Source organism: Nyctereutes procyonoides, unplaced genomic scaffold (genome assembly GCF_905146905.1).
Source record: "Nyctereutes procyonoides isolate TBG_1078 unplaced genomic scaffold, NYPRO_anot_genome, whole genome shotgun sequence".
Taxonomy (NCBI): Eukaryota; Metazoa; Chordata; class Mammalia; order Carnivora; family Canidae; genus Nyctereutes; species Nyctereutes procyonoides.
The window spans coordinates 49,276,122-49,564,479 of NW_026575042.1; the positions used below are offsets into that span (position 1 = coordinate 49,276,122).

The 288,358-nt window shown below is 40.7% G+C and overlaps 2 protein-coding genes across 7 annotated transcripts; one reads left to right on the plus strand and one right to left on the minus strand.

Moving 5' to 3' along the window:
- Positions 1–49,731: 49,731 nt before the first annotated feature.
- On the plus strand, positions 49,732–188,635 carry MME (membrane metalloendopeptidase). Of its 6 annotated transcripts, XM_055321368.1 has the most exons (25): positions 49,732–50,018; positions 52,601–52,689; positions 82,098–82,221; positions 95,047–95,213; positions 96,163–96,198; positions 124,755–124,916; positions 125,910–125,990; positions 126,078–126,173; positions 126,291–126,409; positions 128,355–128,420; positions 139,178–139,312; positions 141,312–141,413; positions 142,942–143,078; positions 143,188–143,281; positions 144,437–144,565; positions 145,328–145,426; positions 147,712–147,792; positions 149,107–149,210; positions 166,614–166,672; positions 172,175–172,294; positions 173,956–174,089; positions 174,903–174,968; positions 178,115–178,210; positions 178,537–178,613; positions 185,900–188,635. In XM_055321368.1, the coding sequence occupies exons 4-25, from the start codon at positions 95,057–95,059 to the stop codon at positions 185,997–185,999; spliced, it is 2,250 nt and encodes a 749-aa protein (XP_055177343.1). In that variant the 5' UTR covers positions 49,732–50,018; positions 52,601–52,689; positions 82,098–82,221; positions 95,047–95,056; the 3' UTR covers positions 186,000–188,635. The 6 variants fall into 6 exon arrangements, with proteins under 6 accessions (XP_055177343.1, XP_055177344.1, XP_055177349.1 ...); XM_055321369.1 differs by lacking the exons at positions 49,732–50,018; positions 52,601–52,689; positions 82,098–82,221 and adding an exon at positions 90,210–90,375; XM_055321374.1 differs by lacking the exons at positions 49,732–50,018; positions 52,601–52,689; positions 82,098–82,221 and adding an exon at positions 90,609–90,682.
- Positions 188,636–257,305: 68,670 nt separating this feature from the next.
- Positions 257,306–260,818, minus strand: STRIT1 (small transmembrane regulator of ion transport 1). The gene is made up of 3 exons (XM_055320873.1): positions 260,680–260,818; positions 257,544–257,636; positions 257,306–257,443 (listed from the first exon to the last, which is right to left on the minus strand). The coding sequence occupies exons 1-2, from the start codon at positions 260,690–260,692 to the stop codon at positions 257,548–257,550; spliced, it is 102 nt and encodes a 33-aa protein (XP_055176848.1). The 5' UTR covers positions 260,693–260,818; the 3' UTR covers positions 257,306–257,443; positions 257,544–257,547.
- Between the last annotated feature and the right edge of the window lie 27,540 nt (positions 260,819–288,358).

A 288,358-nucleotide genomic window follows, 5' to 3' on the forward strand; every position in this document is an offset into this window, starting at 1 on the left:
GATTTGTGCATCAGCGTTGAGCAGATACCCAAGTTAGCACAGGAAACCCGGGCCTATCCCAACATGGGAATCCCGTGCACTAAAACGCCACTGTCACCTTGCCCAAGTTTCTAACAAAACTCCCTTTGAACTCTACCTCCAGCAAACTGTGAAGAACTTCAACAAAATATGGTTATGCTTTTTAATTTAAAAAGTAAATATATATATATGAGAGAGAGAGAGTTGTTTTATTATTCAGTGTTTCTTCATTCCTGTTCTGACTAGACATTCAAAGCCATGTTGTATGAACTGTGAAACTTTATGCGTGTTTATTTTTTTAAAGATTTTTATTTATTTATTTTTCAGAAAGAGGGAGAGAGTACTAGCAAGGGGAGGGGTGGAGGGAGAAGCAGGCTCCCCACTGAGCAGGGAGCCCAATGTGGGGCTCCATCCCAGGACCCTGGGATCATGACCTGAGGTGAAGGTAGACATTTAACCGACGGAGCCACCCAGACGCCCTAAGTATGTTTAAATGTACACGCTTCTTGCACATACGTACTACTTCACATGGCCTTATATGTCACTTGGCATATAATTCCTTGTTTGCACTTCAAGGGTAAGAGAGGCTATGTGGTTATTTCAGTGCAAAGAGTAGAAGGGATGGAACTGAGCACGTCTTGATTCCCTGAACTGTGGATAAAACACTAGAAATGCTTATTGCCTCTTCTACAAGAGATCTGGAGCATCACCCTTAACCCTGAAATCCATTAAGGCAAAGATTCCACACATATCAACCCAACTAAAAATGCTTTGGGACAATCTGTTTCTTTCAAGGTTATAAACTAGGGTAAATAGTGAAGAGACTATTGAAATGTCCCAGTTTACATCTTAGCAATTAAAGAGTATCAAAAACAAACCATAAAATGCTTAGGAGACTTACATGTTTAGCCAAGCACTTATAAATTGAGGGGGTTTTTCTTTTTTTGATTTCTAAAATAGGAATTCCTCACATCATTTGAGAGATGGGAAAATGGTTTTATTTTTAAATTAATTTTCTCTTTGTTCCTCTACTTGTGTGGCTTTTCACAGTACCTTGGTGAGTGGAGCCCCTTTTCAAATTCCATTTGCCTAGACTAGACTCTGGCAAGAAAAAAAAAAAAAGTCAGGCAAGTTATAACACAGGCTTATTCCCAACTAATGGCTGACATTAATGTGTTTCTAACTATTTAAATATCCAAGTGATGCTTAAAACCCTCTCTAAGAAATAAAATAAAATAAATATATAAAAATATAAAATAAAATAGATAAATAAAATCCATCTCTACATAAAAAAGAAACCTCCCAGAACTCACTCAATATTAGTCCTTTCCTGAAAATGATGTCTCCATTCTTGCAGATTATCCAGCTCCAAATAAGCCATCAACTGCAGTATGCAGATACATGGTTCTCGTTTGGGAGTTGGCATACAAATTTAGATTCAGGATTCCTACTGCTCTGAAAACCATTGAGCGGTACCTGCCAGCTGACGTTTATAGGTATATCAGCTGGAGAACTCAGGGTATTTCACTGTGACGTGAGCACAAGAATTATGTCCAGTGACCTATGAAGCTGCAGAAGTGAGCATGACCAGAGTAGGGGGTCTTGTATCAGATTCCGGTGAACTCTGAAACCGAGCAGAATGGTGGTTGCTAGGGGCTGGAGGATGAGAGAATTAGGGAAGAATGGGTCAAAGAGTACAAACTTTCAGTTATTAGATGAATCAGTTCTGGGAATCTAATACATGGCACGGTGACTATAGTTAATGTACCGTGTTGGATACATGGAAGTTGCTGAGAAGCAGATCTTAGATGTTATCACCACACCCACACACAAAGAGGTAATCAGGTGAGGTGATGGAGGTGACAACTAACCCTCATTGCGGTAATCATATTGCAATGTACATGTGTGTCAAATCACTGGTTATTTTTCAAAATTAATCTTTTATTAATTGACAGTGATACATAGAGTTTCCATAAAATTTCTTTTGACAAGGTATTGAAGTCATGATCAAAAGCTAAAGTTAAAGCTCCTTTCCTGATGCTAAACGTGGTCATTTCCTAACAAATTAAGATGTATTTTGTATTTTAAATGTGAAAGTAGAATTCAATCAACTGGAAATGAGTCTACACTGTTTATACCTTTTGTGTATGTGAATGTCTTTTGTTGGTACTTCTTTTGATTGGTTAAGCTTATTATTTTCTTTTTTATTGACCAAAATTGGAAAATAAAATTCACAATGTAATACCAAAAAAATAATACTGTACACCTGACAAACACTGTTACATGTTAATAAAGTGTTAAAAACTTCAATTGATAAAGGGCAGCGTTTGATAGTGTCTAAAAGAATAGGGACACCATCAGATTTGAATTTTACAGCTAACTGTCTGGAGGCAGCTTGAGAACAAACTTGGGGAGGGTAGATAAAGGATGGACTATTTAGCAAATCTAAGTGAGAGGTGGTGAAAATATTGTAAAGAAACACACAGAGAGATTTTTAAGGAGACAGAATCTAAAAACTCCATCATAGATTAAATGAATTGTTGGATGGAGGAGGGAGGGATCAATATTTTGTTGATTCATTCCCTAAACCCCATCATTATCAATGAAACCAATTTGCGGATGAAACACCTGAATTTGCAAGTGGATGCCTACGGGGAGGGGTAATATTTCTAAAATTTAACAACCCCAGATTTCACAGCCCAGGCAACTCATTCTGGTTTTTGAACACCAGAGCCAGGGGTACCTTCGCTTTGCCAGGTACTAACCCCTTCACTGTTGGATCATTGAGAGATCCAGGGGATTCCTGGGGAAAAACTGGGGTTGCCCGGGTTATGGTGACAAAGGGATTAGGGGGTTCAGGAGAGTCTCTACTAAACAAGCAAGAGGCCTTCCAGCACTTTAACAACCGATGTGGCTAAACATTAGCTTTGGCTACGGCAAAGAGCAACACTGGCAAGCCCGGAGAGAGGTTTATCCCTTTTCTAAGGAAATCGATAAGCACACAAATTCACGGGAATTCTCATCTGTGCATCAACCCAGCATTTTCTACCAGTTGGAGTCACAGTGAAAAAGAAAAAGAAAAAAAAAAAAAGGGTTAAGCGCTGAGAGACCCAGGTTGGAGTTCTGGCTCTGCCCTATAGTATTGTATGACCTCAGGTAAATATTTAACATTTCTGAACTTCATTATTTTCTTTTATAAAATGGAACTAAGAGCATTTACCCTGGTACCTCCCAGGGATGGAGCGTGGATCGAGTAACGTAATATATACAAAAGAGCTTTGTCAATCGTGAAGCTCTCAGTAGAAGTTGGTTATTGTTTCAATATTAATGCTGTAACCTGAGTTTCCCTGGGCTGGCGGGGGCTTAATGACATGGGAATGACATTCACTGAAGCTGCGATGGGTAGTCCTTGCTCCCACCTGCTCACTCAGGATCTCAGGCCCTGGAACATTCTCCTGCGGGCCCAGCTGAGCTCTGAAGCCAGTCTGGCCCTCACCTCCCCTGCTGCATGACAGCCGCTGGCTGCAATCTTGGGGGGCATGGCTATTGCTTCCTTTGATTCAGGACAGTGCAGTCACCAGAGACTATGCACATCGGTGCCTGCATCCTGTCCCCTCGGCCACTGCGTTGTCCCACCAGGCCCTGGGCTGGGAACCACAGCCGCTTCCTGCTGGGAACATCCACTGAAGCCCACACAAGGAGAGGGGAGCTGCCCTGGGTCTCGGGTGGTAATTCTCACCCCCAGCTGTACACTGACTTCTCCTGGGAAGATTTATTTTGTCTTATTTATTGGACAGTGGCTTGTTTCTCCATTTCCTAAACCAGTTCTTTCTTATATACATTGTTTGTGTAAACTATGCTTCTCTCGACATCTTTTTTTTTTTAAGGTTTTATTTATTTATGAGAGAGAGAGAAAGAGAGAGAGAGAGAGCCCACATGAGTGGAGGGGAGGGGCAGAGGGAGAAGGAGAAGCCGGGAGTCCCATGAGATGTGGGGCTCCATCCCAGGACCCTGAGATCATGACCTCAACCAAAGGCAGAGGCTTAATGGTCTGAGCCACCCACAGGCCCCTTTCTCTTACCTTCTTAACCATAAAGGAACTAGAAAGTTGTCTTTTTTCCCCCCCTAATTGAAATATAGTTGACATGCAGCGTTACATTAGTTTCAGGTGCACTGCATAGTGATTCAACAACTCCAGACATACAAAAATCCTGGGGAGATTTTTAACTAGCAATACCTAGTCCTTTCCCCCATTAGACTAATTGAAGCCAAATTCCCAGAATTAGAACCAGGGTATCAGTATTTTTTAAAAACACACAAGGGACTCTGATTCGAGTGAGTGTGGAGGGCCCCCCTTTGGGTGGGGGAGCGCCTACCTGCCCCTGCCATGTTTCACCCATTAAGCCACAAAAGCTGGGCAATGTGTGCCACCCCCCACCCCAACCTGCCTCGAGGGGCTTTCTGGAACTGTGCCAGAACTTCTACACTAAATTTCTCTTAACTTTTCCAATCTATAGTAATTACATTCACTTAACTTTAAGAAAATGCTGTTTTATGTGTATATCATACTTTCACCTTACTTTATATGTATATTTTATAATGTACATAAAGAAATAAATGTATAGTAATCCTGTGGGCTCAAAATATTTTATTGATTGGGGTATGGGATCCAAATTTTGTAGACCATCATCTTTCTGGTATCAGTGACACGCCATAGTTTCTTAGTGTAGAGTTGACTTAATTTTTTCTAATCTAAAAAGAAAACTTAAAAAAAAAAGAAAAAGAAAACCTACAACTCGATTATTAAATGGCTTCATATACAGACTTTTAAAATTCATAAAAGAGTTAAAGTTCCTACATAACAAAAGTACTGGTGAAAGCCACAAGCTTAAAAGGGATTTTGTTTGCTTGTTTGTTTGGGGGTTTTTTTGTTTGTTTTTGTTTTTTGTTTTTGTCAAACTGGTCTCGAGTTTGATTCCAAGACCAAGGGTTTGTAACAAATATTGAAATAGGTTATATTTAAATATGAAATATTAATACACATATGTAGAAGACTTTTTAAAATTTCGCCTGTGAAATAAAGATAATAACTTTAAAAGTACACAGAGAGACTTTCTCAGACGTTTTCCAATATGGTAGTAAAATGCCAATGTGTGTTTTGCTAAGTGAAAGGTCGTCAACCACAGGACTTTTTTCCTGTCAGGATGAATTTGTAAACAGCTCCCTCCTTATTTAAGCAACATAAAAATGCTCAGCTAAGTGACTCATCTCTACTACATCACAGAGAGATTTTAAAAAGGCTATAATTACTAATACAAGTTCCTTGCAAATAGTTTTACGTTTACGCACGCACATTCCTTTTTCATTCTACACTGTGAATTATTTACCCCACCATACAAAATAAGTTATTAAAGCAAAAACAGTTCTAGAAAGCCTGAATGGTCCTATTATAAAAACCTTGAATTTTATTGGAAGGTGGAAAAAACATTTCCTGTGATTCTCTAATCAAAACTCCCTTGGGCCCCATCACAGGGCCTTTCAAAGGCAGCCCTGAGCATTGAGAGGGGGAAGCTTTGCCCACAGGAGAACCTCAGCTCCCCTTTGTTTAGGAAGTGATGACTGAAGTTTAATTCATTGGATCACATGGCCCGGAAACGCCGTGCCAGCTTGGATCTTACTTTGAGTTTCCTTAATAAACTTGGTGTGTTTTAGTTCAAAGATGCGGAGACCTGTTGGTAACACTTTGGCAACAGTTAGCAAACTATATTAAGGCTTCCTTCAGGCACCTCAGGTATAACCTACAAGAATTCCAGCTGTTTTCCTTTAGTCTACTTTTCTAGAGCATACATTTCTCCCATTAAAATCTATGTCAAAAAAATAAAAAATAAAATCTATGTCAAAGAGAATTTTTTTGGGGGGGTAAAACATGCTCATTAATTTTCTTTTATCTAAATATCTACTCAGAGAAGGTTGGTTGTCTAAACTCTTCAAGCAGCTCCTCATTTGAATGTCAAGTTCCTTTCTAGATTTAGCTAATGGGTCCGGAATGTAAACTTGATTTTGGTTGCTAAAAATTTTTCGTTGTAGATCTTTTCACTCTCATAATTTTGCCCTAAGCTAAGTTTTTTTTTTCTTCTCATCCTATTTTCCCTGGTCATTTTAAAAGCTGGATTTTTTGTTAAAGTCTTACTGTTTCTTCATTATGTATAGAGGGTATTTTATCTTACATTGGCCAACAAAGTCATTCCAAATCTCTCACATTTATGTACTCCCTTTTGATGAGAAGTTATAATAAACAAAAAGCATCAAAGATTGTACTTTCATTAGGCGGGGGATTCAGTTTAAAATAAACTATGACTTAATGAAAAAGATAGAGTTTTTTTTTTTTTTTTTTTTTTAGTTCTTTACAATAAATTCTGTTCTAGTCTGTCTCATTTTTATATGGATGGGACTTTTTCAAGGGTTAGTCCCATGAAAGTCAGTATTTTGAAAGTCCATAAATAAATAGCACCATAATTTTTTTTAACTTAGTCTAGGAACTGTTAACCTTCTTCACAGAATCTATTTTCCACATTTCTTAACATTTGAGCAAAAACAATTAGAGAAGAAAGTTTACTGGAAAGCAGGAAATAGGCATTGGCTCATAACAAATATTGCAAAATCAGAATGATGCCCAACATTTTAAAAACCTGCAATAGTTAATGACTATGGCAAAGGTGCCAACAATGGCTAAAAGAAGGAAAGACAAAGAAGAAAAAGCATCTTACAATAGTTAAGTCTAAAGAGCAGAGGGAAAAGCAAACAGGCAGGCTTCACAAATAGCATCCCATTACCATTGAGCTAATTTTGAAAATTATAACTTTGAGCTAATTTTGTGAGGAGAAAAGTACTTAAGGGATAATTTTATATTTTCACTGATCCTTTCTTCATATCAAGAACATACATACACATGATATAACAATGTATAACCTTGAGATTCATGAAAGCATATATATAAAAGTTCTAAGCAAATAATTTACGAAAAGGAAAATTACAGAAATATACTTTAGGCAATTATAGAAGATATGTTGGACATCATTTATGAAAAAGCCAACTAAATTATATCCAGCAGTGTAATTCTAAGACTGACATTGATCATTGGTGGTATTGGTTATTTGAATTACCAAAAGTAAGATATTACCATTGATGGGAATGTAGTAAATATAAAATAAAAGGGAAGATATTTTATCCACTGTTTCACCAGATGAATGAATAGTATCAACAATAAAAGAAAGCACAAGATTAGAGCAGACTGAAGCAACAAAGAAAAAATGAAGAAAAATCCATAGCAATCTACAAATATTTGAAGGATAATGACAAGAAATTACTTTTAACCATTGTTTTAAAGAATTAGGTACATTACATTTAGTTTCAAGCAGAAGAAATACAAATCACTGTTGTTGAGCATCTATCACATTCTCCTCTCAATTCAATCTCACAAGAATTTCAAAAACTAAGGGCTATTATCTCTATTTATTTGATAAAACAGGACATTGATGGGCTAACAAGTTGTCTGAGCTTTAACATAGTTGGAAGCAAGCAAGGTATTCGAATTCAAGCCTATCTGGCTCACAGGTCACTTTTGGAGCTTCCAACTGCATTCAATAAAGCCCGGTAGATCCTTAAGTGTGCCAAAGGGCAAGAGGGAGGGGTCTAGGGAATTTGGGTCTTAGATCATTGTTTCCTCTTTAAACCAAATAGTTCCACTATTGCCTGTTTTGTACTGGAGATCTGTGTGAGATTTTAATAAAGACAAACAGGCAAACAAAAACTCTCCTGAGAAAGCTTCAAAGATACTCTACTACAGAATGCTGCCTCTAGCTCAACTTTCCGAAGTTCTAGACAAAAAAAAAAAAAAAAAAAAAAAAAAACAAAAAAAAAACCTGCAGGAGACAAAAATGTTTAATTGTTTAATTTAACTCTTTCTCTAGAGGTGTTAAAGTGGAAAATACATAATTGTATTTTGAGAACAGAGAATATTTCTTCCTTGATGTAGAAAAATATAAAACATTATCCTTCAGGTACTTTCTAGAACAAGGATGACACATTTAGATCACCCAAATCTTTGGCTGTCCTGGCTAGTCAGTCACCACTGAGTCAAACCAGAGTCTCAGAATGCTTTCCTACAGAACACCCCCAGCAGTTTGATGAATAAACTAGAGATACATGAACTATTTAATTTTATTTATATGCCATCCTTTTCCAAAAAAAGACCAATAAAAAACCCAGGGCGCCTGGGCTTGTGAAGTCAGTTAAGCATTTGACTCTTGATTTGGGCTCAAGTAGCGATCTCAGAGTCATGGGATCCATTCCTGCATCAGACTCTGAGCTCTGCAGGGAGCCTGCTTCGGATTCTCTCTCTCCCTCTCCCTCTACTCCCCCCTCCAGCTCCTGCTCTCTCACTCTCTCAAATAAATAAATCTTTAAAAAAAAAAAGGCTGGTTTTCTGTAAAAAGCAATAGATTAAAAAAAATTTAAGAAGCTATAAAGGAAAAAATAATACATCCTGAAGAAATTTAATTTTCCCCAGAATCAGTGTTGTGTTTTTTTTTTTAAAAGTCTTCAACCTGAATTTCCAGAATAAAAACATCTCAGTTGTCCCACTATAGCCTTAGAAAGTATGAAACTGCAGATTGTGTACTGTTTTCTTCTTCATTCACTACCTGTGACCCAAGACCTACCCTTCCCTTCTACTCCTACACTTTCATTGGTCTCTGTTGGACGCTAAGCTCAAGCTAAATAGAAGGAACAGAAGAATGAAGGTTTCTTAGTCCTCTTGTCAACTTGCGGATGTTTAACCCCTCTAGAATCACAAGACTTGAAGGTTATCACTCTCCAAATCTCATAAATGCAATCAGAACAGTCTCAATGTAACCACCAGTTCTAAGAGCAAATTTTTCTAAATCAGGGCATGATTTATGCTGGAAGAAGAAAATGTTAGGAAAACCATGTGTTGTGTCCTCATCCACATTTTGCTTAAGCGTTCTCCAGAATGAGGACATGGCAAGCAGCAAGATGAAGCAAACAATGACAGAAATGTAAAGACTGAGGGAAAGAGCAAGACTCTTTATTAAATCTAGGGGTCAGAAAAGATAGCAAACGCTATTCTCTCTTTTCCTTTTGCAAAAAGATATAAAACAGATTGAAGCATTAGAAACTTCATTTGGTGAAAAGAAAGAATTTTAAAAGATAAAAAGAAATGTGGTAGACATTAGGGGCAGATTTTTTTTCTCCCATTCTACCTTTTGGGAGTGGAGTTTGTGTGATGGGAATTTACCTAAGGCATTTCCAAGCTTTCAGGAGCTTTATGGGTCTGGGGAAGTGGGTAGAGAGAGAAGCAGGAAGGTTGTGTGTGTTCGCAAAAAAATTTATGGAAGGCCAAGATAAAAGCTCTAGATGTTGGCAAAAGAGACAGAGCTTCAGCTTTTCTTTTTGCTTGTCCAATACAGTTTATCATTAGAAGAAAAGGTAGAGATTCCAGGAGAATGTCTCTCCAGAAATGGAGAGGTGTATCAAGCAGGAAGAGCCACATTATGCTGCAAAAACAACAAAATCTTATTGGTTTAAAATACTCAAGTTTTTGCTGTGTGTTCAATCTACATATCCACCTACTCTGCTCATAATATGCAGTCATAGAGCACCCATCATACCACACATCCTGATGAGTGCCCTACCCTCAAATGTGCCAGGGGGAAAGAGAATACTAAAAGTTCTCATGTTGGCAATTAAGTGATTTTCCCGTAAGTAACACAAATTACTTCTGCATAAAAATTATTAACCAAAATCAATTGCATAGTCCCACTGAGCCACAGTGGGAATGAGAAGTAATAACCCCATGTATCCAGAACAGGAGATAACAGGAAGCTTTAGAAGGATAGCACTAATAACTACTTCAAGAAGACATCCTTGGGTCTCTCAAAGCCCTGAGCCAGTCCTGTGGAGTCTCATTGTAGGCCAGAGGAAGGAAACTCATAGTATTGTTTCTATTTGTATGTGGGGAGTTTAAAACAGAAGTAACATACAATATAAAAAAAAAAACCTCTTTAAACTTCCTGATTTATAATAAAGCTTATAAATACTTGCAGCATGTAAATATATATATGTATATATACTTATATGCTATATGTATAAAGCAAAGATATAATAAACTCAAATGGACTGGCTTGGGGAAAATCCACACGGATTTACTCAAAGATATATATTATTAAACATTTGCAGGGATCCCTGGGTGGCGCAGCGGTTTGGCGCCTGCCTTTGGCCCAGGGCGCGATCCTGGAGACCCGGGATCGAATCCCACGTCGGGCTCCCGGTGCATGGAGCCTGCTTCTCCCTCTGCCTGTGTCTCTGCCTCTCTCTCTCTCTCTCTGTGACTATCATAAAAAAAAAATTTGCAAATTAATTCAATATTATTATTTTAAAATAAATATAAGAACTAGTTAGAGCAATTATGTATTATTGGAAATAGGCTTCCAAGGAGCTTCCTCCAATAGAAAAAAAAAGGATGTATTAAGGACTAAGTTCATGTATTAAAAAAATGAGTTACAATTTTCTCTTTCAAAAAGTCACAGAGATGTCAACTGTTTAACAGTTGGTGAAAGGGAAACACTTAATACTAAGTTGTTATACCTCTGAATGAATGTCAGTACTATCTTTCCAAGTCCTTAAGAAAATGACATTACTGTCATTATTTCAAAAAACTCAAGGGAAAATACTCCATACAAAATGCCAAATAATGAGATTTAGCTTGGATATATTGAACTTAAATAATTGGAATGTAATACATCCCAAACATCTAGCATGTTGAAGTCAGGAACGTCTAGACCCAATGGTGTCTGTACTATTGAATTATTAGTTTCATGGCAGCCCAACTTTTCCTTGGACTAAGAAAGGTTCAGATAGCTTGGCATGAAGTTTTACAATAAATCTATGTTTGGGATATACTTCAAAGAGATAAAATCTAATCTTCATTTGAAAAGCAATGGAAGCTTTGTGTGGAAGTTATTCATTCTTGCTGTATTTATGCTTTAATTATTATTTTTCTATTGTGGGAAAAATAAATTAGGCAACCTGGGATATCATTTAGGGTTGTTAGGCTGCAAGCAATAGAAAACAACTCCAAAAAAGAAAAGCAGAAAAAAGAATTTTTTGAAAGGATCACAGATAGTTACAAAACCAAAGAAAAACATGCAGTAGGCTTAAAAACAACAGGAATTAAGGCATTAGGAACTAGACCAAGATGTAGGAGTCAGTCAGCCATCACGGGATAAGGAAGCTTCAACCACTTTTTATAAAAGGTGATTTATTTATTTGAGAGAGAACAGGAGCAGGGCAGAGAGAGAGAGAAGCAGACTCCCCAGTGCCCCAGTGAACGGGGAGCCTGATGGAGGGGCCCCATGTGGGGCTTGATATCAGGACCCTGAGATCGTGACCTGAGTCGAAAGCAGATGCTTAACTAACTGAGCTATACAGGCACCCCAAAGCCCTAACCAATTTTTAGAATTTTGCTTCATTCTGCTCAATAGTCACCATCCTGGAGGTGATCACTGATTGGCCTTAGTTTAAGTCACACTCCCATCCCTTAGCTAGAGAGAGTCAAGATATCCTGATTGATTGCTGTATTAGTCGTGAACACTAGGGAAGAAAGGTAATTTTCTAAAAAGAATTTGGATTGTTTTTACCAAATCAAGATAAAAATAGCACAATGAATATCTAATAAAACAAATATCTGCTATAATAGGATATATTCTGAAGAGTCATAAAGTTAATAAGTTTTAAGAGTGCCCACAAACTTCCACAAAAGTGAAAATGTTGGAATTTGAATTCCAATTTCACCCGATTTTCTATGTAAGTGCATGTGTGTAGTAATTATACATGTATATTTGTATATTTGTGCATAACTCCAAGATTTGTTGCCAAAAAAAAAGCAAGAATCTAGCAGGAAGCAATTAGCTATATATATATATATATATATATATATATATATATATATATATGAAAGCCTTCAGAATACAGGTAGTAGAAAGTAGGATCTGAATTATTTGAAGTTAACTTTCAGGTACAAAAGCATGAAAAGATAAGACACGTTCCAGAGCGTGCAAATAGTGTTATGACACTGACACAAGTTGTGTATGGGAGAGATGGGAAATCAGATTCGTAGCAGGGAGACCAGATGATGAAGGACTTTTCTGCCAGGAGTTTGGATTTTTACCATGTAGGCAATGAGGCACCAGTAAAGTTTATTTAAGGATGACATGATATGATCAGATTTGTGTTTGTATGTTTATTTATTTAACTACTGGTGGAAATGTGTGGGATGGATTGAAGGAACAAACCACAGGAAGTAGGAGGCCTGAAGGCAACTGGCAGTGATCTAGGCAAAAGTTATAGGGACCTGACCTAAGATAACGGCACTGGTACTAGAAAAATAGGGATTGTATTAATTAGCTTTTCTTTTATTTTTTTTAATATTTTACTTATTTATTCATGAGAAACAGAGAGACAGAGAGGCAGAGACACAGGCAGGGGGAGAAGCAGGCTCCATGCTGGGAGCCCAACGTGGGACTCGATCCCAGGACTCCAGGATCACACCCTGGGCCAAAGGCAGGCGCTAAACTGCTGAGCCACCCAGGCTGCTCAATTAGCTTTTCTATATAACAAACTATCCCTCAAAACTTCGAGGTTTAGAGCAACAGCCATTGATTTAGCTCACTGTTTCTTAATTGTGGTGGTGGTGGGGGGGTGTCCCCCACCAGCACCATTAGGGGAGATTTGGCAGTATCTGGAGATATTTCTGGTTATCACAGTGCTACTGCTGTTGGTGAGTAGAGGCCCGGGATGCTGCTAACCATCCATCACAGAACACCCCCCAAGAATCCGCCAGCCCAAAACATCAGTTGTGCTGAGGTTGAGAAATTAGTTTATGATTCTGAAGGTCATCAGTTTGGTCTGATCTTAGCTGGGATTCTGCTGACTGGGGCCAGATGGCCATATCGGTGGGCCTATGCATGCACGTGTCTCAGCCAGCTGGCAGCTGAGAGCTGGCTCATCCAAGGTGGCTCTGGTGACCTCCTCTCTGACCCCCGTCATTTCCTATCCTCTAACAGGCTGGCTAAGAGTTGCGCATGTGGTGGAGGCAGGGTTCCAAGAAACTGAGAAGACATGTGTGAGTCCCCTCGAAACCCTGTGTCAGGATGCACACACTCTCTGCCTTGTTCTACGAGCTGAAGCAAGTCACAAGTCTGGCCCAATTCAAGGAATAGAGAAATAGACTGAGCCTCTTGATACAAGGGCCAAAAAAGAACCGTGATCACAGACGACTGTTGGGATAGTTAGGAGATGGAATCAAAACAAGTGGTGGTTGCTGGTAAAGAGAGACGTGCTCACATTAAAATTATATTGACTTGGCATCCCTGCTGGCTCAGCAGTTTGGCGCCTGCCTTCAGCCCAGGGTGTGATCCTGGAGATCCAGGATCGAGTCCCACGTAGGGCTCCCTGCAGGGGCCTGCCTCTCCCTCTGTCTGTGTCTCTGTTTGTGTCTCTGTCTCTCTCTCTCTCTCTCTCTCTCTTTGTGTTTCTCATGAATAAATAAATAAAATCTTTAAAAAAATTATATTGACTAGAGGTCCATGGATAATTGACTCCTGTTTTTGGCTACCTACCCCCCCACTATGATTCCTAGAAGAAAAAATATATATATACACAGAGGATGAAGCAAGATAAAAATGACCCCCTTTATTTCTGTCTAGAGATGTTGACTCAAAAGCCAGCAGAGGTTTGGTGAACCATCTGTTTCCCTGAGGAGTTCCTCCTACCAAGTAAGTTCAATCTTAAAAATCTACAATAAAAGCAGGATGAAAGACCTTCTATCTCTAGTCCATTCAAATATGCAATGTTTTCTCCAACGTGAAGAAAGTTACATGTATGGAGAGGGAAGGAGGCAAAGGAAGAAAAGATACCATAGGGAGAAGGTATGAGAATGAGACGGAGGAGATAGGAGAGGAGACAGATGGCTATAAGGAGGCTTCCTGGGAGCTGTCACTCAGCCCTTGAGGGGTAGAACACATCCTGAGAAGACCTCACTCACGTACACTATGCTCACCAAGGCAAAGTCAAACATGGTGCTCCTGAAGCCAATCTCTGGCCGTGTTTCTTCCACAAGTGAGAAACTTCTCTTCATCCCGAGCCCCTCTTTTCTCTTTTGGAGAAAGCAGGGAGAAAGAAGCTATTCAGCGTCAGCTTAGCTGTAGGACAACAAAAAAGGAAAAACTTGGGATGACTCCTGAGCTCCAGACCGGGCACCTGCTGAGTTTAATCTGGATGAGCATAGATATTTGAGAGTCCTTCAGCACAGCTGGGAGTGGATGCCGTGTGTATGAAGAAATTACCCTTGGAGAATGTGCAAAGTGAGAAGAGAAGCAAGCCAAGAGCAGGGCCTTGGAAAATATCAGTGTTGAGGCAGCAAATGGAAAAAGAGTGGCTCAGAGAGTCAGCTCAAGGGACTGGCTGGAGATGTAAGTGAAAATCAGGAAGTTGGAAAAGCAGAAAGTTTCAGAAATTTGACTATGTTCCCTATAGTCAAATGCAGCAAGGATAAAAGTAAGATTGAAGACCAAAATGAGCCTTCACTTTGGCAATGACATTTGTCAGGAGTAAATGAAAACTGAGATTCGGATTGCGAGTAATGATAATTATTTTATTGAATAAAGATGAAGGAAGAACAGAGATATAAGAACATGTGCTTATGAGTTTTTTACTGAAAAAGACTTGCATATATTTACATGCCGGCCAGAGCATTCACTGGAGTGGTCCAAGAGATATAGAAAAGAAGAGAAGCATGATGAAACAATCTCTCAGAGGACACACAACAAATGAAATGCAAAGTAGCATTCTCATGTGGAAGAGGGAAGCAAGACCTAGCAAGTGAGAGAGGTCAGGAGGTGGAGGTTTTCAACCCGACCAATAGCTGCTCTTCCTCTGTCAAGCAGGGAACAGCTGTCAGTCAGGTTGACCAGAGGGCTGGAGGACAGTGATAAATACAGAATTAGACTTTATATATGCGGTTTCCATTTTATAAAGACTGTGAGGAACTCAGAGTGAAAAAAAAAAAGTAGTAATGACTAAAAAACCTACAAAAAGGGGATCCCTGGGTGGCGCAGCGGTTTGGCGCCTGCCTTTGGCCCAGGGCGTGATCCTGGAGACCCGGGATCAAATCCCACGTCGGGCTCCCGGTGCATGGAGCCTGCTTCTCCCTCTGCCTGTCTCTCTGCCTGTCTCTCTCTCTGTATGTCTATCATAAAAATTAAAAATTAAAAAAAAAAAAAAAAGTTCTGAGAATCAGAACTTTAAAAAAAAAAAAAACCTACAAAAAAAAGTAAAGGTATTGAAATGGAAGTTGATCCCTCAATGTTTATCATCTAATATAGGGCATAAACAAGTGGGGAAGCATACAAGAGCCGCACTGAAATGCATTTATTCTTCATTTATTGACTAACTAGGCCAGGTCCTCCAGAGAAAAAAGGACCCTTCATCTCAGCCATTGAAGAGCTCACAACCTGGCGAGAGAGAGAGAGAGAGAGAGAGAGAGAGAACCGAAAAATCCCTGTAAGAAAAGCTGACTGCAAGAGAGGCACACATTGTGCTGTGGAGGTAGAGGGGATGCACTTCAGGAATCAAGAGAGGAGGAAGGGATTCACTGTCGGAGAAGAGTTCTGGAAACTAGCAGCATTTAAACTGAGACTTGCAGACGGAGAGAATTCCATTAAGAGGCTGGGTGGAGGTCGGAAAGGGCAAATCTGAAAAATGGAATGAGTGTGCAGAGATGGAAAGAGTTTCTGGAAGAATTGAGTCAAACAGGCACATGAGGAGCCCTCATCCCTCTGCCACTTACTTACACAATCCTTTTTTCCCTCTACAGCTCCCCAGTTCTTCACATACATTCTGGATTTTTAAAAAAGGGTAAGAAAATTAGGACTTGTATGTCCTCTACTATTCTTTTTTAAGATTTTATGTATTTATTCATGAGAGACACAGAGAGAGAGGGCAGAGACACAGGCAGAGGGAGAAGCAGGCTTCACGCAGGGAGTCCAATCCCAGGACCCCAGGATCATGCCTTGAGCCAAAGGCAGATGCTCAACCACTGAGCTACCCAGGTGCCCCTGTCCTCTACTATTCTAATAAATAAAACACTTGCCAATGTGATCCCTCACCACCAAGTTCTTGCCAAGTAACATGAGGACTACATTTCCACAGAGAAGTCAGAGATTAATCATTGCTTTGCATTTAACTCTTTAATATAGGTATTCGCATTCTATTCTCATACTTCCAGGCCCAAAGTCCTTCTAATAGAGAAATTTGGGGCCCTGAGGAGAGAGAAAGGGGTAGGGAATGGAAAGGAGTGTCTCTTAGCATCTCTGTTCAAATTATATGTCACATCATTCACTCCACTTATGCTTTCATGCTGGCCCTGAATAACTGAAAAGGTTGCGCTGTGTCTTGAATTTTAAAAAGTAATAGGTAATTCACTCACCGCATTAATTCAGGTGCAATCTTAAACAAATTGAGCAATTTCAGCCACTAAGCAGGGTTAACTGGAAAATGCTCCATCCTCCATGAAGGCAACCTCTGGGGAACGTGGTGTACTTGGAAGTTTAAAAGTAATTCAAATGTGTACCGAAAAGATAGAACGAGAAATGCAGTTCCTAAAAAATTGGTTAAAAACTGCTATCTGGGTTGAATTTAAAGTGCTATTATTGTAATCTTTCTATTAAAAGATAAAACATGAGAGAAAATATTACATGCTTTCCTAACCTTAGCTTATGCATAAGAATGTAATTTGTTTTTTAAAGACCACAAACACTACCACAATTCTCGAAAATACCAAGCTTTGCAATCCTAGTTAAAAATAAAGTTTTCGGGGTGGGGGGGGGTGCTGCCCAGGGATGCAAGGAAGCATAGATGAATGCATAGATGAATGCATGTGTCAGGAATTATGAAACCTATTTCACAAAGCCCTCACCTGTGCTGGGCAGCTCGGGGTGGACAACACCAGGTTCATTGTTGGTCTCACTCAGAAAGGCAGGAATAGACTCAAGCAGGATTTTAAAACCCAGAATCACATTGTTCTCAGACTATGGAAGAGAGGTTTGAATGCATCAGATGGTTTAGGGTGATGCTAAAATGAGCTCCATTACATGTCATTTTTATCCATAAAGCCCCAGATGTGCTGAGAACCTGAAAGAAGAGGAATAGTAACATCCCGAGGCGATGGTGGTACTCAAACCCACGGGCACACCTGGATCATTTGTTGTCTTAAAATACTGGAATTCCCCCCCCACACACACACACACAGACACACACACACACACTTCCATACGAATACTTCTGCTATTTAATCTTGTATTGCATTAAACCCCTTTTTATTTTTAAGCATTAATGTCATTAAATTATTTCCAGCCACAAGGGAGATAACATTTTTAAAAAACCCACAGTCCTTATCAGGAAGGACTAATCAAGGTGACTAAATTCTCTATTTTTCTTTATCCCTAAATATCTCTGTTAAAAAGAAAAAAAAAAAGGGATCCCTGGGTGGCACAGCGGTTTGGTGCCTGCCTTTGGCCCAGGGCGCGATCCTGGAGACCCGGGATCGAATTCCACGTCGGGCTCCCGGTGCATGGAGCCTGCTTCTCCCTCTGCCTATGTCTCTGCCTCTCTCTCTCTCCCTCTCTCTGTGACTATCGTAAATAAAAAAAAAAAAAATTTAAAAAAATAAAAAATAAAAAAAAATAAAAAGAAAAAAATACACAACATATACACACATAAATGTTTTTTTAAAGATAGATTTTTTTTCATGATAAGAAAAGGCTTTTTTGGCGTAGATCACAACTGCCTTGACAACACGGTATGACTGTATGAAAATTTCATTAGTGAAGACTTTCTAAGTCGGAATTTGTGATCACTCAGAAAAGGACAGAGCCAAAGTATATCTAATTACGGAAAATCATTAGAAAGCAGTATCTTTAGGCATGTAAGTTGTCTGGGACATTATCATTTATGGGAATGCATAAAATTTTAAGAAGCTTTCCGACTGTGTGGCCCCAGCTACCACGTCCCCTCTCCACCTAGCTCCCTTCCCATTCATTGCTTCAATCTCCTCAGGCAAGAGTCCCAGAACTATCCCAGGTGAGCCACCACAGGCTCCCACTCTTAAAGAATTTACGAAAGCCATCTCGCCTGTGAAGACTGCGACCTCCTCAGTGTTAGGCAGGCCCGTCTTTCCGAGACCATCTATGCTATCTTAGCTCCTCCCACTACCATTACAAGTCATGCCTCTCCTGGATTTTGTTCTCTGGAACATATAGGGTTTCTCCTGGACTTCAAACCTTTTTACCACTGATTCTTTCCACCTGCCATGTTCTTCCTCCAGACCATTGCAAGACCTCATCTTTCAAATCTCATTGCTATTATCACCTGGTAAGCAACGCCTTCTCTGACCACTCTGTCCCATTAGCTAGTCTTAATGTTTTTTTGTTTGTTCCTTTGTTGTTGTTATTTTTTAATGGTTATTTTTTTACCCAATGTGATCTCATTTGTTCACTTTTTTATTGTCTGTCTCCTTCCTTCCTGTGCCCCCAGCCCCTGCCATTAAAATGTAAGCTCCTCGGTGCTTAGAACAGTGACTGGAACATGATAGAAATTCAATAATATTCTTGGAATGAATGAATGAATGAATGAATGAAGAAACTAATGCCTACCTCCCCCCTCCCAGACAGTGAGTTCCGTCAGGGGCGAGACCATGCCTCATTGGTTTTTGTGTTCCTTGTATCTAACATTGTGGGTACAGAATAACATAAGTGCTCACTGAATAAATGATCCATTAATGAATGATTAAACAATGAATAATTATGTTTTTATTATACACCGCAGAAAATATTAAGCTTGAACATATCTTAATATTTGCTTAGAGTTCAGTTACACAGTTGGTTACACAGCTTGATTATATAGTTTTGGAAAAGATAATACAGACAGGAGAACTTCAGGAACTCAAATTTGAGGAATGGCTGTGAATTTTTTAAGTCTTAATGGTCTGTTTTAAGTCATAAGAGGTGAAGCAATTTACTGATGATGCTTAAAAGTAATAAAAAAAATTAAAAAACAGAATCTGTATTTTATTCCTTGCAACACTCTGGGCTAACCTTTCTGAACCCACACAAATCATGGCTTATAGATGCATGAGGCTCAGAAAGCTTCCCAAGTGTTTGATTCTGAGTCTGAAGGGCCTCAAGGAGAGTGGGGGTGTCAACATAGAAACTGGATCCAGGACAGGGGGGCAGACAGGATCCATCAGAGCAGAGAGAGACACTCTGGGGACAAGGAGATGTCAACCCCCAGGAAAGTGAACTTGCTAGTTATGTACTATATTTTCCAAACCAAAGCCAGTGGCATGCAGTCTGAGAAGGAGACCTGCTGTAAAAGATAGAGTGCTTGAATCTAACACCAGCTCAGAGAATCCAGAGCTAAGGGTTGCAAAATTAATAGTGGAACAAGTTTCTTCTCAGATTCTTCTACATTGGGATGAAATCTTTCATAAAATCTCTCATCTCCTTCAGCAGTAACTGAGTCCATGCTTATCAAACTTCCTAGATGTCCTAATATGAGTCGGAACATCCCCAGATTTTGGATGTATAATGTTCTGATATAATTTTGAATGAAATGTTCTGATATCTAGCAAATGTTACCTTGGAGATAGATGGGTTGTAAACCTATCTCTTGTGAGTTTTATGAGTGATGAAGCAGTCTCAGAGGAGAAAAAGCCTCGGATAACTCTTCAAGTTCTTCTCAACTCTAAGAGTCTGTGGTTCTGCAATGCAGATTCCCCAGAATATAACCTGTATGTGAAGCATGGGACAGAGGATGGGTCCTGGAATCCAACGACTAAAGTCTAACATCCTTCCTGGAGACTTTGCATCAAGATTGAGAAACTGAGAGACCTCTACTTTCTTAATTCAAAACCCTCAGCTGGAGACATTAGGTCTATGGGAAATTGCCCTACACTGGAGCACTAGCTTCCAGCAAGTCCACTCTTTATTCCTAGAAAACGGCCACCATCAAGTATCTCCCTCTCTCCCTTTCACAGTCTTTAAATCTGTCTCCACAATCCTGCCTCTCCTAAGCAAGGAGAGAGAGAGACAGAGAGAGAGAGAGAGGAAGTAGCACACTTGTCTTGGGCTTTGTGTCTTAGGAGACTTTCTTGTTCTAAACCTTAGTTTCTAACCACATTCCATGTGGTCTCAAGGACCAAAAACATTCCATGCCCGGTTTCTGTTTGTTGACATATCGTTGAAAATCAATCAAAGTAGGCCTCAGCAACATTGGGAAGTGGCAAGAATGGGTCAAACTGAGTATGTTTCCTGCGTGAGAGGATCATGGGCCAAGTTATAGTAAAAGGCCTGGCAATCAGTTTCAAAACATTCTTTCAGTTTCAAAACATTTAACAGAGAAACTGGGTGAAGTCCAAACATTCCTTTAATTACCTTTATCTTTTCATCAGAAACCTCCCAAACTGTCAGACAATTAAAATGTGCTATAGGTTGTATAGAAATTTAATTCCCTAAGTGTGATCGACAAACCAGCCGCATCAGCATTATCGGGGAGCTTGTCAAAATGCAGAATTTTGAGCCCCTGCTGTCTCTGAATCTGCATTTTAAAAAGATCCCTAGGTGATTCATATGTGACTTAAATTTTGTAAAAGGCTCGTCGAGAATAACAAATCTGAAAGTGTGACCAGGAGCATCAGCGTAATCTGACAATTTATTAGAAATGCAGAACCCTGGTCCCGCTCTCTACTTATTGAGTGTAAAATTTGGGGGTGTGGCCCAGTAATCTGTGTTTTAACAAACCCTCCAGGTGATGTTGGTGTACACTCCCATTGGAGAATTTCTGGCTCTGGCCGTTTTCAATTTAATTCAAGAAGAGCCAGGTTTTTGACAAAAGCTATTTTAATTCTAAATTTTTTTCAGGGACTAAAAGAACCATCTATCTGTCTGGACAGTGTTTTCAAATATGTTGAAAGCCCACTAGTATTTTCCAAAGCTATATCCTTATGATTTTATTTAAGCACTAGTCAGAATTGATGAATGTGTGTATTGAATACCATTTGCTAATTCATCTGGCATCTGGCAAAACCATATCACATTGATATGATGGATGATCCTGCTTCTTTGGAATGAGAAAACTTCCACATGGAGGCACAGTAATTATTCCTGAAGGAATGAACATAATGTAAACTGTCATCATGGATAAGTTTTGTGGGCAAAGGACGCCCAAGGGAAAAAGGCATCATTTTAAGCCTCTATTCTCAGCGATGGTGCTCTGTGGCCTTGCTCACATCCAAAGCCATTGTCAGAGCTGCTTAGACATTTCCTCCCTTTGTGGCTTTGGGTTTCATTTATCAGGCTGTGGATTATATCAAACTCTTTCCCCCTAATGCATTTGAAAGACTTCCTACTTTGAAACTCTTTCTTCAAAGGCATGGTAGCTGTGAATGTCAGGAAGCCAGAACGAGCTCAACCAATATGCTAGTGTCTTCCACAATGCAGCTTTGCCCAGAGAAAAGTTTTTAAGTATTTTACGAAGAATGTTAAAATACATGTAGTTTATGTCTGAAATTACCCAACCCAGCAATTTCATTTCTGGAAACGAATACTAAAATACAATGAGCATACAGACATATGTACAAGAAAACTCATGGTAGCATTGTTCGTTGCAAACAAGCAAAATATCTATTCCTAGGGAGGGCACAGTTACATGGATTAACCAACCAGAACAAGTTCCCTTGGGAAGGCCCTCTGCTGGTTGCCGGGCATTGACTCTTTAGTCTCCAGGTTATGAGCAGGACCAGTGTCTTAGTCTGCTCAAACTGCCATTAACACAATACACAGACTGGGTGCCTAAAACAAGAGTTGATTATTTTCTCACAGTTCTGGGAGCTTGGAGATCAAGGTCATGGTGTCAATGCATTTGATTGCTTCTGGGGCTTTCCTCCTTGCTTTGCAGATGGCAAATCTTCTCACTGTGTCCTCACATGGCCTTTCCTTTGTGCATGCATGGAACCGGAGAAAAGAGCCCTGGTATCTCTTCCTCTTCTCATAAAGACTTCTATTAGATGGGATTAGGGCCTTACTCTAATGACCCCATTTTAACTTAATCACCTCTTCAAAGATTTTATCTCCAAAGGTAGTTAAACACTCTGAGATCCTGGATAGGGGGTTGGGACTTCAACATATAAATTTTGGGGGAGGACACAAATCAGACCATAACAACCAGCATGTCTCAGGGAGTAGCTGGGTTCCTGTGGGATTATTTAGTGACCATTCAAAAATATTTTAATATTTTTAAAACTGGTACAGCCATACCAATGAGTAGTGGCTGATTATTAATCATGGCACAGACTCTGTGAGGATTTTAAATACATGTTCCGACAAATACCATATGTTCTCACTCATATGAGGAATTTAAGAAACAAAACAGATGAACATAACTGAAGGGGAGGAAAAATAAAATAAGGCGAAAATTGAGAGACAAACCATAAGAAATGCTGAACTCTAGGAAACAAACTGAGGTTTGCTAAGGGGAAGGAGGATGGAAGGGATAGTTGAGTGACGGTCATTAAGGAAGGCATGTGATATAACAAGCACTGAGTGTTATATTCAATGGCTGAATCACTAAATTCTACCTCTGAAAGTAATAAAAAAATAATAATGATCAGTATTAGAAAAAAAATGTTCTGAAAAATCCTTAAAGATTTGGAGGAGACCCTTCAGGGAACTTCAAGGTTGAATTTGGGGGCTAAGTGGGTAGCCATGGAGACCATTTCTGGAATTGAGTCATTTTATAGCTGGTAGACAAAATGGTGTGTGACAGTTATAAGCATAGGATTTAGAATCAGAATTTGCATTTCTGCCTCCCACCTATAAAATAAGTATGATAATGGTACCCCTCTCTAAGATTGTTGTGAGCAATAAGATAATGATGATGATGATGGTGATGATGATGTTCCAGGCCCAAAGCATGTGCTCAGCAAACAAGACATGATTTTGCCTCTGTATAAGCTTACTTTTTAAGAAAAATGTACACACACACATACACCCTCATTTCTTTAAAACCACAGTACTAAATCACCCCTAATATGATTCTTGTTTCTAAAACTCTGGGACTCTAAGTGATACTTGACCATAATGGTTAACAATAAAAAGAATGGAACTTTTTAAGTATTTTTATTTTTTCAATATAAAAATAAACTGTACTTTTCTACTCTATTTTTATCAGTCATATTGTTTGATTTAACCTGCGTTCACGAAAATAACAGTCTCAAGCTCACCAGGTAAATAGCACAACCTCTGATGTTGGCGTACTTTTTGTGTGTATCATATTATTACACCTACCAGTTGTGTGTTACAAATAAGATGAAATTATATGCAATCATTAAAACAGTGAAATATGTATTTTTATGAACCAATATGGAATAATCTTGAAGATAAATTATTCACTGACAAAAGCAAAGTATACAGAGATAAGCACAGTATGCTATCACGTGTTTAAAAAAAAGAAACGACTTTTTGTATTGCTTACATTTTTACCATAGACATGCATTACCTCTTGAAAAAAAATTTAAAAAATAGATTTTTTCCATAATAAAATATAACAGGAAAGAACAGATGCCCAAGATTTCATTTTCAAATAGAAATCCCAATCAACAGCACAGTAGCAGCTGCTGTTTATCTTTATTTGATAAGAGCAAAGCAGCAGATAGAAATGAAAAATAAACTATATGAGAAAGCACCCACGAAGATCAAATTCCAGGTGGCCTTCATCCCGGTTACCATTGCTGCAAGTTCCAAAAGAGTTTCTCAGTGCGAAGAAATGCTGTGATTTAATGGAAAGAACAGAGCGCTTGGCATCAAACTGAGCTGAGTTCTAATTTTGGGCCTCCTACTTTCTGGGAGAGCAAACACTGTGACGATTCTCTGACCCTCATTGTCTGCAGCAGACAGGGATCAAAATACCATTACCTCTTGTCCCATAACATGGTCATAAGCCTTACAATTAAACTGCAGGTGTCCTTGCTCATGGCAACCAATATGGATGAAGTGTGCTCCCTTCTGGTCTCCTTTGCAAATGCCTCTTTAGCCAGCCTGTAAGGATACAGTCATTCATTCATTCATTCAACAATGATAAATGGACTGTGTTAAACACTAAGGCTATAACACAAAGCAGAGCAGATACATGACCTGCCTTCCTAAAGCTTCGACTCCAGCAGAGAGATAGACGACAGATGAAACATCCGTCATGATAAATCATGGTAATGGCTATGGCAGAGGTAGTGCAGGGCCCATACAAATGCCTCCCGGGGGTGTAGAGCCACAGAGGATGTCAAGAAAGGCTTCTGGAGGAAGTCCTGTTAAAGGTCAGGCCTGATGTAAAAGTAGGAGTTCGTGAAGTGACTCCTGAGGAGATTGTCCGTGGCGGCCCCGTGGGTCGGCTGGTCCTGGAAGGTAGTACCTGGCAGGTGAACAGTGAGAGGCCAGAACTCACAAAGCAGCTCCTCCTCTGCTCAGCTTGTCGCCTCCAGTCTTTTCCAATCTACTGGTAAATATGAATGTTGTTGAGCACAGTTGAAGACTGTGACAACTGAAGTTCACAGAGAAGAGGTCTGTTGAAGGTCCCAAAGCTACTGAGTGGCAGAGCCAGGATTAGGATGGTCCCTGCCATGTTTGACTGATCAGTAGAATTTGTGTCATTAATACTGAAATCCTGACTCAGAATCAGTATGTCTAGACTCTCAGCCACACTATAACATATCTAAAACAGTGCTAGGTGTGTCATAGATGTTCAGTGAATCGGTCTTAAATGAACGAATAAATCCCAAGTTTGAAGGACCACTTGAAGCGTCCACTGTCTTTTAAATAATTTAAATTAATGCATGCCCCAGTCCTTGAATTGAAATTTAAGCATCTTAAAGAACTTGCAGAATTTCAAACCCCTCCCAGACCAGGTGTGTTTAGAAACTGGATTGGATCTCTCTACAAAAAGTTAAAGGAGCATCGTGGCATCCAGAACCAGCTCCACCAAGAGTTCCACTGGACTCTCAGATGGGTGAGAAATGACATTGCATGGCGGTTCAAATGAAAAGTTAGGAAAATAGACCAAATAATCAGGAGGGATTATCTCAGGGCTAGCAGTTGAGCTTAGAACGGGGCTCCGTCATATGGAATCATTATGACTCATTCATTTGGAGCTGGTAAAAGAAATCCAAGACATATTTCAGAAAGATCATTTGATTTTCCTCTTACAGCATGAATTTGATCCTTGCAATAGTGAAACCAAACAATCTAATACAGGGAAGACTGCATCTGACCATGAAAAACAGAATCAGTATGACTTGCTTCATTTTCTTTTTAGCTGAAACCAAGGTGTGAGGTTCTTGAGAAATTAAAGCTTCAGTACATTGAACAAACTGTAGTGCCTTCTGAAGGACTCGGCCCTTTTAGCGTTGCACTGAGTATACTTCCCAGCTTTTTAAACATGGCTTCTGCATCTTAATTGCCCTATTTTAACTCTGAGTAATCTAATCCTGGGAGGTAAATTAGGCCCTTTTAGTGGTCTATTAACTTTCTCCTCCCCTTAAGGGGAAATTTATTAAATTCTCTTTATACGTTCCAAGAAAGCAAACCTTGGAACTAGTCAGTAAGCTTGTAAGACCCTAATGATGATCATGGAGTAAGTTTCCACCAGCTTTTATTGTTATTTTAATTCATTCCAAATGTAGACTTAAGCAATTAACTATCTAATGCTTCCCGGCCCCTTCTTTTCTCCTTTTTCTTCACGTACAAACACATGCACACTCTGTCACTTGTCCTTTCCCAACAGTGCAAAAATCTGGATAACACCTCCTTGTGTTTTAGATCCCTTTTCCTCTCAAAATCTCTTTCCTGACCCCCAAATCTAGGTTCAGGGGTTTCTCCAATGTCTTATGGCAATTGCTTATTTGACCATCTCCACACTAGGCTGCAGGAACTGTTTCTCTGAATGTCACTGTGTCCCTGATTTCTGGCAAAGTACCTGGTACGTACTCAATACATTTTTGTTAAAGATGTGAATGAATGAGTGCATTCATTAATCTGGCTCTTGGATGTTCAGACAATAAAGTATACTAATTCAATCAATTCCTTGACTATCTCCTATCAAGAAGGAAGCTATTAATTTCCTCAGGTAAAAAAAAAAAAGTCATCTGTGGGAACATGAAAGCTTTCTCTCTGAGAACCTCTGGAATGTATAATTTTAGTCTCCAGACCAAAAAAGAAAAAAAATATGTAGTCACACTGATGCTATTTCACGACATGTTTCCATAAGTATTAAAAAACACTTTAGGAGCAATAAGATTAACACAATAAGATTGTGTTGGGTAGAAGGTACATTATCCTATTTTTCAGAAATTACATATTTGCAATGTATATTCATTTCACACACAAGAGGAAAAAAGAAGATTTTCAATTCCTAGTTTGATATTTCTTCAATATACCATTCAGCTAACAGAAAGGTATTAGAACCAAATAAAAAATTTGGAATTTGGAATTGGCACAAAGAGATTATCTTTGGTGTAAATAAGCAAATAAGAGAAGTTGGCATCTGTAAGTATGCCCTGAAAAATAAAGGAAAAAAATATAGGGAAAATACCATCCATTGTGATTGAGCCCCCAGCACCAATTCTGAAAAGCAAAACTTCATTTGACACCTCTGCGTTTCACAAAATCACACTCCACGGAACAGATGAGGTCATCAATTCTTGGAAACTAAGTAAATCTGTGGTTTACCTCCCAAGGTCTCTCCCTGGTTTCTGTTATCACTGGCAACAGAGCCAGTGTTGGAAGGCCACTGTGAAATCAAGAATTCACACAATCCGAAACTGCTTATGTCAGGCCTTTCTTTGGGGTGAAAATAATATTCAACAACTTTTAGCATGTGCTTACCACATCTGCACCCATTTTGGGTCAATCAGAAAAAAAAAAACAGAACTGCTGGAAAGAAATAATCTACCCATTCAAAAGTAAAAACGGGGAAAGCCAGCTGCGTATAAATCCTACAGATTGTGCTGATGAGATCCATGGATGGGCAGAAAGAGCTGCTTCAGGAAAAGAAAAATCTAACTTCTGAGTAGAAAAGGCTCAGAACATAATGGACAAAAGCAATCCCTAGGAGTTAAGTGAAGGTATTTTTATTCTATTTCCCCAAATTCTCAAAACAGTATCCTTTTCCCACATGTATTATTGATTAATCTACTGACTCATTGACTACTCTCACCTCATTTTTCTTAAGAAAATAGAAGCACAAAGAAGCAAAGATGAAAAATCACTCATAATCCAATCACTCAGTAATACCACTGTTATAGTTCCACTGATGGTTGAAGGTTCAGTGATAACTCCTCACATCATCAATAGCAAACAAGAGAGGATTTTCTATTAAACTTTATGTCCATTCTTTCCACAATCAGATCTGTGAGAGTTTTTAATCCACAAGACAATACTCAGGGTAGAATGTAATGAGTTCCAGGGCACCTGGATGGCTCAGTTGGTTAGTCGTCTGCCTTTGGCTTGGGTCAGTTCAGATTGTGATCAAGCCCCACATGGGGTGCCCTGCTCAGCGGGGAGTCTGCTTCTCCCATTCCCTCTGCCTGCGACTACCCTTGCTTGTGCTCACTCTCTGTCAAATAAATAAATAAAACATTTGTTTAAAAAAAGAATCTAATGAGTTCCATAGTTGTTCAACTTGTTTAATGGCTTAAATTTTTTCCATTTGTACCAGGTGAGTGAACTGAGGCACAATTATGCCAGAATAGGGCTAGATCTGAATGTTGAGAGGGATTTCACTGCACCCCAGTTTCTCAGAGACATAAGAAAGAGTCCCAAGGTTTCCCTCAATGGTCAAACAATGAACCGTCCCAAGTCTGCAACCGATTAGCCTTCTTTACTGTTTGCTCACAAGGTCAGAGCTGCAGGTTTGATTGTGGCATAGACCAAATCATGAACAGTTACTTTTCCATTTTTCAAAGCCATAGACAGTGTTGTTAACTAATCATCTCTCAAAGAGTGTCATTCATTAATACACGTATCGGGAAAGATAGTCTAGATGCATTGGTACAGATTATGATAGGAAACTGATTCTACTGATGCCTATTACAACCCAGGCTCCTTGTCTATATTATTTCATGTAATCCTAACAGTAAGTATGTAGAATAATTGCTATAATTATTAAATGGGAAAATGAGACTCTGTGAGATTAGTGTGTAAACCCAAGATCACACCATTAATATGTGATGGAACCTAGATTCAGGACAGTAGATTGATATCTTTTCCTCTATAACACCCTGCCTAGTTGGAGAGAACAAAACTTTTTATGATAGACAAATAAGAATTCCTATGCCTACGATATATATATATATATATATATATATATATATATATATTAAGCAACTTTTACTAAATTCTAGCAACTTTTACTAAAACACATTTATCTCATATAACCTCATGTCTGTGTGGTCTTTATGCGAAAATAGCACCTTTCCTCTTAAGGTTTTAGAGAAAAAGAGTAAGTGGAGATGTGATATATAAAGTATAAAGCACGGTGAACATGTAAAGTATTATTGTCTGCAGAGTCCTAGATGCCATAGTTGATAAAAAGAAAAATAACCCACTGGGGCGCCTGGGTGGCATAGTTGGGTAAGCATGGGACTGTGGGTTTCAGCTCTGGTCATGACCTTGGAGTCACGATCTTGAGGTCATATTCTTGGGGTCATGATCTCAGGGTCATGAGATGGAGCCCTGTGTCCGGCTCTGTGCTCTGTGCAGAGTCTTCTGGAGATTATCTCTTCCTCTCCCTGTCCCTTGTACTTGTGCGCTCTCTCTCTCTCAAATAAATAAATCTTTTAAAAAATTAGCTGCAAACAATAAACATTAAGAGTACAATCCAAAACATTTATATTTCTTCTAAACTATCTTTAAAATTAAGCTCTTAAATCCCTGGTCAGTCACTCAACTCACAACTATTTATTGAATTCCTTTGTATCTTGACCATGAGTTTGTACAAATGCAAATCTCTCTTCGATCTGAGATTTCCACAAGTCATCTGTCTCTAAACCTACACAGGAATACAAGTAGAGTATATCCTAGCCCCTCATGCTGTCATCAGTCAGCACTATGGAATATGAAATAATGCCTACGCCGACCTGTCCCAGAGCTAAGTAGAAAAAAGTTTTCTAGGGACGCCTGGGTGGCTCAGTGGTTGAGTGTCTGCCTTCAGTTCAGGGCGTGATCCTGGGATCTGCTTCTCCCTCTGCTTGTGTCTCTGCCTCTCTGTGTCTTTCATGAATAAACAAATAAAATAAAACAAAAAAGAAAGAAAGAAAAAAAAGTTTTCTACATTCTCCTCACTGGACCTCTGGATATGTAGCCAGAGAAGGGATGGAACTGGCCTTGTCTACGCAACTATTTACTTAGCTGACTGTGTGAAGTAGCCAAATGAGCTGAAATTGGCCATGATAACTGTCCTATCAATAACACTCAGAAGGTTCCTGAGTCAAAATCTTAACCTAAGGATTTACATAAAGTTTCTATGATTGTGTTACATAACTTTAACATTTTTATAATGATTTATGTAAATATTTACATGGTTTCTATAAAGATTTGCAAAAAGCTGAGCTTTACAGGGGCTAAATGACATTTTCTTAAAAATTGCCCAATGTGACATGTACTACTGAGAAGCTGCTGAGAAAAAATCAAAAGAAACTAAATTTTCAGGTCATCGGCCATACGGCTTTGGTAAAATAATTCATTACTTTACAAAAGAGAAGTGAGGAGATGAAAAAATGACCTGTGGAAAGACAGGGAGGGGAAAGGGGAAGGGGAAAGGGGAGAGAGAGGGAAGGAGCCCTATCCCAATGTCATTCAACCACCACCCTGGATATACTGTTCGGGCATGTAAGGACCCACAGGAGGTCCTTGGGAAGCGACAGAGGTAAATGAAATACATCCGTTCAACAAATCCACCAATAGTAAGCTGGGAGAAAAGTGGTTATTTTGAGATATCAGATCAACTGGAAATATATCTAAGATTGCCTAAATGAGAAATAAATCAGAAGTGTGCTTCAAAAGGCTCTCGCTTATTTAAACAACTATTAGAAGATTATATTTTCTTGAAGAAGCGATCTTGGTCTTTTCCTGGCACAGAATGGGGTGCCATTACCTGCCCCTGACAGGACTCAGCCCAGACCCACCGCACGCAGCCAGCCAGTTCCTCACCAGGCAGCAGCACCAACGTCACACTGAAAATGAAATGGGGATAGCAGTTCTCCACAGGTTCCCCGGAGAGAACACAGGATCAAGTGAACTGTAGTTTCAGACACTTGAGTTCTAAAATTAGCTGTGTCACTGATTACCCTTGCCATAATTGGAGCAGCTGGTCCAGCCTGTTTCTGTTGTTGTTTGTTTACCCTAACAAATTCCGACTCAGTGTGTGTGCCTCAAATAAATACAAATATCATTTTGAAAGAAGTTTCTCGAATAATTATATGTGAAAACAAGACGAATGCTTAATTCCTAGATCATTCTACTTTGGCTACACAAATGGGACAGTATTGCAATAGAAATCATGAGGGTGGAGGGGGCACTGCCTGACTAGCCTTCATTAACTTGCTCCTCTGTCTTCTTGGACACAACCAGGCACCTGCCAGCTAAGTCTTCAAACTTAGGGAGATCCATGATTTGAAAGAAGCACTACTATAAAACTGGTAGAGAGGTATGAAAAACAGCGAACCTGCTCTAGTGCACTAGTTTCCAAATGAAGCAGGCAGCTATGTTTTGACTGAACAAAGTTCAAGTATTTATGCCTTTATTCTTGCCAACATTTATTCAAAACATGTTTTCAGTGCCACTGAGAATGAAATCGTATCTGGAAAAGACAATAACTGGTACTATAAATAACGAACAAATTAGTACAAAATGCCAGGCAACACCTCAAATAATTCTCCATAAATCACAAAAACACGCAACTGAGTCTGTAGTGCGTATATTTTAGCTGGCTTCATTAAAAAGCGTATTTTTCTCAAAAAATGCTATGCCAGCTTTAATCAGATGCTGCTTGTGTCTAACTTCAGCTATGTGATAGTGGTTTATGTACTTCTAAATATAGAGGAGAAAAAAGATTTTCAAGGGTTAAAACAAGACAAAGACTGTAAACTACGTATAATCCTTCTCCTACACAAAGAGAGAAGAGGGGTGAACTGTTGTGGGAAATGTCTCTGTCTATTGTTTCATGAAAACAATCAAAAGTATTAAACAAGCAGAAGAAGGCAACCCTTGCAATAAACACTTCGATAGCAAGCAACACAGCAGATGTCAATATTCCAGAGCGATAACCTTAGCGGGATGAGGACTGGAGGGAGCATTCGACCCCTTGCTCAGGCTTTCACCTAGAGGTGACTTCAGGCTCAGGAAAGACCCAGTTCCTCATCTCCTGGAAAAGGCCTCTGTCCATGACCTCAAGGCAGCCCGAGGGCCCTCTGATGGCGCTGCTCATCTAGAAATTTGAGCATCACTCCTAGTCCAGCAGCAAGTTTGTCCCAGAGGAAACTGATAATATGAAACACCAGCCTTTGTCACCTACACGTGCAAGGCCTATTTTTAATCTAGTTTTATCAGAAGTAATAGAGATAGATGGCTTTGGTGGATGATGATGATGACGGCGCAATGCTTCTATGTATTTTGCTATTTTATTCTTGAATGAACTTCTTACTTTTAGTACAATTTAGTCCAAATGTGTTCATGAAGCTTCTCCTTGCCCTAGCACCACAGTCATGGCCACTGACATAGCAGTGAGTTAACACGCCGTCTCTGTGAGTGTGTGGATGATGCTGCATGGGGGGCACAGGGAGGAACTAGTAGTGTTAGGGTGGAGAGGGAAAATAAAGAAGGAGACATCAAATCCAGGATTTCAGGCAAGGGAGGAAAGGGGCATGGAGCAGAGGGATGGGAAAGTACAGGCCCGTTGACACGCTGGCAGATGGAAAGAGCTAGATTTAAAAATCAGTTGTGGGACAGATTATGAAATGAAAAGCCCTTGAATCTCAAGCCAAGGGATTCAGACTTTATGTTACCTATAGTCAAAGGTAAGGGAACAGGGAAGAAGGGTGTGAGGAATGTATGAAACTAACATTCACCGTTTTGGGGTGTTTTTCTTTTTTTTACTTAAACTTCAATTTTTTAGAGAGCAATTTAAGGTTCACGGCAAAATTGAAAGGGAGGTGCAGAGATTTCCCATAGACTCCTTCCCCCACACATGCATAGCCTCCTCCACGGTTGATATCCCCCCACAGAATGGTGCATTTGTCACGACTGATTAGTCCACATGGACACATCATCATTCCAAGCCCGTACTTTACGTTACAGTTCACGTTTGATGCTGTATATTCTATGGGCTTGGAAAAGTGTATTCATCATTATGGTATCGTACAGAGTGTTTCCATGGCCCTAAAAATCCTTTGCGCCCCACCTATTTATCTCTTCCCAACCCCACAACAACCACTGATCTTTTTACTGCCTCCAAAGTTTTGCCTTTTCCAGAGCGTCATGTAGTTGAAATCATACAGTATGTAGCCTTGTCAGACGGGGCTTCTTTCACTTAGTGATTTACATTTAAGTTTCCTCCATGTCTTTCCATGTCTTGATAGCTCATTTTTTTTTTGCAGTGACTAATATTCCATTGTCTGGATGTACCACAGTTTTTTTGTCCATTTACCTACTGAAAGATAATTTGGTTGCTTCCAAAGGTTGGTGATTGCGAATAATCATAATTATGGGGTTTTGTGGGTTTTTGTGCAGACACAAGTTTTTAACTTTTTTGAGTAAATGCCAAAAAATGCAACTGATGTATCGTATGGTAAGCATTCACCATATTTTACTGATTTTAAGATGTTTGTTTTTCACTTTTTGACAATTCTGACATTACATTATATCTTTCAGCGGATAGTGTCTCACAACAGGAATTATGACATAATTGTCATTGAGCCTACCTGCGGCTTATGTTTTCCTTCCTATGCATTTTCAGGAGTGACATATCCAAAAACCTGACAAAATAAATCTAAAAGAGCTTATAGGTATAAAAAGAAAAAGTTTATAAAAAGAAAAAGTTTAAATGACAAGAAAGAATCATCTCATAGCATTTTTATATATTTGGTGATGAATAAATATGTACTAGTCACAATGTTAAGTGCTCAATAGGAAAGTGACATGATCAAAATTGGTTTTTAAAAAATATCTCCAGTGAGCTGCTAAAGGACCTATCGAGGAGGGGAAAAGTAGAGTCCCGTGACAAAGCTGGGAGCTATTCTAACAGTACAGACAAGAAAAGATGGGCTGTGAACTGTGGCAGTGGCAGTAGGGATTCAAAAGCATCAAAATTCATTTTATTTTTATTTACTTTTTAAAAAGATTTTTATTTATTTATTCATGAGAGACACAGAGACACAGGCAGAGGGAGAAGCAAGCTCCCTGCGGGAGACCCAATGTGGGACTCAATTCCAGGACCCCGGGGTCACACCCTGGACCGAAGGCAGACTGCTGAGCCACCCAGACCTCCCTCTAAATTCATTTTAAAGAAATTCTTGATGAGCATTAAATGTGGTCTGATGAGGGAGAAGGTGTTAGAGGTAGTAACTCTTTTGTATTTTTGTTGTGTTTGTTTGGTTTTAGTGGTTTTAGTTTTTCTATTATCTGCATTTCTTATTCATGAAAATCAAAGCTCTGATGTAGGGGCACAGACTTTGACAGCCAGACTGTCAAAAAAGGAAGCAAATATCCTCCTCCTTTCAGTTTTGTGAGCAGGCTTTTTACACCTCTATTTTATAAAAGATGTCATCTTGGTCCATCTACATAGTCTTCATGACCTTGAGGGTGACTGATTGCTACTGCTGAGAATCTGATACATAAAGCCACTCATCTAGACAACCAGCTGAGCTCAGATTTCCCAGGTGATAACCGCTGCCCCCCAAAATACTAGGAAACATTGTGGAATATCTGTGTTATTTCCAGGACCATTCTATGTTTATTTGAAGAATTAAAGCATGGTCCAAAAAAGAAAAAGAATTAAAGATGCAGGCTTCATCATCTGTGACTTTCTGACACTAAGTCTCTTGATTGACCCACACGTAGGCTGAAAAGGAAGTACAATGTGTTCATAGTAAAACTTCCACAAATTTAATTTTGGAACGCTTCCACAGCCCTAGACATTTTAATGACCCTGTTTGATTATGGCACAATAAAGGAAAATAACCAAAGTGTGAGAGCTCCTCTTGTGTTTATTTACCCTTGGTGTAGTTTTAATTAAACCAAAAGGTAGGGCTGAGGTCTCTTAGAGAAGAGCTTGATTTTTCAGGAAAGTGACAGTGTTGACGAGGGATGAAATGACCCTTTAAAAGGCTTCAGTTACCTAATCTCATGGGTGATCACTTTTGGCAAAGAAATCATCTCGTGACTTTCCTTTGGTAACTAGGACACTGGAACTCAGAACTCCCAAGAACAAAGTCTCTGTCACGTGCCCAGAGCATGCTGAGTTTTGGGAATCAGAAGAGGAAAGTTAAACTATTCACTTTTTTAAAAAGGTTAACAAATACAAGTGAGAGTTCATTTGTTCATGAATTTTGTGTTTAGGTGGACGTATTTCAAATTATACTGACAAATATAGTGTCTTGGCTTGGAATCCTCCCCCTCTCCCCAATTTGTTAGCTCTTTAACCAACAGACTTCTTAATGTAACGAAACTTTCGCTTCATTCTTTTAATTATCATTTGTCTATTTATAGTTTTGACAATGGACTTAATCTAAGAACGTTTTCAGTAATTTTCTTCCAGATTTTCACTTGAGGCCCTAACATTTGAGATTAACTCTTACCCTGGCTTCACTGTACCTCCCCAGAGAGAGACAGTCAGAGTCCTGTGCATATGACAGACTCATCAAATTTTTAGAGTGGCATGTATGGGGCCATATAACTTATTGTCTGTACCAAGACTTTTTTGAGAATGGAAGAGAACATTACATTACTAATAATTACACAGGAACAATGGGTGTGATCCTTGCTCTGAATGAATGGTCATATTATTTATAAGGCCCTGAGTGCTCAGCTTCCTCTCTCTGCTCATTTTTTTTTCTAAAATACTGTTTATATGGACACATTACTTTGCTGACTTAATAATTTTAGAATTGAACATAGATAGTTCTTTGGAAGAGTCAAATTCTGACAGCTACTTCCAATGGGTCACCTTTTTTACTAAAAGCCACCCAAGTTGAAAAGGAAAATACTTGGTTAAATTAATTTAGTATTTTGATCCAATATTCCTAAAAGAGAGTCAGAAAGATAAGGTTAAAGTAGCATATCCTCCCGCATGTTCTAGAGACCGGTAGTAGGATCCTAAAAAAATTCTGTCCCCCAAGAAGATTCAGGTTAAGTGACACCGAGGTAGTCTCCTTACTGAAGGCCTTCTCGGTACCACGGATTGTGAATCTCCAAGGGAAGGGTGAGGTATGTTGTGATTTCTCCAATTTAGGAGAGCGTGAAAAGGAGATAAATGTTTCTTCTGTTCCATGGAAGACTTTTTTTGGAAATGCTGATCATGTAAGGGGCCAAGAGTTTTATTTGTTAGTTACTTTGCTTATTTCCATGGTTAATACTTCACTATCTGCCCCCTGAAGTAATGGTTCAGGCTGAGTTGAAGGTAATTACTTTCTTTGTCAATTTACCTTTGTCCCCTGGCATTATGATTAGGTTTGAGCTGATATGTAAGTGTAGTGGTAAGACTTAGGGATACAGAGATCATTGGTAGAGGGTGTTTGTGGGTAGGAATTTCTCCAATTTCATAAGCTACCTCTGAAGGTCTAAAGAATTTATAGCACTGCGCTCCAACGGTCTAAATAACCAGCTTCCTCTTTCCCTCTAACAACATACTGTAAATGGACTGAAACCAACCTAAACGTTTCCTTTCTGGGTAATCAAGAGACAGGCCATGCTCTCCCTTAGTGTGGTAAGACAACCAGGATATGAAAAAGAAATCCTGGCAAAGTTGTTGAGATAAATCCTCAAACAAAACTCAGATAAAGTACATGTAAACTTAGTAACTGCATACCCTTTTGAAAAAAAAAAAAAAAGAATTTGAAAGGATCCAATAAAGATTTTAAGACCAGCCATTAAAGACAACTTTAAAAAATGGAAATTTAGAAACATTGTCTCCCAGACTATGATTTCTGAGAAAGACATAATTTAAACAGGAAACTTTTTGGTAAGTGGGTAAGTTATTTCACTCTGCCTCGGAGTTTTAAAATAATGTTCCACATGTCATCTGATAAATAGTGAAACCTGACAAAGATCCCAGGGGAAGATTTCTTTTTTTTTTTTTTTTAAATCACGTTTAGGCTTTATTTTTTATTTTTTAAGATTATTTATTTATTTATTCATGAGAGAGAGAGAGACACAGGCAGAGGGAGAAGCAGGCTCCATGCAGCGAGCCCGATGTGGGACTGGATCCTGGGACTCCAGGATCACGCTCTAAGCCGAAGACAGATGCTCAACCACTGAGCCACCCAGGCATCCCCCAGGAGAAGATTTCTTACTTTCAGGTTTATTTTTTCCTTTGTTTTATGACCCCAAAACTTACCAAACTTTTATTATCATTCTTCTTTGATTGTAGTTTTTTTTTTTTTGAATGGGCGTCTAAAAGAAAAGTTAAATACTGACCACTGAATACGATGATCATCCAAATAACAAATTAAAAACACCCAGTTTTATGCAGGAAAGATGCCAAATGTTGCCACCTTACCTTCATTTGTTTCTGGAAGGAAGTATTTTGAGGTGGCTAACACTCAGACCTCAACTCCGACAGACCTGGACTTCAGTCCTAGATCTAACGTGGGTTCTGTGACACCGGGCGAATTTCTATACATCTCTAGGCCTCATCTGCAAAACGGAATGCTAATAGTGACTCACTTCGCAGCATCTCATAAGGATTCAGTGAACAGAAATATGTAAAGTCTTGAGCCCATGTGCCGGCATATAGTAAATTCTCAATAAACGTCACTATTACACGGAGATTTGGTAAATACAAATGCTTTCCGCTAAACATAGTTTGAGTTGGTTTGGTATTTATCAAGACTCTAGGTTTCCAGTCACTTAGCCTTTAACATGCCTACATGTAGTAGCCGTATATCTGTGCTGTCATACATCTTTGTACGTTCACCATATATCAAGAATCAAGCTTTTACTAGGTTTCCCTTTGCTTCTATCTTTCTCTAGCTTACACTTTCCTTTTTATCTTCTCCCTGAGATAGCCGTTCTGAAAATTCTACACCTGCTGCTGTTGAAAGAAAATCTGTAAAGAAGTCTAAATACAATGTGTGCCAGACTCTGCCCATCGGTGTTTCCAGGAATCAAAGATTGATGCCCTTCCAATCACCATGCCCTACCGCCGCTCTCGAAAAGCAAAACCATGGAAACCCCTACTACTAGTCAACAGGAACACCTACCTCCACAGGCCCTTGGATTAATCTGGTAGGGCTGCCGTAACACAGTACCACAGACTGGCACCTGAAACAACAGAGATCTACTTTCTCACAGCGCTAGAGGCTGGAAGTCCAGGTCAAGGTGCCATCGGGGTTGGTTTCTGGTGAGAACTCTCTTCCTGCCTTGTACGCAGCTGCTTCCTCACTATGTCTTCACATGACCTTTCTTCTGTGTGCCTGTGGAGAGAGAGAGCTCTTTGGTAGCTCTTCTTAAAAGGACACCAGTCCTATTGGATTAGAACCCCACCCTGATGATCTCATCTAACCTTAAACACCTTAAAAACCCTCTTTCCAAATGCAGTCACATTGCAGAGCAGGGCTTCAACATTGGAATTGGGGATGGGGAGAAAATTCAGTCCGTAACAGTCCTGCTTTTTCTCATCACTGTGCAGATGCACAAGTCCCCTGAACCCCCTTTGTTTAGACATTATCTTTGCAGGAAAAGCGGGAGAGGAAAAGGGTCATCTGGGGAAGAAAAAAATGGGATGGTAGATCTCTGAAGTGGTTCAAATAAAACCTTGATTTTTTTGGATTTTTTTTCAAATAAAATATCAGGGTTTTGTTTTGTTTTTTGAAATTCACACATAACATTTACTTCTCATCTGCCTTTTCTCACTAATGAACTTGTACAGCACCTTCCTGTCTCTCTCAACACCAATCCCCTCCTACCTGGCAATATTCCCTTGTTTACATGTTTCATTTGTCTTACGAAACATGTAAATATCTTGAGAATGGGATCTGTGGCCCAGTTATTTCATCACTCATAGTAGTTAACAGAATGTGATTCCAGAAAGGAATTTATTTATTCAATAGATTTTGGGTCAGTATCCACCGTAAGTGAATTGCCACAACTTGATTAAAATTTCCTAATAAATACATTAATTGATTTATAGATTTAAATATTAAATAAATATATAAAATAAATTACAGAATATGGAATAATTAAGAGAATTAATTCTTTTTAAAACTTATTTTTTTGATTTTTTTTTAGAGAACAGGAAACAGAGAGTGGAGAAGGAGGGGCAGAGGGAGAGACTCTTAAGCAGGCTCCATGCACACGTCGGAGCTTGAGCTCACAACTCTTGGATCATGACCTGAGACGAAATCAGGAGTCTGGAACTTAACCCACTGAAGCACCCAGATGCCCCATTTATTTTTTTTTATTTGTTTGTTTGTTTGTTTTTAAGTAGGCTCCATGCCCAGAGTTGGGCCCAAGGCACGGCTTAAATTTATGACCCTGAGATCATGACCTGAGCTGAGATAAAGAGTTGGATGCTCAACCGATTAGCCACCTAGGTGCCCCCCAAAATTATTTATTTATTATTAATTATTATATTATTCTAACCCAACCTTTTAGATATTTGTAAAGCACACTGAAAATTTGTCATCATTCCTGCCAAACACATGAGCAGAGCTATGGCTCAGAAATATTTTTCTTTTGGTTCTACATTATACAGAGTATGTACAAGGAAATATCCTCAAAAGTGATGTTTTTCACAATGAAGAAAGAATTAAATTCAAATTGCCCAGCACTATTACTGGCATGGATTCATCACATAGCAATGTTAAAACAATTTGTAGGAATTCTGCATACCGCTGGACAGCAGGTTCCTTAGGGGCAGGAATTAGCTTATTTCCCTTGATATATTTAGACCCTATGGCCCTGGAATGTTATCTTGAATTTAGCAGTTGTTCAAGAAATATTTATAGAGTAGAATCAAATAAAATTAAATGTATTAGAAATATTGTTCAATACAGGGGATCCCTGGGTGGCTCAGCGGTTTGGCGCTTGCCTTTGGCCCAGGGCGTGATCCTGGAGACCCGGGATTGAATCCCACGTCAGGCTCCTGGTGCATGGAACCTGCTTCTCCCTCTGCCTGTGTCTCTGCCTCTCTCTCTATCTCTCTGTGACTATCATAAATAAAAATTAAAAAAAATTTAGAAATATTGTTCAATATAGAATGAGCTCTGAATAACTTCTCACTTTGTTTTAACAAATTACCTCTGCTATCAGCATCACCCTGCAGTGTCAATACAGTAGCCATGAGCAATATATGGCTATTTAGTCCTGAAATATGGCCACTCCAAACTGAGAGGGAGGTGCCATAAGTGTAAAACATTCACTGAATTTCAAAAATTTAATACAAATAAAGTAAAATATTTTATTAGCATTTTAAAATATTCATTATATATTGAAATGATAGTATCTTTGACACACCAGGTTAAGTAAAATATTGCTATAATTAATTCCATTTTTTAAAGGGACTATTTAGAAAAAATTTAATTCTTGTCAGAGCACTTGGGTGGCTCACATGGTTAAGCATCTGCCTTCGGTTCAGGTCATGATCCCAGCATCCTGGGATTGAACCCTGCCTTTTGAGGGTCTCCTTGCTTAGCAGGGAGTCTGCTTCTCCCTTGCCCTGCTCTTGCACTCTTACTCTCTCTTTCTCTCTTTCTAAAAATAAATAATTAAAATCTTTAAAAAGTAAAATAAAGCTTTTAAGTGATTACTTTGATCTGCTGAAATCTCTTTAAAACATTTTGTTTATTTGAGAGAGAGAGAGTTAGTAAGAGAGAGCACAAGTGGGGTGTGAGGAGATGGAAAAGCAGGCTCCCCATTGAATGGGGACTCGATCCTAGGCCTCGAGGACCATGACCTGAGCGGAAGGCAGACAGACACTTACCTGAGCCACCCAGGCACCCCAGATCTGCTGGAATTTTTTAAACTTTATTTCTGTAGGAATCCTTGGGCATTTAAAAGCTTATTCAGAGGGGGAAAAAGAAGAAAAAAAAAGAGATGGAAATGACTGATGTGTTCCAAACAATTTTTTTTTGTTAGCATCTGTTTAAAACAAGATGTTGAATACTTGAGAAATTCACAGTGTGACATACAACAGTCCAATTATTGTCATGTGGCTTCGTGACAATTTGGTCCTTAAGCCGTACTCAGCTGTGGATAAGATAAGTTATAAATTATTGTGGTTTAGAGGACTTCATATGGCACGAGAAACCTAAAAGCTAGATATTTTATAATAGCCAACTCGAAGAAAAAAGAAATGTGGCCTCCTGGGGCAGCAGCAGTCTTGAGGAATCAATAATAATAATAATAATGCCACAAATAAACAATTTTTATTTAGTGAGCTTTTAAATATTGTCTTATTAAACCAACATCCACATCAATGGCATTTCAAGGTCGGTGCAAGCACTCAGGGGGAGAATAATATTAGGATCCCATCTATTTTTTCATGAGAGCTGGCACTCTTCAAACCTCCGAGTTATCTATGGATTAATCATGTTTCCGTATAGGTTAGCTTTCTTTGTGATTCCTGATGTCAACACTCGGAAAACCACCGACCTCAGTTAACCTCAATCACGAGCCAAGCCACCCACATTCAAGAGTTCACACAGCACATTTTCACGCTGGATGCAAAAGTCATTCTCTTCCACCCTCGGTGCTAACAGGTCCAATGAAATGCAATCATCGAGAAGCATCTCCAACGTGACCAGAGTGTCTTGCTTCAGTAGAGATGGAAGGAAGTCTCTTCCATGTCCTTTGAAACAGGTTAGATGGAGTGAGCTGGGGTCCTGTCAACCCTTGGGTCCCAGCCACGGGGCCTGGGTGCTGGCTTCCCCAGGCTGAAGATGCAGGACACGTCGGCCTCGAAGCCATCCTCGCTGTCGCTGTGGCCCACAGGCTGTCAAACAGCAGAGCAGACGCTCTGACAAATCGAATGAACTGGACTAACAGGCATGGGGGGTGTGAGAAACAAGTGGACGGGCCAGACCCAGTGTCCACACGGCCTGGTGGAAACCTCCGGGCCGTGGCCCAGCTCCGAGTCCTGACTCCGCAGGACGGCCTGCTGCCGGGCAACTCTCTTAACTTCTGTGAACCTCGGCTTCCTCTTCTGTAAAACCCAAGGAATATGCTTAGGAGTTAGACAAATCACGCTGCTTCGCACCTGTTAGGTCCTTTACACAGGTTAGTGTACAGATCAAACCACAGCCAGAGCTACACGGATGGGACAGGAAACGGATTGTTTTGCATTTCCTCTTCACAATCCTTGTGATTTGATAGAAGAGCCATGTAATAATCTAGAAACGTCCCTGGCTCCTATTTTCCCTCCTGTGTTTCTTTTTTGTGCCCACCAGACAAGCCTCTGGGCCTGACAGAGCTAATCTTTGGGGGCCCCGGGCCCCGAGTTACTACCCGTCGTGTCCTCTGCTTGGATGGCTCTTCTCCACTCTCCTGACCCGGAGTCCTGGTGTCGGCCCCTGTCACCCTCGGGGATGGGGAGCCACTATCCCATGTTTCCCTCTCCCTCTGGGGGCTGGATCACTCCCTGCACCCAAGGAAGGAACATCCAAATGACCCAACAGCCCGGGCTCCCCACTGGACTCCAGCCCCCAGGGGGGACGGGGACCCCCGAGCGATGTGGCCCCGATCGTGGACAAGCTCGGTCAGAAGCCCAGGCGCCCCCCCAACAATGTGTGTCATACAGGTTCTGGCATCCCCAGGGCCACGCTGGCTCCTGCTCCCTCCCTTCTCTCGCCAGCAGACAGCCAGTCTAAAAAACAAAGCTCCAAAATACAGAATCCGAAGAGCTGGTGGCTTTACCTGGATTTTTCCTCTAATTCTAAATTTAGGGTGGGCGAGTGGGGGGCGAAAACTCAGAAGCTTTGATGCAAAGCAAGTGAGAGTGAAGGCAGGAGCGGCCTGTGCTCAGCATCTCTGGGGAAGACCCCCGGGAAGGCTCATTCTGAATCACTGAATAAGTGAAATGCAGGCCAGTTTCTCATCTCTCTTCCTGCTCCTCAGTTCCGAACTGTGCTTAAGCCTCCCTTTGGATAAACTTGCGTGATTCACCTGGATTTGCTCCATGTGGTACCAGGTGAACAAACAAAGGGAATTTTCATCCCTTCAACATAGCAAAAAAAAAAAAAAACACACACAAAAAAACCAGAAAAAGTGCTATTCTTTGTAACTCTGAGTAATACGTCTAATAAATTTGCCAGCAGTGAGGAATGAGCCTGTGAGCACATAAAGACATGCATCTACTGGAATCTAGTGACACGGTACAAAGGCGTAATTGTAGCTAATTTATGAGTTCAATGTCCTTTCTCTTCTCAGTCCAGAGAAGGAGGCGCGCCTCATCCTGAGCTGCTCCCATCCAGCATGACTCTCCTGCGTCTGCTTTGATGACAATATGCTGGAGACTCTTTGCTCACCGGCGCTACAGGGCAAGTCCATGTGCTGGTTAATCCAAGAATCGGGGAGCCTGTCCTCTATTTGTAAATGACAAAGTGAGGACAAAACCAGCCCAAAGTACCCTGCACTTTCCTGGATCCCAACAGGCCTGTACAGTCTCTCAAAGCCCTACAACAGCTCTCGAGTATCCGCCCCACCTGGTGCTCCTGGGAGGTGCATGTATCAGTTGACCAAGAAGACTCGTTGCTGGACGCCAAGAAAACAACAGCTATATTGTGGTTTTGCTTGCATTAAAAAAAAACAAAAAAACAAAAACAAAAAAGGAGAATGTCATTATCTTCACAAGACATACGGTAACGCTCCTGAAGCTACCCCAGGAGAACAAAGCGCGCAGCTGATTAAATACCAAAGTTCCTTTTAATTAATACTCATGGAAGGTGTGGATAAGCAAGACGCATGCTGCCTCCTATGAAAACAACAGCAACAATTTAAAAGAATTTTTGCCTTTTTTTTTCTACTTTTATTTTTCCCATGGGCTAAATCCTTATTCACACTCCATCCCCCACCCCCTTATAATTTCTTTCAGAAGAGATACATGAATGACTGTGGCCAGAAGCTGGATGGGGCGGGGGCAGTGGTCCAAGAAGATGAAAGCAAACCCTATTGACTTGTTGCATTTTGAACTCCTGATCTGAAGCCTCAGAAGGGTATTCAATAGGACGCTGCAACTGCTTCCATGCTTTGCTAGAATTTTGTCTCCTGCCTCCCAAGAAAAGCTTTATAGACCTTCTGTCTCTCTGGAAGCCTCCTCCTCTGCCCAGCTGCTGCTAGCCCCTCGAAGGTTCTCCACCGAAGCCCTCAGGGGAAGCCTCCTCACCCTTCCCAGGCCTCACCTGCAGACTCCCTGCAAAGTCGGCTTCCTCCCTGCCTGGCCAGCCTCTTGGGAAAGCCAGGCCCCCCACTCCATCCCTCCCCCACCTTTCCTTCACTTTGCGAGCCTCTCCTTCCAGCAGCTTCTTCTCATCGGCATAGTCACACGTCCTAGTATCCCTCACTCAAGGGAGCAACACAAAACCCGTGTGTCGCTCTGTTTCAAGCTCCTCACCCCTGCTCTCCTCCTCTGGCCCTCAGCTGCTGGTAAGCACCAGGGCTCCACCGCACGTCTCCTCTCCCTCCCAGCCCAGCGTTGCTTCTCTTTCCTTTCTCTCTCTCTCTCTCTCTCTCTCTCTCTCTCTCGTTCTCTCTCATTCTCTCTCTCTTTCCTTTGGTTTCTTCATACTTCCATCAGTCCACTTCCACACCACCACCCTGAACCCAGGCCAAGTCATTTCAGATGTCCTTGGAGCTAAGGCCAATGATAATCATAATAAATCTCTGGTTTTGATCCTATTTCCTCTCCCTCCAACCCAGGCTCTTCCTGTCCATTGAACACACTGGGGTTGTCCTACCTCTTGTCACTGTGGTGGCTGCTGTCACCCCAGACATCTGCAGGGGTTGTTCCTGACCACCCTGATGGCCCCACGCTGTGCTCTCCTCATCTCCTTTACGGTGCTTCATTTTTCTTTATGATCCTCATGACATTGTTGCTTGTTGTCTGCCTCGTTTCTCTGTCCAGTCAGACAGGGGGTTCATCCACTCTCAGCTCTCCATGCCTAGCTCTGTGCCTGCCACCCAGTGCATGCTCAGAGGCTGAATGAAACCTATCGGGCCCACCTTGAAAGGCTTTGTTTGTCTAGAGCCCTTAACTCCTTAAAAAACCCCCATGAGGTAAGGACAACTGCTACCCACATTTTAAGTCAGGAATCAGAGGCACCTCTCAGGTCCAAGGATATCTCTCTGTCTTCATCTCACTCATCTCCTGGCACCATTAGATGCCACTCTTCCTCAAAACAGCAGCTTCCAAGCTAGTTTCCTTCTTACTGTCTTTTTTTAAAAGATTTTATTTATTTATTTGAGGGAGAGAGAGAGAGTGAGAGAGAAAGCATGAGCAGGGGAGGGGCAGAGGGAGCAGCAGACTCCCAACTGAGCAGGAAGCCAGCGTAGGGCTCCATCCCAGGACCCTGGGATCACGACCTGAGCTGCAAGGAGTTGCTTAACCAACTGAGTCACCCAGGCGGCTCTTAGTTGACCTCTCTTTCTCTCTTTGACCTCTGTTCCTCTCCATTGCTGAGGTTATCGTTCCCGGGAATATGCTGACAAATGCTACTCTGTGCCTCCCACTATGACATTTCCTGTGAACTCTGCTCACAGCCCAAACTGCCAGCTCAACACACCGTACCACAGAGACCTCGATTCCAACAAGTTCAATGCCCCCTAAACTCTGTCACCTCATACATGGCTTCCCCATCCAGTGGGGTCCTCAGGCCAGGTCCCCGGGAGCAATCTTGATGTCTCCCTGTCTCTCATCCCCTTGCCACCATATCACTCATCTTTCCATCCCCTTGGCACCAAGTCACCCTCATCTTGGGTCCAAATTACCACACAACCTTCCAACTGTGTCCTGCTCCCACTCTTGCGCCTCTGAGCCATTCTCACTACTATAGGGAACCAGTGAGGGGTTTCCTTAAGGTGTAAATTGTATCCTGTTACTCTTCACCATAAAAGCCTTTCATGGAGTATAAAAATCTGAACCTGCATGCTTTGTCTTTGCTTCATAGAGCTCATTAAAAATTGAAATTATTTTATTTATCTTGATTTCCTTCTTAGTTGTTTGCTTAGTTCCCCACCAAAATATAAACCCATGAGGAAAAGAAACACGCTTTATTCATTATTGAGTACCCAGAAGTTCTCTCGTTCATAGTAGGAAGGCTCAACAAATACCTCCCGATGGAATATAATACGATATTTTAGAATACTACGTTTAGGCAAGAAGTACCTCCTACATTTGAATTTAAAAGCTTATACTGTATTTACTGAAAGGTCTGCTGTAATTATTGAGGCTATAGTTACTGTTGTTAGTGAGAAGAAAGGCAAGTGTGTGTGGTCACCCAGCCAGGGTAGCCTTGTGACATGTGACCTAGGATGCTCTGTACGGCACAAACAGCACATTTACTATCAAACAGGAAAATATTGATTATCAGAGTTTTGGTGATGTGTTTATCTGCCACTCTTATGTAGAAGGGATAATAAAAAGTGCAAAAAAGACCGATCAGGGTCAGATTAAATACAGATGTCCTCACGGAGAGACAGCAGCAAACTATCAAAAAGCTCTAATGCACACATGAATGAGTACACATAGACATGCCCATAAAATTGAGGGAAAACTGCATTTGAATGAAATTCCAAATGTAGGGCAACAGATTCAATTTCATACAAGATCCTGGGATTCTGAAGAAAAAAGCATAATAACAAAGAGTGAGCTGATTCCCAAAGTGGAGATTCCTGCTGCCCAGAAATTTTGATATGTCACGAAGAAGTGGGATGTGCCCCGGGTATCTCATGCCCGCTCCACTGTACGGACAATAGCATGACAAGGAACGTATCCTTGAGCAGAAAGACAACGTCAGTCGCATCTTCGTAGGTAAGTGTGGGTGAGTCCCTCACAAAACATTAAACTCTCTCGTGTCTTGGTCGTACCCCCAAAGTCATTCTAGCTCGATTTGATTGTTTTCACCTTTTCAAGAACCACATGGTAACATGGAATGACACCTCCACTCAAGACATAGTGGTGATTTCTTTCAAGAGTTGTCCATCACTGGGTCAGTCGGGATTCATGGACAAGGGTCGCACATCTAAAAACTCTCTGAACACGGTAGACACTATTCCCGAGCCGTGGCCCACGGTGGATTCTAGTTCTTAATTTGTATTTGCTCGCAAATTACTTCTTCTGACAAAGGCTATATTTAGCTGAACTATGTGATTTGATTTGCAAATCCTTCACCCCCACACACATATATTTAAGTGATTGTTTCAAAGTTCACAATCATTACTTTGTGAGGGAGGACGGCAGAGGGTATAAGTAAAGTAGGTGTAGGTGCATTTGCTTCCACCACGAGTAAAAAAAGGCCCCTTAATACGAAGAGTTAAGCAGATTTCTGAAGGTGAAAAGGATTCCTATCATCTGGCCCGTGTGGATGGTGGAAACAGACAAAGCCCTTCGGAAAGCCACCCACGCGGAGTGAAACTGCTTTGCTAGGGTTCATTGCTTTTGTCACCGTTTCTGGGAAAACGATTCCAAATGATGGGCCTACACTTAATACAACTCCACAGTAAATAGGAGTGTGCCGTCTGTCATGTTAATTGGAACAAACTTGCAGTGGCAAGTTGAGCCTTGCAGAGAAGCCTTTCCTGAGAAAAGTTTGTTCTGAAATTGTAGGGTCACACTAAATACACTTTATTGTTCCATGTAGCTGTGTTTTTTTTTTTAATTTTTATTTATTTATGATAGTCACAGAGACAGAGAGAGAGAGAGGCAGAGACACAGGCAGAGGGAGAAGCAGGCTCCATGCACCGGGAGCCCGATGTGGGATTCGATCCCGGGTCTCCAGGATCGTGCCCTGGGCCAAAGGCAGGCGCCAAACCGCTGCGCCACCCAGGGATCCCCATGTAGCTGTTTTTAAAATGCAGTAATCAAGACGTTGTTTTAATTTCATTTTCTCTTTATATACATAGATGTGTGCGTATATATGTGTGTGCGTGTATGTGTGTGTGTACATGTGTATATTCCATTCGTTACCTTCGATATTCCTAAAGTTCTCTTAATTTCCTATCGTCCAAGTGATTGTTTTGCCTTACTATATTGTATTAGTTTGCATGGTTTGGACCATGACTGTAACAAACTACCACAGTCTGAGTGGCTTACAACAGAAATCTATTTTCTCGAAGTTCTGGAGAATGGAAGTCCAATATCAAAATGGCGGCAGGACTGGTTTCTGTTGAGGGGTCTCTCCTTGGCTTACAGATAGCGGACACCTTGCTGCCTCCTTGCATGGTCTTTCCTCGGTGTACACATGCCCCTGGTGTTTCTCTGTGGGTTTAAGCTTCCTCTTTTCATAAGGACACCAGGTTGCATACAGGCCTTCCGCAGCAGACTTCTCTCTTGCATCTCTTCCCTGGAAGTGGGAGCACAGGATGAAAGAATTATAGAGTTGTTGAGTGTGGAGAAGATACACATCTGTAAGCTAGTGAAGAGTCTTGATGTGGAAGGAGACTAATCAAAGAAATTAATGAGCCTTGTTAACCAGTGCTGTCTCCCTCCTCTCCCCCTCGCACCTAACTCAGTGCCTGGAATACAGTAAGGGGACAACGGTGTATTAGTTGAGATAAATTGAAGAGTCAAGGACTTTCTAAAGTCATAGCCTCTTAACTGGCCTCTGTGTTTCTATCTTTGCCCCACTGCAATCTCTTCAACTCCAGCAGCCGAGTGATCCTTGGAAAGTATAAACCAAGGCATATAATCATCAGAACTTTCCAGAGACTCCCATTCTCACAAAGACCAAAGCCAAGGTCCTTTTAATGGCCTGTGAGACCCTATGAGATTAGCCTCTGTCCCTCTGAACTCATCTCCTGCTTTCAGCTTTGTTCACAAGCCTCTACCCACTGTGCCTTCTTTGCTGTTTGCCCAACACGCCACATGTATGGCCATCCCAAGGCCTTGGTGCCTGAGCACTTCCCTACCTGGAATGCTGTTAACCCTAAGATTTTGTCACTGCTCACAGCCTGCAACGTGCAAGATTTTAAACGGAGACAACCCTCCCCTCCGCTGCCTATTCACCTCCCTTATTTACTTTTCTTTGTACTGTTTATGAATCTCTAACAAATGATTTACTCACTTATTGTGCTGACCATCTATTTTGCATCACCCAAACGGGAGCTCCAGGGGGGCAAGGATGTTTGCTTTCCTAGGACTGAGAACACAATAAGTGTTCAGTAAACACGTACTTAAAAAAGCAAAAGTCCTGAATGGAAACACAGGGAAATGTTGTGAATTCAGGAAAATCAGTATTTTTGGAGACAACGGAAAAGTTGAAGGATCCATTAACAAAGAAGAGACCAAAAAGTGTTCTCAGAATGAACCAGAGAGGATGTTTTAAGATTATTAAATGAAAAGTAGAGCCTTCTGGACACAAGAAAGAATGGGGAGGGAAGGAAGGAGGAAAGAAGGAAGAAAGGAGATTGATGTTGATTTGATCAGGGGTCTGCCAAGCTGTCCCTCTTCAGAGTGTCTTCACTCCTTGGTCAGAGGAGGAGCCAGATAAGGACTTCAGCTCTCAGCGTCCAAATCTGCCCTCAATATTATATCTTTAACTTTTTGAATCTCTCAGTAAGATTTAGTTTTGAGGGGAAGTGGGCGTGGGGATGGGGTCACTGGGCAACGGGCACTAAGGAGGGCACACGACGAGATGAGCACTGGGAGTGATCCTATATGCTGGCAGATTGAATTTAAATAAAACCAAAACTTACAAATTTAAAAAAATTAAAAATAAAAAGATTTTGTTTTGAAAAAAAAAAAAAAGATTGAAAACAACAATCAAAAAGTGAAAGTACTGTCATGAAAGTGCATTACGGGGTGGGGTGGGTAACGACTCCTGGGGCCAAAGGTCTGAGTCACGGAAGGGGACTGTGGGGCATCCCTGTGTCGGTGGCCAGGCCCGAGTTCTGGACAAGGCCGGACGGGAGGGCAGGGCTGCAGCAAAGGAGAGGCCCAGGCTGGCCTCAGGCAAGGGCACCCCGGACCTCAGAGATCAGGGGCCAGGTGGGCGCGTGCCAAGAAAGTAGAACTCTGCTCCGGAGACAGCTCAGCTGCGTGTGGACACGGGGGTAAGTGTGCAGGGCACTGACTTTACAGCTTCGCAGGCCCCTGAGATAAGAACACAAAGGCCTCCTTAGAAGTGAGTCAGCGTGGAATGCGGTGGGAATATAAAGGCCGCGGGGTTTGTGGTGTGAGGAACAATGATGCCGCCCCCACGCTGGCCGTGACCTGGGGACGCCGATTGTCGCGGCTGGACCTTGAGGAGTGGGCTTCCTTGTTCAGCAGGAATCCGGGCCGGCCGTGGCCTGGCCGCAGGCCCGCTGAGGATCTGCGACTCGTTGCAAACCACGAGGCCTATACAAGGATATACTGCCCGTGAACTTGAAGGAGCTTATCTACTACCCTGGCTCTTGACTGTGAGTAGTTCAGTTGTTTTGTTTAAAGATTGGCCGTCACATGCCTCCCAACAGAGAGGACACATACAGCTGGGACACATGACAGAAAGCCTCTGCTTAGCTGATAAAGGGTGATGGGCGCACGATTGGTTCTTCTGAGTCTTGGCCCCAGGGTGCACAGTAAGTCAGCAACTGGGAGCAATGCGTAGGTCAAAGGAGAGGCAAAGTAGACACCGGGTGGCGTCAGATGTTTGTAGAGATTAGTAGTCACCAGGTGTCAGATTCTTGCAACCTGTAGAGACAGTGGCAATGCCAAAGAGGAGGCTGCGTGAAGAGGATGGGCACATTCTGCTCCTCTGGCCAGGGCAGCCCGGACACTTAAATTTTAGCGGCCCCTCCGTGGACTTGGTCTACTGCTTCCGGGCCCCGAGCTTCTCTCTGGGGGGCGGAAATTGCTACTACAAGATCTGAACACCTAGGGTTTGGAGGTGATTGTTTCCTGTTGCCCTCAAAAGGGGCACAATCCCAGCCCAGTGTCTGTTTATGGAGGCCCTTGCAGCTCAGCCGTCAGAAGAATCAAGGGGCTGAAGGAACTGAAGACCCTGTCACTCCAGAATGTAGCATGGGCCGGGGTTCAAGGGCATGCCACAGAGTCTGACGGGTGCTGCAATAAGCTGCAGGATGGGTCCGAGAGGGGAACGGTTGGCCCGGGCCAGGGTGCCAGGTTTCAAGTCCCACTTGGACCACTGCTTGGCTGCATGACTTGGGCCAGTCCCTCTTTGTCTGCCTTCATCTCCTCTTCTGTAAAAGGACAGGACAAGGATCGGACCCACGGCACAAAGTGAGTTGATTCGTGGAAAGAGCTCATCCTATAGTCAGCAATTAATAAATGGTCACTATTTGAGGATCAAACTGTTCCTATCGTCGCTGTGCTCAAGGGCAACAGCGGAATCAGACTCCTGCTCTTCCCAGTAAAATAATAATAATAATAATAATAATAATAATAATAATAATAAGCCTCTTGAGTAACAACCTAATTAGTTACTCAGTGTCTGGGTGTGATGCTCGATAATAAAGTCATAAAAACACGTAGGCCCAGGCTTGTCGATGACGCGTCCTCCTCTTTCCTCCTTTATGTCCCCAAAAGAAACAGGTTCACAACAGGCTCACTACTTTATTCCGTCCATCTGACCCCCCCCCCCTGCCCCCAGACAGTAATTTGAACTTCAACAACCATTTATTCAAACATTAAGCTTCTCAACAGGTCGGTAAGCCTAGATACCTCATAGGCACCTCACTAGCAACATCCCAAAAATCGAGGCCTAGCTCTTCCCTTTGCCTTCCTGGTGTTTGTCAATATATTCAGCTATTTCAGACTCCTCTGCTTTGGCACAGCTCTTACTGAATTTCCCTCAAATTCATCTCTTTCTTTGACGCTTTACTACTGAACTTCCCTGAATCAGGGCTTCCTGCCTGGACTACTAGACGGGATTCCTGCTCTAATCTCTCACTGTCTCTGGTCTCTTTCCTTTTCTAGAAACCCTCTCCTCCTCAACACAGTCGTCGTGATGACCTTTCTAAAATGCAGATCTGATTCAGCTTATACTTTCATTACCTACAGTTTGAAGTCTAAGCCCTGGGCAACATATTTATGGTTCTTCATGGTTTCAATTTACCTTTCTAGTCTTGCCATCCACCACCAGCGGTCCCCCCGCCCCCCGCCCCCCACATGTTCAGCCTTTTAGGCTACTGGCTGATTCCTGTCCACTACCTCCTTATCCCCAGCACACAGGAGGAGGAGGATCTTTCTGGGTTTTGGCTCATGCTACTTGCATTCTTTGAATACCCTTCCTTCTTTCTCTACCCTGGAAATCTCCACTCTGTCTCTAAGGTCCAGATCAAATGTCACTGCCCTACAGATTTCTTTGCCTTAAGCTATCTTCCACAGAATCCCTTGGCCTGGGCTTACCTAGCATTTTAATAAAGCATAAAGGTATAACTAGAGTAAAAGTCACAAGTTTAAGTGAATAAATGGTTTACTGTGCCAATTACATTAGGTGCTTTTTAAATATGAACTCTCTTCTTAAGCATTTTAACCCCAATAACTAGCCCAAGTCTTAGGACATAAAAGGGGCTCACATAATAGGTTTACTGACTGAACGAATGTAATGAATCTTTTACATACAGTGTATTTTTACTCCTAATCAGCACAATCAAACAAAGGGAGATGCACTTCCTTGCCTTGTTTTCAGTTACTTATTTACTAATTTCTTTTTTTTTTTTAAGATTTTATTTATTTATTCATGAGAGACACAGAGAGATGCAGAGACACAGGCAGAGGGAGAAGCAGGCTCCCTGCAAGGAGTCCGATGTGGGACTCGATCACACCCCAGGCTGACGGCAGACATTCAACCGCTGAGCCAGCCAGGCATCCTTCTATTTACTAATTTCTAGCAGTCTATTTATGGGTAGGTAAACACCACACTAAAAAGATGATTCTGCTTCTCTTTTGGAATGCCAGTGGATTTAGCCAGAGGAAAGAGGGGACAACCACCCTTTATGCATTCATTTGATTGTCTGTTATGTGTCACTCCCTGTTCTAGGTTCTGGGGATTTGGGGAAAAGAAAAATAGACAATATCCCTACTCTGCAAGAACTTCAATTCTACAAAGGAGAGAAAGAAAATAAACAGGTAAACAGAAAAACAAGGTTATAGTGACTATTGATAAAAACTATGAGGATCGTAAAATGGGGTGATATGTACTATTGTAATTAGAGAGGGGAGTTACACGGGGTGGTTACAATCCTCACCAGCTGAGAATGTTGAAAATAAGCCAGCCCTGGAAAGATCTGGAGGTAGAGGGGATAGGAGGGCAGTCTAAAGACAGGAATCCACTTGGCGGGATGAGCACTGGGTGTTATGCTATATGTTGGCAAATTGAATTCCATAAATCAATCAATCAATCAATCAATCAATAAATCAGGAATCAGGAGAAGCAAAGAAGCAGGTGTAGCTGGCACATTTAGCAAGGGACCATGCAGTGGACCAGATACTCTTCTATCTGCTTTCTGTGTTTCAGCCTAATACCTGACTACATCCTTGAAAGAAGGCTATCCACATTTTATAGAAAGGGGAAAATGTGGAGGTGGAAGCCACAGTCACTCTAAATGAAGTGACTGAAAAGTCCAGGATCAAAAGTCAAGCTGAAGTAAAATGATCCTTAGTTATCACTCTTCACTGTCTCTTACTGACCCAGTGTGAACAGGATAAACGCAAATACACCAGACACTCGGAACGCATTGTTGATGTAGAATAAACAATGCTGTCCACCATCGAGGCTAAGTCTATTATATTCAGCTTTTTTTGCAAATTAATATATTCCCCCCCCAAAAAATTTTTTTTATTTATTCAAGGCTGAAATAGCAGATTAAACAAATAAGAAAATGCTGCCATGAAGCAACTATGAGCACTTCAAAAAGAAGATTTAGCTTCTAGTGAATACAATGAACAAATATACCTTTGTTCTATTAAAAAACTTAATCTATCAGAGGTCAGTAACCACCAAAAGACTAATTAAAAAATTAATGAATATCCCACGCAACTTCTTTCCCTTGGGCCAGAATAAATTTGAGATGATACACAATTTAATTATACCTACATTGGAAGAAATTCCTTAAACGGAAGGTAACGACACCAACGTTAGAGCAGTACCTCAGTTAACATATCTAGAAAACTTGGTTGGTTGCTTTAAAGAATCGGGCTGCAGATTTTTAGAATGTCCACGAGGACAAAGATGACCTTCAAAATCCTGTGCGAGAAACATCTTCCTCTCAACTTCACGGATTCAGGTTTTGAGGAACTGGTCTTTGGAGAAGAGTTAACACAGGAACGCTTTGCCTGTCTAGCAAGGACCAGAGAGTCGTGACAGAGATCCTAAAAAGGAAGAGAAGAAGGATTGGGCCAGCATGCTCCTCAACCATCTGAGAAACTTGTCACCAGTAAATTTCTGAGTTCTAGATACGTGGCAGAGGATATATTTTTCCTTTCAGGTTTACTTTTCTTATCCTTGTGGGAATCCCCTGGTAATACTAAGTATCTTACCTTACATTCAAAAACCTCCTTAGGAACAAGGACCATGGTTACCAGTTTGATTTTGGGAGCAAGAAGGTGGAAACAAGGTTTCCCCGGCCTCCTGGAGTCTTCTCACTTCAGAAGAGGTACAGAGTGTGGTTCATAAAAGGCTCTCATTATATACAAGGAAGCAAACAATTTGTAGGGTTTTCTGCCCTTGCCTTTGAGATCTGTGATGAATTAGATTTTAGGAGGCTGTGAAAGAATGATTCAATTAAATTGAGTTTTTTTTTTTTTTTAAGGCACAGATGAAGGAGAACTGGGAGTTTTATTTTTAAACTAAAGCCCTAGAGTTTTAATAAAATATGCAGTAGTCATTATTTAAGGCACTCTCTGCCTCTTTGGTCCTTCTCAGCAAAGCTGGAAGAACTTTAAAGAGCATGTGATTTCCATTTTACCCCATGGGTCCATGTCTTTTGGTCAGTTTGGAAACCAAGCCTAAAACAACAACCAAAGAAAGTTTGAATTTACATCTAGGATAACAAACAGGTTTCACATTTCCTGCCAAATCCAATCAATTAGAGGTGGCTGCCTGGAGTTCTGCATTGAGCAGGATGGTAAAGTGCACGGGGTCATAATAGTGCTGAAGAAACTAGAATGGATCACTTACGTTTACCATAGACTCCGAGAGGGAGTGCGACAGTGCTTGTAAGCCATTTGCTGACTCTGATGAGGACATTCAAGCAACAATGGAGACAGATGATTCAGGAGGAGAAATAAAACTTCCATAGAAAGAAGCGAGAGAACATAAAATGTATACGTGTGTATAACGCCTCAAGAAGAAATCCATTCCATTCATTCATTCAACAAATATTTGTGTGATTATTAATATTAATAATATAATTTATATGTTATATCTAAAATAAATATAGTTAATGTTTAAGATATTTACATATCAAGCATATATTAAAATAATATAAATTATGTCATATGCAACTAGCAAAATAATAAGCATTTATTGAGTGCATCATTCCCGGTGCTAGAGATAAGAGGAAACAAAACGAATTTCCAAGTCTCTTGTATTCCATGTGAGGGAAAGACCTAAAGAAAAGCTCAGAAGAAGAACTAGCAAAGGAGACTGAAAAGAAGCAACGAGCGAGAGAGGGAAACTACAAGAAAGGAGTAACGTACAGGCCGAGTGAAGAAAGTGTCTCGAAAAGGAGGGAACGATCAACTGTGTTAAATGCTGCTGGTGGGCCAATGAAGTGAGCCTTGGGAAATGTTTATTGGATCTGGCAACACAGGTCACTGATGATCTTGGTGAGAACAACTGGGGTGGAGATGTAGGGGAGAATTAGCCCCGCTGGAGTGGGCCCAAGGGACTAGGAGAGAAGAGGCAGTGGAGATAGTGAGTGTACAAAACTCTTCAGTAGTGTTTATTGTGAGGGGAATGGGTGGTGGCTGGGAGCGATGGTGGTAACGAGAGATGAAGTCAGGTTTATAGGGTCAAGGGGATGATCTAATGAAGAATATATTGATGACTCGAAAGTGGGGAGAGAAAACCGCAGAACCTAAATGTTGGAGGAGGCACTTGAGGATGGGAACCAGACCCAGCACCAAAAGAAAGGTGGGCCGTATGTAGGAGGAAAAAGAACTCTTTCATGGTGGCAGGAAAATGAGGCAGAAGGTGTAGGTACAAGGTGGTTTGCTAGGCTTTTTTTTTTTTTTAAGATTTTATTTATTCATGAGAGACAGAGAGAGGCAGAGACACAGGCAGAGGGAGAAGCAGGTTCCCTGTGGGGACCGTGATGCAGGACTCAATCCCGGGACCCCAGGATCACAACCTGAGCAGAAGGCAGATGCTCAACCACTAAGCCACCCAGGCGTCCCTATTTGATAGGCTTTGGGATGAGACTCTGTGGAAGTCCTCTTCTGATGGTTGCTCTTTGCTCAGTGAAACAAAAAGCTAGATCATCAGCTGGAGTAAAGACAAGCAAGAAAGTTGTAGCCATGTGACAAAAATGGAAAAGATGTCAATTAGGAGAGTGAGAATTAAATAGATCAAGGACATCCAGCAGAATCGCCAGGAAGTAGCACCAGGGACCTGCTTGAAGGGTAATGATCATAAATTTAAAACAAGATTCAGTCAATTGATACTGAAAAATGCCTCTCATTTTTTTTAAGTGCCCATTTTTATTCCAATAACGTTGTTGGGAAAAGATACTAAGCTAGGTCTTTGAATTTTAAAATAACGGCCAAAGCAATCTCTATGAAGTTGATTGATTAAATTGTAGTATTCTATTAAAGATAATTTCCTGATTTTGATCATTTTTCAGTGGTAGTGGAAGAGAATTTGCTTGTTTTTAAAAAATCCACAGTGAGGTATTTGAGGGGGAAGGGATGTCATGTCTGCAACTTACTCTCAAGTGGTTCAAAAAGAGAATAATATCTAAGTATAAAATTAAATACATATACAGACATACATATATGTGTACATACATGATATATATTATGTATATATGCATATATACATAGAAAGGAAGATAAAAAGAAAAGGAGAGTAAGAGCAAGACAGAGATACAGTAGAGCAAATATAGCAAATGTTAATAATTTGGGGGGAAACTGGTCAAAAAAAATCTGAGATTTCTTTATAGTATTCTTGCAACTGTCCTGTAAGTTCAAAATTATCTCAAAAAAAAAATAAAAATAAAAATAAAAGAAAAAAGAAAAAGCCTGGCCAGTCCTTTCTCAAGTCTGTATTTGAAATGAAATACATTTGGAAAATTACTAAAATTTTCTGTTTATCTTGATTCCTCCATGTAGCCTTATAAAGTCATGATTTAGAAATTTTAAGTAACTGTTTAGAATTTGTATGTGAGGATAAAAGTCAAGGCAAGACCGATGCTAGTTTATTTTGTTTGTTTGTTTGTTTTGACAAACACTGCTTGTGTCTCTGCCACTCTCTGTCTCTCATGAATAAAATAAATAAAATCTTAAAAAATAAAAAAAAAAAGCCAAACAGTGCTAGTTTATTTTGAATCTGTGTTTCAAAGCATTAGGGAAATCTGCCCTTGAGGTGTAAATTTCTACACAGAAGGAACGTGGCTACACTAAGTGTAGACCCTCTCTCTGTTTGCATTCTGCCCTGCACTGTGCAACATAAGAAAAAGCATCTTATTCAACACAAAACTCCACCAACCACTGTGACTTCCTCTCTCTCCCTTTCCACATCTAGTCCATGAGAAAATGCTGTTGCTTTGGTCTCCCCTATCCATCCTAAAACTCTTATCTCAGTCTCCCTCTCTGATTGTCACTCTGGTCCATGTCCCCACCATCATTGCCCCGTAGACCTGCTCTCACTATTTCTTCTCCCTCCAACCCATTCTCTAAGCAGCAACCAAGGCCATCTACTTACAGTCAGTCAGGTCCCAATACAGCACTGTGTGTTAACTACACTAGAACTGGGAGGGGAGGGGAGAAAAGATGTTCATGTCATTAAAAAAATAAAGCCAGTCGTGTCTAAATGTTTAAAATATTCCAATGCACCTAGAATTTTCTGGGCTTTGCATATGCCTCCAACCTCTATCTCTCTCTTTCTCTCTCTCTCTCTCTTTTGTCATTCCACATGCTCCAACCATGCTAAACTTTCTACAGCTCCTTAAATAAGCCATATCTGTCCCCAGATCAGCAGTCTTGGACTGCTCTTCTTCTTGATATCCCTCATCTTAATTTTTTTTTTTCAACAAAGATTTATGGAGCATCTCCTATGTGCTCAGGCACTGTTGTAGGTCTCGTGGTCAGAATAATGAAAGCAACAGACCACGTCCTTTTCACAGGGCTTACATTTGTAGAACCTTCAGTGAATGTAATTTGGCACGCCCTCTCTAAAACAAAACAAAACAAAACAAAACCCTACAATTTCTGGATGCAGAATCAGATAACGGTAGTATTCACTATTTGGAAGAAGAGGAAAAAATTCCAACCACTTTCTGGGCGTTAGAAGTTCAGGTCCCTTTCTTCTGAGATATCCGTAAGCAAGTTCCTAGATAGGTCTACATGCTAAGGCATCCAGATGGCAGCCTGCTTTCACCTCTTCACCCTGAATACTCCATAGCTTCCAGAAACTCTGCTCTCACAGGGACCCCAGGCAAGACAGGGGCTCTAAAGCTTAAACTTCATTGACTTCATGGGAAATTGGCCTCCAATCTGTGAACAAGACAGATAACATACAATTATGCCAAAAAATATTTCCAGACAGTGACAAGTGATAGAAGAATTTAAAAGTAGGCAATGTGATACAAAATGCATGGGCAGGCGATATTAAATATAGTGATGACAAGGTCCACAGTAAACTTGGTTCCGGAGTAAAGATCATACAAAAGCCAAACACCTACAAAGGTCACAATTTCTTTGGTGTCTTGACTATTTATTTCCCTTGCAGCGAATTTTCAGAAGTGATTACATGGAAGGGTAGCAGAAGGCTACATCGCACTTATTATAATACAAAACTCTTCTGTATCTTTAAAAAGATCCATAAATATAGTTTTCAGAGAAAAGAAGGATTTTGCCATGAGATAAATAAAGCTAATAAGGGAAAGCAATCAAGACCAGCAGTGGTCATTTTTATGTTTGAGATGGTGGTTCAGACCATCTTGCAGAGTATTCAAGGCATATCATGCTACCCAAAGCCCTTTTGGAAATTGTCTTCGAACTCCAGGGTCTCTATTTAAATAGAAGTGCATAGTGTGGTGTGTTAGAGGAAGGAATGAAAAGAACGAAGAGGGAGTTCAATTTTAATAGAAGACAAAGAGCTAGAGATGAAGAGAAAAGACATGAAAATGAAAAAAAATTAAGTTCACAAGGACCCACATCTTAAAAGATGAAGACCCAAAGGCTGTGTATCAAGGTACTAAAAGGTATGATCATGTAGAGTTAGAGAGAAAACGAGATTGTCGGTAGCATCACACTGTCTCAATCTGGGATGAGGAAAGAGACAAACACTCTAAATGTTTCTAAACTTTTATTGAACCACTTCTTTTAATCTTCTTGCAACTGAATTTTGTCATTTTACAAGAACTCTACTTAGCTCCGAAAGATTATTTTAACAAAAGAGTATTTCAATTCAGGAGTTTAGAGAAATTAGTCAAATGGAGTTGGCCGTCTTAATGACCATGCTGGCTTTCATCTTCACGGAGATAATGTGCTCAGACACTCAGAAACGCAGAGCTTTTCCCAACTGCTCTTTCAGATCCTCCTGCCAGATAAGTTCAGGAAAAAGGATGCAAACTAGCTGCTGAGAATTTCAGTAATAGAATTCCTTCCATCAGCCTGCTCATCTTTTGTGAGGATGTGAGGGGCAGGGGCCTGCCTAATTTCTTTTTGTTTTAAGATAGAGACAAACTGAGGGTTACTGGAGGGGAGATGGGTGGGGGGATGAGGTAACTGGGTGATGGACATTAAGGAGGACACTTGATGGGATGAGCACTGGGTGTGAAATGCAACTGATGAATTGCTAAATTCTACCCCAGAAACTAATAATGCACTATATGTGAATTAATTAATTTTAAATTAAAAATTTTTAAAACAAGAGAGCAATGGTTTAAAAAAAAGGAAAAATTTGTAAACAAATCTGTATATGATAAAAACAAAATGTCTCTCTTCGAGAAAGATACACGTTTTATGTACATATACGCGTTTAATGTTTTACACAAGTTGCATCGTATGCCAACGAGAATTTGAATCTTCACATTTTTTTTGATTTGATTAACTGTTGGCACAATACCTTTCAAAGAAATGATATATTTTGTTTTCCTACCAGTAGTGTCTGCACATGTCTAGTTCTCCATACCCTCCCTAACACTGGATAGCAAACCTTTTTTGATTTTGTTAATCTGAAAGGTGAAAAAGATCACCAATGTTTTGCTTTTGTTGACTTTAATTAGGAATGAAAGTGAGTATGTTGTCATGTCTTTTGCTATTTACGTTTTTTCCACCAAGTATTTAACGCCGTTGCATGTTTTTCTACATATATTTGTATGTTTTTCTGCATTCATTTTCTTTTATGTGGCCATTTGCATAAGCCATTTGGAAACTTAGAAAATTCGCCATTCATAAGCTTTATCTGTTACAAATACTTTTCCAAGTTAGTCTGTTCACTTTTTTTTTTTTTTTTTTTTTACAGAATTATGCTTAGAATCTTCCTGCAAATACAATTTTTTGACTTTTGTGGCTTTGGTGTTTGGTGTCCTGCCTAGGAAGCCTCCCCATAACAAGACTGTATATAAGTTTACTCAATTTTTCTTTTAGTAATTTTATAGTTTTATTTAAAAATCTTTGATGTACTTAGAAACTATTTTGATATTCACATTAAGCATTATTTATTCCAAATATACTTATTTATTTATTCATGTTATTTTTTCCAAACCGTTAGCAAATTTTTCTAATGTTGTTTATGAATCTTTTCCCCCCACTGATTTGATATGGCACCTTCCTAATATGCTAATTTTCTATAAATAATTGCACCAATCACTGGATCCTTTATTATGTTTCCTAGGTATTTTTCTTCCTGGTATTAAACTCTTTTAGGTATTTTAATTTGATTACATGTTTTATTACCTGGTAGACTAGTTTTATTACTTTTCTTTTCCAGGATTGTCCTTTCTATATTTGTATGTTTACTTTCACAATTTTGCTCTGATAACATTTTGTCCAATTCCCCCCCCCCAATCTTTTTGTGTTTCCATCAGATCGAGTGACTTACTTGATCATTTTTATCTATCCACAAATGAGGTTTAATTTCCTTTATCAATCTCAATAGTTTCAAAAATGTAGTCATAAAAGTCTTAGAAATTCTATACATTTCTTATTGAGTATTTATCTTGTATATAACCATTGTGAATGGGATCTTTTCTTCCTTTTTATCCAACATATTATTATTTACTGTTAGAAAAGGTTCTGACCTTTGTATATTAATTTGAGATCAGACATCTTGCTAAAATTTATTTTATCAATTGTAAGAAGGTTGTTTTATATGTGGTTCTTTTATTTTTTACTTATTTATTTATTTTATATGTGGTTCTTTTAAACGGGCAAGGTAGATAATCATCTTACCCACAAATGATCATTTTTTTCTCTTTTCTCTTTTCCTTCCAGTGTTTATGCTTCTTATTTCTTTCTCTTGTTTAATTTGTACTCACTATTATTTCCTGAATAATATTAATAATATTGTTAACCTTAGGAATCCTTGCCTTCATCCCGATTTTATTTTGAATGTTTATAGTGGTTCTCCATTAAGTACTCATTATGTTGAGTGTTTGTCAAGTATCTTCGTTTGAAAAGGGTAAAACCGATTATTTTCCTCTTTTTAGGCCAATATTATGAGTAATTATATTAATTAGTTTTCTAATGTGTAAACATCTTTGCATTCTTGGGATGAACCTCACCAGGTCAAGAAGTAGTATTCCTTAGCTCACTACTTAATAGTATTTGCAAAATTTTAAAAGATACTTGTATCAATATTATATGTGAGAATAGTTTATAATTTTAGGGGGCAAGGGGCACATTTTGGTATCATGTTTCTCCTGAACTAGTAATGGACGCTTTTTGTTTTGTTTTTACTATTCACTGAAATATATATATATATTAATTTTACTTAAGTAAGCTCCTTGCCCAATGCTGGGTTTGAACTCACAACCCTGAGATCAAGAGTCACATGCTCTAACAACTCAGCCAGCCAGGTACCTCTCACTGAAACACTTTTAAATCAGGTTGTAATTATCTATGAAACTATTTGAACATTTTTTAGTGTATACCACTGCTATGTTTTACAGAAGTTTAGTTTGATATTTTGTTTACCAGAAGGTGTCCTTAGTAAAAAAGTGTAAACTTTTAGGAAGTTGTGGTTTGAAATTTTTTAAAATTAATTATCCTTGTAATACCTGTAGGCTCTGTGTTAATCTCTTTTTCCTTCCTGATCGTGACAATTTATCATCTTTTTCCCTTTTCTTGATCACTTTACCTAAGAGTATGTCCATTTTCTTGGTCTTTTCAATGAACCAACTTTTAACTTTGTTAATTTTCGTTATTTTTTCTTTTCTTTTACTGAATTTGGATCTGTTTTGCTCTTTCTTTAGCTTCTTAATGCGGAATGTTAAGCATTGATTTTGGATTTCTTCTTTCCTAATATCAAGCATTTAAAGGTGTAAGTTTCCCTCAGCAGAGCTTTATCTTATAAATGTTGATAAGTTGTCTTTTAAATGTAATTTAGTCCAAAGTATTTTCTTATTTCTCTTATTTTCCTTGATGTTCTTTGAGTTTATCCTGTTTGGGGCTTGCTAATCTTGAATCTATAAATTTATGACTTTCAACAAATTTGAGAAGTTTCAGCCATTTTTTTCCCTCAGCCACTATTTCGTGCCTCTCTTTATCTCTTGTACTGACTCTCTGGGACTCTACTCATGTTGTAGACCTTTTGATATTGTCTCATGAGTCCCTGAGAGCTGAAGTGGTTTGGTTGGGTTTTTTCTCCCTGATTGGGGGGGAAAAAAAAAGATTTTTTTTCTCTCTATTCTTCAGGTTGGATGATTTCTATTGACTAATCTCAAGTTTACTGACTTGTTCCTCTGTCATCTCAATTCAACACGTGAATCTATCAGTAAGTTTACTTGTTATTTTAGTTATCATTTCAACATTTCCTTTTATTCCCTTTTGATAGACTCTACTTATCTGATGAGACTTCTTTCATTCCATTCTTTATAGAAGTGTTTTCTCTACGCCATGCTGCATGAAAGTCCCCGAGGCTCCCACTACCTCAGTACATCTCAGGGATGACAGCTGTTCATCCTTTTTTTCTTGAGAGTTAGACACATATTCTTGGTTCTGTGTATATACTATAATTTTCTATTGCATCCTGGACATTGTGAAAGCTGTTGTGTAGACTATAGGCCCTGTTTAAATCCCCTGGAGAAACTAATAAGACTTAAACAGGGGACGCCTGGGTGGCTCAGCAGTTGAGCGTCTGCCTTCGGCTTAGGGCATGATACCAGGACTGGGGATGAAGTCCCGCATCAGGCTCCTTGCAGGAAGCCTGCTTCTCCCTCTGCCTCTGTCTTTGCCTTTCACTCTCTCTCTCTCTGTGTCTCATGAAAAAATAAATAAAATCTTAAAAAAAAAAAGACTTAAACAGTAAGATTGGTCTTATTTTTGTGAGTGGGAATTTCAATCTCCATTCAATATTCTGAGATTTTGCTAATCTCTTTCAGGTCTGGCCTGTGCATTCATAGATTAGTATGAGAATTTTTTGAGTAGTCCTGTTTTCAGATCAGATCTTTTTAAGCCTTTGTTTGGGTCTTTCCTGTGTAGACATTGTTCCACGGAGGCATTATTCCAGGGTGAGGCTGAGACCTGTGGCCCAAAGCTCAGCTTCATTCTTGAAGGCCTTGCTATGTGGGGGTTGACCTGTGCACACAGAGACCAGGAGCTAGGCTGAGACATGTGTAGGATCATGTACCCAAGCAGAAATTCCCTTCTCCACTTCTCTCCTGTCCAGGAATTCCCTTCACTCACACTCCTCAGCTTGTGGCAGCCCCTTCCCCTGATTTCTGTGGGGACTACTCTTAGAGCAGGGCCACAGAGGAAAGATAAACTCATAAGGAAATGAGAAACTCACTCCATGTGGCACACTTCACTCCGTTTTTGCTCTTTCACCATCTCTCTGCTTTTGTTTCTTTTTAGAGTCCTCAAGCACTTGAGAACATTTTTGTTCATTTGTTGTGCAGCATTTTTTCACTGTGATGAGTGGGAGAGATGGGCTTTAGTAAGATTATTTCTTGAGATTTTTGCATCCGTTTAAAGATAACCATTGCCTTAGCAGCTCCTGGCTGGCTCAGTCAGTAGAGCACATGACTCTTGATCTCAGGGTTGTGAGTTCAAGCCCCACATTGGGTATAAAGCTTACTTAAAAACAGACAGACAAATAAAGATCCTTTGCCTTTGTGCTTACATGACAAGTCTTGCATAACATTTTTATTAACGCCTTCCTCAGAGCTGTGTAGAGACTGCCTTACTGTAAAATCTAAGGAAATCTGAAATTTCCCAAATATAGCCTTTTTATATCTATCTTTTTGCAGAATTCTTTGTTCTCAAAGTTCAGTAAATTCTGCAGAATATCCCTTGTTAATGAACACCTATTAATTTTTCCTAGAATGCTGTGGGCCTTTTATTCCATAGTTTCAGTTCTTCCTTTTTCTTACAAGAATACTCATTATCCTATCTTAGAATAACTTTTTTTCTACCCTAGTGTTTAGTTATATTATTAATAGATACTGAAGATCTTCATGTGGGGTTGACTTTTGTTCTCCACATCTATGACCTGTCCTCTAATTGCTTTAATCTTTGTTGCTTTTATGTGAGATCACTGTGATGATCCCAAACCTCTCCTTCATTTCAGAAACTCTGTTTTTGACATGCCTCTTCTAATCCTTACTAATTCTAATTTATTCATTACTTCTGTAGTAAGCACCCTGCTTCCTCAGCCCTGAAATCTCCCATTTCATCTTCCTGCTATTTCACTATTTTAGTTTGTATCTCTCTCTCTCTCTCTCTCTCTCTCTCTCTCTCTCTCTTTTTGCCAAAATCAGGTTCTTCCTAATTCTTTTATGGTCAGATCTCTTATGGTGTGTGCAGTGGGTTGACTTGCATCCTCCCAAAATTTATGTCCACCTGGAACCTCAGATATGACCTTATTTGGAAATAGGGTGTTTGAAGATATAATTAAGCCAATAATTGAGGTAAAGTAATGCTGGCTTAGAGGGGACCCTGAATCCCATGAGACTGTCTTATTCAAAACAGAAAAAGACAGAGGGACACAGGGAAGGCCATGTAAAGATGGATGCAGAGATTGAAGTAGTAGTTCTATGAGCTAAGGAATGCCAAGGATTGCTGGCAACCATCAGAATCTAGGAGACAGACATGGGAGAGTTTCTTCCGGAAACTCTGGAAAGAACCAGTCCTGTCAACACTTGATTTTGAACTCCTGAAGTGTGAGAGAATAGGCATCTTCTTCTTCTTCTTCTACTTTTTTTTTTTTTTTAAGCCACCAGCTTTTGGTAATTTGTTATGGCAGCTCTAAGAAACTACCCCAAATACCAATTTTGGTACTGAAAGTGAGCTGCTATAGTAACAAATATCCAAAAATGTAGAAGTGGCTTTGGAACTGGAAAATAGGTAGAGTCTGGAAGAATTTTCACAGAAAATGCTAGATGCTTTGGGATTGAGCATCTGACTCTTGTTTTTTTTGGCTCAGGTCATGATCTTGCAGTTGTGAGACCGACTCCACATTGGGCTCTGTGCTCAGCATGGAGTTTAATTCAGATTCCCTCTCACTCTACCTCCTGCTCTCTTTCATAAATAAATAAGTAAATAAATAAATAAATAAATAAATAAATAAAAATATTTTTTAAAAAATTTAAAAAGAAAATTCTAGATGCTTCGAAGAGGTAGTTGGCAGAAATGTGAGTGTTGAAGGCAATTCAAGGGAAGGTTCAGATGGAAGTGAAGAGCACAGTAGACAAAGCTTCTATCACCGTAGAGAATACATCTGTCATCATGAACAGAATATTGGGTAGAAATACAAACACCAAAGTTGCTTCTGGTGAGGTCTCAGGAGGAAACGAGGGATATGTTATTGTCAAATGGAAGAAACATTATTCTTGTTATGAAGCACCAGAAACTTTTGCTGATTTATGTTCTATAGTTTGGTGAAAAGCAGAATTTATAAGTGAGGAACTTGGATATTTAGCTAAGAATATTTCTTTGTATTTTATTTTACTTATTTGAGACAGAGAGAGAGATAGAGAGAGCACAGGGGGTGGGGTGGGGAGAGGGAGAAGCAGACTCTCCACTGAGCAGGGACCCTGATGCAGGGCTTGATCCCAGGATCATGGGATCATGACCTGAGCTGAAGGAAGGCACTTAATTGACTGAGCCACCCAGGCAGCCCTAGCTGAGGATATTTTTAAGCAAATGTGTTAGGTTCAATGTAGTGTCTCCTTGCTCAAGCTGATAGTCAAATGTGAAAAGAAAGAGATAAACCAAGAAGGAACTGAAAGAAAGAAAGAAAGAAAGAAAGAAAGAAAGAAAGAAAGAAAGAAAAGAAAGAAAGAAAGAAAGAAAGAAAGAAAGAAAGAAAGAAAGAAAGAAAGAGAGAGAGAGAGAGAAAGGAACTCTTATTCAACAAAAAGTAACCGGAATTTATTTGATGATTTGGAAAATTCTCAGCCTACCTAGATAGTATGTTCTAGAGGCAGTACCAAGGATTCTAGAAGAGCTTTTGCTGAATAGATGAGGTATATAACTCATGGATCAAATCACCCATCCCAATCAAAGCCAGGAAAGATCTGTGGAGGACTTTCTTGTATGATGGCATGGACTGGTGTGAATTCCATGGGAGACTAACAAGGCTTCTGAGAATATTATACCTGCAGAAACACTATCAGCCTTGACTAAGAAGGAACAGGGATGGGACAAAGTGAAGGAAGGCTGTCAGGCATTTGAGATTCTACAAGGAAAAAAAAAAGCTGATAAACTACTTGGCTGCAAATATGTGCTGACCTTCAAGAAAACAGAATGGTTCCAGGGCAGAGCTACAGATACAAAGACAGAGGCCAGAGAGGGTAAGGCCACCACTGCAGGCCCAGAAGATAGAACATCAAGCCTTAGATGATTATTTCCAGGCCTTGAATCTAATGGAATTTGCCCTGCTGGGTTTCAGACTTGCTTGAGACCATTGGCTCCTTTTGTCCTTCTAACTTCTCCCTTAGGAATGGTCATGTCTATCCCATGCCTGACCTACCATTATATTTTCAGAGCAGATAACTTGGTTTCTAGTTTGATAGGTCCACAGATAGAGAGGATGGCCAAGGATTGACAGCAATCACCAGAAACTATCCTCCAGAACTCTAAGAGAATAAATGTCTGTTGTTTCAAGTCACCTAGTTTGTCATAATTCGTTATCACAGCCCTAGGATACTAATGCAGAATGCAATTTACTGTTATTTCTTTGATCTTTTTTTTATTGCATGATGTTATGTTAGAATTTTTAATACTAATTCCTTTCTTTAATGATTATTATTATAGTGCTACTATGTAGCTTTCATGCCATTTCTTTTTGCCTTCATTGCTATTCATTTGAAATTTTGTCAAAACCTTCTTTTGGTCCTAAATAATTTTGGTATGTTCTTCTTGTCTTCCTTCCAGGTTACTGAGACCAAACAAATTTTTTATTCTATAGAGCTTTGGTACAAATGCCCTCATTTCCCTTATTGTGTGCATGAATGGGAAGAATTAAGTCCTATGAACAATCACAGATAGATGACCTTGCCTATGTACTCTCTTATATCATCATTAGAAATTCACTATATATGAAAATGGCATAAAGACTTCAATGACTCAGGGAAAAAAAATTAAAAAAAAAAAGACTTCAATGAGTATCTTTTGGCTGATAAACATATGACTAAAATAGAAATGACTGAGTTGGCAAGGATTGAAAATAATCAGAAATCTCATATATTGCTAATATAAACTAGTTCAGCCATCTTGCAAAATTGTTTGGCGGTATCTATCGACTAAACCTGAATCATACGTATACTCCATGACCCAGCAATTCAACTTCTAGATACATACCCAACGTCGGTATTATCTTCATGTGTTCACCATATGTATTCATGTCTTCACTAAAAGACACATAAACTGTCACTTCCAAACTGGAAACCATTCAAATATCTCAACTATAAAATTGGGGGGGTGGGGAATGTGATATGCTCACACAATGAAATACCATAGAGTAGTAAAAATGAACAAACAGAAACCACAAACGGTGTTGAGCAAGAAGAGAGAATCTGTTATGGACTAAATGTGTCCACCCAAAATTCCTATGTTGAAGCCCTAACCCCACGTGACTGCATTTGAGCTTTAGGAGTCAGTGAACATTAGAAGAGGTTATAAGTGTTGCAGCCACAACTTGATAGGATCAGGGTCTTTAGAAGAAGACACACCAGAGAACCTGCTTTCTCTCTGCCATGTGAGGGCACAGCAAGAAGACCGCCGGCCACCTGCAAGCCAGGAAGAGAGCTTCCCCCAGAAACCGAGTTGGCTGGAACCTTGATCTAGGACTGCCAGCCTCCAGAACTGTGAGCAAGTACATTTCTGTGGCTTCTGGCTTAAGCCAGAAGTCAACTATGTTTTACCCTGGCAGCCCAAATAGACTAATACAGAATCTATTGCACGAATTCTCCATTTATATAAAATTTGAAAACAGGCCAAACTAATCTATGGGATCAGAAATTAGAATACCGAGTAATTCTAGGACAAGTAGGAGGTGACTTGAAGGAGGCCCTGCGGTACCTCAGAGGCACTAACGATATTCCATTTCTTAATGTAATTGCGCCGATGTCTTAACTTGGTGAAAATTCATTGAGATGTGCACTTATGACCCCCTAAGTGTATGTTGTACAAAAAATATAACAAAAAGTTCATTTGCCTTAAAAAAAAATGTTCAGGGCCTTGGTTCACTCCTTCTAGTCAGTCCACAGATTTGGGGGATTTGGGCTTTGGTTGCTTTTTTTTTTTTTTTTCTTTTTTAACATGGAGCTACTCTTAGGTCTAGCTCATTCTTCCCCATTCAGCAACTTCCAATAGGGAATTCCAGATCTTCAATTCCCTTACCATGTTTTACCAGCTGTAATTCACAATCTCTTCCCACTCAGGTGTTTTTTTGTTGTTGTTGTTTTTAACCATAAGGCTAGTTCACAGAAAAGAAAATTGACTGGCTTTCACCTACAGTTCTCCAAGTGCATCTTCCCTCAGATGATTTTATCTTATTTTCTCATTCGGCATCCTTTATACTGGATCCCTAAGCACTTTTAAAAGACCAAGGAGTTTGGATGATTATTACAATTTCTTGGACTTCTGTACTCAGCTCACTTCCCGTTGGGGGATCCCTAGCGGACTTGCCTGCCTCTGCTGTGCTGGTGGACAGAGTTTATATTTCGTACTCTCAAAGGATTTGAGAGTTTTCCCCGAGCTGACATTTCTATTCATTCATTTTTCTTCAAATTATAATGACTGTGTGGGAGGGGCAGGGAGGAGTGAAGGGGTGAAGATCAGTGATATTTTTTAGGATATAATTCATCTTTTCCCCCCGCAGCTTACAGGATGGACGGAGGAAGGAATCCTCACAATGCCTATTACATTCTACCTCTCTTTTTCTGGCTAAGTTCTCTATCTATTTGCTTGACTCCTGCTGCTGTACTAAAATTTTCTTTCATTCCTGTTTGCGGTTGCTGTTTTAGATTTATTTTTTAATTTTTTGATTTTTAGAGAAGGAAGGGTCTAGGATATAGCTTTTTTTTTTTTTTTTTAACCATCTTGCTTCTGGAAGCCTAGGCTAAGTTTACTTAACAAAAGAGGATGCCAGCTTACTTAGCTTTCATATATTCTACGATGCATCAGTAGGTAGTTGATTAAAACAAACTCGTATAAATCCTTATTGATAAGAACAATAATAATAATAATACATGTGCTCAGTCCAGTTAAAATTGTCTACATTTTTAATAAAAACTCCTGATCATAATTGACCCCAACTGTTAGGCAACTGCATTCTATCCAGTTTAGATCCAAGAAAGAGGAAGAGCATCTGGCCCTCCTCAAAGCACATTTAACCAACCACATTTTTTCTTCCTGAAGGCAATGTTTGTTTTGTTTATTCTTCACTGCCTATGCCCATGGCCACCACCCCAGACAACATCTAGTTCTAAATAAATATGTGTAAATTAATTAACCAATTAATTATAATATAATCATAATAAATAGCATATAAATATAGCATGCTCATGTTAGAAAAAGAGAAGGAACACATCCCTTAACTATTTCTTTGCACTTTTAAAGCAACTTGCCAGGATGCCCGGGTGGCTCAGTGCTTAAGCATCTACCTTTGGCTCAGGTCGTGATCCTCGAGTCTCACATCAGGCTCCCTGCATGAAGCCTGCTTCTTCCTCTGCCCGTGTCTTTGTCTCTCTCTGTCTCTCATGAATAAATAAATAAAATCTTTTAAAAAATAAAATAAAATAAAGCAATTTGCCAGCATTGTATCAAAGAGCAAATTTTATTTATTATTATTTTTTAAATATTTTGTTTGGTTACTTGATTTGTTTGTTTACTTGACAGAGAGAGAAAAAGAACACAAGCAGGAGGTGCAGCTGGCAGAGGAGGAGGGAGAAGCAACTCCCCTGCTGAGCATAGGGCCAGGACTTTGGGGCTTGATCCCAGGACTTTGGGATCATGAACTGAGCAGAAAGCTTAACTGACTGAGCCACCCAGGCACCCCCGAATTAAAGCATTTAATGTAAGTTAGAAAAACCCAAGAAGAGAAAATAATTTTAAGGAATGACACCAGTATTACATGGGGAAAAAGGACAAGCAAAGAATAAGTCGATAAACAAAACCATAACCTGACTCTTTGAAAAGGCCACAAATGAAAAAATACATTTTAAATCTCATTAGGAAAAGATTAAAGGCAAAACCACTATATTGATACACTTGAAAAATCTTAATATTTTGCAAATAGTACATGTAATTTTCTAGCAAGCCTCCCATATTCAAAACAACTCCAAGAAGATAAAGAAAATGTGAACTTGTCCAAGAGTAATCCTCGGCCCCCTGCCAAAGGATACAGGTTTCAGGTGACTTCATAACTGAATTATTTCAAATCCTCAAGGAATAAATAATTATTCTGCCTTTTAAGTGTTTCCAGATCATGGAAAAAGAAGCATCCCTTCCAAGTGTGTTTTATGAGGTTAACCTGGCCAGGATGACATGAAAATCGCTAATGCTTATGAAGAACTTTTTGTATAATGAGCACTATTGTAAGTGTTCTAAGAATATACGTTCATTTAATTCTCACAAAATGCTTATGAAATAGATACTATTATTATCACCTTTTATAGATAAGAAAACTTATTCACAGAGAGGTTAGGTAACTTCTCCAAGATCCCACAATTAGTAAATAGTGGAACTGAGATGGAACCCAGTGACTTGGTTCTAGAAGACAAGCTATTAACCATTACCTTGTCTGCCTCCCACAAGGAATAGAAACTATAGGCCTTACCTAATTTATGAATAAAGATGCCACCATCTGAAATAAATCACTAGTGTATTAAATGAGAAAATGTAGGATTTATTTTTAAAAAATCAAAGATAGATCAATAGGGTAAAAATATACAATTCTTAAATTCTAGGGAAATAAAAACTGATATGCGGTCAATTCAATTTAAAAAGAATGAAATAAATCATATATATATATATGAAAGAAGCAAAAATTCTCATTATTCATAGCTAGTTTAGTAAACACAAGAAAATAAAACGAAAAAAAAATTAATAATATAAGAATTCAGTAAAAAAGGTCATTGAATATATTTGGCCCCTGGAGACTAGACCCAGAATCTCAAAACAAGAGTCAATAATCAGTTGATTGCTCTCTTGAGTGGCAAGAGTGAGGGTAGATAGAACGTGGCCACAGATACTTTTTGTGCCACCTAAAATTACCTTGGGCCATGAGATCATAGGCTACTGACTTTAAAAAGAGACCTTTAGGGACGCCTGGATGGCTCAATGGTTGAGCATCTGCCTTTGGCCCAGAGCAGGATCCTGAAGTTTCAGGATCGAGTCCCACATCGGGCTCCTTGCATGGATCCTACTTCTCCTCTGTCTGCCTGTCTCTGCTTCTCTCTGCCTCTCATGAATAAATAAATAAAATCTTAAAAACAAATCAAAACAGACCTTTATACCTGCCCTTTGGGAGGCTGGGGACAAAAATGAGGTTCTGAGAGGTTGCAGCAAAATTACATAATTTCATTTATGTGAGACAACCTCTTTGATCTGCGAATGTACCTTTGGACTGGCTGAAAGCTGAAATCCCATTACTAAAGGTCCTTTGCCTTTGCTGGAAGCTTTCTTAAAGTGTTACACGAAATACTTAGGGTTATGACGGTTTACTAATTTTCAACGGGCATTTCTACCTTCCTGAAGATCATTTAGGGCAAATAGGTTGGTCTCTCTTGTCCTTAGTTTACTCATTTACAAAATGAGGGGGTTTGAACAAGATCATTTCCAGAGCTCTCAGGTCCTTCCCAGACAGAGAGTGAGCACCGATGTCTGTACTGGAGGGGAAGTTGGAAGGTCCTGGTGACAATAAGGAGCAACATGGTGGTGGGGAGGGGAGGGGGCCTGACTCGGGGAGAGCTACAGACAGACTCCAAATCTTTCACAGCTTCGTCTGAGATATATCTTAGAAAAGGATGACTCTGCAAACAACATGTGGAAAAGATGTGCCAAGGTGAAAACAGCTGTATGAAGTGTCCTGGAAGGGGCAGATGGTTTTCAGTACACCCCACTCCTTAGGCTATATCCTTTTGAGGTCTCAAGACAAAGCACGGAGGGATTTACTAGTTTCCTTCTTGTGGTGGGCTCTGGTGTCCATTGATTCCTTCTTGCTGTACAAAATTGTCAAAGCCCTGCCCATCTCAGGCTCTTGGACCTCATCAAGAGTTGATATGTGACGGGCATCCTGGTGGCTCGGTGGGGAAAGCTTCTGCCTTCAGCTCAGGCCATGATCCCAGGGTCCTGGGATTGAGCCCCCATATGGGCTCCCTCCTCAGTGGGGAGCCTGTTTCTCCCTCTCCCTCTCCCCCTCCCCTCCGCCTCTGCACACACACACACAGTCTCTCTAAATAAATAAATAAATAAATAAATAAATAAAGTCTAGAAAGAAGGAAAGAAAGAAAGAACTAATATGTGACATTAGAGGAAAATTGCCCCAAATTGAGGACTCACTTTCTGGGTTACCTCTTTCTCCTGAATCTTGACCCCATGGTTCTTCACTATTTTATCATATTCTCTTCCTTTGTTTTTCTGCTGTTCACAATGGGAATTTTGTTCTGAATTACACGGCCTGCTATTATTGATGACCACTTTTTTAATTCAAACTCTTAAGGTCTCTCAGTCATTTAAAAACAAAAAAGGAATTTCTCAACAATGATATAGGTGGATAAAAGCTGCCGAGTGACCACAGAAGTACCTTATAAATTTTATCTTAAAAGAGGTAAAAGGATTTTAAAATTACATTTCTTGTTCTTCCAGGTATAAATCAGGCAGGGACATTTATTTTTCGGGCAGGATAACATGATCCTGTGTTCATTATATGATTGACTTTGGTCTGCCAACTAGAATTGATCTTAGCAAATTTTACACCACATCATTGTCTTATAAAGGATACAATAGTTATTGTCGGGCAAAGGCAACCAAAGCATAAAATAATCCTTAGCAGAAAAGTTACTTAGAATCACATTTTACCATATGATGACCTCCCGGTCAGTGAGATAGTTAGACTGTCTTGTTAAAAGTAAAGCCTTTAGCCACAAAGATACCCATGTTTGAGTTTTAGCCTTGGTCACTTGCTGAGGCAAATTCATCTCTCCATGTTAGCTTCTTCATTTGTAAACTGAGAATGCTATGTACTTTTTTTTAAAGATTTTATTTATTTATTCATGAGAGACACACAGAGAGAGGCAGAGACACAGGCAGAGGAGAAGCAGGCTCCCTGCGGGGAGCCCGATGAGGGACTCAAACCCGGGACCCCAGGGTCACACCCTGAGCCAAAGGCGGATGCCCAAACACTGAGCCACCCAGGTGCCCTAAGAATACTAGGTACTTAATCAAGGATATTTCAAGAGTAAAGGAAACGCTGCTTAGAAATAATTATTTCTTAGCATATGGTATAATCATATTTATTATTAGCCATTAATCCTAATCACAACTTTTTAACCCCGGTTTTACTGACATTTTGGACTAGATAACTCTTTTTTCTGAGGGGATGTCCTATATATTGTAAGACGTTCAGATATTAGCCTCTATCCACCGGATGCCACCAGCACCCCCTCAAAATAAAATGTCTTCTAACATTGTCAAATGTAGCCCGGAAAGCAAAATTTTCCCTGTGGAGAAACTCCATGCTGGAAAGTCATATATATATATATATATATATATATATATATATATATATATATATAGAGAGAGAGAGAGAGAGAGAGAGAAAACAATCATCATACTCAAGTTGGAAAAATGCTAAATTCAAAGTTAGACTATGTGAATTCATATCCTGGTTTTCCCATGATTAGTTCTATGACTTCAGAGAATTCCTCGATTTCTCGTCATCTCAGTTTCCCCACTGTAGCTGCACACACATGCTCATGCACATGCACACACACCCACACACATGTTGTTTGATGTGGATGATATATGTAGCTATTTAATATATGGGGCAGTTCTTTTTTATACTTAAAAGTGTCATACGTGAATAAGCTCTGAAAAAAAAAGCTAAAAACAAAACAAAAAACTTCTGTTAAGCTGTCTCAGAATTTCCCTGGCCTGGTAAAGAAAATAAAAATTGCTGGTCTGTTGATGACCTACACTCTACCCTCCAACTTTGAGGTCGTTTTTTTTTTTTTAATTCCATACAACACCCGGTGCTCATCACAAGTGCCCTCCTAATCCCCACCGCTGGCTTCACCCTTCCCCTCCATTTCCCCTTTGGTGACCATCAGTTTGTTCCCTGTAGTTAAGAGTCTGGTTTGTCTCTTTTCCATCTCTCTCTTTTTTCCCCTTTTGCTCATTTGTTTTGTTTCTTAAATTCCACATAGGAGTTAAATCATATGGTATTTGTCTTCCTCTGACGGCCTTCAGTTCGCTTAGCATTATACTCTCTAGCTCCATCCATGTGGTTGCAAATGGCAAGATTTCATTATTTTTAGTGGCTGACTAATATCCCATTATTTATATACACCGCCTCTTCTTTATCCATCCATCTATCGATGGGCACCTGGGCTGCTTCCATCATTGGGCTGCTGTAGATAATGCTGCAGTAAACATAAGGGTACTGTGTCTCTTTGAATTAGTTGTTTTTGTGTTTTTAGGAGTAAATATCCAGTAGTGCGATTACTGGATTGTAGGGTAATTCTATTTTTAATTTTTTGGGGAAACTCCATACTGTGTCCTACTGTGGCTGCGCCCCCAACAATAGCACAAGAAGGTTCCTTTTCCTCCACATCCTCGCCAACATTGTTGTTTCTTGTGTTTTTGATTCCAGCCATTCTGACAGGTGTGGAGTGACATCTCATTGTAGTTTTGATTTGCATCTCCCTGGTGATGAGTGACCAACTTTGAGGTGCCTTAGGAACAGAAAACTGGACATTAGATAACCTTTTACAATAAAGCTGAGTCTTACTAAAGAGTCGGATCCTCAAATCTGGATAGGCAAAAATTAGGTGGAGCCAAAATTACCCTTGAAAGCCCATGAGGAAGGTGTCAAACTGTAAAAGATCTCTCAGTAATTAAAATATATGCAGTATTTTGTCCATATTGGAAGAGATACCTGTTTCTTTCGTTGAAAACCAAATAAAGTGTTTGGCTTATGTTTAGAAGCCATGATTTTTTGTTTGTTTGTTTGTTTGTTTGTTTGTTTTTTAAAAAGGCATATTTCACAACAGTATACATCCTCCAATTGGCAAAATACTCAGTGAGGAGAGGCACAAAGAGACAGGCTCAGGAAAAAGAAAAAAGAGGCTAAGGTTTGTGTCTCATTTCTTTTGTTCATTCTGAGGTACACATTCATTGTGTGAAATAATGGAACACCACCACGCACTGTTTGTTTGTATGTTTATTATTCATTGAACTACACAGATCCTGTTGAAATTAAGCAATTCAGTTGCTTTGATAGGATTCCTCTAGGTACCCCTCCACTTCTCTACCCTTTTGAATGTACTGTCACCTGGAAGATCTTTTTCCCCCCTCAATCTATTTAATGACCTCCTTAGATGTCACTATTAGTTTCCTAGGGCTGTCTTAACAAAGTACCACAACTGGCACCGTAAAACAACAGAGATGTATTGTCTCACAGCTCAAGGCTTGAAGTCTAAAAGCAAGACATCGATAAGGCCATGCCTCTTCTTAAACTTATAGGGGATAATTCTTCCCTTCCTCATCCAGCAGTCAACCAGGGACTAAAGTAAACAATGAATTGAGATAAGGAAAAGATGAAAATTGTGGGGTTTTTTTTTTGTAAGGATAATAGTTAAAATATTGATATAATAATCCAGGAAAAAATAAGAGAAAAGAATTCAGGCTGGCTAATGTTGGCTTTGGGAATGGAACGTAGGGAAAGAATCCAAGAGATCCTGTAGAGATTAAACATGTTAGGACGCGGGAACTTACTATAATAAAGAAGTCATGAAAGACCACTTGGATGTGCCAAGGCTCGATGAACTTGGGCAATGCTGATTCTGTAAAATTGACTGGGTCACAGGAGCAGGGTCTGGGAAGGGTCCTGCGAATGGAAGCAAAAGTAGGTCTGCGGCTCAGGAAACAGGCTGGATGAACTGTCGAAGGCTCGTTAGTTAGTCATGAGTCTATAAGCCTCATGAAATTATAAAGACGGACGGATAAGAGCAATCAAGGAAGAAATGGTAGGGAGATGAAAGGAGAAGAAAGATGCTTTGTCCAGTGGGCACATGGAGGGAAAAAAAGGATGGAAGAGCCCAGTGGTAGCCCCGTGTTGTGCAACTGAGAAGTGAAAGTTGGTGAAATATATGTATTGAAGACTTCTACCAAAAAATCACAGGGTTAGAAAAAATGGAGAAAATTAAGGAAGGTTTTTCCGCAACAAGGTGAGAGGATTAGTGGGGGGTGGGGGGACTCAGAGTTCAGAGAGGTTTTTCCAGGCTGAGCCCCCAAGAGACCGATTTGGACGGAAGATAAGCACCCTTGAAATGGAAGAGTGCTAACCTGACCCTTTTTCTTTGAGACTTTAGAGTACGATTAATCACTCCCTGCTAGCGTGTGAACTTGTGCCTTAGCAATTTATCGGAGATATGAGAGGAAGAGAAAAATCGTACTTTATGGAGAAACCTTTTTTAATTTTATTAACACCCACTTCAAAGAGTTACCGGGGAAATTAATCTGACCCTGAATTCCTTAGCAGAAAGAAACCCATTGAGTTTCAAATGAGTAAAAAGCAAGACTGTCAGTTGAACAGACTAGGGATAGGCTCCGTTACCTTTAGCTATTTTAATACCCCGATACTGACTCAATTTAGCAAGAATGTGACTAAACCTATCCTTTATCTTTGTGATGTCAGACAGTCCCAGCAGAAATACCTTATTGGGATTTGCCTCCCTTCCCCAGCTCGAGAGGCAGCAGGAAATGGGCACAACCAGGGGGAACAGGAAGAGATTAGTTTCCCTTGGGAATGTAGCTGCTGCCTCCATCAATAACCGCAGATATCACAGGTGGGCTGGGGGACAGACAACAACTCTTCTATAATAACACGATCCGTTTGATAGGAGCAAAAACAAGACCGAGCACATTGTTGAACGTTTTTGGAGCTTTCAGTTCCATGCATTTTGCCCTGGTCGAATGGATCCTATTAATACCTTCATCCCTTTAATTTTTTTTCTGGCTTAATTTAAAAAGTTGTAGTGTAGTGAACAAACTTGTGGAATAGTATTCCCGCATCACCATTCTGGAAAATATTTTGTTGTTGTTGTTGTTTTACCTTAAAACGTGTCTTAGAACAATTAGTTACAGCAGTGAGTGTTCCCTAGGATTTGGCATTCAGATATTTTAAACATTATAATACAAATGTGCGCTGAAAGCCGCTGTGTGCGTACATATGCATGTGTGGATCAAGGTGAACTTTAAAGATTTTTCATTAGGATTTTTTTTTTAAGATTTTATTTATTTATTCATGAGAGACACAGAGGGAGAGGGAGAGGGAGAAGCAGGCTCCATGCAGGGAGCCCGATGTGGGGTCACTGCCTGGGCCTAAGGCGGACGCCCAACCACTGAGCCCCCCAGGCATCCCTAGGACTTAAAGAACATGGATAAATGCAATCATCTGAACTGGTAAGAGTGACTGTCTGCTGGACAGTCCAGTCTGAACAGTCCAGGATTTCCAGTCTTAATCCTGGAAAGGATTAAGAACGGTGGGGTTAAAGGTCAGCTTTATTTTCACAAATGAAATGCTACGGGATAAAGCAAAAACCCTAAGAGTACCATCAAGATATTTCTATTTCATTTGGCACTTTTCCTGGAAACTACGGATCCAAGAGGGGTTGGGAATTGATTATATTGACAAGGTGACTGGATCGAGGTGAGATGCAAGCGTTCCCACCTGGAGGTTGCTTAGAAGCCACATTACTTTTCTTTATCTTGCTTGTCCCCGTCGACTGCTTGCACTCAGCACCCCTGTTCAAGGTCGGGGTCAGAAAGCAGCAGAGCTGGCGAGGTGCCTGGTGCCAGGGCTGAACAGCTGTCCCCAGTCTGGGTTCCCCCTGGGGCTGCCCGGTTAGTGCTCAGCTCCTGGCCGGCCTCGGATGTCCGCAGGAGATGCAGCCCAGAGGTGTCCTGGGGGGGTCACAGGCCCACGTCCTTAGCGTGTGGCGGTGGCCCCCTCGGAGTGCCTGCCACAGACAGCCCTCCCGCCAAGCTAGGACGGGTGCCAGGCTTGTGGATGCCAAGCGTGCATCCCCTTTCTCTGTACCTGGTTAGTAGAGGAATTTCCGGCTGCTTAAGGACCTGGGCTGGGGGGTGAGACCCAGGTCTGTAATGGAGCTTAGTCACGGCCTCATGTAGGGGAAGGTGCCGCATGTCCCCATGGGGGTCCTGCCCCGCACTATCGGAGCACATGGGACAGCGTAGCCGGAGCGTGGGCTCCATCCACATTTGGAAATTCAGGTTTCAGTCAAGTCAGTTATGGTCTAAAACTTGGCCTGGTGACAGGGTCATGAAGCTATGGCATTTCAGGGCCTTCTTTGTCCCATCATCATGGTTAATGATTGCACTTGGCCCATAACAAATATTTTTTTTTAAGATTTATTTATTTATTCATGAGAGACACAGAGAGGCAGAGATGCAGGCAGGGGGAAGAGCAGGCTCCCTGTGGGGAGCCCGATGTGGGACTCGATCCCGGGACCCTGGGGTCACGCCCTGGGCCAGAGGCAGATGCTCCAATGCTGAGCCACCGGGTGTCCCTGGCCCCTAACACATATTTAGACATCTTTCGGGAGTGAGGGAAGCAACAAACCTGCCCCTGTTGGATTCTATCACGTGGCAGACATGCGACAATTTCAGCAAGCCACCCGACGGCCTATCCACCGCTGGCCGCCAACCGTCTCCTGTCTCAGGCAAGGGGCAGGTTGGCCTCGTTGCCCCAGACTGCGGGAGTCACTCTAGATTCCTGCTGCTTCTTTACCTTCGGTGTTTAAACACCCACCAAATGCTGTGGATTCCGCTCAAAAACCTTTCACCGCCTGAGGTCAGTCGGTTTTTGAAAAAGCAGCTCTCCTGGGGATCATTGCGTGGCCCCTGGCAGGTGTCTCTGCCTGCGTTGTTGCCTCCCCGTCCACCTTTCCTCGAGCCCTGGCGCAGCCTGGGCACCCTCAGCTGGGCCCCTCCTGCCCCCTCAACAAGTGCTACCACTTCCTCCGGCCTGCAACAGAGCGTCAGCCGTTGTCAGCAGGCACAAAGTCCTGCATGATCTGGCCCCGACCTCTTCGGAGGGCTCTCCCTCGCCATCCCTCCCGTGCTCAGCAACCCCAAACCATTTGAAGTCATCAGAATATTACACTGCATCTCCTGCACGAGTCGAGACAGAGAGAATGTTCCCTAAGTTCTCTCCGTCTTGAATGCGTTTATCCTCTTCTCTCTCTAGCGAATTCCTCAAATCTAATAAAAAAAAAAGTGCTAAGTGATGAAGTAATCAGATAGGCCCAGCGGTGAAAAGTCGCCTATCACATATCAAATGAACTTTGTATATAACTCAATTATGAAAATTACCATGTTCTATCGTAAATGCTTGTTTGGGTTTCTCTGACCCACTCGTCTAGGGCTTCCTTGATTACATAATCATCATCTCCTTTCTTTTCTTCGTATCTATACAATCCTGCCCAGGATTTGCTCGCTTTTTTGCTCAACATTGTTTTTCAGAATCATCCACACTGATTTGACTGCAGTTGTTTATTTTGCATTCTGTGTAGAATTCTAGTATTCCACCTTTTTAAAAAAAATTTATTTTTTTAAAGATTTTATTTATTTATTCATGAGAGACACAGAGAGAAAGTGAGAGAGGCAGAGACACAGGCAGAGGGAGAAGTAGGCTCCACGCAGGGAGCCCGACGTGGGACTCTATCCCGGGACCCGAGGTCACTCCCTGGGCTGAAGGTGGCGCTAAACCGCTGAGCCACTCAGGGATCCCTAGTATTCCACCTTTTGAATGTATTTCAATATTTTACCCATTCTCCCACCAAAGGACTTTTGTGTTGTTCCTAGTGTTTTATTATTATTATTATTATTATTATTATTATTAGTTACAGATGATGCTGTGATGAAGTCTTGCTCATATCTCCAGGTGCACATGTGCAGGCTCTTTTCTAGAATACGTATCTGAAAGTAGAATTGCTGGATTATAAATCATGTGCTTTTTCAACTTTCCAGATAATGCAAATGTTTTCCAGAATAGTTTGCTAAAGTGTAGGTTTTTTTCCAAATCTATACTGGCCTGTCAATATAGACAGGGATTATCTTTGGGGGTTATGTTTGGGGTTATCTTTTCAATGGGAATCATTAGTGTCTTTGCCAGAAAAGATTTATTTGCATTGTTTAAACAAGAATCATTTCCGTTGCTATCATTTTCCTACAAATTCCCAAACAAATGCATTTGCATTATGATTAGTTTCCAATAAAGGCTCCCTTTTTCCAGTTGCAAAATAGCATGGTCAGTAGAAAGTCACCCAGGGTATACGCTCCAATAAAGTCAGATTATCCTGGAGGATCTCTAAGCCAGGAATCTGCAAACTGCAGCTGGCTGACCAAATCCAGTAGTGGTCAAGCAGCCTGCTTTTATAGAGCCCACAAGCTAAGATACTAAAATATTTTTAAGGAGTTTTAAAAGGAAAAAAAAAGATATGCAACAAATGTATGTGGACAAAGTCTTAAATATTAACTATCTGGCCCTTTACAGACCAAGTTTTCCTACTTTTGTGCTAGCCGATGCTCAAAATCCCATTGAAAAGATAGCCCATAATATTGTTTGCCTTTTACAAGGATGACTTTTTTTTCTTCTGGCAGATTGTACAAATTATTAATCTTCCCAATGATGTGTAAGAAGCCAGGTTGAGTAAAACTTGGGTCTACATTGGAGTTTTAATTGGCGTTTACCTATTAAGGAGATTGTGTATCTTCTTATACGCAATGGTCTTTTTTATTTAGGCTTTGTTTTAATGTCTGTCTTTATTCCATTTGGGGGAATTGTCTGGCTTTTATTTGCAGTCCTTTATATATTCCAAGTAATTTCCAATTTTTTATGTTGTAGAGCTTTCCTTAATGCACTGCTTTTTATTTTCTCTACAAGTTTTTTTTTGTTTGTTTGTTTTGTTTTTTAGCAAGCAAATAGAATCTAATTTGTAATTAAATTTATCAGACTCTTTTATGTTTTGAACTTTTGGGGCTTGAAATCATTCCTTATTGCAAGGTCATCAAGACGATCTCTTATACATGCTGCTAAGAAAAAGAAGGAATAGGTCCTAAATTGAGTCACTTGTGCTAAGCCCCACTTCAGCAAACTAAGCCTTAATGCCTAGTGTAATTGTGATTTCAACCCCTCCCAGGAATGTAATCTTAAACCGGTCAATCTGGTTTAAGCAGTAGTGAAGTAATCCACCGGATAGACCCCTTTCTGTCCCCAGCGGAAGATGACATAACCCACTCTTCCATTGTCCCTGCCCTCTTCCTATAAAAGTTTCCCATTTTGCACAGCTCTTTGAAGCTCCTCTCTTCTTTGCTAGCTGTGATGCTGCCTAATTCATAAATCATTGAATAAAGCCAATTAGATCTTCAAATTTACTCAGCTGAATTTTTAAAAACAGATTTGGTGGCACCAGTGGCAAACATCAGAAGCAAACTCCTGATAGCTTCAGAGATGACGAGAAAAACCAGAGTGGTAACCTGAGAATCCTTCGATTGCCTTTTCTGCCATTTCCAAGGCTGTAGGTAAGTTCCTCTCAGTTCTGGGCTCCACTCTCTTTATGTCAAGTCCCAATCTAATTGACTTTCCATTCAGTTCCCTATTTGATTAGGAACCCCAACCCTTGGTTGTCCCCAGATTCTACATTGGGAACTGCTGCTAGTTTCGTTGGCAGCTCCACATTTGTTTGGAATTCTTCCCCAGATTCCATGTTGGGAACTGCCGGCGGCAGCTGTATTTCCCCATTTGTTGCAGTCAGTCTGCAATCCCCATTCATTGGGGGTCCATTGGTTCAGTCCTCTCCCCAATCCCTAGATTCCGCATTGGGAAATGCCCTTGGTTGGACTGGGTTCAGCTTACAAACTGGCCTGGGTCCAAGATCAGATTGACATTGTAAGAATTGGACTGGATCTAGGATCAGACTAGATGTGGCTTAAGCTGGACTGGGTCCAATAAGTAAAAGCTGCTGTTCCTGGGAATCTTGAATGATAAAAGGCCACAAAACTTGATGGGCATGAATTGAGCACTTAAAAGCTTTTAGAATGTTTGCCACTAAAGATTCCCAGGTTAGGATAAATTGGTCACAGAACAGGTTAGATTGACACTAGGTCACCTGTCAACCTTAAGAAAAATCTCTGTGCAATGAGGTTCACCCCAAAACACCGCACGATCTCCACCCCAGTGGCACATCTTCATTAGGTACCAGTTTGGCTCCAAGAGATTCAAAGGCTTAGCTGAAAAAGAATGAGATCCTTAAATTCTAAGGCGTTAATTGTGCCACCTTCCAGCATACCTGCTTATTTGAAGTCTAATTGCTATGCTCCTTGAACTTACAAATATCTACAAAAATGACAAAATCTTACCCTGAAACCCTGGAATTGGACATCATTGTTTTGTCTCCTGAGAACCTAATAACTGTCAGGTCGGGGTTCCCAAAACACGGCTGGACGGAAATGTGGATTAAACTCTGTTTTGTGGTTAAGGGTCCAACAAAATTGCTGCCAGCCCTCAGGGAGGGAAATTACAATGGCCATTATGAGGAATGTTCCAATTAGATAAGATCGTCTAAGAAGTGCACTTAAAAATAGTGTTCCCAAATTAAACAAACAGAATGAGATACCTATTTTAATTGGTATGCAGAAGGCTTCAGAAGGCTTCAAGATTCCAAAATAGCTTCATTGAAAAAAGATCACCCACACAAAAATGACACAAAAAGTATCTAAAACCAAAGATGGACCCAACTCCTACTTTCCTCTTTTATAGCACTCATTCTATCATTTATCCTCTGTCTAAATTGTCCTTCCACTCTAAAGAGACTACAAGACTGTAAATGAAAGTCCAACAAGTCAGTGGCCTTACTGTGAAGGGAGAACCTCCGTACAGACCCCTCTCAGAGTTGACAAGACTCTGAGGAATTGTTTGATAAACTACTATGTTTTTTCCCCTTAAACAGCTAAGGGAAACAAACTCAAATTAAAATTAATGAAAAATCTTGCCAAATTCTGGTACATACTGGAGATACACCCTCTGCTTTAAACCCACTTGTAGCCCGTGGATAAAATCCTAGGAAGACCGTCAGAAACCAGCTAAGAGTGGAGATTCTCACCAGAGTTAGCTCTTCTAGGTCTGTCTGTAGTGCTCATTAAAGAGAGAAAAATAAAATAGCTTTTGCACTCAATTCTTGGATGCCTCTTAAGTCCAGAGTGGTGTTTAGTACCGCCAGAAATATATACTGCTTCCCAGCTGAAACTGAAAGATATTTAAAAGGATTTTTAAAAATTCTTGGCCAAACTAGAAGTTGATATTCAAAACCTGATAGGATTTTCTTTCTTTTTTTCGTTCTTTTTCAAGTCTTCTCCCCCAAGCTAAACTAACTCTTATCATCTTATCTAGGCCATTCCTTGAAGTGCAAACTTCAGGGAGATAAATCTCAACAGAAAAAAAGAGGGGTGGGGGGGAGGCTTTAACATACAACCTCCTGTAGAAGCTCCCTTGCCCAAAATCTAGCCCACACCTTCCATAAGAATTACTTGTCAAGGACAAGTGTGTATTCTCCAATTCTTGGGTGAAATATTCAATACACGTTGGTGAAATATTGGGTGAAATATTTTGAAATATTGTCAAGGACAAGTGTGTATTCTCCAATTCTTGGGTGAAATATTATACACGTTGTTAGTACTGATACTCAGATCTTCTATGTCCTTACTGATTTGTGCTCGTGATTTGTGAAATATTGGGAAAAGCATATTAAAATCATCCTTACCATGGTGAATTATCAATTTCCTATTGTACTGTTATTTTTTGTCTTATTTAACACGTATGCTCCCAGAAGTAATCAAGTTTAGAATTGTATTACCCTGCTGAACTGAGTACTCTCTCTCTCCTTTTTTTTTTTTTTTTTTTTGGTAAAATTTAAGTCTATTTTGTCTGATTACAATATTGCTACACCAGTTGTCTTTTGGTTAATATTTGTTTGATATATCTTTATTATCCATCATTTTGCTTTCAACCATTCTATACTCTTATGTTTTAAGTATGTCTCTTAAATAGAAGGTAGCTGCATTTGGTTTATCTATTGTGTGATAATCTTTGCCCTATAACTGGAGAATTACGTCCAATTATATTTATTGTAATTGATAAATCTGGATTTATTCCTGTCATCTTATTTTTGTACTTTCTGTATGTGTTTTTTAATATTTCATTTTTTCTCTTTTCTTATTTTCCTTTAGATTGCCCTTTATTAATTCTAGTTTTCTTCTCTCTGCAACAGTTGACCTTATGCACTGTATTTCCCCTCTTTGAGTGGTTAATACTAGTAATTTCTGCATGTATAATCAATTTAATAAAATCTAAAATTAATCAGTATCATTATCCTCCTTTCCAACTGTGGAGGCCGAGAAAAATCAAGGCCATTCCACCTCAAGTTTAGCATTAGCACAAGTACAGCCAACTTAGGCCCCTGTGAATAAGAGCTGAACTTTATAGGAAAAACTGCAGAATGTCCTCGGCAGGGAATCTCGTATCAAAGACAACAGAGCCCAGGCCTGTGGTAGAAAGTCCCATATTAGAATGAGAACAGAGCTCAATGCCCTTGAAAGCCCCATGTCAGAATGTAAACAGAACTTGAGAAATTCCTCCACCCCTTCTGAAAATCCCCTAGACCAGCCCATAAAAAACCTAGCTGTAACCCACTTCGGGGTCCAAGTCCCTGCTCTGCTGTGTCGGGTATACTTGGACCCAAGTTCGAGCTTGCTAATCAACCCTCGTGCGTGCGCTTGCATCAGTGTCGGCTCCTTGGTGGTTTCTCGGATTCACAATCTTGGGCACAACACCAACAACACAAGTAAGCACTTAGAGTGCTTTAAGTCTAATTAACTCTCAAGTTATACACCATTATGTCTAGTATTTTAGTTGATCTTTTTTACTCCTCACTCCCTTTTTTTTAGTTGTATGTAAATTCCAATTAACATGCAGCGTAATACTAGTTTCAGGTGTACAGTACAGTGATTCAACATTTCCATATACCTGGTGTTCATCACAAGTACTCTCCTTAATGCCATCATCTATTTAATCCATCCCCTCCATCTATCTTCCTTGCATAACCAGCAGTTTGTCTTCTATAGCTGAGAGTCCGTTTCTTGGTCTGCCTCTTTCTTTCCCTCTGCTTGTTTGCTTTGTGTCATAAACTCCACATAAGAGTGAGATCATATGGTAATTGTCTTTCTCTGACTGACTTATTTTGCTTAGCATTATACTCTCTAGCTCCAGCCATGCCATTGCAAATGGCAAGATTTCATTCTTTTTTTGATGGCTGGGTAATATTCCATTGTATACATATACCACATCTTCCTTATCTATTTATCAGTCAGTGGATGTATTTGGGCCAATACGTCTTTCCATAATTTGGCTATTGTTAATAATGCTGCTATAAATGCTGGGGTGCACGTATCCCTTTGAATTAGTAGTTTGGTATTCTTTGGGTAAATTCTTAGTAGTGCAATTACTGGATTATAGGGTAGTTCTATTTTTTAGCTTTGAGGAAACTCCATGCTGTTTTCCACAGTGGCTGCACAGTCTGCATTCCCACCAACAGAGCAAGAGGGTTCCCCTTTCTCCACATCCTCTCCAACACCTGTTGTTTCCTGTGTTGTTGATTTTAGCCATTCTGACAGGTCTGAGGTGATATCTCATTGTAGTTTTGATTTGCATTTCCCTGATGATCAGTGATACCTTTTTTACGGGTCTGTTGGCCATCAAATGAGTAAACACCTTTTTATGGGTCTGTTGGCCATCTGTACGCCCAGACTTTTTTTTTTTTTTTTTTTTTAGCCAGTGTTTGCTTAGATTTACCTATGTTGTTACTATATTCTTTGCTTATCCCTCCTTTAATATCTGATCTATCTAGTATTAACTCAGGCAGGCTGAGTCCAAGAACACAGGGGAGGGTCCCACAGGACCTATCAAGAAGGTCCTTGGCTTCATTTCAATTAGAAATCAACTGTGAGCCAGAGAAAGTGAGAACAGTTTATCCAATAGGGTGGCTGACAGAGAATAGCAGATGGAATGTCTGCAAGACTCGGAGAGGAAAGGAGAACGGGTCTCATCGTGGCCCGGGGCTAGGGGTTTATGTTGGAAAAGATCTAGGGTATGTATTTCTTCAGGAATCCATGGTAGGGTCTAATCAAAGGTAAGTGTTGGGTGAACAATAGGTATTATTCCATGAATTATTGGAGGCAGGGGTATCGATGCCAGCATTAGCTGAGATTTGTTTAAGGTTAATAATGTCTGGGAACGTGTTTGGGATCTGGCTCAACTTAGGTGTTATCAGGTGTGTGGGGCCTAGGACAAAATTCTGAAAACGATTAACTTTCTTGCTTCCCCCTTAAAGTGGGAACATAACTTCTTTGGCTTATTCAGAGGCAAAATATGGAACATGAGCAAACGGGGCCTAGCAGAAAAACAGCAGAGATGGAGCCTTTCTAAAATGGAGTCCCTTCAGCTTTCCTACTTCAGTATCATTTTGTTTTATAAGTTCATTTTCAGTAAGTTCCTTTAGTGAGAGTTAAGTAATAAAATTCTCTCCATTTTTGTTTGGCATAGTCCAGCTGGAACCACTTTATTATAGATTTTTAACTTGGGAATTTTCATGCCACATAATTAGTGTAAATCCTAGCCCTACTGTCCATCTGAAGTCTGGCCTGATTATGAATTTTCAGCAGGAGCTTTCTGGCATAAATATACCTGCCTGAGTCAAGCTGACAAAAGCAAACATTTATGTTTGGCATGGCGAGGGAAGGGCGGGGGTGGGAATAGTTTGACTTCTGGTTTTTTTTCTTTTTTCCAGTTCACCTTTGCACTACAGATGTTTCTTTTCAGTGGCCTCAGCTTTACGCAGGAGTCTCTGACCTGACTTTTCACCTTGCTCTCTAAGGAGTCCCTGGCACTTCTAAGCCCTGTTACAATTGCAGCTCTAGGTTTGGGGAGGCCTACAGAGATAGGTAGATACCCCCAGGACAGTGCCATCGTTAGTACTTACATGCCTTCAGGAATTCCTGGCTCTATGATTTTGGCTTTTTCCTTCACCTTCTTGCTGGCTCAGTGGTGCATTTAAAGGACCTTTAAAAAAAAAAAAAACTTTTATCAAGCAGTGGTAAGTGTTGCATACAAGGGCAGCTTTTAAGGATCTACTTAAGTTGCTAGAACCAATGCATTCCACTCTTAATAACTTCTGCATGGTGGCCAGGAGGACTGGCTTTCTCCTCCATCCGTATAACTCACCAAATTGCATGACCTTGGCCAACCTCTGTAAATCTCAGTTTTCTGAGTTTCATTACCTGGGGGCTCTTTATTAGATCCCTTAAAAGAGAAATCTTCTCAAACTTGCATCACTTCCTTCTGGGAAGGGATTTAGCTTTTTTGATAAAACCCTTAAACTTCTGGTAAACTTTAATGAGATTAAGACTTCTTATGGGAAATACACTTGACTATCGGCTGAAAAGGAGTCTAAAAATAATTAACCATGCTATTTTTCTTTTGCTGTATACTCTATATTCATTCTTTTTTTCCTTTAAAATACCCCTATCAAGAGTGGATCGGTGAATTGGCTTCCTGCAGGGTTTCTCTTCTTGCAACAAGACAGAACTGAAACTATGATGTATGCTTAATAACTGAATAGTCCAAAAAGTTCTCATTAACATCTTAAATGTTTAAAAGAATTTAAATGGATTATCTTTATTTTCAACTTTCAGCTATAAGTTTAGAGGCACTATACACAAACCAGACTGTCTTATTTCCTACTGGTAATAAGATATTCATGAACTGCAAGGATGTTCTATTACCTTCCAAAAGAACTTTTTCTGTTTAAAATTTTTGTGCAAATTGGAAAACAAAATGTACCTTGAAAAGTTTAAATAGAATTGTTAAGATCAGGCATGAGTTTAACTTGCATTTCCTGTTGATATGCAAATTTGGGGATTATTCTGGCCATGGCACCCCCCCAACATTCATTATTATGTTAATGAGAAGAAAAGTATTACATTTTTAATACATGGGGCTCCCTATGAAGAAACTGAGGACTGGCTACGTGGAAAAAAAAAAAAAAGAAAGAGGATTTTTCTGACTCCTTTTTAGTTCACATTGATTACGTAAGGTTGAAATAACATCTTGGTGATTTAGCTGAACAGTAATAAAAATTAAGCAGTAGAGTGTTAGAAGATCTAGATTTCTCACACAATGAATTTTAGTAAATTTAGTGAATCACCTATATATGCTTCAGTCCTCTCTGTAACATGAGGATACCAGAAACTCAGCATTTGAATCAAAATGATCAGGAGTCAAGGGCACCTGGCTGGTTAGTCGGCAGAGCACGAGACCCTTGATCTGGGGTTTGTTCGAGCCCCACGCTGGGTGTAGAAATTACTTAAAAATAAAATCGTAAAACAAAACAAAAGAATGCACTGGGTTCACATTCCAACTGAAACAGTTCCCGGTGGTTTTAACTTAGCCAAGTTCCTTATGCTCATTTGTGAGGCAATTACATCGAAGTTTAGGTTTGTCGTGAGGATTAAGTGGCATCCAACACACGCACCGAGAAAGAGCAAAGCACAGAGAGAGGGAGAGAGTACGTTTGAAGCCTATATATTAGCTTTATCTACATTAATCCAATTATTTAATGATTGTTTTATCCTTTTTTTTTTAAAGGTGTCTCCATTGTATTCCATTTACTATTTCATAGCAAGCATCACTCTTTCTCCTTGCCTTTCGGCTCTACCATGTAAAGAAGTGTCAGTCACTTGATGTTAAAGGCAGATCATTGCAAGTTCAAGAAGAGTCACCTGTATTTCGGTGGGACCTCCCCAGGGTGTGCGTGTGTCTCTGCGTTTGCACTTAGGCGTGATTGGAAAGAGCAAAGGGACCAGTGTTAGAGCTCCGCGTAGGTGCTTGGCATTGACTAAGTGCAGTCAAAACACCCGTGAGGGGAGGGTAGTTCTCCGGAGCTCCTGGACACTTCAAGCTGCTAAGGGGCAGCTTTTACAAAAGAATTGCCTTTGGAAAAAAGTATTTTCTTTAAAAAACAAACAAACAAACACAAACTTCCTTGAGAAGGAATTGCAGATCTTACAGGAATATGGGGCCCAGCTTGGCTCCATTACACTGACGAGGGTGCAGACACCTGAGAACTCGGGTTCCACAGTAGGTCGAGCTCCTCAGCTCATTTTTTCTGCGACTTTCCCTCCGCACCCGCAGGCCCGCAGGAGGCCACCCACCCCCTCGGGGCCCAAGAGGCAGGAGGCGGGAGTGGGGCGTCTCAGGACACAGCACAGCTCTTGCCACCCTTTCGGTCTGACCAAGAAAAAGGAAGGAGGAGAAGGAAGAGAGGAGAGGGAAAGCGGAGAGAGGGAGAGGAAGACAGGAAGGAGGGCGAGAGAGAGAGAGAGAGAGAGAGAGAGAGGGTGGGGAGGGGGGGAAAGACAGGAAGGAGGGCAAGAGAAGGGGGGGTGATGAAAGGCAGGAAAGCAAAAGAAAGAAGGCAAGAAAATAACCAAAAAAGGGGGGGGCAGGGAGAGAGAAAACATAAGGGAAAAAAACCAGGGAGAGCCAGGGAGCTTGGCCGGAGGGAGGAAGGAGCGAGGAGGAGCTGGAGGAGACCGCGCGGACAGCGAGCATCGTTTGCAGCCCAGGTTGACCCGGGGGCGCCCCAGGGCTGACCCAGGCGCGGGAGGCCGGGCTTTGCGTGCTGGGCGCCCCGAGCCCGGCGTCCGGGGGGCTCTGGGCCGAGCCCTCGGGGAGGGCCGGGGGTGCCGGGGCGCCGAGGCTGGCCGAGCCCTGCAGGTCGCGCGGGGAACTGCTCGCCGGCCGGTCCTGCGGCGCCGGGCGGGGGGGCCGCGGGGCGCGGGGCGCGGGGCGCGGGGATGTGCGCGGCCGAGCTCGCCCGGGCGCAGCGGGAGCAGCCGCGAGTCCCCGCGCGGGAGCTGCCGAGAGGCCGCGGTGAGTGCCCGGGGGCGGTCCCGGGGCGCCCCCACCTCGCCCCCGCTCGCCGCCTGCACCCCGGGGTGCTCTGGGGGCGCACACGCCCGGCGCCCGGCGCCCGGGGGGCTCCTTGGTCGGAGCCGGCAACTTGTCCCGGACCCCGCGGTGAGTCCCGGGCGGGCGGGGGGCGCCCTGGGGGCGCGGGGGGGGCGCAGGGGGGGCGCGCTGCAACCGCGGGGGCGCCGACCTGGGGGGCGCGGGGGGTGCAGGGGGGCGCCCTGGGGCGCGGGGGGGCGCAGGGGAGGCCCGCAGGGGGCAGCCCCTGCCCCGGGGAGGTCTGGGCTGCAACCGCGGGGGCGCCGACCTGGAGGGCGCGGGGGGCGCCCTGGGGTGCGGGGGGTGCAGGGGGCAGCCCCTGCCTTGGGGAGGTCCGCGCTGCAACCCCAGGGACGCCGACCTAGGGGGCGCGGGGGGCGCCCTGGGGCGCAGGGGGGGGCGCGCAGGGGGCAGCCCCTGCCCGGGGGAGGTCCGCGCTGCAACCGCGGGGGCGCCGACCTGGGGGCGGGGTGGGGGGCGCTGGGGATCGCCAGCCGCAGCGCTCACGCCGATTTGGGGGGGGTTTCCTCTTTTTTTTTTTTTTTTTTTAAATGCAAGGTCTGTTTCCATTCGGTCCCTGTCGGATCTCCTCCCGGTTCCGAACTCTCTCGCCACTTTGACTCTCCCGAGCCGCAAGCGCCGCGCATGACCCCAGGTCTTCCTGGGGCGCCGACCTCCGTGCCCCGCGGGGATGCCCTCTACGCGGGGGCTCCGGTCGCGGGGGGCCTACGGGGATGAAAGTTCCCCGACCCCCTGCGTCCCCTCCCGGCAAGCAGGGTGCGGGCAACCCGGCGTTTACCCCGCCCCCCCCTCCAGGTGATGCAGGTGGGACCTGACTTGTAGGGGCAGCAGGTGCGGGAGGCTGCGGGTCCTCCCCGCCTCCCCCTGCCGTGGCTCTGGGTCCCCGTGCAAACCGACATCTCCCCGGTTCCTCCTTGAACTTGCTGCTGTGACTTTCCTTGACCGGCTGCCCTGCATGTGGGAGCCAGGCGGCTGGCCCTCGGGGCCACACCCCCACATCCCAGGCCCCCCACCCCGGGGACACCTGCAGATTAATGTCCCCCCCCAAAAAAAGAAGGAGGTGATGTCTCCTGAGTACCTGGCTTCTCTGCTTCTGCAGCCACAGCCTCCATGCGAACCCGCCTCTCCTGCTTCCTGTGCCTCAGTTTCCATCACACGCACTGTGTTACTAGGGCACCTCCGGAGACTTGCGGGAATGCCAAAGCGCTGAAGCGCCCTGAAGATGGAAATTGCTTTGGTTTCTAGACTTCCCTTGAACAGAACTGTGGTGCTGTAGGTGCTCTGATTTGACTCTATCAGAAAGTGATGCCTGTGCTCCACCGGTGTTAAGAATTGCTGCTTTCTGTTGCTTTGAAACGCAGTTTCTACCTAAGCAAAAGGAATCGTGTGTTCTTTTGGTGATGTCGTCAAGCTGAAGTTCACAGATTGCTTGTGGGGTCAGATCTCTTAATCCTCTGTCCTCTCCTCTCCTGTGGAAGCGTCTGCTTTTTGGGGTGAGCTTTCCGACCCTGTCTCTAGATTGAGATGCGGTTTATAAGCGTGTAGGTGTCTTTTTGGCACATCCTACTTTTATACGGAGCTGTAAGTATCAACTTTATAATGTTTTTGTATTCTTTTGTGTAATGACCCCCTCCCCTCCCTTCTCTAAAATGGGGTTGTGTGTAGTCGAGGTGGATATTCCAGTGTCTGGGGCTCGGTGATAGGTTCCATCCTGCTGTTGGAGATTCTGAGCCCCGTTTTCTTACAAGAACATAGAGAATCCAGCAGAGGTATCTGGACATGAGGGACAAAGTTTACTAGGAAGTTTCACTTGCATCATTTCTGTTTTCGATCGGTGCCGTTCAGAAGCGCTGCTTAGGGGCAGAAGACTACAATTTTGCAGAGCGTTTGCAAGAGAGGCAGGTGGAGAGTGTGCAGGTGATTCAGAGGATAGTCTATTGGTGCCAGTGAAAGGACTAACAGCTGTAGTCACTGCCTTTTTCCCCCCTGTAACAATTTCTGCAGGGATTAGGTGCACAACCACCGAGAGCCCAGCTGCCTCTGTACCCCAATCCCAAGGGTAAGGAGGAGAAAGAAGGAAAGAGTCACCCAGCAAGGAGAAAGCATGCCTGCCTACTAGTTTTCTTGCTAGTTGGAAGCCTGGTGGTGCCAAAGAGCACTTAAATTTAACCCTGTGGCTGCCCTGGTTCCCAGCTCTAGAGGAACCGATTGTTGTTTCTAAGAACTAAAAGGAGAAGTGAATTGTATTCTTTCAGAAATACTTTTCTCTAGGTTGTCTTCTGAAATATCAGAGCAGGAGGACAAATGCTGCAGAAAGGGAACGGTGATTAATATTCAAGATGCTCTTTAGGTCGCTTTTGAATTCTTCTGGGGAAACTGGGAAAATTATTCTTTTTATTATTAATCTCTCTGTGTGGTGTCCAAGTCCTAAATTTGGTCCCATCTTTTCTTTCCCCGATCACCATCCCTATTAAAACTCCAAGGACCACGATCAATGCAATTCCATATCATAACCCCAGGGGCTGTGAGACTAAGCCAACATGAGTTACATAACCATTAAGTAAGACATTTTAACATTCAGGTACATTACATTCCACTTTTATTGAGCAGACACAGTTTTCATGGTCTAATAAAATATTTTTATTTGATAGTCTGTCCTTGGTTATAGCCTCATGTAATCAAGAGAACAGCATGCTTAAGACTTTGTATCCAGAACTCTAAAGTCCAGTTGTGGTTCACTTATTAATAACTCACTGGGGAGATTAAATTCCTAGTTATCAGCAGGATCTCCCAGGCCGTACTTTAAATATAGACCCGATTCCTACTTTGTCCTGTGCCTCAGTTTCCACAAAACAGACTCTCAGGGAATTGTGGGTATTTAACAAAGACCTTTAACTGTAAGAGTATTTCTGAGCGGTCACTTCATCTAGGGACTAAATTATACGCTTACTTTGTATCGAGCTGTAAACAGCAAATCTGTTAGTTTACGATGCTCTTTTCTACAGTCAAATGCAGAAAAACTGAAGTCTGAGCTTTGGTGGACGGTCAATAAAGAATCACGAGGCCTCTACGAGAAACATAATAAAATTTAATATTTAGGCTTATACACCCTCGATTTCCCTCTCCTCCCCAAAACTTCTGCAATAAGATCTAAAATAGCTTTTATTGTGTGATGATATATTTCAAACAGTGACCAAGTGTGTTCTTTGTAAAGGACATTTACTAGTTGTGTAGTTGGGCGAATTACCTGAATTTTCTGTGCCCCAGTTTCCTGAAGTATAGAATCAGAATATTAATACCCACCTTACAGAGATTAAATCAATTAGTACATGTAAAGCACTAAGAACTAGTGACTGACGTGTGGGAAGTACTCAATAAATGTCAGCTATTAGTAGAAGTATTAATATTAATTTAAATACAAATTAAATACCTGTCTTAACCATCATTACCCTGACCTGCAGTGTAGGATTTTTTTTTTCAGTGTAGGATTTTTTTAAATCATGTATATTTTTTTTCTTCAATTACATACACACACACACACACACACACACACACACACAACATTGATTAAGGTTAATATCTTTCATCCCTGGGTGTAAACCACTGACTTTTGGTTTAGTGAGTGACCATTTTCAGAATGTTGTCTAACCAGTTAATAGATACCCACATCGGCAGTGGCTGTAATTTTGAACTGTAACGATAAAAGTTGTTTTTAAGACTAAAAATAAACTGTCACAAGTATTTGTTCCTTTTTGTTTTTATCTGTATCGATGTTTCAAATTATTGCTTAGTCAAAACCTCAAAGTATTAGTCATTGATTTCTATGCTTGTAAAGCAAGTCACTGGCCAAGATATAAAATTCACCTTTGACGTTGTCCAAAGTTCAGAAGAGTGAGTTTAAAACTTTGCTTTATGATGGTACAGCAATTATTTGCTAATGAACTGCCGAAGGAATCTTATGTGAGTATTTAGCCGAGTCTTCCTCTCTAATTTAGTTTGTATCTTCAGTGATATATGCGAAAAAAAAAAAAAAAGATTATGGCTTGTCGTGTCAGATTCATCGGGTCTATCCTCTGTTTTCAGAATCAAAATTCTGACTTTCAACAACAACAAAAATCTATTTCTATCTAAAAAGAATTAACCTTTTTTTTAATTTAGCTACATTGAGCATTTAGAAAATTGTACATATATTTTCTTTTCTCTTATTTTTATCTATTTATTAATTTGTTATTATTAGTTATCTAAATACTTTTTTTTTTTTACAGGTTTTAGGTGATGGGCAGATCAGAAAGTCAGATGGATATAACTGATATCAGCACTCCAAGGCCAAAGAAACAACGATGGACCTCCCTGGAGATCAGTCTCTCCGTCCTTGTCCTGCTCCTTACCATCATCGCCGTGACAATGATCGCACTCTATGCAACCTATGATGGTGAGTTACTCCCACACCTGTGCACACAGACATGCACAAGAGAGTAGAATCTTCATCTTATGCTTTTTTCATCTATCAAAAGAATGTGGTAAGGAGAGCGATGCTTAAAGATGGTATAAAGATTCCTTCATAAGATGGAACTTTGGGACACGTCAGGTGCTCAGTGGTTGAGCATCTGCCTTCGGCTCAGGGTGTGATCCCGGGGTCCTGGGATCGAGTCCCACATGGGGCTCCTTGCGGGGAGCCAGCTTCTCCCTCTGCCTGTGTCTCTGCCTCTCTCTCCGTGTCTCTTACAGATACATAAATAAATAATCTTTAAAAAGTAAAAATAAATTAAAAAAATAAAATGGAACATCAGTATATTGAAACAATTAACTCTGACTAAAGTACAATGTCTTTTATGTTTCAGCTAAATTATTAATAATAATTGATGAGCATATTTAGCACACTCATGCTTATTCTGTAAGAATTCTAAGGTAAAATTTTATTTGATTCAAATGTACATAATTTTATGGCCAACTTCAATTAGTGAAATTTGTTGTGTCATTGAAATTCTAAAGGGCTTCACAGGAATCCAAGAGGTCTAATTTGTGTCTTAGAAGTTTTTCACAATAAGGATTAGAAAAGATTGGTTCTTTAATAGGAGAAAAAAAAGATTACCAGACTAAAACGACTGATTATTTCAATTTAATAGACCTAGGTCTTAGTGGGTAGAGACGATAAAGTAAATGCATTGTTTTCTTCATAATAAAAAAATTTAAATTTAGAATTTGCCGATTTTATTTCTCTATGTTTTTTCTGGCTATTGACAATGATATATAATACTCAGGTTTTAGCTCTTGCTTTAAGGAATTGATTATTTAGTTGGCAGTTTTTAAAAGAACAAAAGATAGGGAGAAATTAGAAAACCAGATTGCAAATATTTATGTATATACCCTTCTTTTTCTAGATGGTATTTGCAAGTCATCAGACTGCATAAAATCAGGTAAGAAGATGGTTTTTAAATTTAATAGTTTTACAAGTAATGTATAACGTTGAAAAATCAGATGCTGAAAGGCAACTATCTCTACATTTTCTTTGTTTATACTTCTATTCATCATACCTCATTATTTATAGTGAAGGAAAATCTAAGAATATTTAAGTAGTAGATCAATTAGTTAGTTTGTCATAAAAAAGAATTCACTCTTTTCATACCTGGAGTGTATGGTTGGGTGATAGAGAACTATATCTCCAGCATAGGGAGCTTGCTGTGTATAGTTGGAGAAAGAAAATCAACCCATTGAAATAATGAGCATCCTGTCATTATGTTATTTTCTCAATGCAGGTCATCCGGGGGGTGGGGGGTCAGAACTAAGAAGGGAGTGAAATGTAATCTGTAAAGCTAGGAGAAGTGGAGATTTGAGGGAGCCCTCGAAACAGGGCTGGGGTTTGGAAGTAGAGGTACAGAAGAGGGAATTCCATACAGGGTGAATGAGCAATAGGAGTAAATCCTGTTGTTGAGAAGCAGCGAATAGGTAGGCTTGATAGATAGGGACCCATTACGGAGAGCTTTGAAAATCCACGTTAGCCTTGATGTCCTAATGAAGGAGCAATGGATATTTTCCAGAACAGATCGTTCGATAAGGCAAAAGCTGAAAGGTGATTCCAGAAATGATGGGTTGGGTGGGTTGAGTAAGAAGTGATGATCCGGAGAGTGTGGGCAGGTGGGGGCTGCTGCCGTAATGCAGGTGTGCATCGAGGAGCCAGCCCGTGGTGGGGTGAGAGAGCTTAGGTGACAACGTGAACGGGGAACTGGATGGCTCGGTGGAACGCACATGCTAAATGAAGGACATGAATGATTTGGAAATGAGGCCAAATTTTAAAACCTAAGGGGGGATCCCTGGGTGGCGCAGCGGTTTGGCGCCTGCCTTTGGCCCAGGGCGCGATCCTGGAGACCCGGGATCGAATCCCACGTCGGGCTCCCGGTGCATGGAGCCTGCTTCTCCCTCTGCCTGTGTCTCTGCCTCTCTCTCTCTCTCTCTCTCTCTGTGTGTGACTATCATAAATAAAAAATAACAAAAATTAAAACCTAAGGGGCTCAGGAGAATGGTGGAAACGCGCACAGAAATAGAGAAGTTAGGAGGTAAGTTTGTTTTAGGGAGAGATATGATTAATATGGATTAGGGCATGTTGGGTCTGAGCCGCCCGGGGTTACACGCCAGTGGGGATAGACAGCAGAAAGATAGACACGGAGTGTACGAAGACCTGTCATGCGGTGCATTTAGGATCTGTCCGGGGGAGATACGGGAAGTCGTAGGAGTGTTTGAGCTCCCCAGACGGAGATGAGCTATTAAGGGCCAGACTTAAGAAGATGTTGAGAATTAGAGTGCAAGGAGAAGAAAAGCCAGGGAAGGGAACCAAGACAGCGTGTGGAGTTGTAAGATGTCACATCAGTTAGCGTGTGGTGCGAAAAAGAAGAGCATTGTGACCGGGAGAAGAAAGGTGGTCGCTGAGCAGCACCCTGGGATACGGACTAGGTATCTACCTCTTGTCTCCCTCGGCAGGAGATTGTAAGCCCCCTTTATAATGTTTACATTTCTTCCAAGAAATAACCTGTCCCTAATGATTTTGAACCACTTGCTATTAGATGGCTTTATCTGGGTTTTTGCTATTCATTGACCTTTGAAAAATAACAATGAGAAAATATCTTGGGATTTTAGGTGATCAAGTCTAATGTTCCAAATGTTTTGCCTTTTGCTTTTTCTGTATTGCTCTTTGATATTTTTATTGCCGTAGTCATTCTGGATCTCATGCGCCCCGGCAGGACACCTGAGACTTGATGTGGGGGGTGCTGGAGGGAGGCCTGATTGGGACATGGGCCAATGGCTGCTTGGCGTACTAACAGGGACTTGCCCATCCATGGGCCTTCCCAGAAACAAAAGAAGTTGCTTTATTCCCCCAGGAAATGTACACAGATAGCCTGCCTAGGAGATGGCCTGGGTCCCTGCGCCAGAGTTCGAATGTGCCCAGGCCGTCAGAGTTACCATCTGCTCCTCCCCCAAACCCTGCCCCACTTTTCTCTTTACCAGCTACCCTTATGTACTCATTCCCTGTCCTGTTTCCAGAAACCCCCAGTCGGTATGTATGGACCTCTACTTGTCTCCAAGTTTCTCTGTCCTAAATACACTTGATGTGTCTTCTGTCTCTATAGTTTCTCTTTCATTCTTTCTCTCCTTCTCACTGTGTTTTTCTCTTTCTTTTTTTTCTTATTTTTTTGAGGAAATGGAATCCTTTGGCTGGGTAGGCATAGAGATCTGGGCAGGTTCCTCGAGTGGCACCAACCCCCAAGAGCAGTGTGATACCTAGAATCTGGAATCTCATATGGGACTTACCGCTTAGGGGTAGGGCTTTGGCTTTTTTAAGTAGTGTCTGGCAAATCTCAATTCATTAAGGCGTATTTAACGTGTATCCTTTCATCGTAGGTCAGAAATCACACCAAATGTAAAACACCTCCTCCCAACACTGTTTCTCTCAGCAGAGAAATGGATAGGCTAGAAATAGTGTGGCTGGTACACAAAGTTGCTGAAGAACTCTGTTTTTTTGTTTTGTTTTGTTTTGTTTTATTCAGCTCTGTTTGTTTACAAGCTGGTAGACTCCTTTGACTATTTATAGTTACTGTTCTTCCTGGGAGAACAAAATGAAGATGAAACTCACTCTTAGGGATACAGTATTCACACCCATGCACACCCATGCAGGCTCACACACCCACAGTCCCCTGCTGGGTCGTAAACCTTTTCTGCCATAGAAGATAAAACTACTGTTCTCAGAAGTTGTTCCAAATTAACAAAATTCTAGGGGAATTCTTGGACAGGACAAAGTATTAAAGAAAGGGAAGAAGGAGCAGAGTAAATGGCTGGAAAGGAAAAGAAAGATGGGGGGAAAAAGGATGTTGAAAAGGATGCAAGTCTTCTACCAACAATTCTAGATAACGTTAAGAAGACTGGGAGAAAATTCCAACCCAAGCACAGGACGTTCTTGAGGATTGGAAAAGCAGGTATTGATAGACAAGGTGCTCACGTTCCTGTGAAGGCTGGTTCTGACTTAAATCTTTCTCCTGGTGGATGAGGATGCCATGGCTCGTGATCAATAAGCTGCACAGCTCCTAGAGTCCCAGCTGCCTCAGAGGGCCGCCGTGGACACGACTGGAAACATTGGTTATGACACCCAGGCTTGGGCTGAAATGTCACATTTGAGAGAAACATGCCTAGACTCACATATGGCCAGACATCTTTACGGAGCCAATAAAGCTCTGGGAAAAACAGCCTGCTACCTTGCTCACAAGATTCCTAGCAGCCTAACCAGCCCCGTAAACTGAATATGAGTGACCTGATGGGAAATCGCTGCAATAGCTCACACACAGACAGTCTACCTGCCTGTTGCTCTCTGGGCCACTCAGAAGGATTACCAGATTTGTTTAAATTACAAACCAGGGAGTCCCTGGCTGGCTCACTTGGTGGGGCACGCGGCTCTTGATCTTGGGGTTCGAGCTCCACATTGGGCGTAGGGTCAACCTAAAAAAAATAAAATAAATAAATTATAAGCCAGGAAAAAAACCAAAACAAACTCTTTGATCCTTTGAAGTCAAAGGTCAAGTCATACTAAGCCAAAAATGAAATACTGCAGAAGGCCGTGGATCATCTTGAAATGTATCTGGTGTTAGGTACGTTAAAATCTGAGCATCTGTACATTTAAATATTTATAATATACATAAGTGATGTTTATAACATATGCTTAAGGATAATTTGCGTGTATAGGAGACGCAGCAGTATGAAAGATTACACCAAACCTAAAATAAGACAAACACTATTTAACAAATAGCCAGTTAAGGCGGTGTTCAAAACCCTACTATTAAGGCATGAGTAATATTATTCATCTCTTATTTACCATCTAAGATCATCAAAAACACGGAGTTACAGAGCTTGCTTCTGATTTCTCAGACTTCTCCGTGTAAATCTAAATCCTCAAACTGGCTTCCATTGCATCATAACCTTCCCCACTCGGAGGGTTTCAAGGAATCACATGGTATAAATCAGGGCTTCTCAGCTTCATCAAGTTGACATTTTGGCCTGGATAATTCTTTGTTGGGGGAAGTGTTTGTGTCACACATTTTAGGATGTTTAGTGGCAGCCCTGGCCTTTTAGCCACTAGATGTCTAGAACCGTTCCCCTCCCAACTTGAGGCAACCAAAAAATGTCTCCACATATTGCCATGGCCCTCTTGGGACAGTAGAATCATCTTTAACGAGGTGGCCACTGGCCTGAATGATCTCAAGAGATCATCCAGGGCTTTTCCCTTTGTGGTAGGTGGAACAATGCCTCCCTGAAGGTACCCACTTCCTATCCTGGGATCCAGTGAGTGTGTTACCTTATGTGGAAAAAAGAGAGACTTTGCAAATTTGATCTCGAAAGGGGGAGATTATGCTGAATTATTTGGGTGGACTTATGTAACCACTAGTGTTCTTTTAATGGGAAGGGAGCAGGGAGGGTTAGAAAGAGAAGGGGATGTGGCCACAGAAGTGCGGGAAGCAGAGGTTGGAGTGAAGCAGCTACAAGCCAAGGGATGCGAGCAGCCGGGAGGGGGAGGCAGTGGGTGGCCCTCATAGCATCCAGGAGGAATGCAGCCCTGCCAAACCCTCTAGAACTGTAAGACAGTGAGCCCTGGCAGTTAAGCCATTGGCTTTGGGGCAATTTGTTAGAGCAGTGAGAGGGAACTAATACACCCTCCATAGTTCCCTATTTTAAGGCTATCTCTGAAGAATTAAAACATGCACATGCATACACATGCAAATAAGTGAGTAAATAAGTAAATAAATAAGTGAATGAATAAGTAAATAAATAAATGAGTAAATAAGTAAACAAATGAAGCTACTACTTTATTACTACATTGAGGTGTGTCATATGGAGGTATCAGGAAGGAACGTTATACAGATTTATAGAGGAGTATAATAATAGAATACAGGAGAAAAATAGTGGAATATAATATAATAAAATAATGATAGTTAATATTGAATATATATGTGTCTAGCACTGTTGTGAGTTTATATGTATTAACACATTTGATTCTCATAATGACCCCATGAGGTAGGTACCATCATTTTATCTTTTTTCTTTTTTTAAGATTTTATTTATTCATTCATGGAAGACAGAGAGAGAGAGAGAGAGAGGCAGAGACCCAGGCAGAGGGAGAAGCAGACTCCATGTAGGGAGCCTGATGTGGGACTCGATCCCAGAACCCTGGGGTCACAACCTGAGCCTAAGGCAGATGCTCAACTACTGAGCCACCCAGTGCCCCTCATTCTGTTATTTTTACAGATGAACAAACTTGGGCTAGGATTCCAACCCAGGCAGCCTGGTTCTGGAACTTACATTCATGACTTCTCCATGTTGCCTGGAGGAGACTAGGACTCTATGAAATTTTTAATACCCTGTGTCCATACGGATGAAAGCAGATGGCCTCCCCTCTTGCTGGAACCTAATGCTAGAGGCATTAGATGACTGTCAGAGTTGAAATAATTACATCCACACTGAGACGGAGGAGACGAAATCTCTCATCCATCCAGAAACCGGCTATTTTACTGAGAACATTGAGCATCTTCATCTGTGATTTTAGTACACCAAATACAGCCTGGAATTAAGGGGTCTAGAGAAGCAAATACTAACAGTGTTGGCTTAGATGCCCCAGGGGATAGAGAAGCCAAGTTAAGATGCACGAGCAATACAATGCACAAGAGAAAGACCATCTGTACAGTTGTGCAGGTTGTATACTGCATAATTATGGTAGCCCCGAGAGACTGGTTCGTGGAACCTCTCAGAGCTGTTTATTTCCTTTCCTCTTTACTCACCAGGTAAACCTTTTTCTTTCTCCTATGAGGAAAACTTTTGGTGAGTATTTAATTATTCATAGAAAAAAAAAGAGGCTTTCCGTTCACTTGGAAGATCTATTCAGCAGAGTGAGATGATGTATTCATATTCTGAATATGAACCTTCACCTTCCTGATCATGTTTGCGAGGGTCACATTCTGGTAACGCCCTAGGTGAAGTCTCTTGGCACCTGCTGGCCTTTTGCTGGGTGCTCACTATTGGCCGTGGTCTCTCCTTTCTTGCCTGTCACCCGCCCAGACAGTCCCCATGAAGAAAAATGGCACCACTGGCTCAGCACAGGGCAGACTGCAGACAGGCTCTGGGGGGCCACCAGGCGCGCAGCAGCCCTTCAGAGGGGGAGATGGGGCTATTTCATTATGTAATTAAGATTGAAAAAAATCCTTGGGGCAATAAGGACGCAGCAGGTGTCTTAGTGGCAAGTCAGCTGAACCACACCTTTGTTAATGTAAATGTGGCCTGTGACAGTTGGCTTTGGGCAGCTTTCCCAACACCATTCTCCCGACAGTTGCCTGGCGATACTTGCTTTAAAAATTCTCCCGTTAAACTTAGCATCTGTCAATCAAATCCTTTCCAAGAAGGGAATCAATTAGGTGATAAATACAAACATATGTAACATATTTTTCTTACCTGCTGGGTAGAAGTTAAGCAGGAGTGCGCCGTCATTTCTCTTTTCCCCTTAATGCATAGTCAAGGCATGGAAAGCATAGATAAATTGAATGAAATGGTCAAAGGGGAAAAAAAATAGCAAAGCAGGGTAAGCTCATTTGGAATCCTAAGGTCTGTTTTGCAGCTGTGAAAATTACCTAGAAGTGAAGGTGAGTGGATATAAGTAGTAGCTGAGGCTGGGATGAGGACCCTAGCACCATTCTCGGCCACATAGAGTTCTGGTCATCACCAAATCCGTGGGCCAGCAAGGGGCTTTCTGGTAACCCTTTGATAGAATGTGAAGATTGAGTTGATAATATTGATCGATTATTTTAAGGGAAATTTAAAAATAGAGAATTAAAAAATCATGAGGGGAAAATTCTCAAACCCTTGAATCCTGAAAGATTTCATTCTCTCCGATCATTTGGAAAAGGAGATACGGTGTAGTGATGGAGTGGGGGAGACTGCTTTTGACCCCACTTTTGACTATCTGAAAACTGGAATATATTCTCTCTACTTCAAACGCCCTCACCTCCTACCCACTAGAGAGGCTGTGATAAGTAATGACAGTAATAATAGTACTAAGTGTCAGGGAGGGTGTGGGGCCTGGAGCCATCATACACTGTTGGTGTGAATGGAAAATACCTCAGTACATCGCAGGTGACTTGAAGAATCACTTTGGAAGACATTTGGCCATTTTCATAAAAAGTTAAACACACTCTCTGTGTACGACCTGAGCAATTCCACACCTAGGAAATACCTAGGTATTTCCCGAAGAGAAATGAAGACAAGTGTCCTCGTAAGAACTCTTACGTGATTATTCACTACGGCATTATTCGTAATAGCCCAAACATGGAAAGAACCCAAGTGTCTATCGACAGGTAAATAAACAAAATATGGTATAGCCATAAACGGGAATACCACGCAACAGTAAAAAGTGGCCACGTGCAACGGTATGCATGAACCTCAAAGACATTATGTTAAGGAGAAGAAGTCAGATGCAGGAACCAGCATATTATATACAATTCAGTTTATAGGAAATTTCCAGAGAAGGCAACATTACAGAGGCAGAAGGAAAAATAGCTATTGCCTGGTGCTGGGAGTGGGGCAGGGATTGCAAGTGGATACAAGGGAGCCTTTTGGGTGGTGCAAGTTTTCTCAAGTTGGATTGTGGTGGTGGTTTTGTACAAACGTATACATTTATTAAAAAGTCTCGGTTGAATTTTACGGTATGCAAATTGGAACCCAATACAACTGCTGAAAAACAAAACGGAACAACCCCGCCCCCCATCCCTTTTTTTTTCATCTCCCCAGTGTCCACCTAGAAGTCATTATATTTTGATCTTCTGATTGCTATTAAATGTTGAGTCCCATTTCTGCAATTCAAAATAATTATGTGTCATTTTCAGTCCTGCCCAATCTTCACTGAATAACTCAAGCTTCTCCATTTGAGCAAGTGTCTATTCTTGGATTCTCTGAGGGTGATGTTGATGAAAGTCTTTGGAAACAGAAAATCAAGTAGGAAGTTAAAATTACTTGGGAATCGGACGTTGGAAGCGTTGTTTGCAGGGGCTGGGGTTTCACTGTCCGAGGGAGGCAGAGATGCATGTGGTATCGTAGGGCTCGGTGGACCAGCCATTATCGAAAGAAAGTCAGACTAAGGTCTCTACCGCAGAGCAGTTGGCATGGACAGTCCTGCTTTTGGAAGAGTGTGTTGGTTTCATGTATGGGTTCTGTGAAATGTTTCCTCTTTCACCTCGACTGCTAGTGAGAGTCAAATTTGTTTTTACCCTGTAATCATAGGACCTCTTTGTATGCCTTTTGGCCCATTAGGATTATTCCTATTGTCCTTTTTCTTTCTCATTCAATGTATAAGAGTTAATTTATGTGGCCTTATAAGGCCACTTTGAATTCATTTCAATAGGTTAGTAATTGGATGACTAGAATATAGACAAATTCCAGCAGTAGATACGTGTAGAAGAAAGGCTTGTTAAGTAGTAAGCTTTATTTCAAAGAGACACAAGTGTTATGAATAATTAAGGCCCAATCTTTTGCAAGACTACCGCTTCTTTTTCCACCAAGCCAACATAGCGTGGGGGAGCTAGGCTGCAAGGTTTGGCCACATCCTGTGTTGTTAGCATGTGATCTTAATTAAGTCAGTTTAGCTTCCTGCATTTTATTTTCCTTATCTACAAAATTGGAATTATAGCATCTCATTTTACAGAGAAACAGCAAAGACTAATGACAGCCCATTTCACATGACACATCCTTCAGGGAGATGCCCCGTAGGTATAATGCACAGATATATTCCATTTAATGTGTTTTCTCCTGCAACTTACAGATGCACTGTTTAAAGCTACTTATTGAGAATCAAAAAGCAGTCAATATATTTTTAGAGATGAAAGCGTGGGTCAGAAGAGAGAGGGAGGGGGGAAGGAGACACGGCAAGAGAGTAGCACATGCTGTGTATCCTCAGGTAAAATTTGTCACCCCTTATTAACATTTTCCTTGACTTTTGTGCTCTATCTTAGCACGGGGGATGACAGGTCAGCCTGTGACGAAGTTAAAATGAGCACAATCAGAAATGGGCACTTAGACCCATGTTTGCTATAAAGCAAAACCTAGCCGCAGGTACGCTGATTTGAATACATGGTTACGCTATGCTTGCCCTTGCACATCCTCACCCTTAGCCTTTCCCTCACCACTGTTCGACCCCTAAAAGTAAATAAGCCAGAGACCTGCGGCAATAGGACAATAACTAGACCCTTGCTGCCCAAAGTCTGGTCTAAGACCAACAGCATCAGCATCAGCGTCAGCTGGGAAACTTGAAAATCAAGTGCACATTCTCAGACCCCACCTCAGATCTACTGAATCTGCAGCTGCAATGTTAGTAGAGTCCCCAGGAGAATAGTGTGCACAATAAAGTCTGAGAAGTGCTGAAGAGTGGTGATTCTCAACTGTGGCTGCTTATTAGGATAATTTGGGAAGATTTTTAAAATATACCCATGCCAAACCATCTCTCCTCCCTGACACACAAAAGTTCCTGTCCCTTCAGTGGGGTGGTCTCTGTGAGGTGTCGGGAAGAAAAACATGTTAAGTAAATCAGTTGGCATTAGGTCCATGAGAATGACATGGATTAGGTCCATGAGAATGACATGGATTAGGTCCATGAGAATGACATGGATGTTTGCATTTTTTTAAAAGAAAGTGTATGTTTTCCAGCGAATTGCTTTAACAGGTACAATGTCAGGCTGTGCCACCCAGTAAAAACTAAGTAAGAGTGGGTGAGGCACGGGTCTGTTTGTCTGCTCGTAATGGAGAAGCTGAACCTGGAATGCCCTCCTGAATTTCCCAGGAATAATGTGGGCATGAATGTTTTCATAGAGACTTCAGGGCCACTTCTTTCCTCATCCAGTCATTCATTTACTCATTCATCTCTCCATTCATTTATTGAATTTTTTCCCCCAAAACATTGAGTGAGCACCTTCTAACTGTTAGACACTTGTCTAGACACCCAGGAACATGCACTCAGGTATCCCCTTGTCCTTAGGAAAGTGGTAAGCCAGTCAGCATGAGAGACCAAGAAACAAAGTTACTGTATGGATTGGGTAAGTGCTATGACAGAGACGGACAGAATGTGCCATAGGCTGTCTGAGAAAGGAGCACCTGAGCCAGACCAGTCGTGGGAGTGGGCAGGTAGAGTGATGGTAATGGGCCAGGAAAGCATTCTCGAGGGGAAACATCACCCACTACATTCTGAAGGGATGGTCAGAGATTGCCAGACCAGTGGAGCAGAGAGTAGCATGTACATGGGCTAGATGGAACATGCCAGTGAGGGCTTGGTGAGCTTAGGACCTGCACGTGGTTCGTGATGGCCGGAGGATGCACCTGGCTAGTAAGTCATGATACTGGAAAAGCAAATGGGGGCTGGGTCATGTACTATATGGGTTGTAATTTCTCCTGAAGTCTACAGGAAATCAATAGATACATTACAGGGAGAATCTGAAGGATCTGAAGCAGAGGTGTAGCGTTCTCAAGCTTGCCTGCTATCCAGCTCACACCTGGTAAAGTGGAGGCAAAGACTTACCCATACGAGGGAATATTTCCATGTCCCAAATGTGTGTGTGGTGGTGGTGGGGAGCCTGGCAAGACTGAGGAACTTAGGGAATAGCTGTAGGGCTAAGCCTTAGAGGGTGTGCATGGGGAAGTGAAAGCAAGGTTGGGAAGGGGAAGTGTTGAGCGTTGGCACAGAGATAAGCAGGAGTTGGATCTTGTAGTGCATGTTAAAGTGTTTGGACCTTCTACTTAATAGCACCAAGAAGTTACAGAAGGAAGGGTTTTAAATGAAGCATGACTTGATCAGAACCATTGGGAAGGATCACTGGCTATAACTAAAGAATGACTGTGGGCAGGAAATTAGGCCCCTGCCCACTCATCTGGATGAGAACTAATGGTTGCCTGGGTGTGAATGATCACAAAGTGGAGAGAATGAATAGATTTTCACATGCAGTAAAAAGTCCCCTTTGAGACGGTATAGATTTTAAGATACTCATGAGTCTCCCATGTGGCAAAATTAGGGTTGGATATAAGGATTAAGGAATCATCAGCATATGGCCGATGTGGTTGAGCTTTACCAGGAAGGAGATGAAGATTTCCAAAAGAGATGGAGGAGGAGTCGGAGGAGGAGTCGGAGTCAGGGAGGTAGAAAGGAAAACCAGTGCAGTGTAAAATCACCAAAGCAAAAGGAAGAGAGTATGTTAAAAATTAGATTGCTGGAGTTAAGTGCAGCTGAGTGGTTGATATGATAAGAAATGAAAGCAGAGAGAAGTTGAAGTTTCAGGTAGAAGGTGGAAAAATTGGTAAGTCTTGTTACTGAGGATACACAAGAGGATATATCCAGGGGAAAGATGGCAGGACTCCTCTTAGACAGAGGAGGGCCCCTCTTGGGGAGGAGGCAACGATGGTCTGGATGCAAATACATGTGGAGGCTGGGAAGGATAGGGAGGTGTGCTGCTCATCACCCAGTTACTTCACTTCTCACTGTAAAGTAAAAAGCAAAATCTGCCGTTGGGGCTGAGCTGGCGGAGAAAGCAAGAATGTCGAAGGCTGGAAACGGGCGGTGTGTAGAGGGGAAGAAGGCTCACCGGGGCCATGTGTGTGGCGAGGTTGTGCACAGGGCTCATCGCTCTGCTGAAACTGAAGGCCGTTATTTGAAATGGCGTTAAACCAGGCAGTTATGGGATTTTCCCAGCATCGCCAATAACTTCTTCAACAGATACTTGTTGAGCGCTACTCTAGTCGCTGAAGATGTAGAAGTGAGTAACACAAAGTCCCTGCTCACAAGATAAAAAACGGAGACGGCCAATTAAAAAGGAGACAGCCAATCAATCAATATATAAAATACATTATTAAGTATCTTAGCCTAGAGTTAGAGGAGAAAGGAGGGCAGCTGGATCAACTCAGCACAGATATATTTGCAGGGGGCAAGGGAATGAAATACTTCGATGAGATGATGGTTTAAATGATGGCACTATACAGTGTAGGCTGGATAGAGAAAAAAGACAAAGGGAAAATAGAGTAGGTGTGGGGTGAGACTTCTGAGGGAAGTTCAAGGGCAGGGATAGAGGGAATAAAGAAAGGAAAACACTTGTAAGGATCAGAAGGTCAGAGCATAGGTTACTCAAGTTGAAGATTTCAAAGGTAGAACTGTTCTGGGTGATGGTAACACCACCAGGATGTTACTATAAAATGCATGGACTGATGGAGAGTGGAGCTGAAGGTCATGACAGTTCAGAAGGTTAGGGAATTTTTTTTTTTAAGATTTTTATTTATTTATTCATGAGAGACAGAGAGGCAGAGAGAGAAGCAGGCTCCCTGTGGGGAGCCCGATGCAGGACTCAATCTTGGGATCTTGAGATCATGACCTGAGCCAAAGACAGATGCTCAACCACTGAGCCATCCAGGTGCCCCAGAAGTTAAGAAATTCCAAAGCGGAAGAGGAGCAGAGGCAGTCTCCATAGTCTCTGATGTTACCTGGGAAGATGGAACTTTCAGGGAGGGGAAGACTGAGCGAAGCGTCTGTCTTTACCAAACAGAGATGAATGTCTGGAAAATGAAAGAAATGAGGTAATTGTGGTTGAAATGGTCAACGGGCCGAAGCCTAAATAAACACAGTGGACAGTAATGATTTGGATGGTTCTAGGAATGATAATAGAAGGCTAGTTTTGCCTTTGGGTGTCTCGAAATGCTAGAGGGCCAGGGAGCTTCAGCAGGAGGGGTTCTGGTCAAAGCAGAGAGCTGGTGGCAGGCCCAGGGCAAAATACTGAAATACCTCCCTTCATACTAGTTATTACAGAAGTACTTAAAATGCTCTTCTAACCCTGTTTCGTCTCACATCCCAGACCCATACCTTTCCTAGTCCAGAGAAAAGTCTGCAGGAGATATCCTTCTGAATACAGGTAAATGTTTGCTGACAAGAGTAAGATTCTAGAGTCTTCGGAGGGGCTGCCTAACCTAGAAACTAGTTCACACCGGTGAGGGCTTTTGGCTCACGTGTTGTCATATGTAGTCATATAATTCAGGTGAGTAAGTAGCAACCAGCAAGAGGAACTGGTCTGCCATGGTGTTGTCCAGCTCCATTTGATAGAATTACTAAGGAATTCGTTTTTACTTAGCTTTTCACTCAGAGAGAATCGGTGACTTCTTACCTTAAAACAAAATATTTGTTTAAACATCTCTTAGAGGCGCGATCTTCCTACAAAATTAAAGAAGAAAACCCAGAACTGTCACATTTTATTTTATTTTATTTTATTTTTTATTTTATTTATTTTTTTAAATTTTTATTTATTTATGATAGTCACAGAGAGAGAGAGAGAGAGCCAGAGACACAGGCAGAGGGAGAAGCAGGCTCCATGCACCGGAAGCCCAACGTGGGACTCGATCCCGGGTCTCCAGGATCGCGCCCTGGGCCAAAGGCAGGCGCCAAACTGCTGCACCACCCAGGGATCCCCTGTCACATTTTAAATATCAAAATCCCTTTATAAATTTTTATTTATTTATCTAAAGATGTCATAGGTAAGTAATCCCTCCACCTGACTTGGGGATCAAACTTAACAACCGTGAGATCAAGAGTCGCCTTCTCTACCGAATGAGCTGGTCAGGCATCCCAAAATACCTTTCTTGAAAACTTCAGCCCAGAGGAATCCAACAGTCGTGGGACCTTAGCTGGGAAGCTAAAAAATAAAAAAGGGGATTCAGTCCGCAGCACAGACTAGATCATTGAGAAGTCAAATCAAAATCAATTAGCAGCCGTGCATCTGTTTCTCTGCGCTTGATGCTTAAAGCAGAAACAAGCAAACCAACTATAAAATGATGGATGTGCCCCAAACCCTATATTTAAACAGTTTCTTTTGTTAATCAAGGCTTTCCTGAACTTCAAAGAAATTCTTATTTAAAGAACTCCCAAATCATTAAAGACTTATAATAAGATGTGCTCGAGGATGCAATAGTTACTTAAAAATACTTCCAGAAAAGGAAGCTTTTGTTAAATCCATGGGCTTAATTTTCTGGTGTGATGAAATTACCTGAGTGAAATTAGGACGTTTGGATACGTCTGCTAGTCTGAAGCCAGATGAATTCATTATCCCTAAACATATGTATATAGCAATTAATGATTTCACTAACTTAGAAGCCAAGAAGCAAAATATAAATAATTGTATTTGTTCAGAGACATAATGTGATTATATTTGAGTGGATCAAGTAAAGGAAGTAATATAGCAAAAGTCATTAACTGAATGGAAAATTTCTCAAAGCACTATCTATACTGTCCCGTAGCAAGGATATAACACTATGTCAAGAAGAAATGGCACAAGTGATACCTTGAAAGTCCCCATAAACTCATATCCATGCAAATATGAATCTTTTATTTTTTATTTTTTTTGCTTTTTATATTTTTTAAAGATTTTATTTATTTATTCATGAGAGACACAGAGAGAGGCAGACACACAGGCAGAGGGAGAAGCGGGTTCCCTGCGGGGAGCCCGATGTGGGACTCCATCCCGGGTCCCGGGGTCATGCCCTGAGCCGAAGGCAGACGCTCAGCCGCTGAGCTACCAGGCGTCCCAATATTAATCTTTAAAAAAAAAAAGGAATAGAAGATAGTAGAAATAGATGCCATGAAACTTGGCATGATCTATCTTAACTACGGTTGTCAAAATTAACACCAAGAAGTGAAAAGATTTGCAAAGGTAACAAGCTGTTTGGGTTCCATGCAGGCCCAGGCCCTCATGAAGGCCACGGTCAGTGGCTCTGGCTCCAAGTCTCATGTCTCGTGAGCTCCTAACGTGTGTATGTGTTGGGGGAGGGGGGCGGTGGGAACCTCACTCTCAGCTCATTCACTGCTTCTGGAAACAGAGTTTCTGCTTCTCCTTTCCTGTCTTCTGGGACTGAAATGTGGCCTAGCTCTTGACTTCATTACCTTTTGCCAGAACTTGCAGAACTTTCTTGGATCAGCACGCTGCTGGTTAGAGCTCCTTTGTCACACACCTGGCTGTGGGGTCTCATCCCTCCATTGCTCTTAGCTGGAAACTTCCCCATTGCTGACCCTTATAATCTCTCTAAAATAGCATCCAGTCCCACTGGACCGGCTCAGGCTGCTTCTACATGAGCCCAGGTTATGTACATGACAAACATTTTACATGGAAGAAAGATGTGTCTTCATTTGTCAAGGGAGGGACGGCTCACTCATTTTGTATGTCAACACAGGAAGCCAAGGATCCACCATTTCCATCACCCGTCAATTACCACACCTATTGATTTTAAAAACTTGGAGGAATCAGGTGTTTGTCTTGTTTTATTTAATACGAGGAAATCTAATTTATGTGTAAAAAGTAAAAAAAAAAAAAATTTTTTTTTCAGATCTTGCCTACCTGGCTTTCAATGAACACTAAAAGATTTTTTTTTTCTTCAAGCTTAGTAACAGAAAAAAAGAAGCCGACATCAAAATGTTTTAGGATGCTGATAGAGTACATGTGTGCTTTTCAAAGCTTTTAAATAACAGATGGTGATAATTTACTATGAGAAGGCTTACTTAATTGAGAAGGATGTCCGTTATTGGAATGTCCGTTATTGGAATGTCCGTCATTGACTCATCGTGCAAAGAGTTGGGATTAGATCCCTTGCTCTGGGTGGGGGAGCGTACCTACAATTATTACTGCTTTTATAATCTGTGGAATGTACTTTGAGTTATTTCTCAGGAATCGCATGTCTCCTACCTCTAACTCTAGTCATTGTCGGTGATCCGATCCACCTCTCCCCTAACTGTATAATCATCTCAAGTGATGTGATGTATGGAACATGGAGGAGGTCAGCCAGCAGCTGAACTTCTATAGTCCACAAGGTCTCTGGATTCATGGAGAAGATCCATCCAAGCTAGAGCTCTTGAAAGCATAAGCCAGTTTGGCAGGATGTGTGTCCAAGAGGTGCTGTAGGACTTGGTGACCAGCCATAGAGATAGAAAATAAAGGAAAGGTGTCTCCGTGACACCCAGTGATGAGGACTTACAGGACTAGGCTGGCTGTTTCCTGCAGCCTCAGCAAGAGTAAATCCTCTTTCCCATGATCATATCTCTACCCTTCACCGGCCAAGGTGACAAAGGCCAAGCCCCTGCCAAGTAGTTTTCACCCGTCTGCTTCCATCAAAGACAGGCAGGGCTCCTCCTGGGGTGCTGAAGCTTTGGGAATGTAGCTCTTCATCCTTTATCCATTCTGCATCCTGCCTTCAGAGGTTGACCTACCTATTCATACCCACAGCCTCTTACAGTCCTGTCCTCTTTTGTCAAAGCCGTCACTCACCTTCTCAACCAGGAACACAGCCTGGTACCTGACTCAGATATTTGTTGAATGGCCAATGAAGGAATGAATGAAACGCTCTTCTCTCCACCTTTGCCTAGCTAATTCTTCCTTCCCTCCCAGCACTCCCTCTACACCCATAACTCACATCTCACCTGTGGTTAGTCGTCTTGTGTCTAGTCTTGCCCCATATAATAAAAGCTCTGACTCTTTTTGTCTTAGTTATCGTTGATTATAGCAGCTAGTGTGGTGCAGGGCACATATTAAGTTGTCCATACATATGGGTTGAATAAATAAATTATTCTCTTAGATTTACTCTAGTGTTCCTTTGTCTTGAGGTTCACAAAACCACTGCTTAGTCTAGGCCGAGTAGTTTGTTAGGGCCCCTGATACACAAATATGGCAGCAAAGAAGTGTCCTCATGGTGGCTTTGTCCTGCTTACGGAAGTGAGATTTCTTGGCTCTGTGTCTGTCTAGGGTGGGACCTAAGTTCAGCTCTTCTCTGTCTCATCTGTCTCCTCTGCTGGCAGCGGAGGCAGTTACTTGGTTCCCAGTTGTTTCATTTACGTTGTTAATTCTACCCTCCGAAGCTTAGAATCAGGTCAGCAAGGAAACAGTTTCTGGGGGTATTTCTCTCTCCTGTTCTTTTCCTGTCTCAGGGAGAATGGTCAAATCATTTCCTACCCAGGTAAGCATTTCCAGCTCTCAAGGACCTACATTACCGCTAGTGGGGCGCTTCCTGTCTGCCTCTGGCTCTCTGGGAGCTCCATCCCTCTCCATAACCCATTTCCCCTCTCGTCTCCAGTGCATTTGTTCTCTGGGGTGACCCGCATTAGCTAAGTGTTGCTGTTTTTCACCTGCCATGTCTTCAGGCTCCCTATTCCTGGTTGCTTCATTCACAGCGTGCTCATTCCCGTTCCCGGCCAGCTCACCCGTGCAAGCACAGGCACACGGAAATGCTGCACGGGACTCCTTGGCTGAGGTTACCCACAAAATTGGAGCTTTCCTCGTCCCTGGGATACTGGCTGAGTTTAGCAATTCGAAAATGAGAAGCTAGCGTGTCTAGATGACAGTTACATTAGGGGAGTTCGCTTACGTTATACAAGAAACAGTCTTGTTTCAGAGGAAAACCTGCAGGCTCGGTGAGGGCAGGGAGTATTCACCTGCGTATTCAGTTCCGAACAGTGTCCGATATGTAAACGTACTCGAAAATATTTGTTAAAATGAAACAAAAAGTGTTGGAGTCTCCATGCTCCACAAGAAGAAATTTCTTTCTTTCTTTCTTTCTTTCTTTCTTTCTTTCTTTCTTTCTTTCTTTCTTTCTTTCTTTCTTTCTTTCTCTTTCTTTCTTTCTCTTTCTCTCTTTCTTTCTTCTTTCTTTCTTCTTTTCTTTCTTTTTCTTTTCTTTTTTTTTTTTTTTGGAGAAAGCCAATGACTTAGCATAATCCTCTGTGTCTTAGGTAATATAAAAGAACTATTTATTCCTTAAAAAATATAAACATGTGGAGGCAAACCTGACCTCGTGTCAACTAAATGCTTATTTCGTTATACCTACTGAGTGGAAGCGCGCTCACTAGAGAAGAGCTGTCTTACCGATTTTGACTTTGGTATTCTAAAAGCACTGATAACCCAGCTTATCCCCCTGCTGTGATCTTTTCGTACCACTCTCTAACTAAACATGATGCAAAGGCAAAATGTTTTGAGTTATTCTCAGTAGTTACCTATTATTGAAGTTGCTCTGATCATTTTTGTACAGTAACATGAGCTGAAATAACAAAAAGTTTAAGTGGGAGAAGCATGAGTAGGTCAGCTCATTGCTTCTGGGGGGCGTGGTTCTGAGGGCACAATGGAGGCTTTTTCATCACCTACAATCTCTTTCCTCACAAAGGATCATTTTTATTCATTAACATTATGATCAACATGCAGCGCTGATAACTTATTTTTAAGTGATATATTGTATTTAAATTGCAGTAGATTGTCTAATAGCTTTTTGCTAGCAAAGAATCTTTTAGGATTCAAAATGCAAATTGGACCTGGAAAAGAAAAATTATTTTTAGACCTATGGCACTTTAACTGTAACACAGTTTCAGGCTTCAGTTATAACAGAATGTTTTGGGTTGTGAGTTTTGGAGGAATCCCTGTTGAAAAAGTATTGACTGTCCGCTCTTGGCTGTGAGCCATTCATTTAAATGGGCTATAAGACAAGGCTGAAGAATTTCACTAATTTGGGGAGAGCCAAATAAGGATTATTATTGGGGGTCCATAAGACTTGAGATTTCTGTGATTATCTCAACAAATTCTAAAAGTCAGGGCCAAATGAAGTGAAAAAAATTCACATAGCTATACTCATGTTATGAAGCAATTAGAACCTTAATTGGGCATCAGAAAGCCCCCACCAACTGGTTGCTGTGTAATTTAATTTGGATTATCTTCTCCTGTCTGTGTAGCTTCTGAAATTTCCTTAATGTTATTTGGTTGTGAATATTACTGAATTAAAAACATCAACTTAAAATTAGATCTACGCCATATCTAAAGTCATATTGGCGATCTTGGACATGTAGTCATTCTGTGCCTAGATCTCCTTAAAATAGAGGAGATGTGTCTAACTGTGTAGAGCAATTAATAAGGAAAAGAAATTAAATCCAGAGAGGCAATTTAACATCATGGAAGAGCTCAGACCCTGGCCACCACTGCTTGAGGTCAAACCTTGGTTTTGTTGCTCAACAACCATCCTTAATTTCTACAGTCCTAAAATAGGGCCAAAAACAGAGTTGCTATATACAGTTTAATGAAAACAACTTTTAAAGAATTTAGAAAAATGCCTCTCGAGCCATAAGTGCTTGGTGCCTGACACGTGTCAACCATTGACTAGTAGTAGTAATAGTAGTAGTAGTAGTAGTAGTACTAGTAGTACATGAGCATCTCTGATTGAATCCAACTGAAGATCCTGTAGTTTACACTCTACATGTGAATCTGATAGAGAGTTTTTCTGTAAATCTGATAGCAAATGGATTCCAGGTTAACGTTTATAAGTATGTGCATGCTCACGTGTGTGTTTTTGTCTATACATTTAAGGTAAATTGGTCACATGCATATATAAAATAGTTAGAAACTATTCCTCAAGCTTAAACACAAAATAATAGGTCTCCTTTCTCTCTCTCTTTTTTTACTTTTTATTTTTTAAGTAATCTCTACACCCAACATGAGGCTTGAACTCGCAACCCTGAGATCAAGAGTTGCATGCTCCATCAACTGAGCCAGCCAGGCACTGCAGTTGGTCTCCTTTCTTGAGCATTGCAGCTCTAGAGAGTAAATTCACTGTGCTTCCCTCTGATATACTTGTATAAATCCACCGTTTCTGAACAAATGTGTAGTGATGGCTTTTCTCAGTGCTGATCAGACTAGTATAAGATTTGACCGTGGCTTAGCTGGAACTTAAAGAGTGGTTGACAGGGAGTGGCTGATTAAATGATAAACTAGCAACCTAGATTACATTCACCCCCAAACTTTCTGTAACCAAGGTATCACAAAAGCAATTTGGAGACAAGGATTTCATTTAAAAGTGAGGAGTGGACCGTGGAAGAATCCGGAATGTTTGTAACGAAAACCATTTGGTTTTTATTAGCATTAGTCTGTGTGCTTGCTAATTTTCAATCATTTTCCCTTCAGGAATGGTCCCCTAGATTCTAGTTTCCACATTACTGCCTTTTGAATGGAGTCCTTTGTGACCCATTGTGATTACATTGCATTTTCCTTGTGTTCTTTCAAAACGTTCTGACTTTGCCTTAATTTTGGCTGGGGGATGGTGGGAGGAGGGTAGCAGCAGGGGAATGAGGTCAGCAATACTTTCTGAATGTTGTCAAAAGAGATTTCTAACTTGTCAAATTTGCCTCATAAGTAATATCAGGCTTAGTGTCTATTAATAAAACAAACATTTAGGACAGGAGGTTGGGTCAGAAATGGGTGTCCTAAGGTCTTTACAAGAGCATTTGTTCCTGGGCGCCCCAACATTTCTCTGACCTCTTCTGGCCACGCCCAGAACAGTCATAAGTCAGGCTGATTATAGTGATTTTAAGGTAACGAAATGAAAATGTTGCATGGTTGGGGTCAGAAAAGCCAAGGGCTTAGACTGATTTGGAGAGAACAAGCTGGAAACGGTCTTGTCACGTACCATTCCCTAAACCTTAGCTCTGTGCAGAGTAAGAGGGTCAGGACAGACATTTTTTCGTAGAGTCGGGCGTGTGGCACTTAGGTTGTAAATAACTAACCTATCTAAAATGTTTGACACTAAAATAGAATTTTAGTAATTGAGGATGAAATCATTTGAATCCTTTCCCACCTAATTTTGTTGCCTATTTTGTACATTTTCTGGGTAGTTTAAAAATCTCAAAGGAAAAACAGACTAAAGTATTGTCGATCCTAGTTATTCGCGAATTCCCTATTTGCTAACTCCCCTACGGGCTAAAATATTTTTGTAACCCCCGAATCAACCCCACAGTGTTTTTGAGGTCATCTGTAGACCTGAGCAGATTGGTGAAAGAGGGGAGTTGCCCTACATGTGTGTCCCCCGGCTTCGGTCCAACAAGGACTATAAACAAGAATCCTTTTCTCGGTCTAGTTAGTGCCATAGTCTTCATTTTTTGCGTGCTTTTTTTTTGGTGATTTCCCACTTTAAAATGGCTCCCAGACACACTGCTGAAGTGCTGTTAGTGTTTCTGAGCACCAGAAAGCTGTGTTGTGCTTTACGAAAAAAAACCCCCTGTGTTAGATAAGTTTTGTTCAGTCATGAGTTCTAGTGTTATCGGCTGTGAGTTCAGTATTAATGAGTCAACTATATATATATTAACCAAAATGTCTTTTGGTTAAATAGAAACACACATAAAGCAAGATTATGTATTGATTAGTTGATGAAAATGCTGTGTAATCAGAGGCTTGTAAGACCCTAAACCTGTATTTCCCCAAGGGTCAATGACTCTGTACTTGCTTATTCCGTGTTAGTTGTGACTTTAGAACAAACTCCATCGAATGAAAAGAATTGACCATATTCATAATTCCCATATATTCGTTCTCATGGAGAAGCACCAACGATATACTAAATAGGAACCACTATTAAACGATGTTAAGAAAAAAAAAAAGATGTTAAGTTCACAGTAGAATGCCACAGCACAGAGCTTTATGATATCCAGTTTATTTATTTGCTACTTGTAGCAATCATATTCATTTCAGATTTCTCTTATTTTACTGACAATTTCCCAGGAACACTTGACACATGCAGAAATTTCTTTAAAACACACACACATACACACACACACACACGAGCAGAACACTAGCCTCTAGGGAGTGTATATGTATAAACACTGAAATATTTCTTGTGCATAGTGCCAAAAATCTTATTTTCAGTTAGCAAACTATTGATGTTTTTGGAAAGCAAAGTATAGGGACACCTGAGTGGTTCAGTCACTTAAGTGTCTGCCTTTGGCACAGGTCATGGTCCCAGGATTATGGGATCGAGCTCTGAATCAGGCTTCCTGCTCAGTGGAGAAGTTGCATGTCCCTCTGCCTCTGCCCCTCCCCACCCATCGCCCACCCCTGCTCATGCTCATGCTCTCTCACTGTCTCAAGTAAATAAATAAATAAATAAATAAATAAATAAATAAATAAATAAATATCTTAAAAAAAATAGAAACAGGGTACATAGGTAGGAAAGAGGGATCTTGTGGCATGGAAGCCATGGACATTCAAAGGCAGATCAAGGATCGCTTCTTCTTGAGGAGACACGTAGAGGAGTTCCAATGTAACTGGAGTTTCATCATGTCTCATCATGTCTGGCAACTGGTGGAGGAGCTGTGCCTCTGGACTGTTGCCTGAGAGGCCTAGGAGGCTCTGGAGATTAGAGGGAGCTCATCTTTGAGGAACAGAAAGTCAAGCGGAGCACAAATGTCCCTTGAACAAAGCCTTGCCCATCAGAGAAGTAATTCTGAATAGAGGGCAAGTTTTGCTATGATAGTCTCCCCAGAACCGGGCCTATTGGTCGTTGGGGTTTTGGGGAGAGGGATGCATAGAGGTAAAATATAAGTCAGCTGTTTACCTGGAGGCACCAGGAGTCTCCTTGGGACGCCTCCAAGACAATAGCAGATGAAAGAAAGGCAGTTTCACACAGTTCCTATACCAGGAACTGGCTCATGGAGGGGGCTGGGGTGAGAGGTTGTGGAGGCCTGGGGAGAGTGCGCTTGTACACAGGAGACACACGTGTGACTTCCTGCAATACTGTGCTGGGGCCTTATAAGGGCCCGAAGTGCACTTAGAAATATTTGTTGTCATGATGGGAGCCCATTCACACAGCCTGGAAAGGCAGGAAGAAATATGCCCGATTCATCTAAGTGGGAGACCGTGTTTATGTTCTGATAATGGATTCTCTTGTCCTCACTTTCCATGTTTCTCTTTTTTCTAATCTGATGATTTTTCCCTTGGCTGCTTATGAGGACCACTTAAGAAGCCTTAAAAAGTGCCTGGACCACCTCAAGGATTCTGGTTTAATTGATCAGGGCTGAATTTTGGGCATCTGGATACCTAAAAGGCTACTGAGGTCATTCACATGGTTAGCTGGAGTTGAAAAGTACTGCTCTGAAATGCATCCCTGAGAAGTTTCGCTCTCCGTGATCCAGTGGATCACCCCCAAAGATGAGTTAGGCTGGAATCCTACTACATGCCCACTTCAGGAAGATGTGCTTCTGGGTGTGCCTTTGAGTACAAATGGGCTCCATGCCTCTTGCCTGTCTGCTTGCCCTGCTGTGAAGAATTCATCCGTTGTTGTTGTTGTTGTTGTTGTTGTTTTAACCTCTTCCTTCTTCCTGGGTACTACAGGCCCTCCTAGGCTTGATGTTTCTCCTACCTTTGACCCAGAGCTACTTGCTGGTCATACGATTGCCATTGGCGAAGGAGAAAAGCTGTGCTTACAGAGTGGCTGGGAGGGGAGGAAGTGGAGGGCAAGGGGAAAATAAAGAGTGAGAAAGAAGAAAGGGAGAATGCAAATCACTGCTTCTCACAAAGCTCCACCTGGTGTATCCAAAATATGGAGGGAAGAGAGTGGTGAACTGGGAGCCAGGGGAGCCTAAGTGCAAGGCCTGGGGCTCCATCATTGACTAGCTGCTTGATCTCGGGGAAATTACTTAATCTTGTACAACTGAAAGGTGGTGAAGCCCGAGGATTCAGAACAGGACCGCCCGATTTAAGGATCCCAAACATTTTCCCAGCTTATACAGCATCTCCTAATCCATACCCACACAATGGACCCTTGGTAATGAATACAGTAATTAATAACTTCCCAGATGGTAGTTGAGCTTGTTTTAAAATTCCGATAGTCAAGTTGGGAGAATGTTACAAGAAGATTAGTTGGGGAAAAAAATGGTGTGTCATATATTATCAGCCTGGAACATTTGGAATTGTCATTCATAAGAAATAAGCTCATTATTAATAGAAGATTACTTTTCTTGTCTTTATGTGACTATTTTCTTAAATTAAAAATGCTTTTTTTTCTTATTGCAAAAGCAATGCATGCTCATCTAATACAAATTGGAAAATAAAGATAAGCAACTAATACAAAATTAAACACACTCATAATCCACCAACCCAGATAGAACTGCTGTAAATGTCTTTTAGGCTTTCTGTGCTTTTATATAGATTTTTAGAAGGCATAAATACTGTTTCTTTCACTCTACAAACATCTGGTCAACAACATTCTGTGTCAATACATTTGCCTTTACTACGTCGTGGGTTTTTTTTTTTTTCTATGTCTGCTTATTAAGGTGAATAATTTTATTTGTTTTTAAACCACATTTGTTTACTCAGAAGTCAGAATCACAGATAAGGAAACATCTGAAGAGCCCAGGTGTGGTTATGTGGAGAGGTTGAGTAATTCAAAACAAAGTGCAAAATACAAAAACAATTACAACCAGTTTGACAGTTGTGTGTCTGTTTCCTACAGCCCTTCTACCCACAAGTCTACCGCTGACTTCAAAGAAAAGTCAGCACAGAGGAGGTCCGGAGGATAAGGTGCAAAATGAGAATCAAACCCACGATAAGAGATTAAAGGAAGCTTGATCAAAGACCCGGCATAAAAGTGCTAGCCCATGACTTGCCTTGGCCCATGGCCCCAAAATATTCACCAGAACAGCGAGCTCTCTTTGAAGTGATTGGAAGCGCCCATGCTCAGATGAGCTCTCTGGTCAAAGGGAAATTTAGAAAGCGGCACAGGAAGGAGTTTGCACGGTTGCCTCTCCCTATCTCTGGCCCGCATAGTCCTCACAGATTGTTTCAATACCACTTATTTGGTTTGTTTTCCAGACACACGTAGTTTAACTGGGTGTCAAGTACAAACTCAACCTAGGAGGGGAAGGATCATTTTTTCCCTTTGTGGGAGATGTGAAGAGTGTAGAGGCATTCACATGGCAGTGGATTTGTGCTCGTGAGCATAGAGCTGCTCCGCCGCTCCTCCTTTTCGTTGAAGGTGTTTGAAAGAGCAGCAATATTTCCAAATTGGCAGTGAGGCTTGTTCGTTACTGTCCTTGCTCGTTCTACTTACTCATTACTTGTTCACTGTTCTTCCCTCCTCAGAGCTTATTGCTTCACGTAGTGTTAGGACATAAACCATCCATTTCCCCAGGGAGAGAAAGAAAATGGAAGTGCTCCCAAAATGGCAGTTGCCTCTACAACATTCAGTTTAAATACTTAAAAGTATTTTAGAAGACAAGAGTTACATAAAATTACTAAAAATGTATGCTTAGAACGTCTTTGGTTAGCACTTCTTTCAGGCTCCAATTTTCTGGTTTTTCACTTTACATGGTAATTCTCCAAGTGTTTAGGGTCTTTATTTTCACTTCCCCTGTCATCATATCTTCATTTCCTACAACGTTTAAGGGAATTACTTTTTCTGTCTTTTTAAAGTCAATTCCCTAATCTCTACCTGATGTTTCAAGTTAGAGTTTTTTTTACTGACAAATCTTGATGGAGTGCAGCATTAAGCTCTGTAAGAGGCCTAGAAAGCGCATTCCCTTCTTTTCCAGAACCACAGAGTCTAGATGAGGGGATAATGGTTTTTCCAAAAACAACAAAAATGAATATGATGGCAGCTGGTACACATTTTGTAAGGACAGTCCTTTGTGAAGGAGGATTTGAACTGAGCCTTGAAAATGCCTGAAATCTCTAAACATGAACAGATTAAAAAGGGTATTTTTAATAGGGGTCAACACACCATCATCAAAGTCACAAGAGCAGAAATTTATAAAGTGTTCACAGCAGAAACTGAACACAGTCATTTACATGGGGGCAGACGGCACATGTGAAGAAGTAGGGAGAGAGAAGCTTCACTAGATATATCAGCGTGAGAATATGTTGTGGCATTTGGATATTTTCTTTCTTTTTTTTTTTTCTTAATTTCTCCCAGAGTCATTTATTCCATCTATGATTTTACTTGTTTTCTTTTTATTCGTGTATAATTAACATACAGTGTTATGCTAGTTTCAGGTGTGGATTTTATTATATAATTTGTATATGTTTATGTATTTTCTGGACTTTATTATAAATGCAGATGGAGCATACTGTTTTCCTTGGAGTGGAAATGGCATACTGAAATGTTATGGCAACACTAATTGGACTGGCACACAGGATGGATTGGAGCGGGGAGAGATCTGGGGCCATAACTTGGGCAAAAGGGCATGGATAGAGCCTAAGAGAAGGAAGGCCTGAAACAGAGCAGAAACAGTGGGCATTGCAAGGATGGGATGGACTGGAGGCCATGAATGAGAACTGGTCTGACCTCCAAGAGCAGGGGGGGGTGTGTAGGAGGAGGGAGTAAGGACTCATAGGTGACTCAGTACGGTCATCACACATAACCACTTGTGCATGCCTTTTATGAGGTGGTGGGAATACAAAGAGGCTAAGTTCATCAGCACATGGTTAGGAGGACAGAGTAGGTGTCCACAGGGAGATACCTCATCTGAGCATTAAGTACTGTGTATGGTCGTGAGCTCTCAGGAGTTCAGAGGAAGAAATACTCCCTGAAGTTTGAAGTCATGGGAACTTCAGGGAAGAGATGGGACATATGCCAATCCTTGCAGAGTGGGTAGCTTTTGGGAAGAAAGGGAGGAGGTGTTAGAAGGGTAAGGTGAGGGAGAGAGAAGCAACAGCACCTGGTAGAGAAACACGGGAGAGTTTGTGGCACATGCAGCAAGCCCATCTGGTTGGAGCAGAGAGTTTGTGTAAAAACACAGAGAGGGGGCACCTGGGTGGCTCAGTGGCTGAGCGTGTCTGTCTTTGGCTCAAGTCGTGACCCCGGGGTCCTGGGATCAAGTCCCACATCGGACTCTCTGCAGGGACCCTGCTTCTCCCTCTGCCTGTGTCTCTCTCTCTCTCTCTCTGCTGTGTCTCATGAATAAATAAATAAAATCTTTAAAACAAACAAAAAACAGGGGTACGGGGCAGAGAGAGAGAAGGTAGAAAGAGACTTTTGATTAGTCTAGGAAAGATCTAGAGGCCAAATTGTAGAGTTTTGTAATTTAACCTGGGCAATGTTAAGCCACTGCCATTCTCCCGGTAAGAGAGTGGCTAGTAAAAGTGCATTTGGGGAAGTTTAATCTGTGAAAGGTGTCTGGAATAGACAAGTGGGGAGATGGTACTAGCAAGATGCAGAGTTGGGTGACTTCTAGTTAAAAGGGAGTGAGAATATAAAACGATCATGGCAAGAGTATGGAAAAGAAGCCGAAGAGTTACCCATAAGCATAAAGGGAAGAGGGAAATACAGTTTTACCCAAGATTCAAACCTGGGAGGCCACGAGGAGGGGAGTGGTCTGGAGACCACCCATAGCTTAGCGTCAAAGACACGGAGCCAGAGGTGGCAGCCAAAAACACCTCCAGGAGGTGGTGAGAAGTAGGGGCTTGCGATTTGGCCAGAAAATAGACTTAACCACTTCCAGTTGAAAAAAAAAAAAAATCCACACATCTCAGCAACATTTTGAAGTTTTTAATTAATTGAATTTATTTATTCAGAAAGCGAAGTGTTTTCAAAAGCTCGTTTGAGATCTTCTACTCTCTTGATACAGATGAATTCTCAATCGCTCTTTTGTATTTCCTGTGAAACAGTTCTACTTGTGTGAGAGAAAAAAAAAAAAAAACGGGAGGGAGGACAGTGGGAAGGTTTTCTCACTCTTCCAGGTGTAGAAACTGTGGGCTTTGGGCCTCCACAATATCCTCCTCAATGGCAGCAATTCATATTTTATACATCCTTCTACCGATTGCAGCACCTAGGACACATCAGAGCTGCGCACAGTGGAAATACTCAATGTGGGCTCATTTGCATTTTCATCGTACTTTGCAAAGATAAAAGAGTGGACATAAGAAAAGCTAACGAGCTTACAGCCAATTTTGTTAACGACAGACTCTACATAAACAAATGCAAATCAGATGTCAAATTTGAATTGCAGAAAATATTGTAAGCAAGGTCCAAGAAGTAATAATGGCAGCTTCAGATCTTTCCCCCAATGACAAAATCCATGAACAGTCCCACAGGGGGGCCTAGTGGGCTCAGTCGGTGGAGCATTCGACTCTTGGTCTCAGGGTTGTGAGTTCGAGCCCCATGTTGGGTGTAGAGATTACTTACAAAAAACCAAAGACTCAAAAAACAATCCCACATCCCTTAGAGTCCCAGAGACATTCCAAAGTCACAGCACCTTGAAGAGTAGAGTCAGCAGCTGAAGTTATTCGGGCGAAGAGTCACCTTGTGTCAGCCCCAGGCTCGGGCTAGCTTAGGTGGCCTGGGATTCTTTTATTTGTTTATTTATTTTGAACTATGAACTAGCAAGAACCTCATCTATCTGAAGGTGGGGGCGAGATGTACGATGGGAGGGCCGAGACCTCTCAGGAATACACCCAACCAAGTATGATAAAGGGAAGGAGGACTTTACCCGCATAGTCATCATTTTTCTTCAATTGATGGTTATATTAAGTAAGGAAAGAGAGTGTCAGGCCAGTTGACTTGATCATAAAGGAGAAACAACAGAGCACTTGTTCCCCCTTCCAAACTACTTCAACAACCCCCCCCCCCTTCATTTTATCTTCTTTCTCTGGTCTTTCAGCCGCTCGACTGATCCAGAACATGGATGCCACTGCTGAGCCCTGTACAGACTTTTTTAAATACGCCTGTGGAGGCTGGTTGAAACGCAACGTCATTCCTGAGACTAGCTCCCGTTACAGTAACTTTGACATTTTAAGAGATGAACTTGAAGTCGTTTTGAAAGGTTAGTGGAGTTTGTGTCTATGCATCAAAGATTTCTCTCTTAACATACCCAGTTTTTTAAAGCTGCAACTCTTAAGTCATTACAGAGAATGTCACAGAAGATTAAAGGCGATAATCCCTCCAGGTTTTGTGGCTCGCCACCAAGTCACTCTGAGGGTGGTAACGCTGAAGTGGTATGTTGGCATCTCAGCATTTCCCCTTTCACTTGGGGGGGCACGTACGATGCCCTTATGATAAACCTCTGTCATCCCTAGAGGTGGCCTCTGTGTGCCATTTCACATAATAAGAAATTAATGATTGCCACTAAACGCCACCTCCAGTGTCTTTCCAACCCTGGCTCTGGGGTGAAGTCAGTATCAGGTCGGTACCGTGTTGAAGACGTTACTCACATTTGCATCCCGGAATAGGTATATTTATTCTAACCCAGCTAAGACATTCTCCCTGGGGAAGTTGAGGAAGTCTTGTCCGCCATCCTTCACCTTGTGTTCCCCTCTTCTAGCAGTTACTTCGTAGAAAAACAATTTTTTGCTACTTTTCAAACATCCAAACAAGTAGAAGAGTTTGGTCAATGTATTTGGAGCATGAGTAGCACAGTCACACGAAGATCATTATTTCCAGCCATCAAGAAGACTATCGTATTAAATTCCATATTCCTCTGCATTATTTCTTTTTACTCTCGATTTCAAAAAAAAGTAACTTATGTATGACAGACCAGTACGCATCACTGTTCGCAAAAAAAAAAAAAAAAAAGATAATCTCGTCCAAAAGACTTTCATCTAACTTGGCTAATGAAATCAACTCCCAGTTCTGCGCTAGGAATATAGGAATAGCGATCTGGTGAGCGGTGGAGTTTATCCTGTAGGGTTCTAGGGCGAGGGAGGGACTGAACGCACACACAAAGGCAAGCTTTTTCCCTGGAACTACTTTGAAAATGTTGATTATAGCTGCAAATGAGCAGTTCCATTGATGTATTTTATTAAATGCTCGGTTTCAGATGTTCTTCAGGAACCCAAAACTGAGGATATAGTAGCAGTGCAGAAAGCAAAAACGTTGTACAGATCTTGTATAAATGAATGTAAGTGCTCTCCTTTTTATTTCATTAACTGTGTGCCAAAATATGCAAAGACTTCATAATGACTTCTATTTCTGTTGTTTTCAAAAGCTGCTATTGATAGCAGAGGCGGACAACCTCTGCTCAGTCTGTTACCAGATATCTATGACTGGCCAGTAGCAACGGATAATTGGGAGCAAACATATGGTAAGGCAATTTTCCTCCTTTTTTAAAGAATAATTTCCGCGTGAAACTTGTGTTGTGATAGTATCATATTAATGCCCTACAGCTTCTAAAAGCATATTTCACCTTCTGTTGCTTTAGGTACTTCTTGGACAGCTGAGAAGTCTATTGCGCAACTGAATTCTAAATATGGGAAAAAAGTCATTCTTAATTTTTTTGTTGGCACGGATGATAAGAACTCTGTGAACCATATAATTCATGTAAGTTGGTGTGGCTGACGGCCAAGGCCGTCTTTAAATTTTAATAAAACGTCTACACACATTGTTGTAATTGATGTTTAGAAATAATGCATATTCTCATTTGAATTGCATGAGCAAAGAGCCATAAATTCGTGCTCTGTCCCCAATACCTGGATTCCCAATTTTGAAAGTACTTTCCTTTTTTCTTTTTTTTTTTAAGATTTTATTTATTTATTTGAGAGAGAAAGAGAGAGAGAGCATGGGGGCAGAGGCAGAGGGAGAGAGGGAGAAGCGGGCTCCCCCCCTGAGCAGGGAGCCTGATGCGGGGCTCGATGCCAGGACCCCAGGATCTGAGCCAATGCCAGACGCTTGACTGAGTGAGCCTCCCAGGCGCCCCAAAAGTATTTTCTTATGTTGTGCTTTAGACATTTATCTCTCCTTTCTACTACCATAGGTCTAGATGCTGCACCTTCATGTCATAAAGTAAAGAAATGGCCTCCAATGTAGAAATAGCACTTGATTTCTCTGTATGCTCATGAAAGGAGCATAGTTTAGTTTACATAAGTAATGCGAGTCTAGAAACCAGATATTTCTAATTGCTTCCAAAAAGAACGTAGAAGAGGGATTTTTTTTAATACAATTTTGGTTGTTACTAAGGAATGTCTGAACTTTTTTTTTCCAGTGAAAGTAAGTAAAATAATCTTTTAAAATGGACTTATTAGATTTTTTTTTTCATATAAGCCATTCATTTAGGTTTACTGCAGATGCCACCTAAGATGAGATGAATACTTAGTGAGTATGTTTGGAATGAAATTTACAGAGCTTTTATTTGGTTTCCTGTAAAAGAAAGTACCCCAAAAGTTGCTAGCCACAGATTCAAATTTATGTCACAACTGTATGCATCTTCAGGACCATTTTTATGAAAATCATAAAAGGGATCGAACCCAGCTCTCTTCTACAGCAGATCTCTTTCTCCCTTTCTTCCAAAGAATTCACTTCTTTGGCTCTTAAGTGCCAGCATCCTCCACGATCACCATAAAGAGATTTCCTAGGGAGAGTTGGGAGATTGGAAGAGGGATGGCTGGAGCCCTACCTGTGGTGACACCTTCTGGCTCTTTCCATCCCCATCCTCTGGATTCTATTTCTTTCATATTGTCCTGGACTCTATAGCTGCCGGCTTTCTCAGGCTAACCCGCTCATGCTCTAGGGTGCCCCGTACCCGTCTAGCCCTGCAGTGTGCAGGAAGCAATCCCACAGAGCTGTGCGTGTGCCCAGGTGGCTCTCACTGGAGGCCCAGGACTCTCAGAGCTGCGGGAGCAGAGCCTCATTTCCTCCTTCACTCGCTCAGCTGCCAGGATTTGGGCAGAGCAGGCGAGAACCGAGGAGGAGTCTCCTTTATCCCCCTAGAGTAGGGGATGTTAAAAAAAAAAAAAATCCTTGGCAAGATTTCCACCAGCCAGACAGTTCTAGAGTTACCATAGAATTTTCCACTTTTTCGGGTGGTTTGGTTTTGTTTTGTTTTCCGTCCCAGTTAAGGGTGGGAGTCGAAGAGATCGTCCCCCAGGAGGGCATATTAGAATCTCAGGGAGCCAAATGTCCTATAAACGTGTCATTTAGAAACTCCCAATGTTAGATTCTAACATGTTTTTGTCCACCTGTCCCTTCTGTTTTGCATTAAAAAAATCCTTCCCAGTGCATTTTCATGTAAGTTTTCTCTGGTTTTCCTCCAATACCTGCAGCAGAATCTTCCAGATTACCTAATTACCCATCAGTGGAACCCTTCCAAGTAGCAGGGAAACCATTGCCTCATCTGGATTCATTCACTCATGGTCTGATCGTCACCCCTATAAACAGCAAGGACACTAGGATCTTGCTCGCACACAGACAGCCAGGCTTGTATTTGATCCAACTGTCCCACATCAACTGAACGGTTTCTTTTCCTCTTTGCATATTTTTTTTTTTATAGATTGACCAGCCTCGACTTGGCCTCCCGTCCAGAGACTACTATGTCTGCACTGGAATATATGAAGAGGTAAACAAACAAACAAAACCACAAAGCTACAGGAGCAGTTGGTGTGAACTTAGAAATAATGAAAAAGACGAAGGCAGACCTAAACGTAACTGTGTCCTTCACTCCCAACCAAGACATCACGTTGAGCTTCCGTTGGCTGAATGGATAGTCTCAACAGAATGAATGGGATTCTCTTGAGAAATAAGGAAGCTTGAAATTCCTTATGTGCGGGTCTCAGTGCTTAACCATTTAAGTCCCATGACCCACTTGGAAAAGTGAATGTTAAGTGTTGCATTTCCTCTATAAATGGCATCACTTAGAAAAAGCGAGCGGATGAATGAATCATGGTGTCGGGTGGTGCCCACGAGGATCCGGGAGCGGCCCGTTGTGAGACGCATCATGGCCCACGGTGCACTTTCAGAGCTCGTGGATGTGACGTTCAGGGAACTACCGAGGTGGAAGCTTTGGGTTCAGGCAAGCCTCTGCCTCCAACACGGGTCAATGGGCCAAGGGGCATCCTCCGCCCAGGACTGCGGGACGTCCTGCAGGGCTGCGTGGTATCCCAGAGCCCTGCTGCCCTCACACGATGTCCATCTGCCTGGGCTGATTGGTGTCAAACACAACACAGGCTGCACACGGCCCTGTGAGGTATATCAGGTGTCTGGGAGAGGTGTTCGTTCTCTCAGTGCCGTCCTCATGACGATTCTGTAACTCAGAAGTTAAGGTGATGGTCCTCATGGGGGACAGTGGAGCAGGGTGGCTGAACTTCCCGCTCAGCTAAAATTGTTAGCTTAATTCCTTTATGCCAAAACCCATTTTGCATAGTTATTAAGTTCCAGTGACAGGGACTAACTTCACTGTAAAATATCTTTTTGAGGGGCTCCACTGCATTGAAATGAAGGGAAAGATGTGTTATAAAAGAAAAAAAAAAGGCCACAATTAGGAGCACAGACAGTCAAATGGAGGTGGGGTATTTGAGTTCATTATAAACCTAGTTACTGTGTGGGCTGCAGCTATTATAGGGTTTTCGAGCTACTTCCTATTGCAGAGTTGAGGGTGATTGAGGAATTTTGACTCATTATATTTCATTGTCAGCATCATCAACTGGAATGTTTTTCATATTTAAGATTGTGCCCTAAAGACATCAGGTTTTTCCAATCCTAAAAATACGTGCATTTTTTTTGTAGTTTAATGTCTCTGATATCAAGGATTACCTGGCAGTCAGTGTATATGTTTAATGTGAAAAAGTTTATTTTTTTCCCCCTCAAAAAGCAGAGTTAAGATGATGGTGTATTTTTGTGCATTTTATACTCGGTGCTCTCTCGTAGTCTAGAACAAGTCACAAACTGGCCCATCATAGGCTTGAGTCCATATCAAGGCATTTTTGTTTAACCTGCAGTCGTGTTGTGTTTTTAAAGTCTGGATCAGTTGCCTGTAATTTTAAAAATTGTAAGATTTTACTTGAGAATCCAGATCTCTTGATAACCTTATAGGACCGGAAACCCTAGGCCTGTATTCCCACGCGGCAGTGGTTGGACATGGCTGTTGTGTTTGCTTCATTTGTTCTCCAGGTTCGAACAGTCTTTATCTAGATGATGATCGGTTTATATGGACTTCCTGGTCCCTGTGTGTGCTTGAGTTTGTAAGTTAGTTGGGTCCTCGCTAAGCTATGGTAACGGAGAGACCTAAAAATAGTGAAGCTCCAACAGAGTATTTCTGTCTCCTGTTATCCTACAGCCTCCAAATCCAAAGAACCACAGCTTCTTTGACCACCTTCCTGCTAACATCAACCTCTTGTCATGTTTTGCGTGAGTCTATTTGGTCAGAGTTGGTTCCCCAATGCTTTGTTCACATTTCATGCCACAGGGAAAAGAAAAGATTCCTCTTTATATAAGGGATGCAGAAGAAGTTGCGTGCAGGCCATTGGTTAGAACATTGTCGTGTGACTACTGCTAACTATCAAGGAGGCTGGGGAACGTAGCCTTAATGTGGGGGGCCATGGAGGTAGGTGCCTCTTTAGAACCTGGTTGACGGGGAAGAAAAGTTCTACTCATTAAAAAAAGGGAATCTTGGACCCCAAAGGCATTTAGCAGTCCTGCCACTGTTTGCATCCTCTGGTCTGGGAAATACGGTATTTATACCCAAACTACACGTCGGTGATCAAATCTAGAATGAGTAATACGGGAGAGGAATCTGAGGCTCACAGGTTTGCCCTGGAACACTCAGCAAAGCAATAGTAGAACCAGAGCTAGAACTTTCGTCCCTGTCTGTTGCTCCTCCCATCAGATCATTCATTCCAACCTGCGGAGAGTAGGACTTTTTACCAGGAGGGTTCTTTGAATGAGCGAGTGGTAGGGAAAACCCAGCACTGGCATTTGCAGCCCAGAAGTCATTGGTTCAAATTAGGTGCCCTTCGATGATCTGGATCAGAGTCACAGACACACAGCATGCTTGCTGCCTTGCCCCGCTTCCGTAGAGAGGACTACTGGTCCCTGTACCCCTTCCTGCTAACCTCGGTCCCTGGGGTACTTCTCAGGTCGGCGCTCTAGCTCCAAGCAGCCAGTGGAAAGGAGTTGGCATGTGGGATGACATTTGTCATCCTGGAAACGGGTAATTGCTAGAATACTTCAGGACCCTCTTCCTCTCTTAAAATCCATTATTGGGGGAGGGGGGACCCCTAGAGGAGTATATGTGGCTACAGGAGAAATTCCAATTTTTTCCTTATTGCCCTCATGATATTTGCTCCCGTCTCCCAGTCACTTCCACCTGTAATCCCGCACTTACTTTCTATTCTGCATCCCTAGCCAGCTATCAGGTAAAAGTTGATTCTAGTTTTCCCACTGCCTTGCTGTCTCTGAAAAAAGTTAACCCCCTTAAATACTTTTTCCTCAGTGTGGTATTGCTTCATGAAAAAAAAAATGATGAAAAGGATAGACTAACGAAATGACATGCAGTGGAAGTCATAAAGCTGGAAGAAGCCCTGATAGGATTATATCAGTGAATCACTGGTCTGCATTGATTTGCTCCCTTTATATATGCTGTTCCCTTTGCCTGGAACATTCCACACACACCTGGATCTGCCCATCCCCCTTCCTTTCTCCTTACCTTTCATTTTTTTAAAAGAAGATTTTTATTTATTTATTTGAGAGAGAGAAAGAGAGAGAGAGCTCGCACAAGCTCGGGGAAGGGCAGAAAGGGGAGGGAGAAGCAGTCTCGACTTGGGGGCTCACTCCATCATAGGACCCCAGGATCATGACCTGAGCCAAAGGCAGACGTTTAACCAACTGAACCACCCAGGTGCTCGTCTCCTTTACCTTTTAAAATTAACTATTAAATTTTATTTCTTTGGGACACCTGGGTGGCTCAGCAGTCGAGTCAGCCTCAACTGGGTTCCTGGGATCGAGTCTCGCATTGGGCTCCCTGCATGGAGCCTGTGTCTCTGCCTCTCTCTCTCTGTTTCTCTCATGAATGAATGAATAGATAGATAGATAGATAGATAGATAGATAGATAGATAGATAGATAGATAGTACTTCCTCATGAAGGCCTTCCCTGGAACTTTTAACTAGATGAAGATACCTTTATGTTCCCATAGCACATGGCTTTCTGGATACTTTTTTATTTTAAGTCATTTCCCCTCCCCCCAACCCCTCATAGGAAACTGTAAAATTAGTGGGAACGGTGGCATGTCTCACTGATTTTGTTGTTTTATTTCCAGTATTCAGCCTGGATTCTGACTCTTACTCATGCTCAAAGGAATACTGAATGAATGAATCAGAGGATGAATCAGTGGTTGAGGGGACAGATGGTGGAGAAGAGAGGAAAGAAAAGGAAGGCAGAAACATCCCATTTCTTAGAGGTCCCTCCTAGTTCCTAACCTTGACTTTGGGGCAGATGTGAGCTCTAGAACATCAGTAGCTGATGGACTCTATTTCCCAAGCATCTTATAAACATCTTACAAACCGTGTATCACTTTTCCTCTTTTTAATCTCCAGCTCTTCCTCAGCTATATTCAGTTTGCCTGAGATATATTCATGCATTCGGTGGGTCCTCGACTTGTGGGTCCCACATTATTTTATTGGAAATAAATAAGAAAAGTTTTGAGGTTCAACATGAGGTCACCAACTTTTTAGCAAGACGTGTGCTCCATCTTTGACTAGGGAAGTCTGGCTTCTTTGTCTGGCACTCTAGCCAGGGATTTTCAAACTAGACCGTGGAATCTGGTTTTGCAAATTATGCTTCAGGGGCTGGGGATGAGGGAGGGTCACACCCCCTCTTTGATCAGAAGGGCCCTCATCATAGGTCTTGATCAAATCAGTACCTAAGCCCATTTCCCTAGGTCCTCCTTGACCCCCCCTTTTGGGGATATCCAGCTCATTCAGATAATCAATCTTAAACCAAACTTCTTATGAACAATGCAAACAGCACAATTATTATTATTATTTTTTTAACAGCACAATTATTAGGAAAGCTTTTGCTGCTTCTGCTTCATGGAAGCTTGTTTCCCCCCCCCCCTTTTTTTTTTACTTTATTTTGTTTTGTTCTTTTTGTGGGGCTTTTTGCCTTTGATACCCTCCAAATGGAATTTTTGTGTTGTGAAGGCATTCAAAATAGTAAAATGCCTTATGCTGTTACACCAGTAAGTAATGAAAATAGATGAGGCATTTTTTTTTTCAAGAACTATTTCTTACCTTCTTCCTCCAAGAGAAAAACCTCTTTCTCTTGTTAAAAGACCTTCTTGCCTCTCCAACTTATTATGTGCTTTTATTCTGGCAATTTTAAATGTTATATTTTGAGAAATGCATATTGTATTCATCTGGTTATTCTAAATTTAAATACCTCCATTCCTTTTTGTTTACTCTGCTTTCCCTCTCACATAGAGGGAACATACCCTAAGGCAATAAAAACCAGAAACATATATACATATATTTATGTTTTTTACATGACAGAATCATATATTTTCTTTTTTAAAAAAAGATTTAATTTTTAAGTGATTTATTTCTTTTTTTAAAAAAAAGATTTATTTTTTTTAATTTATTATTTTTAAGGTGAGGCAGGAACTGGAAGTTAGAACTATAGGAGAGCCGGGGAGTGAGGCAGAGGCAGACAGAGAGAGGAACTCAAGCAGACTCTGAGGTGAATGCAGAGCCCGACTCAGGGCTTGATTTCATGACCCTGAGATCAGACCTGAGCGAAAATCAAGGGTCAGATGCTTAACAAGCTGCAACACCCAGGTGCCCCACGATCATATTTTCCTAATAATTAAGGTTGCACATAGGCAGACTTGAAGAGCTAAATGGGACATTAGAGTTTGGTCCAAACCATTAACCCTTATCTTACAAATGAGGAAAGAGAACCAAAGAAGTAAAATGGCTTGCTTAAACTCACAGATTAAAAGATCCATGTGTCAGTTAAGAACATTAGTTGGAAGCAATAGAAACCTACTCTGATTAACTTGGATGACACACCCCTACCTCAAAGGACAGAAGTAGTGAGATTTGAAAGAATTCTAGGCCTTCCAAGTGTATAAATTTCTATCCAAGGAAAACAATCGGAGACATAGACATTACCCCCAAAAAAGTAATCATCTCATTCATGGGATTTTTCAATGGAACCAGCTTTATGTGAGGAAGCTCTTCTTGTATATTGACTGACGGACTGAACGGAATGACGGCCTGAATTTTCTTAAGAAATTGCTCACCTTCAGAAGAGTCTCTGAACTCTGTATTTGGGCATAAACTGGAATTGTCTTCAAGGCTTCCCTTTCTTTACCTCTGTAGATTATCAAGGCTAATTGTTACCGTATCCTCTTTTGTAAAGAACTCTGTAGGTTAGCAACCCTAAATATTTGAGCGTCCCTGGGTTATAGTTAAGGTTATGCTCTATGTTCACCTGAGACGTTAGCATCAGCCAGAGTGGTGGTTTCCAAACCTACGACCTCTCCGTGGGTGTCGGAAGAGGGTCTGTGGGGCCACACACTCGTGTCTGCATACTTCAAGACAACCCAGCATGATTTATTTTACGTGCTTGTACATCAACAAAATATTTATTTGCACAAAGCATTTCAGGGCAAAAAAGAAAAGTGAGAAAACCCCTGGGGTAGCAGATGAGAGCCAGGGGAGGTGAGGCAGGAACTGGAAGTTAGAACTGTGGGACATAGTGCTCTGAGGCATGGTGGGAAGAAGAAGTTCAGAGTCATGAAGAATTTAATCCTTTTAGAAAAACCGGGAGTTTATAAATAATGGAGATGTTTGAGGGTTGAGGATAGAGGACTTGGAACCTGGCCAAGGATGGTTGGAAGCCAGAAAGAGATGATCCAGGATCTGCGTGCCTGAATAAGAGAAAATGCAGACCAGAAAAGAAGGAAAGAGCACAAGCTGAGGTTTGCAGTCCTTTAGATGAGCAGGTGCAAGCTGGGACTGAGTTAAACCTAGAGAGAGTTTTGTTTGCCCACTTATCCAAAATACAAGCTGAGAGAAACTGTTCCAGACTTGGGCTGAGAATAGAAGTCTGATGACTTCTAGAAAGTGAGGGAAATTTACTTAATATACTGAAATTTTAAATTCATTTTTTTAAAAACCATCGATAATTATTGAGCTTCTACTATGTGACAGATACTCTTCTAAGCCGTAGAGATATCAGGAAACAAGGCAGAAAAGGTCTTTGTTCACCTGGAGCTCCTGTTCCAATGGAGATAGACAACAAAGAAACCAGTAAATAATTTAAGGAAATAAGATGAATGCAGACAGTAGTGTTAGAAAGGAAACAAAACAAGGTACTGTGGTACAAAGTGAGTGACTGGGGACAGGGGTAGGTGGATCATTTAGATGTAATTTGATTTCGGTTTTTAAAAAGATCACTCCGGCTGCTGCTTGGCTGACTTGATAAAACAGATCCTTCGAGGGAAACTGCTGACCTCATTTTGTCCCCTCTGGGCACCAGGTGACTAGCAGTCAGGATGTTTTACCCAGTCCAGGTATCTGTATTTAACAAAACACAAAGGAGCTTTGAAACTTGAGACTTAGCGAGTATGACAAGACTCGTCTTGGTTGTATGGCGTTGACAAGAGAATTTTTTTGAGACGGATTGACCCTGGTTTATAAAAAGAACTATATGCATCTTCTCAAACGTGTGCGGTAGGCCTTAGAAGTTACACAAGTGCTCACAGTTCCCAGGCTCTCCTCATTAATAATCTGATGAAAGCCCCAAGGAATCCCCATGCGGGTCCACAGTGGATCCTCTTGTGTCCTGTGTTTCTCCTGCTCAGATCGGATGTCCTTTCCCTATTCTGGTCCCCAGGAGGGGCTGTGTGATTCTGTGTATCTGCACTCCCTCTTTGGGGGAGCCAGTCATTACCTGCTGGCTCCCTGCACGCTCCCTGACAATGATGTTTAAACTGGGGGGGAGAAAAAAGGAACGAATCTTTTTGATGGGAAACCTATCTTTCCTGCTTGGTGTCCCCTGTGGGTTCCTTCAGGAAACTTTCTTTGTAACTTTATTAAAAATCCCCGGACATCCGTGGCTGAGGATAGCACGGTTCTTGGACTTTTCAGTTACGTCATGCTCCACATGCCCCCCCTAGAAAGGGGAAGGCAGAACGTTGGTAGGAGCTGGGTGTCCTGGAAAAGAATCTTTGGAAGTGAAACTCCTGATCCTCCCTTAGGTGGTTGTCACACTGAAGTACCAAAACATCAGCCAGTCTGACTGGAAAGCTATCTGTTCATCGCTGGGTCTTGCTGTTATTCATAAACAAAGATACTAAAGTTGTTGGATTGTTTTTTTTTTTAAGATTTTTATCTATTTATTCATGAGGCACACAGGCAGAGGGAGAAGCAGGGTCCACGCAGGGAGCCCGATGTGGGACTCAATCCCGGGTCTTCAGGATCAGGCCCTGGGCCAAAGGCAGGTGCTAAGCCGCTGAGCCACCCAGGGATCCCAAAGATACTAAAGTTTAAAGGACAATAGTCACATGTCATTGCTGTCTTTCTCTCTGGCAACCAACAAATACCAGCTTTTTTCCAAGTAGGAGAAGCCCAGTTTCTGAAGACAGTCAATTTATAAATGCCAATGGTTGGTCCTGCAAAATGAAGATGGTTCTGCTTAGAGTGACAATTCGTGGTCTTAAGTGTTAGTAAATATCATCTCACTGAAAGCACAGAATTCACAAACTCACAAAATTGCTCTTACGGATTTTACCATAAAACCATGTAAAACCAATGATCATCTTTGAACCTGCTGTTATAGGAGTTGGGATTTACAATGTTTTATTTTTTAAAAGAAGGGCTACGTAGATATTTCAGTAGATTCCTTTTCACATAAAGGATCACCGCATGAAGGCTTCAACCAGGCTACCTTATGACTGTCAAGATGGTCGGCTCTGACCCTTGTCCTAGTAACTAATTGCCCTCTCCGTGACAAAAGAGGAAAATTGAATTTCAATCTTAAAAATATCCTACCCGATGTACTATTTAAATGTTAAAACATGTTGATTACGCTCTCCCCAAATCCTGACAATTACTATCATTTGGCATATTACATATCTACAAAGTACCTCAAGGAAGAAAATGAAAACCTTAGGGTAGGATCCTATCTTGTAAAAAAAAAAAAAAAAAAAGGATTTCACAGCAGGAGGAAGCCTGGGTTCTGACAGGTACTAGATAAATTTAGAAGCCAGGAGAGATAATCAAGATACTAAGACACATGTTTTAATCAGTCACATTGGAATAGTTGCCAAGTAATGGAGCTCATTAAAAGAAGTGGTGTATTCCACGTAGCTGTATTAAATATTCAGGCATCCCAGAAGCTGGTGATAACCCAGGCTTCCGGTTTTCTGAGAAGTTTTTCCTACTCAGTGACTAGGAGCACCATCCAAAGTTCTTGTGCTTGCCTTCTACCAAGTTCTATAGTCCTTAAAGATAAAGACACAGGAGTAGGAGTAGAACCAGTTTGCAGAGTCCGTGAAGTGCAGGAGAGCATTCCTGTTATTGCTTTCTCACCTCATTAACAAAAAAGCATCCCACAGAATAAAAAAACAAAAATCTCAGCAGACTGATATTGGAAAACTCAAATTACCGTTTCCTTCATAGCCGGTAGTAATTCCCCACTGAATGCAGATGAATTTATATTATTTGAAATATAGTTAATTCAAAACACCGCATGCTTATACTTTGGAATAGTTGGTCCCATGAGGTATGAGCTCAGACATGTTGTTTACTTCCAAGTGAAACAAGAATTCTGATTACCTTTTAATGGGAAAAGAATGGGCTGGATGAGAATATACATAAAAACATCCTTTTCTCCCTGTTACCTTAGTGATTAGGTTCTTGATACAGACTCGCAGCTGAAAATAGTTTGCTCAGTTGAGTAGCAGATCCATGTATAGAAATGCTAGTGAGATACCCCAGCATTACAGGGTATCTGTGGAAAGGGAAACCTTCTTCCTGGGGAACTGTTTATTTACCATTTACTGAAAGTTATGGAATGCCCCTATCTAAACCTTACCTCCAGTTGTCCTCTTGATTTTCAGATTGAGAATACCTATACACCTCGCTTGATAAAATAATTATTTCCCTGTAAGTTTTATGTTTGATCCCTTGATGAGTCACTGTAAATTCAGATGTGCCCTTTGTGCTCACAGTGAATATAGCGTTGCCCCTCTCACTGATAATCAAGGAGTAGGGGGTATAAAACCCTCTCAAAACTACAAAGTGTGAAGCACTGTATAACCTTCCTTCACATTTATCCTGGGAATGGTGTTAGAAACCTAGAAGTGCCCGTTAATCCATTAATCCCACACTTGTGTGGCATGACTACCCCAATTGTGGTTGTCTGTCATTAAGCTGGTGCTAGAAAGTTGAATTTTTAGTAAATTTTAACAAGGCGAGAGCATAATTTATTTTAATTGCTGATGGATAATAATGGTCAAATTATTTCTATTAATTAATTGGTTGTTAATATTATTAATTAATAACAATCTATTATTAGATGGGTTGAGACTTACGGAGGTGGTATTCAGTTTCCTGGTGTTGACGCCATTCTGAATTTGAATACGGCATTTCTATATTCCATAAAAGGTTGATAACATAACCAGCTTATGGCTTACCTCACAAAGTTAAAATGCATGTGGAGGTAAAACAAGAAAAACTTAAGTTCTTGGAAAAGAGCCGATATCCAAATCTAGAAATTTTATATTAACATGAGCCAGCTATAGAATTAATTAAAATCTCCAGGTTGGTGGACCTCATGAGAACACAGTCTCATTTACATACACACACCAACAAACAAAAAACAACTGCTTGGCCAAAAAAGACACAAAGATGCCCCGATAATATTATGTGAGTTTGTGGCCATCTCTTCATGAACAGTTTAAAAAGATAGATGGTAGCAGAGAAAACTTGAGAAATGGAATTCAGGAAAGGAACTTACTATTATTTAAGAAAAAATGCTAGGTTATTGTTTATCAAGTGTTTTTTGTAACTGCATTCTGAGTAAGGCAATTTAAAATGGTGACTAAAAATAGAAAATTACAGAATTGCCAAACCAAATGGTTATAAATTACTTAGTACTTCCAAAGTGATACTCGTTTGTTCTGCTCTAACTCAAACCCATGACGACTTTTTAAGAATTTGTACAGGTCGTTTCTTTTAGGATTTAGAAAAGGACTCCTACTTTACTGTGTTTCATGTGTTACTGAAAATTAATAAACGAAATTTAAGTTAAATTAACATGATTAAACACTTAGAATGTTCTCCAGCAATTCATTGCTATTTATTTCTTGCAGGCTTGTACAGCATATAAAGATTTTATGATTTCTGTGGCCAGATTGATTCGTAAGGAGAAAGGACTGCTCATCGATGAAAACCAGCTTTCTTTGGAAATGAACAGAGTTATGGAATTGGAAAAAGAAATTGCCAGTGTAAAACACAATTTCTCTAATACATTGCATGGTGTTGCCGCTCTTTTCTTTCTCTTTCCTCTCTGTCATACTGTAAAGGTCAAAGGTGCAACTTTTTAACCAACCTGTAGAAATGCGTAGCTCAGTAATGAATCATTGACATGAAGAGGACCTTTGAAACTGTAGAGTTTTGTAGTAAGCTAGGTTTCTGACATCCGGGAGACATAGCTAAGTTTGACAAATATTAAACTAGATACACTGAATTACCTATGATAAGTGGCTTATACCAAAAGCCCAACTACTTGTAGCCGAACCGTTGTTGAGATGTCCTCGAGACTCAGGGCGCGTGTGATTGCTAAGTGTTCAGCAACGCTGTTTTAGTTTTGATGTGTATAGTGTTACTTTGTTTTATTTTAAAGTTTAGGGTGATCACGAAGATTGAGCATCCCTCTGCTTAGAAATATTGGTCCCTGAACATAGCCACATGGCAACGCGATGTCATCGAGGTCCGACTGTCAGGCTGGCTCAAAGGACCCGGCAGGAAGGGTTGTTGGCAGCAAAGCCCATAGTGTGTTTTCCTGAGTTCCCTCTAGTTTCACATGAACCTGGAGTCTGAGTTGGCACTTTCTTGTCTGCTGTTCCTCCGCCAGAGTCTAGAGTCTCGAGGAGTGAACTCTGGCTAAGCAGCATCAAGGTTACTGATTCAACCCGTGGTCAGTTTCCGTCTACGATCTGCAGGGCTCCCTCTGACATTGCAGACGGTCTGTGCTCCTACAGCCCCGTGCGCTTGCCACTGCCATCAGAATCCTGAAGACTAAAGACCCTGGAGGGCCATTTGAGCTTTCCTGGAGCTACGTGAAACCAAAAATCTCCAATTGGAACCAGACTTTGCTTGGAGCTGCAGCTGGATGAATGGCAGCTGGATGGGTTCCATGCGGTTCTGTGCCAGAAACAGAATTATTAGAGGATAACTGTTTGCTGGCCTGGGTTTCTACCACTTGCACCTTCCTAGACCATGTTCTCCTTTGATCAGCCATAGCTCTCTGACAGTTGTATCTTACCTCAAAATCATTTGTGTCTGTGTTTTTCCTCCTCTCTTAGACTTAGGTTAGGGTGAGGTCTTAGTCTTCTTTGAATCACCTGTGTATCTTTGGCATTATCCAGCTTATTATTCCATTCACATGTTCATGAATAATTTTTTTAAGCAGTGAATAAGTAAGTGACCTAAAGAGGAGATTGCAGCCATCGTCACTGAGAAATAATTCCCACATTGAACTTCCGCCTTTCGTCTCTCTTGACTTAAATTTGCCTTTTCCTATTTCCACCCCTAGATAGGGAATTGCTATTGCATTTCTTTTTTTTTTTTTGATTCAGTGAAAAAATAAGCAAGTAATTAAAACTGGATGCTGCTGAGTAAGAGTATACTAAACTGGTGAGGCAGCAGGATAGGAGGACAGTCACAGAAGTAGGAGTGCTAGCACTCTCCTCAGATAATTGTGATGTGTACTAGGAATTTTTTTCTCTTACTTGCTTTAAATTCTTGCAGAAAACATTGTGGCTTTTTAGGTTATTCTGTTTTTCTTGTCTGGATCTTAACTGGGATACTGAATGGGGGCGATGAGCACGTGGGAGACAGTATTTGAGAGATACATTGCAGATGACAGTGTTTTAGAAAGTTATCTTAGAAAACAATCGCAGAAACAACTGAGCCATAAGCCTTAGAAGGAAAGAGGCCTGTGGACACTGCCTATGTGGTTCAGCGATTGTGAAAGTATAAAAAGATTTTTGAAGAATCTTATACTTGACACGGTAGCCAGATCTTGATGATTATTACTGAGTATACTTAAAATCTCTTAAATTTCGCTTTTCTTTTTGATACGTATTTATTTTAACCATAAAAACAGTATGCAAAATAGCGCTTAAATTATACTTATTCCATATTCCTTTTTCCCTCATGTAGAGTTAGATTTCTCTAAAGTATTCTTAGTCCTAAAATAATTATTGAAAATTAAATCCATAGGCTACAACTAAACCTGAAGATCGAAATGATCCCATGCTTCTTTATAACAAAATGACATTAGCCCAGATCCAAAATAACTTTACACTAGAGATTGATGGGAAGGTAAGTAGCAAGTTCCATGTACTCTGTTATTGTGCCATTTCTAAACTTACAACATTGAAATACAGTTTGTTAAAATTCAGGGATTACTTATTTATTGAAATAAATTGAACTTCAAAATGATTTTAGATGACACCAGCCATTTGACTTCATGACAAAACCAGAAAAAAAATACGTGAAGTCATTGTATTATTACATACAGTTAGAGTGAATTTCAAAGGTAAAATTCCTTTCAAGGCAGCTATACAATGATACTAGAAACTCTTGTAGCAAAGGGTTTGGAAAACATTAAAACGGAAAATCCTCCTGAGAGATGATTATAAAGCCATTGGACTTGGACAGTCAAATAATAAAATTACTAGATTTCTTTTTAACTCCTAAAAAGGATAATTTGTTTATAGAACTTGCCATATTCTCATCAAGGCCATCTATCAAGATGTCGAAAGCAATGATGGAGAAATAGTACACAAGAAATAAGAAGAAAAATCCATCTCACAAATTCTATTTATAAACAGTAGTAATTCATTAGCTAAGATGTGATCATCTCTTTGGGGGACTATGCATATATCCTTGTGTATTAGGAAATAAGGCCAGATCCATGGGAAGATCTACAAACTGTCACATTCAGTGATAGAATTCTCTTTGGCAATAATTATAGTAAAAGAAGGGGGGGGGGGACTTTTTAAAGGCATGTCCTATTGTTAGGAATTTGTCATGTAGAACTGTCTAATATAACAAGGGCTTCATTAAATGTGTTTTGAAAGAATGGTCCAAACCATGAAGGGAAATCAAGAGAAGTATATAGCACTTAATAAGTGATCAGTATATTTATATACTAACAAGTGTAAAAACTTCTCAAATGCTGAAATGTGGCATTTCAGCAAGATTTGCATAATCTCATTCTGTGCCTTTTTTTTTTCCTTATATCCACCGACAGTTGAATAACCATAATTCCTATTTAGAGAATAAAAGATAAGATATCATGTTTTAGCAGCTCCTCCAAAGTCCAAAAATTGCATTCCTACAGACTCAATATTGATAGTTTCACATGTGTTGTTTGGCTTCCTTGGACCGTTTGTGTTGTGTCTATAGCATTCCTGTCCCTCTCCTATGACAACAGTGTGCTTTCATGTAGAGCAGGATCGCCACTGAGGTGTATTACTGTGTTTGAATGGGTTGCCTGTTATATCCACATTTAAAAGATAAACACTTTTTACTCATTTAAATTTTTGCATAAACAAAGGAAGCTTTATTTTAAAGCTAAATTTCTTTTTTCTTTTATGTGAGTTAGACCCAGAGAGATGCTATTGAGCTTGATTCCTAGCTGTATATTGTCTATGCCTGGAGGCTTTGCTTTTGCTCTTAAATAGTTGGATTTAATTGCAAGCGGGTCTCAAACTGACCATTGTGATAATTATATGGTGGTTCACCTGACACCCTACCCATGTCTGACTCCGTAACCATAACTGAGTCTTAGAACCAAGAAGAGAAATCCAAAATTACTGAATGTTTTGTGCCTGCTTTTTTCCAGCCATTCAGCTGGTCAAATTTCACAAATGAAATCATGTCAACTGTGAATATTAATATTCCAAATGAGGAAGAAGTGGTCGTTTATGCTCCAGAATATTTAACCAAACTTAAGCTCATTCTTACCAAATATTCCTCCAGGTGGGTATGTCAGAGTGCCTATGTCCTCAAAATTTGCATTTAATATCACTCTTTAGAAGCTTTGCAGCCTCATCTTTTCTGTTGCTGGGTGGTGGGTTTTTTTATACAGAGATCTTCAAAATTTAATGTCCTGGCGGTTCATAATGGATCTTGTAAGCAGCCTCAGCCGAACCTACAAGGAGTCCCGAAATGCTTTCCGCAAGGTGAAGAAAAAATCTCTTTTCTTAAGACTTAGAGCGTAAAGAGAGATACATGGTTATGAAGGCTTGCCATGTCCACTGCTAGAATGTGGTGAACTTTGCCAAGAGTCAACATGCCAAATGTTGGTTAACTTGCCTGTGTTTAGGCCATGTTGCCTAGGAAAGCCAGCTCTCATGGGCTTTGCCAACCTCTGGCACCATGATTGAATTGCCCTGCGAGGAGATACAGTTGGTCATTGGAGCGGTTCTTGAGAGAATACTGGCTTGGTTGTTTGTTGTGTTGAAAGTGATTGCCAGGGTATCTCTCTCAATTCATTTGACTTTCCGGTGCTTGTAGCACGCTAGATATACAGACAGATGGACTATACTGATGTAGACAACCCACTGAGACTACACCTACCTGGGGACAACCTTAAACGCTTTTATTAGGGTGCAACTTCATTATTTAAACAGTCATCCTATTAGTCCTGTGGTGAAGGGAGAGGGCAAGAGGGATTGAAGAAGTAATTTTGACAAATGTACTGGTTGGTGTTATAGGAAGGAAATAACTATTTATTTGAAATTTTTAGCATTTACCCTTTGAAAGAAAATGTAGACAAATTTTTAAAATTACAGAATATAAAAATGATGTTTTGCTCAATTTCCCGTACTTCAGCTAATCCCTTCGTTAGTACTTTTATTTGCACACATACAGTTCTTCTAAGTTCAGCTAAAACATTAAAAAAAAAAAACAGGAATGTGTTTTCTTGTATACCAGATTTCTCCCCTGTTACATAAGTTGAACATTACTTCACATTTATATTTATGCAGTTGGAACTATTATTTTTTTGTTTGGTTTTGGTGGTGGCGGGGGGGGGTCGGGGCATTTTGTTGTTGTTGTCTTCTAAAGCTGTCTGGAAGGATATTCACCTGTAATAGCCAAAAGTTCTACTAGGATATGCTACCAAAAATATACCTTGTTTTCGGATTGTTTAAAAGTAAACAATCCAATTGGATTGCATTTTGTCATAGGCATGGACAACATGCCTTGTGAGGAGAAGCAATGAACATTTGCAAGAAGTTAAGAGGTCATAAGGAACAGTCCTGTGGAATGTATGTTCTCCCCTACTGTGGCCATCTACCTGTGGTCAGATGCCATTTCCTCTTTCTTACCTCTAGGCCCTTTATGGCACAACATCAGAAACAGCAACATGGAGACGTTGTGCGAACTACGTCAATGGGAATATGGAAAATGCTGTGGGAAGGCTGTACGTGGAAGCAGCATTTGCTGGAGAGAGTAAACATGTGGTAATATTTTCAGCACGGTACTCTAACAGTTAGTTGTTTGCATCAGTGTGCAATTACAAGAGTTCATAATTTGGCTAAATTTTATTAATTGGCAGAAATTCTCAGAATCATAATTTGTTGTTAGTTCTTGGTCAATTTCCTCCTCCTCACTCCCCCAGGGGTCTGGTTTTGTTTATTTCTTTAATATTGTCTAGTGCAAAACCAATTGTCCATTTTCCAGAAGCAGTGTGTTCAGAATACCCACTCATGTGTCCTGTTGATCGGGACATTTGTAGAGTCTCTTCTATTAGCAAGATTGACCAAGAATCACTGTTTTCTGAAAAACTTTCAAAGTAAACTAGAGTTTATTTGAAATATTAAAAAAAAATGTACTCCATTTTCATTGTTATTGAAATGGAACTTAAAGTGAAAAAAAACTATTAAAATGCTACTTCATGCTTAATTGAATTACTAACAGTGATGACATTACTAGTTTATAAATTCTTTTTGTGATCATGGAAACCACTGCATTCTAAGGATGATCTTTTAATTAATGCATAGGTAAGACCTATTTAATCATTAGTGTTGATAGTGGCAAGATCCCTTTAAAAATATAATCATCCACATATATCCATTTGTTTAGATCATAGTTTGTCTATAAATTTGCACATATTAAGATATTATTGAGTCCTGCAAAGACAGCTTATAGCCCAATTTTTAAAAAATCTGTGTTACAAAAAATTAATTCACGGCTAAATTTCTTTTCTGTTCTTTTGCTTTTAGGTTGAGGATTTGATTACACAGATCCGTGCAGTTTTTATTCAGACTTTAGATGACCTCACTTGGATGGATGCTGAAACGAAAAAGAAAGCTGAGGAAAAGGTAAAAGAAATAAGTGAATAGGTGAAGCTAACTATTAAACAGTTTCTTTATAAGAAAAGGCAAACTTTTAAGGAAATTCAGAAAAAAAAATTCAAGGATTGCATAAAATGAAAGCAGTCTCCTTCAAGATGTCATGTTTCCAAGAATAGTTTTTACGGATAAACATTTATTTCTATAAAAAAAAGCTCCTACTCTCCATGTTTAGTTCAAAACTGAAAGATCCTTGATTTTCCTTTTTTTAAAAGGTGTCTTTAGAAAACAAGAGGAAAATCTTTTATGAACAAGTAAAGAACTGAAAGATACTACCAGTGGTTCATATTTTTCCTCTTTTTATAAAGCACCTCCAAAAGGACTCTACCAGAGCCTAAAAATATCCTTTCAATTTTTACCACAGATTTCCAGCTCAGTTTTTAAAAACATGCCTTATTTAGATTTTTATATGACCTAAGGAGAAACATAATAAATTTCTGTCAAGAAAAGGTAAAGTGATGCATTACTTGAGTATTACATGGTGATCTACCATTAAACAGATGTTGAGGGAGCCTTTTTTATAATTATTCCTATCTATCCCCATTGTGCACCTGTTGTTGGGACTTCTACTACCTTGCATAAGAACAAAGGTGTCAGATGTTTAAGGAAATCTTAGGTTTAAACTTACTACGATCATTTGTCTTGATAACTATATAAAACTAGAAGGAACATATTCGGTGGAAATTGTATATGCTTTGGGAGCAATATTCACTTGCAACCTGATAATTCCTCTACAGTTGAGGTGGCAAGAAGAACACACCATTCTTCAAACTGATACCGAAAGATTTTCTGAAACTATTATAATATGAAAACCAAGCCGCAGTCTAGTTCTTTTCTGGGATTAAATCATGTGGAAGGGCTGTCTTTTTCAGCTATCCCAAAGCTTTGGCTGAGTGAGATCTAGAATTTAGACATTGAAGTATACTTATCTTTCCATCACTGACTAGGTCTTCAGAAGTTCAGGCTGCATATGTTCCTTTAATGTTCTAGCTATGTGTGACATGGTTCTATTTGATGTAGCCAACTGGATTGCGCTAGATCATTTCCCAAGGTGGTATCATAAGCCAGTGACCCACAAGTAGTTCCATGAAAAAGAGTCCCACGCTCCAAGAATTTAAGAAACAGTTCCTGTAGGAAGGCTACCCTGGTCCCATCCTAGACTAGATTACATGCTCCTAGGGAATGATTTCAAGACATTGTATTTAATAATACTCATTACATTTTAGACTGCAGTAAAGAAGCCTGCTTTTGTCACAGTATTTACTCAAAGTATTTGACAATAAATCCTTTTTTATGTAGACTTATTTCTGTAGAGTTTGTGTCCCTTAAAATTCTTTTCGGAGAAATGTCTTCTAGAAAATAAGGAACCTTCGAGAGGAGGCTGATTGTAATGGGCAATGGTGTGGAAATCTACAAGAAAACGAGCTTGACCTAACTGATTTATTGATACACACCCTGTCTGATCCACTGCCGAAATACTGTGCTTATGAAACAGATTCGTAACATAATTAATTATTAAGAACAATGTAATATGATAGAATCAAAACTCAAATATCTTTGAGGAGAATGAGAGAAATAGAAAAATACAAATAAAAATCACTATAGGAAACAAACAGTAATAATGAAATAATAAAAGTAAACACATCTAAAATAATAAAAGTAAAAATTAGGAATGATAGTAAGCAAGTGGAAACCATGGGCTGGTGTAACAAGGAAAATCCTGCTCTCTGCTTATTTGAATAATACCATCCATTTAGCTGTGAAAAGATAGGGATACTGGCCTCGGAGACCAAAAGAGAACATACCAACCCCAGGACTTGATATTCAGAAAGAATATTAGCACTAAACCTATAAGCCCATATCTGTTTTCTCGGCCAACTCAGTGAAGTGGAAAGATAATAATAAGCTCCTTGAATGGAAGTTCTAAATATTACTCCTCCTATAAAATTGAAAAAAAAAAAGCTATTCAGGGAAAAAGTTCATAGAAGTACAATATATGTGGAACAAGGACTTGTCAGTTTTCATTTTGGGAAAGCTGGAGTCTACGAGAATAGGGTATTAGAAACTAGATTTCAGAGCTGTTTTTTTGTTTATTTTGAACCCCAGGGAGAAGTCATTTCAAAGATCTCTATTTAAGTGTTGTCAAATGCTATTTTTGTAAGCAAGTTATTCAACTGCTAGTCATGGACCAATTATAAGGTTTGCATTCGAAAGTTATATAATTGCCCTTACATTCAATGTTTTAACTTTCATAGGCCTTAGCAATTCAAGAAAGAATTGGCTATCCTGATGACATCATTTCAAATGATAGTAAACTGGATAATGAATACCTGGAGGTAAGTCTCTATGAAGACTGCACTAATGATACCTGGGGCTGGTGGTAATGTCATTTCTAGCTATGGGGTGCCAAAAATTATGTGAAGTAGCCTAAAGCCAAAGGTCTTGTTATATAAAGCCTTTTATACTGAAACTGAAACTATGTTTTAGTTCTAGCCTTTTGTCTCACTGGCCTGCTTCATATTTGGTTTTTGTTATTTTGGTTTCCATATATTCCATTGAAGAGTAGTGGATAAGATCTTTTTTAAAAAAAAGAAAAGAAAAGTAGTGGAAAAATCTGGTGTCCTTTAAAGTGCATCAAGGGGTCGACATCAGAGTGACGAGCACCAGGCAGCTCTCAGTCTCCTTATCACATCTGTACAGGCCTGAAAAGTCATGTCTCCAGTGTTCCTTCACTTTCCAGTTATTCCTCCCCTGGCTAAAAACCAGGTCACGTCTCTGTATTTAAAAAACAAAACAAAACAAAAACCCACTATTTGAAAACCGGAAGGGATTTTATTCCCCCTGGTCATGTAAACGATGAAAAGAGAACAGAATTGATGCAAGTCGCTACACTATTGATTTCAGACTCAGTTGAGGGTCCTGTTGCCAACCTTATGGGTCCCACAACGACTTTCAAACCCTGGTGACAACAAGATGATCCTCACCTACAACTGGGGATGATGGTGATTCCTAATCAATTGATTACTGGTCTACCATGGGGGTTTGCAAGCCACAATGTCCTGTCTCTTTCCATTTGTAGAAAGCTTGACTGTTTCTTGTAAATGAACTGCCTGCGGCATGTGAGTCCTGGGGGCGTTTGTGTCAGGAGTCTAGAAGAGTAAAGACTCACACACAACTACTTGGGTTCAAACCCCAGCTCCACCACTCACTAACTTGGGCAAGTGACTTAATTGTCTGCCTTCGTTTCTTCATCCTTAAAATGGTGATAACAGCCCATCTTCATAAGATTATAAGGATTAAAAACATGTAATACATAAAGTGCTGAGGACAGTGCCTGGTACATAATAAGTGCTAAGTAAGAATGGGCTCCAGTCTCACCTGTCATGTAAGGGTTAATACCATGTAGGAAGCTTGTCTGACACTTGGTTTCATTTGATTAGTCACAGAAAAATAGACTAAAGTAGTGATTTAGAGCAGTTAGAGCAGCAGTGACCTGTACTATAGAACGAAGCTAATTAAAATTAAATCCTTCTTTGATAAGTTTTAATGCTCTCTGTTAACTTTATTAACTGATGGAATTCAAGAACGTATCCCCTACATTTTCAGCCAAAATTTTGACTAATTTTTTCAAAATATTTTATGCAATATAGTTGAACTACAGGGAAGATGAATACTTTGAAAACATAATTCAAAACTTGAAGTTCAGCCAAAATAAACAGCTCAAGAAGCTCCGAGAAAAAGTGGACAAGGATGAGTACGTATATTTGTTTCGTATATGTTCGTTCTCGTTGTTGGGTTAGGAAAAAGAAGTAAACTTAGAATAATGTTAGAAAAAAGTACCATGTCCTTCAGCGGAGTGAGTACCTCCAAGAGCATTTAAGACCATACTAAAGATGGGTCAAAGATTTAACCAAAATTTAACATTTTTTTAAATTAAGGTGTCCTCAGGCTACCTCATTTCTTTGGTTTCCTCTCAGTGACTACTGATTTCCTCTACTCTATTTGTGGACAAGTTTTTCAAGAGCACCTTAGCCTAAGTAACCCAGAGCTCCTGCAAGCCTTCTCTGGGGCCACATTTGTGACATTCAGAATGGCCTTGTGCCCTCAGCGTCACCTGTTTTCTGTGGGCCAGTCATCCCAGAGCTCCATCCTCTTCCTAGACTGCCCCGTAACACTTCCCTCAACCTTGTGGCAGCCAAATAGGAGATAATGAGGGTCACCTTCACGTGCTCTGAATCTCTGCTTATTAGTGGCATTAGTGCTTCATCTTAGCCTTAACATCCATTCAGTCTTCAGTTTTCAACTAAGTGGGTGTGGCTAACGTATTTACCGACGTGTATTTGTGCACTTAGATCCCTAGAACTGCTTATGTTGACTTTTTCATGCTAGGCTCTTAGCTCCAAGAGAACAGGGGCTATTTTTTTTTTTTTGACTGTTCAGCACAGTGCCGAATAGATAGAAGGTTTATAGTTATTATATGGTCTCATTCATTTGGGGAATATAAAAAATAGTGAAAGGGAATAAAGGGGAAAGGAGAAAAAATGAGTGGGAAATAACAGAGAGGGAGACTGCCCATGAGAGACTCCTAACTCTGGGAAAGGAACAAGGGGTGGTGGAAAGGGAGGTGGGCGGGGGGTGGGGGTGAGTGGGTGACAGGCACTGAGGGGAGCACCTGATGGGATGAGCACTGGGTGTTATGCTATATGTTGGCAATTAAAAAAAAGAAGGTTTGTAGTTAAAAGTGAACTAATGAATGAGTGAGCAAATGAAAATAAATGTACTAACATGATTTGTGTGTTAACGGACAAAGTAACAGGACAGTGAGGTGCTTGGGTTATTCATGCAATCATTTATTCTTTCATTTATTCATTTATTAAATTAATATTTTAGAATACTAAGTCCATTGGTCATTGGGAACTAGGAGAATTGAGGGTGAGCTTTGATTATATCACATTACAACAGCAGAGGGTAAGAAAGATGCGCTATAGTACACTCTACCACCAGGAAGGAAATGTGCCAGGAAAGGCTCAAAGTGATGTGGGACTGCCTGATGACAGGCTGTTCTGTTCTCGGAGAAACCAAGTACAGGTTGGACAAAACTCCTAAATGACAATGCGAATACATTTCAATCCCTACAGAGCATTTTGAACACGTCAGGTGCCCTGAAAGAGAGGCTGATTTCTTTGGCTGACCTGAGGGTCTGTACTGTGGCAAATGTCATATTGTCTGGTTCTGAAAACAGGGCTGCCAGTGCCAGAGAACGTGCAGTGTCCTAGCTAGCAAAGGAAGGAGGCCAATGGGTGCGTAGGTTTGTGTTAGAATCAGTTGTGAAATCCTATGTCTAGAAACCCACAAAAAGTCATCAAAAAATATTCAGGAGGGTCCCTGAGTGGCCCAGTGGGTTTAGCGTCGCCTTCAGCCCAGGGCGTGATCCTGGGATCCCAGGATCAAGTCCCACATCGGGCTCCCTGCATGGAGCCTGCTTCTCCTTCTGCCTGTGTCTCTGCCTCTCTCTCTCTCTGTGTGTTTCTCATGAATAAATAATAAAATAAAATCTAAAAAAAAAGGGAATATTCAGTAGGTAAGTTTACCATCTGAGAAGTTTCTTACAAGTTTGAATATTTTCATCTCTTTAAAAATGCATATGCTTACATTTAATAATTCTCTGTACTGTGTGAAATATCTACAGAGAAATATTGTCAGACAGTGTCTCTGAAAACAGCTAAGATCACCTGCACCCATGTGACACCAGACGAATGTTTCGTAATTTTAAAAATAGTGCTTGAATTATTACTTGATGTTTTCTTTTGAAGTTAATGTAGTCCCAAGTTCTAGAATCATTTTATAATATACTGTGCGTTTTTCATTCCCTTTCATCATATGTGTTGATTTTCTCCTGCGTCCTCTTGCCTTACCATAATCACAAGTGAGCGCTGTGTACGACTTTTTTTTTTCAAGATATTATGTGTGTGTGAGAGAGAGCGATAGCACAAGCGGGGGGGGGGGGGAGGGGCAGAGGGAGAATGAGAGGGAGAAGCAGACTCCCCGCTGAGCGGGGAGCCCGACATGGGGCTCGATCCCAGATCCCTGAGATCATGACCTGAGTTGAAGGCAGACGCTTGCGTGAGTGAGCCTCCCAGGCCCCCCTACAGCATTTTAATGAACATTTCATCAGTAGCATGCAAAGCTCAGTAGAACTTTTTGAGTCCTTCTCATGAGCTTCTTGATAGTCAATCACAAGTGCAATATGGCTTGTTGGCCTTCCCAGCCATGCCAGGCTAGTTTCTCTTCCTTCCCCTTCTTCTGCCTGTGGGTTGAGCACAAGAGCTCTAAACTCTGGCTGCACATTCCAGTCGCCCGGGGAGCACTAGAAATAGTACCGAGGCCTCCACTTCACCACCCCTGCCTGTGATGGACTTCCCATGGGTGGGGACCCAGGTGCTGGCATCCTCTTTCATTACCACCCCCCCAACTTTAACTGAAAGCCCCCCAGTTGGTGTTTGCTCCTTTTTATTAATGATACTGTTCGTTTTTAATCTTGTGACCTTTTGTTTTTTAAAGGGTGATGCTTTAATTTGACAATTTAGGTTTAAAATTTAGTTTTTGTTTTCCTAACTGCCGGAAGCACTTTTGACAGTGATCGCATCAAATCCTCAGGACTGTACAGTTTTCTTGTATTTTTTGAGGTTTCTTGTAGTGACGGTTTTGGGCCTGTTTGGGACCTGGCTAACAGCGATGAAGCCACTATGTTTTCCTTAACTTTTTTCTGTAGAACCGAGTTTAAATCCTCACTGTGTCTTGTCCAGGCAGATAACCTCCACCGCTTGTACTTTGTTCTCATAATTTGTAGTTACCTCTCAGAGAATTATATTTTCAGATGCTCAGGTCCTCGCCCTCATGGTCTTGCAGGAGAAATAGGTGTCCATACCCACAAATGATGGGACAAAGATTAGAAAAACTATTGATTATGTAAAGTTTACATTGTAGGGTATTGTAGAAAAATGATGCATTAAGATTTCAAGGCAGCAATTACTTTAAATTAATTCAGTCAATTAACCAAATAATTAACTTCTGGACCTTTTTTTTTTTTTCCTCACTGGGCAAACGTGTATGCTTCTTGACACCTTCTACCATCATGACCACAGACTATTTGTACCTGGCCCAGATTTGTTTGCTGAGCTTCAAACACAAATGTCTATGTTCAAACACAAAGGGAACACTTCTGTGTAAGTGGTCCATTGACCCTACAAACACAGCATTTGTCATTTTGGGCAAAAAATTGATCATCTTTCTCCCCATATCCTCCTATTTCCCTGTATCTTTCAGCAACTTTCACCTTATATCTATCAAGACATAAATCAGGAACTCATCATCCTAGACTGAGCCCTTTCTCTCATCTCTGACATCTATAGTGATACTTACTTCAAATCCCCATTCAAAAAAAAAAAAAGACCTTTATATCCACCACCTGCTAATTAAATATTATATAGGTATTGTGAGAGGCTCTCCGTCTTACCATCTCCACTGTCACTGGCTAAATTCAAACATGTCTCATTGTTCACCAGAGTTATTACAAATTTTTTCCTAATCTTATCACCGAACATCTTACTTTCCTTCAGCTTATTCTCCATACTGTGGCCCTAGAGATTTTTTTAAAGACACAGATTGAGTCTTATTATTTCCCAATGAAAACCTTTCAGTATATCCCTGTTACCTGTCTCATGAAACAGGTACAGGGCTCTGCATTCCTCCCCCTAGCTCTCCAGAATTCCTTTAGATTCATCCTACCCCACAGTGTTGCCCAGAGCTCCAGCCACAGGAAGTACTTTAAGTCACTGCTCCATTTTTTCTTCCTCCTTGTCCCTTACCTTGGACCACCCTTTCTGCCCTTGTCCATTTAAAGGAAATCTACAGATTGTTGGGCTCAACTGGGATGTCACTTCTTAATCATAGCACCCCCTTGCATTTTTCTCTTCACCTCGCGCCTGCACTAGCTCTTGTTGGAAGCAGAAACCAAGTGCTTGTGTCACCAGAGCTTGAATCATGATGAACGGAATGTAGACCCTTCCTCAGTGTTTATGGGGTTCATAAAGGATACAATAGCTAGTTTGTGATCATGCTGATGAGGTTAACTAAGTTGCCAAGGTAAAAATCATCACATCCAACCATTTCACCATCATGGTTGGTAAAGTTATGCACCTTCACCAGTTATGCACCTGCTGCTCTTCCTGTTGAACAGATTCAAGAAATTGAGACAGTCAGAAAGTCTGTATGTGATACACCTGATGTAATCATTTCACTCAAAGGGCCTTCTGCCCATTTGAGCAGCTGACGACTGCAAAGGGCAGCGATTTAAATTTAAAAAGCTTGGTTCATGTGGTTTCTGAGTGCGTAGTGTTCCCAGAATTAGCTCAAACATTATGTTCTCTGGGCTTTTGGTGCCCGTCTGTAAAGAATTTCAAATATGTCATGTTATCAGATAATAGTAGTGCTGAAGTGAGGATGTAATATCCATTGGCAAAATTACTTAGATATGATCTATAGTAATTTACTTCCAGTAACATGATTATTCACTTAGAGTCAATACAACACAAAAACTCCAAAAAGAAAAAAATGTACAAGAACAACAAAAAAAGAATCCCCTTTCTTGTTTTTTTATACTTGATGTTATTCTGTTAGCTTCTCGGGACAGAACTTTCCATGATATGATTGTGATGGGGAGTATTTGTAGATCATGACCGCTGAGCCGCGGAGTTACTTACCGGAAACTACAAAGACTTATTTCATTGCTGTTATTCTTCCCGCTGTTATGCATCAAAATTAAAACACAGAGACATTGACAGGAACCAGTTCAATAAGCATTTTATTGAGCGGCTGCCATGTGCAGAGCACAGTGCTAAACACTGTAGAGTGTACAGATGAATAACATGTGGCCCCGCCTCCAGGAGCTCACAATCTGGGGGAAAGGAGCAAGTGAGTAACAATTAAATCTGATAAAAGGCAGAGTGTGGTTGGTGCTATGACAAAGATGGCACCTTTTTAAAACGACAATTAGACCTTTACTTTCTAATGAAATGTTCTCCGGAAACAAGAAGTCAGTATTTAAATTAATATTGATGTGATCAGAGGAGTCACCAGAATCAAAACACAACAAAACGGTTGGTTCACTTGTCTTCTCCTTTATTCCTTCAAGCCCACTGTTGTTTCCTGATCTGAGCTAATTGGGTGGTGGCGATCCCTGAAACAAGCGGACTCCTGAGGCCCACAGCCCGACAGCTGAGGCTCTGGGGGGTTTTTCCTGAGAAGCCAACACCACCAAAAATCGCAGGGAGCAAATCAGATTTCGGCTAAGGGGTTAGTCTTCAAACTATATAAGGAACTTCTAAAACTCAATAACAACAACAACAAAAATAATAAGCCAATGAATGGGTACCCCGTGAAGTGACACCGTAGTTTTGCCACTGCGGTGAATCACCTCTCTCGGGGTCCCAATGCTGTCATTTACTACCCATGGCCTTTTAAAAGGCAAGTAGCTTCTTTTCTTATAGAATGAGCAGGTTGATTTAGACTCTGTAACATCCCTTAGGTTCTTTCCAGCATTAAAATTCTATGCCCTAACTGGGAAGTTTTGCTAAAAGCCAAGTTTTCCTCCTTGGCTTCTCCACATCCAGTGACTCGAGAGAAAAGGAACATACTATTCAGAGGTAAGGAAGCACCTCACTTCTTTCTAAAATATCCCTTCGGATGATATCTCTAGAGCCAGTCTTCTTTCTCTGAGGTCCTGCATCAGTGAGCTCGATTATCAAAAGAAAAATAGTATGCAGGGCTATCCTATTCTATATGGTTGGGGAAATAGGGTGGCACAGAGGTCAGTTGACAAGAACTGTCCAGGGTGGACACTTGAGAGGTGCAGAGGGCTGGAGACTTGACACACAAATGAGTCTCCAGAAGCATAGGTATAGGGGGAAGGTTTACAAAAAAAAAGATTATTTGGCTTATCAAGTATTACTGACCCAGAAAGACAGAATAACAGAGACCAGACTTGGACAGATCATTCTAGTTCCCCATGGTGGTATCTGCTTTGGAACACTCATGTTCTACAGATGCTATAATAGATGAAAATGTTAGCTTTCCATCTTTTATGACCCCGTTAAACCAACAGGCTTTGTGCTTTTCCAGTGTGTTTTGGGGCTGTGAGAAAAATACATTTTATCAGTAAAAAAATATTTCTGCTTTTTTTTAAATTAAAAATTTTATTTTATTTTATTTTAATTCCAGTGTAGTTAACATATACAGTGTTATATTAGTTTCAGGCCACATAATATAGTGATTCAACAATTCTATACAGTTGTTAGTGCTCCTCATGATAAGGGTAAAAGCATTTCTGCTTTTTAATTAGCATCCAAGGAAGATTTTATTTTTGTTTTGTTTTATTTTTAGAGAGGAAGGGGAAATAGGAGAGTTAAATAATTTAAAGGTTGAAGTTTGGTTTTTTTTAAGATTTTGTTTACTTATTCATGAGAGACACAGAGAGAGTGAGGCAGAGACAGGCAGAGGGAGAAGCAGGCTCTATGCAGGGAGCCCAATGTGGGAATCAATCCTGGGACCCCGGGATCACCCCTGGGTGGAAGGCAGGCTCTAAATTGCTGAGCTGCCCAGGAATCCCCTAAAGGTTGAAGTTTTAAACTAGGAGAATTTTGCAGAAGAATTCTGGAACTTTCACCCTAGTGTACAAACTTGAGGGGATGGCATTCAGTTGGTGCATGGTTCTTGGTGGCCTGGCTCTCTACAGCCTGCATAGTAGCAGTGCTTTACCAAAGTCTAGTGCCTTTCCCCACTCCCAGAGTCCCAGGATGAAACGGTCATGTCTCTTGGAGCTTAGAGGACCCATTGATACGTACTGAGTGCCTATCATGTTCCCAACACTGTTCTAAATCCTAGAGATAAAATTGAGAACAAAACAGGAAATAAACAAGTGACACTATATCAAACTAAAAAGTTCCTACACAGCAAAGGACAAAGGAAATAATCAACAGAATGAAAAAGCAACCTATGAAGTGGGAGAAAATATTGCTAAATCATATTTCTGATACGGAGTTAATCTTCAAAATATATAAGGAATTTCTAAAACTCAATAGCAACAACAACAAAAGTAATAAGCCAATTTAAAAATGAGCTAAGGGGGCAGCCCCGGTGGCTCAGCGGTTTAGCGCCCCCTTCAGCCCAGGGCATTATCCTGGAGACCTGGGATTGAGTCCCACGGTGGGCTCCCTGCATGGAGCCTGCTTCTCCCTCTGCCTGTCTCTTCCCCCCACACCCCCTCTGTGTATGTGTCTCTCATGAATAAATAAATAAGATCTTTAAAAAAAAATGAGCTAAGGGCTTGAATAGACATTTCTCCAAAGAAGACATACAAATGGCCAAAAGACACATGTAAAGATGCTCAGCATCACTAATCATCAGGGAAATGCAGATCAAAACCACAATAAGCTAACACATCAGTGCTGTCAGGATGGTTATTATCAAACAAACAAGACAAGACAGCGAGTATTGGTAAAGGATATAGAGAAATTGGAGACCCCGCACACCATTGGGAGGAATGCAAAATGGTGCAGCTGCTACGGAAAACAGTATGGACGTTCCTCAAAAAATTCGAAATAGAACTACCATGTGATCCAGCAAGCCCACTTCTAAATATACATTTATATTTAGAATATAAATCCAATATCCAATATCCAAAAGAATTGAAATCAGGATTCCTAAAGGATATTTGCACTCCCATGTTCATTGCAGCACCATTCTCAACAGCTAAGATGTGGAAACAACCTGTTTCCACTGACAGATGGATGAATAAAGAAAAGGTGGTGTACACAAACAATGAAATACCATTTAACGTTTAAAGAGGAGGACATCTTGCAATATGCACCAACCTGGATGAATGAATGTGAAGATGTTATGCTAAGTGAAATAAGCCAGAAAGAGAAAAACAAATGCTGCATGATTCTACTTTATATGAGGTATCTAAAATAGCCAATTCATAAAATCAAAGAATGGAATTATGATTAGCAGGGACTGGAGGTGAGGGGTTCTTAAGCAATTATTAATCAGCAGGTGTAGAGTTTGAGTTAAGCAAGATCGATAACCTTTAGAGATCTTCTGTACGGCATCATACCCATAGTTTACAATAATGTATACTTCAGTGTGGTAAAATGTGTTAAAAAGATAGATCTTCTGATAAGTGCTCTTACTACAATTAAAAAAAAAAAGGAACAATCACTGCTTTCCTGGAGCTACTGTCTAATGAGCTAGACAGACAATCCTGTCAAGTTATGTCATTGCTAAGGGTTATATGGGATGATAGAAGTTTCAGTTTTTTTCCTGAAAGATTCCCAAGATTATTCTAAATCAGGAAAAAAGTCACCAAAAGAAAATTCTGACAGAAATGATCCACCCACCTATATATTCCCAGTTTGGGAATTTCTCTGAATTTGATATATCACACAGGTTAGTGATTTCTATTGCTTTTGGTTGAAAGAGAAGTGGATTTTCCCAATTTCACGTCAGAATAGGAGTCCTGGCTCTCTTATCTCAGGTAATCGGATGAGTCACTCAGAGTACTTCAGTTTGTTAACAACTCTTATGCAACCACAATGAATAGTTTAAAGGGGCTCTTTGGTCCTACTGTGCTTTTTTTACCTTCGGGTAAAAATTTTGCACTTAGTGGAACAGTGGAAAGAGCTTGTGCTTTGCAGTCAGAAGGGATGGGTGGATGGTGGAAAGTGGGAGTTAGACAGAGTGGGCGGCCCCGGGTTAAGATTCCTGCTCTGCCATTTACTGTATAAACTTAGACAACCTGCGTATCTCTGAGCTTCAGTGGTTCCTTTATAAACTGAGGAAAATAGCATCTATTTTTGCCTTGTGGGGTTGTATTTTTGTATAATGTGCCTGTCTTAGAACTCAGGTGCTCATCAAATAGCAGCTGTTGTTATAGTCTGGTCATGATGGGTCTTCTAGAATGACTTCATGTAGTGGCAAAGTCAGCATCCTCGAGTGTGTTAGGGTAAGGGGGAAACCTGAGCGTGAAGCAATTTTAGATGGAGCACTTTCAAAGGGCCAGTGGTGGCCCCGGAAGATCTTGAACCCACCTCTTTCCATGGACACATTGAATCTACAGCTACGTAGGGAACAATTCCCTTTGATAAAGACCTGAAAAACAGCTGGGCAGTTTCCTCATGACAAACAGTAAAATGGCCAAATGGAGATGGATGGGAGAAACAGATAGGTGGTGTGGCCAAAAAACCCCATTCTTGGTACAGTGACCCAGAGTCAGTAAGGATTTCATAAATCCAGAGCTTCTTCCTGAGGAGTGAGGAGTTTGTTCCCCACATTAGGCGCCCCAACCTGTAGGACCTGTAATGGAGAGATGTTGGCTGTGAAAACTAATACGATTTAAATCCAAGAGACCCAAAGGGCCAGAGGGAACTGGGATAATTCTCTTGACGGGCTTGCTTGAAGACTCAGTTCATTCCAGGGACCAGCACAAAAGCAACAGTTTGAAAAGGGCCTGGACTATATGTGAAGGAAATTCATTCGCTGATCTCAATGCATCTGTCAGAGGGCATGAGCCTGTTGGGACTCTGCAGGGATGGAGGGGTGGGTGGGTGCCAATTTTGCTTTCTCTCTACCTTGAGAACGTACGCAAAAGTGCCTCAGCTCTGTGCTATTCTGGTGCCTTGCTGAAATCAATGAGCACACGCAGTATACATGGGGGGTTTTGCTTAATTTCCTGGCTCTGGTGGTCAAGGGGCTTGTGTTCCTGAATTCCATAGGCTGTAACAATTTGAGAGATGGGTTTTGGCAGGCAGCCACCCTCAGGGCACTACACAGCAGACTGAAAATCACTTCCAGTATTTCTGTGAGAAAGACCCATTTGCTTGTCCTAGAGCTTCAGTCTGAGGGGCCGACTTCAGGTTTACCACAAATCTAGAGGCTCTGGAGGTGCTTTCAGAGAATGCAGGCTGGGGGACACTATCCTTGTGCTCTCCCACAGCCTTACTACATCTCTCCAGTACCTACCAAAAAGGAGCTTATACACTCTTCTGAAGTCCCAGTTTTAATAGCTATAACCCGGAGACACCTGCCGATCACTTGGTCTAGAGGCCAGTAGGGTTTACAATTGTAGTCCCTCAAAATTACATATACTTACACACTTTAGAATTTGCTGCCTGAGGGTCTTCCAATCAACCTGAACCTGGGTACTAAATGAGATTCCTCCTTTTGAAGCACTGACAAGTCTTGGCACACCCTCAACAACTGGGACCTACGAAGAATAAATCATGTTGTTTTGACAATTACAAAGGTTGAGAGACAACAGAGACCTAGGACAAAGTTGAAAGATAAGACTCCTCTCTTCCACAAGTCCACTCTTTTCATAGAAACAAACAAAAAGAGAAATCAGAGGAATATGTTCTAAGTGAAAGAACAAGTTAAAACCTCAGGGAAAAAAAAATCTTAGTGAAACGGAGATTAGTAATTTATCTCTAGTTAAAAGTAATTGTTGTAAAGATGTTCAAACAACCTCAGGAGAAAAATGGAAGTGAAAGACCTGCACACTGAAAAGACATGGATGACAGAAATTGAGGAAGACAAAAATAAATGGAAAGATATTCTATGCTCCTGGATTGGAAGAATTAATAGTGCTAAGATGTCCATATTACCAAAGCAATCCACTGGTTCAGTGCAATCCCTATCAAAATTCCAAAGGTATTTTTCACAGAAACAGAATAAACAATCCTAAAATTTGTGTGGAAAACACAAGAGATCCCAAATAGCCAAAACAATCTTGAGATAGAAGATAAAAGCTGGAGGCTTCGTGCTCCCTAATATCAAACTGTATTACAAAGCAATAGTAATAAAAAAAATGTATAGTATTAGCTTAAGAACAGATATATAGATCAATGGTACACACAGGGAGCCCAGAAATAGCTCCACACATATAATATGGTAGTTAATTTATGACCAAAGAGGCAAGAATATACTGGGAAAAGACAATCTCTTCAATAAATTGTGTTGGGAAAATTCAATGGCCACATGCAAAGGAATGAAACTAGAGAAATACACCATACACAAAAATTACCTCAAAATAGATGAAAGACATGAATATAAGACCTGAAAACATAAAACCCTTGAAAAAAACTTAGAGAGTAAGCTCCTTGACATTGGTCTTGGGAATGATTTCCTTGGATCTGACTCCAAAAGCAAAGACATCAAAAGCAAAAATAAACGAGTGGGACTACATCAAACTAAAAGCCTTCTGCAAAGGAAAGAGCAAAGGAAACCATAAACACAAAAAAAGTCCCCTACTAAATGGGAGAATATATTTGAGATATATAAACAATTATATACACATGTATATATATATGTGTGTATGTGTGTGTATATATATGTATACACACATGTGTATATAATTGTTTATATATATATATAAATGTTGACATATATGTTGTTTGTATTTCTGTATATATATATTTATATATGTTTGTATATTCTGTGTGTGTATATATATATATATATATATATATATACAGAATCCAATTAAATATGTAATAGAGGTAAAGGGGATCAGAGGTACAAACATCTAGTTTTAAAATAATTAGTCCTGGGGATGTAATGCACAGCATTGCTGATTATAGTCAGTCATGTGTTGTGCATATATGAAAGTTGCTGAGAGAATAAAAGTCATCAAAAATAGATGAAAAAAATTTTTTTCATAACTTTGTATGCTGACAGATGGCAATTCGATTTATTGAAGTGATGGTCATTTTGCAGTGTATACAAATATCGAAGCATTGTATTACATACCTGAAACTAATCTAATGTCATATGTTAATTATATCTCAAAAAATTAAGTTTTCTGATCCATGAAAGTGGTATATCTTTTCCATGTTTTTAAGTCTTACTTAATTCCTTTCAATCGCATTTTGTTGTTTCCAGCATACACATCCTGTGCTTCTTCCGTTAAATTGATGCCTAAATGTTTTATTCTTCTGGTAGGATTGTAGATGGCGTTGTTTTCTTAATTCACTCTTGGATTGTTCATTGCTAGTATATATGAGTAAAAGTGAGTTTTGTGTGTTGAAGATAAGTAAATAAAAATGAGCACTTGCATTTTTTAGAGTTTGGCAAGGAAATGGTATTCGTCGTAATAACTGAAATTTTATATACCGTACAGATCAACAGCTCAGGGGTGGGGGATTGGAATGGAAGAGGAGAGGCCCCTCTTTCTCCTTCATTCACATTTTCCTTTCTGAGTTGTGTCGCTCAGTTTGTAAGACTATCAGGAAAAGGTCAGAAAAGCCTGCCTCGTTTCTACACCCGCAAACTGGAGATGTCATCTCTCCTATATGACTGGTTTGAAAGAGGAATGAAGGCATATAGGAAACTCAGAAGTCTTGGTGAGAGAATGTTAATAAATGTAAAGGGTTCTGGTGGTTATTGCAGTTGCAAAATGAGAATTCTCCTTCCTTGAGTACTTGAGGAAGATAGAGAAAATCACTGTTTTGTACTACTGGCTTTAAAGGAGTTGCTCTGGGATCACAAGATGCTGGGAAAGTGAACACTTCCAGGGAAGGAGGTGTTAACAATTTTGTTGTTTTAAGTTTGAAAGTTACACATGAGTGGGTGAAAGAGGAGTTTCACTCCAGGTGCTTTTGCAATCCAGTGGATTTATTACATCCCAAAAGGCAGCAGGATCAGGCTGTTGACTTCTGCCTTTCTTCCCTGCTATAAAAATGATGTCTTTGTGCATTCATTGCCTCACCGCCTGGGTTCTTCAGGGTAATAAGAGATAGAGGAGAAACACCTGGTGCCCCTCTCAAGGGCGTCTCAGTCATCTTTCCCATCCACCCTGCTAGTTCAGCTTCGAGGGCCGTGCTGCTTAGAGCGGCCCTTCTTTCTGTTCTGTTGAATGACCCCAAACAAGAATAAGTTTACTTGAGAAAATGATGACTCCAAAATTAAAAAAAAAAAAAAAATTCCTCTTTCTTGCTTTCCTACTCTTCACTGAATACCCCCCCCCACACACACACACACACACGAACTCTTACACACAGAGACCATTGGAGGCTGGAAGAAAAATCAAAGAGCAGGATACTACTTCATCTCTCAGGGCCTACACCTGCTCCAGGTGGCTGCTAGTGTCTGGCCTCCAGCTGGACTTGAAAGGTATTTTCAGGTAACCTGCACTCTCCATTATTTTAGGGCAAGAATCACCACCATTTGGTTTTTTCTCTTCTGTTGTGCTTTTTCTCTTTTCTGTGTTGCTCTTCAGCATCAAATTTACTGTGTTCCATAAATGGAAGCTTTTCCTGAAACTTTGAGGCTGCATCCAAATCAAAACAATATATAGGTTTTGTTACGTCACCATTTGACTTGAAAAATATTTTCTTTGCCCTAACTTTACGTTAACATAGTGAGATAGTTCATGACTGACCATTAAACCTGGAGCTGTTATCATCATTTTATTTAAGATGTAATGATCCAAGAGTGCCTGAATGGATCACTCAGTTAAGTGGCCAGCTCTTGGTTTTGGCTCAGGTCGTGATCTCAGGGTCCCGTGATCAAGCCCTGGATCGAGCCCTGCATCAGGCTCCCCACTCAGCGGGGAGTCTGCTTAAGGATTCTCTATCTCCTTCTCTCTTTGCCCCTCCCTCCCCCAGGTGCACACGTACTCTCTCTCAAATAAATAAATCTTTTGAAAAAAATAAAAAGGTGTAATGATTCAATCATAGTACTTCAAGTTCCTGTCATTCCCAGGAACAGTATGCCCTGTGCTTTTGAATCTGAGTAATCACCCCAGGGGGGTCTAATGATGCATCGTGAAAGTTCTCAAGGAAGAAACGGCAAACACTACAGTGTACTAGTGCTCTGTGAAACTAACCACCATAATTCCAGTATTATTTGAGAGTTCTGTGGTCATAAATAGCTATCTATTTTTCTTGAAAGAAAGTGTAATTCACTGTGGACATTTTAATATGTAAAACACTCCCTCCTGGAGTTATAAACAGGAATCAAAAGCAATCTGAAGCACCTCAAAGTAATATAACAGAAGAGCAGAAAAGCACTAAACAAAGGTATGACATTTATTTTTACAAAAGGAATAAACATGAGAAGGGTTTATCAACTTCATCTATGCCCTGCTTTCAAGTTTTGTTGCCACCTGAAACATTAGTGTCGTGTATCTAACTCCTCCCCTCTGTACTATACTTGTTTTAAGAAAACGTTTTGGATGGGCACATTTTGTCTTTCATTTGTGGCATGTGCCTGAGTTCAGAACCAAACAATTTATATATTATTTGTGATTACCTGTAAAAGTCCATGCAGCATATGCTGTCACTAAATCAGTTCATAACTGAGAAAGTGAACCTTAGAACAACAGAGACCTGGAAGCAAATCAATTTTATGACAATTAAAATTAATCATATTAAGCTATTTATACATGAAATCTCCTGCCATATTTGTTTTCAAAATGTTGAGGACACAACAGGAACGCTTTCCTGAAGAGTCACTGTAAGGAATGGTGTTTCTCCTCAGGGGTAGTGTGAGCACATTTTCCATTTTGCCCCTCCTGCCAGACACCTTAGAACCATATTTGAACCCTAAGTCGTAATAGCTATGTGAATATATGTAAACATGGTCCTGATAAATCATTTTTCCTGATCATGATATTTACTTATGTAAGTATTTCCTTTTGTAATACTTTTTGGTCATGCAGACAAAATCTACTTGTTTTATATAGTTCCCGATCTCTTGATTTTAGTCTTAACACACCTGGGTTTGCGTGTTCTTTTTGTGAGTTGTCACAAATCATGTGGGAATCAAGTGGAGCTGAGTTAAAATAAATACAACTATTGTGCTTCTAATCCTCAACCTGCAAGAAATTAAAATACTGATGACTCCACGGTGATGAACTTAGGACAAACTGATATATCAGTCACACCATCTTGTTTGAAAAAGGTTTTCTCTGCTTAAAATGACAATGACACCAAACTAAATCTCCCTCGTGTCTTCAAACTGAATTTCTTTCTAAAGAAAAAGTTACGGAGATGTTTTCTAGATTTTTTTTTAATTCCCCAATTTTTTATATGAATGTCTTAGTCATGTTATTGGAGATAAAACCCATACTTAATTAGAATTTATCAGACAGTTTTTAGATATGGTCCTCTCTCAGTTCCTTTTAAGAGATCAAAATAGGACTCCCATCTGACATCCCACAATAGTTACTGAAATTGTAGCTAAAATGCTGATTTGGGCAGCTGACTTTGTACTGCTTACCTTGCAAAGCAGGGTCTGGAAACAGTTCTGATTTAACCCCATTGTACTAATTACTGTAAACTCCTTCCATGAGTAGGATAATAATTGCCCACTAATTGTTGCCCTGAAAGTGGTATAACTACAGTGAGGCCGTTAGCTAATAATATAGGATGTTCTCAAGTGTATGCATGTTTGCTGATGTTTGAAAGGTTATTTGAAGTCAAGCATTGTCCATTTATCAATGACTGTATAAAGGTTTATGTAATGGTCTATTAAGATAGGGGGGATATTACTCTTGTTGCAAAAAAAAGTACTTAACCATGATTTTGTTTTTTTTATTTTATTGAAGTATAGTTGACATACAGTGTTACATCAGCTTCAGGTGGACAACAGAGTGATTCCACAACTCTCTACATTTTGCTGTGTTCACCACAAGTGCAGCCACCATCCGTCACCATACAATTCTATTATAATACCATTGACTGTCCTCCCTATGCTGTACTTTTCACCCTTGTGACTTACTCATTCCATAACTGGTCTGTAACTCCCACTCTGCTTCACCCATTGCACCCCTCCTCTCTAGCAATCATTAGTTCATTCTTTGTATTTATGAGTATGTTTTTGCTTTTTGTTTGTTCATTTGTTTTGTTTTTTAGATTTCACATAAAAGTGAAATCATATTTCATATTTGTCTTTCTTTGCCTGGCATCTTTCACTTAGCATAATTCTCTCTATCATGATCTCATTCTTTTTTAAAGCTGACTAATATTCCAACAATGATTATTGTTATGCTGTCATCATAACATCTGAGCAGAAAGATATGGGAATGTTGGCACCTATTTAGCTTACTACTACCCTCAAACTATTGCCTGGGAACCATTTTTTTCCCCATTTTCTCGTTTAGTCTTATAGTATTTATGCTTTTTCATCTTTAACTAAATTAGTCTTCTGAAGTCAGGAATTGTATTTATGGAATCTCCAAATTCTATACAGAGACTAAGTCATGGTATGCCACAGACAGACAGACAAATCTACTTAAAGAACCACCTGGATTTCATTTTGTAGTGGTCATAAGAAAGCATACCTTTGATCACTTAAGCTGGAATGCTGCTGCATTTAAAGAAATAGTTTTATTTTTTTTAATTTTTATTTATTTATTTTTTTTATAATTTTTTTTAATTTTTATTTATTTATGATAGTCACAGAGAGAGAGAGAGAGAGGCAGAGACACAGGCAGAGGGAGAAGCAGGCCCCATGCACCGGGAGCCCGACGTGGGATTCGATCCCGGGTCTCCAGGATCGCGCCCTGGGCCAAAGGCAGGCGCCAAACCGCTGCGCCACCCAGGGATCCCAAGAAATAGTTTTAGATGACAGTAATCAGAGGCAGATTACCTGAAACTACCTGACAAAAGGTATATAAGTGTTAAAATAAACTAGGAAATTTTTTTAAAATTTAAATATACATGAATCTAAAGCTTTGACAACTTGTACTTCAGTATTGTCACCTGCTCCAGAATTGTTGGTATATTTAGTAGTATTAGGAACACAAAGGTAAACATACTTCAATATAATATTAATCCATTGCAATTCCAGAAAGATACATCTGAATAGGTTTTGTACAAGCGAAGTAACGGATTGCAGACCTGGATATATTCTGATTCTTCAAGAAGTAGAAATACTTTCAAGTGAGATGTCTCACATAGTGAGCTAATTTTAATTTGTTTATCATATTTCAAACAGAAAGTTAATATTCATCCTGGAATAGTAATACTGTTTGTATTGTGGTGAGCAGATTGAATCAAATAATAAGAGTATAATTTGTAACGAGTTCTTATGTTTTCCATAGGTGGATAAGCGGAGCAGCTGTAGTCAATGCATTTTATTCTTCAGGCAGAAATCAGATAGGTAAGGCCTATTCCTAAATAATTCTTGAATATTTCCCTTTGTTACCAGCTTACAGTGAATTGCATGACCAATTTATAGTGTTCCCATAAAAGCACAGCTGAGGCTGAGTTATTGATTTATTGAATATACTCCTTGAAAGTAAATGCATCCATGTACCTCTTTTCACTATAATAGCAAATTTTAAGTTAGTACAAATTACACTAAGTGGTTTTCTTTCTTTTGCAATGTTCTCATTTGTGGCTAAGTGGTTTATCTTATTTATGTCTAAGTGCTTTTATTTTATTTCTAAATACTTTTTAAACATCTCTTACAGCTTCATAAAGTCATATTGACTTTAAGACTCTCTAAGCATCAGCAACTTAAAGAGGTTTAAGGTTCCAAGAACCAGCTTTGCAGATATCCAGTTCTCCAGGCAATTCTGTATGCTGACTCTAGTGGGGATGGTCCTGATTTGTATCACCTATTTTTCTAGACAACTCCCATGGTCTAGAAAGTTGAAAAGTCAGTTATATTTGGTTGAACCATGTGGAATTGCATTTACTTAGCTACTTTTAATCAAAAAAGAAAAAAAATTAATATGTTCACTATTAGTGATATTATAGGAATATGTGTAGAAATAAATACATGAGTGAAGGATATAATGAATAACTAAATGGCCTAATATAACAAAAATATATTGATTCTCCTCCTGAGAAGAACTTGAGATCTTTAAATTCTTTCTTAAGTATTACATAAGTAGACTCATTTTTCCCGCCAAGGATCTGAAAGGCACCCAACAGATTCAGTACTACCAGAGACATACTAAACAAACAGTACAATCAGCTTCTCCAGGTGCACCTAGTCCAGCCCTTCATTTCTAAGTGTAGTCAAGGATCAAAAGGGAAGATAATTTCAGCATTATTCTAAAATAAACCTCTCGAAGTCTGCCCTAAACCTCATTTTTCTTGAATTCTGTTACTAATTAAAGATGATGAAAAATACTGCAAGATTTTTATCACTAGCTAAAAAACAAACTTTAAAAGAAATTATAACCCTTATTTTAAAATTTGATTATAGGTTTCCCCAATTGCTTTTAAATACAGGAAGAGCTGAAGTAAGAAATTATCTGCATTTTCTTCTAGTATTTTTATGGTCTTTATTTTTGGAGTAAATCTTTAATCCATCTGGAACTGATTTTGGTACGTGACATGAAAATACATTATATAAAGTAATCAGAAAAGTTTCTTTACATAACATGTAAACAATAAGTAAGGCATGTGTACCTGTTAAAATCAATTTGCTCAAAGTCTAAGCTAATACATTTCCTAGCTACTGCAATGATTACCTAAGCTCAGACCAGAGTCTGTTTAATGATCAACTTAGAATGCAATGCATTCCTAGAAACCATTCAGACCCTTAGAAGTGCCTTTCTCTGGAGAGCCTTCACTTTGTTTTTTGGGTTTGTTGTTGTTTAAGAAAGAGCCTGCACACATGATCATGTAGGTGTGGGGTAGGGGTAGGGACAGAGAGAATCTTAAGCAGGCTCCACACTCAGCATGGTGGGGCTCAGTCTCATGACCCTGAGATCATGACCTGAGCCAAAATCATGAGTCTAATACTTAATCAACCACCCCAACGCAGGAACCCCAACTTTGAAGACCTGTTTTTGATATTTAGTAGTTCGGTCAGTGTAAGATCTAATTCATTCTAGATGTGAACTTAAATAGGATAATGACCTTTTAATGGAATTCCAAGGCAAATAGAGACAGCCTGGCCTTTGTTCTGTATTCGGGTAGACTGTAAGGGATATAGCTTCATTTTAAACCAGCTCAGGAAGGACCCTGGATCCTATCAGATCTGGTGCTGATTCATTTCAACAAGAAGACCCATATGGACCCTCTGTAGGACCACTTTGGCATGTTCATCCCTTCAGCCCCTCTCTAGAGCAGATCCACAGAGTTTAGGTCAAGACAGTACCTTGTTTGGCTCTGAATTACTCCATAACTCTGAAGTGGGCTCTAAATCGATTCACTTTAGATATTCCCTGATCAGAAAAGACCAGAGAATGTTCTCAATTTGAACTTAATACCCTCAAACCAAAGAAGCACACAGCAAAAGGAAAAAGAAGGTAAAAAAGGGCCTAACTTTTCACAAAATAGTTATCCTCCAAATAATCAAAAATTGGCTACAATAAGCATTTTTAATAAAAAAGGCCTTTTAAAGACTCTCAAGGTAAATTTGTCAGATAGAAATTCAAAATCTGAAAAATTGTTCATGTCTTTTCATATGCTTGTCTGCTAATAACAGCAGTTCAGAGGAAGGGAAAGTGTCATGCAAGAGGAGAAATCTTTGACATGTGTACATTTTCTCTTTGACAATTCATTTAAATCTTCAAAGTGGGGATTGTCTTAACTAAAAATAGTTGGAGATCCAGACCTCCATCCTTCTTCTTGATAGAAGTGAGTGTGTGGCTGTGTTTGTGTGTATGTGTGCTTGCATGTGTGCCTGTCTGTATACATACATAGATATACAAATTTTGATTTTCATACCATGCATTACAGAATTAGAATTGGTATAAATAACATATGTCTCATAAATGATCCTCCCTTCCTCACACAAATATCTTAGATTATGTACAATTTTTCCTGGGATTGGCCTTTCTATGTTATGGCAAAAAAGTTGTTTTACTATCATATAGGGAGTTATTCATATTAATAATTTCTTTTTTTTAAATTCAATTGCAGCAACCTTTTGTTATAACTCATATAGGCAGACTATTCTAAGTTTTATGCACCCCTGCCACTTTATGTCAATTAAAAAAAATCAACTTCCTGGAGAGGAAAGCATCCAAAAGTATTTAATTCACTGTCTCCTTTTCCCCATACATTTGCTCTATTGAGTTCCAGAAAGCTTCCAAGGATTATTTAATATATTCAGCCTGAGTGGTGTATAGCTACCTTGAAATAATTAAATTTTCTAACGTTACCCTCCATGTTCTTAGGAATCTTATTTTCAGACTTAAAAATCAAGAGTAAATGTTTCCAAACCTATTGATATTCCATTTAATGTAAAAAATAATAATATTGAACTTTTTTCCACCCCAAATTGATTTTACCTGTCATCGAACTTTATATCAAAGTTTCTGAAATTGAATTGCTTGCATGCAGCCTTAAAAAACTAAACCAGGGAAGGGAGGGCATGGGAGTAGGGAGAAACACATTTTTTTTTTGTTTCATGGATCAATGACTTACTTAATTAACTGACTTGTTGACAATCATGAATGTAAAAAAAGTACAACTAAGTAGTTGGTTGTTATTGACAGTTGTGAAGTCTACTAGTAACCTCAATAAGCTAAAGGGGAAAATCATCATTGAGATTTGGCTGACAGTGTAAAAGGAGAAATCATAAATTGCAAAGCTGAATTTGAAGACTAGTATTTAATATGAGCCATAAAAATCTTATCACTTGCCTGAAGAATGACATATCAGGGTATAATTAAAGTGGTAGGATCTTTACAGTTAATGTTTAGTCTTGATAGCACGTTTCATAAGAGCATTTTATATAAAGGGTGGATTTTAATCAAAGTACATAGTGTGGGAGATAGTATTCACCTTAAGTTAATAAAGTACTGCACATAATTTTAATACCTTAAGCTAAAAATAATTTCTTGGCACTGTTGATAACTCAGGCAGCTACATGTGAGGTGTAATTTTCATCAAAATTCTCCAAGGACAGAAGTATTTATGTTCTAATTATTTTGTCATTTTGGATGCTATGGCAACTTTCCAGATTTTTTAAAGCTCTGGAGGGCACTTAAATTGTCCAGCATCTTTTTAAAGTCTCCTCTGTAAACATCTAATATTTATCTTTGAAATCCATGCAAGGATCTGCCACATTCACCCCACCTAAAAAACAAAAAACAAAAACAACATTTGCTACTCTGTAAACTAGATCTTAGATTTCGTAAGGTCAAGGCCCTTCTCTTGTATTCCTGGAATCCCACTTAGCAATTCCTTAAGGGTTTTACATTGCAATAGGTGTTGATACTAAAGATTTTTTAAATTACAGAACATAATTCAGTAGGTACTAGAATTTTAAAACATGAAAGATGAAATTGTTAAGTTATGAGCATTATGAGAGGAGGAGAGGACCGTGGAGTCAAAGGCTGGGAAGGAGATGCTGTATTTAGTTAGAAAGCATCAAAACCACCCTTTGGAAAGCTTTTGAGCAGGGGAGTGATAATGACCAGAGTTGTACTTTAATTCAGGCTGGAGTATGGATTAGGTTTAGGATGGGTTATAGTTGGGCAAGACAAGAAGTAGAAAGATCATGTAGGAAATTAAGTGACTCTTAAGACAAGGAATGGTAATATGAAGTGATAGGATGGCAATAAGACCATAAGAGATAATTGGAAGAGATGCTCCTGGAAGGAAGGTACATGACCTGGTCTTTTCCTAAGTAGACTGTGTAAGACTTTGTAAAAAGCAAACAAATAAATGAATATTTAAAAAATTTTTAAAAAGCTATCTAAGATAAATGAAATGTTCATGTCAGGTGATTGAGACCCTTCAAATGCCATTAGGAGAAATAAAGTCAAGAGAGTGATGGCTTAGAAGGGAAAATGATGACTTTGATGTCTGACACATGAACTTTAAAGTCTGTGTGACATTCAAGTGTAGAAAGCTAGCAAGTTAATCCAGATGTCAGGGTAGTCATAAAAATAATTGTATTTATTTAGTAAAGTCTCTAGGACACCATAGTAAATTCATTTGCTCACCATTCATAATTGATTATTCACCTATTCAACATATTTCCTAAGCACTATTCTGTTCCAGGCACCATTCTAGTTTTAGGTGCTTGAGATAATTTTTAAACAAAAATGGACTCAACAAATAAACAAACAAATGTATGTATGGACACACAAATCCCTGCTCCCAAACGTCTGATATTTGAGGCGCTGGAGCAGATAAAGGTGATAAGAAAAAGGACAACAACCAAAAACAAGGAAATAAATAGCCATAGATGCCTTGTTGAAAATAACATACGGCAATGTGATTGAGAGATGCCTTTGATGGAGTAGTTCTGTTTGTTTAACGAGCTATTGTAGATGGATAAAATGTTAGAGATGACATTAAAAGGAATACTTGTGTTATTTTTTTAAAGGAATACTTGTGTTATTAAATAACCATTTCTCCCAAATATTTGCAGTGGGGAAAAGTCCTTCCGAATGAAGATGATGATTTCTCCTCCTTCTAAACTCCTTACAGCAAAAAATAATCTTAGCCAAGTTTGTAAAGTGAATTGTGATTATAAATCATAGATCACGGTGCAGCTTTGGGATGAACTCCTTGTTGTCATCAATCATAAAAGACCTGCATTTGTTTCATCACCCAGATGATTTTTGTGTACAATTAAGTGAAACTGACATACTGGAAAATAGCTTAGCAGGCAGAAAGCCCAGCCCAGGCCTGCCATCACTGAAGGATGCCACACTTCATCTTTAACCATCTTCTTTCTTTGTAGTCTTCCCAGCTGGCATTCTGCAGCCCCCCTTCTTCAGTGCCCAGCAGTCTAACTCCTTGAACTACGGGGGTATCGGCATGGTCATAGGACACGAAATCACCCATGGCTTCGATGACAATGGTAAAGTTCAGTGGACACTTTCCTTAGGCTGAGACACATCCTAGTAGACCTGAATGGAGTTATTATACTTGATTATTGCATGAACACATTTAGTCATCAGGGGATCGTTGGCTAATAATCCGGCTCTTAGTGTTCGTTTTATTTTTTTTTAATTTATTTATTTATGATAGACATAGAGGGGGGGGGGCAGAGACAGGAGGAGGGAGAAGCAGGCTCCATGCCAGGAGCCCGACATGGGACTCGATCCCAGGACTCCAGGATACCGCCCCCGGCCAAAGGCAGGCGCCAAACCGCTGAGCCACCCAGGGATCCCCCTTAGTGTTCGTTTTAAATTGTTGCTCAGGAAGACCAGAAATTTCTAGTGGTGGGGTTCAGCAATGTGTGCTTTGCACTCTGACAGAATGACACAAATATTCACACTGAGAAAACACTGTGATGTTTGTTAACACCAGTGGTAATGTGTGGTCTTATTTCATGGTTGCTTATGTCTTATCTATCTAGATTTCTAGAGCACAGGGTCCATGTCTAAAAATCAGATGTAAGATCAAAAAGTAAGGTACCTCTAAGACTTTTAAACTGCTTATGGACAGAATTTTTTTTTTTTTTTGCACCTTTACCTAGTTCAGGGCCTTGCAAATAGTGGGCACTTAAATGTTTGTACACTGCCTCAAATGGCAAAAAGAGATTTAGAGTTTCAGTGAAGTTTGAGAGGCATAGAAGTAAAGATACGAGATACATAGAGAAGTGATAGCTGAAGCGATGACAAAAATTGGTTTGCAAGTGGAGAGAAGATAGGAAGAAAAAAATAGAAAGTAATTAAGCCTTCACTAGACTAAACTTTAGAACCATATAAAGAAAAGGTGACAAGAAGGATACAATTTTGAAAAGGACTTACTACGTGTCTATGAACTCAAGTATATAATAAGTTTTACAAGTAGGTAGGTACTGAGACCACTTCCAATTTTTTTAATGGAAAAAAGTAGAGGCGCATGACTTACTCGAAGTTACAAAGCTAGGAATTAGTGGAATCAGGGTGTGAGTTCAAGGAGTTTGTCTTCGTAGCCCTTTTCTCATTCACCACATCATAAGCAACTACTTAATAACTACTGATAAACTGAAGTATTAAAACATAGCATATAACAAATACCACTGTAGCTCAAAAAAGGGAAAGATCAAGGTATTTAGGGTGAGCCGGAAAGCTCCAGGAGGAATGGTAATTCTTTGTGCTCGAAGTAGAGAGAAACTATGAGTCTACAGTGCCTTATGAGGGGTTTGAGATATGAAATGAATTCAGAATAAAAATAGTGTTTTTCAATCTCAAAATACCAAATTAAACGGACTTGGTCCATATGAAAACCATCCAAGAGAAACAAGGCATGGTTTCAGGAGTGGTTGAGCGGGTGGCCTTGGCTGAGCTACCGGGAAGCACGTGGGTATGATGCCGGGATCCAGATTAAGGTGCATCAGCACAGCAGACCCTCACGGTCCAGGTTTCGTCAATGCAGGACGAGAAGGGGGGGGGGGCGGATCCTCCCATTACCTGTCCAGTCGAGTGTTCTCTCACACACTCATAGTTCAGTCCTTGCCTTTTGAATTAAAGATACCGTAGTGTAATTCTTGATGTAATGAGTTCCCCTTTTACTTAAATCGTTATATTTCAGGCAGAAATTTTAACAAGGATGGAGACCTCGTTGACTGGTGGACTCAACAGTCGGCAAATAATTTTAAAGACCAATCCCAATGCATGGTGTACCAGTATGGAAACTTCTCCTGGGACCTAGCAGGTGGACAGCATGTATGTGAGCATTCTCTTGGAATGTTTTAGGTATATTTACTCTGTTGTTGCTGTCGTTATGGCTGCTGCTGCTCTATTTTATTTGAGTATAGATGATACGTAATGTTATGCTAGTTCCAGGTATACAACCTAGTGATCTGACAAGTATATACATTGTGCTGTGTTCACTGCAAATACAGCTGCCATCTATCCCATTACGTCACTATTACAATGTCATTGGCTGTGTTCCTTACGCTCTGCTTTTATTCCCATGACTTATGCATTCCATGACTGGAAGCCTATATCTCCCTCTCTTCTTCACCCAGGTTCTCTATCCCCCGGCTCCTTCCCCTCTGGCAGCCATCAGTTTGTTCTTTGTAATTTATAGTTCTGATTCTGTTTTTTGTTTATTCATTTTTTTTCATTCCATTTATGTGTGGAGCTGTACAGTGTTTGTCTTGCTCAGTCTGACTTATTTCACTTGCATAATACCCTCTAGGTCCATCCATTTGTCTCAAATGGCACGATTCCATCCTTTTTATGGCTGAGTAATATTCCATTGTGCATATGTGTGCACATTTCCCTTCTTCTTTATCCATTCGTCTCGCCATAGACACTTAAGTTGCTTCCATGTCTTGGCTGTTGTAATGCAGCAGTAAATATATCTTTTCAAGTTAGTGTTTTCATATTCAGTAGTGAAATTATTGGATCATATAATATTTCTATTTTTAATTTTCTGAAGAATAGATATATCCACTCTTAAGTGCATTGTTGATCCTTCTTAACAATCCAAATGTAAGTAAGGACCTTTAAGCATCTTTTGTTTTTTAACAGCTCAATGGGATTAATACACTGGGAGAAAATATTGCTGATAATGGAGGTATTGGCCAAGCATACAGAGTGAGTAATAATATTTTTTCCCATTTTAGTGGTTGGAACGTTTATTTCTCATATTTAATTATTCATTTAAAGCCTTTTGCAAATGGCACATATAATGTAGGCAATGAACAATAAATAGAAAGTAGAAAACACATGGGGGTAAAGGGAATTGTAAGTATGTTAACTAGAAAGGGCAACATGGTTATGGTTGAGCTGAACAATCTAGGCTTCTGAGAAGAGGAAACCATATCAGCAGAAATGAGGAGACATGCAAGTTCCACAGAGGAAGCAACTTTTTTTTTTAAGAAATAAGCTCTGAAGTAAATGTTTTAGAAAACGTGTCTCGTCGAAAGCATTTCAGTCATTGATTGGTGTAGTAAACAAGACCCTCAGGACCCTGCTGTTTCACAGCAGGTGAAGCAATATTTGGGAACCATAATCAGCATGACAGTTACAATGATTCAGTGAGGGACTGAAGTGATACAGCTCTAGCACATGGCCTTATAGTCATCTAGACTATTATGCCCAGAGGAGCATATTGCTGGAACATCCCTTAGAATCTCATTTAGCCTTCCATTCGTTCTTGCTTTCAACAAATACTTGCTGAGGACTTTACTGTGTTTTTGGTACTATTCTCAGTGCTAGAGATACAGTGTGAATCCTCCATAAAATATGTCATTATCTGATGATTAGAGCAGGTATTAAAGGATGGTCTAGTTGATGCCATGTACACAAGAAAAAGTAAGGATTTTTCACAAGAGTAGAGGAGTACTGGTCTTGGAAGCAACAAGAAGGAATGAGAGTATTTTGAGTGTTTCTCCCAACCCTGAGGTAGCTCACATGTGGGACAATGAGCAGCATCTACTTGAGAAGGTACAAGGGACAAAGTGTCCCAGGACAGAACCAGGCTTCTTTAAGACAAAGATGAATGGAATGTTGTATGCAATGGATGAGAATGTAGGATTATTTGTCTACCATAGAAATGCATGGGTTAGGGGCACCTGGGTGGCTCAGTTGGCTATGCAGCTGCCTTTAGCTCAGGTCATAATCCCAGGGTCCTAGGATGGAGCCCCCCATCGGGCTCCCTGCTTAGTGGGGAGCCTGCTTCTCCCTCTCCTGCTTGTGCTCTCCCTTGCTATCTTTGTCTCTTTCTCTCTCAAATACATAAATAAAATATTTTTTAAAAAAAGAAATGTATGGGTTAGAAGGAAGAAGGAGGGCCTCCGTGGTTGGGCCAGAAAGGGGAAGTTTCAGAGCAGTGTGGGAGAGATGACTGGTAGGGTCTGTGACTTGGCAGTGACCAAGGATCAAAGTGTGAGGCTTGGGAAATTAAACTGCCTGAAAATTTTCCAAAAGAGTGAGTCCCAGCAAAGTCCTGGGGGATGGTATATTGCTGCTTCTTTGAATGTGTGGTAATACTTTTCTAGATGCCAGGCAATGTGCATTTTACCTCTTTGGGTGCTAGATATTTTTGTTTTCTTACAAATGTACTTGAGCTTTATACTTGGACACAATGAGATTCCTCAGAAATGGTTTGATCCTTTTGGACCTTGGTTTTACAACTTGTTAGGTGGGACTGGGTAATGCTCAGTCTAGGGACAATTATTCTCCAATGCTGAGGCAAGACCCTACTCTGTGAATCTTGAGGTCTTCTATTTTTGTCCTCTGTGAGTACTGGGTATTTTTATCTCTAATGTTTTCTCATAATTCCTTCCCTAGTCTTTGGTAGTGTGCTCATATGCATCCTACATACTCAGCTGGATACTTGAGGGGCCCATCTGATCTCTAGAGATCCTCTTCTATGTAGCTTTCTCCTCCTTAGGACCCTGTCCTTTGTGTCCTTGAACTCTCAGCTCCTTCTCCTCAACTCAGACAGTCCCTTAGGCTCCAACTAAATTTCTCTTCTTTAGATTGTAGCCTGGAAATGCTTAAGGCAATAAGCTGGGGCAATTATAGTAATAATACTTTATTTGTTTACCATGTCAGAGCGATCACTCTTTTTTTTTTTTTTGCCTGATGTCCAGTGCCATGCACACCATTGTTTCAGATATTTTGTCCATCATTTGATTGTTTCAGTAGGAAGGTAACTCCAATCCCTCTCACTTCATCTTGCCTGGACGTAGAAGACATTGGCATTCTCAATACTCCCATGATTTTTCTAATATTCAGACAGATTAAAAATCATTGATGTGAAAATGCAGCCAAAATCTGGGATGATGGTACTTCCATGAAGAGCTTCACCTGAGACAAGTTAGACTTGTAATAATAAAGCAAATTACAAGTGTGTAAATATTTTATTATAATGAAATCATAACATCTAATACCCTGTCCCCTTGTTAGATTGTAAACTTTCTGGAAAGGAGCAGGCTCAGGTCTTCCCCATGTTCCTAACATTTTACATAATAAAGACTCAATAAATCTATGTTAATGGCAAGGAGGAGGAAATGAAATATATCTTCTGCTTATCTAATTGATCACTTTCATTTGTATTAAATTGGAAGTAACACATCTCAAAAAGTTTGTCATAAATTCCTTAAATATTTTTAGTAGAGGAAAACTATTGTTCAATAGTATTCATAAAGCCTTAAGAATTAAGACCCTTCTCTGACCTTCAGGTAACCTAAATTCCTAATGTAACTGAGGTTCAGTCTATTTTGCCCTGTCTTCCAGGGTGCCACAATAATTGCTCATCTTTATTCTTAGAATCATAGGATACTAATTTTTAAGGGCTCTTAAGGAATCCCTTCACTTTTTGGCATGAATCATTGAAAGTCTGGTGTGAATCTTTTTTGCTAAGAGTAGTAACTGAGCTAAATATGGCAATTCCAGGCTAACTCCCTTGGCAACCCATTCTTCCAACTGGCTAGACTTACCTGTCTACCTACAAAACAGCATTTAGATAATTTTTTTAATCATTTATTTAAGTCATCCATCCATTCAACTGACATTTATTGACCATTGACATTTTCAGAGCATTTGTAAAATAAATTCTGGTTTTCTTTCTAATCCATGTAATAATTGTAATATGTAGGTTGCCGTGTGTAAATACGTTATTATGGTGATCCTGATATAAAAGGTTAATTACTGGACTGCATGGTCTTTTGCTCAGGTTTATACATAAATTTAGAAATGATAAACATCATTTTTCTATTTCATTAACTGCCTAGGCCTATCAAAATTATGTTAAAAAGAATGGTGAAGAAAAACTACTTCCTGGACTTGACCTAAATCACAAACAGCTGTTCTTCCTCAACTTTGCCCAGGTATTGTACCTTTCTTGATTGATAGATATGAAAATCATTTTGAGTTATAATTTCATAGTTAGTTAGATACTGCATGCTGAGTTTTCTTGTTAATCAGTTGTGGCGGAGCATTTGACTTGACTGATTTTCATTGTTTGTAACAGACTATCAGCTCATATTAATGGTAATTATGTCCCTGGTTGCCTATCATTGAACATTATTTGAAGAGTAAATTATTGAGAAATGCAGAATTCCAATTTAATTTTTGCAGTAGGAAGCTGGCCTGCCCATACAAATAATCTTTGAACCTAAGCACACTACTTTCCTTTTTCTGTTCGTATCCCTAGGTTTGGTGTGGGACCTACAGGCCAGAGTATGCCGTCAACTCCATTAAAACAGATGTTCACAGTCCAGGGAATTTCAGGTGCGTGGGTTTGAACAGCAGTCAAGGTGCTCCAATATTGACTCCATTATTTCCACATTTGGAAATGGCTTTTTCTAACTCTGACTATAAAATGTGGAAATCCAGGTGTTGTTTTTTTCTTTTGAGGGTCATGGATAGGATCAACAGAACACAGCAGGGTAACTGTCCTGTTTACATGATCATAGCCTTGACTGCGCTTATCCTCAGAATGCATATGACCTATGCTTAGTGCTTGATGGATTCCAAGATGATGCCAGGAATAGTGGCCCTATTTAAAGGTAGCACAAAGACATTTTTAAGAGGCTATGAAAAGTTTAGTCCTAGCACATGAGAGCCATTCCAAAAAAAAGATTTGGATTCAACATTAAGAGAAATGTCATTTAATTAGAAGGTAATTAGCAGGCTTTCCAGCATTAAAAGTTATCCCCAGATCTACAGGGGGAGAGTTCTTGAAGCAGAGGTCGGAGAGCAAACACGGCCAAGGGATGACGAGAATAATGTTGTAGAGTGGATGATTTGAGTTACAAGACGTATCAAAGTCCTGAGATCCAGAAATCTAAGAGAAGCATTGTACGGAGATGAATCACTTAACTAGCATTTAAATGATAAATCTGATCCCTATAAATCAGTTTAGCACTGAATTAATAGTGCTCCCTTCCCACATACAGTAACACTTCATTACTGTAACACTTTCAGGGCAGGAAACTCGGAAAAACAAAGTTAAAATTTTGAAACGTGGTTTGGTTGGAAAAGTTTGAGAACAAAAAGAATCAAGGGTGTGTTTTTAACTCCACTTCCTAAATAGACATAAATATACTCTGCCTGGAGCATATGCTGGGGAAAAAAAAAAATTCATTATGATAACAAACAAATTAGAACATTTACAATTAAAGGGTTTACTTCAGCTTGTTCTCATCATGGTAATCACCATCCATTTTGTATTTGCTTTAACAGTTATTTCAAAATTTCATTACTCAAACAATGTTATCGTATGCCATTAGTTTGTAATCAAGGTAAATTCAGCTAGCTAGATTAGTCAACATAACTTCTTTTTGATAATGAGCAGGAAAAGGTCACTGGAATCAATTCCCCATGGTAGTTTATCAAGACACTTTCTGTTTTCGCTATAGACGTTGTTTTTACTTGCTGAAGTCTTCAGAAGTGAAAAACAGGGAAATGTAATTCTGAAGACAATTACAGAGGGCAATTATTATAAATTCACATAAACATGATAACAATCTAATATGTCAAGATCTATTCCTCCCTTATCCATGATTTAAAGTGTGTGTGCATAAAAACTAATGGAATTTAAGTATTATTATTTTATAATACTGGTCACCTGGGATATTTCAGAGAAAATGGAGCTTGCAATTGAAAATGTTTTTGATAGCTCTAAAATTTGTCCTGGGTTTTACTTTTTTATCTTAATATGGATTAAAATTTCTTGTTTAAAACAATATTTATAATTGCTTATTATCACCATATCCTGAACAAAACTAGCCTTGTTTTTTAAATGACAGACTATTGTTATGACTATTAGTTGACATTTTAGCATTTATTAGTTTAGTGAAATCCTCAAAAGATAGAGTATGAGGAGCTATTTATTCGTACACTGCAGAGCCACCAATGGGGATATGGTGATGCTCTTTTGACTTTTCATTCTGGCTTCTTCTAGAGGTAGGGCCTCTAGTAGGGTTTTCCTGTTGGTTCATTTCTTCCCTAGTTCTGTTTTCTGTTAATACATTGCCTGCTTTTTGCCATCCCATATCTTCATTCTGATTAGCTCAGAAAGCACATCCTTAGACTTGCATGGTTAAAAAATAAATGAAATGAATGAATGAATGAATAAATAAATAAGTAAATAAATAAATAAATAAATGAATGAATGCAAGCTTTGAAGTAAGAAACACTTGAGTTCCACCCATGGTTTTGCCATTTATAAGCTGTTACTTAACCTCTGTATCTCAGTTTCTAGATATTTTTTTAAAAGATTGATTGATTGATTGATTGATTGATTGATGATAGACATAGAGAGAGAGAGAGGCAGAGACACAGGAGGAGGGAGAAGCAGGCTCCATGCTGGGAGCCCGATGTGGGACTCATCCCGGGACAGAGGGATCCCCTCAGTTTCTAGATTTTTTAAATTAGGATTAAATTATCATGAGAGTTGTTAAGAGGATTATGTTAATATAGAAGAAGTGCCTATTTACATATATGTGTTTGAAAATTAGTACTAGGATTATTTTTAGATAAGATAAGTATGAACAGAATAAGAATCCTCATGAGTAAATTCTTGGACTTTGCAACAGTTTTTATTACCTGAGAGACAGGGTGTTTTGTTGCTTATGTCTTATGTCTGGACAGATCAGAATGTCAGTAACTGATCACTGGTTAAATGATATGTGGGTAAATACATAACTGTTTTCTACTCTCAATTTTAAACTGAAAACAATTTTATTATAAATATGTAAAATTTGCTATCTGTAAAAATACACATTATTTTGTTATAAAATATGTAAAATTATTCGCAACTTTATTCTGGTGTGAAGGATGCCTCTTTGACTATTTTTCATTTATAGTAAGAAAAGTATGTGTTGTTTTGTTAAAAAGGGTAAATGGAATGCCAACCTTTTGTCAAGGAAATTATTATTTTCTCTGGAGGTAAAGGGATTTCCTTGGCAAAAGGTTGAGGTTTCATTTAGTTTTGGAAACAGGCTGCTTCCTGGCTTTACAAAGTAAAACATTTTTTATGAAGAGCCTTAAAAACTGATACACATTGAATCGCTATTGAGAAATTGTGCATAGTGGTTTCTGTAGAAACATTTCTGAAATAGAGGGAGGTTTTGTAACATTATACTTAAATACCACAGTATTAAAACAGAAGGCAAAAATATACTTGATATAAAGCTGAATCTATAAATCTTGTTGGGTCTGAGTTGTAATTGTTTTATTCCTCCTATCTGAAGTCTTATGTACTTTAGATAAATTTCTAAAACTTTAGTATTTAAAATAAAAACATTTCCCCTTGATGTTTTAGAAGCTGAACTTACAATTTAAATGGCTTCTTTTTGGAAATTCAGCTTCTGTTAACTATCCACAGTCACTTGGAATGGCCGTTCTGCTAATATTTACCATATAATCTGCAAATGCGTCTTTAAAGTTATTCAGACGTCATACTTCTAAACAATATATATCTGATAATTTTTTTAAAGCTAGTCCAAAGGGACAAAGTGATATCAGTGTGTATGCTACCTAAACAGAAAAGGTGCTAATTTAGATGCTTAATTTGTTCAATATCATCTTCCAGGCAGAATAAAAGGACGCTCTATAGAACTAACACCACTAATAAAGCAAGGCATTTTTTCCCAGAGCTTAATTCCTAGTCCTTTTTGTAAGATATTTTTTCTAGTGTGTTATGTAGACATTTTCAAGCACTATGGTGATTTTGTTCCCTACTATTCCATGATTTAGTATGTGCATGCTAAACCCTCTGAAATACTAATGTTTCCTCTCTTTCCTTTAAATATTAGCTTCAGTTTCTGATATTTTGTAAATGTCAGTTTGGATCTTGGTGGACCTTGTAGCACTTGTTCATCTTCATATCTGGGAATCTATTCAGACATTTATTTCTTTGTGAATTTATAGTGGGACATACGCTGATCAATGTGACCTTACATTAATTAACAAAATCATGAACAACAGTTAACGGTAAAGATTAGATAGTTTATTTATAAATGAAGCTTGTTAACCTTGTAACCAAGTCATTCATTGAAAAGAAGGAACAAAGGGTTGTCAGAAGACCAATTAATTGCAAAAAGCTCATTTAGTAATTAAAAAATCCAGTTAAGCGCAGGCAGGAGTAGTCTTCTCGGTCACCTGATGTTCAACCCCATATTGCTCAGATGTTTTTAAAACAAGTGGTTATTTGCCAGAGGAATAGACAACAATAGTACAATAAAATATTTTATATAATAAAGTAAAAATTTCAAGTAAATCACTTTAAGAAATAATCAACAAAAGCCATTTATCTTCTGTTATAATAAAATACTGCACAGTTTTCATATACCATGGAATTCAAGTAAGTCGCTTATGTAATATTAATGAAACATAACCCCACTCTTAAGAGGAGAGATTCATTTGATTAAATAATGTACCCGCTTTCTGAAATAGATTATTTACATCATCCATCCAAAGATTTGATGTGAAAAATAAGACTTTAATTAGAGTGCTGGGAAGGTAAGCGAAATCCTGGTATAACGTTGACCTAATTATTCAGGACCAAATTATCTGAGTGAAGCCTTTGGATGGGAAGAGAAGAGCTGAAATGGAAATGGAGAGCTGAGTGCGCCATTAGGTTGAGTGTCGCGATGTTGCTAACTGCCATTGGTGCTCTGTGAAGACTTCCCTTCTTTGAGGCGTCTGGGTTTTTTTCATTTCCCTAATGTTTTTATGACAACTGTAGAATTAAGTCATGGGTCTGGACATTTTACTGAAGTACTTGTCTCCATATGATTACATCTAGGATACATTTCTTCAAAAAAAAAAAAAAGTTTATTGAAACGAAAACAAAAAAGTGCAGCTCTTCCAGTCAGTGGCTCTCAGATGCCTTCCCTGTCCATCAGGGAGCTTCCTGCTCAATTTGAGGAACCGTCAGGCCACCATGATGACTGTCACTAAGCCAGGACATAAGGCTTCCTCAAGTGGAAAGGGGATTGAATTAAATAAATCAAAGTTTCTGTCATAGAGTCTATGAGCCTAGGAACTTAAAGACTAAAGACTAGTACAAACACCTGATGTCTAAAATCTTTTTATTCTTTGGGGCACCCGACTGGCTCAGTCAGTAGAGCATGGGACTCTTGATCTTGGGGTTGGTTGTGAATTAGAGCCCCATGTTGGGTATAGAGATGACTAAAAATAAAATATTTTTATTCCCACATATATGACCACTTTTGGCCAAGTATCAAGTGAATTTGTTCTTGAACCTTCAGATTTAAGAAAAGACATTATTATTATTATTGTTATTATTATTATTATTTTAGAAAATTAATTCAATTCCAAGTTCCCACCCTAAGCAGTGAGGTAAGAAGTTTAATTTTAGTAGTTTAAGTATACTCCATTTTAGAGTCATACAGGAATCCCAAGACCCAGAAATTAGGGAATTAACCTGCATCTCCTGTCTGCCGTGGCCACTCCTGCTATCCCTGCAGTTCAAGGGCTCTATCTGAAGTCAGGTGGCTCCATTTCCTTCTGGTGGTCGTGGGTAAGGGCCTCAGGAACCACTCACTGTTCCTGATGCTTAGGCTCCCCCACATTACATTCCATCCTTTCAGAGGTCCTCTCAGGGCCCTGTTCAGTGTGGGAGGCACGTCTTGGTCACTCACACAACCCACCAATACTGGGCCCCTCCTCAGCACTGGGGAGGCCAGCTTTCTCCATCTCAGGTGGACTAATAGATGTAAATTCCCCAACGCTAGCCCCCACCCCACTTCAACACTCCCATACCAAGAAGATATCTCTTAATCTTTAGGACTCCTCTAGGAATACTAAAACACACACACACACACACACACACAAGTTTACATTCTCCCTGAAGGATAGGGAAGTTGTGATATTGAGGATTGAGAGATAGTTGATGTGGTAATTGTTGACACGTTAGGAAGTCAGCCTTTGAGAAATTAGATATGGATCTGTCTTTCCTGGAATGGGGGTGAGGAAAAGAAATGCTTGCTTTTTTTTCTCATAGTTGGTCCATAGTAGCAAATAAACACAAAAATGCTAAGCAGCATTTTTCTTTATAATGCCCCATCCCTCCTATACTTGTGATCACCATGACCAGCGACAGGCTCATGTATTCAGTAGGTATGTCCCGAGCCCTACAATATACAAAGCACTGTGCTGGGCTTGAGTGGGGGGCGGGGGGCAGCAGGGAACAAGAGATGCACAGTGCTGTGCCCTCAGGTTACAGCGTGGTGAATGTCAGGAAGTAAAGAAGAACAAATCATTGCAAGCTGATAGGACTACTACAGGTGGGAGGACCTAGTTGGGACATTATTTGAAGAAAGCCTCTGAGGAGGAGTAAATCATGTCATCACTGGGCAATATCTTTCCAGGGAGTGGGGTCTATAGGAGCAGTAGGCCCTGAAGAGGGAAAGAAATCGGCTGGTTGGATGAATGGAACGTAGGTCTGTGTAGTTTGAGCCTAATGAGAAACAGGAAGAGAAACGTACTATGAGGAGGCCGGGAGGGTAGGCCGGAGACATCAGAACGTTGGAGACCATGGAAAGGAGGGTGAATTTCATTCAAGCCCCATCAAACAAGGGGATTAGGGGACTTGATCTAAATTTTAAAGATCATTCAGCCGTGTGGAGAATGGGTTAGAGGAGATAAGAGGGCAAATATTTATACCTAGGACACCTGCCACGTACAGAGATCTCAGTAATTGGAACATACTCTCCTGCCAGTTGCTTGAGGGCTTCCCACCACCCTAGTGTGTTTGCCTCCCTGCCCTCCCTCCCAACCTAAGGTGGGTGTGGTGGAGAGAAGGGAAGGAGCTGGTTTGGGGTGGATGTGAAAACATCAGCTCCGCATCACTGTCCTGACCTAGGTCTCCCCACAAATACTGCTTGGTGCCCACAGTGGGTTGGACAGTGTTGTTTTTGCCCATTGGGGTCAGAGATAAGAAGAAATTGACTTTTTGCCAGTCCTTTCCTTTTACTCCGGCTGAATCCAGTTTCTGATATCTGTGAAGTTTCTGTTGGAAAAAAAAAGAAAATAATGATCTTCCTTATTAGATCAAATCAACACGTATCTATTTAAAGTCTATTATGTTTAAGTTACTGTCTGAGCCCTTCCAAGATCTAATGAAAAATCAGGATTTTATCTTTGACCAAACCCTTCTTATAACAACTGCAATTCGGAATGTGAATTATTTATTTTACAACACGCAGAGGGTGTTTATAAGTTAACTCCCCGTGACAACCGTAAAATGCAGGCACGATTATCATATGCATTTTACAGAAAAGGAACCTGAAGCACCGAAACGCTAGATAAATACAACTCATAACCAGGATTCAAGCCATATGGTCTTCAAAACCTGTGCTCTGAACTCCTGTCCTTTGTTACCTGTCCATTAAAGATCCTGTTAATGAGTACACCTTTTTTTTTTTCCTCTCAAGCTGTGACTTCCAAATTCCCTCAGTAGGCTCACATAGAGGAACTCTGTAGAGCTCCTACGTCGTATGGGCATAAGGATCGAACGCTGACAGTGACTTTTGTTTCTTTCACAGGATTATTGGGACTTTGCAGAACTCCCCTGAGTTTTCGGAGGCCTTCCATTGCCGCAAGAATTCGTACATGAATCCAGAAAAGAAATGCCGAGTTTGGTGATCTTCAGAAAAAGCGATGTAGCCCTTGGCTAGACTTGCCAACACCACAGAAATGGGGGACCCTGTGGGAGAGAAAATGGGACACAGAAGTCACTGTAATTACATGGGGGTAGTGCACAGCGATGAGAGAGCATCATATTAGAAATGAAGTTAGGTTATTCTGGAAAAGGTGTGGAGGGGGGGTCTGGCGTCTATCCAATCACTTCTCACTGTGTAAATAATGCTTGATCTCTAAAGATATTACCATTCATTTCTGTTTCTCATATGATCTGCCAATTTGATGTCGTCTCTTAAAAACAGTGTTAACCACTTGATGTAGACTGGGATTGCTAATCAAAGGGAGATTAAAGAGATTGAAGCATACGGTTGGCTCCAAACACAGCAGTGGCATGAGGGTTGAAAACACATAGCCTAACTAATTATTTTTTACGTTTATTTGCAACATTTCCGCTCCTACAGAACTCTTCCAAAGAATCCTTATACATGTTGGGGCCTTGGGACTTAATGTAATTTTAAACCAATTTTGCCGATCACCAGTTATTCATTCTGAGATCATTTTATTTTAAGCTACTCTTAGGGCTAAAATGAATGTCTTGAAACTGTTTTTCATTGTACCTGCTTTCACGGATACTGAAGTTCTTGAGGCTCCCTGCAATTTTCTAAGCAATTTCTTGTTCTCGCTCTCTCTCAAAACTTGATCTTTTTAAGAGATTTGTAGTAATGTATAAATAATAATTTTTATATTTAATTATTAACTACATTTATGACTAAGTAATTATTATTGTAGGTACTCATTGAATATTGACATTTCCGACAGAGGTAAATAGTTATGAACCAAGATCTGTAAAATGATGTACAGATAAAGATTTGAGACTTTTTCAACTTATAAATCATATTGATAAAAATCTTTAAGCACAAAGTCTGGGTTAAAACTTGCCATTGGACAGTTGTCTAAAGATATGAGACCTGTGGTTTACAGGCAGGACTTTCAAAATAAACCCTGTCCCTGAGGTGGCTAGGATAAAAGGACAATATTGCATCTCTGTAGCTCTGCATCTCCTTATCTTTTCAGGTTTGTCATCTGATGGAAATTTTTTGATAATAAATTGAAATTGTGAGCTCATTACTCACCAAGCCTGTTGTGCCAGCTGTCTAGCTTTGGAAAGTGCATTTCTGAAGATAGATGAGAGGCCTCCCCTCCCCGGACAGACCTGCTTCTAAAATCCTGACTCACATAGAGTTCTGGGAGGGGACTGTCTCATCCCTGATAGGAACTTGTTTCTTGAGATTTTTGTCTTCTTCTCTTTCCCCATCCTTTTGGCTGGTTTGGCTAATTTCATTACTGGATTGACATTTTACAAAAGGGGCGTGCTTCCAAAATCCTTGTATTTCCTAACAAAAATGAAAATTAGGAATTTCTATTCCAAATATGAGTGCGGGTTTTCTTCTTGAAAAAGGCCCATTTACCTTTGTTTAAAAAGTCATTAAAGTATATACACAAAAGTTCCATTAAACGTAAGTATACAGCTCAGAAAGTGAACTCTCTCTAGCTGAACACAGCCCTGTAACCAGCACCTTTAAGAAACAAAACACTGCCGGTGCCTTAGAAGTCCTTTCTTCCAACCACCCCTTCTCTCCACGGACGAGTACAGCCCTGACTCCTAGTAGCATACATCAGTTTTAATCAATTAGCATGTTTTCTTTTTGCTTCTGGCTTCTTTCACTCAGTGTTACATTTTGAGACTCATCTATATTGTTGCATTTGATTGTGGATCTTTCCTTGTCATTGCTCTATAATATTCTACTGTGATTACACCACAGTTCATCCATTCCATTGTTGGTAGGCACTTGAGAAATTTCCAGTTTGGGGCTGTTACAAATGGTGCAATTATGAGCATCCAAACTTGCATAATGCCATCTTTTTTACTTTGAGATTTTAATGAGCTCATTTCTATAAATATTTCATAAAGTTATTATAAATATTGAAAATATAGTTTTAAAACTAGCCATGGATATCCTTATCTTGTTCTTCTTATGTCACTACCACCATTATTAGGGATAATTCGAAGTATACTTCTGGGCATATTTCCTTAAATGAACTGAAAACACTTGTAAGTAATATTGGTGGCTGGAGCAATAGGGGTGTCCAGTTCTGAAGGGAACAACTATCTTTTAATCATGTCATTTCTATCCCATCAGAGCATCTGAAGGGCAACTAGTACAAATTATAAAAAGACACTAGATTCCTTACTCTTAAAAAACGTCAGACGTCCCATTCTTATGGAAGGACTTGAGTGAAATTTTCTGGAAAACAAAAAACCTTTCTAATGCCTGGCTCTCCTAGGTCTAGAAATACCAAATTTCCTGGGACTAAGGAATACCCCAAAGTGAAAAGACCAATACTCCCCCTCTCGCACACGAGGACATTATTAACTGCATATGGCATGGTTGCTGAGTTGTACTGGTCTCTCCCAACCACTCTCAATCATTCGGGATTGTTCCATCAGGTAAGGCCCACTTGTAATCTCACACATAAATCCAATTTCACCGTGGCTGAATCCTGGTCAAGGAAAGAGTTTAGAAACTGAGACACTAAGGGCTGGGAGCCAATATCCTCAAGGGATGAGGATAGAAAGACGTTCTCAAAAAAAAAAAGAAAGAAAGAAAGACGTTCTCAGCACCAAAGCTAAGGAGTCGGCCTCTATGCTGCAATCAATGTCCATGTGAATTCTGGGTATAAGGTGGACAGGCTGCTATATTGGAAGAAGAGTCTTCTATCCTAGTCCTATCCTGCCGTTAATGACGAGGTGACCTTGGGCATTGATCTATTCTCTTGGGTCATTCTTTTCCCACCTGAAATAAAAGAAAATTCGATTCTATCAGTAGTTCTCAGTGAGAGAAAGAGACTTTGCTTGTAATCTGTTCCCCAGTTAAGAACTATTGGGTAAGATAATTTCCAAACCCTCATGTAAATGCCTTAGTCCAATTAGACCACATTGTAGTCCAAAGGACAGGGACTGAAGTTGTATCTTGTTAGGGTAAATGCTGCTCTTACTGGTTTTCTCGAAAGCCCTTTTATTCCCGTTGTCACAGATGGAGTTCTCAAAGTAAAAGATAACTGTTAGTTTGGAAATGAAACTCCACCCTGTCAAAGATGGAAATTCAGAAAGTTTTATCAATTCCAGTCTCAAAAATACAAAATAAAAACATTTTGATAGTATTGCTGTTATGCCTAATCCAGCCTCCCCTGTCCCCCATGTCAACCTCCACAGCGTTTATGTCTCAAAAAATGTTAAGACCAAACAGACCTTTCATTTCTGCAATCTCACACTTGCTGCTGGCTTCAAATCAGGTCTTTTAAATGTGAATGATATAAACTATTTCACCAATATTTTCTTATTTATCCCCATTCTTCCAAAGATACCAGCTTTCTGATCTGATTTCTTTGCAAAAGTTCAGTGAAAAGGTTGCCAAATGTTATAAGGAGTCACAGGCGTAACCAGATGACTTAGGCAGAAACTAAAATTGCCTTTGCGCATCATCCCTGGGCTAACGGATGTGACTTTTGGTCAATCAGGTGAAGAGAGGAGCCTGCGAACGACTGTTGTCAAAGTGCCACATATATATTGCATTCTAATCTCTTCCTTAACAATGTTGTCTTAATTTTAACTGCTTTGTATTTTACATTTCTTCTAAAACAGTGAGAAATACTATGTTATTGTCAACCTTATAGCCAAATTACTGTGCTTCTATTTTATTGTTTGACAAAGCAGATCCTCTAGGTTGTGCAAGAGAAGCCTGCCAGAAAAATGATCATTGACTCTTGCCAGAATTAATGATGGGCCCTCAGCCTGAACAGTGCAAAAAAGCTGGAAGTCTAGCAATTGCGACTAAGTTTTCTATTTATGGATTTCCTTTTTACCCCGAAACTAACAATAATTTTTTTTCAGGTATCAGGCCTCTTAACATCTGATTCGACTCCTGTAAATGCACTTGATGTCATCTCTGATCCGATCACATCAAAGTATAATGCATCCTCAAAGTTTATTTACTCTATATGCAGGAAGACAAAAATGGGGTCAAGTGTAGTATCTGAGTTATCTGATCACCTTGGTGTAAATCTTTCAACACACATGCTGACATGCTCTGTGTCTCCTGAAATATGGCATCAAAGATGTGATGCTAAGATGTTCAAGGCACCTTTACTTTTAATATCAAAGCATTAGGAAGGAAGAAACGAAATAAGAGAAAATGCTTAGATTTGTCCAAAGAAAATATGAAGAGGAGGCAAGTTAGATATGCATTATGATTTCAATTGTGTTAAAATATTGTTGTCTAGAGAAAGAGTTGGAAGACTATGTGCCCAAAATTAATAAGGAACGATTAGGGTAGTGATTCTTATTTCCTTTTTTCTCCTGCATTTTAAATATTTCTAAGAGAAAAAAAATATTTCTGTGAGGTGAAAACATTAACCTTAAAAGTCATCTTGAAAATGGTGTTTGGAAGAAAGGAGGAAGTAAGAGAGAAGATGAAATGAACAGAAAGAAGGGGAAATTGACCTTCAAAAAAGGAAACCTGATTCCTCTGAATTTAAGATGTGTTTATTTAAGAAGCTATTCAGTTTTGGTACCTCGGGCAATTTAGACCCAAGGATCCAGTAAAGTCGATTTTGGTCAGGAACCCCTTTCACCACAGCATGGACTGTTTCCCAAGGTGGCTTTGACAAACACTGCTTCACACAGAGCAGAGGAATTTAACGGGCCTTCTACTGACTGTGCTCCAAGTGGTTCACTGAGAACAAAACATACGCTTTGGAGGTCTTTTGTTCAACCCCACCGAAAATGCTAATCTTGCCACTCTCTCCCACCTGGTCTCCACCCCCCCTCCCATACAAAATCCTAGCATTGACCAAATCCTGGCCAAGGTTACGGTTACAGCCTATGACTGAAACAGTAGCCAGTAAGTTATACAGTGACTGGACCTAAATGCTCCGCTTGGTAGGCACCGTGATTTACCTGGGGTCAGAAACTAAAGAGGTTGAACAGGGAGGAGGCAGCAGGGTACAATGAATCTCAGGTAACTCCCTGCTTACATGTGGTTATTTTTTACTTTGGTCGTGAATGTGAAGATCGTACTCAACGCTAGTTTAGCCAAAATTGGAGACTTTTGATCCACAGTACCAAATGTGGGGCATGTGTGAGTAATTGGGCCTTCTTTCCATGGGTCTACCTTATTGTTACAGACTTCCTTTCTCCAAAAGAAAGCCATGATGGTCAACCATGAGTCTCTGCTTCCTTCACAGGTGAAGGACAGGATCTCATTACAATCCACACTTCATATCCTACAGAAAACCCAATGAAAATCCTAGAGAAAAAGCCCTTTTTGGAAACCTGTCTACCTCAGTGGATAGGGCATGGGAAAGGGGTGAGGTTGAGGAAATTATGATCCCCTTACTCTGTCCTCAGAGAAAGGTAGCTCCCCAAAAGAAGGAAAATCTTATATTCCTAAGAGAGAAAGCAAAAACGATGCCCAAAACACTAGTAATACTAGATGCTTCCTAATGCATTGCAAGACATCTCAGTTTGGATTACATTGTGCATATTAAATTTTAAAGAAGTGTCAAACTTTAATTCTGTGGAATCAAAATGAAGGCACGCATTTTAGTTAGAATTAGTATTTAAGAAAATTGAAAGTCAAGAATAAAAGAAGGTGGAAAGGAAGAGAAATAATACTTAGTGTTTATTGTAAGGCACATAGTATAGGTTGTTTGTACAGTTTCCACTTAATATAACTAACCTTTGAGGTACTGTTGGTTTTACAGATGGTGAATTTGCATTTTGCAGAGGTTAACTAATTTGCCCAAATTTACACAGGTAGTAAATGATAAGGCCAGGGACCAAACCAGGGTATGTTGAAACAAAATCTACATAAATTTACTCTCAAAGCTCTCTATATCACTATAAAATGCATTTCGGCTTAGCAAAATAAACTCATTTGTGGCTAATTCCCAAAACACATCCTTTAAGAAAAATTAATGAAAAATAATGTATTTTCCAGTTTCTCTTAGGACTTTACAGAAGCCATTTTGATTTTTAAAAGAACATTAAGTATTTTGAAGTTATATCAGTAGACACTTCTAAAATATCTGCTGTGTTCAAGGCACTATATTAGAAGCAAAAATAAAAATAATTAGAAAAGAAGAACAAGACAAAGTAATAGTCTCTGGCTGGCAACTACACTTGTTCCCTTCATCCTTTCACTCCTACATTGATGAAACATCAGGCACTTTTTATGTGTGATGCACCATATCACACATACAAAGGCCTATTAGATTATATTTTGCTGGGCCCACTAGGAGATAAAAATAAATGAAGACAACTGGCCTTTTAATATAGTAGAGACATCCAAAATGTACAAAAATAAATGCAGCTGAATGTGTGATGTGCCAAGAGACCTAAGAAAACAAAATTCGAGAATTCAGAAAAATTTTATTTCCTGGCCTTGCCTAGGCATTGCCAGAAGAAGTAACATTGAAGTTGCACGTGATAATATGGATGGGATTTGGACACTTGGGGAAGGAGGCAAGGAAATATATTGGCTAAGCGTATCTCAAATATAAAATCAGTCAAAAACAAATAAATAAATAAAATAAAATCAGTCAACAAGAGGAAGAAGTCCACAATTCCACAATGGAGGGATGACAGACACAGCTGAGGGGAATATGTGCCCTGAGACTGTTGACACAGCTACCCATTGCTCACCGTTGGCTTTTTGATGGGTCTTGTGAGCATATCTTGAAAGAGAAGCCTCCCTTATTTATTCAGGTGTCTTATGCTATTTCCAGAGTTGACTCATTATCACACCGCTCTGAAAGAAGTCCCGTGCATTTCTTGCACCTGCTAGCAGTCGTGTGCTAAGGATATTGCTCCTACTCCTGGAAATTGGGAATTCCCCTCTCATTCCAGTCCTGGTGCTAAATCACTACATTTAGCAAATAACTCTCTGCATTTCCGTGGTCTAAGAGTTAAAAATCAGAATCAAGATCAAAGCCTTTTCAAAACCAGAAGGCAGGCAGATGGGATATTTTGCAAACCAAACTCCTTCGAGATGGTGAAAAGATGTCATCGTGCAGAGGAACGAGGGCACAGTGTTATGGAAAAATCTGAATCCAGAGAGAGCCAGATAGCCCCAGGGACACACAAGGTCAAAGCAAAGACCAGCCAAATGTCTACACGGCAAGCGTTGGGCTCCTCTCTGCCTCAATTTCCTCATCATCACATGCACCTCCCAGGGATGAACTCCATACCGGCCCCAGCAAGGGCCTCACTGAGATGTGATACTTTGAGGTATTAAATTAAAGGTATTAATACCTTGAGGTATTAAAGCCGGGGCATCTCTGATTTTTCCTTGATACCAACTAAGCCCACAGGTCTTTAAAAACATGAGGCTTTTAGCTAAAAGGCTAGTATTTGGTTATTTTCTTTTTCTTTTCTTTTTTTTTTGTTTTTGTTTTTTTTGGTTTTTTTTTGGGGGGGGGGTTCTTTTTACTCTGTTGCCTTTCGTGTTGCTCTGAGTGAGTCGTTCACTTGATCCCCTTGAAATCATTTTCCTCACTAGATGTTGTTGAAACAGAAAAGGCGCAAAACGTGCAAATTTTAAACAGCAGAGGATTTCTTCAAAAGTAAAGAGCAAAAGCAAGGACACACTCAGAACAAAATTGAGGATTTGAGTGAGATGATCATTTGGGGGAAAACAATTTTAGTCAAGTTCTCTTCAGATAGCTTGCTCAGAAAAAGGCATTGGCCCAGAGATCTTGGGGAAGCTATTTAACTCCCTTGAAACTTTATCTGCTGTGAAGTTAAGTGTAAAAATGTAAATGCGTCTTTGTCCTCCAAAGAAGGTCACATCCTAATTCCCAAAACCTGTGACTATGTTAGGGTACAGAGCAAAGGGGAATGAAAGGTTGCCACTCACCTGACTTGCGGCGGGGGTGGGGGGTGGGGGGGGTTGGGGGGGGGACACACTATCCTGGGTTTTCCAGGCAGGCCCAACGCCACCCCAAGGGTTCTTAAAAATGAAAACAGGCAGCAAAGGCCAGACTGAGACCCACCAGCTGTGGCTGATCTGAAGGCGGAGGGAGAGCGTCACAAGGAAGGGATGCAGTCAGCTTCTAGAAGGTGGAAGAAGCAAGGGAATAGATTGTCCTCTAGAGCCTTTGGAAGGAACACAGAGCTGTTGACACCTTTGTTTTGAACCAAGGAGACCCCTATCAGATTTCTGACCTACCAAACTGTAAAATGATAGATTTGTGTTGTTTTCAACCACAAACCAATTGTGGTGATTTGTTACAGGAGCCATAGGAAATACATGAGATAAATACATATTCATTACGTAATACTTCAGAAATATTCAAATGTTTTGAAAATTAGGCTAAGCTCAGACATTTTCCTTTAATGGCAAAATGTACGTGACTATATAAAACCAAAGAATGATTACTATCATCTGCGATGGTATGACATCCATTTGAAATAAATGGATAGGAATTTTCATTATTCTCCACTAATCGGAAGTCATAACTGATTCACTCACAACACTAAAACATTGGTCTTTATACAATAAATATAATTCACCTTATAGAGTGCGGGCATTTGACACCTAACAAGCCCTGCCTGTCACCCACCTTGCATCTTAGCATGCAAACCAATTAACTACCAACAGGGCCTCCCTGCATAAGCACGAATATGTCAGGAAAATATTTATAGCTTTATCCACTAAAGTAACTAAAATAGAGATTGTTTAGGCAAAGCTTTGAGGAAATAGAAACCCGGGACCATGGAAATACTAATCATAAAGCAGCCTTGAGATTTTCCTGCACTTGGCATATTGCATTTTCCTGAAAGGTTATTTATAGCTATTATTTTTACCTTAGGGCAAAGCTAATGAATTGCTGTGTTCTCAGGAACTTCTGTACTTCAGCCTCAGGAGTGTGTCATAAAAAAAGACATATTGCCCCAGTGCTTAAACATTAAAAATAAAGAGGAGATAGTCACATTGGCAAGCGTGTGCTGTCCTTGGTAGCAACACCAAGAATGTTCCCGATTTTTCAATGTACACCTGTTAAGTTCCATATGTACATTGTTCAGGGCTTCCTCGTTCTTGCTGAGGTTTTTTTTTTTTTTTAATTTTAATTTTTTTTTTTATGATAGTCACAGAGAGAGAGAGAGAGAGAGGCAGAGACACAGGCAGAGGGAGAAGCAGGCTCCATGCACCGGGAGCCTGACGTGGGATTCGATCCCGGGTCTCCAGGATCGCGCCCTGGGCCAAAGGCAGGCGCCAAACCGCTGCGCCACCCAGGGATCCCCTCTTGCTGAGTTTTATAGATAGAAAAGTCTTCTCTCTCTCTGTGTGTCTCTCTACTCTTCTCTCTCTCTGTGTCTCTCAGGAATAAATAAATTAAAAATCTTTTAAAAAGAAAAAGAAAGAAGAAAGAAAGAAAGAAAGAAAGAAAGAAAGAAAGAAAGAAAGAAAGAAAGAAAGAAAGAAAGAGAAAGAAAGAAGAAAGAAAGAAAGAAAGAAAGAAAGAAAGAAAGAAAGAAAGAAAGAAAGAAAGAAAGAAGAAAGAAAGAAAGAAAGAAAGAAAGAAAGAAAGAAAGAAAGAAAGAAAGAAAGAAAGGGATTGTGCTGATGTAACAGTGAACAACACGAGAGTTCAGGTCTCTTTTCCTCACTACCGTACCTTTTGGGCTTGGCACAGCATCCAGTACATTGTAGCACTTAAATTCTTTTCTGTTTGGAGACCATGAGCTGAGTTTATGTCATTGTACTTAGTCCTTCTACCACCAAGCACACCTGTCAAAATATTTCCAATATATTCCAACTAAACTAATTTCAAAGCCATTTTTTGAGTTATTTTATAAAGTGACTTCTATATCCTTTCCTCTGGTAAAACATTTTGCCAGATTAAAATTAACAAGTTAAAGGTAAGAGTCAAGACTAATGATAAGCAAACATAATTAGAATAGAAAATGGTGACCAAAGACTAGAACAAGGGACACTTGCTTATTAGTGTGGCTCTCATTCTGCTGTGGAGCCTTGAATCAGAGGCAGCAAATAGTACCCTCCAAGGGAGGTCAAGGCAGCACAAAAGAAACAGTAGAGTTGAAAAGAATGGGGGCGGGGGAGGATATTTTAGTGAGGAGGCTCATTTAATTTCAGCCTCGGGATTACCTGTTCCCTGAATAGAAAGTGTGCTGTGCTGGAGCCCCTCCCTCTTCTAGGAATTAGGGCAAATCCATGACAAAGTCCAAGAGCAGTGAGGCAGCAAGGCTTGGAGCTCGATCCTTTAAGGCCACAAGCACTAGATGCAGTGGGTGAAGAACATTCACTCTATAAAGCGGGGACTGGTGGTGGGGAAAGTGTCACAGTCCATGTCCCCAAACCATCTCCCTCTGCCTTAACTTCCATTCGTTAGATAGGAACAAATTTCTGATCTTCTCAACTTCCTCCCAAATATTTCTGAGGGTCCTGTGAGGACCACACACATGTTCCATGTCAAACCAAGGCCAGTGTGCTTGACCACTGAAGGATTCCCTCCTCTCCAGCCCGTCGTCTGCAGAAACTTTTCCTATTCATGCCAATTCCCAAAGCAAGAATTGTGCTCCAGTGCTCACAAAGGGGGCTACCCCTGCTGTTCCCCATGGGACAGATGTCACGACCAGTTCCCAGTGCTACAGCTCCCAGAGTGCTGGTGCCAGACACCGAGGGCACTGTCATCTGACCTTGAGCTCTGTCTCTTATTACTGCCAAAGATTCCAGCGTAGACTCTTTCCATTGCATCAACTACTATGTTATCGACACCTTATGTTCTTCCCACATCCCAAATGATTTTTATTTTTATGGGGGGGAATATATATATATATATATTTTTGATAGCACCGTATATTCTATAATTAAAGCATGTATTATATATATAATTACATATCATTATAATTATTATATATAATATATAATTAAAGCATGTATATATAATATATATTATAATTAAATAATTATAATTATTTATAATTATAAATTAAAGCATGTATATATACGCTTTAATTATAGAATATATGGTGCTATCAAAAAAAATATATGGTGCTATATGGCATAGAATATACACATATATGGTGTTTATTTCCCTTGCTATTGCAGACCTCTTAACGTAAGACTCGGATTAGAACTAGAGGCAGCATTCTCAGTGATAATGTACTGAGCTCAGTATCTCCTTTCTCTAAAACCAAACTTTTAAATTTTTTTTTTGTTAAATTCCAGCATGGTTAACACACAGTGTTACATTAATTTCACATACCACAAAGTGATTCAACAGCTCTGTACAATCCCCAGTGTTCATCACAAGTGTCCTCCTTTATCCCCCTCAACTATGTCACCCATCCCTCCCCACCTCTCCTCTGGTGACCATCAGCGTGCTCTCTACAGCTAAGAGACTGCTTCAGGGTTTGTCTCTTTCTTTTCTTCCCTTTTTTAATTTGTTTTGTTTTGTTTTTGCTAAACCGAACTTTAAAATCCAACCCTCACGTCCCTTAGGATGATTATCTTTTGTTAGGTTCCTCATTTCACTCTAAACAAACTCCTGATGGCCATGCCCCATGCCTAGGCAGGGCTGCTCCTCAGCTGGTAGGCGCCTATATGAGTGATGAGTGTGCCACGTGCTTACAGCTGGCACCCATTCGAATTGGTTGTTGGAATTATTTTGGATTCCCCAAATTCTATTCCCCAAATACAGTGGAGGCTCACAAAATGGAACTTTAAACATATTGAAGGAAAATGCATTTTCCGTGCATCAGTTCTTTAATGAGAAAAAATATGAAGTTGCCGTATGATAGTAAATGTATTGATGATTATTTCAAGGGATGTCAGTGCTTTTCCTCTGCAAGGATAGTTACTATAGTAGTACAGAATATGACAAATAGGTCCCTCTGGAGACTGACATGTGGCCTGATGTCCCATTGTGATTGGTCAGGCAAAAACTGCTGTGGCCCAGGGCCCATTCTCCTTGTTTTTCCTTTTTATAACAGAATTTCTGAGTTTTGTGAGCACATGGCTACTGAGTTAGAGACTATATTTTCCAGTCAGAGGTGGTTGGACATGTAATTATGTTTCAGCAAGTAGAATGTGAACAGAAGCCGAATATACAACTTCTGGACCATATTATTTAAGGAGATTGCTTGCCCTCCGTAGTACATTGTGGAACATACAAATGTGGTGTTGATGAGCTAGTTTCAGTCTGGGCAGGTGAAGTTAAGACAGATAGACACTTCGATCTGGTTTAGGTCTGAGTTTGTTTTATTACGGGGACCAGAGTCAGCTTGTTACAGCAGCTCGACCTGTGTGCTAACACATACAAGGACTCATGACAAAGTCATCAGTCCCGGGAGGAAACAAAAGTTTGAATATTTGTATATGAATGACCAGAAAAACTATGTGATACAACCTCAGGGATCATGCAGCCACTGTGAGACTATTGAGAAGAAAAACCGTGGGCTTAAATGTCAGATGTTGGACACCACAAACCATACAACAGTATGGAAATCAATCCCATTCGGGATTGAATATGACAAAAGAGAGGTATAGCAAAATAAAGAGGTTTTCTGGTGTCCTTTGTAGCCATCACATGAACCCCCAGGCCCTCACAGTCAAATGAATAAATAGATAAAATTTAAAGGACAGGTGGGTATGTCCTGGTAACCAACGCTAACTATTGTAACAAACATTCCCCCAAACTGGAAAGCACAATAGAAGTTTTGTTCTCCTTCACCTGATAACCAGCTCAGCTGGCCATTTCCCCGGTGTTCTTCTTTGACTCGTAATTGTTATCCGGGCTCCTTCTAGCATTTTTACTCTTCATCTTGGGAGTCTTTGCATCCCACCAGATGGATTGGGAGTGACATAGAGAGAAATCCCAGGGAAACCACACAGGACACCTAGGCTAGGAGTGAGACCCAAAATTGTCACTCACATTTTATTGACCAGAGCTAGTCCCAAGCTGAAAAATGTAGAGAGCTCATTGATATTCATGAGTATTCACTGTCTCTTCCACAGCAGTCATTTTGAATGCTCTGGAAGGCAACAGCCCTTAGCATATCAGTAAGAATCTGTTGTTCGCTGAAGCTCCCAGTGCCCAGCAATTCTGTGAAATACGCCGTGAAGTATACACTGTAACATATGCCAGATAGGAAGGGCTCAGACTAGCCCTCATTCTACAACACTGGCCCTAATTTTAAGAAAGTTAAGAGATTAAAATCTGTTTTCTCTTGATTGCCTTCACCCATCTTGCCCACCTGTCTACCGCACTCCCCTCTGGCAACCACCAGGTCTCTGTATCTACGAGTTTTATTTTGCTTATTTTTTTATTTGTTTGTTAGATTCCACATTTAAGTGAAATCATATGGTATTTGTCTTTCTCTGTGTAACTTAGCATAACACCATCAAGTTCTATCCATGTTGTCTCAAATAGCAAGATTTCATTCTAGTATTCTGTTGCATACACACGCGGCAGATCTTCTTTATCCATTCATCCATTGATGGACACTTTGGTTGTTTCCATATCTTGGCTATTGTAAATAAGGCCACAATAAATATAGGGAAGCATATACTTTTTTTGAATTAGCATTTTCACTGGTGGGCGGGGTGGGGGGGTGTGGATAAATACCCAGAAGTGGAATTGCTAGAGCACATGGTAGTTCTCTTTTTAACTTTTTCGAGGAACCTCCATATTTTCTACGGTGGCTGCACAGATTTACAATCTCACCAACGACACATGAGGGCTTCCTTTACTCCACATTTACATCAACAGGTGTTATTTCTTCTTCTTTTGATAATAGCCATTCTGACAGGTGTGAGGTGATATCTCATTATGCTTTTGATTTGCATTTTCCTGATGAGGTGTGATGTTGAGTGTCTTTTCATGTGCTTGTTGGCCATCTGTATATCTTTTCTGAAAAAATGTCTATTCAGATCCTCTGAGTTTTCTAAACATAAAATCATGTCATCTGCAGTGACAGTTTTACTTCTTCCTTTCCAATTTGGATGGTTTTTATTTCTTTTTTTCTGCTTAATTTCTGTGGCCAGGACTTCCACACAAAGAAGTGGAAAGACTGAGCATCCTTGCCTTGCTCCTGATCATAAATGGAAAACTTTCAGCTTTTCAATGTTCTGTTAGCTATAGGCTTAACATATACTGCTTTTGTATTATGTTGAGGTACTTACCATTAATACCCACTTTGTTGAGAGTTTTTTCATTATAAATAGGTGTTGAATTTTGTCAAATAATTTTTCTACATCAATTGAAATGATTATATGATTTCAATCTTTCATTTTGTTAATGTAGGATATCACACTAATTGGTCATAAACCCTGCCAGCTTCCAGACACGGTAATCTGGGGGTGGTCTCTTAGAGACAGTTGCAAAACTTGGGGTAAAAATTGCTCCATATCATTCATCATCAGGGAAATATAAATCAAAACCACAATGAGATACCACCTCACAGCTGTCAGAATGGCTAAAATTAACAAGACGGAAAACAACAGATGTTGGCGAGGATGCAGAGAAAGGGGAACCCTCTTACACTGTTGGTGGAAATGCAAATTGGTGCAGCCACTCTGGAAAACAATATGGAGGTTCCTCAGAAAGTTAAAAAAAGAAGTGCCCTATAGCCCAGCAATTGGACTACTGGGTATTTACCCAAAGGATACAATATTACTGATTCAAAGTGGCACATGCACCCTGATGTTTATAGCAGCATTAACAGCAGTAGCCAAATTGTGGAAACCGCCCAAGTGTCCATGGACTGATGAATAGGTAAAGAAGAGGTGACATAGTATACAATGGAATATTACTCAGCCATAAAAGAGAATGAAATCTTGCAATCTGCAACAACGTGGATGGAGCCAGAGAGTATTATGCAGAGCAGAATAAATCAGTCAGAGAAAGACAAATACCATATGATTTCATTCATATGAGGAATTTAAGAAACAAAACAGATGAACACAGAGGAAGGGAGAAAACAAAGAGAAAGAGAGGGAGGCAAACCGTAAGAGACTCTTAACTATAGAGAATAACTGAGTATTGGTGGGGGGGATTGGGGGGATGGGTTAAATGTGGATGGGCATTAAGTAGGGCACTTTGATGAGCATCACCTGGGTGTTGTATGTAAGTGATGAATCACTAAGTTCTACTCCTAAAACCATTATTACACTATATGTTAACTAACTAGAATTTAAATAAAAACTGGATACAAAACAAATTGGGGTTTGGAATGAAGGCATGAATTCCTTTCTGTGAGGCGCTGACAAACTCTACTGAGGCCAAAGGACAGTGCAAAGATGGCGTCCCGTGGCCTCTATTCCCTAAGAGCATCTCCATAGCTTCTAGATGTGAGGCAAACCCCATAGCTTCTAGATGTGAGTCCACCCCTCAGGCTGAAGTGTTCCCAGATGAGTAAATAGGTCTTTTTCACAGGAAGGCTGAGGTGTGTTTCAGTCTGCTGTCTGTGCAGTGCCCTGCCTATGGCAGCCTGCCTGGAACTGTCTCTTGATTGTTTCAGACACATGGGACCCAGAGACATTTACCCCACCAGCCACCACAGCCAGGCACCCAAGGAGCATCCCCTGTGCAAGCCGCCTGCACTCACTAGCTTTGGCGGGACTATGGAAATGGCACAGCAGTGAGGTGCTGGCCCATCAGCTTTGGCTGGGCTGTGGGAGCCATGCAGGGGCAAAACCGAGGCATTTTAAAAGCTTCCTAGACTTTGAATATTCTTACTTTCAGACACCCCACTCTACTTCATATATCAAACATACCGAAATATACTTAGATCCCACATGAAATATCATTTATGTATGAGTTTCATATTTTGGAGCCAAAACCATTTTTTAAGCCTAAAAATAGTTTATTGACCTCAACACTGTATCAATAGAGTATCAGTCCTTCAAAGAATCATTCTCAAAAAAAAAAAAAGACTCATTCTCCAGATTCTCACAAAAGAAATTCCAGTATGGTTCTGTGGGCTCCATCATGCAGAGCTCCTATAGAATGGAGTGTATATTAAAATACTCTACTCTTTAAAAATAGTGAATATGCAAGTCACTACGCTCACTTGGGAAACCAAAGAAGCTAGAATAGGATTGGTAGAAAAGGTAGCCTAACACGATGAGGAAGCCAAGAGCTATTCAATGTGGGTCAGCAACCTTGATGGTTCTTGAGTGTTCTCTGAATGTGATCGTGGGAGCAAGTTAGGCATATTTAAATGGGTCTAGAGGTTTGAAAAGGGACTTAGTTTTATGTGGAAACATTGTTTACACTAGTTGGGGTACAAGAAAATGGGAAGTAGACATCTTAAAAATTACATGGGTTATCAGACTAACTGGTCTCCAATACAAAGAAATTTGTAGGAAGGTTGAACCCTTCCTACAAAAGGGTGAAGGAGTTTGCTCAGTCAATATGTCACACTATCTTTCATGAGCTCCCCACACAGAATTGTTGCTAAAGTAGATATATCTGCTCTATTACCCAGAAGGCCAATCCAGCTGTCAACACTACTGAGGGATTTGTGAAAGGAACAGCACTTCTTCCAAAGGACTTTATGCTCAGGAATCCTGTGACCCTGAGGAAAATGCATGGCCCCTTAACTCAAACTCAGTCTAGCCAAGCAAGTACCAACCTACACTACCCACTTTTTAGGACCCCAGGTCTTCCTTGATAAGCCATGTAGAGATCAATACAGATAAACTGGGCTAGTGAAGACTTTGTCCATCCAAGAAATCTTTAATAGACTTACCAACATGCTATGAAACCGTCAAAATAAAACATTTGTGGCAACGCAGACTTCCAAAATGTCTATCATAAGTTGACCTGGTGACTAATAAGGTTATTTATGACTTGGTTCTACTGAGGGAAGACAGAGGCTATTGCTCTCTGGAAACTAATAAAACTGGGTATGTATGTAATAAATTCCTGTAAGATACCAGCTTCATTAGGAAATATAAAACTAACATAATAATTCCTTTGTTTGAATGCCTGTGTCTTATGCACCATGAAAAACAAATTTAGAATTATCTGGCATTCCCAGTCTAGATCATTATGAGATAACTTCTTTTTAAATCCAACATTACAAATAAAGTCATCATATAAGGCCAGTAATAAAAAATAGTGAAAAATATTTTAAAACCATGGTTCATTCCGAATTCAACTGGATTTGGCAAGCATCTAACTAATTAAAACCTATTTTGTAATTTGAAATTGGGCCAAGCCATTAAAGATAGCCTATACAAAACAGTCCAGGCTAATAAAGAAGGAACTCAAAAATTAGGATGAACCCAAAATGAGCAGAGCAGCTGCCTAACACCTGGTAGTTAATGAAAATCAAAATCAAACGGTAAGAAATAGCTAGAGGAATGGTTGGAATACATAGTAATAAACCATGTCAAGATGAGTGTTTACAGAAAAAAGAAGGATCCCTGCAAGGAGAAGGGGAAAAAAATTCAAGCTTCCCAAGGTAATGAATTCTATTTCAGATAATCCAAGCTTAAATCACAGAGCATCTCATCACCAACAAACAGCTCAATTTTGGTAGAAGCAGGGAAAAGAAAGCAGAAAATCAAGCCCCACTTATACATATATACAGAGAAATTGATGATCAGAAAATTAAAATGATCTTTTTGCCCTTTCTTGTTAACAACCCCAAAAGGAAAGAAAATAGGAGTGGAGGGCAGGGAACCTGTCACGAAGGAGGCTGTGACCTTGGGCAAGCTGCCTGGTCTCTACATGCTTCGATTTCTTTTCTAAATGGAGGGAGCTGGGTAGACGATGTCTAAAGCCTCACATCGTATTTCACTGAGAGCTGAGAAGTCTCAGCATGACTAAGAGGGACGGTGTGTCACTGTGAACCCTAAGAAACAGCCCAAGGGAAGCCAGGCTCTCTTCCTTTCTGACCATTGATTGAGGCCTCCTGTACCTAGATTCAAAGTTTTCTCTTCATTTCCTTGATAGCACATTGTTTCCTGTGTCTAGTCTTGTGTCTAGTTCCTTTTTTCCCCTCCTATCAGGAATGTTCGCCCTACCCGTGTCATCCATGACTTGCCTCAGTACCCTCCCTCTGGCTTCAACCAGCTCTCGTATATAGAACTGTGTAGACACCCCCTTCCCATGGGAGGAAAGGAGTAGAGCATACCTATCTTTTTATTATTTACTTATTTTTTTTAAGAGAGAGCATGAGTGTGTGCAGGGAGGAGGAGAGAGGCAGAGGAAGAGAGAGAATCTTAGGCTCCAGGCCCAGCGAGGAGCCCTACGTGGGGCTCAATCTAATGCCCCTGAGATCATGACCTGAGCCAAAATCAAGACTCTGACACAACCCACGAAGCCACCCAGGCACCCCAGGAATACTATTCTGGAGTTCTGCTAAATTATAGGTGTGGTTCTGGGTACTTTGCATAGAGTATTTCATTTAATGGAAGCTATTAGATCTTCCATTTACAGACAAGGAGAGAGAGAGGTTTGCAGAATTCGATTTGCTTATACTAGGTTACTTGGCTGAAAAAACAGCAGAGTCAGGAGTGAAAATCCAGCTCTTTTTTTTTTTTTTTTCTACTTATCTCTCTCAGAAAAACCTTTCGACTTGTGTCTGGTTCAGGTGTTAGACAGCAATCAAAGGAATCCCAGTAAATCTCTATTCCCACGGCTTGTGAAGCATTCCGTCTCCCTCCCCCCCAGGCCTCGTACTTTGTCCCAAAAGGGCCCAGCTCAGAGCTTCAAAGAAATTTCTACTTCTTATCTTGCCTTATACCAGGCTCTGATAATGCTGTGCCACCGTAAGGGGCCGGATTGTGTCCGCCCAAAAGATGCTGAAGTGCTAACCCACAGTACCTATGAACGTGACCTTATTTGGAAAGAGGGCCTTTATGGATGATCAAGTTGAGTTCATTGGGATGGGCCCTAATCCAACATGACTGGAGTCCTTAGAAGAAGGGGAAATGTGGACACCAAGACAAACACACACACAGGGAGGACGACACATGAAGGTGCAGGTGGAGTTGGAGGGACTCACTTATGAGCCGGGAACACCAACATTTGTCAGCGACCCACCAGGACAGTGACATGGAGCAGATTCTCCTGTCCCCCCCTCAGAAGCCTCTAACCTTAGTGGTACTTTGTCATGGATGTCCTTGGAAGCGAAAACAGTAACCACTAATAGCATATAGGGCAACAAGAGAGCAGCTGCAAGTTATACAACACAAAATTATTCCGAGAAATCAAATAAAAACTCAGAGGGTAAAAATAATGCAATATTTGATCCATATGTATTTATTCTATGCCGGTCTCCAGTCATCACAGTATTCAGGAAATGAGGCCCTCAGGTGTAACCAAGCACTTTAATTGCTCACAAAATAAAAGCTTCTCGTCTGGCAGGTAATTTTAATGTCTTCTAGAACTGTCTTCTCCAAGATTCGTGCCTGTGAAATTGACCAATGAGTTTTCAAGAGAAAAGTGATACCGCCCGGGAACTGGAAGGTGTTGAACTACTGAAACTCAGTCACAGTTTCAGCTAAGTGCAGGCGGGTTAGGATTTTGAAGACCTATGGAACGAACAGCAACAGGCAACGACGCGCTTCGTAGGTACCTTTCCCTCCCTCCGACAGGAGTAGCCTCTGACGACCCCCCAACTCAGGCCGTACTTTCACATGCATTTCTAGTTTGCTTTGAAGCACAGAGGAAATAGAAGTCAAATAGCACAGGAAATAAGTTTGTGTTTTAGTGGGCCCAATTCAATTTGTTAGCAAACGTCGAAATTCATTTACGAACTAATTGGGAAATCATCAAACACAGATTTAAGATAACCACGCTTTCATCGTGTCTCAAGTGAGGTCAGTTGGCACCAAGAGAGGGGAAAGCAACTTTAAAAATATGTTATATACATCATCACATTCTGTATTTTCCTATGCCTTATTTCTCGTCGGCGGCCAATCACATTTCTTCCAGTTCCAGCTCATTCGAATGTGCATTATTCAAGAAACTAGTTAAAAATGTGATCGAGCAACTCTTGTTTTATTTTTTTTCGTTATTTTAACAGGTATTTATTTTCTTTATAGAGCAAGCCAGGCACTATCCTTGGCTCCAGTGGTTCACGGAACAGGTACAATGTCTGTCCTCAGGAAGCCCACCCTTGAGCTTGTTTGTAAACTTGCATTGGTGCAAAGAGAGTGCGTAGAAGTGTAATATTCCCACAAGAAGTTTATGGTGTATTGTGACGGCCAGATCTGTATGTAAGATCTCTCAGAGAGCAATACAACGTACGACACGGGATTAACAGTCCAGCAGGGGACATTGACAATTCCTGCCGAGTTGTAAGAGGAAACCTATTGCTTGTCACAGCACACGTTGCTTCTCTGCCTAGACCCCCCCTCAGTGAATTATCTCAGATCCGTGACTGTAGCAGAGGCCGCTGCTTCAATGGGATCCAGCCCCAGGGCCTGCATGCATCACCTATGATCATCTGTCATCTACAATGGGTTATGATGACTGCCGTCATTGACTTGAAACCAGAGAGCAGCCAAGGCTTTGCTGCTGTCCCTGGAGACCTAGAGAAGGTCGACTTAAATCCCCTTGTCCTCATAGCACCCCCAGACTCCGTGTTCAGCTCTACTGGCTTATGTTTTCACTCTGTCTTATGAGTGTAAGACACACTCAAAACAAATGAACTAAAGCCTACCTCCATGAGGCATTTGAATGTGTGGCATACTTCACTGGAATCTTTAAAAATACCATAATGATATAACATCCTAAAATGAAATATTGAAGTCTCTCTCCTAACCCATTAGGATACTCGGCCGTGTTGCTTGGCCCCAATCGCACCCCCTACCCACTGCACTCACATGCTCCTGTTCATGTCTCACACTCAGCAGTTGGGCAACGTATTTTATCGCTAGGTCTTTGGCTCTCCTTTTATTTGTTTCGGGGGGATTATGAAGACCTTATCCAAACAAAAGCAATCTCTTCCCTAAGAAGAATACTGTCAACTGTTAACAGGATATTTTTAAATCTCCACTGCAGACTAAGAACAGAGTACTTAGGAAAAAAAAACAGAGAAAGGAGACAAGTCATTTAGAGAAGGCTCCAGTGACAAGGGACTCTTTAGTTGGGTTTTAAAGGATCAGGAAGTGTTCTCAGGCCAAAAATGAGATGACGGACATCCTGCGTTGAGGATATCACCGCAGAAAGGCTAGACACAGGTAGGAGGGCAGGGCAGGCTCCCAGGTATCTACAAGCAGAATTCCTGGTCAGATTGAAAAGGTGCCTTGTGAAGGAGAGAGAGGATCTTGAAAGATGGTCTGTGGAAGTAAGGCTTTATGATGGCTCCCCAGAAGCCTTTGCCCTTTGTGACATGATCTGTGGGACGTGAGTAATCTGTGCTCGAGAAATGAGCTGGTACCAATTCAGCACCACTTATTAGGTACCTGGTATGCGACAGACACGTGCCCAAGAATCGGCGACACAAGATGAATAAACGCTTACGGTGCTCATATACTGCGAAGAGTTTAGGGCAGAGCTTCCCACGTGCTGTTTCAGGACAGACACGTTATCTGCATCCATAATGCATCAGAACACTGATCTCTTTTTTAAAATTTTAATTCCGGTATAATTAACAGACAGCGTTGTCTCGGTGTCAGGTGTACAACGTGGTGATTCAACAGTTCTATATGTTACCCGGCGCTCATCATGGTGAGTTCACCTATTTTGCCCATCTCCCCACCCAGCATCCTCTATTTTTTTGGTTTGTCTTTTTTTTCCCTTTGTTTTTGTCTCTTAAGTTCCACATGTGAGTGGAATTCATCTTTTCCTGACTGGCTTATGTCACTTTGCATTATACTCTCTAGCTCCATATTGTTGTAAATGGTGAGATTTCATTCTTTTCTATGGCTGAGTAATATTATATATATATATATATATATATATAAATATATACAAAACATATATATAATATATATATTTTAATATATATATATATATATATATATATATATATATATATATATATAATCCATTCACCTATTGATGGGCATTTGAGCTACTTCCATAATCTGGCTATTGTAAGTAAAGCTGCAATAAATATAGGGGCACATGTATCCTTTTCAGGTAGTGTTTTTGCATATTTTAACACCCAATTGTATAATTACTGATCATGTGGAAGTACTATTTTTAATTTTTTGAGGAACTTCCATACTATTTACTACAGTGGCTGCATCAGTTTGCATTCCCACCAACAGTGCACCAGGGCTCCTTTATTCTCCACATGCTTGTCAGCACTTGTTTTCTCTGTTTCTTACTTTAGCCCTTCTGACAGGTGTGAGATAACATCTCATTGTAGTTTTCACTTGCGTGTCCCTGATGGCAAGTGATGTTATTAAGCATCTTTTCACATGTCTGTTAGCCATCTGGATGGTTTCTTTGGAGAAATATCTGTTCATATCTTCCCCCTATCTTTAATTGGATTATTGGGTGGGGGGGCAGGTTGGTATTGAGCTGTATAAATTCTTTATATATTTTGGATACTAACCCTTTGCTGGATATGCTGTTTGCAAATATCTTCTCCCATTCAGTAGTTTGTCTTTTACTTTTGTTTTTTTGTTTTGTTTTGTTTTGTTTTTGTCTTTTACTTTTGTTGACTGTTTCCTTTGTTGCGCAGAAGCTTTATATTTTGATGTAGTCCCAATAGTTTATTTTTGCTTTTATTTCCTTTGCCTTAGAAGGCATATCTAGAAAAATGTTGCTCCAGCCAATGTCAGAGAAATTATTGCCTGTGCTCTCTCCTAGGAGTTTTATGGCTTCAGGTCTCACATTTAGGTCCTTAATCCATTTTGAATTTATTTTTGTTTACAGGTAAGAAAGTGGACCAGTTTCTGTCTTTTGCTTGTACCTATCCAGTTTTCTGAACACCATTTTCCATTGCATATTCTTTCCTTTTTGTCAAAAATTAATTAACCATATAATCGTGGGTTTATTTCTGGGCTCTCTACTCTGTTCTATTGATCTATGTGTCAGCTTTTGTGCCAGTACTGTATTGGTTTGATTACTACAGCTTTGTAGTATATCTTGAAATCTGGGATCGTGATACCTCCAATCTTGTTTTTTTTTTTTTTTTTCAAAAAACATTGGGGTCATTTGGGGTCTTTTGTGGTTCCATACAAATTTTAGGATTATTCATCCTAGTTCTTTTACAAATGCTCTGGGTATTTGGTTAGGGATTGCATTAAAGCTGTAGATGGCTTTGGGTGGTATGGATATTTTTAACAATATTAATTCTTCCAATCCATGAGTATGGAATATCTTTTCATTTGTGTCATTTTCAGTCTCTTTCATCAGTGTTTTATAGTCTTCAGAATACAGGTCTTTAACCTCCTTGGTTAAATTTATTTCCAAGTATCTTCTTATTTTTGGTGCAATTGTAAATGGGATTGTCACCTCAATTTCTCTTTCTGCTACTTCATTATTAGTGTATAGAAGTGCTATAGATTTCTGCATATTGATTTTGTCTCCTGAGACCTTACTGAATTCATTTGTCATTTCTAATAGTTTTTTGGTGGAGTCTTTAGGATTTTCTTTTTTTTTTAAGATTTTATTTATTTATTCATGAGAGATACAGAGAGAGAGAGGCAGAGACATAGGCAAAGGGAGAAGCAGGCTCCATGCAGGGAGCCCAATGCCGGACTCAATCCTGGGACTCCAGGATCACGCACTGGGCCAAAGGCAAGCGCTCAACCACTGAGCGACCCAGGCATCCCTCTTTAGGGTTTTCTATATGTAGTATCATGTCATCTGCAAATAATGAAAGTTTTACCTCTTCCTGACAAATTTGGATACCTCTTATTCCTTTCTCTTGTCTGATTGCTGTGGCTAGGGCTTCCAGTACTATGCTGAATAAAAGTGGTGAGAGTAGACATGCTTGTCTTGTTTCTGAGAAAAAGTTGTCAGTTTTTCCCCATTGAGGATGATGTTAGCTGTGGGTTTTTAATACATAGCCTTTTTATGTTCCTTCTAAACCTACTTTGTTGAGAGTTGTGATCATGAATGGATACTGTGTTTTGTCAAATGCTTTATCTGTATCTATTGAAATGGCCATATACTTTTTTTTTTTGGCCATATACTTTTAATCTTTTCTCTTGAAAATGTGATTCATCATCTCGATTGATTTGCAAATATTGTGCCACCCTTGCATCCTGAAAATAAATCCCATTGGATTGTGGTCGAATGATTTTTTTTCAATGTATTGTTGAATTCAGTTTGCTAATATTTTGTTGAGGATTTTTGCATTTATGTTCAGAGATATTGACCTATAGTTCTCTTTTTTGTAGTGTACTTCTCTGGGTTTGGTATCAGGGTAATGTTGGCCTCATAGCATGAATTTGAAAGCTTTCCTTCTTTTCTATTTTTTGGAATAGTTTGAGAAGAATAAGTATTACCTCTTCTTTAAACGTTTGGTAGAATTCACTTGTGAAGCCATCGCATCCTAAATTTTTTGTTTTTTGGGGAGTTTATTGATTACTTATTCAATTTCATTGCTCATAATTATTCTGTTCAAATCAAAATATTGATCTCTTCAGCCTTGGGAGCAACTAGGAGGAAACTAGGATAACCAGAATATCTGTTCAATTGTCTCCAGCCATAAGCACCTTCTCCCTTGATATCAGTGTACTGTGGGTCCCATTCTGTGGCAATAGTGGGAAGCCCTGACAGAGGATCAGGACATGGTCACAGAGGCCCAGGGTAGCTGAATGAGAGTGTGGCTGTGGTGATGGTGAACAGCACATGAACTTGGGAGCAATTTATGAGGTAAAACTAACAGATGTTTGTAATCAAGTTTTTGTGGGAGGTGAAGATAGAAAACAATGAATTTGGCAGGAAGATTGTTTAGATGGGAGAAACTTCTATAATAAGCTACCATCAAAGAGGAGTAGATATGAGTTTGGAGAATGGCAAATAGTTTAACCTGGTCCTTAGAGGACATATTTTATGACTAAGAAGTGCTGAGAAGTTCTAAATTTCAGTGATTTGTCTTCTGCTATATCTCTACGTTTTCCCTAGTTGAACACTTCCAAATATGAACAGAATCTTAGCAATGAGAAAGTCAGAAGTGGGATACTTATAGGGCTTTGGGGTCTGGGGTCAAGTGGTTTAAGGAAGATCTTTCAAGATAGGGAAAAGATTGAAATTCAACAAAGTTTATAACACAGTAGTTTAGAATTGGTGAGCCCGATGAGGCAACGGTCTTGAAGTAAGCCTTGATACATAAACAGTTGCTTGTAAGTAAGAGTTGCCCAGCTGAGCAGACAGGACTGTCTCCACTTAATTAATTTGTAGGAATTTTCTGAAACAAATAGTAAAGTTAAATATTGGTTTATCTTTGCAAGACAAAGTTTTTCTGGAACAAACAATAAAATCATGTTGACTTAGGTTGTGATAGTCTTGTTGTCATAGGAGGTCTGAGTTATCATTCCCAACTTTCTAAACTTTCTTTTATGTATATGTGTCATTTAGAATAAAATTTAGCCACTGACTATTTCTAGTTACCAGAGCCTCCCTTTCCATCTACAAGAAGAAATCCCTCAGGCAAATCCGGAGTAAACACCCACCTCCACCCCAGCCCTGGCTATGGAAGGGGGCAGGACTTTTTGCAGCAAAGCAATGGATAGAAATGGCGCATGCTTTGGAAGTGACAGTGTGGATTGAGAATGACAAGGAAATTAAAGGCAGCATGTTGTGAGGCCTGGTAGATTTATATTTTTATTTATATATTTTTTTCTCTTTTTCTTCTTCTTTCTTCTTCTTTTTCTTCTTTCTTTCTTTCTTTCTTTCTTTCTTTCTTTCTTTCTTTCTTTCTTTCTTTCTTTCTTTTTAAGCCTGGTAGATTTAGGCCGCTGGAGAAAATCATGTAGCACAGACTGCAAAGTTTCCAATAGCACCAGAGCCCTCAAAGGTATCTGGAATCCTTTGACATTTTCTTAATAAGCTTTATTTCTCATTTTCCACCAAGGGAATTTCAAACTTTCTCTTTTCCTCAGACTTCCAAACCTACTATGTTCTTTCACTCTCAGCAGATGACCAGGTTCCTACTTAAAGACAAGAAAGGACCGGATTCGGACTCCAGTCTACTTACTGCCGTCTTGAACAAAAGCTTATACGTATTTGCATCTACCCTTTTCTTCTTCTCTCCTATTGAATTGGAGGAGCTAGCATGCCTCCTCCTCTATCTGAAGCCCACTTCTCATTTCCTCAAGTACATTGTTCTATTAATCATTCTTCTATATTTTCTCTGTCCCTCATAATTGGGTCCTTCCTTAATACTTAGTCTTCTAGTTTTCTTCCTGTCTATGGGGCTACTTCTTTCCATTTCTTTTTCCAGCCACCTAATTTTCTATTTCTTAAGTGGTGATCCTCATGGTTCTAAGTGCCTTTTCTTCTTACTCTCTATACCTTCCTTTCACAACCTTTTTGACATTTATGCTTCCAACTATCATCTAAGACTCTCAGTTTTATGTCACCTATACACTTCTCTCTCTGGAGGTCTAATCACATAAATTTGAGCATACAGGGCAGCCTGGGTGGCTCAGCAGTTTAGCGCCGCCTTCAGCCCAGGGCATGATCCTGGAGTCCCAGAATCGAGTCCCACGTCAGGCTCCCTGCATGGAGCCTGCTTCTCCCTCTGCCTGTGTCTCTGCCTCTCTCTCTCTCTCTCTCTCTCTCTCTCTCTCTCTGTGTGTGTGTGTGTGTGTGTGTCACTCATGAATAAATAAACAAAATCTTTTTAAAAAGGTTTAAAAATTTTTTGAGCATACATTTTCACTTGGCTATTATACTTTCATAAGGAACTCAATGCACCCAAAGTGGAACTAAAGATTTTTTCCTTGGAATCTGTCCCTCTTCATATCTTTGAGAATGGAGCTGCCATTCAGGTTGCTGTACCCACACTGTACCACGTTTACCCACCCTCCTTTTCCCTTACTGCCCACATCCAATCACTCATGAAGTCCTAAGTCCCATGGATTTTTTTCCTTTCAATATGTCCTATAGCCATCTACAACTCACCATTTCTCTCTCTCTTCCCTAGTTGAAGCCTCTGTTACATGACTGTTCCAAAAACCTTTCTTGATCCATCCTTGTCCTTTCTAATCCATTCCATACATAGCAGTTCTGTATACAATTCTTAATGTCTCCCTGTTTCTCTCTGGGTAAAGTACAGATGATATAAAAACAACCTAAGTGCCCATCAGTGGATAAACGAATAAAGACGTGATACGCATACACAATTGAATATTATTTAGCCGTGAGAAAGAAGGAAATCCTGTAGCTTCCAACAATGCAGATGGACCTTGAGGGTGTTATACTTAAGTGAAATAAGCCAGAGAAAGAAAAATACTCCATGGTTTCGCTTATATGTGAAATCGAAATAAAAAGTCATAGATAGCTCTACTCTCTGATAAAATCCCCTGACCTTAAAGGAAATCTGGAACAGATCTACTCCCTGAAAGAAGTTCCAGTTCTTTCATCCTAAAATAATGAAATAAGCCCTTCATATTGGTATCTCAACTCAAAGAACTCTCTGTAGAAAGATCTAGTTGATCTCTCCACTACCAATGTTTAAATCAAGGCAGGATTGAGTTTCTGTCTGTTCTCATTTTTGTCTCTGTCATCTCTCAGTAGTTTACTTTGTCCTTTTCTTGTCCTTTTGGTGTGTGTAGATTGTCATTTTTATATTAATAAAAGTCAAAAATGTACGTGGCAAAAAAATGTACATGGCTTCTGGAGTCAAATATTTTTATGAAACTTGTTATGAGAAACAACCATCCTCCACCCTCCCAACCTACTTCCCATTCTCCAGAAGCAAACGCTGTCAAAATTTTGGCTTTCTAAATAGCACACTTGTAAGGCTACTTTTTAAATTTTTTTTAACCATTAAATCTTGATTTCTTACCCTAGAAAAGGTAAACACAGCTCTTGCACACACACATGCACACACACAGAGCATTGCACACCTGCGTACTTTGTCTCTCCCCCCTTCCCAATATTCAGAATTTCCATAAGCCCTTCCCATGACTGAGTCATGTAGCAGATTCTGATAACTTTTCCTCTCCTGAATATTTTTTTGTGTTGGTGGAGTTAATAGTTTTCTAGTTTTTGTATTTGTTCGGTCTCTCATATACTTATCACTAGCTCAACACCAAACTCTATCAGTTTTCCAAATCTCCTCTTTCCGCCTTGCGGTAGATATTATTTCAATTTTGTCTATTCCAAGAAATTTCTCTTAAGAGTTTTCCTACTTGCTCCATCACAGATGGGTCGCACTCTACTCTCAGAGTAGAACTTTTGTTTCAGAATCCCTTCTCTATCACCATGGGGATTCCCTTCCTGTCTCTTGTTTCTTCTATGTCTACCTTGAGTGTACATAAAAATCGTCTGGAGAACTTTAGGAAATCCTGATGCCTGGGGCCTAAGGCCAATTAATTCAGAACTTTTGGAGGTGGAACACAAAAACCAATCAAGCGTTCCACTTAATTCCAGTCAAGAATGAGAACAATTGCTCCAACTGTAGTTTTCTTTGTTTGCTTTCCAATCTTGGTGGAACAAATCCTCCAGAAGAGCTGGGCAAGAGTACCTAAAAGATAAAAAGTTGAGACTTCACTTATCTAAACATGCTTATATTCTGCTTGTTCAAATTATAACTTGCCTAATGTAGAATTCATACTAGGAAATATTTTTTTTCTCCAAATTTTTGAAGGTGCTGCTTCACTGCTTCACTATTTTCTAGCTCTCGGTGTTGCTTTTGAGAAGTCTGAAAGGGTTCTGATTCCGTCTTTCATATATGATCTGTGCTTTTCCCTCTACATTTGTATGGGGTCTTCCCTTTGCCTTTGGTATGCTAAAATTTGTTGGTAATTGCTTCGGTGTGAGTCTATTTTCATCCACTGTCTTGCTGTGAAACACCTTTTAATCTTGCAACTTGGGTCTTAAAATGTTTCCTAAATTTCTTCATTAATGACTTATTATCCTCTTTTATTTTTCTGTTCTCTTATTCTGAAGCTCATATTTTTCAGATATTGGATCTTCTCTCCTGGTTCTCTACTATTCTTTACTTTTCTCTCCAGTTTTCCATTTCTAAGGCTTTTTGGTCTATGTGATGGGCTGATTGTGGTCCCCAGATATTCATACGTTGAAGTCCTCCTGGCTGGCACCTCAGGATGTGACTGTATGCGAAGATAGGGTCTTTAAAGAGATAAGTCAGTTAAAATGAGGTCATTAGGGTGGGATTTAATCCAGGGTGACTGGTATTTATGAGAAAAGGAAATGTGGATACAGACACACCCAGAGGGAGAATGCTATGTGAAGATGAAGCGGTTATCTACAAGCTGAGGAAAGAGGCCACAGAAGAAACCAATCCCACTGACACCTTGATCTTCAACCTCGGGACACCCGTAGTGTGGGAAAATAAATTTCGGTTGTTAAAGCCACCCAGACTGTGGTACTTGCTATGGCAGCCCTGGCAAATGAGGAGTCTGCTTTCTAGGAGCTTTTCTCCACTCTACCGCATTAATCTTAAAATTATCTTATATCTGCTATATTTTTTTTATTTCTAAGAGTATCTTTTTAATTTCTAAGAGTTAGGATTTTTAATGTTCCATTTATAATAGCATCTTGCTCATGCTTCAAAGACGGGATAGATATCTTTTCTAATCTCGCTAAGGCTACTAATGATAGCTTTCCTTTCAATGTTCTCATGTTTGTGCATGTTTTTGGTTTCCTCAAGTTGTCTATTTTTTGCGTGTTTTTTAGCCCTTGTCTTTTATGCTGTTTCCTCAGGTAACCTAATTATCTGTTCACCTTTTAAGAGAAAGGCAATAGAAAAACCTGAGTTGAAGCCGGGATTTGTTGACCATGGGCTCATGCCCTTTGATCTGTAACCTAAGAAACTAGCAACCCATAGGCTGAATCTGAAACAAATGTGTTTGTATTTTGTTTTGCCTTTCAATGTGATTTGCATCCTTCAGCTGGAGATAACCACCTGCAAGTCCCACTACTCCTTGTTGAGTGAAGCTTCTTTTAAACTTGAAATTCCTACCTACTACTTTTCTCTACTAGTCAAAATCTTGCTTATCCTTTAACACAAACTCAGATGTCCCTTCCTCTATGACATCTTCTCTAATACCCTCAGGTCAGCTTAAGCTTTGCCTACTCTGGGTTCTACCAAGCTTCATTTCTCCATTGGAGCTTTGGCTATGGTCCTCTTTCACCTGTTAGCTACTTGATGGGTGTGCGGATACTCCATGCGACTGTGTGTCTGTGGAGGCAGGAACTCCATTTCAGGCACGTTGGTATCTCACATAGTAGCTTTGATAAAGGTCCAAGGAAAGGTTACTTAAAGACCTTTATTCTCAATGGGGCAAGGGTGGAAAGGAAGAAAGAACAGGAGAGCATCATTTGATCTTCTGCCTGAAAGATCAAATTTGATACTCATCCCTGCGTATTTGATTATTAAGATCATGAACTATAATTCCCTCTCACACCCCCAAATTGAGTAACATGCCATGCAAAGCTGCAATGTGGCTTTAATATTCTTTCAGATGACTTCACAGAGCATAATCTGTTTCACATGATAGAACATTTCTCAAGCTGTAACAACAGAAAGAAAGGAAAACAAAACCCCAACGTATCTAAATGAAAGAAGGAACCTCTCTGCATTTAACTAGGTAACTTATCCTCACTTGTGATCATGGGCCCTTTCAGAATTCCATTTGGATAAAGCATAAATCCTGGCACATCTGCAAAGGTCCCCGTGTACAGTAAGTCTCAGTTTGTGGCAAATACTTCGAAAATGGTTTTCAGATATCTGAGGCTTTCGTATTTCTGCTGCTTTTATTTCATGATGGCCTCAGTTGTGAAGTGTCCTTGATGTTCCTGCATGGCATGCGTCCCATCCGTTTCCACTTAAAGCTTCGAGCGTACAATCTGCACTCCCTGTCCATAACTGAGCTAGTCTTTCTCTTTTTATTCAGCCTCTCATGTTGCCCAATTAAACAGCATCAGCTAACTCTTTGTTCCTATTAATCCTTTCCTCCCAGGACGGTTTGAACATTGTGGTTTTTAAATTATTGAGAGTGCCCCGGGAGTTACCAAATATAGATCCATTCATGTGAACAGTAAACAAAGTATGTTTGGATTCATACAAATTTATGACTCTGCAAAGATCTTGAAGAACCAGACGGGTTTTAAGAACAGTATCTCCAAGTACTCTTGGACCGGACATGTGATTCAGGGACAGAATGTGGTGCAGACAGCCTGAGTTCCCATCAAACCACTGCTTTGTACAAGCTAGGTAGCCTCAGGAATTACTTGGCCTCTCTAGAAGCCCCAATCCCCATCTGTGAGATGGGAAAAATAATCACATCTATTTCAGAAGATGTTTGTGAACATCCAATGAAATAACGTGCTTGGCGTACACTCTGCAAATATTAGTTGCTGTATTTCTTTTTCTCTCTTTTATTTTTTTATTCATGAGAGACACAGAGGGAGAGGCAGAGACACAGGCAGAGGGAGAAGCAGGCTCCCTGCGGGGAGCCCAATGCGGGACTCTATCTCAGGACTCTGGGGTCATGACCTGAACAGAAAGCAGATGCTTAACCGAATGAGCCACCCAGGCTCCCAGTTGCTATATTTCTAATTAACCAGAACACCCAGGTTGAAACATAGTGTCCTGCAAGGAAATTGCAAAGAACGGTTATCCATAGTTTTAGAAACTGGTTAGACCTCTCTTGGTCTATTGGTTTTTCTATTGCCTTTCTATCTCTTGGTTTTTCTACTGCCTTTCTCTTAAGGCAAGACTTGGCAGTGCAAAGTTGGGATAAACTGACTGAATAAAGCCAAAAACATTTGGAAGTTAATGTTTGAACAAATAATTTTTTTTTAAATATTTTATTTATTTATTCATGAGAAACAGAGAGAGAGGCAGAGACACAGGCAGAGGGAGAAGCAGGCTCCATGCAGGGAGCCTGACGTGGGACTCGATCCCGGGTCTCCAGGATCACGCCCTGGGCTGAAGGCAGATGCTCAACCGCTGAGCCACCCAGGTGTCCCGAACAAATAATTTTTAATGCAGCATTTGGAACAAGAATTATAAAGGGATTGGAAGCATAGGGCTTCCATTTTTAAAAATTATTATAAAGAAAACTTTAGGAGGAAAGCAATGAATTGCCATGTCAAAACTAGGGTTTGTGTGTGTGTGCGCGCGTGTGTGTTTTCTTAAAGACTCTTTTGCTTTAATTAGAAATCTAAATTTGATGAGCCCCCCAAATTCAAATCCTCCCTCCTTCCGAACAATGTACATCATGCCCCATATGCAGAAACCAGCTCATCTGCAGTAAAGAGGGCCTAGCTCGTAATGACAAAGCCGCTGACAACCCAAACTGAACAAAAGACTAAATCTTCACCTAAGAGAATTAGTTCTACCATTTTTATTTTTGTCTGTCTGGGTCAAAACACACACACACACAAAAACCTACAATGTTTTTAATGGCAGGAGCATTTAATAAGTGCACTTAACTTTGCTTTCGGTGTTTTTTTTTTCTCATGAGAGTCTGTAGTAAATTGACACATACAACATGCAATAGTTAACATTTTTCCTAAGTGTTTGGATAAATTGGTTGATTTAAAATCAATCTAAATTAGCATTTCCCTAGCCATCATGCACAGAACATTTTGCTGGAATGTTGATAAACATGCTAGGAAAAAAGTGTCCTGGCACAAATAAGTTTGAAATAGAGGCATTCTTTATACATATTATACATATTTATCACCATGTCAAGTGCAAGTTAGCATATAAAAAACTCTAGGATGTCCTGTGGTAGAGAAATCTATTTTGCAGTAGAAATCTATTCTGTAATCTGCATTTTCTCAAAACTATTTAAGCCTGGAGTCCATTTCCCCCAGCTTTTCTTTTAGATCCTACAGAACACAGTTTGCAGAATTCCAATTTGGGGATACATTGATTACATTTGGGCAGGGCGCACCTTGCAAGTCACCTAAAGACTAACCACGCTGAATATTAATGAAAATTATAGTAGGTGCCACTTATCAAACACTTACTAAGTCTTAGGGAAAGTGCTTCTTCCTTATTCCTTACTTTTGTGTCCTTGGAGAGGATTTCTGCTCAATATCCCAGGCTTCTCGTCCCACCCTTCTACTTGGACGGGGAGCACTCTCATTAACCGACGGCCTTTGGTCAATGTTTCCCAGTTAGGTAGAACTAATGCGCCAGAGGTGGGAGCCTACAAAGGCACTAATTCTCTTTTAGTTAGTAAAGTACTTCAGCTAGTACCCTGGGTGAAGAGTGTGTTCCTCTGAAAGCAAAATTCTCTCTGGTAGATTGTCTCAAGGTCAACCATGTGAGGTAGGTAGTCAACAAGCCCATTTCATTGGTCAAACTAATGTGACTTGCACCCTTACCATTGATAATGGTGATATTTCATTCTCTGTGGAATAACTTTATTATATTGTAACTGGTTCAGGTCTGAGGCAATGAAAAGGGGCGTTGTTTTGGCTCCCCTTGATAACCTCTCACAGCATGAATTCTGCAAGTAATTATATCGCATGATCTAATTTAGTCTTCGCAACAACTTTTTGAGGTAAATACTAACATATCTCCATTTGACCTATGAGGAAACTGAAACAGAGCGTAAGTCACTTACGAGAGGTGATATAGTGAGTGACTGACCTCATCATAAATGAATGTAATGGGACTCCTGGATGGCTCAGAGGTTGAGCATCCACCTTCAGCCCAGGGTGTGACCCCTGGCTCCCGGGATCGAGTCCCTGCATGGAGCCTGCTTCTCCCTCTGCCTGTGTCTCTGCCTCTCTCTATCTCTCTGTCTCTAATGAGTAAATAAATAAAAATCTTAAAAAAAAAAAAAAGTCAAGTCCCTTTAAAAAAACAAATGGATGTAACATCATGCATATTTTTAATGCTACTATTATGATAACTAGTGCATCTTATATGTATAAGGTGGTGTTTGTTTGGATTCCCTTATTATTTATCTCTCAACTTCTCTGTTGCACCCATGGCTCTCAGTTCTATGGAATGAATCTAAAAAAAAAAAAAATCAATAACCTTGGTCAATGAATAAGATACTAGAGAAGGTCTAAAATCAGAACACTGGATCAGAAATTTCAAACTGACAGCCAGGACACTGACGTGTTTTGTTTGGTTCCCCACGTATTAAAGCTTTGAATTCGTTAATATCATAAAAATAGAGAGAGCTGGCTTCTTTTTTAAATGCAAACAGCTGGGTGGCGGTGGGCCAGACCTGCAGCCCCCTGGTCTCCTCTCCGTGGGGCATGTGCAGCACTGCGCCCCTGGGCCCCACTGTGTCATTTCACATAAGCACTTGGCCAGCGTTTCTCTAGTGAACATTTCGGTTGGCAGCACTGGTGCCAGACAGTATGTCTCCCACCCTGCCCCATCCGCCTCTATGGGGCATCATGGCCATTGCAAGAATCCTGGAGGTAGCAGGTCTATATCCATGACCAGGCTATTAGGTGAGCATTAGAGGACTTGATATAGGTATAGGTGGCAGCTTTTCAGAAGGATGCCATTCCTGAGGGGGCTCCTGTCATCTGTTGAGCAAAACCGTTCACGTTACCTCTGCGTTCAGTGAGGAGTCTGCTAGGGATTCTCTCTCTCCCTCTCTCTCTGCTCCTCCCTCCATACACACCCTCTGTCTGTCTGTCTCTAAATAAATAAATAAATAAATAAATAAATAAATAAATAAATAAATAAATACTTTTTAAAAAATGCTCATGTTACCCCCTGGGGAGACTTCAGGGAGAAAACAAAGCAGCGGGGCTCATGGATGTGAGTTCACCACACATGCTCAGTTCCGCCTATATCCACCTTAGGTATGAGGGATCTCCGTAAATGATACTAAATTATGGGCTTCCTTGGCTCTAAAAACATTGTAAAAACCATTGCCTCTCAACTTTTTCTATATTTTCATCTCCAACATAGGCCCTTCTTTTTGTATCAATGTCTTTCATACAGCATTTGCTCAATAAACATTTGTCAAGTGAGTAAATGAGTAGACAGATGGTGTGAATTCTAGGATGGATGATTGTTCTTCCCATAAGACATGTATGCTTGAGTGAGTGAAGAATACCCACCTCGAGCAAGACCACTGTCCACCGTTTTGTTAATCTCTGTGACTGACCTAACTTCTACTCCATCACAAGGATGAGTGAGGCTATCTCTTTTTTTTTAAATGTATTATTAGTACTATTTCTTTTTTTAAATTTTTATTTAAATTCTAGTTAGTTAACATACCGTGCAATATTGGTTTCAGGAGTAGAATTCAGTGATTCATCACTTACATACAACACCCAGTGCTCATCAGAAGTGTCCTCCTTAATACCCATCACCCATCCAGCTCATCCCCCACCTACCTACCTCCATCACCCCTCAGTTTGTTCTCTCTCATTAAAAGTCCCCTATGGTTTATTTCCCTCTCTTTTTCCCCCCTTCCCATATATTCATCTGTTTTGTTTCTTCAATTCCACATATGAGTGAAATCAAATGGTATCTGTCTTCCCTGACTGACTTACTTCACTTAGCATAATACACTTCAGCTCCATCCGTGTTGTTTCACATGGTAAGATTTCATTCTTTTTGGTGGCTGAGTAATATTCCATTGTATATATATCCATTCCCATGCCCATTTGTCAGTCGATGGGCATCTGGGCTCTTTGCATATTTGGGCTACTGCTAATAATGTGAGCAAGGCTATTTCCAATCAAGGTTAGCTATTACCTCCTCCAGGGGAATCTATATTCAAAAGATTCTCTAATGATGGCATCAAAAAATCTGTTCCCTCTCGAGGAAATATGGAGCATCGGGTGGAATAAATATTTGGGGGGGATGGGGGCGGGGGGCATCACTTTCTCACCCTGAAATCAAACTTATAGACCTGAATTTAAGATCCAAAGAAATAGCAAGTTCAGAATTTCGGTAAACCATGGCTTATATTTAAATATGAACAACCACAGAATCACAGAACTTGAGATGGAGCTGGAAGGAACTTTAGCAAGAAATCCTCAAGCACAAGAGTCTCTCACAGCAATTAGTGACATTAAAATGCCACCTTCACCAGATTATTTTAAATACACCAATTTGCTGAATGGCTGTGCAATGTCAAGCACAGTGTATTTCTTGAAAAAGGGGATTATCAAAAAATTATCAACATTGGATTTTAATAACAGAAATATTTAAATCGTTCTGTAGTGCAATATAAACCTGTTGAAGAGAAGACACGTTCTAGTGTAATGGCAGACAAACACTTACTAAAATTGTATTTCCCAATTAAGAGTATTTACTTTCATTTTACAAGACTTGGCCTAGCACTAATTTGATTGGGCTGAAAGGTCATGCAAATCTTTAATGATCAAGTGTGGGAAGAGCCTTCTAAGCTCCCAAAGCTTCTATCCCAAGTGCTGAGATAATCTAAGTAACTCAAGCCAGACAGACTTACAGTCACGGGGTTTCTTAAAGAAAGAGCCACTCTGACCATTAGAATATGCAGTGAATAGATTTTTCTCTAGAGTTATTTAAGTGCTTGCTAATAATAATTTAATTATTATTAAATTAATTTAATAATAATTCTAAGGCTAAAAAATATAATAACAATTAACGTGAGCATAGGGGTCGACTAGTGTTATTTTCAAGGGCACTACACTTCCACAGCTCCAGAGAACAGGTGGGCAGTTCCAAAAGGGTAGAGGCCTAGTAAGTTGAAAGAAACCTCCTATTCCATCTTCCTTTAACACTGGGGAAATCAGCCTCGAATAAGCCTCCAGTTGGGGATCTGATTACCCACCCTGGGATCATACTGAGCAGAGGCACCTGCAGAGGTGGTGGGTGGGTGTGCCCCCTGCCACTTGCAGCTGGGCAGACATCGTGGGCTCACCCCCTCACACTCTCCCACTTCGGCTCCCGCCACAGAAACTGGCAAGACTAAATACGCACTTTCTCAACCCTGCCCCTTGCATTTAAGAATGTCCACGTGACACAGTTGGGCCAATGAGAGGCGAGAGAAAAGTGTGCTGGGGGATTTAGGCAAAGTCACTGGTTTTTTTCTTTTTTTCTTATAAAAGCAATTCCTTCCTTTCATCCTCCTTGAACACACATGCTTATGTCTGGGGCTTTCGAAGCAATTTTGTGACATTATTAAGTCTCCGAACCCATGTCAGAGGCCCACTTTCTCCTGATTTTGGCACTGTGAAAAGGTTCCTTTGTTACTTGCAGCCAAAATACACAGTTGAGGACTAATAACGCATTTTTTTCTTCGTGTTTTTTAGGTTATTTAAAATAACATTTTACTGGATGGATTTCTCTCTTTCATGGAAAACAAAAATCTTTAAACACACATGGTTCATGGCCAGTCCATTTGCACTTGGGAAAAATTATCCGAAGGCCCCTGCAGTCTGTTTTTTCACACCGTGTTCTTAAGGAGGTTTCCTCTTGTGGTTGGCATGGGATGGTCTATCCTTCACTTTCCTCTGACCAAAATGATATTTTTATTTAAAACACAATTATCAAAAAAAAAATTTCCACAATTATCCATGTGAGATCTGCTCATTCTTGCTTTTCCACAGAGGCCTTTATTTATTTATTTACTTATTTTAAGATTTGTTTATTTATTTGAGAGAGAGACAGAGGACATACAGGGGATGAGGAGGGCAGAGGCAGAGGGAAAGAGAGTCTCAAGCAGACTCCGAGGTGAGCGCAGAGCCTGACACAGGGCTCCACTTGTCCACGACCCTGAGATCACGCCCTGAGCCAAAACCAAGAGCCAGGTTGCTTAACCGACTGAGCCACTCAGGTGCCCCAATCACAGAAGACTTTAAATTTTCTATCTTAGTTAGGTGACACCATCTTCTGGTGTGTAAAACAGAACAGCATAAAAAGGAATACGATGAAATGTCTCCTGCCTCATCCATAAAACCCATGCGAAAAACTATTGTCATTTTTCTTTCAAATAAAAATATTAGCCACATGGTGATTGCAAAGCAAAAGAAATGCCTGCTTGTCCTTGAATCCACCTTGCTTCCTTCATCCTCAACTACCTTGTTAGTTTATCTGTAGCAAAGATTCTTAGTTCAAATACAAAATAATATAGCTATGCACCCTTCTCCTGCCCTCCCTGCACAAAAGTTACCTGACAGGTTGCTCTAGATGGATTGATCTTTGTGGCACCACGTATCTCGGGGGCCGTCAATAGCTGTGAATGGTATCCAGGTGTTTACAGTGGCCAAGTATTCCACTGTTTGAATGTCCATGAACTATTTAGCTAATCCTCCCTTGTTGGACACTAGGACTATTTGGACAAACAGAGCTGGAATGAAAAAATCCTCAAGCTCACTTCCTCGTGCACCAGGAAAGGGGTGTCTGTAGGAGCAACACCCCCCCCCAGCAGTGGGCTTGTCTCAATGGGTAAGTGCAGTTGTAACTTTGATAGTTCGCGTCAGCTCACTCTCTGCAGGAGCTGTGCCAATCTGCATTCCCGCAGAGTGAGATTTTACCAATCCGCTAGCTGAGAAATGGTGTCTCGATATAGCTTTAACGCTCTTATTATGAGGAATTTGGAACATCGCTTCATAAATTTTAGAAACCATTCACATTCTCTTTTCTGTATCTGCTCCTATGCCTTGCCAACTTTCAAAAATTATACAAACCTTTTCTTTAAAGACATTTTTTCTTTAAAGAAAAAGACATTCAAAAAAAAGAGAGAAAAAGACATTCTATATATATCAGGGATATTTATTCTTATTTATATGAGCTGAAGATTTTTCCCTCCAGCTTACTGTCTTTTCACATAGTTCCGGTGGGGCTGTTTTTTTTTGTTGTTGTTGTTGTTGTTTGTTTGTTTGTTTTTGTTTTTTGTTTTTTGTTTTTTTTTTTTTTTGCCATGCAGAATTTTGGGTCTTTACCTAATCTTTTATGGCACCTGAAATTTGAGTCATAGGAAGACCTTCATTACTCAAATCTTATAAAGAAATTTATCCATGCAGGGGCACCTGGTGGCACAGTCGGTTAAGCATCTGCTTTCAGCTCAGGTGGTGATCTCGGGGGTCTGGGATCAAGCTCCACACAGGACTCCCTGCTCAATGGGAAGTTTGCTTCCTCCTCTCCCTCTGCCCCCCACCCCCCCTCGCTTGTGCTCTCTCGTGCCATCTCTCTCTCTCCAATAAATAAATAATCTTTTTTTAAAAAAAGAAATTTATCCATGTATTCTTTTCTAATTGTATGGTTTTATTTTTTTTACATTAAAATATTTGATTTGGAATTCATACCAGTTTACAGCGTGAGGCAGAGATTCAACTTTTTTTTTTTTCATATTAACCCAATCGTACCAATGGCAGTTACTGAAAAGTTCTTTTTTTTTTTTAAGAGTTTTTAAATTTGGATTTTAGATATCTGGCTGAATGTAGTAGTTTCATTATTTTTTAAGCTAAAATTCATAAGAGAAAAGGGGTTTAGGAAAGTAACCACTGGTTTGTGCAAAATCCACCTAAAGATGGAAGTGAAAATTTAATTTGTTTTTGAGATTCTGTCTTTGAATCAATAGTAACTAGATTGAAATGGATGTAGACAGTTGTATAAGGAAAATATTAAGTTATGTTAAGGAAATATTGCTGTAGTTTTTAATTATTATTATTTTATAGATTTAAGGCAAATGACTAGCAAAGATTACACGAGGCTCAAAGGAGAATAACCATTTTTATCATAACTGAATGAACAACCTAAAATGGAATTTGATACAATTCTGTCTCAGTGACATTTCCAGACCCCACTCTTGACATACTGAATCAAAATCTCTAGAGCTGGGGCTAAAAAAATAAAAGTGCAGACTGGGATGAGGGCATCTATTTTTACAACACTTTCTCAGATTATTGTAATGTAGGCAAACCCGCATACGTCCGTGAATTTGCATCTAGGAAACTTCGACTTCTAGTCTGAAAAAGAAAGGGCAGAAGCCAAGGTCAGAAACCACAGAGCTAGAAAAAAATGGGAAGGCATGATTGGATCCAACCCATTGTCTTCATTCTAATTAAAGGATACACATGGGCCTCATCTCTCCAATGTCTCAGTAATCCACAAACTCCATCAGAAGCTCAAGTTCAAAGTCATCATCCCAACAATCAAAAATTCTTGTCTTTCCACAAATAATGTCTCTGGCTTTAGTTTGGAGCATTTTCCTTTTGTTAAATCCTACTCCAGGAAAAGAGAAAGGAATGAATATTCCAGGGGCTCTGAAAGCGTGCCAGGCACTTTGCAAACCTTAACCTTTCCCTTGGCATCCCACAAACCCTATGAAGCGGGTATCATGAATCTAATGTTGACTGTTAAGAAAACTGAGGCTTGGGGATATTATATCAGCAGATTAAGGATACTCAGAAGTGTGTTCGGGAGCTGCATTGTGAAATCTTTCTGGAGAGAAGAAAATGATGGGCCAGCATCTCTCTCTATGACCCTCAGACAAAACCCATGATGATCTGAAGATAAAGTAACCAAGCAATTTTGATCTTTATATATTTAATTTATGTTCTTTGGGTATTATTTTGGGCCCAAGAAGCCTATTCTCAAAAGCATCCCTTACACCTCATCCCTCTCTGCCTCTTCACCTGCTTGATCTTTCCTCAACGAATTCCTCGGGTCCTGACAGGGCATGCTCCCATCTACGTACCTATAGCCTCCCCGTGGTACAGAACAAAAGCTCCCCCAGAGCAGGGACTTGGCCTGTCCTGTTCTCCACTATCCTCAGCGCAAGAAACCCTGGAAGTAGTCAATATTTGCTAAAGAAAAAACCAGAAGTGAGTTTTTCATTCATACTGGCTTCTTTTCTTCATAACTGCCCAGGTTTGAGGTTTCATTCTGTTTTCCAATTCTGAGCATGTAGCTGGGTGTTTGGTTTAATACCTGGCTTTACAACCCACTAACTATAGTATCTCCTTCCTCTAAAAGGTGTCTCTGCTCCTTGAGGAGATGAAGGTCTGCAGAAGGGAGAGCTTTGAAAATCATGATCATAACATCGGAGCCTTCTCTTCTCTGCGCCAACTCGTGTCTCTCTGCCCTCACTTTGTTCTTTTCCATAGAATTACCCCTTTTCCCCACCATGCACAACCTATACCACTGTCATTTACTGAGGGCTCCCTACGGGCCCGAGAGTGTAATTTGTATTTAATGAGGTACTTTATTAAATTATCTCAGAAACTCAGTAGGATGTCTTACCTCCATTTTTTTACATAAGGAATATGAAGTTCAAGGAAATTAAGTCACCTCTTGGAAGAGAAGAAGCTAGAATTCAAACCCATATTTACATCCATTTAAATCTCAAGCTGTTCCCACGTCTTCAGTGTGTGAGAGAAACCTAGTTGGCGATAATGTTCTTATGCTGCTGTTTTCCAAAGACCTGTTACTACAAGTTCTGCAACAAAGGTTGGGGAAACATATTTCTTTACTTCTGTAAATCATGTTAAATATGATTCATTTCATAGCCCACTTAATGACCCACAGCTTTGGTCGTTTTGTTGAGTGTACCCATCAGGAAACGCCTTCGGCTGAATGTAACCGAGACTTAAAGTGGCTTAAAGAAATGACAGTTATTTCATCAAGCGAAAGAAATCTGGAAGTAAGGACTCCAGACCCGGCAACCCCACCAAATCGTCTAATTCTTAGATCCTTCCAATTTTCTGCTCTGCCATTTTTAGTGCAGGATTTTCATGCACAAATTATCTCATGGTCCCAGGTGACCGCTAGGGTTCTACTCATGACATCTGCCAGAAAAGCAGGAAGGAGCAAAAGTGAAGAAACACATCCTGTTAAAAACCTTTCCCAAAGGTTCCACCCTGTTGGTATCCTCCACCATCTGAGCCAAGTGTGGCCGTGGAAACCTTCTCAGTGGCTCCTGCCGACTGGCCCCTGGCACTCAGTTTCCTAATAACCCTTCTCCAGTATGAGGTTCTACACTTACAGGATGCATTAAAGCAAAATGCATCATGCACACGAAACAACACGAAAGTCTCTGCTACCATGTCACCCACTGCAACCCCTTATTCCCAATCTTAGGCAGTCCACCCGCTTCAGTGACCTTAGGCAGCATAACAAATAACCCCAAAGCTTAATAGCTTGAAATACAATCAGATATAACCCATGATCCTTCAATTTGGGTAGACTTCAATGAGAGAATCTCATCTTTGTTCCAAGCAGCATTGGCTGGGAAAATTCACGCAATTGCTTTTTTCTTTTTTTCCTTAAAGATTTTATTTATTTGTTAGAGAGAGAGAGAGAGAGCACGGGCACACAAGTGCGGGAGGGGCAGAGGGAGAAGGAGAAGCAGACTCCCTGCTGAGCAGGGCTCAGTCGCAGAACCATGGGATCCTGACCTGATCCGAAGGCAGGTGCTTAACCCACTGAGCCACCTGGACACCCCATGCAACTGCTTTCATCTGTGAGCACTACTGGCAGTGGAAGGTCCAAACTGGTCCTCTCTCTCCCCCCAGGGTCTTTCCATGTGGCCTCTTATCACTTAGTGGTCTAGTCCACGCTTATTCCCTGGTGTCTGGATCCTAAGAGGCAGTATTTCAAGAAGGAGTAAGGAGAAGCTGACCTCTAAGGAGCTGGCACTGACGCTAGCAAGGCATCACTTCCTCCACATTCTGGTGGTCAACACAAGCCGGAAGTCCAGCCCAGCTTCAAGGGAAGGGAAAGAACCTTCACCTCCTGACGGAATGTGGCAAGTGTAGCCCACCATTCCATGCCCTCCCTTTGAGGATGGGCCACTCTTTCTTCACACATCAGCTTCTGCGACTATATCCTCTTGGAACAGGCCAATAATAATTTCTTAGTGGATCAAACTGTTCAGAACAAACATTCCCAGGCCTGAAAGATGACAAGTTGCTAACACTATCCACCTGCCTCCCTCTAGACAAGGGAGCCTATAAGAATTAGCTTCTTGTTAAAGAAGGAAATTCTTTCCTTTTGGAAATGAGGAAGCGGCAAAAAGTCAGGAAATTTATTATACCAATAACTTACCAGTTGCAGTCACATCCATGTTTTTTAATAGAGTTGGCTTCTAATTCTCTGTTGTAGTTTGGGAAAGACATAAGAAAACAAAACCCAATGATGTTTATAAAGACTTATTTTGACAGCTTCAACTTCATTTATATTCAACCACAGTTATCATATCCCTGAAAAAGAACAGAAAAATAATTGAATTGACTCTAACCTCCTTTTCCTTCTCATTGTTTGAGAAAAATGTAGATTTATTAGTATAGAAATTCAGTCCAAAGCCAAAAGAATGTATTGGTTCCTAAGCCTAGGAAATCATGGGTAGGTCTGGTGTCACGTATAGCTGGATACAGGTGCTCAAATATTATCATCACTGCCCTTGGCTACAATTCTCAATCACTTGGCTTCATTCCCTCCTGCAGATGAGCTTCATCCAGTAACTGGAAAGAGAGTTTCCAGCAGCCCCACCATAATTGTCTTCAAGATTGGCCACTCCCAGGAAAAATAACTTCTCCTCCCATCCTAATAATAATCCCAGGGAAAGATTTAATTTTCCTGTTTCAGTTACATGTCCACCTTTGAACGGATTGCTTTCCCAGAAGAGCAGTGTAGTATACAAAAAAAAATGCAAAAAAAAAAAAAAAAACCACAACGAAAAAATGCCCCTCCCAAAAGATTTCCACATTCTAAACTCTGTGGCCTGTGAATATGTTACTTTATGAGGCAGAAGGATGTTGTAAACGTGATTAAATTAAGGGCCTTGCCCCAGGGGAGGTTACCCTGGATTATCCAGGGGGTCCCAATGTCATCACAAGGACACGCAGAAGAAGGAGGCAGAAAGAATCGGAGTCCAAGAGAAGGCGCTGCGATTCTGGAAGCAGAGAGCGAATGGATGTGCTTTGAAGATGGAAGGAGCCCCGGACAAGGGACACAGGTGGTCTACAGAAGCTGGAAAAGGCGAGAAGCAGATTGTCCCCTGAAGCCTCCAGATGGAACCAGCTGCGCCAATGCCAGTTTTGGACTGTGGCCTCTAGAACTGTGAGAGAATGCATTGCTGTTGTTTTAAGCCACTGGGTTTGTGCTAATTTGTTACAGCAGTGAAAGAAATTAATGCAAGTGGTCTCCTGATTTGGGTCCATTTAGTTGGCATGTTTGGGTCTGTGGTCAAGGAGGGGGTCGGAGTTGACCGAGCGAGGGCCAGGAGGCGGGCGCGTGCCTGATGGCACAGCCAAGACCACACGAAAGCAGGCAGTACTGCCCCCAAAGGAAAATTCCTTTGCGATATGAGGACATAGAAAAGAAGGCTTGAAAAATCCAGTTAACAAGCAAACAACACGGTAAACAGCAGCCGCCACCATTTATTTGCACCAGTGGAAATGCTGAGAGGTGGGCAGGGAGAAGGAGCCTGCGGAGCCCAGGATGTGTAGGACTCGACATCGGGCCCCGATAATCAAGACTCCACAGCAGCAACAGGTGCGGTGTTCCTGCTCCAATGTCCTGGAAGACAGAATCAAGAAGAATAAAGCGCACCTTAGAATCAGTGAGACCTCAGCTCCAATCCTCTGCTGAGAACCGACAGTCTCACCTGGACTTTCAACAGGAATGTGAGAGAGCTCGTGCTTCCTCAACTCTTCCAGAAAGAATGCCGAGCGCTACGGAAGAGGAGAGTGAACGCGCCCACTGAGGACTTCACAGGGGACCCCACGCGAGGGAACGCTTCCTTGAGTGTCGTTTTCATTATTTAAAATTCAGGTGGTTGGCTTTAATATAAAGCTGACTCTTTTACAAGTCCTGTGAATGAAATGATTTTTTTTTTTCTTCTCAAGTGGTTGAGATTCTGGATGCTCCAGGAAGTTCTACCATTTTTACTCTGGCTTCAAGTAGTCCATGGTTTCAATGATTCACATAACACACGTAGCCCACTTGTGGGACTAGATCCAGGACGCTTCCGGGCGCCCAGTTCTAAGGCAGTCACCGTAGCTCCTCTGTCCTCATCGTCTGTCGCCTGAGACCTGAGCTAGGAGGAGGGCAATGTCAACCCTGCTGAGAGCTTAACTATGCGCTCAAGAGGCGGCTGCCTTCCCTTTGGATGACCCTTGAGGGCCACACAGAGGAAGAGCTGAAGTTTCAGTGATTTTTTTTTTTTTTTTTTTTTTTTAGTTTCAGTGATTTTAGAGCATATCTGTAAACTTCTTGACAATCCTCCCATCAAGAGGCGGATTCCGTGTCCTGTTGCCTTGAAACAGAGCCTTTGTGGCCGCCCTGCAAGGCAGCAGAGGTGAAACCATTGGGCTTCTGAGGCCAAGTAGGAAAAGGCAAAGAGGCGGATAGAAACCTGCTCCCTCCCTCCCAGGATGTCTGACCTCAGCACCCCAGCTCCAGGTTGTGAGGAAGCCCAAGCCTGTAGATATTCGGGCCAACAGCCTCCACTAAGACTCTTGCCACAGCGGCTGTCCATTGCCAGACACCTACGTGAGACGGGCTTTGAGATGTCTACACCACGGGCATCGCTGGGGAAGCCTCTGAGATAACTCTCTTGAAATCCAGAGTGAAAATTTCTAACTAAAAGCCAGGAGTCTGAGATTTTAAAAATACTAGCGATCTCTTCACATGCTTCCTTGTGATCAGGACAAGTAAGACTGGCAGGGGAAGTAGTTTGGGTGTTCAGCGCACTGCACTCTCTGATTTTAGTGTGCGGGAGAGGACTTCCCCCGGAATGGCACCAAAACGTTTGCTTGGTGGGGAGAGTCAGAGGCCAGAAGAACTTAAAAGTCCTCTAGAAGGAGTCATCAGGGAGAGGAAAACAGAGAGAGAAGCCTAGACCCACGCACTGCCCGACCGCAAGAGCAGAGCCCTCAAGCCACCGTGGCTGGTTGGCTCCCAGAATCAAGAGACATAATAATAACAGGTCATGGTTATTGTTCACTATGTACCAATAGGGGTGCCCAGCTGGCTCAGTCGGTGGAGCAAGTGACTCCCGATCTCGGGGTTGCAGGTTCGAGCCCCACGTTGGATGTGGAGATCACTTAAAAATAAAATCTTTAAAAAAAAGAGTCTATGTACTGATAGATAAGCAACACAAGGGTAACGTCTATAGGAATCTGTGAAAAGGAAAAAAGAAGGAATATGTAGGTCAGACGCATCCCTTCGCATGTCCAGGGCCCCGGATTCCACCCCTGCAGCTCTGATTTCACTTTCTGTGTTGAACTATAACGTGTCTATTTATTTTTCCACCTCCCTATCTGGAAGATAGCAGTAGGTGCTTCATAAATGGGGGGGGGGGGACGGGGAAAGGGAGTGGGGGGATGCGGAGTCTGGGAAACGAGCCCAGATGATGGGAGCTCGAACCTCAGGACCCCACCAAAATCTTTCAGGGGCTGAATTTGGTGAAGAGTTCCAAGTCGTGTAACGCTGCCTAAAGACGCAATGCCACCAACTCTGTCACCTACCAACTGAATCACCCCGTCACTTCCTATCCTAGGACACGTCGCTCACACAGGAGTGCAGGAAGCAACAGAACCAACAGGCGGTAGCTACCAGAACTCCCAACTGTACTCCAGTCACTCATGTTACAGATATTTATTGAAGATCTGTTATAGTCTAGGCGCCAAGGTAAGCAATTAAAACCAAAACGCAAATGTATTACGGGGAAGAACGCACAATTAGCCTGGGTTTTTAAGGAAAAAAGAATGATTCCCTCAAAGAATATTCCTGCTGGCCCTGGCATCGGTCCAGAGCCCCAGGGCCCAGAGGAGGGTGTAGGTGCTCCCTCCTCCCGGTCGGTAGGAGCTCAGAGTTTCAGAAAATCCTACGGAAAATGTTAATAAAAATGTTCATATCGTAAAGTCTTCCTGCAACCACAGGTCAAAAATTGAGGCTCATAACTAATCTGCCTTTGTCATATTTGAACAGCTAAGCAATTTGGGGTTTTTTACAGCTTGAATTGGCGGCCGATATTTCAGTCTCAGGGGCGTCACGGAGTACGTGGGACCGCGGGCTTCTCCTGAAAGCACCTGAGAGCAAGCGGTCAGCCACACGGAGCTTCAGCTTCCCCGGCCTCAGACAGGACCCGTCCCCATGTCCTGCCCCATCCCCATGGCCTGTCCCGACCCCACGGCCTGTCCCGTCCCCACGGCCTGCCCTCACCCCCATGGCCTGCCCCGTCCCCACGGTCTGCCCCGTCCCCATGGCCTGTCCAGTCCCCACGGCCTGCCCCTGTCCCCACGGCCTGTCCTCACCCCCATGGCCTGCCCCATCCCCACGGCCTGTCCCGTCCCCACAGCCTGCCCCATCCCCACGGCCTACCCCGTCCCCACGGCCTACCTCATCCCTATGGCCTGCCCTCACCCCCATGGCCTGCCCTCACCCCCACATCCTGTCCTGTCCCCACGGCCTGCCCCTGTCCCCATGGCCTGTCCCGTCCCCATGGCCTGCCCTGTCCCTATGGCCTGCCCTGGTCCCAACGGCCTGCTCTGTCCCCACGGCCTGCCCCAGTCCCCACGGCCTGCCCCGTCCCCATGGCCTGCCCCCATCCCCATGGCCTGCCCCATCCCCACAGCCTCCCTGTCCCCACGGCCTGCCCTGTCCCCACGGCCTGCCCCGTCCCCACAGCCTGCCCCTGTCCCCACGGCCTGCCCTGGTCCTCCCCACTTCCCATCCGCCCCGCCAGCCAGGCTGCAGCCTGCTTCTCTTGTCCATGGTGACCACCTGGGCCTGGCGAGTATCTGAACCTATGTCTCCAGCTCTGGCTGACATGGAACCATTTGTGTCATTTTCCAACATGTGACACTAACTTCCAATTTTTTTTTTTAAATCTCAGGATACTAGTGTTAGATCCAAAAATGGCACCTTTATCTGCCCAGGTCCTGGAGCAGAGACCCCTGGAGCTGGGGCGGACGTACTTTTCTGACAACAGCCATCACATCCTAAAGGCTGCCACACAACCCCAGGGACAGAAAGAGCCCCGAGACTGCCTGCCTTGCTCTCGGGGAAGGAATCAGACCCCTACCATGTCTCTTCCCCCAGACAGGGAGTCCCAGGAGCCCTGAAGAAAGAGAAAACCAAAGGAGGCTAAAACAGGTCCCCTCAGAGCATGCGCTTTCCTTATGAGACGATGCATCCTCCTTGTCCCGGTGTCGGGAGGGGGGAGGGGCTCCCGAAAGGTCTTTGGATTCCGTCAAGAACAGAGAAAAGTGGAGTCCTTACCAGGACATGACGGCCCGGTAACGGAGTCCAAGTTCCCCTGGCACCGTGCGTGTGCGTGCGTGAGCCTGTGCTGTGCGTGTGTGTGACCATGTCCACCTCAGGGGCCGGGAATGTTCACCATGAGTCATGGTTTTGTTTTCTGGGCTCAGTAGCATGTGGTCTGGCAGGAATCGGGGTCTGGGATTTTGCAACAGCTGTTCATGTCACCTGGGGAGGCGACCGAGCATGCACTGGGGTCATTTTTATCAGCTCATGAGCACTGGCTTCGGCTGCCAAAAGGCCATGTTTCTCAACTAGAAAAATAATATTCCTCCCTGGAACCAGCGTGGAGTCTTCACTGCGGGGGTCTGAATTCTTCTCTTAGGCCACACAGCCTTAAATCACTCTCCTGGCATCTACTTTTAATGTAAGGCGACCGGCTCCGAAGGAGGACAGCCACCAGGTGTTTCGGACGCTCCCCTAACTCCGAGGGGATCAGCGGCAGATAGAGTGAGGATGAAGGCTCATTCTCTCTCTTTAACTTAGCTGGACGTGACTTCCTTAATTTTTCAAGGTCCAGCCACCCTGGCCTCCCTCCATTCAGGAATTCGATACACTAACTTCTCTGGCCCTGGCGACCTCTACAGGCTCCTTGCAACGCCCTGGAGCTCGGTCATTCTAGGCCTCATGCTTAGCCCACCTTCCATGAAAGTCTCCCGAAGCCTTGATCTTGCGTTTGCCTCTCCCTGGGCCCTTTCCAGCCTCTCTGTGGAGACAGGCACAGTGTCCTCTGGACTGAGGCACTGGCTGTTCCTGCGCCCGGCACACGGCAATGACAGAGGGTGCCGCAGAGGGTGCCGCAGCCCCCACCCTGTGGGAACCGGGCCTATCAACAGGTTTGGGGTAAGGAGAGAGCTCATTCGGCCTCACGGAAGGAACATCAAGTCTTAGCCAACGAGGCAAAGGTCTGAGCCATCTAAGACCATCTAAGCCATGGTTCTTAGAAGGCAATTAAGAGTCCGAAAAGTCACAACTGGTCTCTCAATACCGCGGATTTGGACTCTTCACACCCCTCAGCTAAATGCCCTCAATGGTGCCCGCGTGGCTCAGTCGGTGAAGCCTTAGGTCCAGGTCACCATCTCAGGGTCCTGGGATCGAGCCCTGATCGAGTCCCTGCTCAGCTGGGGGTCTGCTTCTCCTTCTCCCTCTGCCCCTCCCCACGTGCTCTCTCTTTCTCTCTCAAATAAATAAAATCTTTAAATGACCCCAAAATAAGATGCTGGTTTTGAAGGCAGTCTGATATTCACCAAAGGAATTTTCAAAGCAAAAAGCATCCGCACAGGGCACCTGGGTGGCTCAGCGGTTGAGCGCCTGCCTTCGGCTCAGGTCATGATCCCAGAAGGGTCCTGGGATCGAGTCCCACATCGGGCTCGCTGCATGGAGCCTGCTTCTCCCTCTGCCTGTGTCTCTGTCTCTCTCTGTGTGTGTGTGTGTGTGTGTGTGTCTCTTGTGAATAAATAAATAAAATCTTTAAAAAAGGAAAGTATTTTCATGTATATAGTACTAGAAGATAGGAAAGTGGACATTTTTATTTAGGTCATTGCCTAATAAAATTATTCGCCCACTATTTCCAGGTCAAAAAGCAATACTGATAGAAAATGCGAGATAAAATCTGTCGCAACAAGTTTGTTTGATTGCCACTTCAGTATACAATGATTTACTTTTAATAGTGACCTATTAACCCAGTCTGGGCCTCTCATCACAAACCCTGACACCGATACTGATAATTCTACTAACCTCCTTTTCCTCGGCTTCTGCAGAGTTCTTAAGACTTCCGAGGATTAGTTCTGCAGAAGATGCAGATAACACTGAGGGGAAGCTTTCTGACCGACTGTTGTTGTCCTCAGTAGGTGTCACAGGGAAAACAATAAAACCTTAAAAAGGATTGATCGTAGAGGATAAAAAAGAAGATTCAGGAGAGAGCACCGAGAGGCAAAAAGAGAGCAAGCAATGGAGTGGGTTTGGGGTGTGTGTGTGTGTGTGTGTGTGTGTGTGTGTGTGTGTGTTTCTTGCAAGTTGGAGGAAGTGGCAGCAGGAAATTCTAGAAAGGAATTTTAAAAACCCCTTCTGCTGTCCTCCTCCTCTTCCCGCACTCAGCTAAACAGCTTTGCCACAAATCCGCTTTGCCCCCGGGCTCTCTTGCAGCTTGTTTCCATACAAACCTACTCCTTCCTATTCCACTCAGTTCAGAAGACCCCGGATGGCCTGGCCGTCTCTCAGACAAATCAGGGAAGATTCACGGAGAGGAGTAAACCAGGAGACCACAGAGGATTGAACATGATATAGGGACAAAGAATGATGGTTTGGTTCCAAGAAACGCCCCGCCATTCAGTTCAGCACACATTTGGGGGTCATTACTCCCAGGAAGGGAACCGTTGTGGTCAATCCTATAAAAAAGCCAGGCATGCCTTCTTGATGAAATCGCAAGCCGGCCTGCCAGCAGATTAGGACAGTGTTCTGGGACAAAGGGGAACATTCGTGGGCTATTCTGAGAACCCTAGAAAGTCATGATTACCCCACAAATTGGCCCAGACAATTTAATCAGTGTGTGGGCAATGCTGGAAGAAAGCATTCTATTAACATAATTTTCTTTTTGTAAGAATACCACTGGCAATTCTCTTCTCATTATCATGGCTTGGCCCAACAAAGAACAGAAGAAGAAATATTTTTTCTTTTGATTATACGTATTGTTGTGCTCCTTGGGGATGGGTGGGGGTGAATAGTTTTAAAAAGGACCAGAAGTTATAAACTAGACCATATTCTTGGCTCTCACTTTGAAGGAAGCAGAATGTTTGGATCAATATCACAGTCATCTGCTAAACATCCATGCTCCTTGGTCTCCCACAAACTGGCACTCTTCAAATCCTAAATATACACATGGTTTTCCAAAAGAGGTGAATCAATACCACTGTTTTATTCATGCCACTTTTCTTGAAAATGTGAAGCTTCCCCAGACACACAATAGTTTGGAGAACCGTTTTCAACTCTTGCCTATCCTTTCTTCTTCGAGAAGCTGAGGTTTTTAGCGCGAGAGTCTTCTGAGCTTTGTTTTTTGAGGAAATTTCTGTAAATAAATGAAAACATTATGCTTTGTGGATAAATGTTCCCCCAACTAAAACAGCTCATCCATTTTAGTTGATTTTGGCAAGAAAATATCCATCTGTTTCATCTAGATTCGTTGTTTCCAGAAACTGAAGACGGGAGAGTACCTCAAAGATACTCCCGTCCCAGGAAATGGGGAAGCAAAAGGGGGGAAAGTACAAAAAGAATGCCATCTGGTGGCTGCACTGATGGAAGAACACAAAACACACATTTCTCCCCCCAGAAGGGAGCTGTCGCGCTGTGAAGGCGCACACACAAGTTGTGTCTTTGCACAAGTTGTGACTTTGCACGTTGTCAGCTGTATCTGGTCACAAAATGAAGTTAATCACCATTAGAAGGCAGGTTCAGGATTCCAGATCCATGACATCTCACCCTGTGACTAAACTTGGCTCCTGACACTGCGCACAGAGCAGGACAGAAGACAAACTGCACAGCAAGCAAGATGACCCAAGGGTGTAGGAGGTGAACGAACCCAACGTGAAGTTGGCCTGTGGGCGCCCAGTTGGGATAAGGCCTGGGTCTGGTTCGGGTCAGCTCTGGGCACCTACGGCTCATGGTTGGGACCGAGTTGCACAGGTAGGTGGTCAGGGCCGGGGTCCCCAACAAGAACACGTGGAGTCAGGACAGCCTAAGCTTGCTGCTCTGTAGCCTCTGCAGAAATGACCGGAGCCAGACGCCCTGAAACAAGGCAAATGACCACAGAGCATGTGCCAGCATCACGGGCAAGGGGCGGGTAAGACCTAAGCTCCCAGATGTCAGCAGAAAAGAACATCAGCGCGTGGACCTTGAGCTGAGAGGTGGGCAGGTACCTGACCAAAGCTCTGACTGGAGCCTGCACCGAGAGCCCTGGGATCATCCCGGCCCACGCTCTGACTGGAAGGACTTGCCCCCCCACCGCTGAAGATGGTTCCTCAAAAGAGCTCGTAAAGCCCCTAAACCCGGAGCTCCAGGGCCCTCGCTGCCCGGGAGCCTTGAACCGCCGCCACCTGCTCTCCATCCCGCAGCACGCTCCCGACGCCGAGCCTCGAGCCTCGGGGCAGGCGCTCTCCTGAGGAGTCGCACCGCTTGCTGCAAAAATGCCCCCCATTTAAAGGGATCTAGGACCCCCCCAGCCAGCTGTGAGCTCCGGGCGGGTCCCCAAGGGCTCCTGTTAGGGCCGTGGGAGGGGGCACGGGGGGGGAGGGAGGGGGAAGGGCCCGGGGTGGGGGAGGGCGGGGGAAGGACCTGGGATGGGGTGGGGGTGAGAGGGGTGGGGGAAGGGCTCGGGTGGGGGAGGGCGGGGGAAGGACCTGGGATGGGGGCGGGGCAGGAGGAAGGATCCAGGGCAAGGGGGTGGGGTGAGGATGGGGGTCAGAGGGGTGGGGGAAGGACCCGGGCCATGAGGGGGAGGGGAGGGGGAAGGACCCGGGGTGGGGTGGGGGTGAGAGGGGTGGGAAAAGGACCTGGGGCGGGGGGAGAGGAGGGTGGAGGACCCAGGGCAAGGGGTGGTGGGTGGGGGGGTGGGGAGGGGTTAGGACCTGGGACGGGGTGGCCCGGGAAGGACAGGGGTGGGGCAGGGCGAGGGAAGGACCCAGGGCCGGGGTGGGGGGAGGACCCGGGGCCGGGGTGGGAGGAGGGGGGGGCAGCCCTGAATAGTTTCCGCTGCTCGCCTCCCCTCCTCCGCCCTTTGCCCTGCCGACCAGGTGGGCTTTCTGTACCCACACACGTTTCAGGCAGTTTGCATGAAAAAAAAAATTGGCTTTCAAGGCAGTGGGCGGGAGGTGGTGTAAGGGGATGCTGGGGAGGAGGAAGGGGTCCCCTGGGAGACGCCGGCCGCAGTCCCAAGTGTCCGAGGTCGGGTGAGGAAGGCGATGTCCTGGCTCCTCAGGCTGCCACCTGGGGCTCCCCCCAGGGGTCGTGGAGAAACTGAGGCCCAGGCAGGCAAGAGAGTTCTGAGCGGGTGAGGCAGCTGCCGACCCCCGCCTGCCGGTCCGTGTCCCCTTGGTGGGCAAGTCCTGCTCAGGTCCAGGAGGCCTCCCCGGGACTGGCCCCCATCCTGGAGCCCTGGGACCAAGAGATAATGTGCAGGGTCCACTATGGACCAAGGGCAATAAAAACCTCTTCTTAGGAAGAAAAAATAATAAAAAATAATAAAACCAAATAAATCAAATAAAATATTTCATAGGCCTTGGGAACCCGGCCTACCTCCTCTGGTTCTGCTCGTCTTCAGGTCTAGACGGTCAGCAGAAGCGGGTCCGCAACACTAGGCGGTTCCTGCAGAACCTTTAACTGCTGTGTGGGCCCTTGCCACAGGCTCTTGCTTGAAGGAGAGACCCCATGGCTCTGTCTGCGTCCAAACAGGGAGCTTTCCGTTGTCATGGGAGCCACTGGTCCACACCACCCAAACCTACCTGAATCCAGATGCCAAGCTGTCCTGGGGCCCCAAAAGAGATGACACTGTGTGGTCTGTGCCCTAGAAGCAGATATTCCTGGGAAGGTAATTTGGAGACACCTACCAAGGATGTCAGTCTACTTTGGGAAATGGCTCTGGGTACTGAGTGCTCCAGAGGACCGCAGAGAACTGACTTCCTGATAATCGAGGATAGCCCCCCACCCCCCACCCTCTGGTGCTCCAATATTAGAAGAGGGCTGCTTTGCGGGGGCAGCTGAAAACAAAGTGGGGTTCTTGACACAGGCTTCCCCCAAACGCTGGAAATAAGAAGTAGGAAATGCCAGTTCACACATACCAATTGTTTTGAGCCAAGGAGTGGAAGAAGTCAGCTTAGTAAGCATCTGTTATTTTAAAATGCTGATTCACAGCTAAATGAAGGGTCGAGAAAAATACATGGCTCCATGATGTACCATCAAGAAAAGCTGATGATGTTGAGTATACATTTAGTGGTTGACATCGACACGGTTAATGATATCTTTCCCCAAAATGGAGGCGTAGCTCTTAGAGCTTCCAAAGACCTGAAAGGTCATCTCGTTCACTCTCTTAATCTAAAGAGGAAGAAAATAAGGTCCAGAGAGGCTGAGTGACTCAAATAAAATCACACAGCCAGCTGATGACTTAGTGCCAGATGTGGGGTGCACAACTTTCTTCAGGTGCTGTTTTTTAAAAAGGATCATTTGTTGTAATCTTGCCCTTAATACTTTTTTCGTATGTTTCCATACGCATAATTGGTGCTGTGAGAGTTCAAGCGCCATAAGATTGTTAATAAGGACTAATATCTCTACAGTGTATATATATATATATATATACACACATATATACATACATAATATATAGATTTTATATAATATAAACTATATATAAAATTTATCTTATTTGTGTGTATTGTATATATTTATTTGCATGTATATATTGATATAAATATGTCTAAAACATACACACATATCTATAAAAATCTATGTATGTAAAGATAGGTATATGTTATACATCCCTTTCTTAGAGATTCAAAATGTACATTATCATATAAAATATCATAGTCTTTCAGTAAAGAAATCTATTCTACTTTACTAAGCTCAGCTTTTCCCAAACTTATTTGACCATGAAGCCTTTTTTTTTTTTTGCCATGCAACAATTACTAACATCCATGAAACTAAATTATGGGAGTTCTGCATAAGAGCCTCGTTTGGACCTGTAATTATTCTATTTTGTCTACTAGTTCAGTGTTTTATTCTAGTTGATTCAAGCTAGAAATATACACAACAAATAAAAATAGGTGCTTAAACAAAACTCCCACAGTTTCACTCCCTCAACCAGTTCCTCAAAGTAGCAGTGAAATCCCCCGGTTACCTCTGGGCAGATGTGCTGCATGGCACAGAACCAACCGTGGCCTCTGCATTTTCAGACATTTGCAAACTAATACAGCATCGGCCTCCTTTTTCCAGAGGCTGATAGCCGTAGCATTGCACGTAGAAGGACTGACTTGAAGAGAATTGTCTTCAGCACTTACTTACAGGCATTTTTTGGTATGAAATAAAGAGTTGGTGTCCCACACAGCAAAGCTATGTCTGTGGACCTTTAATGGCTCGTTAAGAGTACGTGTCGCTTAAGCCACGAATCTTTGTCTTATCTGTTTTTTTAAAGATTTTATTTATTTATTCACAAGAGAGAGAGAGAGAGAGAGGCAGAGACCCAGGCAGAGGGAGAAGCAGGCTCCATGCGGGGAGCCCGACGTGGGACTCGATCCCGGGACTCCAGGATCAGGCCCTGGGCCAAAGGCAGACGCCAAACCGCTGCGCCACCCGGGGATCCCAAATGTGTCTTTAAATGAAAGGAAAGGCAGCTTAATACCTTACAGAGCTTTATAAAAGCTTCATCCTATTTTAAAACCTACTCATCCATCCCTGTGGCCTTGTCCTGTCACTGATGTGAACAGGAACTATTACGCTGTCAGGCGGCACGAAAAGCCTTATGATCTTAAGTATTTATATAATCTTCTGGCTCAAGGCCCAAAGACCTGGAGACCTGGAAAGGCGGCATTCGCTTTTGCCGAGTGTGGCACCTCTGTTAGGTGCGCTGATGCCACTCATTTCATCCCTCGTGGTGGAATAATCTCTGGTCGAATCACGTCTACACCAGCCAGCATTAAGGAATCACCTGAGTTCCCTTAGGATGAGCATGTTTCACACACAGAAGCAAACACTACGTGCACATGCAGGCACACACATCCACACGCAGGCACACGCCCCATCTCACCAAGGCCTGGAAGGCATTTGACATCGCCTTGGCCTTGAAATATACCTGCCAAACAGCCTCTGAATTAGTAATTTTAGGAGCCTTACCTGCAAGAGTCTACCGTAGCTTCCTCTGCTGCAATCTGTATTTATGTGGATTCCCCATAGTCCGTACCTCTGGAAATAGCTGCTAAACTAAACAGAAACTCACGTAAACTCACCCAATTGTCATAATCGAGTACTGCTAGATTGCAATCCGGCGGTAGTTTAAGAGGCAATTGCATCCACATCTCCAATCAATGGACCGATGTTATGACTCGTTTTGTAATCAGCAATTCTTTTGACTTTGCTGATCTCCACCCTGGAATGGATATTTTTAGACTGGAGTGGAAAGGATTATTTGTTGTAATCTTGCCCTTAATACTTTTTTCGTATGTTTCCATACGCATAATTGGCGCTGTGAGAATTCGAGGATAATAAGATTGTTAATAAGGACTAAGATCTCTACAGTTGCGCAGAAAATGTGCTGAGTTTCAAAGAATTTATAGAACTTGAAGCAATTGTCTTTGAAGAGTGATTTCTCCCTAACTATCTGCCTCATACAATAGCCGAAATCAACGTTGATTGCTTTATAGGTCTAGTAAATTGAAGAACTGGCTGCCTTGTATCTTAGTTTTTCTAAGGCTCCTTGCAACCCAGAAAGTCGAACAAAAGAGCGAGATGATGTGTGATGCTAAGGCCAGGTCGAAGTCTAGTGCTTCAGCAATAACTCATGCTTTCGGTTCTAATGGATTAGGATGAAGCTCAGCAGAACCAGGAGGTTGGCTATCTGGCTAAATGATGAATACAAGTCTGGGGAGACGTTTTCACTCAATTTTCTCCTACAAGAGACAAGTATAGAAGTACTGATCTCTGTTGAGATTGAGAAAAATATGTTATTGGATCTAATAATTTTAAGATGCTATCCCTATATTTTTTTAATACCCAGTATCCTTCCTACCGGTACTCAAAATCCATTTTAAAATTACATATCCATCATAAAACAATCTTTCCAAGCCAGAACTATTCTGGTTTATCCTATTACCAAGGCAGCTAAAATCTACCTTTTTAAACTTACCTTCTCTTTCATTTTACCTTCCCTACAATCTCCTACTGTTGAGAAATGCCAAGGCTCAGTCCTCGGGCCTTCTCTCTATCTACACTCACTTCTTTGGTGCTCTCATCCATGCATGAAATGCAGTCGATATCCTGATCATTCCAAAATTTTTTTCTCCAGCTCAAACCTTCCTCCAAAATTCTAAACTCTTATATCCAAACTGCTCCACTTGCATTTTTAATAAAATCTAAAATACATCCTTCCCAAAACTAAACTTTTGATCTTTCCTGCGAAAGCTGCTCTGCCCATAGCCTGCCTTTTCATGGTTGATAGCAGCTTTGTTCTTCCTGTTGCTCAGATCAAAATCTTAAGTAAGTCACCCTGGACTCCTTCCTCCCTTTCTTTCATACTTTACATCAATCTAACTGGAAATCAAGTTGTTTCTATTATCAAAATAGATCCAGTTCATCAGTATGAACTTATGTTTATTTTTGTATATGTACAGACAGGTAAATACATACATACATCTAGTCCTGTTCGTATGTGAGGTGGTAGGTAGAAGAACGACCCCTCTGCAAAGATATCCGCATCCTAATCCTTGGAACCTGTGACTGTGCTACCTTCCATGACAAAAGGGAATTCGCAGATGTGATTACATTTGGAATCCTGAGATGGGGGAGTAACTTTGGATTACCTGGATGGGTCCAACGTAGTCACAACAGTCCTTACAAGAGTCAGAGGAGATGTGACAACAAAAGTAGAGTGTCATAATGATGCAATGTGGATTTGAAGATGCTATGATGCTGACTTCGAAGATGGAAGAAAGGGCCACGAGCCAAGGGATGTAGGAAACCCGTAGAAGATGGAAAAGGTGAAGGAACAAGGTCTCTCCTGTTGCCTCCAGAAGTAACATGAGCCTGCCGACATCTTGATTTTAGGCTACTGAAATCGATTTTAGACTTTTGACCTCCAGAAGTATAGGACGAAATGGTGTTGTTCAAGTCACTAAGTTTGCAGTAATTTGTTACAGCAGCACAGGAAACTTAGGTTAGTAATATATATCTATTTCCTAACTCTATCTGCAAGGAGGGTCAAGAAGCAATGGCATTCCAGGAATAATGGGTCCACCAAGCGCCCAGAGCCTGGTTTCTAAATATCATTCTCCAGCATAAGGTATCAGGGCTCCTTAGGGAAATGACCGATTGTAGGGCTGGGATAGAGAAAATGCAAGATAAGTTTGGAGCAATTTATAGCACCCATATAAAGTAAGGAAGCTCTGTAGAAAATGGGGATACTTCAAACAGGAACAAAACTGAAAGACTTTCCAATGGCCAATGTTGGAGCAATTTGAGCAAGAAAATAATAGTAGTATTGGACTATAACTCAAAGGAGAAATAATCTGTGGTAATATAGAGAAATAATAAAATATAAACACATTGGTAAGAAGAGACAAATCCTCCTAACAATAATTGCAATTAATAAATGTGGAAGGAATGAGGGAAACAGAAAATCACCATTAGAACTCCACAGCAGTAATATCTGCAGGCAAGATCCACTGATTAATGCTAAACTTAAAAAAAAAAAAGAAATAGAATATGTGCATAGCCTCAAAGTATCTCCCCCCAAATATATCAATGACTATAGTGATTTTATATTTCTCCTTCTAGGAGGGGAAGCTTAATTCCCACCCCTGGAGTGTAGGCTGGACCTAGTGTCTCACTTCTAGGGGATAGAAGAAACCTGGAAGATATTCCCCTCACCCAAGTGATCAAGGTCACATCACGGGTAATAAATCATTCTGAGATCACGTACCCTGGTGGGATAAAACAAGAAAGGCCATCATCTCTGTGTTGGTCGTCTCCCAAACCTACACTCTTAGCACAGTTTCAGGAAAAGAGATGAACTCAAATTGAGACAGAATCTACAAAATTACCCAACCACTCTTCCTCAAAAGTGGCAAGGTCATGAAAGACAAAGCACAGATCGGAGAAGACCAAGGAGACATGACAGCTGGTTTCCATGTGGTTTCCTGGATTGGATTCTGGAGCAGAAAAAAAAGATACTAGTAGAAAAACCCATAAAATCCAAACAGTTTGTTTCTCCCTATCACAGTGTAAGTTGTCCTCCATGACAGTAGGAATCTTAAAGTAAAAAAAGACATTTTATCCACTGATGCATCCCAAGCACCTAGAACAATATCTGGCACATGGTAGAGGCACAATAAATTGCTGTTAAATGGAATTCTACATGACGTATGGATCGATCTTCAAATGGTGTCAGCATCCCTAGAAGCTTTCATATAATTTTTTTTCTGTTCAAGTCAATGTATATATATTAAATAAAACTTTATTATTTAGGTTTAAGAATTATTTTCAAAATTTATAATAGGTTACCATATTAAATGGCCGTTTTTCTAGGTCAAATAAGCAAACATTTCAACTTAATGTAATTTAAGTTAATAATTCTATGATTTTTATCAGCTGCTTACTACTAATAATTATAACTCAATTCCAATGATTTTTAAATGGCTTTTTTGAGGTATGGTTGATGTCCAAAAAACTGCACATATTTAACATACACAATTTGATGAGTTTGGTGATAAGCGTACACCCATAAAACCTTTGCCACAATCTATGCCGTAAACACATCCATTGCTTCTTTTGTCCTCTTTATTATCACTACTGAGTGATAAAAACATTTAACATAAGATGTACCCTCTTAGCAAATTTTTAAGTAAGCAATAACGTTTTGTTAACTATAGGAACTATGTGGTACAGTGTGTTTCTAGGACTTACTCATCTTGCATAACTGAAACTTTGTGGCCTTTGACCACATTAATACTTCCCTGTTTCCCCATCCCTTGGCCCCTGGCAAATATCATCCTACTCTCTGCTTCTATGAGTTTATTTTAGATTCTTCATCCAAGTGTTCTATATAGTATTTGTCCTATGTCTGACATTTCTTTCAGCATAATGTCCTTTAGTTCATCCGTGCTGTCATGAGTGACTAGATTTCCTTCTTTTTAAGGACTGGATAATACTCAATTGTATGTGTACACCACGTCTTCTTTATCCATTCATCTGTCCTTGGATATATAGGTTGCTTCCGTGTCTTGGCTATTGTGATACTAGCTATGGGAGTGCAGATATCTCTTGGGGATAGTGATTTCATTTCCTTTGGATAAATAGCCAGAAGCGGGATTGCTAGATCATATGGTAGTTCTATTTCTAATGTTTTGAGGGAGCTCCATACCATTTTCTATGGTGACTGCACCACCTTATATTTCCATTAATAGCCAGGTCTTCTGTGCAAGAGCCTCTGACAGTGGGCATCTAGACAGTAAGTCCAGAAAAAAAATATCCCTAGGAACTCTATATCATGGACCAATCCTTCAGAGAAAGGCCCCATCCTGCACCCATCATCTGTGTAGCCACTAGAGAAAGAAGTGATTAAATGTTGGCTCTGAGGACATAACTATAGAGCATTGTGTCTGACCCAAATGCTATTTAAAAAAAAAAAAATAGACAGTATTTTAAATACAGAGATGTCACATTTAAAAAGCAGATATTTTTAACTTCTCATGAAAAATGGGAAGATCTGGTAATTTCCTAAGTTCTTAGTTGCCAAAAAACCTGTTCTGGTTTAGTAGCAGCTTTGTGTTTCAGATGGGGCATTTGTTTCCAAATCATCATAATCTTCACTTGACTCTTTCCTTCCCCTGGTCCCTGCGGAAGTTCCAGTTTACAACCCATGCTTTTGTTGAAAGGGGGAACAGCAGAAAGAACACATGCTTCGGAAATGAGTGATTCAAATTTCAACTCTACAAGTGGCCAATTTCTTAGTAAACTTTCAGAATTTTCTCTGCTTCATATTTGGAATACCAGGAGATAAAGAATCTCACTGTCAATAGAACATAAACATGAGTGCGTTTTTTTTAAAGGACATAAAATGAGTTTTAAAACACAGAGATGATCTTGTTTGGAGGAAGACAATGAAAGAAAGGCTATATTTAAATTTTATTTCCTTTTTATCATATAGTTTCCAGAAGCCCAACAAAACAAATACGCTCATTATGCCAAAAGGGAATAAATACCTATTGTTCAAGTTTTGAGTTAAAGTATATGCTAACTAGAAAGCTAATGTCTTCTCTTGGAAGGGGGTAAAAACAGAAATGTCATTTCCTTTTCCAAAACTTCATGAGATGAAAGGAAATCAGTAACACTTGCTTCACTTACATTAACTTTTTATCCAAAAGCCTGAGAGTCCTGTATAGTAGTGATCTTAGATCAAAAAAGTATATTTTATGTTAGTTTCTCTGCTTCTCCATGCTTTGATTTCTTTTCAAGTGGCAGCTGTCTTGAATTTGCTCTTGCATATATTTCTTAACTTAATGCTAAGTGAAATCAGATGAGGAAATAAAATCAAGTCATTGTGAAAAGATCTCAAAGTCTGCACAAGTCCTTAAGCCTACTTGTAGACTCTACTTTGATTTCCTAAAGCCTGACACAGAGCAGAGAATCTCCCTGTACTATACACTGTTATTTTCTTTTGTTTACTCTGGGGTTCATATATATCTAAATATACGTAATTTCAACAGCAATTGGAATGAAAACCACTATTTGTGTCTTTTCTTGACAATATACTTAAAACAGATTTTTAAAGTCTTACCGACTACGATGTCGTCTGTTTTATCAGATAGTATTATTTTAAATATGAATTTCAGTGGATGTGAGCAGAAAGGAGTGAATACTCCATTCGCTCACACAGCTGTCACTATTCTCTATTTTGCATTACTTTTGTGTCTCTCATCTATGCTATCTTGCTGTCCCCAAAAGCATGTGAGTTTGTAACCCCTGAATTACCTATGAATAGACTAATGTAATATTCACTGCAAGTAAACCCAGAGCCAGATTCAGTAACAGAGCAAAAACTCTGTTCTGTAACTTTTACTTATTTTTCTTTTCTCTCTCTCTCTCTTTTTTTTAAGATTTTATTTATTTATGACAGAGAGAGAGAAAGACAGAGACAGAGACACACTCAGAGGGAGAAGCAGGCTCCATGCAGGAAGCCCGACGTGGGACTCGATCCTGGGTCTCCAGGATCATGACGCCCGGGCCAAAGGCAGGCTCCCAATCACTGAGCCACCCAGGCGTCCCTTTACTTATTTTTCTTAAGTAGGCTCCATGCCTAATGTGAGGCTTGAGCTCACGACTCTGAGATTGAAAGTCACGTGCTCTACTGTCGGAGCCAGCCAAGCACCCCTGTAACATTTACTTTAAAAAGAAATTCATACATTTCAAGAAAAAGACTGTGTCAGGTTGTTACAAGCCCAAGCTAAGATGATGTTTTAGGAGAAGTTAGAGAGACAGCTTGCGGACAGTTTTCCAGCATGAGCAGGTGTTCATCAGAATCAGCTAGAGGACTTAAAACACCATGGCTGGACCCCACTCCCAATGTTCCTGATCGAACAGCCCTGGAGTCCAAGTATGTGCATTTCTAACATGTTTCCAGGTGATGTTACTTGTCCAAGGACCAAATTTTGAGAACTACTGGAATAAGAAACACCCAAAGAGTTGAAATGGTTTTTAGAGGAAGGAAACTTCTTTATCAAATTTAATTTTCAGGTTACACATACACCTATATCCACATAGACTTGAATAAATTGAATTTATGTAGGCGTAGATATTTTTCTTTACTAAATAGTTAAAATTCCTCAGATAGAACTTAGTGGGATTAATAATGATAGTAGTGAATTATTGGAAAGCAATAAATAATTTTTAGAAGGATGTAGGAAGATGGGTTGGAAAGCTAGTTTGAAGGAGTGTACTTTATAAACACAGTGTACGTTGACTTGAGAGAAACAAATCTCTGTCTCAACAATACTGAAGGACAATGTGGTTCTGGACACTTATTTGCCATGATTCATACCCTACGAGTCTTTGGTCTGGTAGTTAAAAAAAAAAAAGATTAATCTACTAGAAAATAAACCAAATCTCTGTTATGATCTTTTATCCAACAATGGATGGGCCAGACATTAAAAAAAAGAAAAAAAACACAACATCAAGTAGTCTTGTTGGAAATCCGTCTAATTAATTGCAATATGATTGATGATTACTGAGTCTATACGGTTTCATTGTTCTTCGAGTTCTTCTACAGACACCAATGCATGCACCATCGATCTCAAGGGCAGAGGAATTCCAAGTCTTTCCAGGGCTCAGTATTCAGTTGGACTTTCTCTTCACTGTTTTCTTTTTTTTTTTTTTAAAAGATTTTATTTATTTACTCATGAGAGACACACACAGAGAGAGAGAGAGAGAGAGAGGCAGAGACACAGGCAGAGGGAGAAGCAGGCTCCATGCAGGGCGCCTGACATGGGACTCGATCCCGGGCCTCTAGGATCACGCCCTGGGCTGAAGACGGCAATAAACCACTGAGCCATCTGGGCTGCCCTCTCTTCACTGTTTTCTTAGACTAAGATGAGTAATCAGAAGGGCACAATGCTTTCACTCCCTGGGATAGGACCTTTTCCTTAAAAAAAACCAACTGTTAGGCGAAATGATTTCAGGCAATGGATTTCAAATGTTTCTCGGTGGCTAAATTTTTAATGTGACGTCAAAGAGAAGTCAGACATGGTTTGAAAATATAACACTGCGTTCTGCTCCACACTTGACCCTGGTCTGCTTTCCTCGAGATAATGTACCGTAAAGCCTCACTTTCTGCTTGGACTCTACTTGGCTTGTCTTATCTGACATGTTTGTACACCAAAGCCCTTTTCTTCTCAGAAGTTTTCCTTGTCACGATCTACATATAAGGTACTAAAAGTAATGAGCTGTTGATGCTGGTCTTTAAAACTCTTTGGATTCCTCGATGGGAGTCATCACCAGAATGCCATTGATTTATTTTTTCTCTTTTCTCTAAATTGAATTTATGTAGGCGTAGATATTTTTAAAAAGTCTTCTAAAGGACTACTTTTTTATTAATTTTTTTATTTTAATTTCAGTATAGTTAACAAAGTTATATTAATTTCAAGTGTAAATATAGTGATTTAGCATTTCCATACAACACTCAGTGCTCATCTCAAGTACACTCCTTAATCCTCATCACCTATCCATCCTTCCTGCCACCCACCTCCCCTCTGGTAACCATCAATTTGTTCTCTGTAGTTAAGAGTCTGTTTCTTAGTTTGCCTCTTTTTTCCTTTGCTAATTTGTTTTGTTTTTTAGATTCCACATATGAGTGAAATCATACGGTATTTGTCTTTCTCTGACTTATTTCACTTAGCATAATACTCTCTAGCTCCATCCGCAACATTGCAAATGGCAAGATCTTAGCTTTTTATGGCTGAATAATATTCCATGGTACATATATACTACCTCTTCTTTATCCATTCATCTATCAATGGGCACTTGGGCTGCTTCCATAATTGGGCTATTGTAGATAATGCTACTAACAACATTGAGGTGCACGTATCCCTTTGTTTTAGTGTTTTTGCATTCTTTGGGCAAATAGCCAGTAGTGCGATTGCTGGAGCATATGTTAGTTTTATTTTTAACTTTCTGAAGAAACTGCATACTGTTTTCCACAGTGGCTGCACCAATTTCTTCCATCAATATTTCAGAGTTGCCTTTTTCACTTTTTTAGTTACGTTTTTTTCCTAGGTATTTTATTAATTTTTGTGCATGAAGGATTACTTTTGTGGGTATTCTGTATCATATCTAAGTCCCAGGACTATGAAACAAAGTCTGTAAACTTGAAAAATTTTAAATCTAGAGACATGCACCAGACGACCAGATAATTCGACTTTCAGAGCTCCCACATCATCTTCACTCTCCATCACCTTCACTGTATACCACCAAGGTTGGTAGCAAAATGAATACATCAGCCTCAGCCTTAGTGAAGAAGAAGGAAGAGACGGGGAGACTTTTGAGCAGCTCCCAACAAGCACAGCTGCTCAGTGCTTTAACTATATGAAGATATAGGCTAATGGGATATAAAAATATAAGCAATATAGATACATGCCACACCTTAAATAAGACCAAGTCATTTACTGTAGGAGGCCAATGCTCTCTCCCTTTCTATCAATCCATACTGTGAGTTGGCATCTGTTACAGCAGAAAGACTATACAACAGCCTTGGATCGAGTTCTGCTCGAGTTGGTGACCAGCTGTGCAACTGTGAACAGATTTGCCTTCATCTATCTCATTTCACACATCTGGATACCTCCCTTTCATGAGAATCAAGTGAAACAATGTATAGGAAAGCACTCCTACAACCATATCGTGTAAACCATTTTGTGAACACATTGAAATGATTTTGGATGGATATCCATTAAATTGCTAATAGCAGTTACCTCTGAGGAAGGGAGGCAGCACTGAAGGTAGGTGAAGGGAATCTGAGCTTTTTACTTTCTTCTGTGTTGTCTGAGGTTTGAGGGAAGAAGAGGTCATTTATCATAGATGTCTCTTTTCATAATAGTCTTCTTCATGTGTCACTGTTACTAGAACTAGGCAAATATCAAAAACCCTTGACATCAAGGGATTACAGGTTTATTTACAAGTGCCTATATGATATTTGCTGCTACAGCACGTGTAACCTGAAAACCGTCAAGTCACTCTCTCCATCTGTAGGTATAGAGAAAGCTTTAAAGTTCCATGTATTTTTGGTTCTTGGAGGAGGCTCACATTGAGCCAAAATTTAAAGTCTAGAAGAAGGTGGTTACATAAATTTAGGTGTTGAGAAAAGGAGTGGAGTATGCTAGGGCCAAGAGCAGTTCCTTTCCAGAACAGAGTATGCAAAGTTGGCTTAGAGCTAGAAGTGAAAGTAGGCAGCCCAGATCTATCTGGCTAAGGACCTTAAGTTCTACGGTACAAAGATCCCTTTATGTCAAGGGACTGACAACAGAAATCTAAGAACCTGACAACATTACATAGAAAAGGACTGAAATAATAGAAAACTGAAGGAGATGACAGAGGTCAGGCCACGGGACTTAAATGTGGGAACCAAGAGACATGAAAATAAAATGTTACCCAGAAAAGACAAATGTAGTTGTCAATTCTTTAAATATAGCTTAGAGATTTCTTTTCTCTGAAATTTGGTGCATCTTACAGTACAGTTCAAAAAGAATCTAGTGATTTAGTGATCATATAGTAGAGCTGAAAATAATTTATAACTGGAAATGAGAAGATATGGGTTCAGGTTTGTACCAGTCACAACATCTCAGTACCCCAGTTTGCTTATCTTCAGCACGGAGTTGAAGGTAGTTTCTACTTCACAGAATCGTCAAGTGTAATAAATAAGAGCGTATGTAAAATGTAATGAAGAAAATTGTGATATTAATAATGACTAAAATAATTTCTTACATTAGCTGAGTATGTAGTAAGTGTCGGGCACTGTGCTAAAAGCTTCACACTCTTGATATATCTCATGAGGTTGTTTGGCATTCATTCATTTATTCATTTATTCACTTGATATACATCCGTTGGACATCCTCCTGTCATATGTAGTGAATCCTACATTGTCACGCATCCTACATTGAAAGAGTTTATTACACTTATAGTGAACATTTCATAATCAATATAGATGTTGAATCGCCTTGTTGTACACCTGAACCTAATATAATATTATACACCAACTATACATCAATTTAAATAAAAAGAGAGCTTACCACTTAGTGGGGGATGCAAAGGGAAAAAGGTGTCAGGAAGAACAAAGAACCCTATTTGCGTGTGTGTGTGTGTATGTGTGTGTGTGTGTGTGTGTGTGTGTTTGGAGGTATGGGTGGTCCAATAAATTCTTACCAAGATGGTAATGTCTAAAAACACTCAATTCTAAAGTAGTGCTCTTCACACTATTGCTCAATCCACTGGTTTTAAAATCAGTTTGGTGGGTTGAGACCAGTATTTTGTTTTAAATTATCACTGATCCTACTCATTTGTGTCAGAAGACTCTGAGAATCCAGACACGTTGCTTGAGTGTCTGTGAGAGCCAAACAGCTCTCGGCACATTTGGCATCATGATGCGGCAAGTAAACTAGGGCCTGCTTGCATAACCTAAGGAGACTCCTGGGAGAACTCTTCTTTATCGAAGAAGAATCCAGACTTAAGGAACTTGACACAGTGATTGTGAATTCAGCGTGGCAGGTGCCACTTGAGTCTGTCTGGCCCTGCCGTGGATCTATGTCGGGGCCCTAGGGAGTGAGAGGATAGGCTGAAAATAAAAATGAAAAAGAATGAATTAATTAGGCTCCGAGGCAGGTTGTGACATAGGCAGCACTGCTTTAGGGCTCCACAAACAGCAACTCGCCCACAGACCAACATACAGGTCCAGTGAGGGCTGCCATGGGAGAGATGGAGGGAATGGGAAACCACCCATAGTGCCTGCGAGAAACTGCTAGATCCTGCAGAGAAGTGATGACTAGCAGGGCAGACTTATGTATAAGCCCATGTGAGACCCTCCAGCCTCCTCATCAGAAGGATGCAAGAGCCAAAGAAGTTGGAATTGGTGACGTTAAGGTGACCTCATTGCTGCGCACAGGCTACTGAGACCAGGAAAGAAGTGCTGGTTACATACAGCGGGGGAATAGGAAGGGAGGGAGAGCAGAAAGCAAGCGGGAAAACAAAATTGGATGAATGTGGCCATATGTGTGAGGAGGTGATCGTACTCTGACTCCAGAGCAATCCCTCCATCTACTGCCAACGGGCTCCAACACGAGTTTCTAGCTTTAGCAAAATTAAAGAATATGCTTAATGTCTGTAACATCTTGATGAGATCACCATGTTTATTCACCTAATGGTAATTCGCCTGAATTTACTAAATCTGAATGCATCCTATCCCGAGTCTACCTCACACGGCAGAGTGGGAGAAAGCAAATAAGGCATCGGTTTAGAGGCTTTGAGCACATCAATATGCAAACCACTTAAAAGCCTGTTTCCATTTATTCTCCATTTCTGGACCAATTTTACAGAGCAGATAACCTATAACTCAAAACAATTTCTCCATGACCCCATTTCATTCAGCATCAAGATTCTAATCAATATCCTATTTCCTTTAACATTCATAGGCATAAGCTCTAAAAATAACTTTATCAGATATATATTTGTGTCACTTGAAATTTTGAATTTATAAGGGCATGTATGCCCAGCCCAAGGAAATTACTGAAAATGCCTTAAATCTCGGGTAATGGCCAGAATCCAAAGCCCTAGAATATTTCTGTCCTTCCCAAAAAACCACCACTCTGTACCCATGCGTGTTTTGTCCAGATGATTTATAAGAAATTGCATACCCATCTCAATGCACAAAACAAGAAAGCACTTTCAAAGAAGAATGGAATAAAGGTAAAACATCCATCCATCTCATTCTCTGGGAAATTACCAACTCAAAATATTATTCTTCTGTTTTTGGTGTTCATTTCTTTCCTCCAAGGGACTCTTAGGCAAATGTATATTTATGTTTTAAGGGACTTATCCTGCCTGTCCAAAAAAGAAGAGGAAAGAAAGAAAAGGGGGAAGGGGATGTCCGAGAAACTGCAATAGGCAAAAATGAAGGATAGTAAATAAAGCAAATAAATAAATATAATAAATAATTAAACTGGGACATAATTTCCTCAAAAAAATAGATTAAAGTTTATTTTATTACAAGATTGATAGATGGCTATTACTTGAAAACGTTATATCGGTTTGAGCACAGACATCTCTCCTCTAGGATTTATCCTCGGAATATTCTCAGCCCTACCAGGCTTGGTAGCTCATGAGGAGTCTCCTTAGACATTTCAAAACTCAATGGAATTTATCACTCTTCCCAGACACAGAGGGTAATAAACAGCTTTCATTAAAGGTTTTTATATTTTATGACCTACTAGGTATTAGGAAAGCAGTATTTCTTCGCTCTGACATCAGCATAGGTCTTGGGGTCGGGGAAGCATAGAGTGTGGATGTGGCCGAGCTTTCATGCCATCAACAATGTTAAGGAACAGTTAACTCCTTATGCTCTTCTTCTCAAAGAATTATATATGCACTTTGATAGACTGTAAACAGAAGACTTTGGAAATTTAGAAACATATAAGATTCCATGCCTTGTAAAATCTACATGCAATCACCTACTTCAACCTATTACTCGCAGATCACTAGTCACGTCTTTGAGAACTCCAATCCAGCTTCAATTGCTTCAGCAACATCTTTAAAGTTCCAACTTAGAATATCGACATTGTGTATTCATGGATATTGTAGGGGGAAAATAATTAATTAGCCATTTGATGCATATTTATTAGTTGTCTATTTTGAACTACAATCTGTAAGTCAGAAAGATAGGAACTGGATTTACCTAGAAAGGGCTTAAATCTGATAAAATAAAATTCACATATATGAAAACACTAGTGGACAAATAATATTATGTATCATTATACTTCATGTAACTAAAAATACAATGTAATATTATATAATAAAGTGCTAATTTTTTGCTGCAGCAATAAACAGAAAAGTGGTTGGAACTTACCGGTATAAGCTATTATGGGTCAGTGTCTATATGTATCAGGGAGCAATGCCTACATACACACATATGTTATAAGTGTGTTTTCCAAACTTCTGTGATCATAAAAACCACCTGGAGAATTGATTCTTTTTAATGGGTTTTCTCCAGACCTATCAAAATGAGCTCTTAGAGGAGGAGCTTAAGAATCTGTATTTTTTAATAAATGACTCCATCGATTCAGAGCAAGCAGCTTTAGAAAACACTGCGGTCCTCACAACAATCCCATGAAACTATTATTATCCCTCTCTTCCAGTTGAGCAAACTAAGGTTATAGAGATTAATTAACTATTTAAAGGACTCCAAGTTAGGATAAAACCATCTGACTTCCAAAAACTGTGTTCTCTTTACTGCACTAAGCTTTCTTTGTTCTCTGAGAAAATGACCGGGTTGGTTGCAGAAACATGGAAATAAAATACTTATTATAGAAAAATTCATTTCTATTGCTGCTTAAAAACATTACCTTCTGTTTCAAAGTGCTGGAGAAAAGAATATTGGGCCCTTGAAACGAGAAAGTACATATTGATGTAGCCCTTCCATCTTACACAAAGGTAGCACGCGTAGTTCTGTACCTGGCTTTTCTCGCTCAACACTTCGACCAAGAGATGACATCACATCAGGATATAGAGACCCCCTTCCTTTCTTTTCAGAGCTGCCCAAGTAGCACATTATGCAGCTAGAACTCACGTTTATTCAATCAGTCTCTTGTTAATGGACACTTGGCTTATTTCCAGGCTTTTGCTATAATACATTACGCCTTAATGAGTAGGCCTGCGCATGTGCCATTTTGCACTTTTACTAGTGTGTATCTGTGGAAATTGAAATATTCTTAGAGGAGGGATAGCTGGGTCACAAGTCAAATACGTATTTAATTCTGATAGATACTGACTGTCAAACACCCCTAAAAAGGCTGTACCATTTTTAATTTCTAAAGACAGTATATGAGTGTGCTTTATTCCTCACAGCTTACATATATATATATATATAAAACCAAATATCTTTCTTTTTTCCCAGCTGAGAGGTGAGCAATGGTTCTCTAGTGCAGTTTTAATTACAGTTCTTCTCTTATGAGCAAGAGGTGAAGGGCAAGTATATATTTATATCTTGTTTTCTATGAACTATCTCTTCTTAAGTCTAGCTCCTTTTTTGTTTATTTATGGGGGGGTAGCCTAAATTTTTTTTATTATTTTTTAAAGATTTTATTTATTTATTCATAAGACAGGGAGAGAGAGGCAGAGACACAGGCAGAGGGAGAAGCAGGCTCCATGCAGGAAGCCTGACGTGGGACTCGATCCCAGGACCCCGGGGTCATGCCCTGAGCCAAAGGCAGATGCCTAACCACTGAGCCACCCAAGTGCCCCACCTGAAAATTGTTTAATGTAATTTAATTTACCAATTTTTCCCTATTGGTTATGCATTTTTAGTCATAATTTGGAACTTTCTTCCTACCTCCCAGGTTCATTATAGTTCTTATTTGTAGATGGAATCTTTAAAAGTCTGGAAGAGATTCTAATGCACACTAAAATACCAGTTTACAAATCCAAGTTTATAAAGGCTTATAAAGTGATGTCAAACATTGCAGTTATTTACATGAGAAACGTTTAATAATCTGTCACGTTCATGCTTTTCTTCGTTCTTCTAAATGATGTCAGTCTGAAGTCTTCTTGCCTGCATGATAAAATGTTCCATTAGTAAAACAGAAAAGATTATTTCTGGAGTAATGTATGGTCTTTCAGAATAAATATATTCAATTATTGAAAAACTTTACCTTTCTAGGAGAAGACAACATAAACCATTATGATACAGCCCACAATCCAGGCAATCAAGAGAAGAATTGGGACCAGAAGGTGTGATAATGCAGCTTAAAAATAAACAACAACAAAAAAAACACCCCAGATTAGGTAGGTCATTTTGGCATCATATTTTTTTGAATCAAGAGAAGAAAAGGAATCTGATAATACCAAGAGAAAAAAATACACTCTCACGTCATTCCCCGACATGATTATTATCTTCTGTTCTACAAAGGGTACTTGGGACTCAGCTGGCTATTTGAAATGGAAGACCTATGTTCAAACCATAGGTCTTCCTTTTAGTTATGTGACCTTGGGCAATTCTGAGCTTGGTCTTCCCTATTTGTAGAGCTAATGAAACTTGTGATATCGATCTTCTTGAGTTGTTGGTGAGGATCAAATGATATTGCGTGTGTGCGAGGGCTTTATAAACTAAACTAAACTGTGTGTGTGTGTGTGTGTGTTTAGCATATACAGAACACACTCCTACATTTGTTCAACAACACAGAGAGCGGCTGTTTACATAGAAACAATCGAAAATGACTCTTGAGGCAAGTGTTCCCGAACTAAATAATCATAACGTAGGGAAAGGTGTAGAAAAATGTTTTTACTCTTGATAGTTGATTTTAACCATCAGCATCATAGGAAGAGAAAAGCATTATACCTTATATGACCATTCTCAACTAGAGAAAAGAGATTCTATTTTGTTAACATGTTCAGTAGAACAACCAACACTGATCCAACACACACAAAAGACATTAGAACAACGGTTCCTCCTGCGTCTTCTATTTGTACCCGTATCTGAGAAAAGCAATTCATAAAATTATCATTTTTTAAATATTCATTGCACACACACACACATCATGCAAAAAGATTTTAAAAGTGCACAGAAAGACATCATATGGCATGAAGGTCTCTGTGTTAAGGGCTCAGATATATTCTTAATTGAAAAGCACAATTAGATTGTATGCCATCAGCTAACAAAGAGAACGCGTATTCTTAGCAATTGCATGCCTATTACAATTTCCATCACTTTAAAATGTGAAGTTTTTTTTAAGTGCTGTTAAAACAAAACCATCAGGAAAAGAGACACTGCTAAAATTAGGAGACACTCTTATAAAAGCAAACTTTGTGCAGGTAAAATGAATTTGAATGGTTTAAATCTATGTTTCCAAAAATGTTGGAATCTCTCTTAACTCTTGCAAGTTCAATGGGTTTTCTTTGCTTCTCCATCTCGCTGTGACCTTGCACAAAACTTTAACCACTAAATGGAAAAAAACCTTTCTCCTTACCTGCCATGTGGTATCGCTTTAAAGATAACATGAACATTATGAAATGCCCTTTACTCTCATTTGGATGAAAGACTTTTAATGAATTAAGGCACCATTATAGTGGAAGTACATAGCATTAATTTTTTTAACTATTCATATATACACAATTTAGTATTTTTCCCAATTTCAAAAAACCTAAAAATCAGTACCAATATTTTAATGGAGCGTTAATAAATATCTTATACAAGCATATTTTAATACAACTCTAAAATTAATATATAATAAAGCCCTAAAAGTATATACCTCATTATTTTTTACTCTTTATAAAACAATACAATTGATTGGGCATTTTTTTTTCTTTTTTTAAGAGAGAGAGAGAGACCAGGGAGGGGAGCAGAGGGAGAGGGAGAGAGACAATCCTAAGCAGAGCCCACACCCAGGGTGGAATAGGACTCAGGTCTCAACTAGGGGCTCCCCCTGAGGCTCAATCTCATGATTCTGAAATCATGATCCTGAGACCATGACCTGAGCTAAAATCAAGAGTCTGATGCTTAACCCACTGAGCCACCCAGGTGTCCCAATTGACTGTGTATTTTAACACTCAAAGTATACCTGCATCTGTGTTCTTTCAACACAAATATTTTAAGTTTTATCATAATCTGTAGCATCATTTTGAAATGGATATATATGGGGTGCCTGAGTGGCTCCGTTGGTTAAGCATCCAACTCTTGGTGTCCTCTCAGGTCATGATCTCAAGGTCGTGAGATTGAGTCCCACTTTGGGCTCTACCCCCAGTGTGGAGTCTGCTTGAGATTCCTTCCTCTCCTTCTCCTGGCCTCTCTGCACTCCCCCCTTGCTTGCTCTCTCTCTTTCTCTCAAATAAATAAAATAAAATAAAATAAAACATTTATCTTAACATATCAAATAAATAAAATAAAATATTTTTATTTTAAATAAAAAATCTTTTAAAAAAACAGAAACAAGAATATATAAGAACACAACACATTTTGTATAGGGCACTTATATTATAGTGCAAACAAGCACAAAACTCCTTTTAAAATATGAAGAATGAATTCAAAATGCTTCTCTCTTTCCAATCCTGAGCATGCCCAAATGGTTATACCTAGAAGTATCCCTAAGGGCACTGTGCTCTGAAACAGGAGTGTCTGTGTTCAGAACATGGCACCACCACTTTCTGGTATGTGATCACAGGCAAGTGACTATACTTGGCTATGCCTCAGTTTCCTTATCTGTGAAACGGAAATGATGACAATAAAACTGTATGTCTCATGGGATTATTGTCCATTATAATACACATTTAAAAACCAGGAAAAAAAAGAAATTCAGACATGAAGCATATTAGAGATGACTAAACCCATTTTATTTATTTTCATTTTAGAGTCAGAAAACAGGTCCAGAGGGGTAGAGGGACTTCCCCCGACTCACACGGCTGTTTAGTGGCAGACCTGACAAAGAAATCAAATGTCCTTCATTCTGGTCCAGCACACCACAATACCTCCAACCTGGTACGACACTGGAGAATAACTGGCTTCTAACTCATCTTTTGAAAAAAGCATGATGAACAAATTAAGCACCTTTGTTTGATCCTTGTAAAAGTATACATAGCATACAGACATGGACCATAAATTGTACATCAAATGCATTTTTTGTAGCCATGCTAACATATATGGTTTATGCCCCTTTAGCAGTGATACCACATTCTTCAGAATAACTGAGAAATACTAAATTCTGGGGAACATAAAATACACCAGGGAGCTTGGACTTTTTTTTTTTTTTTTTTTTTTTTTTTTTTGCCAAGAGGGTCTGATGCCTTAACTCTTACCTTTTTCAGCCATTCTTCTTGTTGCTGGGTGGGTTGGTCAGAGCCACGCTCACCTCTTTGTTGTTGTCATCCAGTGTCTCTTTGAACTTTAAATAGAGAGATATCTGAAGAGTGTGGCAGCTGCCCCTCTCCTGACTGCCAATTGTCTGCAGAGTGATGTAAGGCGTTGGAGAACAGAACTCCTCTGGCTCTTCTTTAGCCTGCTATTATGGAAGATAAAGCTAAACAATTGAAAAAGCTGAGCTATCCTAAAGCTGAGATGGGCAGATTTTGAATTTACCCTATGCCTTCAGACAACATGGAGAAAATGTTTAAGGTAGGAAAAATGGCATTGTAATGAGACAAGTTCTATCCAAGAGGAGGGTGATCTATTGGGGGAAAAAACATTTTGGAGTTGGAGACTGGCTTCAAATTCCAACTCTGCTATTTCTGTAATGAAGGCCAAGTTGCTTAACCTGGGCATCAGCCTCTTTAACTTTAAAATGAGGATAATGATCTCTATCCCCAGTAGAGGTGTCATAAAGATGAAATAAAAAGGCTGTGTGAAATACAGATGTTTATTACATTACAGGATGCAAAAGATAAAATAAATTAAGTGGTGCCCCTTGCTCTGAACCATTCTAAAAACAGAACATTTTAACACAGATGTACTAGAAACTAAAACAACAAAAGGCTGGGATATTGCCTAGAATTTTCAGAGAGCAGTCATAAGTTTGTTTTTATTAGCAATGTATAAAAATAGGACATTCCATTTTTCAAAGTCCAACCTGGTTTATATAACATGACCTAGACTGTGCTCTAGGTTCTCACTAGAATAACTTTAATTTTGGGGTCTGAATGGAAAAGTTTTTGCAAAATGACCCTGTGACCAACTTCCCCAAAAGTCCATCACAACATTAAAGGTGTCCTCCTCCAAAAGACAAGACTTGCCTGATCAAATCCATCTCCACAGACCTCCAGGAGGGATGTTTCCCTGCAAATGTCCACATCTCATCACTGACTAGAATCCGCTAATGGTTCTCCATTTCCTAGAAAATAAATATCTGAACTCCTCATTAAGAAACCTAAAACGCCTCATCTTTCTACTTTCCCGTTTGCAGTGATGCCTCAGCCACACTGAATCCCTTGTGGCATATGAATTAGGATGCTACTACCCACGTGCACAAGGAGAGCATGTGATTTTCTACCTCAAGTCATATACCTACAGATTAAATTGTGCAGTCAACCCTCTGCTAAGTTTACTGCATGATCATACAATATGTTTATGTTATGTCATTTAAACCAAGTTGCCATCTCTCTATATATATGCAATTTAATATTTTTTAAAAATGCCTGGCAGTTCCAGATAAGAAGAGAGACTATGTTCTATCTGTGTAACAAAATTACTGCTAAAGTCCAGTATTTTTTTCAATACTAAATAATTATACATTATAAAAAAGTTTAACTGAGGCAAGATAAACAGAGACAGAGTGGGGAGAAAATGATGACTGATTGATCTCACTTAAATACTGATTTTTTTAAACTAAATAGATACAAATTAATACCCTATCTTAAGAAACACAAACAAAAAAGATATTAAAAAGAAGCAGTGAAAAAAAAAGAAGCAGTGAGGTACCCTCTAAAGAACAAACTAGTGTAAAACAATTGCCTTAAAGTGGGTGAAAATAGAATGTATAAAACATCTCTATATTACAATTATATTAAGCTTTATTTTTTGATATAAAATTGACTATTATTAAAATCATTGTTATCAATTTGAATTTTGAGGAGGAATTACTTTACAAATTATTTATTTTTCTTTGTTTTCTACAGAAAGTAAGAGAGGAAAGAAAGGAGAAAAATTAATTAATTGAATATGAATTCCTAGATATTAGAAAAGTGTTCAATCTAAAATGTCATCTCTTTGGTATCTCTTCAGTAAATTAAATATATATGTGTATGTATGTATATATATGTATATATGTGTATATATATATATGATATTTATTCAGGAAAAATGCTTTATTCATTAACAGACGAATCCACTTTGAACTCACAAATGCAAGGGTTTATATTTCAGCATTGTTAATTTTCCTTTTAGGGCATATCATTTAGGAACATTTTATACTTCTATTTTGCATACTTACTCCGAGAGTTAGTTCTCAAATCCCTTATTATCAAAGCAATGTTAGAATTTTTTAGGGTACTTAAACTAAAAAAGTCAAATATTTGGCTCTTTTTTCAAGATAAACCAGCATTCTTCATTTTTCTTTTTTTTTTTAACTATTAGTGTCTGGAATTATAGTAGATAAACCTGCACACAATAGATTAAATGGACAAATTCCTCTTAAGATATAAACTTACCCAAACTGACTCAAAAAGAAATAGAAAATTTGAATATGCTTATAACAAGTAAAGCAGTTGAAGTCATAATCAAAAATGTTTCACAAAGGAAAGCTTTGGAGCAGGTAGCTTCACTGGTGAATTCTACTGAACATTTTGAGTTAACACCAATACTCCAAAAACTCTTCCCACAAAGAGAAGAGGAGGGAAGACTTCCCAACTCATTCTATGAGCCCAGTATTACCTCAAAACCAAAACCGAAGATACAATAAGAAAGAAACTATAGACCAATCTCTTTAATAAATATAGGTGCAAAAAGTCTCAACAATAAACTAACAAACCAAATCCAGCAATATACACCAAAAATTACATACCACGACCAAGTTGATTTAACCCAGGAATGAAATGTCAGCACACTGTTCAAATACCAACCAATGTAACACACCATATTAATAAAATTTTTAAAAACCAAACACCCCATGATCGCCTCAGTGGATGCAGAAAAAGCATGTGACAAAATCCAACACTGATTCAAGACAAAACACTCAACAAATTGGGAATAAAAGGGTAGTCCCTCAATTTCATAAAGCTTATCTCCAAAAAAAACTCACAGCTAGCATCATACTCAATGGCAAAAGAGTGAATGATTCCCCCACAACATCATGAAAAAAATAGAACGTTTACTCTTAGACTTTGATTCAGTATTATACTGGAGGTTGTAGTCAGGAGAATGGAAAGAAGATAACATAAAAGTCATCCGTATTAGGAAAGAAGAATTAAGCTATCTTTATTTGCAATATGACATGATCTTATATATATAAAAAAATCCTAAGGAACCCCCTCCACATGCAAAAACAAAACAAAACAACACAACACAAAAAAACCCTGCTAGAACAAATAATCAAATTTAGCCAGGTTGCAAGATACGTGATTAACATGGAAAAATCAGTTGTATTTCTACACAGGAGCAATGAACAGTTTGAAAAATAAATTAAGAAAAAATGACATTTACAACAGCATTAAAAGAATAAAATACTTAGGAATAGATTTAATCAAAGATGTACAAGCCTTGTAACTTGACTAACAAAGACTAACAAAATATTGCTGAAGGAAATTAAAGAAGATCTGGATAAATGGAAAGACATTCTGTGTTCACAAAGTGAAACAATATTGTTAAAGATGGCAATACTACTCAAAACAGGTTCAGAGTATTCCTATGAAAATAACAGTGGCATTTTTTGCAGAAATGGAAAATCTAATCTTAAAATTCATATGGCATTGCAAGGGATCCTGAATAATCAAAACAATATCAAAGAGGAAATACAAGGGACTTATACTTACTGGTTTCAAAACATACAACAGAGCTACAGTAATCAAGAATATACGGTACAGGCATACAGACAAACATACAGATGAATGGACTAGAATTGAGCGTCCAGAAATAAATCCACACACTAATGGTCAATTGATTTTCAATAGGAGTGCCAAAGAAGAGTCTTTTCAACAAATGGTTCTGGGACAACTAGCTTTCCACCTGCAAAAGAATGAAAGTGAACCCCTACCTCATACCGTATATGAAATTAAGTCAAAATGAATCAAAGGCTAAATGTAAGAGCTAAAACTATAAATCAGAAGAAATCATAGAGGTAAACCAGGCGACTTTCACCGATATAACACATAAAGTACAAGCATTCAAAAATATAGATGATGTGTCCTTCTTCAAAATTTAAAACTTTTTCACATCAAAGAATACCATCAAGAAAGGGAAAAGATAATCTGTGGAATGGAAAGATATTTGCAAATCATATATCTGAAAATGGTTTGTTATCCAGAATATATTTTTTTTAAAAAAAAACCTTTACAAATCAACAATAAAAAGACAACTCAATTTTTTAAAAATGGGCAATGGCTTTCAATAAATTTTTAACCAAAGGAAATAAACAAATAGCCAATAAGCACATGAAAATATACTCAAATCATTAATTGTTAGGGAAATGCAAATCAAAACCACAATGACAGGAACGCCTGGGTGACTCAGCAGTTGAGCATCTGCCTTCGGCTCAGGTGGTGATCCGGGGTCCTGGGATCAAGTCCCCCATTGGGCTCTCTGCAGGGAGCCTACTTCTCCCTCTGCCTGTATCTCTGCCTCTGTGTGTGTGTCTCTCATGAATAAATAAGATCTTTAAAAAAAAAAAAAACACTTCACCCTGACTAAGATGACTAAAATAAAAAAGCTAGACAATAACAAGTGTTGACAAAGATGTGGAGAAATTAGAATCCTTGTACAGTGTTGGGGGAAATGTAAAATGGTTTGGCCGCTTTGAAAAATAGCTTTGTGGGATCTCTGGGTGGCACAGCGGTTTGGCGCCTGCCTTTGGCCCAGGGCGTGATCCTGGGGACCCGGGATCGAATCCCACGTCGGGCTCCCGGTGCATGGAGCCTGCTTCTCCCTCTGCCTATGTCTCTGCCTCTCTCTCTCTCTCTCTCTGTGTGTGACTATCATAAATAAATAAAAATTAAAAAAAAAAGAAAAGAAAAATAGCTTTGTAATTCCTCAAAATGTTAAATACAGAACTCCCTTATGATCTAGCAATTCTATTCCTTGGTGTATGTTGAAGAGAATTGAAAACAGGTTTTAAAACAATGCTGTTCACAGCAGCATTAGTAATTCATAAGAGTCAAAAAGTAGAAACAAACCAAATGCCCATAAACTGATAAACAGACAACTAAATGTGGTACAGCCACACAGTGTAATATTATTCAACCATTTAAAAAAATGTTTTGGTACATCCTACAATATGGTTGAACCTTGAAAATATCATGCTGTGTAAAAGAAGTAGTACTGTATTGCATGATTCAATTGTATGAAGTGTCCACCACAGGCAAGACCATAGAGACAGAAAGTAGATTAGTGGTTGCTCGGGCCTGGGGGAAGATCGAATGGGGAGTGACTGCTAAAGGGCATGGACTTTCTTGTCCTGGAATTACATAGTCGTACTGGTTGCACAACTTTGTGAATATGTTCAAACCAGTGAATCGTACACTTTCAAAAAGGGAAATTTATGGCACATGAATTAATATACTTCAGTTTTTTCAAAGTTCAAATTAGTTCTTAAAACAAGAAAGTTTTAATTTTTTTTAATTTATTTATGATACACAGAGAGAAAGAGAGAGAGAGAGGCAGAGACAGAGGCAGAGGGAGAAGCAGGCTCCATGAACCGGGAGCCCGACGTGGGATTCGATCCCGGGTCTCCAGGATCACGCCCTGGGCCAAAGGCAGGTGCTAAACCGCTGCGCCACCCAGGGATCCCAAAACAAGAAAGTTTTAGACAAGAACCTCAGACCCCCAACACACACACACAAAAAAAAAAAAAGGAGGAGGAGATGAAGATGAAAAAGGAGAAGGAGAAAGGAGGAGAAGGAGAAAAAGAAAGAGAAGAAGGAGAAAGAGAAAAGAAGAAGAAGAAGAAGAAGAAGAAGAAGAAGAAGAAGAAGAAGAAGAAGAAGAAAAAGAAGAAGAAGAAAGAAGGAGAAGAAGGAAGAAGGAGAAGAAGGAAGAAGAAGAAGAAGCAGAAGAAGAAGGAGAGAAGTGAAACAGGGTTGGGAGAAACACCTGGCACAGTAGTAACAAAGTGGAAATTTTTCATTTTTTAAAGAAGTATTTGCTGAACACCTACTACGTACCGGACAACCTTCTAGGTACATGGGATACACCAAGGAACAAAGTCCCGGCCCTACCGGGGTTACATTCAGAAAGGCAGTAAGTGCTGTGAAAAAAGAAAACGTAAGGCTGACTAAGCTCTATAATTAGGCTGATCGTGAGGCTGGCTTTTCCTGACAGGACTGAAGGAACGGGAGGGGGGGAGGTAGTGTGGCTTCAGCACAGGGAGCAAGGGGACAGCAGGAAGGGGAGAGTTCAGCCAGGTCGGAAGGAGGCCTCACCAGCTATTGTTAGAATGCTGTTTTCTCCCCCTGAGTGAAAGAGGGAACCCATGGAAAGTTTTGAAGAGAAAAACTACATGATCCGACGTATATTTTTTGAAGGATCATTCTGGCTGCTGGGATGGGAGCAAGGGTAGCCGCGGAGAAGACAAGAAATGACGGAGCCTCAGACCAGAGTGGTGTGAAGAACTCGAGAAAGGGGACGAGCGGTGTGGTGCATTTACAGCAGGTCTAATATGGCTTCGAGAGGTTGGCCGGGACTTTCCCATACTTGGGCCCACCCAATTGTGTGTGTTCAAAGTCCAGTCAAAAGGCTCAGCAAATTGCAATAGAATGTAGTGAGCAAGATTTATCCAAGTGGAGGCCTCCAAAATAGGAAAATCTATTGAGATTAATGACTAAGAGGCAACAAAGGATTACAGATCACCTTCTCCCCTGAGCCTCCTTGCATGTCACAGAAAGGCCACCACGAGAGTGGAGACGGAGGGGCGTGGGATCCGGTGTGAGCGCCAGCCCTGGTCATCGCTGTGTCAACTCCAACAAGTCACACGTACTCTGAGTCTATTTCTTCATTTGGAAAACTCGAGGCTCTTGCAGACTTAGAGGTACGTGTGCTTAGCATCAGCCTAACACATAGTAGGTCCCCAGTACCTGGTATTTGCTATCATTAAACCCCAATAAGCAGAGATAAAGAGGAAGGAGAAGCAACATGTACAAAGAACTAGATGTCCGGGAGCCTGGGTGGCTCAGGTCATGATCCTAGAGTCTGGAGATCAAGTCCCGCATCGGTCTCCCCACTCAGTGGGGTCTGCTTCTCCCTCTGACCCTCCCCCCTCTCATACTCTCTCTCCCAAATAAATAAATGAAGCTTTAAAAAGAGAGAGAGAGAGAGAGAGAAAGGACTAGATGTGCCCTGGTACATGTGCCCACATACAGCCACAATCCTAATCCTCAGGCCATGGCGTAAGTGGGGGTTGCAGGACACCATTTGTCAGCCCCCGCTCATTCTGCAGTGCACTTCTGACTTCATTTCTGCCTGCATTTTTCCATTAAAACAACTTGTTCCTACGATCTAATGTCATGTGAATCCCATGTTGCTGAAGTCAATAGAAATTTTTCAGTCCTAATCTTACTTGCTGATGATCTCTTGGTGTCACTTGACTCCAATTGGTGACTTTATCCTTCTTGAAAGTCTCTCTTCTCTTGCCTTCCAAGGCATCAGAGTCTTTTGACTTTTCCCATGTAAAAAAAAAAAATTTGTTTTTTATTTTTAAAGTAGGCTCCATGGCCAGCCCAGAGCTTGAACTCTCCACCCTGAGATCAGCTGAGATCAAAAGTGGGTCGCTTAACCCACTAAGTCATCCAGGCGCCCCTGACTTTTCCCATTTTTAACGGTTTATTCTTAGTCTTGTAGGTTTACCCTCATCTACCTAAACATTAAATATTTGTTCCTCGGTAAATATATCAGAACAGAACTTTCACGATATGAGAAGACGATTTGAAGAGAGCAAGTAAGTGAAATCACTAAGTCATGTGCATTTCCAGAGCCCTGAGATTTCTTTCCAGGGCCAGCTTCTTGGCATGCAACCTGCACAGTCATTGAGGACTCCTTGCTAAGAAGGACCCCATGTTTGATTTAATGCTCTGATGTCGGTCTCTTGAAATTCTTAATCATTTTATCATTTTGAAGGATTTAATTCATTAAATTATTTGAGAGAGAGAGAGAGAGAAATAAGCACCAGCAGGGAGGAGAGGGAGAAGCTGGCTCCCCGCTGAGCAGGGAGTGGGATATGGGGCTCTATCCCAGAACCCTTGAATCATGATCCCCATACCCCACCCCACCGAGTAAGCCTGGTTTTATCTTTGAACTTGGGTTTCACCAGAGTTGATAGGACAATGGAGTGTGCGCAAGAGCAGAGGCGATACTGGAGACAGTGTGTGCGCATCGTAATGGTCCAGGTCTCGGGGAGCAGGGGAGCGGGGCCAGGCTGAGAGCTGGGCAGGATGGAGGTCGTGAGGGCTGCATGGAAAGGTGGGGAGACTTTTCTAACTACAGAGGCAGCCTTCTGACTCCCAACCTCTTACCTCTCTGCTGCTTTCCTGGTATCCATGGCCTCATCATGGTGATATGACCTGTTTGGCGATTTTATATGATTCTTGACATGGAGTGTTCAGTGTTCCTACTTTTAAGTGGAAAAGAAGTTAAAGGAAAAGGGGGATCGAAGGAGACCCAAATGTGAGTACTTATGGATCCATTTCTTATTCCAAGACATATTCCCTGAACTTCAAGCCATTGCCACCAGTACCTCCATCTTGCAACGCAGTGTATGGAATAGGCTTTCAGCCTGGATCTTTCTATTTCTTGAACATTTTGATATAGATAAAGACAGAGGTAAAAATAAAATGCTGTTTCAGAGTCCTTCTTACAATCGTACTCCTGTTCCTGGGGTCTGTGGCCTCAGCAATATCTACTAACACAGGAACAAAAGGTGCTATCCTTGGCCACGTTGGAGAGTGTCACCACCCAAGGGATCTTCGTGTTTCAAAGATGTATTGGCTGTAAGAGGGAATTATCTGCACAGATGCCATGGGGTCCAACATTCTTAAAAAATAAATAAAAATAAAAAACCTCATTGCTGGGTCATGCCAAAGGGTTGAATACACAGACGGTGCCGTCACGGTGCTAGGGCTTTGACTCTCTGCTCCGCGGATAGTCTGTGGGACCTGGGAGCAGGTGACTGTCTGAAATATTCTCCAGGCCTGGAAGTGAGGTAGACAGGTGGGGGTAGATCCTTTCAGTATCACACAGGGACAAAGGCCAAGGCCTGTGCATTGTTCGTCTCATTTTTACCATTGATTAAAGCTCCCACCCTTAGGGAATTTACTTGCTGACGTATAAATTTTTGTCCAGCAAAGAGATGCAAATGATTTCTGTCCAGTGGAGCAGATAACCCCAAATCTCGGCGGGCTGCTGGACCTTCGCTGGTTCTCTATCTAGCTCGGCAATCTCATCCTAGCATTTCTTTGTTAGGTTGCCGATAAAGACACTCTTAATGCTCCTTGAAATGATCAGAACAGCTCTTCCTGTCCTTAGTGAATAAATTCAATGAAATATTTGAGATACAGGTCCTTTTTTGTATTTGTCTGAGAGTTCTGATTGTATCTTTTTGAAAAGTGTGCTTTACCCTGACTTTACTCTCTTGGCCTCAGTTTCGTTATCTGTAAAACAGAGATAATCAGACCTGCTTTATGGCTCTTGTTATCATGAGAACTAAGTTGCAAGGTACACGCGGCCCTTAGCACCGACTGGGGCGTTGCACGTGAGTTGCGAAGAGAGCATAAAGCAGCTGCAACCGGGGAAGCGGTCCAGGTCATCACTGGTCAGCTTCTGGTCCTTTCCTAAACATTTTACATTCTTGCCTGAAATGATTTTCTGCTTCTATAATCACATTCCTGAAAATCTTATTTGCTGTCCCTTTGCTAATTATATACTTCATACCTCATGGAAACACTGTCCAGTGGGAACTCTGTGTGAGAGCTGGGTGACCTTCCTCACTGAAAGCTTTCCAGTGCTCGTTTCCAACAGCGCCCGGGCAGGTGTGGGGTTCTCAAAGCCCAGAGAGTGTCAACCAAGTCGATTTAAACCAAAAGACAAAGAAGGTTTTTCTCAGAAACTATGCACTGGCCCTTCCATATTTCAAATGGAAATTCTTCAAGGCCAAAAAAGGGTGGCATCAGGACGGCATGGTCAGTGAAGGATCTGCTGAGGAAGCCTATTCGGTTGCAAACATGTTCTGTAAACTGTTTCCTTAACACTCTCCCCTCCCTGAGGACTCTGAAAACTATGGAATCAACTTTCTGATAGTTCCCTTTTACCACCAAAACGTGTACACCCTCTCCCACACCCACGCCTCAAGTGAAAGGACCCATCAGAGTCAAAGGGCATCTTTAAGGGTGAAGAGGCCTGGCTGGTTGTCTCCACGCGGTGGCAACGTCAGCCGTGCTGGGGGCCCGTCTCCCAACACCCATCCTGCACGGGCTTGAGAACCGTAAATACAGGGTTGAGCTGCACAAAACCACAGGAGACAAATAACCGCACTTTATGAACTGCCCCGAACTCCTGAATGAATTGTTCTAAATCCTGAGGCTTTTTTTAGCTCTCAAAGAGCAACTTAGCACAAAACTCAAAGGAGTGAATGATCCCCAAGCTTGAAGAAAAGAGCCGCCCTTGGCCTGCACATTGGCTCTGGAGCAGTGACTGCATTTTCCTCCTAGCTCTTTGCAAGAGTGCTGCTGGCCCCAAGGACCCGGTGTCCCCCTCACTAGCCTCGGGGCTCCCAGCAGGAAAGCCTGTGCCCCACAGACCCCCGTCGTGGGAAGTGGTGCCAGCTTCCACACAGCCTCCCCCGCCAGGACACCAGGGAACTCTACAGGATCTGGGAGAGTCACCCCAGGAGCAACTGTTCCCCAGACCCAGCTCTCCTCACCAGCCAGCAGTCCGGTTCCTAAAACTATTACAGCAGGAGACTTTAATTATAGAACTTTCGCTCCATAACTTTCTTTAATTGTGACTTTCGTTCTATAATTAAAGTCATCACCGGAAGACTCGCACTTCCATCTGTATTGTATTCTAAATCTCTATACATTTAAATCTATGTTCCAACACTTTCTTATGACATTTTAAAGCGTATGGCAATTGTTTGAGACAGTTGCACGTAATTACCAAATTTCTCACATATGCAACCCTCTGTCAGCACTCCATCTGATTTTCTGATCTTTTTTTTCACAATAAATGGTACACAGCAGCTCACTTCCCTCCGAATGTTTTAGTATGCAAGTCATTGAACAAGAGTCCAATATATGTTTGTAGAGTTTTCTTTCAAAATAAACTTTACATAATGAGTAGGAAATATCAGGGAGGGAGACAGCACATGAGAGACTCCTAACTCTGGGAAACGAACTAGGGGTGGGGGAAGGGGAGGTGGGCAGGGGGTGGGGGTGACTGGGTGACGGGCACTGAGGGGGGCACTTGATGGGATGAGCACTGGGTGTTATTCTATATGTTGACAAATTGAACACCAATAAAAATAAATTTATATTAAAAAAACAAAAAACAAAAAATCTACAAAAGAAAAAATAAACTTTACATACAATGAAATGTACAGATCTTAACTGTACATTCACTATATGACAAATGCATACACGTCTGCAACCCAGACTCTTATCAAGATGCCGATCTGAGTCTGGTTCTTGACCTGCTTTATCAATGACCTGTGTCCTCACATACGAGTAACAATCAGTTTTAAATATCCTAGCTTGAAAGTATGTTTTAAAATCTGCATGTCAAAAAAATAAAAAAATTTTTTAAATTTAAAAAAATAAAATCTGCATGTCTTGTCCCCCTTCGTTGTTCTTATTTTCAGAATTATTTTTATTATTCCAGCAGATTTAATTTTTCTCTTGAATTTTTAAAATATGATGCTGAAATCATTGATTCTTGCTCATCTGCAAAAACACGTAAGGTTGTGTATTTTTCCTCTGAGCATAATTTTAGCTGTATCCCATGGGTTCGAACGTGTCATGTTTTAACCAGTAATATTTTCTAGATATTCTGGCATATTACTTTTTTCTCTTTGACCGAGGAATTGAGAGAATTTTTAAATTTCCAAGCAGTATTTTGCTTTTGAAATCAATCATTTGAGTGACACTTTTAGTAGGACAAAGATTTTAATATAAGATATTATGTATTTATGCATCTGTTCAAGGAGTTTTGTTTCCTATAGGTTGGACATTTTTCTACAAAATACTCATATTTAAGGTACACATATGTATATACAGTATGTGTCCTTAAATACATCTTTAACTGCTATGCATATTTAACTGTTAGCATTGTATTTGTGACCCAAATACATTGATTTATTCCTTAATTTTCTGCTTTTACTATAGAAAACGAAGTCTCAGGGAGATTAAGCAATTTGTCAAACACCAGTAGATCTTGGAATCCAAAAGATAGAGCAGGACACCTGCCCAGGTCTGGCTGATTCCACAGCCGACACAAGTCTACCTCTCTGGACTGCACCCTAGGACCATATGAGGAAACAAAATACAAATTATTCACCATCTATAGGAACTATATACCAAACACATGACCATAAACACGCAATCACTGAGGATGTTAGGGATGCCTATTGAGGAATGTAGATAGATATATAATTGCACATTTCGTGAAAGTATAAAGCTTTTCTAGATTTCAAATGTTGAGAGTGCTCCAGGATAATTATTCTGCTTTTGGAGCTCTTTCCGATTTTAAGGTGTTCCTCTAAGAGGTTCCTTTCAATGTTTCACCCTCACCATGGGGAACCCTTTCTCATTCCCGACCTAACTACTTCATGCTGAGGGTTAGCTATCTCTTTAGGATTCTTTAGAGATAGAGCACACCTGGTCCCTATTCTCTACATAGTAACTCCTCATGAAATTGAGGCCTTCCATAGTAATCATCCTCCAGATGATGACTAATAATCCTAATCTCTAAATCCTACTTTTTTGCAAAAATATTTTTCTAAAAAAGTGGTTATTTTTTTTTGCCAGAGAAGGACGATGTTTGTGTGGCCCATATAAAGTTGTTGTGTTGACCACTCAGGAGCTACTGCATAGTGAGATGGTGAGGCTCAATACAGTTGTTTTGCAATACAGTTGTTTTATGGTGTCAACAAGTCTGTTCACGCCTCCTGAGGCTTTTTAATCTAGGTCCTAAGATGCAAGACATTTGCCATCTTATCTCCCACACGTCAGAGGTGCTGAGGAAAATCAAAATTGCAAATGACTAAGGAAAATATGAAAAACGTATGTAAGCAGCAGAAAAATTTGAGTTTTATAGTGATTTGTGTGAAGTGCACTTATTTTTATTTTTAGAAATCAGGAAAATGTATTTAATAGCATGGAAAGGAAATAAAATAAACCCTTAGAGTCTATAATAACAGAGTAAATTTCGTTTTAGTAAAGGAAAGAAAGATAATCCAACCAAATCTCTTCCCTTTTCAGAACTCCAGAATGATATCAGGCATCTCTAGAAATCGTAGAATGATGGCAGAAATCTAGTCACATGTTAACTACAGAACAAAAAAATGGAGGGATTCATTGGGATCAAGTTACTGTGCAAAAGAAAATACTGTAATTAGAAAAGTAATTTTGGGGGATACCTGGGTGGCCCAGTGGTTTAGTACCTGCCTTAGACCTGGGGCGTGATCCTGGAGTCCCGGGATCGAGTCCCACATCAGGCTCCCTGCATGGAGCCTGCTTCTCCTTCTGCCCGCCCCTCCTCATGAATAAATAAAATCTTTATTAAAAAAAAGTAATTTTTATAAAGATAAAATCATTGATGCCTATAGTACATTACTTGAATAAATTAATTCTATAAGGTATAACAAATAAATATTAATAAAAAATAACAATTATAGAGAACTTTACTAGGTGCCAGGTATTAGTATAGATATATGTATTAACTCATTTAATTCTCACAACACACTATCAAAAAGAGTTTCTTACTCCAGTTTTACAGATAAAAAAAAAAAACTGACTCAAAGGAGGTTAAGTTAGATGGTGAAAGTCACAATAGGGTATGTGGCACATCTGGAATCCTAACACAGGTGTTCTGACCCAATAGTCTTTGGTTTTTAATCACTCTGCTCTACTAACACCAGAAGATAATTTAACAGACAAGCTATTGCATCCACCAATTCAGCAAACTAACCATTCCCACCAGTTAGGACAAATAGATTTTAATTGCAACATTCTCCTGTGCCGCAGTTGCAGGAATGATGAAGGGGGACCATGCCCTTTGGATTTTTTTAAAAGATTTTATTCATTTATTCATGAGAGACACAGAGACAGAGAGGCAGAGATGTAGGCAGGGGAGAAGCAGGCTCCATGCAGGGAGCCCGACGTGGGACTCGATCCCGGGACTCCAGGATCACGCCCTGAGCTGAAGGCAGGCACTAAACCGCTGAGCCACCCAGGCATTCCTACAATTGGATTTTAAAAGACGACTTCCATCAGGTACATGCTGCTGGCTCAGATCAAGATATTCTTTTAACTATCCTCACCGGAATGCACTAGGATTGGAACATTCCAACCCCAGTATTTTGACTTAGAACTTACGGTCACTCCAGTGTCTCCTTCTTTCCACAGAATCCTTCTAAGTATTGTTTGTGTCTACCTCTGCCGCTGCTGCTGGATTATAAGCTCCTAAGAGAACAAGGAGCCTTGTTATTACCAAGCATCCAGCTGTCTGTAATGTTCCTCTGTAACAAGCAGGGGCCAAGGGAGGGGAGACCAGGCAAATGTTCTCCTGGGACGGAGAGTGAGACCAAACTGCCCTACACATCTGGGCTGGCTGGTGTGAAAGATCAGAGGCTGGGTACAGAGACCTGAAGATAGCAAGGTTGAAGCCAGATAAATAGTCCAAACCCCATTATGCCCAGTCCAGAGGTGGAGATGGGAAAGTGGGAATGGACAGGGCAGGGAGGAAACTAGGCATAGGGAAAGTGGGTTAAGACTGAAAAGTGTCAAAGTAAAATCAGACTTTTGTACATTCCCACACAACCATAGATCTCATTCAATTCCCATGGTGAAGCCTCTTAGATGTCACCAGTTCCATTTTGACTATGTTGCCATCTTTGTCTATACCAACAGAGGTATTTTTCAACGATTTGAATAATTTTTCCTATTTCATAAAAATGAGAGGAAAGTAGGAAACTGCCCTGTACCTTATTTATAGAAACAAAAAGCCCAGATCTTATAAAATTGTTACACAGATGAAAGACATCCTATGGGCCTCAAGTGATAACTCTTTAGCATCCATCTACGGTTCATTGGATTTAAGCCAGGCGAGGGTGGGTTTGATTGTGAAGGAAAACTACATAGTTGAAAAACATGTAAAAATTGCTGCAACGTCTTTATAATGTGCTCCTAAGTGCAATGGTCATTTAAGATTCTAATCTTCTTTTTAGTTATCTTGTATAACAAAGCTCTTCGTAACCTGTAAAGGTGTTGTTCACCTTTCAGACATTTGACTTCAAACAAATTGTTCAGAAACATATAAAAAAGGAGGGGACTCTGTAAAACTTTTAAAAAAACAAGAAATATTACTATATTAGGCCAGTGGCCCTCAATCAGGAGCAGTTTTGCCTCCAAGGGGACATTTGTTAGGTCTGAAGACATTTTTGATTGTCATGATTGGGGGTGGGGGTGCCACTGGCATGCAGTGAGTAGACACCAGGTGTGCTGCTAAATATAATACAATGCACAGCCTCCACAACAAAGGTTTATCTAGCCCAATAAATCAATAGTGCAAGATTAAGAAACCTTAGATTAGGGTAGGAAAAGAGCTGTAAAGCACCAACAACTCTACTGACTCTGTGATTTAACACACCAAAGGTTTACTGGCCCCTGTCATAATCCAGTGTGGGTTGGAGGTAGAGGGCTCTGCTCCTTCTAGGTTTTCAGGGAACTAGTGGCCCCATTAGCCCCTATGGCTTCAAAATCTTCCACTAGATCTTTATGGGAGGCAAAAAACTAAAAGCCTTTATAGAAATTTATGGGAGATCTTTTAAGCTCTCCTTGAAGGTGTGTGTCAACCTACCCACATTCCACTGGCCAGAATTCCGTCACAGTCTAATACGAAAGCAGGCTAAGAACTGTGGTCCAGTCGTGCATCCAAGTACCTACCTAGTCTCTACCATCATGTCTTATTTATCTTTGTGCCTAACAAAATACTTGGTTCATGTGTGCTTAATTACATTGACATTGTTCTGAAATTAACTATTAGACTTAGTTTAGCAATTGATAGCATATTGCTCGAAAATAACCAGTTTCAACAACTTCTCTATTTTTCCCTTCATTCCTTTCTGAATGCCAAAGTTCCTCTCACTAATGGATTGCTTATGATATGCCAAGGAGTCCATCACCAGACTAGAGTAAGATAGAATGTGGTCATGATGAAATTTCGCTGTATTCCATTGCAGAGGTGATAGAAATGCAAGGTGCCTCATAAATATTTCTGACCCATTTGCTTACAGGGTTGGGAATATTTATGGTTTGGAAATCCCTGGCTATAAAAAGCATTCCAGTTTATTCTATGCTATCAAGTAGCCTTTTGTTAAAGTGGAGTTTTATGGGTGAGTTATTGCTGGGAAATCTGCCTTTAGAACATTAGTAATGCAATAAATTCCATCCAGCCCATCTAGGTTATTTTGAGCAGAACTATGTCTAAATGAGCCAACTGCATTTCACCAAAGATATTATATTCTATTCAGAGGCTTATATGTGATCTTCTTGGTCTTTGTCTTTTTGAGAATAGTAATGGCAGAAATAGTCATGGTGGGAGTTTCTTTTAGAGAATTTCAGTCAAAAGATTACATAAAAAGTTTACCGAACAAAAATTTGTAGTTAAACCATGTAATTGAACTGATCTTTATTATTGAATCATATGGCAGCTCATGAAAATTGCATGTGAGATCCATGAAAATATTTTTCTATCTTGAACTGAAGGTTATAGCATGTTCTTTCAAATTTGTACGGACACGTGCTCGCTTCGGCAGCGCATGTACTAAACAAATTTGTATGGACACTATGAGATCATAGTTCTATAGCTGTACCGTGTATATCTGTTTTGTTTTCAAATTAGGCTAAAAACATATTGATATAAGGGTTGGTATATTTAGAAGAGGCATTTAGGCTTTGGGGTCAGATGTCCTGTGTTTCAGTAATGACTCTGATACTTAGCTGTGTGACCTTGGACAAATTACTTAGCAATCCTGTGCCTCACTGCATCTCACAGAGGAAGACAAGAAAAATATCTATTTTTTGAGAATTAAATATGTGTTTTCTCCTCCTATTATTATTTTCCTTCTGTATGTTCTCACACAAAGCATCCTGCAGAATATTGGGCCCACAGGAGGCACTCAGTATATATTCATTGAATAAATTGGGTTTGGTCAATTTTATATGGTTATAGAGGCATGTATGGGGTGGTGGTAGGTGGGGGTTGGGAGTTGAGAAAAACTGAAAACTCAGTTTATTCAAAATATAAACTTTGCTGAGAAATTCTTTTGGTTTTCTCACTGGCAAAATGGTGCCAATAATATAATCTTAAAAGATCTTTTGAATCAGAAAAATATATGGTGAGCATTAGCAAAATACCTGACACTCCATAAATGATATGAGTAGCTAACACTCTGATCTGTTTCAACTCACAGAATACCTTCGACACTAACTATGGGGGGGGGGTGATTTCCCACACCACCAACCCATTCTCTAACCCTCATGTCCTACAATTCATGTCTGACACTACCCGAAATTAGTGTCCACCCGGAGTTGAGAGTTTTAGTCTCACAAAACTGGGCGCACTTTTCACACATCAGTTTCAGGTCCAGGCTTCCTGTACTTCTGACCTACTGGCTATAAATGGAGGGTTCGCATGACCCCCTCCTCAGGTTTAATCATTTTCTAGAATGGCTCACAAAATTCAGGAAAATAGTTTACTTACTATGACTGGTTTATTCTAAAGCATATAATCCAGGAACAGCCAAATGTAGGAAACGCGTAGGGCTTCCAAGCCTCTCTGGATGTGCCATTCTCTCAGCATATTCATGAATTCACCAACCCAGAAGCTCTCTGAACTCGGTTGTTTAGGATTCTTATGGAGCCTTTATTACTTCATTACGCAGGAATGATGGATTAAAGCATTGGCCATTGGTGACTGACTCAATCTTCAGCCCCTCTCCCCTCCTGGAGATCAGAGGGTAGAGCTGAAAGTTCCAAACCTCTAATCACACAGTTGGTTCCTCTGACAAACAGCCCCCTTCCTCCGATGGTCACCTCATTAGCACCAACTCTGGTTTAGTCAAAAGAGGCTTGTTATGAGTAACAAAAGATGCTCCCCTCATCCCTATCATTCAGGAAATTCCAAGGATTTTTAGGAGCTCTGTGCCAGGAACCAGTGAAGACCAAATATACATTTCTCATTACACGGGGATCTCACACAAACACGTGTAGGATACTACTATAAAGAATGACAACACTGATCTGCAGACATGATCTCACCACATTTTGTGAATATCTACCTTGTGTAACGCTGTGCTAGTGACACGGGGTTGAGAGAGATGGAAAACACATGACTTCTGTTGCTCATGATCTGCTGAGAAGTAGGATTTTTAAAAGATGGTGAAATACATACTTTTTGCAAAGCAAGGTCAAGTGACAAAACCAAAACAAGTTAGTAACAAGCTTGATGTTCTTTTTTCAAGGGAAAACAATCCACGGATTGGGGGAGTACAATGTCTCACATGCAACGGAACAGTCTTTCTGAGGGATTTTGGGCAAGAGGGAATGCTGTAGATCATGAGAAATGGCAATGGGGCAGCGGGGCACGACTGGCTGGCGCTGCGTATCTGACCTCATTTAGAAAGATCAAGGAATGAGGAAATCGGTATTTGGGAATTGGCTGATGGGATACACTGTGTTTCTGGTCAAGTAGCACATTTACAGAAACATGAAAAATGGGTTTGCTGATGTAGCACTCTGAGCAGGCGTGTTTCGACTAAATGTATTTCAACTGCATTGGGTTTTCAAAACTTACCCCAAAGTAGGAAAAAACATAGATCAATAACCACATTGTAGTAAAACCACGGCCAAGCCTGTTTTATTAAAACGTGAGTAGGTACAACAGCACAGTAAAAAAAAAAAAAATTAAAAACTAGGTTATGTATAAAATATTTTGTAAATGTTAGGTTCCTCGGTGGTGCAAAGTGGTACTGAATTACTTTTTTAATCTGGAATCCAGAAGATGGGTCTGAGTAACGCTTTAAATGAAATAGAAATGCATGTTTTTAATACAGGTCCCTGAGAACTGATAGACACACACCCACACTTCCCCAGCAGAAGAGGTGATATCAGGCAGTCAGCTGAAGAATCCAACCTCACAGACGCCCGCCCTCACATGCACTGCTCAGACCGCTAAAGTTCAGCATGCCTTCATGAGGAACAAGGGCGGGTCCAAAAAGTCCAAGTTATTCACACCATCATTAATCTTCATCTCTTCTCATCCCTTCAGTTGCTCATTTGCTGGTTAAGAAGTCCAACACAGAAAAAGTTATGTTGCTTAAGAAAGTTATGTTTTAACAAAAAGGAGAAAAATAAAGTTGTCCTGCTCAAAAAATAATTCTCATGGATCCTCACATGTGGGATGACTTCTGTTGTCTGGTCCATCTTACACAAGAAGAAATTAAAAGACGAACAAATCATTGCATTTTTGTAGTGACTTTGAAAACGTTGGGAGAGAAAACCTAAAGCTTTCAAAGCTAAAAAAAAAAAAAAAAAAAACTTCCTACAATATTATAATCAAAAACAAAAGTAAGGTCGAAAACTGATCCAGAAATCCCTCTTTCTAACACATACTCTATTAATGAATGATGCGCACATTAAAAAAAAAGATTTTGCCATCGGATAAGTAGCTAAATGCCACTATGATAAAACCTTTTCCTAAAGACTCAGCATGTTTTCATGTAAGAGCCTCCAAGAAATGAAGAAATCGATTTAACCAAGAATTTCCCAAATTAGGGATCCCTGGGTGGCGCAGCGGTTTGGCGCCTGCCTTTGGCCCAGGGCGCGATCCTGGAGACCCGGGATCGAATCCCACATCGGGCTCCCGGTGCATGGAGCCTGCTTCTCCCTCTGCCTGTGTCTCTGCCTCTCTCTCTCTCTCTGTGTGTGTGTGTGACTATCATAAATAAATAAAAAATAAAAATAAATAAATAAATAAAATTAATTAATAAAACTCTGCATCTTTAAAAAAAATAAAATAAAATAAAGAAAAGCTCTCCTTAAAAAAAAAAAGAATTTCCCAAATTAATTTGGCTGTAAGCAATCACCACCTTTTTTGTGGCCTTTCCCAAAGCAAAGAAGGTAAAAGATGCCAAAACAACGATGACCAACACAATTTGGAAACAGCAGATTTTATCAGGACAGGAGACATAGGCCACATCCCTTGCCCCAAATACTAATAATGAATTTGTTATGCCTCATAAGTCTGACAAACACATGAGTCTCCATTTACATATTTAATTCCTATCCAGATCTTTCAAAGGGCATTTTATTTCCTCAAATATCAGCATCTGTGCAATTTGTTTTTATATTTGTTTCCCGCCCCCGCCCCCGGCTTTGGGAGACACAAGTGAAATTGGGAAGGGCCAAAAATAGCCCCCGAGAAAAGGGTTGAACAACCCAGTTAGAATAAGAAATAGAAATTAGTTTCTGAAACTTCTACCCAGAGTTCTCTTTGACACCCAAGAAGAGACATGGATGGATTAGAACAGGCTTCCAAGCCAGGCTGTGGAAGCCTAGTGTGATTCTTTTACCAGACTGTTCTCTCAACGCCGTAAATAGCACATGTTTTCACAGGCTATTTGAACATCAGGCCGTGTTCCCCACGCCCATGGCCTTGACGCCTCTGCTAGCTCCATGATGGCAGCTTCAGGCTTTAACTGGAAATGCTTTATGTAACCTGCATAGTGGATGCTAACGATACAAGATTCCCTGCCCCAGCCTGAACAACTCCATGACTTTCATAATATCAAACCATACATACAGCTGTCATTTGATAAGGGAAAGCATCCATTAGGTAGACCGTATTGGGCTATGAACACCTTGGGCTTGGACCAAACAAAGCTGAAAAATGCCCAATATTGCATTCCACGCACAAAATATTTGGGAGCTTCAGCCTAAGATAAATTTTTAAATGCACCTTGATTTTACTACCGAAGGGCCTGATTTTGTTTCACAAAAGATACTACAAAGTTATAAATTCCTCCATTTACTAGAAAAATAAAATTTCTGTATGCTATTTATCCATATTCTTGATACACAGAGCAATTGAAATTTCTACGTGCCATTTTGATATAGAGTGCACTTTGTTTCATCTGTTCATTTCTAAATCTAGCAAGAGATCATCATAATAAAAGCCCAACATTTTCTTTAACAGGCAAATACCAACAATTTCCATTAAATATCTCATATGGCATGGTTAAAAGGTGGACAAAAGTTACTAAGTTCAGTCATGACTCCCCCTCCCAAAAAACCCTATATATTTATAAAAATAGGAGCAGCTGGGTGGCTCGGTGGTCGAGCGTCTGCCTTTGGCTCAGGTTGTGATCCCAGAGTTCTGGGATCGAGTCCCACATCAGGCTCCCTGCAGGGAGCCTGCTTCTCCCTCTGCCTGTGTCTCTCCCTCCCTCTGTGTGTGTGTGTGTGTGTGTCTCCTAAATAAATAAATAAAATCTTTTTAAAAATTAAAATTAAATTAAAATGGATGTTGCATACAAAGTACAGGGCATGGACCTATAAACTGGTGCAAAACAGATTAGGCTGTTTCTTTGAGATTTTCATTGTCATTTGTGTTTGTGATTTGAGCCGCAACAGTGAAGAAATAAATAATTAATCGTAAGAAAAAAAAATCCAGTTATATATGTGTTCAGCTCCACTAAGTATTTCTCATGAATAACATGAAGCATTTTAATTTTTCATTCTAATGAAGATGAAAAAGGCTAGCGGATAAATCTTATAAAGACACCAGTAAGAGACACAATGATTACCATACTGAGCAGTATCTGGCAATTTTTTTTAAAAATGCTCCAATATATCCAAAGAGGGAATGAGGTTTTAAGAATATTTGCAGTAAGAAAAAGGAGTCTTTTTTACTCCCAAATCATAAAATTGCATCCATTTATTTTACTTAGTTTAAATTTTATGCTGGACACTAAAGTGAACAACACAAGCACTGACTTCAACATGTTAAGAATCCAGACAGGCCCTATTAACTTTTCCAGAAGGGTTTATCTTCCTAGGATTGAGCATGGGGACTCCCTCAGGACCTCCACACGGGCCAGTTTGGCGATGTGGGCGCCCCAGGGACGAGATGGCAGCAGGGCAAGGTCACCTCCTTCGGCCAAGAGCAATGCCTGGGGAGGGGCCTGGCTGCAACACTGGGGGCAGCTGGTGGGATGAGGGGGTCCCGGGCATCACACAAAGCAGCCACTCCCCATCCCCAGGCTGCCGACCGTTAACAATGGGACATATTGAGCTCCAAGAATTCCTGACATTAGTAAAATGCAATGAGAAATTCATTTCATGCTTGTCTACTCAGGGAAAATCCAAAGAAGAAAAGGCACCGGGATAAAATAAAATAAAATAAATATAAATTAAATGAAATAAAATAAAATAAATAAAATAAAATAATAAAAGCTGGAGTGTAAGTTTGGTAAGAACAGAAATAGATAAGTTGCACTTCTGAGGGCAGCCTGGGTGGCTCAGCAGTTTAGTGCCACCTTCGGCTCAGGTTGTGACCCCGGGGTCCTGGGATCGAGTCCCCCATCAGTCTCCCTGCATGGGGCCTATTTCTCCCTCTGCCTGTGTCTCTGCCTCTCTCTCTCTTTCTGTGTTCCTCATGAATAAATAAATAAAATCTTTAAAAAAGAAGAAGAAGAAGAAGCACTTCTGAGATGAGGGACATCGGCTGAAGTTGGATCCTGGGTATTTCGATCCTCTCCCCCTCACACACATGCATGTGCCAGACGCACCACGATCCTGGAGTCAGGAACCTTCCGTCTAGTGATAGCCCCTGGTCAGAGCCGCCTGACATCACCCTGATGAGCCGCCGTGGAGGGGAGCACCCGGCAAACGCACACCAGAGCTCAAGCAGGGGCTCGCACATAGGCCCACGAGCGCACTGGGACACTGACTTAACAGGGACACTTACTTCCCCCATGGCAGGGCTTCAGCTGCGGACCCAGTTCTGGTTCCAGACATCTAATCCCAATAAAACGTAAAATGTCAACCCCCAATTTTCTATTTCTCTGTCTTCACCGCATCTCAAAATTAAAAGGCTCATACGAACCTCCCCACCAAATTCGCTGTAATTCTTTTCCACTTATAACAAAGTATAATTCAGGCAAGTACACGCGAGGCTCTCCGTTACAAACATGAAAACCACCCTGAAAAGCAGGAAATCGTTGACGATTTTTAATTATTTTTAAGCTGAAGGTACAGCATATCAAAAATTGGCCCTGGTGTTAGTGGCACAATTTGGGGATGGAAGTACTGATGAAGTCTGTCTTGCATTTTTCCTCACCCAGAAGCCCATCCCTTTTTCAGGGTGAATACATGCAAATCGTTCTGGAATCAGTTCGACACCTAAAATACATCGAGTGAGCTATTTATTATACGTGAAGCGTACAGCCGCAGAGCAAGGAGGGACCTTAGGTTGTCTGGGTCCGGCTAGCCACTTTACAGATATGGACAGTGAGGCCAGAAATGGGAAGACACTCCCCAAAGGACACACGGCTAATTAGTAGCCAGCGACGCCAGAGAACCCCAGTCTCAGAGCAGTGTCCCTCCTGCAGGAATAGCTTCACTAACATTTCAGGAAGTTTCCATGTGTTCCCGTTTTCTACCCTCACTGCAATTCATTAACATTTAATCTAGTGAGGAGATTGTGGTTCCCTATCCTGTAGGTAACCCCAATGTTTAAATGTTTAAGCTACGTTAGCATTTTGTGCACAACACAGGAAACTGCAGCCACATTTTGTACCTTGAATAAACCTGGTTATGGCTGTTGTATGGCCCTTAAAGGGGGGAAATGCAGTTAGTGACTCACAAAATTCAAATGCATCTACTCTAAGTTCTTTAACCGAGGCCCTAGGCCCCTGCAAAGTAGCAGTCGATGGAACTGGCGTCTCTAATAGCTTCCAGCCACATTCCGGCTGGCAAGAGGTTTCCAACCTAAGAGGACACATGGCCTGAAGCCAGCACGGATCATATAGCATGAAAAAATTAAAACCAGAATATAGTCTCAAAATCTGTAAGGCATTTTGCACGTCTGGCTAACCCCGCATTGCCATTTTCGTCCTAGCCTGCGTATTTATTCAGAACAGGATTTCGTGTTAGAATTTTTAAAGAGACTACAAGGGGGAGAAAAAGGAAAGAAAAAAAAAAAACCATAACCACATATCTTCCCAAACACTAAAATTTCTCTTACTGCTTTTCACTTTTATTCTGGATCGTTCAAGAAAAGAAAAACGATATATTTTTGCTGAGCATATTTTACATATCACCTGTGGCAGATTAATTAGCTCATTCCAGGCCTACGAAGCCAAGGTTGAAAGTTCCCTTGCAACAAGAGCTAATGACTTGCTCTCTGACTTGTGGACCTAGACAGGATTCCAGAACCTACCTACTTCTCTAATAAAAGATATTAGGAAAACCCGATCCATGCATGCGTGGATGGCCTCCTCACACTCTGGAAAATATCTTCAATGACACATCCTCCCCTGGAGGCCAGTATCACCATTTTTACATAAAAAGAGCAGAGGTGTTGACATTTAAAAAAAAAAAAAACTGCATTCCAGACCTCACCCCGGGGCCCTGGGGATGCAGTCCTGAGAAGTTAGGCACAGTCCCTACCTTCTCAAAACTATTCTGGAAGGAGGGGGAAATGAATGGGGAAAAATTAGGAAAACAAACCATGGGAGGCTCTTGACCCTGGGAAACAGGGAAGGTGGAAGGTCAGGTCGGAAGGTCACTGAAGGGGAGGTGGGTGGGGGGACGGGGGTACTGGGTGACAGGCTCTGAGGAGGGGACATGATGGGATGAGCACTGGGTGTTCTATGCTGGCAAATTGAATTTAAATAAGAAGAAAAGGAAGAGACATTAAAAAAAAAAAACTAAACAAACAAACCCCCTGTATTCCAAATTATGCTCCCTCTTTAGGCCTCTTAGAAACCTTCACCTAAGCCTGATTCCTTCTCTGAGCTTCTTTAGCAGTTAGGGTCTATACCTCAGCGCTATAGGAATATTGGACTGGCGCCGGCATGCTTGTCCCATTGTCTTCCATCCCTGCGCCACCATCAGTGTCATTTCCACAACTAGATCACACGTCCTTGGCATCAATCAAGCACCAGTGCTGTTGGCACCGATTCCCTGTTGCCTTTCTTCTTTTTTAAAGATTCTATTTATTTATCCATGAGAGACACAGAGAGAGAGAGAGGCAGAGACACAGGCCCCAGAGGGAAAGCAGGCCCCATGCAGGGAGCCCGACGTGGGACTCGATCCCGGGACCCGGGGTCATGACCTGGGCTGAAGGCAGGCACTAAACCACTGAGCCACCTAGGCTGCCCCTCCCTATTGCCTTTCTTATTGCTCTTGAGTAGCTAAAAACAAACAAACAAACAAACAAAAGAAACAGTTAAGGGAAATGGAGTGATCCCAGATAAAATTCAGACTGATAATTCAGTTCCTTAAAAATTCTCTTTCAAAACTTAGCGAACCGTCTCTGACCTGCACAGGATGCGAAGCCTGCGCACAAGCTGTAGGGAATCTCTATTCACACGTGAACGTTAACTGTCTCTGCATAATATCAAGTGAAAAAACAAATTATTAACATTTTATGTCCCCAGGGAAACACACACACACACACACACACACACACACGCACAAAGGCGACCCCAAAACACGGAGTTAAACCATATGAAACTGCAGCTTGTGTTGCTTAAGAACCTTTAGCTCCCAGCAAGCCTGTGCCTTGAACCTGTGGTTCGCCGGGTTTGGTTCTCTGCGCAGACCTTGTAATTAAAACGTCCTCCTCCTTTCGGGTGTCTCCCTCACTCTTCCGTCGTCCGCAGGTGGACACGTGTAACATCAGAAAACCAGTCGGAAGGCTATTCTGATCCATTCACTACACGGGTAAAGAATTCTTCCTTAAAACCGGTGAGATGTTCTGCCCCAGGACGCCTGGCCTCCAGCCTCCCAGTCCGGGGACACAATTGAGCTTGTATGGAGCTTGCATGGAGCTTGCATGGAGCTTGCACAGAGCTTGCACAGAGTTTGCACGGAGCTTGCATGGAGCTTGCACGGAGCTTGCACGGAGCTCGGGCCTCACGAAGGCAGCTCTGAGCATCTACCACCCTCTAGTGAGCAGCCGGCAAAGTGTGGCTCCCGCGTGCAGCCGCACCTACAGGCAGAGGGTCCCCCAGGCCCAGCAGCGGCGTCGGTGTTTCCCGGCCCTGACCGAGCCCCACCGCCGCTTTCCGTCCAGGCCAAGCCAGGCCACGGGTATCCGTGGTTTCCCCGGCCCCGCTCTCACGGGCAACTGGGCGGGAGTTGCAGACTCATCACAGCCCCAGGGACAGCGGGGTGGCTGCGGGGCCCACCTGCCTCGGGCACCTCCTGCCCCTGGGTCCGCAGCAAGAGCTCGCTTGCAGCCAGTTCCGGAGGCCGGGGGCTCGGCAAGGCCCATGACCGGGCTCCCGACAGTTGGTATTTATTCAGAAACTGGATGATGTCGGGCTTTTATGCCATTTCGGGCTGCCTTCTGTTGCACCGACACCAAGGCTTTCGGTTTATTGTGAAAACCCTCATCGGATGCATCAGATAGATCAATGAGCGTCTAAATGTGTGCCCTGATTGGTAATTTGCACCCCACTCGCTTCCTAAATGTTTAACCCACTGCTCTCCGACGGGGGCATTACTGCTGATGGAGACCTTTCTGGGCACATCCACAGGATAAGTCCCTTCACCACCCAGGAAGGTCCCAACCAGCGTGTCTACACACTCTCATTTCCCTGCAAACTGGGATTTGATCTTTGTGAGCTACAAGCCCCAGGCTGAAACCCAGCTCTCACCTCCTGCTTCTGTTGGCTCGGCTGGCATCTGCTGTGACCCGACTAGAAGCAAGTCCCACGGTGCCCTTTGTGAGGGGTGGGAAACAAAGATGAATTCTTTTTTTTTTTTTTTTTTTGAAAATTGGAAATCCACCACCCAGCCCCGTCGCCGCGCCTAGATTGTTAGAGGAGTCCTCGTCATCTGCATGTGGGCAGGATGTGACAAGGGAGCAGGACATGACAAGTGGCTCCTGTGAAAGGTGCAAATGAGGGAGGGTTGTGAGGAGGGAGTGGCGCTGTCATCACGGAGGACTTCAGGGGGGAGGCGGCACTTGAGCTGAAACCATGACCCACTCAGAATCTTCCTGCCCATTCCCACCCCGCTCTCCTCTGCACCAATCGCTCCTCTTCCAAGCGTTTGCTAATTTTCTGCTACTGCCTGTCAGAGCTAAGTCCCGGCTGGGGGCTGGGGGCTCAGAGGCCAAGGGGGAGGTGGCCCTGGGGAAAAGGCAAAAGAACGAAGTGGTCAGGAGCGAGGAGAACAAGGAGGAAGATGGACTGTGTCCCACAGAGACAGGTGAAGGGCTCACACGGCAGGACTCGGGGCGAAGGACCCTGCTGCGTGTCCTTGGAAGGCACAGCTTGGCCCGGGCCGTGGAGAGGGCACCACATCAGTAAGCACAGCTACACCCAGACAGGGAAGCACT

Bases quoted from the DNA above. Each gene is read 5' to 3' on its own strand.
- MME (XM_055321368.1), top strand. From the start codon at position 95,057: ATGGGCAGATCAGAAAGTCAGATGGATATAACTGATATCAGCACTCCA. The intron at 126,174-126,290 runs GTAAGGCAATTT...CTGTTGCTTTAG, and splicing joins TAATTGGGAGCAAACATATG to GTACTTCTTGGACAGCTGAG. The intron at 178,614-185,899 runs GTGCGTGGGTTT...TTTCTTTCACAG, and splicing joins CACAGTCCAGGGAATTTCAG to GATTATTGGGACTTTGCAGA.